Source organism: Melozone crissalis, unplaced genomic scaffold (genome assembly GCF_028551555.1).
Source record: "Melozone crissalis strain CALT ecotype California unplaced genomic scaffold, PUWL_Pcris_2 ptg000005l_1, whole genome shotgun sequence".
Lineage (NCBI taxonomy): Eukaryota > Metazoa > Chordata > Aves > Passeriformes > Passerellidae > Melozone > Melozone crissalis.
The window spans coordinates 50,521,188-50,809,545 of record NW_026535783.1 but is presented as its reverse complement, the minus strand read 5'-3'; the positions used below and the strand labels follow the sequence as shown (position 1 = coordinate 50,809,545).

The 288,358-nt window shown below is 40.7% G+C and overlaps 1 protein-coding gene across 4 annotated transcripts; it reads left to right on the top strand.

Annotated features, from left to right (window-relative positions):
* The first annotated feature begins 98,789 nt into the window (after positions 1-98,789).
* AP3B1 (adaptor related protein complex 3 subunit beta 1) lies at positions 98,790-251,949 on the top strand. Of its 4 annotated transcripts, none has more exons than XM_054285619.1 (27): positions 98,790-98,997; positions 112,662-112,737; positions 118,874-118,948; positions 124,183-124,278; positions 126,501-126,661; positions 129,705-129,771; positions 138,027-138,206; positions 154,567-154,728; positions 156,854-156,951; positions 159,616-159,670; positions 159,750-159,821; positions 162,241-162,303; positions 163,198-163,330; positions 168,970-169,079; positions 177,632-177,808; positions 183,153-183,339; positions 184,278-184,408; positions 186,569-186,680; positions 188,011-188,167; positions 190,767-190,941; positions 198,338-198,410; positions 199,324-199,430; positions 221,465-221,696; positions 224,629-224,713; positions 233,432-233,529; positions 238,710-238,848; positions 251,325-251,949. In XM_054285619.1, exons 1-27 carry the CDS (start codon positions 98,867-98,869, stop codon positions 251,476-251,478), a joined length of 3,306 nt encoding a protein of 1,101 aa, XP_054141594.1. In that variant the 5' UTR covers positions 98,790-98,866; the 3' UTR covers positions 251,479-251,949. The 4 variants fall into 4 exon arrangements, with proteins under 4 accessions (XP_054141594.1, XP_054141613.1, XP_054141584.1 ...); XM_054285638.1 differs by lacking the exons at positions 98,790-98,997; positions 251,325-251,949 and adding exons at positions 108,396-108,618; positions 234,613-234,649 and having other exon boundaries at positions 238,710-238,812; XM_054285609.1 differs by lacking the exon at positions 98,790-98,997 and adding an exon at positions 108,397-108,618.
* The last annotated feature ends 36,409 nt before the right edge of the window (positions 251,950-288,358 follow it).

The following is a 288,358-nucleotide window of genomic DNA, read 5'->3' as shown; positions in this document are numbered from 1 at the left end:
AATTCCACCTCAAAACCACGGCAATGACAGCAAACAGAAAGGAGCTGGCACAGAGGAGCTCAGGGTTTGCAACCATGAGGTTGAGAAGGAAGCCTACTGACACATCCTTGGCGGAACCATTTCTAACTGGAGCATTCTTTGGATCTTTTTCAGGTGGAAAGGGGAGGCACAATGAAAAGGAAAGCAAGAGCCAACAATCAGCCGTGAGTTTTGGCCTAGGCTTAAAGGACAGCAAACTGGAGCAATGGCCACGAGGAGAGCTGCTCTTTCAGAGTCAGCCTGGGATTGCTTCAAGCCTGTGCATCCACAGGAAGGCTCTCTCCAGCACTTGCCTTTCTTACCTCCACCTCTTTCTTCCTTTAGACACATCAATGTTGGCAGCGACTTTCAGGCTGAGCTGCCAGAGCTGCAGAGCAGAGCACCAAGTGAGGATGAAGAGCCCGCAAGCCTGCTCTGGAAGCCCTGGCGGGAAGATGACTCTGACATGGAGAAACCTGACCGAGGTAGCTTCTCTTCAAGCTTTTCTTCCACCCCTGACATACTTGGATCTTTCCAAGTCTCCTTTTGCATAGAAAGGCAGCTTTTTGCAGCCTCCGCTTCTCTCCCTGTCTCGCCCATCTTCCCATCTACAAGTCTTAGAGGCAAGGAGAATGCTCTGCTTCTGCAGCAGAGCAGGAAAAAGAGCAAGCATCTTGCTCTCCAAATTGCTCAGGCCCATTTGCCACTGGAAGAGGGGACATTGGCCTCCACTTCTTCTTCCACAAGCTGCTTTGAAGGGAGAGCCAGCACTGCGGGGGCCCTTGCTTCAGCTGGCCCTGTCTTTGCTCTCCTTTTCATGCTCTCCAAGCTGCTGCCTTTAGCTCCTGGCCTTTCCTTCCGCCTTGCATGGCAACCTTTGCCCTTGCTGGCCTCAAGCCTGACTTTGCCTGGGTTTTTCTTCTGCTTGCAGTAAGAGAACTGCTGGACATGGCCAGCTCCCGTGGCATTCCCGGGCCAGCAGCTGACCTGGAGTGCGCCCTGCACTGCCTGCACCAGGCACGCGGCAGCCTTCCGGTAAGAAGCGGCTCTGTGGGCGCACACAACAGGGCACAGGGAATGCACAAGGCCCGGCCACTGGCACAGCCTTTCCTGCCTGCTCCTTGATGAAGGCTCTTAACAGGGAGCAGAGCACGTGCTGCCTCCTGGGTCTCCTCCAGCTGCGTCACGGCTGAGCCCAAACGCCTCCAGCAGGGAGAATCTCCCTCCTGGAGGCGGCGGCGCAAGCTCCTGCAGCCTGCTGCCTTGGAAATGGCCTGCACCTCTGGCTTCTCTAAGACATTTGGAGGGGAAATTCCCAGAAGCCTCAGTCAGCTGAGGCCATTCTGGCTCAGGAGACGCAAAATCATTGGGTTGGTGAGCAAAATGCCACTCTTGGGGACCAGCATCAAAGGGCGCGGCAGCGAAAACCAGGCACTGGGATCAAATCCCAGGCTTTCACCCACATGGCATACAGTTGCTTGAAGGTCTGAAGAGGCAAAGTAGCTGAAAGGCAGCATCTGTGATTTTTGGCTCATTTTGGATGTGGTGGGGCGGCTAAAGCCTTTTCCCCTTGCATCTTGCAGGAGGCTCTGGAGATGTTGCTCTCGGGGGGGCCTGCAACACCTCAAGGCCATCCCTTGGCTGGTTATCATTACGCAGGTAAGCAAAGCAGAGCTTCTTCCTTCACTCACAGATGCTGCCGTCCCCTTCAGTGTTGTGGCATGCGTTTCTGCTTCAACAAATTGTGCTTAACACCAGCACAAGCTCTTGTCTTCTCGCGGGCTGGGGAAAGCACCAGCATCTAGTCCTTCAGCTTGACTTCTTTTCCAATCCTTTGCCCTGGGCAATGCCTGCTCTTGTCTTCATCACCTTCTCAGGGACCAGACATCTACTCACACGTCAATGATGGCCTGCCACCATTTGCTTTCGGCAGCCAGTGCGATCTACTTCATGTGCATCGAGGGATCCATTTACCTGCTGCTTTTTATTGCCAGGCTCTGACAGATGGACACCTGAGGAGAAGGACTCCTTCCAAAAGGCTTTCCACACCTACGGCAAGGATTTTCATCTCATCCAGAAGCAGCTAAAGCCGCAGCACATTCTTTACCTGAGCAGATCATCACGAGGAAAGCTTGCTTCTATCTGCTAACAAACACTGGGCTTCCGTCTCTCTCTTCTCAAGTACCAAAACTGCTCAAGTAGGAACAAAACGGGACATCAAAGGCCTGTGTCAAAAGGATCATCCTGTCTCTCCAGCCCTTTTCTCCAAGCTCCTTTGCAATATGATGATTTCTTCTCCCAGACTTGTCGCACAGCTCTGCTGGTGCTCCCACAAGACATTGTGCTGCCATAACTGGAGTGAACCCGGGAAAGAAGACCTGTGCTAGATGCATTTGTTGTTGATCTGTGCATTACCTGTGTTACCACCTAGCATGATACACGGTTTACTACATTGCATGATGCCTCTCTTTCTCCATCTGGATTTCATTTTACACCCTACTCCATTTACTTCATGATTTTACTTCCTAGTTTACTCCATCTTCTACTTTTTCCCCAATGCACCCTACCAAGGAAGTTTAGATTCCTTCTTTTTCTCTTCACAACAGATCCAGACTAAGACCGTGGCACAGTGTGTGGAATACTACTACACCTGGAAAAAGGAGCATAAAATTGCCAGCACTCTTGCTCAGGTGAGGGGGAAGAAAATCCAGGCCTGCCAGCAGGGTGCAGAAACTGGGAGAAGGGGAGAAAACCTGCTGGCCAGCCATGCCAGGCGCCACTTTGCCACCATCACATCGTCCCATGCGCTGCGAAAGGCGCAGCAGATGCTGCCCAGGCCTTCCTTGTGCTGCTGCCCTGAAATACGCCATTCTGGAGCCTAACTTGGAGCCAAGAAAGCCGCACCACCACCCAAATGGGCTTTGACTCTCTACAGATGGCTTTTTCAAGGGCTGCCACCTTTGCTGACTCCAGTCACACCCTTCATTCCCCACTTCACTCCTCCTGACATCAGCAATCCCTGTCTTCAGGGAGATGTTGCAGATTTGCAGGCACTTTTTGCAGCATCCCAGCATACTCCCCAAGAAGGAGCTGCCAGTGCTGTGGCTCCCCTCAGACTTTCCTTACCAGCAAAGAGCAATTCCGTTGGCAATAGTGAGAGAGAGAGAGAGAAAGAGAGAGAGAGAGATTCTTCTGGCTTGTATAAAACGTAGAACCATCTGTCTTCCCTAATTTGACTGCATTTCCATCCCATTCCCTAGACTTTTCTGGAGGAAAACCCGAGGGAAATAGATGTTAGGCAGTGAGGTAGAAATAAGAAATGTAGAATTCTAGAGAGCCACACATTTATCCCACCCCTTTGGCCAGTAGAAAAGAGGAGCATTTCCCTTCAACCTCTGCCTTGGCAGCCCGCCGCAGCCCGCTGGCAAAGGCAGCCGTTTCCTCAGCGCTTGAGGATTTGGAAGGATTTGCTTAGGCCAAGAGATTTTTGTGCTGGACGCAGGCATCTCCAGCTTTCTGAGGGGAAGGAAACATTGAAACAGCATTCTTTGATTTCCAGGCTGTGAGCGAAGCCAAGAGGAGCAAAAGCCCCCCCAGAAAGGAGGATGGGCAGACAGGGAAGAGAAGCCGCAAGAGGGCTGGCAGCGCCCAGTGTCCCTGCTGCCAACCGCGCCAGACGCCCCCTTCGGCGGGAGGCCCCTTTCCCTGCGGCCAGTGCAAACGGTGCGCAAGTTCCTGCTCTTTCTGCTCCAACCTGCGCCTTGGCACTAAAACAGCCAGACCCTTTGCAAAGGCGCCGCAGGGCGACCTCAGGCCACTTGCACCATCGCCCCTCGCAGCCCTGCTCAAGCTTACAACCCACCTCAAACCCAAACAGCTCCCTTAAAACCCAGCGTTCACAATGAAACCTTGCCCTGCCCCAACAACAACACACACTGCATACAAGTAGGAACAGATCCATCAAAGCTTGCTTTGATGCTGCTGATCAAATTCCAAAGAGGATGCAGCAAAAGGAGGAAGACATTTCAAGGCATTGAAACAAGAAAGATCGGACTCATGCTCTGATCAATTCACAACGTGCCACTGCCCAAAAAGACAGAAATTCATACTAAAAGGGAGATCTTGCCGCTTGCTTTAATGGTGTGTACTCCATTGACCAATGGATGGTTTCTTTCCTATCTTCCAGGCTGTTTGAAACCATGAAGGAAAGGAACAAACACAGGAGAAGACATCGCCCTCGCAAAGAAGCAGAGCCTCTCCCCAAGAAGAAAAGACCAAATTAGACAAGCCTGCAGCTTTAACAGGCAGGCCTAGCAAGGGTTAGGCGTCAATAGGACTAGATAGGAATAGGACTGCTTTTTAAGCTTTTACACTGCTTGAAATTCTATTTAGTTAGTTTACATGATAGGAATCTCCTCAATTTCTTAGTTAAGCTAGATGAGTATTATTCAAGATTCATTAGTAGTATTAGATTTATCAGGAAATGTTAGAGGCTTGGTGTTGGCTATGCTCCGACTTTTGTCATTTTGCCTTTGTTGAGACACAATCTGTCTTTATCATTAAACCATGTTTCTTCCACTTTGTCTTTTGGTCTGTGTGAAATCACTCCGGCAATCAAACACGCCACTTGCCCTGAGAGGAGAATCTGGGCACGCACCACCTCCCCCAGGCCCAGCCCCTTGCTCAGCTGGCAGGACTGGCAAAGGCGTGTCTCCTTTACTGCCAGGGAAATCACGCTGGCGCTTCATCCTTTGATTCCTAAAAATCTCAGCTGCGAGTGGAAAGGGAGGCTTTGTTTAATTCAATGAATTGGATCCAAATGACTTGTCTGCTCTCACCATCTTTTCTGGCCTAAAAGCAACGGCTTTAGTCCTTTTTGTAGCCCAGCAACATAACTTTGTTTCATTTTGGGGGACTGATGCACCTGACCACCTTGGAGGACGTTTCTAGAAGCCCTGCCATTCTATCCAATTCATATCCACCTGCACCACAAAGGCATCAGCAGTTCAGTTTCAGTTTCTCTTGAAAGGACCACTCTCCCGCTCTGGGCCTCCACCCATCTCCTTAGCTAAAGCAGAGCGCCTGGCATCATTATCCTCTCTCTGGCTTCCCACAGCTTAGGTATTTGCACCAAAGAAGAAGCAAAGTCCCTCTTTCATCTAGCCCAGCAAATGGCACTGCCCAGCAAGGCTTTGGTGGCAGGGGCTGTGCAGGGTGGAGAGGGGGCCAGGCAGGGGGCGATTGCCAGGCTGCTTCTGGGAAGCCCAGGGAAGCTTGCCCTTGTCTGATGGAGCCAGTGCAGCTGGCCTTTGGAGCCTACAAAGGATCTGCCTTGCAGTGGCACTTGTTACAGCTGCCCCCTCACTTTGCTGCCCTGTGGCCAACATGCAGCCTGGCAAGGAAGCAAGATTGGCACTGAAGCAAGATTTGCTTTGCCTTAACAATAGGCCGGAAAGCAGCAAAACTGGCTGGCTTTTGTCCTATCTGGCATCTAAGTATTAAAAGAAACGCAAAGGCCATCAGTGTGGAAAGGTAATTCCATCAGTGTTCCTTTCTTAGAGGAATCCCTGAGTCTTTTTCGACAAACAGCTACTTTCTCCAAGGCAGCTGGAAGAGACATATAGAAATTCTGCATTAATGTTTGCTACAGAAATGCCACTCTGCTGTCCCTGTCTCTGTGTCCCCATCAGTTCCCCTGAGAAACATCCTCTTTCTCTAAGTTTCAAGGAGGGAGTGATGAGGTGAGTGACCAGCTCAGAGGCCCAAAGGAGGGAAAACATCAAGTGACATTATTGGGCACCAAAAGGAGATGTGAGAAAGGGGGCAGCATGAATGCCTCCACTTTGAGAGGAAGCTTTGGAGTTGGCTCTCGGCTGAACAACTTGCAAATTCTAGCTCCTCTCAGAGCTGCAGGAGAGCCAGTGGCAGCAGTCCTGCTGGTTCTCCAGGCCAGGAGATGACGTTCTGGGCCCTTGGACACAGCCAGGCTCCTGGGCACGTTCAGCTGGAGACACCTTGCAGAGAAGCACCCAGAAGAGCCAGGGCTGTCCCTGCACTGCTTTTGCCCGTCTCCTCAGACGACTCAGGAGAAAAGCCCAATGGCAAGGCTCTCAGAGCAAGCTTGCAGCAGCAGAAGTAAAAGGGCCAGAGGTGGCCCACGCCTCTTTCTGTCCCATGGCTCCCCTGGGCTTCTACATGGAATGTTGGGCTGTGCCCATAGCAACGGTCGTTGTCTCCTGCTCCTGCGGCACTTGGTGGAAAGGCTGGTGGAGCAGCGCTGGAGCAGCAGCTGCAGGATCAGCTCCTGGACTGTCCCTGACCAGTCACCTCCCGCACTCAGCGCCACACCCGGCCTCTGCACCCACATCCTCGTCTCCTCGGCTGCCTCCAGGCATCCCCACAGCACTTGGGCACCGTCAAAGGTAAGAAAATCCCTGTTTGCCCTCAAAGCACTAACACAAGGGCACGAGGCTCCAGCTGCCTCTCCCACCAACCACCACACACAGCCTGCGTGCTCACTTTCCCCAGACCAGGTTCCACCTCAAAGCGGGCTGCACCTTCCAAAGGAGTCATCTTGCCTCCCGGGCAAACACAGACCTTTCCATAGGGGATGTAGAGAGCTGTCACAGTGCACTTGCCGATCCTCCTCCACACATCACCTGCTTCAAAGTTCTTGCCACCCATTTCAGTCCTAAACCTAGCTTGTGCTGACCCCAAAACAAATTCTTCATGGCTGAGCACTTCAGGGCTTCAGTGTCAACAAATCCCCTTATGCCCTGACTCAGCTCACACCTGCTCCAAATCTGCAAAAACCAGAAGGATGGCACTTCTCCTCTGGAATCCCTCTCATTCAGCCCATGGAGCCATTTGACTGGGCTTGTCCTCAAACACACGTGTTCAACTTCAAAAATGATCTGGTATCAGCAATCCTTATGTGCTTCCATAGTTACATCTCTGATAGATACATTCTAGTTTCATATCCTATAGATACTTTTTTCACTGCATGCTGGGCTGCTTCTACCTCATGCTCAGGGGCAGCTGTCAAATGCCATCTTCTCAAGAACACAATCACAGTACCAGAGAATTTTCTGCCTTGCAAGGGATTCTCAAAGATCACTGAGCCCAACTCCAGGGCCTGCCCAGGGCAGCCTCAACAATCACACCCTGTGCCCAAGAGCGCTGTCCAAACACTTTTGCAGCTCAGTCAGCCTTGGTGCTCTCACCCCTTCCCTGCAGAGCCTGTTCCAGTGGCCAAGCAGCCTCTGCGTGAAGAGCCTTTTCCTTCTATCCACCCTAAGCCTGCACTGCCACATCTTGCAGGCCATTCTCTTGCCTCTTGCCAGTGGCCCCAGGACTGAAGACAGTAGTGCATGGCCTTCTGCTTCCCCTCCTGAGGAAGCTGCTGACTGCTAGAGGCTCCTGCCTAGGCAATTCCACCTCAAAACCACGGCAATGACAGCAAACAGAAAGGAGCTGGCACAGAGGAGCTCAGGGTTTGCAACCATGAGGTTGAGAAGGAAGCCTACTGACACATCCTTGGCGGAACCATTTCTAACTGGAGCATTCTTTGGATCTTTTTCAGGTGGAAAGGGGAGGCACAATGAAAAGGAAAGCAAGAGCCAACAATCAGCCGTGAGTTTTGGCCTAGGCTTAAAGGACAGCAAACTGGAGCAATGGCCACGAGGAGAGCTGCTCTTTCAGAGTCAGCCTGGGATTGCTTCAAGCCTGTGCATCCACAGGAAGGCTCTCTCCAGCACTTGCCTTTCTTACCTCCACCTCTTTCTTCCTTTAGACACATCAATGTTGGCAGCGACTTTCAGGCTGAGCTGCCAGAGCTGCAGAGCAGAGCACCAAGTGAGGATGAAGAGCCCGCAAGCCTGCTCTGGAAGCCCTGGCGGGAAGATGACTCTGACATGGAGAAACCTGACCGAGGTAGCTTCTCTTCAAGCTTTTCTTCCACCCCTGACATACTTGGATCTTTCCAAGTCTCCTTTTGCATAGAAAGGCAGCTTTTTGCAGCCTCCGCTTCTCTCCCTGTCTCGCCCATCTTCCCATCTACAAGTCTTAGAGGCAAGGAGAATGCTCTGCTTCTGCAGCAGAGCAGGAAAAAGAGCAAGCATCTTGCTCTCCAAATTGCTCAGGCCCATTTGCCACTGGAAGAGGGGACATTGGCCTCCACTTCTTCTTCCACAAGCTGCTTTGAAGGGAGAGCCAGCACTGCGGGGGCCCTTGCTTCAGCTGGCCCTGTCTTTGCTCTCCTTTTCATGCTCTCCAAGCTGCTGCCTTTAGCTCCTGGCCTTTCCTTCCGCCTTGCATGGCAGCCTTTGCCCTTGCTGGCCTCAAGCCTGACTTTGCCTGGGTTTTTCTTCTGCTTGCAGTAAGAGAACTGCTGGACATGGCCAGCTCCCGTGGCATTCCCGGGCCAGCAGCTGACCTGGAGCGCGCCCTGCACTGCCTGCACCAGGCACGCGGCACCCTTCCGGTAAGAAGCGGCTCTGTGGGCGCACACAACAGGGCACAGGGAATGCACAAGGCCCGGCCACTGGCACAGCCTTTCCTGCCTGCTCCTTGATGAAGGCTCTTAACAGGGAGCAGAGCACGTGCTGCCTCCTGGGTCTCCTCCAGCTGCGTCACGGCTGAGCCCAAACGCCTCCAGCAGGGAGAATCTCCCTCCTGGAGGCGGCGGCGCAAGCTCCTGCAGCCTGCTGCCTTGGAAATGGCCTGCACCTCTGGCTTCTCTAAGACATTTGGAGGGGAAATTCCCAGAAGCCTCAGTCAGCTGAGGCCATTCTGGCTCAGGAGACGCAAAATCATTGGGTTGGTGAGCAAAATGCCACTCTTGGGGACCAGCATCAAAGGGCGCGGCAGCGAAAACCAGGCACTGGGATCAAATCCCAGGCTTTCACCCACATGGCATACAGTTGCTTGAAGGTCTGAAGAGGCAAAGTAGCTGAAAGGCAGCATCTGTGATTTTTGGCTCATTTTGGATGTGGTGGGGCGGCTAAAGCCTTTTCCCCTTGCATCTTGCAGGAGGCTCTGGAGATGTTGCTCTCGGGGGGGCCTGCAACATCTCAAGGCCATCCCTTGGCTGGTTATCATTACGCAGGTAAGCAAAGCAGAGCTTCTTCCTTCACTCACAGATGCTGCCGTCCCCTTCAGTGTTGCGGCAAGCGTTTCTGCTTCAACAAATTGCGCTTAACACCAGCACAAGCTCTTGTCTTCTCGCGGGCTGGGGAAAGCACCAGCATCTAGTCCTTCAGCTTGACTTCTTTTCCAATCCTTTGCCCTGGGCAATGCCTGCTCTTGTCTTCATCACCTTCTCAGGGACCAGACATCTACTCACACGTCAATGATGGCCTGCCACCATTTGCTTTCGGCAGCCAATGCGATCTACTTCATGTGCATCGAGGGATCCATTTACCTGCTGCTTTTTATTGCCAGGCTCTGACAGATGGACACCTGAGGAGAAGGACTCCTTCCAAAAGGCTTTCCACACCTACGGCAAGGATTTTCATCTCATCCAGAAGCAGCTAAAGCCGCAGCACATTCTTTACCTGAGCAGATCATCACGAGGAAAGCTTGCTTCTATCTGCTAACAAACACTGGGCTTCCGTCTCTCTCTTCTCAAGTACCAAAACTGCTCAAGTAGGAACAAAACGGGACATCAAAGGCCTGTGTCAAAAGGATCATCCTGTCTCTCCAGCCCTTTTCTCCAAGCTCCTTTGCAATATGATGATTTCTTCTCCCAGACTTGTCGCACAGCTCTGCTGGTGCTCCCACAAGACATTGTGCTGCCATAACTGGAGTGAACCCGGGAAAGAAGACCTGTGCTAGATGCATTTGTTGTTGATCTGTGCATTACCTGTGTTACCACCTAGCATGATACACGGTTTACTACATTGCATGATGCCTCTCTTTCTCCATCTGGATTTCATTTTACACCCTACTCCATTTACTTCATGATTTTACTTCCTAGTTTACTCCATCTTCTACTTTTTCCCCAATGCACCCTACCAAGGAAGTTTAGATTCCTTCTTTTTCTCTTCACAACAGATCCAGACTAAGACCGTGGCACAGTGTGTGGAATACTACTACACCTGGAAAAAGGAGCATAAAATTGCCAGCACTCTTGCTCAGGTGAGGGGGAAGAAAATCCAGGCCTGCCAGCAGGGTGCAGAAACTGGGAGAAGGGGAGAAAACCTGCTGGCCAGCCATGCCAGGCGCCACTTTGCCACCATCACATCGTCCCATGCGCTGCGAAAGGCGCAGCAGATGCTGCCCAGGCCTTCCTTGTGCTGCTGCCCTGAAATACGCCATTCTGGAGCCTAACTTGGAGCCAAGAAAGCCGCACCACCACCCAAATGGGCTTTGACTCTCTACAGATGGCTTTCTCAAGGGCTGCCACCTTTGCTGACTCCAGTCACACCCTTCATTCCCCACTTCACTCCTCCTGACATCAGCAATCCCTGTCTTCAGGGAGATGTTGCAGATTTGCAGGCACTTTTTGCAGCATCCCAGCATACTCCCCAAGAAGGAGCTGCCAGTGCTGTGGCTCCCCTCAGACTTTCCTTACCAGCAAAGAGCAATTCCGTTGGCAATAGTGAGAGAGAGAGAGAGAAAGAGAGAGAGAGAGATTCTTCTGGCTTGTATAAAACGTAGAACCATCTGTCTTCCCTAATTTGACTGCATTTCCATCCCATTCCCTAGATTTTTCTGGAGGAAAACCCGAGGGAAATAGATGTTAGGCAGTGAGGTAGAAATAAGAAATGTAGAATTCTAGAGAGCCACACATTTATCCCACCCCTTTGGCCAGTAGAAAAGAGGAGCATTTCCCTTCAACCTCTGCCTTGGCAGCCCGCCGCAGCCCGCTGGCAAAGGCAGCCGTTTCCTCAGCGCTTGAGGATTTGGAAGGATTTGCTTAGGCCAAGAGATTTTTGTGCTGGACGCAGGCATCTCCAGCTTTCTGAGGGGAAGGAAACATTGAAACAGCATTCTTTGATTTCCAGGCTGTGAGCGAAGCCAAGAGGAGCAAAAGCCCCCCCAGAAAGGAGGATGGGCAGACAGGGAAGAGAAGCCGCAAGAGGGCTGGCAGCGCCCAGTGTCCCTGCTGCCAACCGCGCCAGACGCCCCCTTCGGCGGGAGGCCCCTTTCCCTGCGGCCAGTGCAAACGGTGCGCAAGTTCCTCCTCTTTCTGCTCCAACCTGCGCCTTGGCACTAAAACAGCCAGACCCTTTGCAAAGGCGCCGCAGGGCGACCTCAGGCCGCTTGCACCATCGCCCCTCGCAGCCCTGCTCAAGCTTACAACCCACCTCAAACCCAAACAGCTCCCTTAAAACCCAGCGTTCACAATGAAACCTTGCCCTGCCCCAACAACAACACACACTGCATACAAGTAGGAACAGATCCATCAAAGCTTGCTTTGATGCTGCTGATCAAATTCCAAAGAGGATGCAGCAAAAGGAGGAAGATATTTCAAGGCATTGAAACAAGAAAGATCGGACTCATGCTCTGATCAATTCACAACGTGCCACTGCCCAAAAAGACAGAAATTCATACTAAAAGGGAGATCTTGCCGCTTGCTTCAATGGTGTGTACTCCATTGACCAATGGATGGTTTCTTTCCTATCTTCCAGGGTGTTTGAAACCATGAAGGAAAGGAACAAACACAGGAGAAGACATCGCCCTCGCAAAGAAGCAGAGCCTCTCCCCAAGAAGAAAAGACCAAATTAGACAAGCCTGCAGCTTTAACAGGCAGGCCTAGCAAGGGTTAGGCGTCAATAGGACTAGATAGGAATAGGACTGCTTTTTAAGCTTTTACACTGCTTGAAATTCTATTTAGTTAGTTTACATGATAGGAATCTCCTCAATTTCTTAGTTAAGCTAGATGAGTATTATTCAAGATTCATTAGTAGTATTAGATTTATCAGGAAATGTTAGAGGCTTGGTGTTGGCTATGCTCCGACTTTTGTCATTTTGCCTTTGTTGAGACACAATCTGTCTTTATCATTAAACCATGTTTCTTCCACTTTGTCTTTTGGTCTGTGTGAAATCACTCCGGCAATCAAACACGCCACTTGCCCTGAGAGGAGAATCTGGGCACGCACCACCTCCCCCAGGCCCAGCCCCTTGCTCAGCTGGCAGGACTGGCAAAGGCGTGTCTCCTTTACTGCCAGGGAAATCACGCTGGCGCTTCATCCTTTGATTCCTAAAAATCTCAGCTGCGAGTGGAAAGGGAGGCTTTGTTTAATTCAATGAATTGGATCCAAATGACTTGTCTGCTCTCACCATCTTTTCTGGCCTAAAAGCAACGGCTTTAGTCCTTTTTGTAGCCCAGCAACATAACTTTGTTTCATTTTGGGGGACTGATGCACCTGACCACCTTGGAGGACGTTTCTAGAAGCCCTGCCATTCTATCCAATTCATATCCACCTGCACCACAAAGGCATCAGCAGTTCAGTTTCAGTTTCTCTTGAAAGGACCACTCTCCCGCTCTGGGCCTCCACCCATCTCCTTAGCTAAAGCAGAGCGCCTGGCATCATTATCCTCTCTCTGGCTTCCCACAGCTTAGGTATTTGCACCAAAGAAGAAGCAAAGTCCCTCTTTCATCTAGCCCAGCAAATGGCACTGCCCAGCAAGGCTTTGGTGGCAGGGGCTGTGCAGGGTGGAGAGGGGGCCAGGCAGGGGGCGATTGCCAGGCTGCTTCTGGGAAGCCCAGGGAAGCTTGCCCTTGTCTGATGGAGCCAGTGCAGCTGGCCTTTGGAGCCTACAAAGGATCTGCCTTGCAGTGGCACTTGTTACAGCTGCCCCCTCACTTTGCTGCCCTGTGGCCAACATGCAGCCTGGCAAGGAAGCAAGATTGGCACTGAAGCAAGATTTGCTTTGCCTTAACAATAGGCCGGAAAGCAGCAAAACTGGCTGGCTTTTGTCCTATCTGGCATCTAAGTATTAAAAGAAACGCAAAGGCCATCAGTGTGGAAAGGTAATTCCATCAGTGTTCCTTTCTTAGAGGAATCCCTGAGTCTTTTTCGACAAACAGCTACTTTCTCCAAGGCAGCTGGAAGAGACATATAGAAATTCTGCATTAATGTTTGCTACAGAAATGCCACTCTGCTGTCCCTGTCTCTGTGTCCCCATCAGTTCCCCTGAGAAACATCCTCTTTCTCTAAGTTTCAAGGAGGGAGTGATGAGGTGAGTGACCAGCTCAGAGGCCCAAAGGAGGGAAAACATCAAGTGACATTATTGGGCACCAAAAGGAGATGTGAGAAAGGGGGCAGCATGAATGCCTCCACTTTGAGAGGAAGCTTTGGAGTTGGCTCTCGGCTGAACAACTTGCAAATTCTAGCTCCTCTCAGAGCTGCAGGAGAGCCAGTGGCAGCAGTCCTGCTGGTTCTCCAGGCCAGGAGATGACGTTCTGGGCCCTTGGACACAGCCAGGCTCCTGGGCACGTTCAGCTGGAGACACCTTGCAGAGAAGCACCCAGAAGAGCCAGGGCTGTCCCTGCACTGCTTTTGCCCGTCTCCTCAGACGACTCAGGAGAAAAGCCCAATGGCAAGGCTCTCAGAGCAAGCTTGCAGCAGCAGAAGTAAAAGGGCCAGAGGTGGCCCACGCCTCTTTCTGTCCCATGGCTCCCCTGGGCTTCTACATGGAATGTTGGGCTGTGCCCATAGCAACGGTCGTTGTCTCCTGCTCCTGCGGCACTTGGTGGAAAGGCTGGTGGAGCAGCGCTGGAGCAGCAGCTGCAGGATCAGCTCCTGGACTGTCCCTGACCAGTCACCTCCCGCACTCAGCGCCACACCCGGCCTCTGCACCCACATCCTCGTCTCCTCGGCTGCCTCCAGGCATCCCCACAGCACTTGGGCACCGTCAAAGGTAAGAAAATCCCTGTTTGCCCTCAAAGCACTAACACAAGGGCACGAGGCTCCAGCTGCCTCTCCCACCAACCACCACACACAGCCTGCATGCTCACTTTCCCCAGACCAGGTTCCACCTCAAAGCGGGCTGCACCTTCCAAAGGAGTCATCTTGCCTCCCGGGCAAACACAGACCTTTCCATAGGGGATGTAGAGAGCTGTCACAGTGCACTTGCCGATCCTCCTCCACACATCACCTGCTTCAAAGTTCTTGCCACCCATTTCAGTCCTAAACCTAGCTTGTGCTGACCCCAAAACAAATTCTTCATGGCTGAGCAGTTCAGGGCTTCAGTGTCAACAAATCCCCTTATGCCCTGACTCAGCTCACACCTGCTCCAAACCTGCAAAAACCAGAAGGATGGCACTTCTCCTCTGGGATCCCTCTCATTCAGCCCATGGAACCATTTGACTGGGCTTGTCCTCAAACACACGTGTTCAACTTCAAAAATGATCTGGTATCAGCAATCCTTATGTGCTTCCATAGTTACATCTCTGATAGATACATTCTAGTTTCATATCCTATAGATACTTTTTTCACTGCATGCTGGGCTGCTTCTACCTCATGCTCAGGGGCAGCTGTCAAATGCCATCTTCTCAAGAACACAATCACAGTACCAGAGAATTTTCTGCCTTGCAAGGGATTCTCAAAGATCACTGAGCCCAACTCCAGGGCCTGCCCAGGGCAGCCTCAACAATCACACCCTGTGCCCAAGAGCGCTGTCCAAACACTTTTGCAGCTCAGTCAGCCTTGGTGCTCTCACCCCTTCCCTGCAGAGCCTGTTCCAGTGGCCAAGCAGCCTCTGCGTGAAGAGCCTTTTCCTTCTATCCACCCTAAGCCTGCACTGCCACATCTTGCAGGCCATTCTCTTGCCTCTTGCCAGTGGCCCCAGGACTGAAGACAGTAGTGCATGGCCTTCTGCTTCCCCTCCTGAGGAAGCTGCTGACTGCTAGAGGCTCCTGCCTAGGCAATTCCACCTCAAAACCACGGCAATGACAGCAAACAGAAAGGAGCTGGCACAGAGGAGCTCAGGGTTTGCAACCATGGGGTTGAGAAGGAAGCCTACTGACACATCCTTGGCGGAACCATTTCTAACTGGAGCATTCTTTGGATCTTTTTCAGGTGGAAAGGGGAGGCACAATGAAAAGGAAAGCAAGAGCCAACAATCAGCCGTGAGTTTTGGCCTAGGCTTAAAGGATAGCAAACTGGAGCAATGGCCACGAGGAGAGCTGCTCTTTCAGAGTCAGCCTGGGATTGCTTCAAGCCTGTGCATCCACAGGAAGGCTCTCTCCAGCACTTGCCTTTCTTACCTCCACCTCTTTCTTCCTTTAGACACATCAATGTTGGCAGCGACTTTCAGGCTGAGCTGCCAGAGCTGCAGAGCAGAGCACCAAGTGAGGATGAAGAGCCTGCAAGCCTGCTCTGGAAGCCCTGGCGGGACGATGACTCTGACATGGAAAAACCTGACCGAGGTAGCTTCTCTTCAAGCTTTTCTTCCACCCCTGACATACTTGGATCTTTCCAAGTCTCCTTTTGCATAGAAAGGCAGCTTTTTGCAGCCTCCGCTTCTCTCCCTGTCTCGCCCATCTTCCCATCTACAAGTCTTAGAGGCAAGGAGAATGCTCTGCTTCTGCAGCAGAGCAGGAAAAAGAGCAAGCATCTTGCTCTCCAAATTGCTCAGGCCCATTTGCCACTGGAAGAGGGGACATTGGCCTCCACTTCTTCTTCCACAAGCTGCTTTGAAGGGAGAGCCAGCACTGCGGGGGCCCTTGCTTCAGCTGGCCCTGTCTTTGCTCTCCTTTTCATGCTCTCCAAGCTGCTGCCTTTAGCTCCTGGCCTTTCCTTCCGCCTTGCATGGCAACCTTTGCCCTTGCTGGCCTCAAGCCTGACTTTGCCTGGGTTTTTCTTCTGCTTGCAGTAAGAGAACTGCTGGACATGGCCAGCTCCCGTGGCATTCCCGGGCCAGCAGCTGACCTGGAGCGCGCCCTGCACTGCCTGCACCAGGCACGCGGCAGCCTTCCGGTAAGAAGCGGCTCTGTGGGCGCACACAACAGGGCACAGGGAATGCACAAGGCCCGGCCACTGGCACAGCCTTTCCTGCCTGCTCCTTGATGAAGGCTCTTAACAGGGAGCAGAGCACGTGCTGCCTCCTGGGTCTCCTCCAGCTGCGTCACGGCTGAGCCCAAACGCCTCCAGCAGGGAGAATCTCCCTCCTGGAGGCGGCGGCGCAAGCTCCTGCAGCCTGCTGCCTTGGAAATGGCCTGCACCTCTGGCTTCTCTAAGACATTTGGAGGGGAAATTCCCAGAAGCCTCAGTCAGCTGAGGCCATTCTGGCTCAGGAGACGCAAAATCATTGGGTTGGTGAGCAAAATGCCACTCTTGGGGACCAGCATCAAAGGGCGCGGCAGCAAAAACTAGGCACTGGGATCAAATCCCAGGCTTTCACCCACATGGCATACAGTTGCTTGAAGGTCTGAAGAGGTAAAGTCGCTGAAAGGCAGCATCTGTGATTTTTGGCTCATTTTGGATGTGGTGGGGCGGCTAAAGCCTTTTCCCCTTGCATCTTGCAGGAGGCTCTGGAGATGTTGCTCTCGGGGGGGCCTGCAACACCTCAAGGCCATCCCTTGGCTGGTTATCATTACGCAGGTAAGCAAAGCAGAGCTTCTTCCTTCACTCACAGATGCTGCCGTCCCCTTCAGTGTTGCGGCATGCGTTTCTGCTTCAACAAATTGTGCTTAACACCAGCACAAGCTCTTGTCTTCTCGCGGGCTGGGGAAAGCACCAGCATCTAGTCCTTCAGCTTGACTTCTTTTCCAATCCTTTGCCCTGGGCAATGCCTGCTCTTGTCTTCATCACCTTCTCAGGGACCAGACATCTACTCACACGTCAATGATGGCCTGCCACCATTTGCTTTCGGCAGCCAGTGCGATCTACTTCATGTGCATCGAGGGATCCATTTACCTGCTGCTTTTTATTGCCAGGCTCTGACAGATGGACACCTGAGGAGAAGGACTCCTTCCAAAAGGCTTTCCACACCTACGGCAAGGATTTTCATCTCATCCAGAAGCAGGTCAAGCCGCAGCACATTCTTTACCTGAGCAGATCATCACGAGGAAAGCTTGCTTCTATCTGCTAACAAACACTGGGCTTCCGTCTCTCTCTTCTCATGTACCAAAACTGCTCAAGTAGGAACAAAACGGGACATCAAAGGCCTGTGTCAAAAGGATCACCCTGTCTCTCCAGCCCTTTTCTCCAAGCTCCTTTGCAATATGATGATTTCTTCTCCCAGACTTGTCGCACAGCTCTGCTGGTGCTCCCACAAGACATTGTGCTGCCATAACTGGAGTGAACCCGGGAAAGAAGACCTGTGCTAGATGCATTTGTTGTTGATCTGTGCATTACCTGTGTTACCACCTAGCATGATACACGGTTTACTACATTGCATGATGCCTCTCTTTCTCCATCTGGATTTCATTTTACACCCTACTCCATTTACTTCATGATTTTACTTCCTAGTTTACTCCATCTTCTACTTTTTCCCCAATGCACCCTACCAAGGAAGTTTAGATTCCTTCTTTTTCTCTTCACAACAGATCCAGACTAAGACCGTGGCACAGTGTGTGGAATACTACTACACCTGGAAAAAGGAGCATAAAATTGCCAGCACTCTTGCTCAGGTGAGGGGGAAGAAAATCCAGGCCTGCCAGCAGGGTGCAGAAACTGGGAGAAGGGGAGAAAACCTGCTGGCCAGCCATGCCAGGCGCCACTTTGCCACCATCACATCGTCCCATGCGCTGCGAAAGGCGCAGCAGATGCTGCCCAGGCCTTCCTTGTGCTGCTGCCCTGAAATACGCCATTCTGGAGCCTAACTTGGAGCCAAGAAAGCCGCACCACCACCCAAATGGGCTTTGACTCTCTACAGATGGCTTTCTCAAGGGCTGCCACCTTTGCTGACTCCAGTCACACCCTTCATTCCCCACTTCACTCCTCCTGACATCAGCAATCCCTGTCTTCAGGGAGATGTTGCAGATTTGCAGGCACTTTTTGCAGCATCCCAGCATACTCCCCAAGAAGGAGCTGCCAGTGCTGTGGCTCCCCTCAGACTTTCCTTACCAGCAAAGAGCAATTCCGTTGGCAATAGTGAGAGAGAGAGAGAGAAAGAGAGAGAGAGAGATTCTTCTGGCTTGTATAAAACGTAGAACCATCTGTCTTCCCTAATTTGACTGCATTTCCATCCCATTCCCTAGACTTTTCTGGAGGAAAACCCGAGGGAAATAGATGTTAGGCAGTGAGGTAGAAATAAGAAATGTAGAATTCTAGAGAGCCACACATTTATCCCACCCCTTTGGCCAGTAGAAAAGAGGAGCATTTCCCTTCAACCTCTGCCTTGGCAGCCCGCCGCAGCCCGCTGGCAAAGGCAGCCGTTTCCTCAGCGCTTGAGGATTTGGAAGGATTTGCTTAGGCCAAGAGATTTTTGTGCTGGACGCAGGCATCTCCAGCTTTCTGAGGGGAAGGAAACATTGAAACAGCATTCTTTGATTTCCAGGCTGTGAGCGAAGCCAAGAGGAGCAAAAGCCCCCCCAGAAAGGAGGATGGGCAGACAGGGAAGAGAAGCCGCAAGAGGGCTGGCAGCGCCCAGTGTCCCTGCTGCCAACCGCGCCAGACGCCCCCTTCGGCGGGAGGCCCCTTTTCCTGCGGCCAGTGCAAACGGTGCGCAAGTTCCTGCTCTTTCTGCTCCAACCTGCGCCTTGGCACTAAAACAGCCAGACCCTTTGCAAAGGCGCCGCAGGGCGACCTCAGGCCGCTTGCACCATCGCCCCTCGCAGCCCTGCTCAAGCTTACAACCCACCTCAAACCCAAACAGCTCCCTTAAAACCCAGCGTTCACAATGAAACCTTGCCCTGCCCCAACAACAACACACACTGCATACAAGTAGGAACAGATCCATCAAAGCTTGCTTTGATGCTGCTGATCAAATTCCAAAGAGGATGCAGCAAAAGGAGGAAGATATTTCAAGGCATTGAAACAAGAAAGATCGGACTCATGCTCTGATCAATTCACAACGTGCCACTGCCCAAAAAGACAGAAATTCATACTAAAAGGGAGATCTTGCCGCTTGCTTCAATGGTGTGTACTCCATTGACCAATGGATGGTTTCTTTCCTATCTTCCAGGGTGTTTGAAACCATGACGGAAAGGAACAAACACAGGAGAAGACATCGCCCTCGCAAAGAAGCAGAGCCTCTCCCCAAGAAGAAAAGACCAAATTAGACAAGCCTGCAGCTTTAACAGGCAGGCCTAGCAAGGGTTAGGCGTCAATAGGACTAGATAGGAATAGGACTGCTTTTTAAGCTTTCACACTGCTTGAAATTCTATTTAGTTAGTTTACATGATAGGAATCTCCTCAATTTCTTAGTTAAGCTAGATGAGTATTATTCAAGATTCATTAGTAGTATTAGATTTATCAGGAAATGTTAGAGGCTTGGTGTTGGCTATGCTCCGACTTTTGTCATTTTGCCTTTGTTGAGACACAATCTGTCTTTATCATTAAACCATGTTTCTTCCACTTTGTCTTTTGGTCTGTGTGAAATCACTCCGGCAATCAAACACGCCACTTGCCCTGAGAGGAGAATCTGGGCACGCACCACCTCCCCCAGGCCCAGCCCCTTGCTCAGCTGGCAGGACTGGCAAAGGCGTGTCTCCTTTACTGCCAGGGAAATAACGCTGGCGCTTCATCCTTTGATTCCTAAAAATCTCAGCTGCGAGTGGAAAGGGAGGCTTTGTTTAATTCAATGAATTGGATCCAAATGACTTGTCTGCTCTCACCATCTTTTCTGGCCTAAAAGCAACGGCTTTAGTCCTTTTTGTAGCCCAGCAACATAACTTTGTTTCATTTTGGGGGACTGATGCACCTGACCACCTTGGAGGACGTTTCTAGAAGCCCTGCCATTCTATCCAATTCATATCCACCTGCACCACAAAGGCATCAGCAGTTCAGTTTCAGTTTCTCTTGAAAGGACCACTCTCCCGCTCGTGGCCTCCACCCATCTCCTTAGCTAAAGCAGAGCGCCTGGCATCATTATCCTCTCTCTGGCTTCCCACAGCTTAGGTATTTGCACCAAAGAAGAAGCAAAGTCCCTCTTTCATCTAGCCCAGCAAATGGCACTGCCCAGCAAGGCTTTGGTGGCAGGGGCTGTGCAGGGTGGAGAGGGGGCCAGGCAGGGGGCGATTGCCAGGCTGCTTCTGGGAAGCCCAGGGAAGCTTGCCCTTGTCTGATGGAGCCAGTGCAGCTGGCCTTTGGAGCCTACAAAGGATCTGCCTTGCAGTGGCACTTGTTACAGCTGCCCCCTCACTTTGCTGCCCTGTGGCCAACATGCAGCCTGGCAAGGAAGCAAGATTGGCACTGAAGCAAGATTTGCTTTGCCTTAACAATAGGCCGGAAAGCAGCAAAACTGGCTGGCTTTTGTCCTATCTGGCATCTAAGTATTAAAAGAAACGCAAAGGCCATCAGTGTGGAAAGGTAATTCCATCAGTGTTCCTTTCTTAGAGGAATCCCTGAGTCTTTTTCGACAAACAGCTACTTTCTCCAAGGCAGCTGGAAGAGACATATAGAAATTCTGCATTAATGTTTGCTACAGAAATGCCACTCTGCTGTCCCTGTCTCTGTGTCCCCATCAGTTCCCCTGAGAAACATCCTCTTTCTCTAAGTTTCAAGGAAGGAGTGATGAGGTGAGTGACCAGCTCAGAGGCCCAAAGGAGGGAAAACATCAAGTGACATTATTGGGCACCAAAAGGAGATGTGAGAAAGGGGGCAGCATGAATGCCTCCACTTTGAGAGGAAGCTTTGGAGTTGGCTCTCGGCTGAACAACTTGCAAATTCTAGCTCCTCTCAGAGCTGCAGGAGAGCCAGTGGCAGCAGTCCTGCTGGTTCTCCAGGCCAGGAGATGACGTTCTGGGCCCTTGGACACAGCCAGGCTCCTGGGCACGTTCAGCTGGAGACACCTTGCAGAGAAGCACCCAGAAGAGCCAGGGCTGTCCCTGCACTGCTTTTGCCCGTCTCCTCAGACGACTCAGGAGAAAAGCCCAATGGCAAGGCTCTCAGAGCAAGCTTGCAGCAGCAGAAGTAAAAGGGCCAGAGGTGGCCCACGCCTCTTTCTGTCCCATGGCTCCCCTGGGCTTCTACATGGAATGTTGGGCTGTGCCCATAGCAACGGTCGTTGTCTCCTGCTCCTGCGGCACTTGGTGGAAAGGCTGGTGGAGCAGCGCTGGAGCAGCAGCTGCAGGATCAGCTCCTGGACTGCCCCTGACCAGTCACCTCCCGCACTCAGCGCCACACCCGGCCTCTGCACCCACATCCTCGTCTCCTCGGCTGCCTCCAGGCATCCCCACAGCACTTGGGCACCGTCAAAGGTAAGAAAATCCCTGTTTGCCCTCAAAGCACTAACACAAGGGCACGAGGCTCCAGCTGCCTCTCCCACCAACCACCACACACAGCCTGCGTGCTCACTTTCCCCAGACCAGGTTCCACCTCAAAGCGGGCTGCACCTTCCAAAGGAGTCATCTTGCCTCCCGGGCAAACACAGACCTTTCCATAGGGGATGTAGAGAGCTGTCACAGTGCACTTGCCGATCCTCCTCCACACATCACCTGCTTCAAAGTTCTTGCCACCCATTTCAGTCCTAAACCTAGCTTGTGCTGACCCCAAAACAAATTCTTCATGGCTGAGCACTTCAGGGCTTCAGTGTCAACAAATCCCCTTATGCCCTGACTCAGCTCACACCTGCTCCAAAGCTGCAAAAACCAGAAGGATGGCACTTCTCCTCTGGGATCCCTCTCATTCAGCCCATGGAGCCATTTGACTGGGCTTGTCCTCAAACACACGTGTTCAACTTCAAAAATGATCTGGTATCAGCAATCCTTATGTGCTTCCATAGTTACATCTCTGATAGATACATTCTAGTTTCATATCCTATAGATACTTTTTTCAATGCATGCTGGGCTGCTTCTACCTCATGCTCAGGGGCAGCTGTCAAATGCCATCTTCTCAAGAACACAATCACAGTACCAGAGAATTTTCTGCCTTGCAAGGGATTCTCAAAGATCACTGAGCCCAACTCCAGGGCCTGCCCAGGGCAGCCTCAACAATCACACCCTGTGCCCAAGAGCGCTGTCCAAACACTTTTGCAGCTCAGTCAGCCTTGGTGCTCTCACCCCTTCCCTGCAGAGCCTGTTCCAGTGGCCAAGCAGCCTCTGCGTGAAGAGCCTTTTCCTTCTATCCACCCTAAGCCTGCACTGCCACATCTTGCAGGCCATTCTCTTGCCTCTTGCCAGTGGCCCCAGGACTGAAGACAGTAGTGCATGGCCTTCTGCTTCCCCTCCTGAGGAAGCTGCTGACTGCTAGAGGCTCCTGCCTAGGCAATTCCACCTCAAAACCACGGCAATGACAGCAAACAGAAAGGAGCTGGCACAGAGGAGCTCAGGGTTTGCAACCATGAGGTTGAGAAGGAAGCCTACTGACACATCCTTGGCGGAACCATTTCTAACTGGAGCATTCTTTGGATCTTTTTCAGGTGGAAAGGGGAGGCACAATGAAAAGGAAAGCAAGAGCCAACAATCAGCCGTGAGTTTTGGCCTAGGCTTAAAGGACAGCAAACTGGAGCAATGGCCACGAGGAGAGCTGCTCTTTCAGAGTCAGCCTGGGATTGCTTCAAGCCTGTGCATCCACAGGAAGGCTCTCTCCAGCACTTGCCTTTCTTACCTCCACCTCTTTCTTCCTTTAGACACATCAATGTTGGCAGCGACTTTCAGGCTGAGCTGCCAGAGCTGCAGAGCAGAGCACCAAGTGAGGATGAAGAGCCTGCAAGCCTGCTCTGGAAGCCCTGGCGGGAAGATGACTCTGACATGGAGAAACCTGACCGAGGTAGCTTCTCTTCAAGCTTTTCTTCCACCCCTGACATACTTGGATCTTTCCAAGTCTCCTTTTGCATAGAAAGGCAGCTTTTTGCAGCCTCCGCTTCTCTCCCCGTCTCGCCCATCTTCCCATCTACAAGTCTTAGAGGCAAGGAGAATGCTCTGCTTCTGCAGCAGAGCAGGAAAAAGAGCAAGCATCTTGCTCTCCAAATTGCTCAGGCCCATTTGCCACTGGAAGAGGGGACATTGGCCTCCACTTCTTCTTCCACAAGCTGCTTTGAAGGGAGAGCCAGCACTGCGGGGGCCCTTGCTTCAGCTGGCCCTGTCTTTGCTCTCCTTTTCATGCTCTCCAAGCTGCTGCCTTTAGCTCCTGGCCTTTCCTTCCGCCTTGCATGGCAACCTTTGCCCTTGCTGGCCTCAAGCCTGACTTTGCCTGGGTTTTTCTTCTGCTTGCAGTAAGAGAACTGCTGGACATGGCCAGCTCCCGTGGCATTCCCGGGCCAGCAGCTGACCTGGAGCGCGCCCTGCACTGCCTGCACCAGGCACGCGGCAGCCTTCCGGTAAGAAGCGGCTCTGTGGGCGCACACAACAGGGCACAGGGAATGCACAAGGCCCGGCCACTGGCACAGCCTTTCCTGCCTGCTCCTTGATGAAGGCTCTTAACAGGGAGCAGAGCACGTGCTGCCTCCTGGGTCTCCTCCAGCTGCGTCACGGCTGAGCCCAAACGCCTCCAGCAGGGAGAATCTCCCTCCTGGAGGCGGCGGCGCAAGCTCCTGCAGCCTGCTGCCTTGGAAATGGCCTGCACCTCTGGCTTCTCTAAGACATTTGGAGGGGAAATTCCCAGAAGCCTCAGTCAGCTGAGGCCATTCTGGCTCAGGAGCCGCAAAATCATTGGGTTGGTGAGCAAAATGCCACTCTTGGGGACCAGCATCAAAGGGCGCGGCAGCAAAAACTAGGCACTGGGATCAAATCCCAGGCTTTCACCCACATGGCATACAGTTGCTTGAAGGTCTGAAGAGGCAAAGTAGCTGAAAGGCAGCATCTGTGATTTTTGGCTCATTTTGGATGTGGTGGGGCGGCTAAAGCCTTTTCCCCTTGCATCTTGCAGGAGGCTCTGGAGATGTTGCTCTCGGGGGGGCCTGCAACACCTCAAGGCCATCCCTTGGCTGGTTATCATTACGCAGGTAAGCAAAGCAGAGCTTCTTCCTTCACTCACAGATGCTGCCGTCCCCTTCAGTGTTGTGGCATGCGTTTCTGCTTCAACAAATTGTGCTTAACACCAGCACAAGCTCTTGTCTTCTCGCGGGCTGGGGAAAGCACCAGCATCTAGTCCTTCAGCTTGACTTCTTTTCCAATCCTTTGCCCTGGGCAATGCCTGCTCTTGTCTTCATCACCTTCTCAGGGACCAGACATCTACTCACACGTCAATGATGGCCTGCCACCATTTGCTTTCGGCAGCCAGTGCGATCTACTTCATGTGCATCGAGGGATCCATTTACCTGCTGCTTTTTATTGCCAGGCTCTGACAGATGGACACCTGAGGAGAAGGACTCCTTCCAAAAGGCTTTCCACACCTACGGCAAGGATTTTCATCTCATCCAGAAGCAGGTAAAGCCGCAGCACATTCTTTACCTGAGCAGATCATCACGAGGAAAGCTTGCTTCTATCTGCTAACAAACACTGGGCTTCCGTCTCTCTCTTCTCAAGTACCAAAACTGCTCAAGTAGGAACAAAACGGGACATCAAAGGCCTGTGTCAAAAGGATCATCCTGTCTCTCCAGCCCTTTTCTCCAAGCTCCTTTGCAATATGATGATTTCTTCTCCCAGACTTGTCGCACAGCTCTGCTGGTGCTCCCACAAGACATTGTGCTGCCATAACTGGAGTGAACCCGGGAAAGAAGACCTGTGCTAGATGCATTTGTTGTTGATCTGTGCATTACCTGTGTTACCACCTAGCATGATACACGGTTTACTACATTGCATGATGCCTCTCTTTCTCCATCTGGATTTCATTTTACACCCTACTCCATTTACTTCATGATTTTACTTCCTAGTTTACTCCATCTTCTACTTTTTCCCCAATGCACCCTACCAAGGAAGTTTAGATTCCTTCTTTTTCTCTTCACAACAGATCCAGACTAAGACCGTGGCACAGTGTGTGGAATACTACTACACCTGGAAAAAGGAGCATAAAATTGCCAGCACTCTTGCTCAGGTGAGGGGGAAGAAAATCCAGGCCTGCCAGGAGGGTGCAGAAACCGGGAGAAGGGGAGAAAACCTGCTGGCCAGCCATGCCAGTCGCCACTTTGCCACCATCACATCGTCCCATGCGCTGCGAAAGGCGCAGCAGATGCTGCCCAGGCCTTCCTTGTGCTGCTGCCCTGAAATACGCCATTCTGGAGCCTAACTTGGAGCCAAGAAAGCCGCACCACCACCCAAATGGGCTTTGACTCTCTACAGATGGCTTTCTCAAGGGCTGCCACCTTTGCTGACTCCAGTCACACCCTTCATTCCCCACTTCACTCCTCCTGACATCAGCAATCCCTGTCTTCAGGGAGATGTTGCAGATTTGCAGGCACTTTTTGCAGCATCCCAGCATACTCCCCAAGAAGGAGCTGCCAGTGCTGTGGCTCCCCTCAGACTTTCCTTACCAGCAAAGAGCAATTCCGTTGGCAATAGTGAGAGAGAGAGAGAGAAAGAGAGAGAGAGAGATTCTTCTGGCTTGTATAAAACGTAGAACCATCTGTCTTCCCTAATTTGACTGCATTTCCATCCCATTCCCTAGACTTTTCTGGAGGAAAACCCGAGGGAAATAGATGTTAGGCAGTGAGGTAGAAATAAGAAATGTAGAATTCTAGAGAGCCACACATTTATCCCACCCCTTTGGCCAGTAGAAAAGAGGAGCATTTCCCTTCAACCTCTGCCTTGGCAGCCCGCCGCAGCCCGCTGGCAAAGGCAGCCGTTTCCTCAGCGCTTGAGGATTTGGAAGGATTTGCTTAGGCCAAGAGATTTTTGTGCTGGACGCAGGCATCTCCAGCTTTCTGAGGGGAAGGAAACATTGAAACAGCATTCTTTGATTTCCAGGCTGTGAGCGAAGCCAAGAGGAGCAAAAGCCCCCCCAGAAAGGAGGATGGGCAGACAGGGAAGAGAAGCCGCAAGAGGGCTGGCAGCGCCCAGTGTCCCTGCTGCCAACCGCGCCAGACGCCCCCTTCGGCGGGAGGCCCCTTTCCCTGCGGCCAGTGCAAACGGTGCGCAAGTTCCTGCTCTTTCTGCTCCAACCTGCGCCTTGGCACTAAAACAGCCAGACCCTTTGCAAAGGCGCCGCAGGGCGACCTCAGGCCGCTTGCACCATCGCCCCTCGCAGCCCTGCTCAAGCTTACAACCCACCTCAAACCCAAACAGCTCCCTTAAAACCCAGCGTTCACAATGAAACCTTGCCCTGCCCCAACAACAACACACACTGCATACAAGTAGGAACAGATCCATCAAAGCTTGCTTTGATGCTGCTGATCAAATTCCAAAGAGGATGCAGCAAAAGGAGGAAGATATTTCAAGGCATTGAAACAAGAAAGATCGGACTCATGCTCTGATCAATTCACAACGTGCCACTGCCCAAAAAGACAGAAATTCATACTAAAAGAGAGATCTTGCCGCTTGCTTCAATGGTGTGTACTCCATTGACCAATGGATGGTTTCTTTCCTATCTTCCAGGGTGTTTGAAACCATGACGGAAAGGAACAAACACAGGAGAAGACATCGCCCTCGCAAAGAAGCAGAGCCTCTCCCCAAGAAGAAAAGACCAAATTAGACAAGCCTGCAGCTTTAACAGGCAGGCCTAGCAAGGGTTAGGCGTCAATAGGACTAGATAGGAATAGGACTGCTTTTTAAGCTTTTACACTGCTTGAAATTCTATTTAGTTAGTTTACATGATAGGAATCTCCTCAATTTCTTAGTTAAGCTAGATGAGTATTATTCAAGATTCATTAGTAGTATTAGATTTATCAGGAAATGTTAGAGGCTTGGTGTTGGCTATGCTCCGACTTTTGTCATTTTGCCTTTGTTGAGACACAATCTGTCTTTATCATTAAACCATGTTTCTTCCACTTTGTCTTTTGGTCTGTGTGAAATCACTCCGGCAATCAAACACGCCACTTGCCCTGAGAGGAGAATCTGGGCACGCACCACCTCCCCCAGGCCCAGCCCCTTGCTCAGCTGGCAGGACTGGCAAAGGCGTGTCTCCTTTACTGCCAGGGAAATAACGCTGGCGCTTCATCCTTTGATTCCTAAAAATCTCAGCTGCGAGTGGAAAGGGAGGCTTTGTTTAATTCAATGAATTGGATCCAAATGACTTGTCTGCTCTCACCATCTTTTCTGGCCTAAAAGCAACGGCTTTAGTCCTTTTTGTAGCCCAGCAACATAACTTTGTTTCATTTTGGGGGACTGATGCACCTGACCACCTTGGAGGACGTTTCTAGAAGCCCTGCCATTCTATCCAATTCATATCCACCTGCACCACAAAGGCATCAGCAGTTCAGTTTCAGTTTCTCTTGAAAGGACCACTCTCCCGCTCTGGGCCTCCACCCATCTCCTTAGCTAAAGCAGAGCGCCTGGCATCATTATCCTCTCTCTGGCTTCCCACAGCTTAGGTATTTGCACCAAAGAAGAAGCAAAGTCCCTCTTTCATCTAGCCCAGCAAATGGCACTGCCCAGCAAGGCTTTGGTGGCAGGGGCTGTGCAGGGTGGAGAGGGGGCCAGGCAGGGGGCGATTGCCAGGCTGCTTCTGGGAAGCCCAGGGAAGCTTGCCCTTGTCTGATGGAGCCAGTGCAGCTGGCCTTTGGAGCCTACAAAGGATCTGCCTTGCAGTGGCACTTGTTACAGCTGCCCCCTCACTTTGCTGCCCTGTGGCCAACATGCAGCCTGGCAAGGAAGCAAGATTGGCACTGAAGCAAGATTTGCTTTGCCTTAACAATAGGCCGGAAAGCAGCAAAACTGGCTGGCTTTTGTCCTATCTGGCATCTAAGTATTAAAAGAAACGCAAAGGCCATCAGTGTGGAAAGGTAATTCCATCAGTGTTCCTTTCTTAGAGGAATCCCTGAGTCTTTTTCGACAAACAGCTACTTTCTCCAAGGCAGCTGGAAGAGACATATAGAAATTCTGCATTAATGTTTGCTACAGAAATGCCACTCTGCTGTCCCTGTCTCTGTGTCCCCATCAGTTCCCCTGAGAAACATCCTCTTTCTCTAAGTTTCAAGGAAGGAGTGATGAGGTGAGTGACCAGCTCAGAGGCCCAAAGGAGGGAAAACATCAAGTGACATTATTGGGCACCAAAAGGAGATGTGAGAAAGGGGGCAGCATGAATGCCTCCACTTTGAGAGGAAGCTTTGGAGTTGGCTCTCGGCTGAACAACTTGCAAATTCTAGCTCCTCTCAGAGCTGCAGGAGAGCCAGTGGCAGCAGTCCTGCTGGTTCTCCAGGCCAGGAGATGACGTTCTGGGCCCTTGGACACAGCCAGGCTCCTGGGCACGTTCAGCTGGAGACACCTTGCAGAGAAGCACCCAGAAGAGCCAGGGCTGTCCCTGCACTGCTTTTGCCCGTCTCCTCAGACGACTCAGGAGAAAAGCCCAATGGCAAGGCTCTCAGAGCAAGCTTGCAGCAGCAGAAGTAAAAGGGCCAGAGGTGGCCCACGCCTCTTTCTGTCCCATGGCTCCCCTGGGCTTCTACATGGAATGTTGGGCTGTGCCCATAGCAACGGTCGTTGTCTCCTGCTCCTGCGGCACTTGGTGGAAAGGCTGGTGGAGCAGCGCTGGAGCAGCAGCTGCAGGATCAGCTCCTGGACTGCCCCTGACCAGTCACCTCCCGCACTCAGCGCCACACCCGGCCTCTGCACCCACATCCTCGTCTCCTCGGCTGCCTCCAGGCATCCCCACAGCACTTGGGCACCGTCAAAGGTAAGAAAATCCCTGTTTGCCCTCAAAGCACTAACACAAGGGCACGAGGCTCCAGCTGCCTCTCCCACCAACCACCACACACAGCCTGCGTGCTCACTTTCCCCAGACCAGGTTCCACCTCAAAGCGGGCTGCACCTTCCAAAGGAGTCATCTTGCCTCCCGGGCAAACACAGACCTTTCCATAGGGGATGTAGAGAGCTGTCATAGTGCACTTGCCGATCCTCCTCCACACATCACCTGCTTCAAAGTTCTTGCCACCCATTTCAGTCCTAAACCTAGCTTGTGCTGACCCCAAAACAAATTCTTCATGGCTGAGCACTTCAGGGCTTCAGTGTCAACAAATCCCCTTATGCCCTGACTCAGCTCACACCTGCTCCAAAGCTGCAAAAACCAGAAGGATGGCACTTCTCCTCTGGGATCCCTCTCATTCAGCCCATGGAGCCATTTGACTGGGCTTGTCCTCAAACACACGTGTTCAACTTCAAAAATGATCTGGTATCAGCAATCCTTATGTGCTTCCATAGTTACATCTCTGATAGATACATTCTAGTTTCATATCCTATAGATACTTTTATCAATGCATGCTGGGCTGCTTCTACCTCATGCTCAGGGGCAGCTGTCAAATGCCATCTTCTCAAGAACACAATCACAGTACCAGAGAATTTTCTGCCTTGCAAGGGATTCTCAAAGATCACTGAGCCCAACTCCAGGGCCTGCCCAGGGCAGCCTCAACAATCACACCCTGTGCCCAAGAGCGCTGTCCAAACACTTTTGCAGCTCAGTCAGCCTTGGTGCTCTCACCCCTTCCCTGCAGAGCCTGTTCCAGTGGCCAAGCAGCCTCTGCGTGAAGAGCCTTTTCCTTCTATCCACCCTAAGCCTGCACTGCCACATCTTGCAGGCCATTCTCTTGCCTCTTGCCAGTGGCCCCAGGACTGAAGACAGTAGTGCATGGCCTTCTGCTTCCCCTCCTGAGGAAGCTGCTGACTGCTAGAGGCTCCTGCCTAGGCAATTCCACCTCAAAACCACGGCAATGACAGCAAACAGAAAGGAGCTGGCACAGAGGAGCTCAGGGTTTGCAACCATGAGGTTGAGAAGGAAGCCTACTGACACATCCTTGGCGGAACCATTTCTAACTGGAGCATTCTTTGGATCTTTTTCAGGTGGAAAGGGGAGGCACAATGAAAAGGAAAGCAAGAGCCAACAATCAGCCGTGAGTTTTGGCCTAGGCTTAAAGGACAGCAAACTGGAGCAATGGCCACGAGGAGAGCTGCTCTTTCAGAGTCAGCCTGGGATTGCTTCAAGCCTGTGCATCCACAGGAAGGCTCTCTCCAGCACTTGCCTTTCTTACCTCCACCTCTTTCTTCCTTTAGACACATCAATGTTGGCAGCGACTTTCAGGCTGAGCTGCCAGAGCTGCAGAGCAGAGCACCAAGTGAGGATGAAGAGCCTGCAAGCCTGCTCTGGAAGCCCTGGCGGGAAGATGACTCTGACATGGAGAAACCTGACCGAGGTAGCTTCTCTTCAAGCTTTTCTTCCACCCCTGACATACTTGGATCTTTCCAAGTCTCCTTTTGCATAGAAAGGCAGCTTTTTGCAGCCTCCGCTTCTCTCCCCGTCTCGCCCATCTTCCCATCTACAAGTCTTAGAGGCAAGGAGAATGCTCTGCTTCTGCAGCAGAGCAGGAAAAAGAGCAAGCATCTTGCTCTCCAAATTGCTCAGGCCCATTTGCCACTGGAAGAGGGGACATTGGCCTCCACTTCTTCTTCCACAAGCTGCTTTGAAGGGAGAGCCAGCACTGCGGGGGCCCTTGCTTCAGCTGGCCCTGTCTTTGCTCTCCTTTTCATGCTCTCCAAGCTGCTGCCTTTAGCTCCTGGCCTTTCCTTCCGCCTTGCATGGCAACCTTTGCCCTTGCTGGCCTCAAGCCTGACTTTGCCTGGGTTTTTCTTCTGCTTGCAGTAAGAGAACTGCTGGACATGGCCAGCTCCCGTGGCATTCCCGGGCCAGCAGCTGACCTGGAGCGCGCCCTGCACTGCCTGCACCAGGCACGCGGCAGCCTTCCGGTAAGAAGCGGCTCTGTGGGCGCACACAACAGGGCACAGGGAATGCACAAGGCCCGGCCACTGGCACAGCCTTTCCTGCCTGCTCCTTGATGAAGGCTCTTAACAGGGAGCAGAGCACGTGCTGCCTCCTGGGTCTCCTCCAGCTGCGTCACGGCTGAGCCCAAACGCCTCCAGCAGGGAGAATCTCCCTCCTGGAGGCGGCGGCGCAAGCTCCTGCAGCCTGCTGCCTTGGAAATGGCCTGCACCTCTGGCTTCTCTAAGACATTTGGAGGGGAAATTCCCAGAAGCCTCAGTCAGCTGAGGCCATTCTGGCTCAGGAGACGCAAAATCATTGGGTTGGTGAGCAAAATGCCACTCTTGGGGACCAGCATCAAAGGGCGCGGCAGCAAAAACTAGGCACTGGGATCAAATCCCAGGCTTTCACCCACATGGCATACAGTTGCTTGAAGGTCTGAAGAGGCAAAGTAGCTGAAAGGCAGCATCTGTGATTTTTGGCTCATTTTGGATGTGGTGGGGCGGCTAAAGCCTTTTCCCCTTGCATCTTGCAGGAGGCTCTGGAGATGTTGCTCTCGGGGGGGCCTGCAACACCTCAAGGCCATCCCTTGGCTGGTTATCATTACGCAGGTAAGCAAAGCAGAGCTTCTTCCTTCACTCACAGATGCTGCCGTCCCCTTCAGTGTTGTGGCATGCGTTTCTGCTTCAACAAATTGTGCTTAACACCAGCACAAGCTCTTGTCTTCTCGCGGGCTGGGGAAAGCACCAGCATCTAGTCCTTCAGCTTGACTTCTTTTCCAATCCTTTGCCCTGGGCAATGCCTGCTCTTGTCTTCATCACCTTCTCAGGGACCAGACATCTACTCACACGTCAATGATGGCCTGCCACCATTTGCTTTCGGCAGCCAGTGCGATCTACTTCATGTGCATCGAGGGATCCATTTACCTGCTGCTTTTTATTGCCAGGCTCTGACAGATGGACACCTGAGGAGAAGGACTCCTTCCAAAAGGCTTTCCACACCTACGGCAAGGATTTTCATCTCATCCAGAAGCAGGTAAAGCCGCAGCACATTCTTTACCTGAGCAGATCATCACGAGGAAAGCTTGCTTCTATCTGCTAACAAACACTGGGCTTCCGTCTCTCTCTTCTCAAGTACCAAAACTGCTCAAGTAGGAACAAAACGGGACATCAAAGGCCTGTGTCAAAAGGATCATCCTGTCTCTCCAGCCCTTTTCTCCAAGCTCCTTTGCAATATGATGATTTCTTCTCCCAGACTTGTCGCACAGCTCTGCTGGTGCTCCCACAAGACATTGTGCTGCCATAACTGGAGTGAACCCGGGAAAGAAGACCTGTGCTAGATGCATTTGTTGTTGATCTGTGCATTACCTGTGTTACCACCTAGCATGATACACGGTTTACTACATTGCATGATGCCTCTCTTTCTCCATCTGGATTTCATTTTACACCCTACTCCATTTACTTCATGATTTTACTTCCTAGTTTACTCCATCTTCTACTTTTTCCCCAATGCACCCTACCAAGGAAGTTTAGATTCCTTCTTTTTCTCTTCACAACAGATCCAGACTAAGACCGTGGCACAGTGTGTGGAATACTACTACACCTGGAAAAAGGAGCATAAAATTGCCAGCACTCTTGCTCAGGTGAGGGGGAAGAAAATCCAGGCCTGCCAGCAGGGTGCAGAAACTGGGAGAAGGGGAGAAAACCTGCTGGCCAGCCATGCCAGGCGCCACTTTGCCACCATCACATCGTCCCATGCGCTGGGAAAGGCGCAGCAGATGCTGCCCAGGCCTTCCTTGTGCTGCTGCCCTGAAATACGCCATTCTGGAGCCTAACTTGGAGCCAAGAAAGCCGCACCACCACCCAAATGGGCTTTGACTCTCTACAGATGGCTTTCTCAAGGGCTGCCACCTTTGCTGACTCCAGTCACACCCTTCATTCCCCACTTCACTCCTCCTGACATCAGCAATCCCTGTCTTCAGGGAGATGTTGCAGATTTGCAGGCACTTTTTGCAGCATCCCAGCATACTCCCCAAGAAGGAGCTGCCAGTGCTGTGGCTCCCCTCAGACTTTCCTTACCAGCAAAGAGCAATTCCGTTGGCAATAGTGAGAGAGAGAGAGAGAAAGAGAGAGAGAGAGATTCTTCTGGCTTGTATAAAACGTAGAACCATCTGTCTTCCCTAATTTGACTGCATTTCCATCCCATTCCCTAGACTTTTCTGGAGGAAAACCCGAGGGAAATAGATGTTAGGCAGTGAGGTAGAAATAAGAAATGTAGAATTCTAGAGAGCCACACATTTATCCCACCCCTTTGGCCAGTAGAAAAGAGGAGCATTTCCCTTCAACCTCTGCCTTGGCAGCCCGCCGCAGCCCGCTGGCAAAGGCAGCCGTTTCCTCAGCGCTTGAGGATTTGGAAGGATTTGCTTAGGCCAAGAGATTTTTGTGCTGGACGCAGGCATCTCCAGCTTTCTGAGGGGAAGGAAACATTGAAACAGCATTCTTTGATTTCCAGGCTGTGAGCGAAGCCAAGAGGAGCAAAAGCCCCCCCAGAAAGGAGGATGGGCAGACAGGGAAGAGAAGCCGCAAGAGGGCTGGCAGCGCCCAGTGTCCCTGCTGCCAACCGCGCCAGACGCCCCCTTCGGCGGGAGGCCCCTTTCCCTGCGGCCAGTGCAAACGGTGCGCAAGTTCCTGCTCTTTCTGCTCCAACCTGCGCCTTGGCACTAAAACAGCCAGACCCTTTGCAAAGGCGCCGCAGGGCGACCTCAGGCCGCTTGCACCATCGCCCCTCGCAGCCCTGCTCAAGCTTACAACCCACCTCAAACCCAAACAGCTCCCTTAAAACCCAGCGTTCACAATGAAACCTTGCCCTGCCCCAACAACAACACACACTGCATACAAGTAGGAACAGATCCATCAAAGCTTGCTTTGATGCTGCTGATCAAATTCCAAAGAGGATGCAGCAAAAGGAGGAAGATATTTCAAGGCATTGAAACAAGAAAGATCGGACTCATGCTCTGATCAATTCACAACGTGCCACTGCCCAAAAAGACAGAAATTCATACTAAAAGGGAGATCTTGCCGCTTGCTTTCATGGTGTGTACTCCATTGACCAATGGATGGTTTCTTTCCTATCTTCCAGGCTGTTTGAAACCATGAAGGAAAGGAACAAACACAGGAGAAGACATCGCCCTCGCAAAGAAGCAGAGCCTCTCCCCAAGAAGAAAAGACCAAATTAGACAAGCCTGCAGCTTTAACAGGCAGGCCTAGCAAGGGTTAGGCGTCAATAGGACTAGATAGGAATAGGACTGCTTTTTAAGCTTTTACACTGCTTGAAATTCTATTTAGTTAGTATACATGATAGGAATCTCCTCAATTTCTTAGTTAAGCTAGATGAGTATTATTCAAGATTCATTAGTAGTATTAGATTTATCAGGAAATGTTAGAGGCTTGGTGTTGGCTATGCTCCGACTTTTGTCATTTTGCCTTTGTTGAGACACAATCTGTCTTTATCATTAAACCATGTTTCTTCCACTTTGTCTTTTGGTCTGTGTGAAATCACTCCGGCAATCAAACACGCCACTTGCCCTGAGAGGAGAATCTGGGCACGCACCACCTCCCCCAGGCCCAGCCCCTTGCTCAGCTGGCAGGACTGGCAAAGGCGTGTCTCCTTTACTGCCAGGGAAATAACGCTGGCGCTTCATCCTTTGATTCCTAAAAATCTCAGCTGCGAGTGGAAAGGGAGGCTTTGTTTAATTCAATGAATTGGATCCAAATGACTTGTCTGCTCTCACCATCTTTTCTGGCCTAAAAGCAACGGCTTTAGTCCTTTTTGTAGCCCAGCAACATAACTTTGTTTCATTTTGGGGGACTGATGCACCTGACCACCTTGGAGGACGTTTCTAGAAGCCCTGCCATTCTATCCAATTCATATCCACCTGCACCACAAAGGCATCAGCAGTTCAGTTTCAGTTTCTCTTGAAAGGACCACTCTCCCGCTCTGGGCCTCCACCCATCTCCTTAGCTAAAGCAGAGCGCCTGGCATCATTATCCTCTCTCTGGCTTCCCACAGCTTAGGTATTTGCACCAAAGAAGAAGCAAAGTCCCTCTTTCATCTAGCCCAGCAAATGGCACTGCCCAGCAAGGCTTTGGTGGCAGGGGCTGTGCAGGGTGGAGAGGGGGCCAGGCAGGGGGCGATTGCCAGGCTGCTTCTGGGAAGCCCAGGGAAGCTTGCCCTTGTCTGATGGAGCCAGTGCAGCTGGCCTTTGGAGCCTACAAAGGATCTGCCTTGCAGTGGCACTTGTTACAGCTGCCCCCTCACTTTGCTGCCCTGTGGCCAACATGCAGCCTGGCAAGGAAGCAAGATTGGCACTGAAGCAAGATTTGCTTTGCCTTAACAATAGGCCGGAAAGCAGCAAAACTGGCTGGCTTTTGTCCTATCTGGCATCTAAGTATTAAAAGAAACGCAAAGGCCATCAGTGTGGAAAGGTAATTCCATCAGTGTTCCTTTCTTAGAGGAATCCCTGAGTCTTTTTCGACAAACAGCTACTTTCTCCAAGGCAGCTGGAAGAGACATATAGAAATTCTGCATTAATGTTTGCTACAGAAATGCCACTCTGCTGTCCCTGTCTCTGTGTCCCCATCAGTTCCCCTGAGAAACATCCTCTTTCTCTAAGTTTCAAGGAAGGAGTGATGAGGTGAGTGACCAGCTCAGAGGCCCAAAGGAGGGAAAACATCAAGTGACATTATTGGGCACCAAAAGGAGATGTGAGAAAGGGGGCAGCATGAATGCCTCCACTTTGAGAGGAAGCTTTGGAGTTGGCTCTCGGCTGAACAACTTGCAAATTCTAGCTCCTCTCAGAGCTGCAGGAGAGCCAGTGGCAGCAGTCCTGCTGGTTCTCCAGGCCAGGAGATGACGTTCTGGGCCCTTGGACACAGCCAGGCTCCTGGGCACGTTCAGCTGGAGACACCTTGCAGAGAAGCACCCAGAAGAGCCAGGGCTGTCCCTGCACTGCTTTTGCCCGTCTCCTCAGACGACTCAGGAGAAAAGCCCAATGGCAAGGCTCTCAGAGCAAGCTTGCAGCAGCAGAAGTAAAAGGGCCAGAGGTGGCCCACGCCTCTTTCTGTCCCATGGCTCCCCTGGGCTTCTACATGGAATGTTGGGCTGTGCCCATAGCAACGGTCGTTGTCTCCTGCTCCTGCGGCACTTGGTGGAAAGGCTGGTGGAGCAGCGCTGGAGCAGCAGCTGCAGGATCAGCTCCTGGACTGTCCCTGACCAGTCACCTCCCGCACTCAGCGCCACACCCGGCCTCTGCACCCACATCCTCGTCTCCTCAGCTGCCTCCAGGCATCCCCACAGCACTTGGGCACCGTCAAAGGTAAGAAAATCCCTGTTTGCCCTCAAAGCACTAACACAAGGGCACGAGGCTCCAGCTGCCTCTCCCACCAACCACCACACACAGCCTGCGTGCTCACTTTCCCCAGACCAGGTTCCACCTCAAAGCGGGCTGCACCTTCCAAAGGAGTCATCTTGCCTCCCGGGCAAACACAGACCTTTCCATAGGGGATGTAGAGAGCTGTCACAGTGCACTTGCCGATCCTCCCCCACAGATCACCTGCTTCAAAGTTCTTGCCACCCATTTCAGTCCTAAACCTAGCTTGTGCTGACCCCAAAACAAATTCTTCATGGCTGAGCAGTTCAGGGCTTCAGTGTCAACAAATCCCCTTATGCCCTGACTCAGCTCACACCTGCTCCAAACCTGCAAAAACCAGAAGGATGGCACTTCTCCTCTGGGATCCCTCTCATTCAGCCCATGGAACCATTTGACTGGGCTTGTCCTCAAACACACGTGTTCAACTTCAAAAATGATCTGGTATCAGCAATCCTTATGTGCTTCCATAGTTACATCTCTGATAGATACATTCTAGTTTCATATCCTATAGATACTTTTTTCAATGCATGCTGGGCTGCTTCTACCTCATGCTCAGGGGCAGCTGTCAAATGCCATCTTCTCAAGAACACAATCACAGTACCAGAGAATTTTCTGCCTTGCAAGGGATTCTCAAAGATCACTGAGCCCAACTCCAGGGCCTGCCCAGGGCAGCCTCAACAATCACACCCTGTGCCCAAGAGCGCTGTCCAAACACTTTTGCAGCTCAGTCAGCCTTGGTGCTCTCACCCCTTCCCTGCAGAGCCTGTTCCAGTGGCCAAGCAGCCTCTGCGTGAAGAGCCTTTTCCTTCTATCCACCCTAAGCCTGCACTGCCACATCTTGCAGGCCATTCTCTTGCCTCTTGCCAGTGGCCCCAGGACTGAAGACAGTAGTGCATGGCCTTCTGCTTCCCCTCCTGAGGAAGCTGCTGACTGCTAGAGGCTCCTGCCTAGGCAATTCCACCTCAAAACCACGGCAATGACAGCAAACAGAAAGGAGCTGGCACAGAGGAGCTCAGGGTTTGCAACCATGAGGTTGAGAAGGAAGCCTACTGACACATCCTTGGCGGAACCATTTCTAACTGGAGCATTCTTTGGATCTTTTTCAGGTGGAAAGGGGAGGCACAATGAAAAGGAAAGCAAGAGCCAACAATCAGCCGTGAGTTTTGGCCTAGGCTTAAAGGACAGCAAACTGGAGCAATGGCCACGAGGAGAGCTGCTCTTTCAGAGTCAGCCTGGGATTGCTTCAAGCCTGTGCATCCACAGGAAGGCTCTCTCCAGCACTTGCCTTTCTTACCTCCACCTCTTTCTTCCTTTCGACACATCAATGTTGGCAGCGACTTTCAGGCTGAGCTGCCAGAGCTGCAGAGCAGAGCACCAAGTGAGGATGAAGAGCCTGCAAGCCTGCTCTGGAAGCCCTGGCGGGAAGATGACTCTGACATGGAGAAACCTGACCGAGGTAGCTTCTCTTCAAGCTTTTCTTCCACCCCTGACATACTTGGATCTTTCCAAGTCTCCTTTTGCATAGAAAGGCAGCTTTTTGCAGCCTCCGCTTCTCTCCCTGTCTCGCCCATCTTCCCATCTACAAGTCTTAGAGGCAAGGAGAATGCTCTGCTTCTGCAGCAGAGCAGGAAAAAGAGCAAGCATCTTGCTCTCCAAATTGCTCAGGCCCATTTGCCACTGGAAGAGGGGACATTGGCCTCCACTTCTTCTTCCACAAGCTGCTTTGAAGGGAGAGCCAGCACTGCGGGGGCCCTTGCTTCAGCTGGCCCTGTCTTTGCTCTCCTTTTCATGCTCTCCAAGCTGCTGCCTTTAGCTCCTGGCCTTTCCTTCCGCCTTGCATGGCAACCTTTGCCCTTGCTGGCCTCAAGCCTGACTTTGCCTGGGTTTTTCTTCTGCTTGCAGTAAGAGAACTGCTGGACATGGCCAGCTCCCGTGGCATTCCCGGGCCAGCAGCTGACCTGGAGCGCGCCCTGCACTGCCTGCACCAGGCACGCGGCAGCCTTCCGGTAAGAAGCGGCTCTGTGGGCGCACACAACAGGGCACAGGGAATGCACAAGGCCCGGCCACTGGCACAGCCTTTCCTGCCTGCTCCTTGATGAAGGCTCTTAACAGGGAGCAGAGCACGTGCTGCCTCCTGGGTCTCCTCCAGCTGCGTCACGGCTGAGCCCAAACGCCTCCAGCAGGGAGAATCTCCCTCCTGGAGGCGGCGGCGCAAGCTCCTGCAGCCTGCTGCCTTGGAAATGGCCTGCACCTCTGGCTTCTCTAAGACATTTGGAGGGGAAATTCCCAGAAGCCTCAGTCAGCTGAGGCCATTCTGGCTCAGGAGCCGCAAAATCATCGGGTTGGTGAGCAAATTGCCACTCTTGGGGACCAGCATCAAAGGGCGCGGCAGCAAAAACTAGGCACTGGGATCAAATCCCAGGCTTTCACCCACATGGCATACAGTTGCTTGAAGGTCTGAAGAGGCAAAGTAGCTGAAAGGCAGCATCTGTGATTTTTGGCTCATTTTGGATGTGGTGGGGCGGCTAAAGCCTTTTCCCCTTGCATCTTGCAGGAGGCTCTGGAGATGTTGCTCTCGGGGGGGCCTGCAACACCTCAAGGCCATCCCTTGGCTGGTTATCATTACGCAGGTAAGCAAAGCAGAGCTTCTTCCTTCACTCACAGATGCTGCCGTCCCCTTCAGTGTTGTGGCATGCGTTTCTGCTTCAACAAATTGTGCTTAACACCAGCACAAGCTCTTGTCTTCTCGCGGGCTGGGGAAAGCACCAGCATCTAGTCCTTCAGCTTGACTTCTTTTCCAATCCTTTGCCCTGGGCAATGCCTGCTCTTGTCTTCATCACCTTCTCAGGGACCAGACATCTACTCACATGTCAATGATGGCCTGCCACCATTTGCTTTCGGCAGCCAATGCGATCTACTTCATGTGCATCGAGGGATCCATTTACCTGCTGCTTTTTATTGCCAGGCTCTGACAGATGGACACCTGAGGAGAAGGACTCCTTCCAAAAGGCTTTCCACACCTACGGCAAGGATTTTCATCTCATCCAGAAGCAGGTAAAGCCACAGCACATTCTTTACCTGAGCAGATCATCACGAGGAAAGCTTGCTTCTATCTGCTAACAAACACTGGGCTTCCGTCTCTCTCTTCTCAAGTACCAAAACTGCTCAAGTAGGAACAAAACGGGACATCAAAGGCCTGTGTCAAAAGGATCATCCTGTCTCTCCAGCCCTTTTCTCCAAGCTCCTTTGCAATATGATGATTTCTTCTCCCAGACTTGTCGCACAGCTCTGCTGGTGCTCCCACAAGACATTGTGCTGCCATAACTGGAGTGAACCCGGGAAAGAAGACCTGTGCTAGATGCATTTGTTGTTGATCTGTGCATTACCTGTGTTACCACCTAGCATGATACACGGTTTACTACATTGCATGATGCCTCTCTTTCTCCATCTGGGTTTCATTTTACACCCTACTCCATTTACTTCATGATTTTACTTCCTAGTTTACTCCATCTTCTACTTTTTCCCCAATGCACCCTACCAAGGAAGTTTAGATTCCTTCTTTTTCTCTTCACAACAGATCCAGACTAAGACCGTGGCACAGTGTGTGGAATACTACTACACCTGGAAAAAGGAGCATAAAATTGCCAGCACTCTTGCTCAGGTGAGGGGGAAGAAAATCCAGACCTGCCAGGAGGGTGCAGAAACCGGGAGAAGGGGAGAAAACCTGCTGGCCAGCCATGCCAGGCGCCACTTTGCCACCATCACATCGTCCCATGCGCTGCGAAAGGCGCAGCAGATGCTGCCCAGGCCTTCCTTGTGCTGCTGCCCTGAAATACGCCATTCTGGAGCCTAACTTGGAGCCAAGAAAGCCGCACCACCACCCAAATGGGCTTTGACTCTCTACAGATGGCTTTCTCAAGGGCTGCCACCTTTGCTGACTCCAGTCACACCCTTCATTCCCCACTTCACTCCTCCTGACATCAGCAATCCCTGTCTTCAGGGAGATGTTGCAGATTTGCAGGCACTTTTTGCAGCATCCCAGCATACTCCCCAAGAAGGAGCTGCCAGTGCTGTGGCTCCCCTCAGACTTTCCTTACCAGCAAAGAGCAATTCCGTTGGCAATAGTGAGAGAGAGAGAGAGAAAGAGAGAGAGAGAGATTCTTCTGGCTTGTATAAAACGTAGAACCATCTGTCTTCCCTAATTTGACTGCATTTCCATCCCATTCCCTAGACTTTTCTGGAGGAAAACCCGAGGGAAATAGATGTTAGGCAGTGAGGTAGAAATAAGAAATGTAGAATTCTAGAGAGCCACACATTTATCCCACCCCTTTGGCCAGTAGAAAAGAGGAGCATTTCCCTTCAACCTCTGCCTTGGCAGCCCGCCGCAGCCCGCTGGCAAAGGCAGCCGTTTCCTCAGCGCTTGAGGATTTGGAAGGATTTGCTTAGGCCAAGAGATTTTTGTGCTGGACGCAGGCATCTCCAGCTTTCTGAGGGGAAGGAAACATTGAAACAGCATTCTTTGATTTCCAGGCTGTGAGCGAAGCCAAGAGGAGCAAAAGCCCCCCCAGAAAGGAGGATGGGCAGACAGGGAAGAGAAGCCGCAAGAGGGCTGGCAGCGCCCAGTGTCCCTGCTGCCAACCGCGCCAGACGCCCCCTTCGGCGGGAGGCCCCTTTCCCTGCGGCCAGTGCAAACGGTGCGCAAGTTCCTGCTCTTTCTGCTCCAACCTGCGCCTTGGCACTAAAACAGCCAGACCCTTTGCAAAGGCGCCGCAGGGCGACCTCAGGCCGCTTGCACCATCGCCCCTCGCAGCCCTGCTCAAGCTTACAACCCACCTCAAACCCAAACAGCTCCCTTAAAACCCAGCGTTCACAATGAAACCTTGCCCTGCCCCAACAACAACACACACTGCATACAAGTAGGAACAGATCCATCAAAGCTTGCTTTGATGCTGCTGATCAAATTCCAAAGAGGATGCAGCAAAAGGAGGAAGACATTTCAAGGCATTGAAACAAGAAAGATCGGACTCATGCTCTGATCAATTCACAACGTGCCACTGCCCAAAAAGACAGAAATTCATACTAAAAGGGAGATCTTGCCGCTTGCTTTCATGGTGTGTACTCCATTGACCAATGGATGGTTTCTTTCCTATCTTCCAGGCTGTTTGAAACCATGAAGGAAAGGAACAAACACAGGAGAAGACATCGCCCTCGCAAAGAAGCAGAGCCTCTCCCCAAGAAGAAAAGACCAAATTAGACAAGCCTGCAGCTTTAACAGGCAGGCCTAGCAAGGGTTAGGCGTCAATAGGACTAGATAGGAATAGGACTGCTTTTTAAGCTTTTACACTGCTTGAAATTCTATTTAGTTAGTTTACATGATAGGAATCTCCTCAATTTCTTAGTTAAGCTAGATGAGTATTATTCAAGATTCATTAGTAGTATTAGATTTATCAGGAAATGTTAGAGGCTTGGTGTTGGCTATGCTCCAACTTTTGTCATTTTGCCTTTGTTGAGACACAATCTGTCTTTATCATTAAACCATGTTTCTTCCACTTTGTCTTTTGGTCTGTGTGAAATCACTCCGGCAATCAAACACGCCACTTGCCCTGAGAGGAGAATCTGGGCACGCACCACCTCCCCCAGGCCCAGCCCCTTGCTCAGCTGGCAGGACTGGCAAAGGCGTGTCTCCTTTACTGCCAGGGAAATAACGCTGGCGCTTCATCCTTTGATTCCTAAAAATCTCAGCTGCGAGTGGAAAGGGAGGCTTTGTTTAATTCAATGAATTGGATCCAAATGACTTGTCTGCTCTCACCATCTTTTCTGGCCTAAAAGCAACGGCTTTAGTCCTTTTTGTAGCCCAGCAACATAACTTTGTTTCATTTGGGGGGACTGATGCACCTGACCACTTTGGAGGACGTTTCTAGAAGCCCTGCCATTCTATCCAATTCATATCCACCTGCACCACAAAGGCATCAGCAGTTCAGTTTCAGTTTCTCTTGAAAGGACCACTCTCCCGCTCTGGGCCTCCACCCATCTCCTTAGCTAAAGCAGAGCGCCTGGCATCATTATCCTCTCTCTGGCTTCCCACAGCTTAGGTATTTGCACCAAAGAAGCAAAGTCCCTCTTTCATCTAGCCCAGCAAATGGCACTGCCCAGCAAGGCTTTGGTGGCAGGGGCTGTGCAGGGTGGAGAGGGGGCCAGGCAGGGGGCGATTGCCAGGCTGCTTCTGGGAAGCCCAGGGAAGCTTGCCCTTGTCTGATGGAGCCAGTGCAGCTGGCCTTTGGAGCCTACAAAGGATCTGCCTTGCAGTGGCACTTGTTACAGCTGCCCCCTCACTTTGCTGCCCTGTGGCCAACATGCAGCCTGGCAAGGAAGCAAGATTGGCACTGAAGCAAGATTTGCTTTGCCTTAACAATAGGCCGGAAAGCAGCAAAACTGGCTGGCTTTTGTCCTATCTGGCATCTAAGTATTAAAAGAAACGCAAAGGCCATCAGTGTGGAAAGGTAATTCCATCAGTGTTCCTTTCTTAGAGGAATCCCTGAGTCTTTTTCGACAAACAGCTACTTTCTCCAAGGCAGCTGGAAGAGACATATAGAAATTCTGCATTAATGTTTGCTACAGAAATGCCACTCTGCTGTCCCTGTCTCTGTGTCCCCATCAGTTCCCCTGAGAAACATCCTCTTTCTCTAAGTTTCAAGGAAGGAGTGATGAGGTGAGTGACCAGCTCAGAGGCCCAAAGGAGGGAAAACATCAAGTGACATTATTGGGCACCAAAAGGAGATGTGAGAAAGGGGGCAGCATGAATGCCTCCACTTTGAGAGGAAGCTTTGGAGTTGGCTCTCGGCTGAACAACTTGCAAATTCTAGCTCCTCTCAGAGCTGCAGGAGAGCCAGTGGCAGCAGTCCTGCTGGTTCTCCAGGCCAGGAGATGACGTTCTGGGCCCTTGGACACAGCCAGGCTCCTGGGCACGTTCAGCTGGAGACACCTTGCAGAGAAGCACCCAGAAGAGCCAGGGCTGTCCCTGCACTGCTTTTGCCCGTCTCCTCAGACGACTCAGGAGAAAAGCCCAATGGCAAGGCTCTCAGAGCAAGCTTGCAGCAGCAGAAGTAAAAGGGCCAGAGGTGGCCCACGCCTCTTTCTGTCCCATGGCTCCCCTGGGCTTCTACATGGAATGTTGGGCTGTGCCCATAGCAACGGTCGTTGTCTCCTGCTCCTGCGGCACTTGGTGGAAAGGCTGGTGGAGCAGCGCTGGAGCAGCAGCTGCAGGATCAGCTCCTGGACTGTCCCTGACCAGTCACCTCCCGCACTCAGCGCCACACCCGGCCTCTGCACCCACATCCTCGTCTCCTCGGCTGCCTCCAGGCATCCCCACAGCACTTGGGCACGGTCAAAGGTAAGAAAATCCCTGTTTGCCCTCAAAGCACTAACACAAGGGCACGAGGCTCCAGCTGCCTCTCCCACCAACCACCACACACAGCCTGCGTGCTCACTTTCCCCAGACCAGGTTCCACCTCAAAGCAGGCTGCACCTTCCAAAAGAATCATCTTGCCTCCCGGGCAAACACAGACCTTTCCATAGGGGATGTAGAGAGCTGTCACAGTGCACTTGCCGATCCTCCTCCACACATCACCTGCTTCAAAGTTCTTGCCACCCATTTCAGTCCTAAACCTAGCTTGTGCTGACCCCAAAACAAATTCTTCATGGCTGAGCACTTCAGGGCTTCAGTGTCAACAAATCCCCTTATGCCCTGACTCAGCTCACACCTGCTCCAAAGCTGCAAAAACCAGAAGGATGGCACTTCTCCTCTGGGATCCCTCTCATTCAGCCCATGGAGCCATTTGACTGGGCTTGTCCTCAAACACACGTGTTCAACTTCAAAAATGATCTGGTATCAGCAATCCTTATGTGCTTCCATAGTTACATCTCTGATAGATACATTCTAGTTTCATATCCTATAGATACTTTTTTCAATGCATGCTGGGCTGCTTCTACCTCATGCTCAGGGGCAGCTGTCAAATGCCATCTTCTCAAGAACACAATCACAGTACCAGAGAATTTTCTGCCTTGCAAGGGATTCTCAAAGATCACTGAGCCCAACTCCAGGGCCTGCCCAGGGCAGCCTCAACAATCACACCCTGTGCCCAAGAGCGCTGTCCAAACACTTTTGCAGCTCAGTCAGCCTTGGTGCTCTCACCCCTTCCCTGCAGAGCCTGTTCCAGTGGCCAAGCAGCCTCTGCGTGAAGAGCCTTTTCCTTCTATCCACCCTAAGCCTGCACTGCCACATCTTGCAGGCCATTCTCTTGCCTCTTGCCAGTGGCCCCAGGACTGAAGACAGTAGTGCATGGCCTTCTGCTTCCCCTCCTGAGGAAGCTGCTGACTGCTAGAGGCTCCTGCCTAGGCAATTCCACCTCAAAACCACAGCAATGACAGCAAACAGAAAGGAGCTGGGACAGAGGAGCTCAGGGTTTGCAACCATGAGGTTGAAAAGGAAGCCTACTGACACATCCTTGGCGGAACCATTTCTAACTGGAGCATTCTTTGGATCTTTTTCAGGTGGAAAGGGGAGGCACAATGAAAAGGAAAGCAAGAGCCAACAATCAGCCGTGAGTTTTGGCCTAGGCTTAAAGGACAGCAAACTGGAGCAATGGCCACGAGGAGAGCTGCTCTTTCAGAGTCAGCCTGGGATTGCTTCAAGCCTGTGCATCCACAGGAAGGCTCTCTCCAGCACTTGCCTTTCTTACCTCCACCTCTTTCTTCCTTTAGACACATCAATGTTGGCAGCGACTTTCAGGCTGAGCTGCCAGAGCTGCAGAGCAGAGCACCAAGTGAGGATGAAGAGCCTGCAAGCCTGCTCTGGAAGCCCTGGCAGGAAAATGACTCTGACATGGAGAAACCTGACCGAGGTAGCTTCTCTTCAAGCTTTTCTTCCACCCCTGACATACTTGGATCTTTCCAAGTCTCCTTTTGCATAGAAAGGCAGCTTTTTGCAGCCTCCGCTTCTCTCCCTGTCTCGCCCATCTTCCCATCTACAAGTCTTAGAGGCAAGGAGAATGCTCTGCTTCTGCAGCAGAGCAGGAAAAAGAGCAAGCATCTTGCTCTCCAAATTGCTCAGGCCCATTTGCCACTGGAAGAGGGGACATTGGCCTCCACTTCTTCTTCCACAAGCTGCTTTGAAGGGAGAGCCAGCACTGCGGGGGCCCTTGCTTCAGCTGGCCCTGTCTTTGCTCTCCTTTTCATGCTCTCCAAGCTGCTGCCTTTAGCTCCTGGCCTTTCCTTCCGCCTTGCATGGCAACCTTTGCCCTTGCTGGCCTCAAGCCTGACTTTGCCTGGGTTTTTCTTCTGCTTGCAGTAAGAGAACTGCTGGACATGGCCAGCTCCCGTGGCATTCCCGGGCCAGCAGCTGACCTGGAGCGCGCCCTGCACTGCCTGCACCAGGCACGCGGCAGCCTTCCGGTAAGAAGCGGCTCTGTGGGCGCACACAACAGGGCACAGGGAATGCACAAGGCCCGGCCACTGGCACAGCCTTTCCTGCCTGCTCCTTGATGAAGGCTCTTAACAGGGAGCAGAGCACGTGCTGCCTCCTGGGTCTCCTCCAGCTGCGTCACGGCTGAGCCCAAACGCCTCCAGCAGGGAGAATCTCCCTCCTGGAGGCGGCGGCGCAAGCTCCTGCAGCCTGCTGCCTTGGAAATGGCCTGCACCTCTGGCTTCTCTAAGACATTTGGAGGGGAAATTCCCAGAAGCCTCAGTCAGCTGAGGCCATTCTGGCTCAGGAGCCGCAAAATCATCGGGTTGGTGAGCAAAATGCCACTCTTGGGGACCAGCATCAAAGGGCGCGGCAGCAAAAACTAGGCACTGGGATCAAATCCCAGGCTTTCACCCACATGGCATACAGTTGCTTGAAGGTCTGAAGAGGCAAAGTAGCTGAAAGGCAGCATCTGTGATTTTTGGCTCATTTTGGATGTGGTGGGGTGGCTAAAGCCTTTTCCCCTTGCATCTTGCAGGAGGCTCTGGAGATGTTGCTCTCGGGGGGGCCTGCAACACCTCAAGGCCATCCCTTGGCTGGTTATCATTACGCAGGTAAGCAAAGCAGAGCTTCTTCCTTCACTCACAGATGCTGCCGTCCCCTTCAGTGTTGCGGCATGCGTTTCTGCTTCAACAAATTGTGCTTAACACCAGCACAAGCTCTTGTCTTCTCGCGGGCTGGGGAAAGCACCAGCATCTAGTCCTTCAGCTTGACTTCTTTTCCAATCCTTTGCCCTGGGCAATGCCTGCTCTTGTCTTCATCACCTTCTCAGGGACCAGACATCTACTCACATGTCAATGATGGCCTGCCACCATTTGCTTTCGGCAGCCAATGCGATCTACTTCATGTGCATCGAGGGATCCATTTACCTGCTGCTTTTTATTGCCAGGCTCTGACAGATGGACACCTGAGGAGAAGGACTCCTTCCAAAAGGCTTTCCACACCTACGGCAAGGATTTTCATCTCATCCAGAAGCAGGTAAAGCCGCAGCACATTCTTTACCTGAGCAGATCATCACGAGGAAAGCTTGCTTCTATCTGCTAACAAACACTGGGCTTCCGTCTCTCTCTTCTCAAGTACCAAAACTGCTCAAGTAGGAACAAAACGGGACATCAAAGGCCTGTGTCAAAAGGATCATCCTGTCTCTCCAGCCCTTTTCTCCAAGCTCCTTTGCAATATGATGATTTCTTCTCCCAGACTTGTCGCACAGCTCTGCTGGTGCTCCCACAAGACATTGTGCTGGCATAACTGGAGTGAACCCGGGAAAGAAGACCTGTGCTAGATGCATTTGTTGTTGATCTGTGCATTACCTGTGTTACCACCTAGCATGATACACGGTTTACTACATTGCATGATGCCTCTCTTTCTCCATCTGGATTTCATTTTACACCCTACTCCATTTACTTCATGATTTTACTTCCTAGTTTACTCCATCTTCTACTTTTTCCCCAATGCACCCTACCAAGGAAGTTTAGATTCCTTCTTTTTCTCTTCACAACAGATCCAGACTAAGACCGTGGCACAGTGTGTGGAATACTACTACACCTGGAAAAAGGAGCATAAAATTGCCAGCACTCTTGCTCAGGTGAGGGGGAAGAAAATCCAGGCCTGCCAGGAGGGTGCAGAAACCGGGAGAAGGGGAGAAAACCTGCTGGCCAGCCATGCCAGGCGCCACTTTGCCACCATCACATCGTCCCATGCGCTGCGAAAGGCGCAGCAGATGCTGCCCAGGCCTTCCTTGTGCTGCTGCCCTGAAATACGCCATTCTGGAGCCTAACTTGGAGCCAAGAAAGCCGCACCACCACCCAAATGGGCTTTGACTCTCTACAGATGGCTTTCTCAAGGGCTGCCACCTTTGCTGACTCCAGTCACACCCTTCATTCCCCACTTCACTCCTCCTGACATCAGCAATCCCTGTCTTCAGGGAGATGTTGCAGATTTGCAGGCACTTTTTGCAGCATCCCAGCATACTCCCCAAGAAGGAGATGCCAGTGCTGTGGCTCCCCTCAGACTTTCCTTACCAGCAAAGAGCAATTCCGTTGGCAATAGTGAGAGAGAGAGAGAGAAAGAGAGAGAGAGAGATTCTTCTGGCTTGTATAAAACGTAGAACCATCTGTCTTCCCTAATTTGACTGCATTTCCATCCCATTCCCTAGACTTTTCTGGAGGAAAACCCGAGGGAAATAGATGTTAGGCAGTGAGGTAGAAATAAGAAATGTAGAATTCTAGAGAGCCACACATTTATCCCACCCCTTTGGCCAGTAGAAAAGAGGAGCATTTCCCTTCAACCTCTGCCTTGGCAGCCCGCCGCAGCCCGCTGGCAAAGGCAGCCGTTTCCTCAGCGCTTGAGGATTTGGAAGGATTTGCTTAGGCCAAGAGATTTTTGTGCTGGACGCAGGCATCTCCAGCTTTCTGAGGGGAAGGAAACATTGAAACAGCATTCTTTGATTTCCAGGCTGTGAGCGAAGCCAAGAGGAGCAAAAGCCCCCCCAGAAAGGAGGATGGGCAGACAGGGAAGAGAAGCCGCAAGAGGGCTGGCAGCGCCCAGTGTCCCTGCTGCCAACCGCGCCAGACGCCCCCTTCAGCGGGAGGCCCCTTTCCCTGCGGCCAGTGCAAACGGTGCGCAAGTTCCTGCTCTTTCTGCTCCAACCTGCGCCTTGGCACTAAAACAGCCAGACCCTTTGCAAAGGCGCCGCAGGGCGACCTCAGGCCGCTTGCACCATCGCCCCTCGCAGCCCTGCTCAAGCTTACAACCCACCTCAAACCCAAACAGCTCCCTTAAAACCCAGCGTTCACAATGAAACCTTGCCCTGCCCCAACAACAAGACACACTGCATACAAGTAGGAACAGATCCATCAAAGCTTGCTTTGATGCTGCTGATCAAATTCCAAAGAGGATGCAGCAAAAGGAGGAAGACATTTCAAGGCATTGAAACAAGAAAGATCGGACTCATGCTCTGATCAATTCACAACGTGCCACTGCCCAAAAAGACAGAAATTCATACTAAAAGGGAGATCTTGCCGCTTGCTTTCATGGTGTGTACTCCATTGACCAATGGATGGTTTCTTTCCTATCTTCCAGGCTGTTTGAAACCATGAAGGAAAGGAACAAACACAGGAGAAGACATCGCCCTCGCAAAGAAGCAGAGCCTCTCCCCAAGAAGAAAAGACCAAATTAGACAAGCCTGCAGCTTTAACAGGCAGGCCTAGCAAGGGTTAGGCGTCAATAGGACTAGATAGGAATAGGACTGCTTTTTAAGCTTTTACACTGCTTGAAATTCTATTTAGTTAGTTTACATGATAGGAATCTCCTCAATTTCTTAGTTAAGCTAGATGAGTATTATTCAAGATTCATTAGTAGTATTAGATTTATCAGGAAATGTTAGAGGCTTGGTGTTGGCTATGCTCCGACTTTTGTCATTTTGCCTTTGTTGAGACACAATCTGTCTTTATCATTAAACCATGTTTCTTCCACTTTGTCTTTTGGTCTGTGTGAAATCACTCCGGCAATCAAACACGCCACTTGCCCTGAGAGGAGAATCTGGGCACGCACCACCTCCCCCAGGCCCAGCCCCTTGCTCAGCTGGCAGGACTGGCAAAGGCGTGTCTCCTTTACTGCCAGGGAAATAACGCTGGCGCTTCATCCTTTGATTCCTAAAAATCTCAGCTGCGAGTGGAAAGGGAGGCTTTGTTTAATTCAATGAATTGAATCCAAATGACTTGTCTGCTCTCACCATCTTTTCTGGCCTAAAAGCAACGGCTTTAGTCCTTTTTGTAGCCCAGCAACATAACTTTGTTTCATTTGGGGGGACTGATGCACCTGACCACTTTGGAGGACGTTTCTAGAAGCCCTGCCATTCTATCCAATTCATATCCACCTGCACCACAAAGGCATCAGCAGTTCAGTTTCAGTTTCTCTTGAAAGGACCACTCTCCCGCTCTGGGCCTCCACCCATCTCCTTAGCTAAAGCAGAGCGCCTGGCATCATTATCCTCTCTCTGGCTTCCCACAGCTTAGGTATTTGCACCAAAGAAGCAAAGTCCCTCTTTCATCTAGCCCAGCAAATGGCACTGCCCAGCAAGGCTTTGGTGGCAGGGGCTGTGCAGGGTGGAGAGGGGGCCAGGCAGGGGGCGATTGCCAGGCTGCTTCTGGGAAGCCCAGGGAAGCTTGCCCTTGTCTGATGGAGCCAGTGCAGCTGGCCTTTGGAGCCTACAAAGGATCTGCCTTGCAGTGGCACTTGTTACAGCTGCCCCCTCACTTTGCTGCCCTGTGGCCAACATGCAGCCTGGCAAGGAAGCAAGATTGGCACTGAAGCAAGATTTGCTTTGCCTTAACAATAGGCCGGAAAGCAGCAAAACTGGCTGGCTTTTGTCCTATCTGGCATCTAAGTATTAAAAGAAACGCAAAGGCCATCAGTGTGGAAAGGTAATTCCATCAGTGTTCCTTTCTTAGAGGAATCCCTGAGTCTTTTTCGACAAACAGCTACTTTCTCCAAGGCAGCTGGAAGAGACATATAGAAATTCTGCATTAATGTTTGCTACAGAAATGCCACTCTGCTGTCCCTGTCTCTGTGTCCCCATCAGTTCCCCTGAGAAACATCCTCTTTCTCTAAGTTTCAAGGAAGGAGTGATGAGGTGAGTGACCAGCTCAGAGGCCCAAAGGAGGGAAAACATCAAGTGACATTATTGGGCACCAAAAGGAGATGTGAGAAAGGGGGCAGCATGAATGCCTCCACTTTGAGAGGAAGCTTTGGAGTTGGCTCTCGGCTGAACAACTTGCAAATTCTAGCTCCTCTCAGAGCTGCAGGAGAGCCAGTGGCAGCAGTCCTGCTGGTTCTCCAGGCCAGGAGATGACGTTCTGGGCCCTTGGACACAGCCAGGCTCCTGGGCACGTTCAGCTGGAGACACCTTGCAGAGAAGCACCCAGAAGAGCCAGGGCTGTCCCTGCACTGCTTTTGCCCGTCTCCTCAGACGACTCAGGAGAAAAGCCCAATGGCAAGGCTCTCAGAGCAAGCTTGCAGCAGCAGAAGTAAAAGGGCCAGAGGTGGCCCACGCCTCTTTCTGTCCCATGGCTCCCCTGGGCTTCTACATGGAATGTTGGGCTGTGCCCATAGCAACGGTCGTTGTCTCCTGCTCCTGCGGCACTTGGTGGAAAGGCTGGTGGAGCAGCGCTGGAGCAGCAGCTGCAGGATCAGCTCCTGGACTGTCCCTGACCAGTCACCTCCCGCACTCAGCGCCACACCCGGCCTCTGCACCCACATCCTCGTCTCCTCGGCTGCCTCCAGGCATCCCCACAGCACTTGGGCACCGTCAAAGGTAAGAAAATCCCTGTTTGCCCTCAAAGCACTAACACAAGGGCACGAGGCTCCAGCTGCCTCTCCCACCAACCACCACACACAGCCTGCGTGCTCACTTTCCCCAGACCAGGTTCCACCTCAAAGCAGGCTGCACCTTCCAAAAGAATCATCTTGCCTCCCGGGCAAACACAGACCTTTCCATAGGGGATGTAGAGAGCTGTCACAGTGCACTTGCCGATCCTCCTCCACAGATCACCTGCTTCAAAGTTCTTGCCACCCATTTCAGTCCTAAACCTAGCTTGTGCTGACCCCAAAACAAATTCTTCATGGCTGAGCACTTCAGGGCTTCAGTGTCAACAAATCCCCTTATGCCCTGACTCAGCTCACACCTGCTCCAAAGCTGCAAAAACCAGAAGGATGGCACTTCTCCTCTGGGATCCCTCTCATTCAGCCCATGGAGCCATTTGACTGGGCTTGTCCTCAAACACACGTGTTCAACTTCAAAAATGATCTGGTATCAGCAATCCTTATGTGCTTCCATAGTTACATCTCTGATAGATACATTCTAGTTTCATATCCTATAGATACTTTTTTCAATGCATGCTGGGCTGCTTCTACCTCATGCTCAGGGGCAGCTGTCAAATGCCATCTTCTCAAGAACACAATCACAGTACCAGAGAATTTTCTGCCTTGCAAGGGATTCTCAAAGATCACTGAGCCCAACTCCAGGGCCTGCCCAGGGCAGCCTCAACAATCACACCCTGTGCCCAAGAGCGCTGTCCAAACACTTTTGCAGCTCAGTCAGCCTTGGTGCTCTCACCCCTTCCCTGCAGAGCCTGTTCCAGTGGCCAAGCAGCCTCTGCGTGAAGAGCCTTTTCCTTCTATCCACCCTAAGCCTGCACTGCCACATCTTGCAGGCCATTCTCTTGCCTCTTGCCAGTGGCCCCAGGACTGAAGACAGTAGTGCATGGCCTTCTGCTTCCCCTCCTGAGGAAGCTGCTGACTGCTAGAGGCTCCTGCCTAGGCAATTCCACCTCAAAACCACAGCAATGACAGCAAACAGAAAGGAGCTGGCACAGAGGAGCTCAGGGTTTGCAACCATGAGGTTGAAAAGGAAGCCTACTGACACATCCTTGGCGGAACCATTTCTAACTGGAGCATTCTTTGGATCTTTTTCAGGTGGAAAGGGGAGGCACAATGAAAAGGAAAGCAAGAGCCAACAATCAGCCGTGAGTTTTGGCCTAGGCTTAAAGGACAGCAAACTGGAGCAATGGCCACGAGGAGAGCTGCTCTTTCAGAGTCAGCCTGGGATTGCTTCAAGCCTGTGCATCCACAGGAAGGCTCTCTCCAGCACTTGCCTTTCTTACCTCCACCTCTTTCTTCCTTTAGACACATCAATGTTGGCAGCGACTTTCAGGCTGAGCTGCCAGAGCTGCAGAGCAGAGCACCAAGTGAGGATGAAGAGCCTGCAAGCCTGCTCTGGAAGCCCTGGCAGGAAAATGACTCTGACATGGAGAAACCTGACCGAGGTAGCTTCTCTTCAAGCTTTTCTTCCACCCCTGACATACTTGGATCTTTCCAAGTCTCCTTTTGCATAGAAAGGCAGCTTTTTGCAGCCTCCGCTTCTCTCCCTGTCTCGCCCATCTTCCCATCTACAAGTCTTAGAGGCAAGGAGAATGCTCTGCTTCTGCAGCAGAGCAGGAAAAAGAGCAAGCATCTTGCTCTCCAAATTGCTCAGGCCCATTTGCCACTGGAAGAGGGGACATTGGCCTCCACTTCTTCTTCCACAAGCTGCTTTGAAGGGAGAGCCAGCACTGCGGGGGCCCTTGCTTCAGCTGGCCCTGTCTTTGCTCTCCTTTTCATGCTCTCCAAGCTGCTGCCTTTAGCTCCTGGCCTTTCCTTCCGCCTTGCATGGCAACCTTTGCCCTTGCTGGCCTCAAGCCTGACTTTGCCTGGGTTTTTCTTCTGCTTGCAGTAAGAGAACTGCTGGACATGGCCAGCTCCCGTGGCATTCCCGGGCCAGCAGCTGACCTGGAGCGCGCCCTGCACTGCCTGCACCAGGCACGCGGCAGCCTTCCGGTAAGAAGCGGCTCTGTGGGCGCACACAACAGGGCACAGGGAATGCACAAGGCCCGGCCACTGGCACAGCCTTTCCTGCCTGCTCCTTGATGAAGGCTCTTAACAGGGAGCAGAGCACGTGCTGCCTCCTGGGTCTCCTCCAGCTGCGTCACGGCTGAGCCCAAACGCCTCCAGCAGGGAGAATCTCCCTCCTGGAGGCGGCGGCGCAAGCTCCTGCAGCCTGCTGCCTTGGAAATGGCCTGCACCTCTGGCTTCTCTAAGACATTTGGAGGGGAAATTCCCAGAAGCCTCAGTCAGCTGAGGCCATTCTGGCTCAGGAGCCGCAAAATCATCGGGTTGGTGAGCAAAATGCCACTCTTGGGGACCAGCATCAAAGGGCGCGGCAGCAAAAACTAGGCACTGGGATCAAATCCCAGGCTTTCACCCACATGGCATACAGTTGCTTGAAGGTCTGAAGAGGCAAAGTAGCTGAAAGGCAGCATCTGTGATTTTTGGCTCATTTTGGATGTGGTGGGGTGGCTAAAGCCTTTTCCCCTTGCATCTTGCAGGAGGCTCTGGAGATGTTGCTCTCGGGGGGGCCTGCAACACCTCAAGGCCATCCCTTGGCTGGTTATCATTACGCAGGTAAGCAAAGCAGAGCTTCTTCCTTCACTCACAGATGCTGCCGTCCCCTTCAGTGTTGCGGCATGCGTTTCTGCTTCAACAAATTGTGCTTAACACCAGCACAAGCTCTTGTCTTCTCGCGGGCTGGGGAAAGCACCAGCATCTAGTCCTTCAGCTTGACTTCTTTTCCAATCCTTTGCCCTGGGCAATGCCTGCTCTTGTCTTCATCACCTTCTCAGGGACCAGACATCTACTCACATGTCAATGATGGCCTGCCACCATTTGCTTTCGGCAGCCAATGCGATCTACTTCATGTGCATCGAGGGATCCATTTACCTGCTGCTTTTTATTGCCAGGCTCTGACAGATGGACACCTGAGGAGAAGGACTCCTTCCAAAAGGCTTTCCACACCTACGGCAAGGATTTTCATCTCATCCAGAAGCAGGTAAAGCCGCAGCACATTCTTTACCTGAGCAGATCATCACGAGGAAAGCTTGCTTCTATCTGCTAACAAACACTGGGCTTCCGTCTCTCTCTTCTCAAGTACCAAAACTGCTCAAGTAGGAACAAAACGGGACATCAAAGGCCTGTGTCAAAAGGATCATCCTGTCTCTCCAGCCCTTTTCTCCAAGCTCCTTTGCAATATGATGATTTCTTCTCCCAGACTTGTCGCACAGCTCTGCTGGTGCTCCCACAAGACATTGTGCTGCCATAACTGGAGTGAACCCGGGAAAGAAGACCTGTGCTAGATGCATTTGTTGTTGATCTGTGCATTACCTGTGTTACCACCTAGCATGATACACGGTTTACTACATTGCATGATGCCTCTCTTTCTCCATCTGGATTTCATTTTACACCCTACTCCATTTACTTCATGATTTTACTTCCTAGTTTACTCCATCTTCTACTTTTTCCCCAATGCACCCTACCAAGGAAGTTTAGATTCCTTCTTTTTCTCTTCACAACAGATCCAGACTAAGACCGTGGCACAGTGTGTGGAATACTACTACACCTGGAAAAAGGAGCATAAAATTGCCAGCACTCTTGCTCAGGTGAGGGGGAAGAAAATCCAGGCCTGCCAGGAGGGTGCAGAAACCGGGAGAAGGGGAGAAAACCTGCTGGCCAGCCATGCCAGTCGCCACTTTGCCACCATCACATCGTCCCATGCGCTGCGAAAGGCGCAGCAGATGCTGCCCAGGCCTTCCTTGTGCTGCTGCCCTGAAATACGCCATTCTGGAGCCTAACTTGGAGCCAAGAAAGCCGCACCACCACCCAAATGGGCTTTGACTCTCTACAGATGGCTTTCTCAAGGGCTGCCACCTTTGCTGACTCCAGTCACACCCTTCATTCCCCACTTCACTCCTCCTGACATCAGCAATCCCTGTCTTCAGGGAGATGTTGCAGATTTGCAGGCACTTTTTGCAGCATCCCAGCATACTCCCCAAGAAGGAGATGCCAGTGCTGTGGCTCCCCTCAGACTTTCCTTACCAGCAAAGAGCAATTCCGTTGGCAATAGTGAGAGAGAGAGAGAGAAAGAGAGAGAGAGAGATTCTTCTGGCTTGTATAAAACGTAGAACCATCTGTCTTCCCTAATTTGACTGCATTTCCATCCCATTCCCTAGACTTTTCTGGAGGAAAACCCGAGGGAAATAGATGTTAGGCAGTGAGGTAGAAATAAGAAATGTAGAATTCTAGAGAGCCACACATTTATCCCACCCCTTTGGCCAGTAGAAAAGAGGAGCATTTCCCTTCAACCTCTGCCTTGGCAGCCCGCCGCAGCCCGCTGGCAAAGGCAGCCGTTTCCTCAGCGCTTGAGGATTTGGAAGGATTTGCTTAGGCCAAGAGATTTTTGTGCTGGACGCAGGCATCTCCAGCTTTCTGAGGGGAAGGAAACATTGAAACAGCATTCTTTGATTTCCAGGCTGTGAGCGAAGCCAAGAGGAGCAAAAGCCCCCCCAGAAAGGAGGATGGGCAGACAGGGAAGAGAAGCCGCAAGAGGGCTGGCAGCGCCCAGTGTCCCTGCTGCCAACCGCGCCAGACGCCCCCTTCGGCGGGAGGCCCCTTTCCCTGCGGCCAGTGCAAACGGTGCGCAAGTTCCTGCTCTTTCTGCTCCAACCTGCGCCTTGGCACTAAAACAGCCAGACCCTTTGCAAAGGCGCCGCAGGGCGACCTCAGGCCGCTTGCACCATCGCCCCTCGCAGCCCTGCTCAAGCTTACAACCCACCTCAAACCCAAACAGCTCCCTTAAAACCCAGCGTTCACAATGAAACCTTGCCCTGCCCCAACAACAAGACACACTGCATACAAGTAGGAACAGATCCATCAAAGCTTGCTTTGATGCTGCTGATCAAATTCCAAAGAGGATGCAGCAAAAGGAGGAAGACATTTCAAGGCATTGAAACAAGAAAGATCGGACTCATGCTCTGATCAATTCACAACGTGCCACTGCCCAAAAAGACAGAAATTCATACTAAAAGGGAGATCTTGCCGCTTGCTTTCATGGTGTGTACTCCATTGACCAATGGATGGTTTCTTTCCTATCTTCCAGGCTGTTTGAAACCATGAAGGAAAGGAACAAACACAGGAGAAGACATCGCCCTCGCAAAGAAGCAGAGCCTCTCCCCAAGAAGAAAAGACCAAATTAGACAAGCCTGCAGCTTTAACAGGCAGGCCTAGCAAGGGTTAGGCGTCAATAGGACTAGATAGGAATAGGACTGCTTTTTAAGCTTTTACACTGCTTGAAATTCTATTTAGTTAGTTTACATGATAGGAATCTCCTCAATTTCTTAGTTAAGCTAGATGAGTATTATTCAAGATTCATTAGTAGTATTAGATTTATCAGGAAATGTTAGAGGCTTGGTGTTGGCTATGCTCCGACTTTTGTCATTTTGCCTTTGTTGAGACACAATCTGTCTTTATCATTAAACCATGTTTCTTCCACTTTGTCTTTTGGTCTGTGTGAAATCACTCCGGCAATCAAACACGCCACTTGCCCTGAGAAGAGAATCTGGGCACGCACCACCTCCCCCAGGCCCAGCCCCTTGCTCAGCTGGCAGGACTGGCAAAGGCGTGTCTCCTTTACTGCCAGGGAAATAACGCTGGCGCTTCATCCTTTGATTCCTAAAAATCTCAGCTGCGAGTGGAAAGGGAGGCTTTGTTTAATTCAATGAATTGGATCCAAATGACTTGTCTGCTCTCACCATCTTTTCTGGCCTAAAAGCAACGGCTTTAGTCCTTTTTGTAGCCCAGCAACATAACTTTGTTTCATTTTGGGGGACTGATGCACCTGACCACCTTGGAGGACGTTTCTAGAAGCCCTGCCATTCTATCCAATTCATATCCACCTGCACCACAAAGGCATCAGCAGTTCAGTTTCAGTTTCTCTTGAAAGGACCCCTCTCCCGCTCTGGGCCTCCACCCATCTCCTTAGCTAAAGCAGAGCGCCTGGCATCATTATCCTCTCTCTGGCTTCCCACAGCTTAGGTATTTGCACCAAAGAAGAAGCAAAGTCCCTCTTTCATCTAGCCCAGCAAATGGCACTGCCCAGCAAGGCTTTGGTGGCAGGGGCTGTGCAGGGTGGAGAGGGGGCCAGGCAGGGGGCGATTGCCAGGCTGCTTCTGGGAAGCCCAGGGAAGCTTGCCCTTGTCTGATGGAGCCAGTGCAGCTGGCCTTTGGAGCCTACAAAGGATCTGCCTTGCAGTGGCACTTGTTACAGCTGCCCCCTCACTTTGCTGCCCTGTGGCCAACATGCAGCCTGGCAAGGAAGCAAGATTGGCACTGAAGCAAGATTTGCTTTGCCTTAACAATAGGCCGGAAAGCAGCAAAACTGGCTGGCTTTTGTCCTATCTGGCATCTAAGTATTAAAAGAAACGCAAAGGCCATCAGTGTGGAAAGGTAATTCCATCAGTGTTCCTTTCTTAGAGGAATCCCTGAGTCTTTTTCGACAAACAGCTACTTTCTCCAAGGCAGCTGGAAGAGACATATAGAAATTCTGCATTAATGTTTGCTACAGAAATGCCACTCTGCTGTCCCTGTCTCTGTGTCCCCATCAGTTCCCCTGAGAAACATCCTCTTTCTCTAAGTTTCAAGGAAGGAGTGATGAGGTGAGTGACCAGCTCAGAGGCCCAAAGGAGGGAAAACATCAAGTGACATTATTGGGCACCAAAAGGAGATGTGAGAAAGGGGGCAGCATGAATGCCTCCACTTTGAGAGGAAGCTTTGGAGTTGGCTCTCGGCTGAACAACTTGCAAATTCTAGCTCCTCTCAGAGCTGCAGGAGAGCCAGTGGCAGCAGTCCTGCTGGTTCTCCAGGCCAGGAGATGACGTTCTGGGCCCTTGGACACAGCCAGGCTCCTGGGCACGTTCAGCTGGAGACACCTTGCAGAGAAGCACCCAGAAGAGCCAGGGCTGTCCCTGCACTGCTTTTGCCCGTCTCCTCAGACGACTCAGGAGAAAAGCCCAATGGCAAGGCTCTCAGAGCAAGCTTGCAGCAGCAGAAGTAAAAGGGCCAGAGGTGGCCCACGCCTCTTTCTGTCCCATGGCTCCCCTGGGCTTCTACATGGAATGTTGGGCTGTGCCCATAGCAACGGTCGTTGTCTCCTGCTCCTGCGGCACTTGGTGGAAAGGCTGGTGGAGCAGCGCTGGAGCAGCAGCTGCAGGATCAGCTCCTGGACTGTCCCTGACCAGTCACCTCCCGCACTCAGCGCCACACCCGGCCTCTGCACCCACATCCTCGTCTCCTCGGCTGCCTCCAGGCATCCCCACAGCACTTGGGCACCGTCAAAGGTAAGAAAATCCCTGTTTGCCCTCAAAGCACTAACACAAGGGCACGAGGCTCCAGCTGCCTCTCCCACCAACCACCACACACAGCCTGCGTGCTCACTTTCCCCAGACCAGGTTCCACCTCAAAGCGGGCTGCACCTTCCAAAGGAGTCATCTTGCCTCCCGGGCAAACACAGACCTTTCCATAGGGGATGTAGAGAGCTGTCACAGTGCACTTGCCGATCCTCCTCCACACATCACCTGCTTCAAAGTTCTTGCCACCCATTTCAGTCCTAAACCTAGCTTGTGCTGACCCCAAAACAAATTCTTCATGGCTGAGCACTTCAGGGCTTCAGTGTCAACAAATCCCCTTATGCCCTGACTCAGCTCACACCTGCTCCAAACCTGCAAAAACCAGAAGGATGGCACTTCTCCTCTGGGATCCCTCTCATTCAGCCCATGGAACCATTTGACTGGGCTTGTCCTCAAACACACGTGTTCAACTTCAAAAATGATCTGGTATCAGCAATCCTTATGTGCTTCCATAGTTACATCTCTGATAGATACATTCTAGTTTCATATCCTATAGATACTTTTTTCAATGCATGCTGGGCTGCTTCCACCTCATGCTCAGGGGCAGCTGTCAAATGCCATCTTCTCAAGAACACAATCACAGTACCAGAGAATTTTCTGCCTTGCAAGGGATTCTCAAAGATCACTGAGCCCAACTCCAGGGCCTGCCCAGGGCAGCCTCAACAATCACACCCTGTGCCCAAGAGCGCTGTCCAAACACTTTTGCAGCTCAGTCAGCCTTGGTGCTCTCACCCCTTCCCTGCAGAGCCTGTTCCAGTGGCCAAGCAGCCTCTGCGTGAAGAGCCTTTTCCTTCTATCCACCCTAAGCCTGCACTGCCACATCTTGCAGGCCATTCTCTTGCCTCTTGCCAGTGGCCCCAGGACTGAAGACAGTAGTGCATGGCCTTCTGCTTCCCCTCCTGAGGAAGCTGCTGACTGCTAGAGGCTCCTGCCTAGGCAATTCCACCTCAAAACCACGGCAATGACAGCAAACAGAAAGGAGCTGGCACAGAGGAGCTCAGGGTTTGCAACCATGAGGTTGAGAAGGAAGCCTACTGACACATCCTTGGCGGAACCATTTCTAACTGGAGCATTCTTTGGATCTTTTTCAGGTGGAAAGGGGAGGCACAATGAAAAGGAAAGCAAGAGCCAACAATCAGCCGTGAGTTTTGGCCTAGGCTTAAAGGACAGCAAACTGGAGCAATGGCCACGAGGAGAGCTGCTCTTTCAGAGTCAGCCTGGGATTGCTTCAAGCCTGTGCATCCACAGGAAGGCTCTCTCCAGCACTTGCCTTTCTTACCTCCACCTCTTTCTTCCTTTAGACACATCAATGTTGGCAGCGACTTTCAGGCTGAGCTGCCAGAGCTGCAGAGCAGAGCACCAAGTGAGGATGAAGAGCCTGCAAGCCTGCTCTGGAAGCCCTGGCGGGAAGATGACTCTGACATGGAGAAACCTGACCGAGGTAGCTTCTCTTCAAGCTTTTCTTCCACCCCTGACATACTTGGATCTTTCCAAGTCTCCTTTTGCATAGAAAGGCAGCTTTTTGCAGCCTCCGCTTCTCTCCCCGTCTCGCCCATCTTCCCATCTACAAGTCTTAGAGGCAAGGAGAATGCTCTGCTTCTGCAGCAGAGCAGGAAAAAGAGCAAGCATCTTGCTCTCCAAATTGCTCAGGCCCATTTGCCACTGGAAGAGGGGACATTGGCCTCCACTTCTTCTTCCACAAGCTGCTTTGAAGGGAGAGCCAGCACTGCGGGGGCCCTTGCTTCAGCTGGCCCTGTCTTTGCTCTCCTTTTCATGCTCTCCAAGCTGCTGCCTTTAGCTCCTGGCCTTTCCTTCTGCCTTGCATGGCAACCTTTGCCCTTGCTGGCCTCAAGCCTGACTTTGCCTGGGTTTTTCTTCTGCTTGCAGTAAGAGAACTGCTGGACATGGCCAGCTCCCGTGGCATTCCCGGGCCAGCAGCTGACCTGGAGCGCGCCCTGCACTGCCTGCACCAGGCACGCGGCAGCCTTCCGGTAAGAAGCGGCTCTGTGGGCGCACACAACAGGGCACAGGGAATGCACAAGGCCCGGCCACTGGCACAGCCTTTCCTGCCTGCTCCTTGATGAAGGCTCTTAACAGGGAGCAGAGCACGTGCTGCCTCCTGGGTCTCCTCCAGCTGCGTCACGGCTGAGCCCAAACGCCTCCAGCAGGGAGAATCTCCCTCCTGGAGGCGGCGGCGCAAGCTCCTGCAGCCTGCTGCCTTGGAAATGGCCTGCACCTCTGGCTTCTCTAAGACATTTGGAGGGGAAATTCCCAGAAGCCTCAGTCAGCTGAGGCCATTCTGGCTCAGGAGCCGCAAAATCATTGGGTTGGTGAGCAAAATGCCACTCTTGGGGACCAGCATCAAAGGGCGCGGCAGCAAAAACCAGGCACTGGGATCAAATCCCAGGCTTTCACCCACATGGCATACAGTTGCTTGAAGGTCTGAAGAGGCAAAGTAGCTGAAAGGCAGCATCTGTGATTTTTGGCTCATTTTGGATGTGGTGGGGCGGCTAAAGCCTTTTCCCCTTGCATCTTGCAGGAGGCTCTGGAGATGTTGCTCTCGGGGGGGCCTGCAACACCTCAAGGCCATCCCTTGGCTGGTTATCATTACGCAGGTAAGCAAAGCAGAGCTTCTTCCTTCACTCACAGATGCTGCCGTCCCCTTCAGTGTTGTGGCATGCGTTTCTGCTTCAACAAATTGTGCTTAACACCAGCACAAGCTCTTGTCTTCTCGCGGGCTGGGGAAAGCACCAGCATCTAGTCCTTCAGCTTGACTTCTTTTCCAATCCTTTGCCCTGGGCAATGCCTGCTCTTGTCTTCATCACCTTCTCAGGGACCAGACATCTACTCACACGTCAATGATGGCCTGCCACCATTTGCTTTCGGCAGCCAATGCGATCTACTTCATGTGCATCGAGGGATCCATTTACCTGCTGCTTTTTATTGCCAGGCTCTGACAGATGGACACCTGAGGAGAAGGACTCCTTCCAAAAGGCTTTCCACACCTACGGCAAGGATTTTCATCTCATCCAGAAGCAGGTAAAGCCACAGCACATTCTTTACCTGAGCAGATCATCACGAGGAAAGCTTGCTTCTATCTGCTAACAAACACTGGGCTTCCGTCTCTCTCTTCTCAAGTACCAAAACTGCTCAAGTAGGAACAAAACGGGACATCAAAGGCCTGTGTCAAAAGGATCATCCTGTCTCTCCAGCCCTTTTCTCCAAGCTCCTTTGCAATATGATGATTTCTTCTCCCAGACTTGTCGCACAGCTCTGCTGGTGCTCCCACAAGACATTGTGCTGCCATAACTGGAGTGAACCCGGGAAAGAAGACCTGTGCTAGATGCATTTGTTGTTGATCTGTGCATTACCTGTGTTACCACCTAGCATGATACACGGTTTACTACATTGCATGATGCCTCTCTTTCTCCATCTGGATTTCATTTTACACCCTACTCCATTTACTTCATGATTTTACTTCCTAGTTTACTCCATCTTCTACTTTTTCCCCAATGCACCCTACCAAGGAAGTTTAGATTCCTTCTTTTTCTCTTCACAACAGATCCAGACTAAGACCGTGGCACAGTGTGTGGAATACTACTACACCTGGAAAAAGGAGCATAAAATTGCCAGCACTCTTGCTCAGGTGAGGGGGAAGAAAATCCAGACCTGCCAGGAGGGTGCAGAAACCTGGAGAAGGGGAGAAAACCTGCTGGCCAGCCATGCCAGGCGCCACTTTGCCACCATCACATCGTCCCATGCGCTGGGAAAGGCGCAGCAGATGCTGCCCAGGCCTTCCTTGTGCTGCTGCCCTGAAATACGCCATTCTGGAGCCTAACTTGGAGCCAAGAAAGCCGCACCACCACCCAAATGGGCTTTGACTCTCTACAGATGGCTTTCTCAAGGGCTGCCACCTTTGCTGACTCCAGTCACACCCTTCATTCCCCACTTCACTCCTCCTGACATCAGCAATCCCTGTCTTCAGGGAGATGTTGCAGATTTGCAGGCACTTTTTGCAGCATCCCAGCATACTCCCCAAGAAGGAGCTGCCAGTGCTGTGGCTCCCCTCAGACTTTCCTTACCAGCAAAGAGCAATTCCGTTGGCAATAGTGAGAGAGAGAGAGAGAAAGAGAGAGAGAGAGATTCTTCTGGCTTGTATAAAACGTAGAACCATCTGTCTTCCCTAATTTGACTGCATTTCCATCCCATTCCCTAGACTTTTCTGGAGGAAAACCCGAGGGAAATAGATGTTAGGCAGTGAGGTAGAAATAAGAAATGTAGAATTCTAGAGAGCCACACATTTATCCCACCCCTTTGGCCAGTAGAAAAGAGGAGCATTTCCCTTCAACCTCTGCCTTGGCAGCCCGCCGCAGCCCGCTGGCAAAGGCAGCCGTTTCCTCAGCGCTTGAGGATTTGGAAGGATTTGCTTAGGCCAAGAGATTTTTGTGCTGGACGCAGGCATCTCCAGCTTTCTGAGGGGAAGGAAACATTGAAACAGCATTCTTTGATTTCCAGGCTGTGAGCGAAGCCAAGAGGAGCAAAAGCCCCCCCAGAAAGGAGGATGGGCAGACAGGGAAGAGAAGCCGCAAGAGGGCTGGCAGCGCCCAGTGTCCCTGCTGCCAACCGCGCCAGACGCCCCCTTCGGCGGGAGGCCCCTTTCCCTGCGGCCAGTGCAAACGGTGCGCAAGTTCCTGCTCTTTCTGCTCCAACCTGCGCCTTGGCACTAAAACAGCCAGACCCTTTGCAAAGGCGCCGCAGGGCGACCTCAGGCCGCTTGCACCATCGCCCCTCGCAGCCCTGCTCAAGCTTACAACCCACCTCAAACCCAAACAGCTCCCTTAAAACCCAGCGTTCACAATGAAACCTTGCCCTGCCCCAACAACAAGACACACTGCATACAAGTAGGAACAGATCCATCAAAGCTTGCTTTGATGCTGCTGATCAAATTCCAAAGAGGATGCAGCAAAAGGAGGAAGACATTTCAAGGCATTGAAACAAGAAAGATCGGACTCATGCTCTGATCAATTCACAACGTGCCACTGCCCAAAAAGACAGAAATTCATACTAAAAGGGAGATCTTGCCGCTTGCTTTCATGGTGTGTACTCCATTGACCAATGGATGGTTTCTTTCCTATCTTCCAGGCTGTTTGAAACCATGAAGGAAAGGAACAAACACAGGAGAAGACATCGCCCTCGCAAAGAAGCAGAGCCTCTCCCCAAGAAGAAAAGACCAAATTAGACAAGCCTGCAGCTTTAACAGGCAGGCCTAGCAAGGGTTAGGCGTCAATAGGACTAGATAGGAATAGGACTGCTTTTTAAGCTTTTACACTGCTTGAAATTCTATTTAGTTAGTTTACATGATAGGAATCTCCTCAATTTCTTAGTTAAGCTAGATGAGTATTATTCAAGATTCATTAGTAGTATTAGATTTATCAGGAAATGTTAGAGGCTTGGTGTTGGCTATGCTCCGACTTTTGTCATTTTGCCTTTGTTGAGACACAATCTGTCTTTATCATTAAACCATGTTTCTTCCACTTTGTCTTTTGGTCTGTGTGAAATCACTCCGGCAATCAAACACGCCACTTGCCCTGAGAGGAGAATCTGGGCACGCACCACCTCCCCCAGGCCCAGCCCCTTGCTCAGCTGGCAGGACTGGCAAAGGCGTGTCTCCTTTACTGCCAGGGAAATAACGCTGGCGCTTCATCCTTTGATTCCTAAAAATCTCAGCTGCGAGTGGAAAGGGAGGCTTTGTTTAATTCAATGAATTGAATCCAAATGACTTGTCTGCTCTCACCATCTTTTCTGGCCTAAAAGCAACGGCTTTAGTCCTTTTTGTAGCCCAGCAACATAACTTTGTTTCATTTTGGGGGACTGATGCACCTGACCACCTTGGAGGACGTTTCTAGAAGCCCTGCCATTCTATCCAATTCATATCCACCTGCACCACAAAGGCATCAGCAGTTCAGTTTCAGTTTCTCTTGAAAGGACCACTCTCCCGCTCTGGGCCTCCACCCATCTCCTTAGCTAAAGCAGAGCGCCTGGCATCATTATCCTCTCTCTGGCTTCCCACAGCTTAGGTATTTGCACCAAAGAAGAAGCAAAGTCCCTCTTTCATCTAGCCCAGCAAATGGCACTGCCCAGCAAGGCTTTGGTGGCAGGGGCTGTGCAGGGTGGAGAGGGGGCCAGGCAGGGGGCGATTGCCAGGCTGCTTCTGGGAAGCCCAGGGAAGCTTGCCCTTGTCTGATGGAGCCAGTGCAGCTGGCCTTTGGAGCCTACAAAGGATCTGCCTTGCAGTGGCACTTGTTACAGCTGCCCCCTCACTTTGCTGCCCTGTGGCCAACATGCAGCCTGGCAAGGAAGCAAGATTGGCACTGAAGCAAGATTTCCTTTGCCTTAACAATAGGCCGGAAAGCAGCAAAACTGGCTGGCTTTTGTCCTATCTGGCATCTAAGTATTAAAAGAAACGCAAAGGCCATCAGTGTGGAAAGGTAATTCCATCAGTGTTCCTTTCTTAGAGGAATCCCTGAGTCTTTTTCGACAAACAGCTACTTTCTCCAAGGCAGCTGGAAGAGACATATAGAAATTCTGCATTAATGTTTGCTACAGAAATGCCACTCTGCTGTCCCTGTCTCTGTGTCCCCATCAGTTCCCCTGAGAAACATCCTCTTTCTCTAAGTTTCAAGGAAGGAGTGATGAGGTGAGTGACCAGCTCAGAGGCCCAAAGGAGGGAAAACATCAAGTGACATTATTGGGCACCAAAAGGAGATGTGAGAAAGGGGGCAGCATGAATGCCTCCACTTTGAGAGGAAGCTTTGGAGTTGGCTCTCGGCTGAACAACTTGCAAATTCTAGCTCCTCTCAGAGCTGCAGGAGAGCCAGTGGCAGCAGTCCTGCTGGTTCTCCAGGCCAGGAGATGACGTTCTGGGCCCTTGGACACAGCCAGGCTCCTGGGCACGTTCAGCTGGAGACACCTTGCAGAGAAGCACCCAGAAGAGCCAGGGCTGTCCCTGCACTGCTTTTGCCCGTCTCCTCAGACGACTCAGGAGAAAAGCCCAATGGCAAGGCTCTCAGAGCAAGCTTGCAGCAGCAGAAGTAAAAGGGCCAGAGGTGGCCCACGCCTCTTTCTGTCCCATGGCTCCCCTGGGCTTCTACATGGAATGTTGGGCTGTGCCCATAGCAACGGTCGTTGTCTCCTGCTCCTGCGGCACTTGGTGGAAAGGCTGGTGGAGCAGCGCTGGAGCAGCAGCTGCAGGATCAGCTCCTGGACTGTCCCTGACCAGTCACCTCCCACACTCAGCGCCACACCCGGCCTCTGCACCCACATCCTCGTCTCCTCGGCTGCCTCCAGGCATCCCCACAGCACTTGGGCACCGTCAAAGGTAAGAAAATCCCTGTTTGCCCTCAAAGCACTAACACAAGGGCACGAGGCTCCAGCTGCCTCTCCCACCAACCACCACACACAGCCTGCGTGCTCACTTTCCCCAGACCAGGTTCCACCTCAAAGCGGGCTGCACCTTCCAAAGGAGTCATCTTGCCTCCCGGGCAAACACAGACCTTTCCATAGGGGATGTAGAGAGCTGTCACAGTGCACTTGCCGATCCTCCTCCACACATCACCTGCTTCAAAGTTCTTGCCACCCATTTCAGTCCTAAACCTAGCTTGTGCTGACCCCAAAACAAATTCTTCATGGCTGAGCACTTCAGGGCTTCAGTGTCAACAAATCCCCTTATGCCCTGACTCAGCTCACACCTGCTCCAAACCTGCAAAAACCAGAAGGATGGCACTTCTCCTCTGGGATCCCTCTCATTCAGCCCATGGAACCATTTGACTGGGCTTGTCCTCAAACACACGTGTTCAACTTCAAAAATGATCTGGTATCAGCAATCCTTATGTGCTTCCATAGTTACATCTCTGATAGATACATTCTAGTTTCATATCCTATAGATACTTTTTTCACTGCATGCTGGGCTGCTTCCACCTCATGCTCAGGGGCAGCTGTCAAATGCCATCTTCTCAAGAACACAATCACAGTACCAGAGAATTTTCTGCCTTGCAAGGGATTCTCAAAGATCACTGAGCCCAACTCCAGGGCCTGCCCAGGGCAGCCTCAACAATCACACCCTGTGCCCAAGAGCGCTGTCCAAACACTTTTGCAGCTCAGTCAGCCTTGGTGCTCTCACCCCTTCCCTGCAGAGCCTGTTCCAGTGGCCAAGCAGCCTCTGCGTGAAGAGCCTTTTCCTTCTATCCACCCTAAGCCTGCACTGCCACATCTTGCAGGCCATTCTCTTGCCTCTTGCCAGTGGCCCCAGGACTGAAGACAGTAGTGCATGGCCTTCTGCTTCCCCTCCTGAGGAAGCTGCTGACTGCTAGAGGCTCCTGCCTAGGCAATTCCACCTCAAAACCACGGCAATGACAGCAAACAGAAAGGAGCTGGCACAGAGGAGCTCAGGGTTTGCAACCATGAGGTTGAGAAGGAAGCCTACTGACACATCCTTGGCGGAACCATTTCTAACTGGAGCATTCTTTGGATCTTTTTCAGGTGGAAAGGGGAGGCACAATGAAAAGGAAAGCAAGAGCCAACAATCAGCCGTGAGTTTTGGCCTAGGCTTAAAGGACAGCAAACTGGAGCAATGGCCACGAGGAGAGCTGCTCTTTCAGAGTCAGCCTGGGATTGCTTCAAGCCTGTGCATCCACAGGAAGGCTCTCTCCAGCACTTGCCTTTCTTACCTCCACCTCTTTCTTCCTTTAGACACATCAATGTTGGCAGCGACTTTCAGGCTGAGCTGCCAGAGCTGCAGAGCAGAGCACCAAGTGAGGATGAAGAGCCTGCAAGCCTGCTCTGGAAGCCCTGGCGGGAAGATGACTCTGACATGGAGAAACCTGACCGAGGTAGCTTCTCTTCAAGCTTTTCTTCCACCCCTGACATACTTGGATCTTTCCAAGTCTCCTTTTGCATAGAAAGGCAGCTTTTTGCAGCCTCCGCTTCTCTCCCCGTCTCGCCCATCTTCCCATCTACAAGTCTTAGAGGCAAGGAGAATGCTCTGCTTCTGCAGCAGAGCAGGAAAAAGAGCAAGCATCTTGCTCTCCAAATTGCTCAGGCCCATTTGCCACTGGAAGAGGGGACATTGGCCTCCACTTCTTCTTCCACAAGCTGCTTTGAAGGGAGAGCCAGCACTGCGGGGGCCCTTGCTTCAGCTGGCCCTGTCTTTGCTCTCCTTTTCATGCTCTCCAAGCTGCTGCCTTTAGCTCCTGGCCTTTCCTTCCGCCTTGCATGGCAACCTTTGCCCTTGCTGGCCTCAAGCCTGACTTTGCCTGGGTTTTTCTTCTGCTTGCAGTAAGAGAACTGCTGGACATGGCCAGCTCCCGTGGCATTCCCGGGCCAGCAGCTGACCTGGAGCGCGCCCTGCACTGCCTGCACCAGGCACGCGGCAGCCTTCCGGTAAGAAGCGGCTCTGTGGGCGCACACAACAGGGCACAGGGAATGCACAAGGCCCGGCCACTGGCACAGCCTTTCCTGCCTGCTCCTTGATGAAGGCTCTTAACAGGGAGCAGAGCACGTGCTGCCTCCTGGGTCTCCTCCAGCTGCGTCACGGCTGAGCCCAAACGCCTCCAGCAGGGAGAATCTCCCTCCTGGAGGCGGCGGCGCAAGCTCCTGCAGCCTGCTGCCTTGGAAATGGCCTGCACCTCTGGCTTCTCTAAGACATTTGGAGGGGAAATTCCCAGAAGCCTCAGTCAGCTGAGGCCATTCTGGCTCAGGAGCCGCAAAATCATTGGGTTGGTGAGCAAAATGCCACTCTTGGGGACCAGCATCAAAGGGCGCGGCAGCAAAACCTAGGCACTGGGATCAAATCCCAGGCTTTCACCCACATGGCATACAGTTGCTTGAAGGTCTGAAGAGGCAAAGTAGCTGAAAGGCAGCATCTGTGATTTTTGGCTCATTTTGGATGTGGTGGGGCGGCTAAAGCCTTTTCCCCTTGCATCTTGCAGGAGGCTCTGGAGATGTTGCTCTCGGGGGGGCCTGCAACACCTCAAGGCCATCCCTTGGCTGGTTATCATTACGCAGGTAAGCAAAGCAGAGCTTCTTCCTTCACTCACAGATGCTGCCGTCCCCTTCAGTGTTGTGGCATGCGTTTCTGCTTCAACAAATTGTGCTTAACACCAGCACAAGCTCTTGTCTTCTCGCGGGCTGGGGAAAGCACCAGCATCTAGTCCTTCAGCTTGACTTCTTTTCCAATCCTTTGCCCTGGGCAATGCCTGCTCTTGTCTTCATCACCTTCTCAGGGACCAGACATCTACTCACACGTCAATGATGGCCTGCCACCATTTGCTTTCGGCAGCCAGTGCGATCTACTTCATGTGCATCGAGGGATCCATTTACCTGCTGCTTTTTATTGCCAGGCTCTGACAGATGGACACCTGAGGAGAAGGACTCCTTCCAAAAGGCTTTCCACACCTACGGCAAGGATTTTCATCTCATCCAGAAGCAGGTAAAGCCGCAGCACATTCTTTACCTGAGCAGATCATCACGAGGAAAGCTTGCTTCTATCTGCTAACAAACACTGGGCTTCCGTCTCTCTCTTCTCAAGTACCAAAACTGCTCAAGTAGGAACAAAACGGGACATCAAAGGCCTGTGTCAAAAGGATCACCCTGTCTCTCCAGCCCTTTTCTCCAAGCTCCTTTGCAATATGATGATTTCTTCTCCCAGACTTGTCGCACAGCTCTGCTGGTGCTCCCACAAGACATTGTGCTGCCATAACTGGAGTGAACCCGGGAAAGAAGACCTGTGCTAGATGCATTTGTTGTTGATCTGTGCATTACCTGTGTTACCACCTAGCATGATACACGGTTTACTACATTGCATGATGCCTCTCTTTCTCCATCTGGATTTCATTTTACACCCTACTCCATTTACTTCATGATTTTACTTCCTAGTTTACTCCATCTTCAACGTTTTCCCCAATGCACCCTACCAAGGAAGTTTAGATTCCTTCTTTTTCTCTTCACAACAGATCCAGACTAAGACCGTGGCACAGTGTGTGGAATACTACTACACCTGGAAAAAGGAGCATAAAATTGCCAGCACTCTTGCTCAGGTGAGGGGGAAGAAAATCCAGACCTGCCAGGAGGGTGCAGAAACCGGGAGAAGGGGAGAAAACCTGCTGGCCAGCCATGCCAGGCGCCACTTTGCCACCATCACATCGTCCCATGCGCTGCGAAAGGCGCAGCAGATGCTGCCCAGGCCTTCCTTGTGCTGCTGCCCTGAAATACGCCATTCTGGAGCCTAACTTGGAGCCAAGAAAGCCGCACCACCACCCAAATGGGCTTTGACTCTCTACAGATGGCTTTCTCAAGGGCTGCCACCTTTGCTGACTCCAGTCACACCCTTCATTCCCCACTTCACTCCTCCTGACATCAGCAATCCCTGTCTTCAGGGAGATGTTGCAGATTTGCAGGCACTTTTTGCAGCATCCCAGCATACTCCCCAAGAAGGAGCTGCCAGTGCTGTGGCTCCCCTCAGACTTTCCTTACCAGCAAAGAGCAATTCCGTTGGCAATAGTGAGAGAGAGAGAGAGAAAGAGAGAGAGAGAGATTCTTCTGGCTTGTATAAAACGTAGAACCATCTGTCTTCCCTAATTTGACTGCATTTCCATCCCATTCCCTAGACTTTTCTGGAGGAAAACCCGAGGGAAATAGATGTTAGGCAGTGAGGTAGAAATAAGAAATGTAGAATTCTAGAGAGCCATACATTTATCCCACCCCTTTGGCCAGTAGAAAAGAGGAGCATTTCCCTTCAACCTCTGCCTTGGCAGCCCGCCGCAGCCCGCTGGCAAAGGCAGCCGTTTCCTCAGCGCTTGAGGATTTGGAAGGATTTGCTTAGGCCAAGAGATTTTTGTGCTGGACGCAGGCATCTCCAGCTTTCTGAGGGGAAGGAAACATTGAAACAGCATTCTTTGATTTCCAGGCTGTGAGCGAAGCCAAGAGGAGCAAAAGCCCCCCCAGAAAGGAGGATGGGCAGACAGGGAAGAGAAGCCGCAAGAGGGCTGGCAGCGCCCAGTGTCCCTGCTGCCAACCGCGCCAGACGCCCCCTTCGGCGGGAGGCCCCTTTCCCTGCGGCCAGTGCAAACGGTGCGCAAGTTCCTGCTCTTTCTGCTCCAACCTGCGCCTTGGCACTAAAACAGCCAGACCCTTTGCAAAGGCGCCGCAGGGCGACCTCAGGCCGCTTGCACCATCGCCCCTCGCAGCCCTGCTCAAGCTTACAACCCACCTCAAACCCAAACAGCTCCCTTAAAACCCAGCGTTCACAATGAAACCTTGCCCTGCCCCAACAACAACACACACTGCATACAAGTAGGAACAGATCCATCAAAGCTTGCTTTGATGCTGCTGATCAAATTCCAAAGAGGATGCAGCAAAAGGAGGAAGACATTTCAAGGCATTGAAACAAGAAAGATCGGACTCATGCTCTGATCAATTCACAACGTGCCACTGCCCAAAAAGACAGAAATTCATACTAAAAGGGAGATCTTGCCGCTTGCTTTCATGGTGTGTACTCCATTGACCAATGGATGGTTTCTTTCCTATCTTCCAGGCTGTTTGAAACCATGAAGGAAAGGAACAAACACAGGAGAAGACATCGCCCTCGCAAAGAAGCAGAGCCTCTCCCCAAGAAGAAAAGACCAAATTAGACAAGCCTGCAGCTTTAACAGGCAGGCCTAGCAAGGGTTAGGCGTCAATAGGACTAGATAGGAATAGGACTGCTTTTTAAGCTTTTACACTGCTTGAAATTCTATTTAGTTAGTATACATGATAGGAATCTCCTCAATTTCTTAGTTAAGCTAGATGAGTATTATTCAAGATTCATTAGTAGTATTAGATTTATCAGGAAATGTTAGAGGCTTGGTGTTGGCTATGCTCCGACTTTTGTCATTTTGCCTTTGTTGAGACACAATCTGTCTTTATCATTAAACCATGTTTCTTCCACTTTGTCTTTTGGTCTGTGTGAAATCACTCCGGCAATCAAACACGCCACTTGCCCTGAGAGGAGAATCTGGGCACGCACCACCTCCCCCAGGCCCAGCCCCTTGCTCAGCTGGCAGGACTGGCAAAGGCGTGTCTCCTTTACTGCCAGGGAAATAACGCTGGCGCTTCATCCTTTGATTCCTAAAAATCTCAGCTGCGAGTGGAAAGGGAGGCTTTGTTTAATTCAATGAATTGGATCCAAATGACTTGTCTGCTCTCACCATCTTTTCTGGCCTAAAAGCAACGGCTTTAGTCCTTTTTGTAGCCCAGCAACATAACTTTGTTTCATTTTGGGGGACTGATGCACCTGACCACCTTGGAGGACGTTTCTAGAAGCCCGGCCATTCTATCCAATTCATATCCACCTGCACCACAAAGGCATCAGCAGTTCAGTTTCAGTTTCTCTTGAAAGGACCACTCTCCCGCTCTGGGCCTCCACCCATCTCCTTAGCTAAAGCAGAGCGCCTGGCATCATTATCCTCTCTCTGGCTTCCCACAGCTTAGGTATTTGCACCAAAGAAGAAGCAAAGTCCCTCTTTCATCTAGCCCAGCAAATGGCACTGCCCAGCAAGGCTTTGGTGGCAGGGGCTGTGCAGGGTGGAGAGGGGGCCAGGCAGGGGGCGATTGCCAGGCTGCTTCTGGGAAGCCCAGGGAAGCTTGCCCTTGTCTGATGGAGCCAGTGCAGCTGGCCTTTGGAGCCTACAAAGGATCTGCCTTGCAGTGGCACTTGTTACAGCTGCCCCCTCACTTTGCTGCCCTGTGGCCAACATGCAGCCTGGCAAGGAAGCAAGATTGGCACTGAAGCAAGATTTGCTTTGCCTTAACAATAGGCCGGAAAGCAGCAAAACTGGCTGGCTTTTGTCCTATCTGGCATCTAAGTATTAAAAGAAACGCAAAGGCCATCAGTGTGGAAAGGTAATTCCATCAGTGTTCCTTTCTTAGAGGAATCCCTGAGTCTTTTTCGACAAACAGCTACTTTCTCCAAGGCAGCTGGAAGAGACATATAGAAATTCTGCATTAATGTTTGCTACAGAAATGCCACTCTGCTGTCCCTGTCTCTGTGTCCCCATCAGTTCCCCTGAGAAACATCCTCTTTCTCTAAGTTTCAAGGAAGGAGTGATGAGGTGAGTGACCAGCTCAGAGGCCCAAAGGAGGGAAAACATCAAGTGACATTATTGGGCACCAAAAGGAGATGTGAGAAAGGGGGCAGCATGAATGCCTCCACTTTGAGAGGAAGCTTTGGAGTTGGCTCTCGGCTGAACAACTTGCAAATTCTAGCTCCTCTCAGAGCTGCAGGAGAGCCAGTGGCAGCAGTCCTGCTGGTTCTCCAGGCCAGGAGATGACGTTCTGGGCCCTTGGACACAGCCAGGCTCCTGGGCACGTTCAGCTGGAGACACCTTGCAGAGAAGCACCCAGAAGAGCCAGGGCTGTCCCTGCACTGCTTTTGCCCGTCTCCTCAGACGACTCAGGAGAAAAGCCCAATGGCAAGGCTCTCAGAGCAAGCTTGCAGCAGCAGAAGTAAAAGGGCCAGAGGTGGCCCACGCCTCTTTCTGTCCCATGGCTCCCCTGGGCTTCTACATGGAATGTTGGGCTGTGCCCATAGCAACGGTCGTTGTCTCCTGCTCCTGCGGCACTTGGTGGAAAGGCTGGTGGAGCAGCGCTGGAGCAGCAGCTGCAGGATCAGCTCCTGGACTGTCCCTGACCAGTCACCTCCCACACTCAGCGCCACACCCGGCCTCTGCACCCACATCCTCGTCTCCTCGGCTGCCTCCAGGCATCCCCACAGCACTTGGGCACCGTCAAAGGTAAGAAAATCCCTGTTTGCCCTCAAAGCACTAACACAAGGGCACGAGGCTCCAGCTGCCTCTCCCACCAACCACCACACACAGCCTGCGTGCTCACTTTCCCCAGACCAGGTTCCACCTCAAAGCGGGCTGCACCTTCCAAAGGAGTCATCTTGCCTCCCGGGCAAACACAGACCTTTCCATAGGGGATGTAGAGAGCTGTCACAGTGCACTTGCCGATCCTCCTCCACACATCACCTGCTTCAAAGTTCTTGCCACCCATTTCAGTCCTAAACCTAGCTTGTGCTGACCCCAAAACAAATTCTTCATGGCTGAGCACTTCAGGGCTTCAGTGTCAACAAATCCCCTTATGCCCTGACTCAGCTCACACCTGCTCCAAACCTGCAAAAACCAGAAGGATGGCACTTCTCCTCTGGGATCCCTCTCATTCAGCCCATGGAACCATTTGACTGGGCTTGTCCTCAAACACACGTGTTCAACTTCAAAAATGATCTGGTATCAGCAATCCTTATGTGCTTCCATAGTTACATCTCTGATAGATACATTCTAGTTTCATATCCTATAGATACTTTTATCAATGCATGCTGGGCTGCTTCTACCTCATGCTCAGGGGCAGCTGTCAAATGCCATCTTCTCAAGAACACAATCACAGTACCAGAGAATTTTCTGCCTTGCAAGGGATTCTCAAAGATCACTGAGCCCAACTCCAGGGCCTGCCCAGGGCAGCCTCAACAATCACACCCTGTGCCCAAGAGCGCTGTCCAAACACTTTTGCAGCTCAGTCAGCCTTGGTGCTCTCACCCCTTCCCTGCAGAGCCTGTTCCAGTGGCCAAGCAGCCTCTGCGTGAAGAGCCTTTTCCTTCTATCCACCCTAAGCCTGCACTGCCACATCTTGCAGGCCATTCTCTTGCCTCTTGCCAGTGGCCCCAGGACTGAAGACAGTAGTGCATGGCCTTCTGCTTCCCCTCCTGAGGAAGCTGCTGACTGCTAGAGGCCACTGCCTAGGCAATTCCACCTCAAAACCACAGCAATGACAGCAAACAGAAAGGAGCTGGGACAGAGGAGCTCAGGGTTTGCAACCATGAGGTTGAGAAGGAAGCCTACTGACACATCCTTGGCGGAACCATTTCTAACTGGAGCATTCTTTGGATCTTTTTCAGGTGGAAAGGGGAGGCACAATGAAAAGGAAAGCAAGAGCCAACAATCAGCCGTGAGTTTTGGCCTAGGCTTAAAGGACAGCAAACTGGAGCAATGGCCACGAGGAGAGCTGCTCTTTCAGAGTCAGCCTGGGATTGCTTCAAGCCTGTGCATCCACAGGGAGGCTCTCTCCAGCACTTGCCTTTCTTACCTCCACCTCTTTCTTCCTTTAGACACATCAATGTTGGCAGCGACTTTCAGGCTGAGCTGCCAGAGCTGCAGAGCAGAGCACCAAGTGAGGATGAAGAGCCTGCAAGCCTGCTCTGGAAGCCCTGGCGGGAAGATGACTCTGACATGGAGAAACCTGACCGAGGTAGCTTCTCTTCAAGCTTTTCTTCCACCCCTGACATACTTGGATCTTTCCAAGTCTCCTTTTGCATAGAAAGGCAGCTTTTTGCAGCCTCCGCTTCTCTCCCTGTCTCGCCCATCTTCCCATCTACAAGTCTTAGAGGCAAGGAGAATGCTCTGCTTCTGCAGCAGAGCAGGAAAAAGAGCAAGCATCTTGCTCTCCAAATTGCTCAGGCCCATTTGCCACTGGAAGAGGGGACATTGGCCTCCACTTCTTCTTCCACAAGCTGCTTTGAAGGGAGAGCCAGCACTGCGGGGGCCCTTGCTTCAGCTGGCCCTGTCTTTGCTCTCCTTTTCATGCTCTCCAAGCTGCTGCCTTTAGCTCCTGGCCTTTCCTTCCGCCTTGCATGGCAACCTTTGCCCTTGCTGGCCTCAAGCCTGACTTTGCCTGGGTTTTTCTTCTGCTTGCAGTAAGAGAACTGCTGGACATGGCCAGCTCCCGTGGCATTCCCGGGCCAGCAGCTGACCTGGAGCGCGCCCTGCACTGCCTGCACCAGGCACGCGGCAGCCTTCCGGTAAGAAGCGGCTCTGTGGGCGCACACAACAGGGCACAGGGAATGCACAAGGCCCGGCCACTGGCACAGCCTTTCCTGCCTGCTCCTTGATGAAGGCTCTTAACAGGGAGCAGAGCACGTGCTGCCTCCTGGGTCTCCTCCAGCTGCGTCACGGCTGAGCCCAAACGCCTCCAGCAGGGAGAATCTCCCTCCTGGAGGCGGCGGCGCAAGCTCCTGCAGCCTGCTGCCTTGGAAATGGCCTGCACCTCTGGCTTCTCTAAGACATTTGGAGGGGAAATTCCCAGAAGCCTCAGTCAGCTGAGGCCATTCTGGCTCAGGAGCCGCAAAATCATTGGGTTGGTGAGCAAAATGCCACTCTTGGGGACCAGCATCAAAGGGCGCGGCAGCAAAACCTAGGCACTGGGATCAAATCCCAGGCTTTCACCCACATGGCATACAGTTGCTTGAAGGTCTGAAGAGGCAAAGTAGCTGAAAGGCAGCATCTGTGATTTTTGGCTTATTTTGGATGTGGTGGGGTGGCTAAAGCCTTTTCCCCTTGCATCTTGCAGGAGGCTCTGGAGATGTTGCTCTCGGGGGGGCCTGCAACACCTCAAGGCCATCCCTTGGCTGGTTATCATTACGCAGGTAAGCAAAGCAGAGCTTCTTCCTTCACTCACAGATGCTGCCGTCCCCTTCAGTGTTGCGGCATGCGTTTCTGCTTCAACAAATTGTGCTTAACACCAGCACAAGCTCTTGTCTTCTCGCGGGCTGGGGAAAGCACCAGCATCTAGTCCTTCAGCTTGACTTCTTTTCCAATCCTTTGCCCTGGGCAATGCCTGCTCTTGTCTTCATCACCTTCTCAGGGACCAGACATCTACTCACATGTCAATGATGGCCTGCCACCATTTGCTTTCGGCAGCCAATGCGATCTACTTCATGTGCATCGAGGGATCCATTTACCTGCTGCTTTTTATTGCCAGGCTCTGACAGATGGACACCTGAGGAGAAGGACTCCTTCCAAAAGGCTTTCCACACCTACGGCAAGGATTTTCATCTCATCCAGAAGCAGGTAAAGCCACAGCACATTCTTTACCTGAGCAGATCATCACGAGGAAAGCTTGCTTCTATCTGCTAACAAACACTGGGCTTCCGTCTCTCTCTTCTCAAGTACCAAAACTGCTCAAGTAGGAACAAAACGGGACATCAAAGGCCTGTGTCAAAAGGATCATCCTGTCTCTCCAGCCCTTTTCTCCAAGCTCCTTTGCAATATGATGATTTCTTCTCCCAGACTTGTCGCACAGCTCTGCTGGTGCTCCCACAAGACATTGTGCTGCCATAACTGGAGTGAACCCGGGAAAGAAGACCTGTGCTAGATGCATTTGTTGTTGATCTGTGCATTACCTGTGTTACCACCTAGCATGATACACGGTTTACTACATTGCATGATGCCTCTCTTTCTCCATCTGGATTTCATTTTACACCCTACTCCATTTACTTCATGATTTTACTTCCTAGTTTACTCCATCTTCTACTTTTTCCCCAATGCACCCTACCAAGGAAGTTTAGATTCCTTCTTTTTCTCTTCACAACAGATCCAGACTAAGACCGTGGCACAGTGTGTGGAATACTACTACACCTGGAAAAAGGAGCATAAAATTGCCAGCACTCTTGCTCAGGTGAGGGGGAAGAAAATCCAGACCTGCCAGGAGGGTGCAGAAACCGGGAGAAGGGGAGAAAACCTGCTGGCCAGCCATGCCAGGCGCCACTTTGCCACCATCACATCGTCCCATGCGCTGCGAAAGGCGCAGCAGATGCTGCCCAGGCCTTCCTTGTGCTGCTGCCCTGAAATACGCCATTCTGGAGCCTAACTTGGAGCCAAGAAAGCCGCACCACCACCCAAATGGGCTTTGACTCTCTACAGATGGCTTTCTCAAGGGCTGCCACCTTTGCTGACTCCAGTCACACCCTTCATTCCCCACTTCACTCCTCCTGACATCAGCAATCCCTGTCTTCAGGGAGATGTTGCAGATTTGCAGGCACTTTTTGCAGCATCCCAGCATACTCCCCAAGAAGGAGCTGCCAGTGCTGTGGCTCCCCTCAGACTTTCCTTACCAGCAAAGAGCAATTCCGTTGGCAATAGTGAGAGAGAGAGAGAGAAAGAGAGAGAGAGAGATTCTTCTGGCTTGTATAAAACGTAGAACCATCTGTCTTCCCTAATTTGACTGCATTTCCATCCCATTCCCTAGACTTTTCTGGAGGAAAACCCGAGGGAAATAGATGTTAGGCAGTGAGGTAGAAATAAGAAATGTAGAATTCTAGAGAGCCATACATTTATCCCACCCCTTTGGCCAGTAGAAAAGAGGAGCATTTCCCTTCAACCTCTGCCTTGGCAGCCCGCCGCAGCCCGCTGGCAAAGGCAGCCGTTTCCTCAGCGCTTGAGGATTTGGAAGGATTTGCTTAGGCCAAGAGATTTTTGTGCTGGACGCAGGCATCTCCAGCTTTCTGAGGGGAAGGAAACATTGAAACAGCATTCTTTGATTTCCAGGCTGTGAGCGAAGCCAAGAGGAGCAAAAGCCCCCCCAGAAAGGAGGATGGGCAGACAGGGAAGAGAAGCCGCAAGAGGGCTGGCAGCGCCCAGTGTCCCTGCTGCCAACCGCGCCAGACGCCCCCTTCGGCGGGAGGCCCCTTTCCCTGCGGCCAGTGCAAACGGTGCGCAAGTTCCTGCTCTTTCTGCTCCAACCTGCGCCTTGGCACTAAAACAGCCAGACCCTTTGCAAAGGCGCCGCAGGGCGACCTCAGGCCGCTTGCACCATCGCCCCTCGCAGCCCTGCTCAAGCTTACAACCCACCTCAAACCCAAACAGCTCCCTTAAAACCCAGCGTTCACAATGAAACCTTGCCCTGCCCCAACAACAACACACACAACATACAAGTAGGAACAGATCCATCAAAGCTTGCTTTGATGCTGCTGATCAAATTCCAAAGAGGATGCAGCAAAAGGAGGAAGACATTTCAAGGCATTGAAACAAGAAAGATCGGACTCATGCTCTGATCAATTCACAACGTGCCACTGCCCAAAAAGACAGAAATTCATACTAAAAGGGAGATCTTGCCGCTTGCTTTCATGGTGTGTACTCCATTGACCAATGGATGGTTTCTTTCCTATCTTCCAGGCTGTTTGAAACCATGAAGGAAAGGAACAAACACAGGAGAAGACATCGCCCTCGCAAAGAAGCAGAGCCTCTCCCCAAGAAGAAAAGACCAAATTAGACAAGCCTGCAGCTTTAACAGGCAGGCCTAGCAAGGGTTAGGCGTCAATAGGACTAGATAGGAATAGGACTGCTTTTTAAGCTTTTACACTGCTTGAAATTCTATTTAGTTAGTTTACATGATAGGAATCTCCTCAATTTCTTAGTTAAGCTAGATGAGTATTATTCAAGATTCATTAGTAGTATTAGATTTATCAGGAAATGTTAGAGGCGTGGTGTTGGCTATGCTCCGACTTTTGTCATTTTGCCTTTGTTGAGACACAATCTGTCTTTATCATTAAACCATGTTTCTTCCACTTTGTCTTTTGGTCTGTGTGAAATCACTCCGGCAATCAAACACGCCACTTGCCCTGAGAGGAGAATCTGGGCACGCACCACCTCCCCCAGGCCCAGCCCCTTGCTCAGCTGGCAGGACTGGCAAAGGCGTGTCTCCTTTACTGCCAGGGAAATAACGCTGGCGCTTCATCCTTTGATTCCTAAAAATCTCAGCTGCGAGTGGAAAGGGAGGCTTTGTTTAATTCAATGAATTGAATCCAAATGACTTGTCTGCTCTCACCATCTTTTCTGGCCTAAAAGCAACGGCTTTAGTCCTTTTTGTAGCCCAGCAACATAACTTTGTTTCATTTTGGGGGACTGATGCACCTGACCACCTTGGAGGACGTTTCTAGAAGCCCTGCCATTCTATCCAATTCATATCCACCTGAACCACAAAGGCATCAGCAGTTCAGTTTCAGTTTCTCTTGAAAGGACCACTCTCCCGCTCTGGGCCTCCACCCATCTCCTTAGCTAAAGCAGAGCGCCTGGCATCATTATCCTCTCTCTGGCTTCCCACAGCTTAGGTATTTGCACCAAAGAAGAAGCAAAGTCCCTCTTTCATCTAGCCCAGCAAATGGCACTGCCCAGCAAGGCTTTGGTGGCAGGGGCTGTGCAGGGTGGAGAGGGGGCCAGGCAGGGGGCAATTGCCAGGCTGCTTCTGGGAAGCCCAGGGAAGCTTGCCCTTGTCTGATGGAGCCAGTGCAGCTGGCCTTTGGAGCCTACAAAGGATCTGCCTTGCAGTGGCACTTGTTACAGCTGCCCCCTCACTTTGCTGCCCTGTGGCCAACATGCAGCCGGGCAAGGAAGCAAGATTGGCACTGAAGCAAGATTTGCTTTGCCTTAACAATAGGCCGGAAAGCAGCAAAACTGGCTGGCTTTTGTCCTATCTGGCATCTAAGTATTAAAAGAAACGCGAAGGCCATTACTGTGGAAAGGTAATGCTGTTAATTTTAGTGTGTTAAGGGAAGCAGAGCGTATTTGATACAGATACTTAGCTTCTCCAAGGGAGCTAGAATAAAGACATAGAAATTGTGCATTAACTCGTTAAATCTATGATTACATTAATGCTTTTGCTGTTCCCAGAGATGTCTGTTCTCAATGTTGTCATTATTTTGAGTCCTCTCGGTATTTGCTTTTGATTTATGTTCTCCTTTTAAGATTGGTATGACTGTCATCTTGTCTGTATATTATACGTAACTGTATCTGCTTACAAAAAATATCTTGTCCTAAAACTCAATCTTTTTCATATAATAGGTTAAAATTAGTTTTATAAAGTATTTTAGTTTTTGTACATTGTAAGTATTCAATTTGTTAGATTTTTAACCTGTTCTCTTGCAGCCATGAGAGACTTAATACTTGAGGTAGTCTAATGTGCCTATACTTATGTAACAGTAGATGTTAGTTTTTTTCGACTATATTGGAATTTCTTTTGCTCCATATATCTTCCTGTTTTCATTTGACTTCCTCAACTAAATAACTTTCTAATTCTAAAAATTCTATATTAGTTATGTACTTAGAATAACAAGAACACAAATTAAATGGCTCCACACATGAAGTGACAAATGAAGAAACAGAAGATATAGCATATGTTAATTATAATAAATGGCTTAACTAAAAATTCGTAAAATTAGTACCTCATCACTCATTTTGACTTGTCTGTCTTATTTAGATGGAGATGTCTCACCACTTTGCTGTAATTTAGCTTTAATAACATCTCCGTTAAGTAGATGCCTGTTGAACAGACAAGCATTATTTAAATAATGACACTTCAGCAGTGAATTAACTTTCTCCTCTGCAATTAAGTAGCTGTCCATCATATTTATCAGCTCACTAAATCATCTTTCTGTATCTTCATTATTATGTATTAGCTATGTACAGTGCTAGGCCATGTAGTAACTGCTTTCCAGTACTAGGTTTGAGTCCTTCACATACTGATGGTACTGGGTAGAAGAGAGAAAACAGTAGTAGCTGCTCAAAAATCTGAGGATGGGTGATTTCTAGAGTTATGAAAAACAAAGGCATGTACTTCACTTCTACAATAATAAAATGCTGGGTTATTATAATTGTATCTTTTGTCTACAGCTGCTTTACTCACATTGCATGCGCATCTACAAGCTTCATATTCTGCTTCGGATTTGTCAGATTCAGGTTAATTTTATTTTGCAGTGTTCATTCTGGGATGTAGACCAGGGAGAACAGGAGAAAAAGTGTATGATGCTTTCTTCAAATTCTTCCATGTTACTTACAGTATATGTTTTCTAAAACCTGAAATTCATAGAATCACAGTTGTAAAGGGTAAGGTAAAATTTTGAGTTCAATGATTTAGATTTCTCACGTACCATGGACTATAAAGCCTTATATGGCTAATCCAGTTTTAAGCCAAACCCATGGACTTTAAACCAAACAAGTGAAGAAGAAAGTAACCATTTAGTTTTCATCTGAATGTGCTTTTAAATTTGTTTGTTTTCATTACTATTGTGCTTACCTTGGGTAACTCCATTCTTTTTTACCATTTGCTTTGCCCTGATGAGATACAAGTACATCCTAATAAAATAATCTTTCATCTTTCTTTAGGTTGCCCCGTCAAACTGAACTGATAAAATTCTAAGTTTCTCTAAGGTTTTATCTTTTCTTTAGAGTTGTTGAAAAATTTTGTTTAGTCTCTTTCATACCCTTCTTTGTTCACTGAAACACATGTATTAGTTAAGTGGATGGGGCCACTGGTGGTCACCTAGCCCAGCCTCTCTGCTCAAGCACGGTCTGCTGCACCAATGGAACTCAGGATGCTGACAGCTTTTGAATATCTCTGGAGAAGGACACTCCACACCATCTCTGGTCAGCCTGTTCCAGGGCATGGTCATCTGCACAGTAAATAAGTTCTTTAACAGGTTCAGGTAGAACTTCCTGAGCATAAGTTTCTGTCCTATTACCTCTTGTCCTATTGCTCAGCACCACCAAGACAAGTGCATCTCCCCAGCACTTTCCCTTCAGGTACTGATGGACATTGATGACGTCCCCTCTGAGTTCTATTTCCTCGAGGCTGAACAGGCCCAGCTCCCTCTGCTTTTCCTAAGAGAGATGCTCTCTCAATCTGCTGGCAGTGCTAAGCTGTTGCTAATGCCTAAATTAATTAATTTTTTAAAAAATCACATTTTTTGTATTCACAGCAGAACTGAACATTTTAGTCCTGTACGTACTACTACTTATTTTAACTACTTTCATGAAATGCAGCCTAGGACTCCACAGAAATGACAAATTTCATTCTAGTTGTGTAGCAAATAATTTGACTTTTCTGTTTTATGTTTTCCCTTTATCCTGGGATTAGAATTCCTTCCAGTATATTTCCCTGTCTTTCTTCCTCTTGTTTCCAAGAGTTCTGAAGTGTACCATGACAGCATATTCCAACAGTTCTTCAGACAGATGGTCAGTTATAACAAAGAGAATCCACAAATATGTCTTAATTTTAAAAATAGTATCTCTCTTCAATTTTCATGTCCTTTTGCTAGTGCTAAGGTCTGTTCCATATTCAATGAAACCAAAATTACAGCTCTCTCAGGAATAGATTTATTATTAATTTTTTTAATATTTTGGTTTTTTTATAGCTGTTTGTTTTGCTGCAAAATTGTTTCCAAAAGCATTAACATCATCATTTGGCACACACTTCTGTATACACTGAGCAATTTCTGGATTTCAAATGAGGTAGTTCATTTACAAAAGTTTAACCAGGCTCAGCAAACAATATCTGTCTGTTAGTTCCTTGCAATTCAAATACAAATATGAAAACAATGTTCATATAGTCTATTAAATGAATAAAGTAATGCATTTTTTCCCCTGAAATATATAGTGGCTACAGTTTTTCAAGATTTGCAATACGGAGATACTAAGTTAAGGTGGTAGAAGTAGTGATATTCTCCTCATTGAAGAGATATTTTTCCCAAGCTAGCTTTTGTTTATAAAGAGATAAGTTATATGCATTTACATGAAGTAAATTACTACAGTATCTCCCATAATTTTAAGATAAACAAAACCAAGAATCAAAGAAATAACTTACCAAGCAATCTGTGCAATAGAAATATTAACCATTAAGTAAGTAACAAAAAATATCTTAGATTTCTCCTTTTAGGCAGCCTAAAATAACAGTCTAAATGGGATCCTGCCACTTATTGCATTGTGCATAGTTAATTATAAAAGCTTGGAACCATAAGATTGAAATTCTGTCTTTTTGCAACTAGATCAAGGTCATGCTCAAGAATAATCTAGAAGTAGTGCACTGCTCAAAGGCAGTCCTTGAAGAGAAGCAATGAGCTTCTTCCTCCAAGAAACACATCTGAAAATTTTAGATTAGTGCAAGTCAAATAGTTGGATGGAAGAGACAGATAAATTTAAACATGTGACACATAGGACCATTTAAGTTCTTGCAAAACAGAACCTTGAATTTTGTTCTTGCAGAACAGCACCTTGAATTTCATGCTTCCTGACAGCAAAGACAGCAAAGTTTATTTCAGTCACATTTGGAAGTTGTGTATTAAAATTCATACCCAAAACTTCTGAGTGGTTTTTGCTGTCCCAGATAAAGTGGCTAAAATAGTTTAGCTAACTTAATCCACTCCTCCATCATCATGTTTTTGGGATAATCTAAATTTGTGCTATTAAGTGAAAGAAGAGGTGGGGCTTTTTTCACTGCAAGTTCATCAGCTTTAACCTCAATTTAGTTAACATTTTATTATCAAAAAGAGACATCCAGTAAACAATAAGACAGTTTTAAAAACTTAACTTCTGGACTGAATCTCTATCACTATTAGCCATAACTATCACAATTACCTATCACTATTTACTTAGGCTCTTGTGAAAAATCTTAACACACCACATTCTGTTCTCTTCTCCCTGTGCTGAATGGCCTAAATTATTCTATTGGTAATTTTACTGTATCCATTACATTTTCTCAAATGAAAGCTGCACCCAAGAGTAAACCTCTCCAGTTCTATATAAAAGTTTTCCCACTTGAATAAGCACAAACCAGGAGGTTTTTCAGGAGTTCAGCTAAGTTCTGCTATGTTTAGCTTTTTAAAATACATTGTTACGCTAAAACATCAAGGCTGTATATTGCATAGTATTAAACTTTACACACCTAATTTAAAGGTAAGAGAGGTTGAGTTTGAAACAGTGATCCCAATTCATCATCCCGTTATTTTCCACTGGTTCTACATTCTTCCTTCCTTTCATTCTTCATCCATCTACCTTTTTGTCTGGTGCATTTTTGGTACTGAAAAAGAAATCCAATTCAGCTGAAAACTAAAAACTAACCTGGTTTTGTAATTTCATTGTGCTTCAGTTTCCTGGTGCAACTTATTATATCTCATATCTATCATATAACTATAAGACTACTTGCTTCACAAACAATAATCACATATCCTAGGCACACTGAGGGATTAAAAAGCCAATTTAGATAGCTGCAGTTTAGCTATTGTTCTGCATAGTACTCTGTTATAGCATATGACTCTTCCTTCTATTAGGGCGCTCTTGCTTTATGTAGTAGAGAACCAGGACGCCAGCTGAACTCCAAACCTTGTTACTAAAAATGTGTCAAGTGGGTCAGTCAGGATGTGAAGCTAAAAAAAAAGAACCACTGAGAAACTGTTCTGTGGTGTCAGATCTATTCTCACAGAAGCAGCCTGCAACCTGAAACACACATTGTTGTAGCTCTACAGATTTGCCCCTTTTGGCTTCTCACTGCTTGGGGGACAGGATAGTGTCTGTGGTCTCTCTGCATGAAACAGCCTGTCACAATCTGGCTGATACAAAAAGTGGTTTGCTTAAAGTCACACCCAGCTCCTGTAGGCAGGACTGGTTTTCCTTAGAATGGACTCTTTTCCTACCAAATCTGTTACCAGTTCGTGCTGAAGAAGGTTTCTGCAAACACCCCAAGGTAAAAGGATAGCATTTTACTGTGAAAGTTTGTCTCATTCTGACTTTTGTTGCTTAAATTCCTGAAGTATTAATACTGCATTAACAAAACATATTTGGACTGTTCATCTTGAGGGTTTCTTGATTTGGAAATATGAAACTGCATGAGCTGGAGTTCCCTTCAGTTATTGTTCCAAAATGGGCTTTCTTTTATGTGGAAAATGCTGCATGTATATGAAGAAAGTTATTAAATTAACATAATGCTGCATGTATATGAATAAAGTTATTAAATTAACATAAGCTAGTGTTATAATGTTCATGCTCTCACTGATATGGAATAGTATTGCAGAGATTTCTGTGGGTACTACCAAAAACATACTACTTGAAATCAATTTTTCTTCACTTTAAACTTCAACAGCCTGTTGGAATACAGTGAATGGCTGACAGGCAATGAATGTTACAAGGACCAACAGAAGGCTATGGGATTATGTACTCACAGCATCAGGGATTATGTAGCAGGTAAATTTTCCTCAGCATCAAACCTCTGAGGAAAATTTACCTGATAAAATTCAGCACAATGACATCTGAAGAAAGTGGACGCATTGGATACAGGAATCTGCATAGGACAGTGTTCACAATGAAAATGGATTATCACAAAAGAACAGCAAATATTGATGATCCATTGGAAAGTGCCATTACAGAAAAGTTTGAATTGTGACATAAATGAGAACAATTTATCCATAGGATTTCAGAAAATTAATGGCAAGTAATGACTTAAAATTTGACTCCTTTGGATTTCAGACTCCTATAATTCTCCATACAACAAGTTTCTCACTGACAACACAAATAAAATCTTCAGATACTAAGTAGAAATAGTGATTTGCAAAACCAAGATATCTGTCATTGACTGCAATCCTGAAAAGGCATTACAGGCCACAACATACAATAAAGTAAGTTCCCATTCTGAAACTCTCATTCATGCAAGCAATCCTTGCTCATATAAGTAACTGCAATAAAGTTTGCCCTCTAATGAACATATACACAAACCAGACCCCACTATTCTGGTCATCCCACATCAAAAAGAGACCTAGAATGAAAAAGAATCATTTTTACATTGGAGTCTGTGAGTCTGTGTAACACACAGGTATGTAGAAAAGTATGTTTAAAGCCTAGATTGATGCCTTTTTTAAAAAGCAGTATCATCTTTAGGTAGCTGTACGAAGACTAAAATACAGATAATATTTTGAACATAATGGTTAATTTAGGTCGATATGCAAAGCAATGCTCATATTTGCATTAATACAAAAATATTCCATTATCACATCATTGATAATCCTTCTTCTATGCAGCTGTTAACCAGGGAATGTGCTTGTTGTCCCTATGGAAATGAAGTAAAAGTAGCGTGTTGCTTTTTCTTCATGATATTAAGGAATGGAAAAGCTTTCACAATCTCAAAAATTCAAATACATAAGTGGACTCAAGTAATTCTTCCCTATGACTTATTAAAAAAACTCCAAACCATATAATGTAAACTTAATATGCAAAAAATGTAATAGTGTTTAAAGCTACAGATATGCTTGGCTTTTAATCAGGTTGGCTTTTCAATCTTGGCTTTTTAATCTGTTTAGGCTGGAGAAAGCAAGAAATAACTAAGAAAACAGTCCCAACCCACACAGAATGTCACTAGATTCAGCACAGGTCCGGTGAATGCCAGCAACATATACTCAATCCTGCACAAAGACTGTTTCACTGTGCTTACTCTGATCTCAAAATTGCATGTAAGTGCATATAAAAATATTTTGTCAAGAGAACAAAATATTCACAAGATACTGCATTCCCTGTGAAGCCCCAATGTCCCCTGAGCAAAATAAATAACCCATTGTAAATAAATGCTGAGCTACTCCCATTCTCCACATTACATCTTTATAATTAATCTCACTTTCTGTAAATGTATTACCACATAAAACATACAAGAGGAAATTAGCAACTGCTGACTACCCCTTATCCTGAAGTATAAAAGCTGACTAGCTATGTTAAGTATTTGATAGAATCAAATGTTCCATGTGAAAACATCTACCTCTTGTGCCCAAAGCTGGAACTGCCACAGACAATTTTCATTAACCAATCCAGAATAAAGCTGCTGTACTATACTATTATTATTATTATTATTATTATTATTATTATTATTATTGTTGTTGTTGTTGTTATTTCCCTTCAATGCTGATTCATACTAATAATATAGTTCTTCATAGTGTAAGGATAGTGTGGATCTTTGCACAGTCCTTTTCTCTCTATGAACTTAAAAATCAGGGCTCAGTGAGGGACAGGGTCTCATATGGAAGAAGGCCACACCAGGAAATCACCACGTAAAAAAACTTTCAAAAGCACAGATTTCTAACATAACTAAGTTAAATTAGATGCCAAAGCTAAGGTCATTTCAAAAATCTTAGAGTAACTTCAAGACCAAGAAGTACCTGATGAATATGAATTTGTATTTTGCTGCTAAGAGGCTTAGAATGCTGATTTTATTTAATGTGGGTAAAAATCAGTAAATGGAATCAAAATCTTTAGAGAACCAGATTTGGTGTCTTTAACCTGGTGTTTGGAGATGTTGGCAAGGTTTTCCATTCTGTATTCCTCCAACCCTTCTTCTAAAACTTTGTTTTATAGGCAATTTATTTCTGATTTTTTTTTTCTGTTCCATAAAGTTTTCATACTTTTTTTCCCCTTATTACTTTAGAAAAGATTTTCTGTAGTGCTTCTATGTCACAGTCTCAATTAAAAGAGCATTAGAAAGGCCAGAGTGGGCCAGAACAACAGGTCATCTCTTAGTCTCCTGCCTTCAAAAATGAGAGATTTGAGATTTCCCCCAGCCTTCCTTTATTTTTAGTATCACATTTCTAACTTATGGGAAGTTGACTGCCACTCAGAGAAAATAAAAAGGGGAAACAATGTACAGAAAAAAAGGAAGAGCAGTACTGATGTAAGTCAAAACAGTGAAGAAGGGATGCACTTAGGTAGACAAATTATTGAGTACCTATATAGCTTTAAAATTATACATATTGTTGTTTCAGTGAAAGTGAAAGTTCATCTCCACTTAGAAGAGTTTTGCTGTTATACTCTCTTCTGATATATTGCCTGAATTCAGACACACATCAATGCATTTGCAAGGACTTGGGTAAAAGTAGCCTGTTCCTCTAATTACCAACTCTGCTTCAATTAATTTTTGCTGAAAAATCCTGAAGTCCTCAATTCTTTTGAAAAGCAAGTATATAAGTATCATAGAACCAATAAGGTTGGAAAAGACCTCCAAGATCATCAAATCCAACCTTTGACCTACCACCACCATGTAAAATAACCATACTACTAAATGCCATTTCTTGAATGTCTCCAGGGATAGTGAATTCCCACTTCCCTGGGCAGTCCATTCCAATGTTTTGCTACTCTTCCAGTGAAGAAATTTCTCCTGCTGTCCAGCCTGAACTCCCGTGGTGCAACTTGAGGCAATGTCCTCTCATCCTTTCTCTTCTTGCCTGGGAGAAGATACCAACCTCCACCCAGCTAAATCCTCCTTTCAGTCAATTGTAGAGAGAAACAAGGTCTCCCCTGAGCTTCTTTTCTCCAGAATAAACAACATGAGCTCCCTCAGCTCACCTCACAGGACTTGACCTCAAGACTCTTCACCAGCTCCATTGCCCTTCCCTGGACTCATTCAATGTCTTTTCTATCATGAGGGGCCCAGAGCTGGACACAGGATTCCAGGTGTGGCCTCACCAGTGCCCAGCACAGGGGGACAATCCCTGCCCTGCTCCTGCTGGCCACACCATTGCTGATCCTGGCCAGGATGCCATTGCCCTTCTTGGCCACCTGGGCACAGCCCGGCTCATGTTCAGCTGCTGTCACCAGCACCCCCAGGTCCTTTGCAGCCACTCTGCCCCAGCCTGTGGCACTGCCTGGGGTTGCTGTGACCCAAGGGCAGGACCCAGCACTGGGCCTTGTTGAGTCTCACACCATTGGCCTCAGCCATGATCCAGCCTGCCCAGATCCCTCTGCAGAGCCTCCCTGCCCTCCAGCAGATCAACACTCCCATCCAGCTTGGTGTCACCTGTGAACTGATTGAGGGTGCACTTGATCCCCTTGTCCAGGTCACCAATGAGGGCATTAAACAGGACTGGCACCAGTACTGGTGGCTGGCCATCAGCTGGATGTAACTCCATTCACCACCACTCTCTCAGCCTGGCCATCCAGCTACTTTTTACACAGGAAAGAGGAAAAAAAGAGTAAAAGAACACCCATCCAAGCTATTGACTGTCAGCTTCTACAGGAGAACGCTGCGGGAGAGAGTATAAAAGCTTTACTGAAGTCCAGGTAGAATACATCCACAGTTTTTCCCACATCTATTCAGCAGGCCATCTGTTCATATGCCCCAAAACTTTTAAGAATTTAAGAAGCGTTTAGATGATGCTCTCAGCAGAGGGGAAATCTTGGTGTGACTTCCCCTCTGCAGGAATAGGAGTTGGCCTCAGAATGCTAAAAAAATTGCTTGGAAACTGCAAAAGGAAACTGCAGTTTTGTCTTTGTCTCCCTCTTTTCAAGGAATTGGATATTATATACTAAGCTGTTTTAAAGAAATGCCTTTATCAAAGCAGAAGGAAGGTGTTTGGCACCCAGGGTGAAGTCTCTATGCTTTAACTTTCTTCAGTTCCCCCAATCCCAAATCTAACTGGACGTGTGCATGGGTAAGGTTGTGTTCTCTAATGCTCAGCATTATTTCTCCCCTAAAAGCAAAGCCTAATACACAAAGCTGTGCTGAGGAGAACCAGATGCAGACCACCCTGGTCATTGTATAGGTGTATTCCCTGAGGTCCTAAATGGATTTCTCACCCCACTCCTATACCCTCACTATTGGACTAGTGTGCCAGATTTGTCTATGCTACATGCTCAATTTTGTAGTCTCAAAGTAGTTCCTTTTCCTAGACTCCTTTTGAATGTCCTGGTGGACATACTCCTCTGTACAACACTGACCATTAGTTTGGCTTTGCTTTTTCCATCCCTTTATTTTTCTAACAGAATAATTATTACAAGCCTTGCTTGTTGTGAAGCAACTCAGACCACTAACAAGCAATGTTTTTTCTCTGTAAAACACTTTTCATTTTAACATTATTCCCTGTAAAAACCATTTTTCTCTACCCAGTAAAAAAGGGTAATGGAAATACAGCTGTCTTCTTTCACTAGCATTTCATGACTCAGTCACTAATGACAAAAAGAAAGAAGAAATGCAGACATCAAAGGTTATGGAAGCAGTCTTTGGTAGAAGTTAAACCAGTCCCTTAGATAATGTATGTGCTAATTTCTTTTGTGCTTCACACAATTTCTCATTCTTCAGCTGCTGAACTGTGTTATAAAAGGAATAGCTACATATTTATCTAGCTGCAATAGGAATAGTAAACTGAAATACATAAGAACAGACGCACCACCAAAGGTCTGTCTAGCCTCAAATACTTCTAAGTATTACCAGAATCAGATTCTTATGGAAGAATATCAGAATGAGGAGACTATATAATGAGATTTCTCTGTAATAAACTTGTGGTTCAGGAACTTCCCAAGCCAGCAATGTTTCAATAACCTTTATGTTCAATAACCTTTTCTTTCATGATTTTGTCTTTTTCTTTGAACTCATGGAAACTTCTGCATCAACAGTACTTCTGGCAACTATCAAAGTACATATTCAGTTGTGCTGTAGAACAAGTATCTCTTTATTTTGGACCTACAATCTACTGGTTTTATATGATAACTCCAAGCAAATGGGATAATGAGTCACATTCTCTGTGCAATTCATGACTTTATAGATATAGATCATAAACCAGAATGATCTCTATCAAATGTCTACTTTCTAGGCCACAGACTTCAAGTCTATTCAGGTTTTTTCCTCTCATATATAGGTCATTCTTTATCTTGATCTTTCTATACCATTTCAAGTTTTGTTAAATACAGCCTCTGATACACTGAACAGGACTAACTACAAATTTATTTTAATGAAGCCTATGCTCTAAAAAAGGCTTGTGAATACACACTGAAAATAGTTTCAACAGTAAGAGCTTATAAATGTGCATTATACTTCCTTTATTTTAGCCTTTGAAATAATAAATGAAAGAAATCTACTTTTCTCATCTATTTATATATTCCTTTTTAAAAGTATGGAAAAACATGTATTGACATTATTCAGTGAGAGTAAAAAGAGTAAGCATCAGAGATGTAGTCAGATATTGTTATTAAAAATTTCACTCAATTTATTTGTCTTAATTTATATATTATTATTTAAACTTTCTTGTAATTACATGAACATCTCTATATATACCATTCAATTTTAGTAATAAATAAAATTATAAGAAAGATAATTATTAACTTAATAGTAATGATCAGAAAGTTTATTAAAATAATATATTTTAAAAGGAAATTTTTCATACAAGTGACTACAAATTCTCTATAATTTGCATTTCCTACATTTTTTTTTGAGAAACAGGACATGTTGTCTGAGCAATAACTCAATCATAGGAAAAAAATTTAAGACTTAGTTAACTCGATACATGAGTTAGCTTTTGAATCTCAGTTGTAGGGTCCCGAGAAGCCCTAACTTCATTCTAGAACAACCTAGAGATATTGTTCAACAGAACACACAATTCCATGGCCTTGAGAGTCCAGGTTAGGAATGGCTGCTATTCAGATGTGACTGAAAGGGAAGTGTTTGGCAAAAAAAATGCTGGTTTGTTTGGTTCTTTTCCCCCTTTGTCTGAAATTATCTTCTTTGTATCTAGCGTTATTTCCAAGATGTTATTTCAACTTTCTCACGCCTGGTGTCTGCCAGGAAAATAATTTATTGACCTTTCCACCCCTTTAATATACAAGTGCACTTGAGTGTAGCAACTGCTTAAAGATCTTATTCTCAGCCAGTTCATTATGTTCTTTCTTGAAACTATTTATAAATTACCATACATTTAAAAAAATCTGTTACGATAAGTAACGCAAGTGTTTCACCCTTAGGAAAATGTGAAGACTAACCATTTTCTAGCATTATGCCTTTAATTTCTCCCTTTGTTTCTCCTGCAATAAGAGACTATCCTATGTTTCTTACACAAATTCTATTACAATCTTGTTAAGAATTTTATCTTCTGTGATCACCACCTCAAAGAGCCACCATAGTTTTCTGAGACTTCATTCTTCCTTTTTGCTCCTTCCAGTTTCTAAAACCAATTTCTGCTTTCTCTTATTTAATTCCATGTTCCACTTTATATTTTGTTTTAAAATACATCGATACCTCAATTAATCAGTAACAAAAGGAATATTAGGCATAATGTGAGCCTGATACTGAATGGAACAGGGACCCCAGTGACAGAGGTTCCATAGAAAGTAGAATTACTGAACTTCTTTGCTACAGTCTTCACTGCCAAGGCCACCCCTTAGAAACTCTAACCCAGAAGATCAGGGAGAAGGTTTGAAAAAAAAGATGGACTTTTCTTTGGTTGAGAAGGATTAGGTGAGACCATTTAGTCAAACTTAAACATCCACAAGTCCACAGACATATCCATGAATGCTGAAAGACCTGGTGGACACCACTGTGAGACCATCTTTGAAAGGTCATGGAGACCAGGAGAGGTGATGAGGACGGGAAGAAAGCAAATATCACCCTGGTCTTCAAAAGGGGCAAGAAGGAGGACCTAGGAAACTACCAGCCAGTCAGTCTCACCTCAATCCCTGGGAAAGTAATGGAGCACTTCATTCTGGAGACCATCATTATCCACATGGATGATAAAAAGGTGATCAAGAGTCATCAACGAGGAGAAATCACATTTGCTCAGCCTGATTACTTTCTACAATGAGGCAAGTACCTGGACAGATGAGGGGAAAGTAGTGAATACAGTCTACCTCAACTTCAGCAAGTCTTTTGATACTATCTCTAATGACAGGAAAACACAAGGTCCTGCATCTGGGGAGGAACTACCCCAGGCACCAGCACAGGCTGGGCCTGACCTGCTGGGGAGTAGCTCTGTGGAGAAGGACCTGCAGGTCCTGGTGGACAAGAAGCTCTCCATGAGGCAGCAGTGTGTCCTGGTGGCCAAGAAAGACAATGGTATCCTGGGGGCATTAGGAAGAGCATTGCCAGCAGGTCATGGATGGTGATTCGGCCCCTCTACTCAGCCCCGCTGAGGATACAGCACTCCAGATATTCTGGGCTCCTCAGGACAATAGAGACATGGAGCTCCTGGAGCTGGTCCAGCAGAGGCTATAAAGATGGCGGGACTGGAGCACGTCGCTTTTTAGGAACGGCAGAGGGAGATGGTTTTGGTTAGCCTGGAGAAGGCTGAGAGGGGATCTATTGATGCATAAGTGTCTGAAGGGAGGATGTAAGGAGGGTGGACCAGGCTCTTTTCAGAGGCGCCAAACAATAAAACGAGAGGCAAGGGGCAGAAACTGGAACACAGAAATTCTACTTGAACATGAGGAAGAACTTCTTTACTGTGAGGGTGCCTGAGAACTGGAACAGATTTCCCAGAGAGGGTATGGAGTCTATTTCTCCAGAAAAGAGATTATTCAAAAGCTGTCTGCACACACTCCAAAGTACCATTGGTCTAGGGAAACCTGATTGTGTAAGGAGGTTGGACAAGATGACATAGGGTGGCCCTTGCCAACCATACCCAAATCTGATGATTCTTTCTGATTCTGTGATCTCCTTAAATAGGTGCTTTTCTGGCTTTTTTCCCCCTCCATTTGACATCACACATGGTGCATGCTGTAGAAATAAGGTGTTACTTTTGAAGGGTATTGTGCTCCAGCTACAGGGGAAAGGGGCATGCTACCTTATATATTAATCCAATATCAGTAAAACCTATTCTGGTACCACTGTAATCTATACCAGGACTAATGCATAGTTTACTCCATGCCAAGAAAATCACAATGTGCTTACAGTGTGCTTGTAACATACTAGCTTCCTCTCTGCGTATGACCAGTTGCTCAAAATTGCCTCCTTTCTCTTTTTATTATTTCACATACTGTAATTGCTGCTTATCCAGCAATAAACTGAATTACAATCTCAATCTCAAGAACTGAACAGAGGTTCTTTAGGAGAGATCTAAGATGACTGGAAGATACAGAAACACTTTGAGAAGATCTTATAAACCTGTTGTTCTTTTTATTTATCTCTTTATTTCTGCCAAACAACTCACTTGCAGTACCTTTAGAAATCAAACATGAACACAAATACATATTACCTGTACTAGTGTAGCTTAAAGGTAGAGCATGGAGGATGTGCAGGTTACACAAGCAACACCAAGGTCTAAGTCCTTAGTAAGTCTGGCTTGACTTGCTTTAACATCTCAGGATCCAGTAAGACACTTGAAGTATTCCAACTGTCAAGGCATGTATTTCAAGAGCAGCCTAACTCAGTGGAGAATCTAGATAATGGCAGCACAATAAAGAAGAGATGTTATAATAAGCACATAAACCACATCCATGTACCCTCTTCTTAAAGTCTTTAATCTAAACTAGATTAAAGTGATCTTTAAATAAATGTACATTACAAACTGTAACTATCAAACTAAAACACTAATTAAGTCAGATATGTTACAGTATAAATTGTTTATCTAGGCACAAGGTTTTAAAAAGTTATTTCAGCTTCCTTACTTAAACCGGTTAAATATTTTGTTGTAACTGCAGACTCCATGCTTCTCTAGATTAAGAAAAGGAGAAGATAAATTGGCAAACCCAAGCTATCGTCGTTTCACTAATACATCTAAGGGGAAACCTAGAATTTATATAGAAAAGGCCAATCAAGACGGAATCTGTAACTGGTGATTTCTTCAGAATGATAAGTTATGACTAGCTGGGTTACTTGAGAGAATCTACCACACCCTGAATTTCTTCTCCTACTTAAAACAAATCTGAGAAAAGGCCAAATGTTTTCATTCTTCAGGAGTAGGGTTTTTAAAATATAGGACATCATGCAATAAACATCTGAACACAATTTTTAACATTTTAATCCTATTATTTGAGGTCTGTGAACGTTTCTGTCATGGGACTAATGGGAAATGGTTGGCAGTTGATTTAGATTTCCTGCTTTGATATCATATTTGATGGTATGATATTTAAATATCTGGGAAGATTAAACAATGGAAAAATAACAAATAATATTTTTAATTACAGTGGAAGTTTTGAAAACTGGTGCACCTTCCATTTTACATGGATTTTAATCACCATCAAACACACCAAAGGTCTGATATCAGTATGAGAGTATCACAGCACTTATTCCATTGGAGACATTTGTATTTCTGTAATACTTTTTAATATAATCCCAATCTTTTTAATTCCAAGATGTTCTCTATCCAAAAGTAATACTTAATATTGTTTCCAGTTCTACTAATACCTATTTTACATGTTTATGCTTGAAGAAATTAAAAAGAACTCTACAACTGAAGAACTGTTTTATTTTTCAAATGTTTCTGGTTTGTGCTCTGTTTTTGCTTTTTGCCTTCTACTTTCCTATTCATCATTTAGCTAAAATCCTCATAACCATTTGAAGGAATATTAACTGATGAAGATAAGATATATATTGCATAATTTTAGAGTTTACAGAAGAGTTGTATAATAAAAAGAATAAAAGATAATTTGAAGTATCCTGATTTCAAGAGTTGATAGGCGAACTCAACTTCTGTGACATGGTAGCCAGTCCTGCTAAGAAGGAATAGAGAACTGGTACTTTTGGGAAAACCTCATTTGCTTTCATTACAGTCACAAATCTTGATTCACTTGGAGGGAGGCAGATTAAAGTGTTTTTCAGGCTCAGGACTACTGGAAGCTGAGTTCACGCCTCAGACTGAAAACCCATTATGTCAAGTTGGAGAAAGAGTTCTTGGTGCTTAATTTTAAAGTAACTTATTATGCATCAGGTTTCTAGAGCACTACTGAAAGAAAAATCGTAGAAGAAGTTTGGATTGTATCATTACTTACCCTTTATCAATTACATTTACAAGACAATACTCTTAGACATTTGTGTAGAATCTGCAATACCTGCATATTTTCCATACATGAGAGTCTATTAGCAACATACAGAATATGAGCAAAGCTTTTAGTAGCTTGATATTTCTCTTATACAGAACTTGAATTCTGAGACAAACAACAATTAAAAAATAATTTTCAATACATCTCATGTCCTTTTCATGACAAATAACATAACAGTAATCTGAGCCACGAGAGGGCACACAATAAGCATCTGGCAGTCCAGTGGCCACAAATATATGTAACTTTGTAAAAAACACTGCAAAGTATCTTGTGTAAATGTTTCAGAAAGCCTAGAAAAGTTAATGTTTGTTGGAACTACAAAATTAGTAGAGCAATGTAAATTTTTTCCCCTCAAAAGCATACGTATGCACGACTTTTGATGAAAATGCTTATGTATTTATCCATAAAAATACATCCTCTTTTCCACTGAGCCTTAGAAATTATTTCTCAGTGCAACTAACTTCTAAAAGCTGTGTCCATGCTTATATGTGTACATGCTTGCATGTCTCCACATATTGTATAGTTGTTAGCTTCTGTGTGAGTGAAAAGTAAGAAACCATGTAAGTACCAGAAACTAGGTAAGTAGATTTGTAAAGATGGTATGAATAAAGGAGGTGAAATAGTTTCAGAAAAAAAGCTAGTTGGAAAACTGAGAAGCAAATGCCTTCTATGTTCTCTCTTTCAAGCCCTGTCTGTTAATTTTCTTATGCTGTACAAAACTTTGAAATATATAATGCTGTAAACAATGAAAGTAAGTGGAGAATTTAGATCTGGAGTAATTGGTGTTCCATGATTCTGTAATTTTGACATAACTGCATACAGGTATAAATTCAATGTGCAAGTACCTTATCACTGCAGGGTGATTTTGAAGACATAATTTACACAGGAAAAGGCTGTTCATTGAACAGTTGTGGCGTATTTCAAGCTAAAACTAGATCAAGAACTGATAGCAAAAGCTCATAGCTAACATTCCTGATAGGAATTTTCAATTACACTTAGTAAATCTTCAGGTAATATTTAAGTGAAGCTCTGCATTACTGTTACTATTTCCTTCTCTTTTCATATCACAGTCCCATGTTCTTCCACTTCAATAGCCATTTGTCTTACTTTTGCCATTTGTACTCCCATGAATTACTCTGACAAATACTACAACTCTATTGTTTTATTTTTCCATTCACTCTAAGAATACTTAAGTAGTACATATAGTAAATACTACGTAGTAGATGTACATGGTAAAAAATCCCTAGTTTATTGTACTTAAGGAGCTTTTAGTGCTAATAAAGCCTTATTTTATGAATTTATACAAAGAAGCAACCTCTTGCCTGAGAGAACAAGTAGACAGTCTTAAATGAAACTAGAATAGATCTACCTTACATACTATTGACTTGGCCTCCTATAGATTACCCCTTCCTACACTCTATGTGCCTGGCACACGAATACAAGACATAGCTAGCAACCTCTTCATGTAAACAAAACCATGTTTGGAGTCAAAGTTCAAGTGCTGTCTCTGTTACAATTTGAAATTAATAGGCACGGTCTGAAAAACAGAGACAATTTCTAAGGACTGCTGACAGGAATTCTCAGATCCTTCTGTAGAGAGAAGTGGGTGTCCATTTTTGTCTGGCTCAGATCAAATTCTCCAGAAGCCTACTCTGGTCTTTGATGCTTTAAAAATCAGAATGTAGAATTCTCTCTGGCTCTGTATGACTGAGATGTGTCTGTCTCAAATTCAAATCACAGGATGAGTACCAGTATTTCCTGTGACGGTTTATGGTAGTAATAATAAGGTATTTCTCTCTGCAGGGGAAGAAAACTATGATGACTTCTACTGTAAACAATGCAAAAGGCAGAAAAATAATAGAAGTCTGAAAAACCAATAGGCAAAATGGAGATAGTCATGAATATTCACACTGGCACTTAACCAATCTAAACCATGACTTTCGAAAAACAGTGCTACACAGGAAAAAAAAGCTGTGGGAGATCATAAAAAAATTAAAAATTGGCACCTGTAGAAGGCAGGTATTGAGGACAGCTACCTTTACAGCAGCTCCACACTCTTAACAAATCCTTTACTGGTAAATCCTTTTATAAAAAGGATTAAATAAAAATATAAATTTAAAAAAAAATTGCTTGGTAATGCCTCAGTTTCAATCAGAAAAGTACAAGTTGCTGAAAAGCAAGCAAGTAAAAAACTGCTTCAGAGAAATATGAGACTCCCCTCCCCCTGCCTTTTTTTTTTCTTCTCTGCAAGATAAAAAGTATTGATTGTGAGCAGGTAACCTTTTGGAAATCAGTTCCGTTCTAAGGAGGAAAAGGTTGCACTCCACTAGCATATGTCAGGAGATGGACTGAAGGCTGCTCTAATGAACACAGATTATTCCTGAAGAACTAAGGGAGATAGGAAAGATGGACATAGGAAAACAGAATTGTAAAAAGGAATTAGGAGAAACTTCCCTCAGAAGACTTCTAACTATCCTTTTGTACTTCTGGCGCCGCATATGTAAGCAGCTTGCTTCTACCGTCAGTGTGGAGTACTGGCATTCGTAACACGCTCCCTAGAAGCCGCAAACGAGCCGACGCTCTAGGCCAAGCTTTGCCTGTTAAGGGCCCGGCAGAGGCCGAGCAGGTAGAGGCGCGGCGGCGCCGCCCGGCCCTTCCCTTCCCCCGGCCCCGCGGCCGCGGCTCCAGCTGCACGTCCGGGCCGGGCCGCCCCGCCCCCCGCCGCGTGACCGCCCGGCTTCCGGGGAGAGCGCCGGGCCAGCAGCGCCGCGGGTGCCGCCACGGAAACTTTGGCGGGGCGGGCGAGCAGCGACTTCAGCAGGGGCACCACCATGTCCGGCAACGGGCTCACTTACAGCGAGCAGGGCGGAGAGGCGGCGCCCGAGCTGGCGCAGGAGGCGGCTCCCACCGTGACCCCCTCGGCTCCTGCGGCCTTCGGGCTCTTCAGCAGCGACACCAAGAAGTAAGGGGGCTCGCGGGCGGGCGGGGCTGGGCTGGCGGGGCATCCCACGGGCAGGGACAGTTCCCGGGGCCCTGGCCGGGAAGCCGCGCCTCCCGCTTGACTCCCGTCGTGACTCCGCGGAAAAGTTCGCTTGCTTGCGTTTAAAGTGTGCATAGATAGTGGGTTATCTGTAAAGTGTTTCTTTTGGTTTGTTCGAAAAACTGCTTATCGATTCTCCTCTGTTTCGGCAGCTAACCGCGGTGGAATTGTCCTAATTTTGCCTTCAAATGTGTATATGTAAAAAAAGCGTTTGTAAAAAGAAGTGTTTGTGATAGTTATGGCTGGAAATGTAGTGGATCAGTGCGAGGTGGCCAGCTCGAAGTGGGTGTTAACAGTGTTAACAGTCTCTTGGTCAGAAGTCAAAATGAGGAAATGGAGAAGGTAAAAAAAAACCCAGCCAAGTGCACTGGTACAGAAAGCTTTCAGCTCCTTAAAGTAAAAGTGGATTGGAGAGGAAGAATGTCCAAATGAAAGGATCAAAAGGTTTGCTAAGCTGGAATTGTATTCTACAACAAATTGGAAATCTATTCCAAGAGCAACCAATAAAAAGCACCATAAACTTAAGGTCTCATGTACATTAGAAAATCAATTGCTACGTCTTCAGTTTGATTGTTCTGCACAAAGAGAACATCTATGCTCTGGAAACCTCGACTGATGTGTTTATTTGTGAGCCACAGCAGAGTAAATCACGAAAACATGAACCTGCAGACACTCAATGCTTAGCTCTATAAGACAGTAGCTGATGGGCCTCCTCACTTTGCCAGATGAGTCTCGTTTCTTTTTCCCTTTCTGTTTTGCTAAATACTTCACTTTTTGATTCCAGTTCAAATTTTCTCTGCTCTAGTATAAATGTGCTTCTGCGGATCTGTGTGTTTTAGCTGATTTACACTGTTTGCACCCTTCTTTCCTTATCCCCTTCCGTAGAAACAACTTGGCACTTTATTTCCAAACTATTATTTTGCTACTTCCTTTTTACCACGTGATGGAGGGTATCCTGTTCATTGAACATGGCCATAATTTTCTAAATAACTCATAAACATCGGACTGTTTTGCAGATATAGTTCTCTGTTTTATTAAATGCAGAAGCTGAAGTGAGTGATTCTACCCGAGGCTCCCCAGTGATCATAGGGAAATACAGCTCTGTGGTCCTGAGATGTTTTCTACATGTGTATGGAAGAACCAACAGTTTGTGCTATGTGAGCGTGCCAAATTAATTAATTGCTCCTCTAGACTTGCTCTTACCCTTACAGGAATGTAATTCTCTAAAGGAATGACTTGAGAGAAAAACAGACATTGCGGTCTGTGGTGTTTTGTAGCTGACAAGGAAATTCTTGCTGAAATAGGGTGTTATCCACAATTCACTTAACGCAGTTCACTTCAGCTTAACACTTGCGTGGTTAAGCTCTGAGTAGTTGAGGAGCAGATGCTGTACAGGGAGGGTGATTTGTGTAGTGTGAAAAACCCACTGGACTGCAAGTGAGGGTTATTGTTAGAAAAGCAGGCTGTGTGGCACTCTAGTTGGAAAACGCAGTATTCATCAAGCATATACATTGTATTTCTAATAGTTCACTCTAGTAATAGTGCGAAACCTGCTCATCACAAGGCAATACAAGAGAATACAGGGAAGTGCAAGATATGTCCTTGCATCTTTTGCATGAATGTGTGGGTTTAGGGTTAAATGAAAATTACTGCTAGAGTTTTTTAAAGGTTGTTTGCTGATCTCTCTAGATTGTCTCTCATTATTGCTGAGGTACTCATGTCTGATATTATTGTGTTTTTTCAGTGCTTGGCAAACTTTTTTGTTGCTGAGGAAGTGGAATTCTTCCTTGGGTCTACTGATGATACAAGAAATACTCCCTGTCAGCAGAGGGATACATATATAGTTTATGGCCCAGAACATTAGTGCAGTGATGTTAGACCAGAGCCCTGTGCTTGCCTGTTGCCAGTCAATCAGAATAATATAATGTAGTTGATGTATAAGTATCAAGATAGTATTGTAAGCACTTCATTGAAGAAGTTCCAGTCTTTTATCTTCGTTTTCCCCTGTTTGTCATGAAGAAGTAGGCCAAAATGGTTAAGAAAATAATGAAGTTGTTAGGATAAGTTGTTTTTGATCCTGATCCTTAGGAGCCCACACAGAGGCACAAATCAGTATTGGTACACTTAAATCTGAAATCCAAAGTTGGTCTAATATAAATTATTTGTCCTGGTGTTTTACTCACATTTCAGTAGGACTACTCTGCTGAAGTTCATATCATCTAAAAGCTCTGAACATCCCTTGGTGTAAAAGACTATGTGTCATTCTCCTGCTAAAGCTGTGTTTTTTACCTTTAGCATTCAATGATCTGTCCACTAACTTTCAATTAAAAATGTAATTTCAAATCAATTACTGAACATAGTATTTTTGGTACATGCTTGTGTTGTAGCTTGGTTCAAACATGTGCCATTGGTATTGAAGATATCTTAGCTGATCAAAATTTCTGACCTGGTGCAGTCTTTATCCTGACAAAATGCAAAGTTTTACTCTTAGAAGATTATTAAAAATAACTGTTTATTTGATGATCATTTATCTTAATATAAGCAAGGTGCATTATGTTGCACGCACCATGTGCAAGCATTGTTTCTCATTGCATAATACACTGTATGTGTCCACTGCAGTGAAAGAAAATAGAAGACATAAAAATAAAATTTTGGTCTGCTTCTGTGAGATGACTACATGTTCAGGACAAAAGAGAGGCGGTAAGGAGGAGGGTTTTCTAATCTCTCTGTAGTATTACAACATGTATATCAGGAGCTGATTTCTTACTGGTACTTAACTAAACTAAAACTGTTCTTAAATTAGAGATTTCATAACAAATGTATTACACTGGTGCTAGCTTTTTCTTGTGTATTTTATCCTGACTAAAGAGGCAAATAGAACTTGTGGTTTTGGTGTGTAGTGCTGTTAAAGCCTTTTGGTTAGTTAGATGAATGAAGTAGATCTGGTGTTCGGAGAATGGAATTTTTTGTGTTCATTCTGTTAAGCATCTCAATAACTAAATAATTGAAAGATCTTACATACCTGAGATGAATCAATCTCAGCCTTCTTGTGTGGAAAGGGCCCTGTTGCATGACTGAAGACGCCTTTTGCTCTCTTTCCTCTCTTCCTCTTTCACACTTGTCACATGAAATGACGTGTATGGTATTCCTTTATAAAAAATGTGTATTCATGTTTTAAGAATGTATTTGTGTGTCCAAATTGGCAGTTTGACACTTGTCTGTGAACTGAAATATTCTAGATATTCCCATGTCTCACATGTTTCAAAAAGTAGAGAAAGGGTCAGATTCTGGTCCCCAGAGTAATGGAAACAGTCTCCAGAGAAGTCTCTGTCCATAACAGAAATTTTCAGCAGAAAATTTGTAAGAGCTGATAGGTTATGTGAATCTTCGTACAATCTGAATCCAGCATATGGGCCTCAAACTATTTCTCCTAGTTCTAGATTGATGGACTCCATGCAGTAAACACTGCCTAGCTGGAATCTCAAAATCTCCTGTTTAGTGTAGAGAAATATTATGTGATTCACATCACCTGAGTTAATAGAATATTTTTATGGTTACATTATGCTTTATTACATTATTATTGCTCTGAGTGGAGGAATGAAAATTCTAACCACCTTCCAACATGTAAGAGTACCTGGAGAGCTACTTAGAAACACAGAATCCCTGTTAATTGCATATATTTGGGTACAGCTATAACTGCCTACATCTAATTGCAGGTGGACAGGATTTTCATCTATATTAATTGCATTTTAAACAAAACTTACCACATGTAAAATTAGAATATAATAATTTTTGGTACTTGGAAGTGGTACAATTTCAGCAATAAAACTAGTTATTGCTTTAGCTGATAAAATGTAACAACTTAAGAGGTGAACCATAGGAGTAACATCAGTAGATGTCAATTGCTAAGTGCAGTATTGAAGCAGATGGCAAAATTTATAGCACATATTTTCAACTTTACTGATTTGCATCTTTAAACTATTTCTGCCAAGCAAAATACATTTGTAATTTATTAGATTTTTTTTTGTTGCAGGTCTGGCTTACATGTTTTGTTGAGCCATTCGTCAGAAAACTCAGCAGTGCTGCAAACTCATTTTTCTTTGCAGAGATTTGCAAGCCTGTTTTGCAGAGAGCTGAAGGTGGTGATTTCATTAAGATACTCATTCCCCAATTCTCTGTGCAGAAGACTTTTCCAAACCCATTGGAGCTAAAAACTTGCTTTCAACAGCTGCCAGTGGTGTTCTTGGAGTCTTAAATTGATCTAGTTTTGTCTTGGCATATTCTGTTCAACCAGTCATGGAGAGATTGTACGTAGATTGCTGTTTGTGAAATTCTTGGAGGAGACTCCAGCTCTAATATTCAAACTTGATGCATGCACTAGCTCACTGGCACAACTACTTTCTTTCTCCATCTGTTAAAATGGCCCTGTGCCCACCAATATGGTTGTATGCCAGTTTTGGTAGGATGTATAACCCAGCAAAGATGAGTGGTTTGGATGAACTGAAAAGTCTACAAGATAAAATCTGAGCCCTCTAGTCAGTACAAGAATAGGAGCGAAATGCAGTGTACAAATGTGGGCATGTGCTATTGCAGAACATTTCTCAAACTGAAATCTGTCAGATCTGATGGGAAGTGCCACATAGTGAATATGTTCTTATTGCCATGCACTTGGCACATATGAGGATGCAAACAATGAATTGTTGATTTGCTGTGGCTCTCTGTAATGCAGTCACTATATTTTTGTGGCTTTTTTATTTGCTCCAAAAGGCAAGTTTTACAGTTTTAAAGTCTTCAGTGTGGTTTCTGCATATTTACTGCATTGTGATTTATTTGTGTTAGACATTTGCTTTGATCTGCATCCTGAATGGTATTAAATAGACATATCTACAGGTCTTACAAGGCTGAAATTCCACAGTTTTAGTTCTGCTTTTTTTGAAAGCTGTTCTTGTTTGTGCCACCCCTTGATAGTTTTGGTACTTGGAAGAAGCTAGAATGGTTTTCACGTTCTGCCAGAAGATGAGCAGCCTCGTAATGCTGTTAAACAGTGTTTCCGAAACCTGGACATATATGTAAATATACTAGCACTGAGTAGGTTCTGGCAACACCACCTCTGTGGTGGTATCTTTCAAAGAAGCCTTTTCTCAATATTTTTGGGAAAGCTGGAAACACTAGGAGTTGGACTCAATGATCCTTGTGGGTCCCTTCCAGCTGAGATTATTCTGTGATACTGTTTCGCACTTATAATCCCTTCACAACTATCAAAGGCTGCAAAGAGATCTGTAAATGTCTGCAAATTCTGAGCACTAGCCTCAAGAAAGGCTCTAAGTTGACTCAGCCATTTAAGTGGCAGCACCACTTCTGATTACATTCTTTCAGCCTTCAGAAAACTCTTCCACTGAGGAAGAATTCTCTCTGGAGTTTTCCTGCCATATTGGTGGTGTGAGTACTATCACAAATGGTTATATGCAGTGCAGTTGCAAGACTGAATCTTTTCATCCTTTCAGACAACATTTCTTGTTGCTGGGTGAAAGTATCTTTAACTACTGTACTGACAACAGATAATGTTAGCTCAAATCACAGTCCAACCCAGAAGGGATTTCAAACTGCTTTGTTATACTAGCTGCAATCTGGTTAGAGCTTTTGAAATATAGATAGTTTACATATCTGCATTGATGATGGTGGTAGCAGCAACTTAACAGGTGTTGATGCACTGAGTTGCTCAAGTGTTGCTCAGGTTGTATCCATTCACAACAGAGAACTGGGAGATGCTTTATTTAATTTTTAATTTTACACTTTCCTGTTTCCTCAATGGGACAGAAAGAGTGTAACTAAACATTCAGATTGCAAGTGCTTTGAGAAATTAGTGGCAAAGTTAACAATTAAACTAGTTAAATTATGCTTCTGATCAGACTATAACTGGTTTTGTTCTCTGTGGCTCTCACCCTTACAGGATACTACAATCATCCTGGTTTCCCTCACATCTGTAGTCTATCCTTTAAAACTATTTAGTTTGCTTTTTGCATAATGTGCTTCTTTTTCAGATTGAAAAATCAGGGGTGGCTGAAAAAGAAGTAAATTCTTACCTCGATTTCTCTTTAAACCATAGAACAGCTACACTCATAGCCATATGATTCAAGGCTTTCTTGAAGTAGTAGTTGAATTCTGTGTTGTGAATTAGAAGTAAATATAATGCTGTAATGGAAAAGAATGGTAGTACTGAACAGCACCACAAGATGTCGTTCAAACAGTTTATGGCATAGACCAAAACATAGTGAAACTCAGATTTCTGACTTTCCTACTAGAAGAAAACCTTAAATCAACAAAATTAACTCAAATTGCAGCATGTGTTTGCTACCAGTTAAGCTTCTGTGTTTTATGGGTCTGAAATTAATTTGCAGTTCCTCTTTAAATGTTAAATTCAAACTTGTTTACAGTTTACACAATAGTATGACCTAGAATAAACCAATTTATTTTAAGCAATTTGCAGTACCAGTAAAATGTCAAGAAAAAAAAAATTAATTTTTTCAGGAAATGTGGGATGTTCCCTAGGATTTCATTGCTGCTTAGGTGCCAAGAGTAAAGGTTACACTGCTCTGTAAATGTGTATTTTCTGCTTCAAACTTGGTAACATCCACAGTATTTTGAATTTCATATTGAAGGCCAAAAAAAAAAATTATTTTGCTCTGGCTGAAAGTATGTCCTGCCAACTGAAGTCTCTTGAATGCAAGAACAGTGCAATAGGTACTGTGTAACTGAAATTATACAGTGGGTGGAAAACTTGAAACAAGAAATGCATTGTTAAAACTCAATGCAATGAGACTTCTGTAGCTTCTGTTCTATAAGAGCTTTATTCCATAATATCAAAACTGGTGAAGCTTGCTTCCTCCCCAGTGGTGGATTTGTTTACCACTTCCTAAATCTTTCCTTACAGTGCTATAGTGCTATATTTATACGTGAAGATCTTCTGTCTCACCAGGGTTTGTTTGTTTAGAATTCACTCTCCTTTCCTTGAGGGGATTACAGCTGTTCCCAAGGTTATTGTTGCATTGCTAGTTGGGCTTCACTTGCAGTTTTGATACTCATGAATCTTCTGCTTAATTACTATGAAGGCTCATGATTAGTGGGTAACTTTTGTCAGTAACTGGCATGTCAGAACTGTAGCAAAACTTGAAAATCTGTGGATTTAATCTTACAGTGTTGCTAAAACCGATAGAAAATAAATGTGTATTTTACCAGAGTGGAGCAAGTGTTTGCTTAGTAGTAGTTCTTAGGAACATGGCAATGCAGTGACAAATGCCACAGATTCTGGATTAATATTTTAGTATAACTGTAAGTTGTCATAGTTCCTATGGGAAGGCAAAATAACTGAGACAGAGGCCCAGATTTATTGCTGACATAGCTGTTTAAACCTCAGTGATATACAGTTATGCCTACCTTTATTTTTCTGTAGAAGTGGGTAATATTGTGCATTGGAATCTGTAATCTTAGGCTTAATCTCAGCAAGATGCCAGTTTTAGTGACCAAGTGTCTGCTGACAATAGTATGGCATATTCAGAATTTTTCTTTTGGATGCTTCTTTGCCATAATCAACATGCAGAGTAGGGTGATCAAAGTGTTTTCTGGCATAGGATGCCAGGCTTTTAAAGCATAATCTTGTGACTGTCAAGATCTAAGGTTATTTTTTGTCTTTTTTTGTGTTCCTTACACTCCATATACTTACCACACCACTACACCCACCATACTCTTTTATTTTGGGGCAGTTGTAAAGAGGTGGCTTATTCCTTTTTTAATGGCAGAAGAATAGAGGCCACAAGAAAGAGCATGAGAACTAGAAAAGATTAGCTGGTGGGTTTTGTTTCTTTCTGGTAGAAACACCTATAAGTTTAGTCCAAACTGGTAGGTCTGTCACTGGTCCTACAATACTCATACCCTTATTGTATCTATAAATGGTACGAAGGTATGAGGAAAGCAGTATTTTCATGTAGAAAGAAAAAATAGTGTATATCTTAAATGCTACAAGTAAAAAATATAAAAACATAGAAGAAAGTTAGAAATCAACTACTTCTGCTTAACATTCAACCAATGTTTCAAGGAGAACATATTTTGGATGTGTTTTGTGATGTCTATCATGTTGTGTCATTGCAAATTTGTCATGTGTGATTCCTGCTGTGAAAGTTAGGTGATGAGTTTGCATTTCTAATTTATACTACTTTAGCTTTCAAATTGTAATACTTAGGAATGCAAGCCTGTGGTGCTAAAGATTACAAAGGCAGCTGGGAACTGATTTTTTAGTACATTAATAATTGACTTGTTGCCTTTTATGGTAGATGCTATGCAAGTATTAAAGATCATATTTCACAGCACATACATTTCTAATTGTTGTCTATAACAGTGCTTTCAGCTTGCAACTTTTGAGAACAGTAGGCCTATATTGAAGTAGATGTTAAGACACTAGATTATAGCTTGGGAACTCAAGGGAAGTCTCATAGGGGTCTTAGAATACATCATTGGGCAGATAGGTGGGAATCTTCCTGTTTTTCTGGGGTTTGTCTTTTAATCACTCTTGGAGAGTGATTTTAACTCTTCCTACTGCTAGGGAAAATGGCTGAGACTATATATTGATACTCTGCCAAAAGTTTGGTCTTTTTTCATCTGCTGTTGTTGGGACCATTACTTTTGTGCTTCGTATAGTTCCACATAATTTGTCAACTATCAGATTAGGTTTATTTAAACCTGGTGTTGCTCCTGAAGTAATAAAGTTTGTATTTCAATCATCTATAATGTGTACCTAGCTCTGTAAGGGTAAAGTCTCTCAAAGTTTTCACAGGTAGAGGCAAAGGTATTGATGCAGCTGAGGGTTGCTTGCATTTTCCTGAGCCCCTGGCAAGTGGAAGTAAGTGATAAAGAAAGTATTTGTCTAGGATTGTGTATTGAGGAACTGTCACCTCAGCATAACTAATGAGTATAGAAACATGAACCCTAGTGTGACTGCAAAGCATACATTTATGTTTACATTTATTTCTATTTAGAGGATTTTTATTAAAAGATTGAAATTTCCTTAAAACTTCTTAATGATCAAAATATGAAAATACTTGTACTGTACAGTAAATTATATTACAAAGTACTGAAATGCATTTGCTTTTCCCATTGTTCATTGAGGCTCTGATAAGGGTTGTTTTTGGAGGGAAATGACCTTTGAAATTTGCATATGGTATTTGTTTCTGGAAGTTAAAACAGCAAGGGAGTGCATATCCTGTTACTTTGTGAGATTTTCTTTTTTTTTAGAGTAGACCTCACTCTTGACAGGCAACCTTGGTTGAGTTCAGTGATTTTTTTTTTATTGGTTTTTTTACATACTTCACTTTAAAGAATGGAACAAAACTCCACAATGCTGGGCAAAATAATTGAGGTGTCTTGCACTATTAAGTCTGCTCTTAAAGGGAAAAACTTTGATGTTACACTGAAACCATATCTAACTGTAGAAGAAGAAAGGCTTGCTGCTGCTGGTGATCAAGGTGGATGTATGGAGCAATATTTTACTCTGTAAGTATCTAATATTTGCTAATCCTGGATTATTATTTGTTAGAAAAGATATTTAAAAACCCAAACAAACCATCTATTCAAGTAACAATTGATTTCCAAATTGATTCATCAAGAACTGTTGTTTCATTTCTAATTTTTTTTCTTTACATTTTCCCCTGCCGCTTTTCTCATATGGAAATAAGGCTGGTTGAAAACAGATCTTCATATATAAATTTCTGTGGTTTATATCTTCCCAGCTAACAGTTCAAAATGTTTTAATTTGAAGTGTATGATAGAATGTTTTCTATAAGCATTTAGAAGTAGAGCTCATCAATAAACATTCTTCTGTCTTCACATTTTAAATTCACCTTTTTCTTGTTGTTTGTTACATTCTGGGAGACAGTCTTCAGCATGTTATCCACAACTTGGATCTTGTTGTGTGTAACTTCCTCCATTTTTGCTACTTCATCCTCAAATCAAATTATTATTTCTACATTTTCCGCTTTGTTGACATATTCTTCTTTGTTTGTTTGTTGATTAGTATTCTACTTTCTATTGGTTAATGAATTTCTCACTTCTCATGATAACTGGTTCACGTTCTCAGCCTTTCTCTTATTCTGGGTCAGTGATTTTTTAAATCAGTGGGCTGTGGTCATAGTCTCTCTCTGCCAGAATTGCCTTTTATCCAGTTGGAGCTGATTCCACCCTATTGCTGAGTTGTCTTTATTAGTTTACTCTTTGTCTTGGTGGTCCTGCAGAATGTCGTTGTGGCCCATCAAATTTGCATTCTTGGTCTGCCCTCAGGGGTGTGTCCTTCTTCCCAAGCTTTGCTAGCCTCAGCTGGGGTCTGAGATCATTGAAACATATCAAGCCCTAAACGTTAACAAGGCAATTCTACAGTCAAGTAATTAGTCTTTCTAAGACAAAGACCTCACTGTGAACTTGCTTGTTAGCTGCTATCCATTTCAGAGATTGAATCTCATTTGTTGTTGATTAGGCTTGAAAGTATACAAAGATGAAACATCAAAGAACATGCTTTCTTAAGAAAATTTTTCCAAATTTCACATTTTGCAACAACAGTAGGAAACTGGAACCAGGAGCATAGGACTAAGAACAACTTTTTGAATCAAGTCCTGTCTTTTTGCTGTGTAACTTTTCTTACCATGTTGTACAGATTCCTGCACAGGGAAGAATTATGACTTAAGCAGAAGGAATTAGAGGTTTCTGAGTTTCTGTATCCAGCTAGAGCAAAGTGTCAGGCAAAGTACTACAAGCTGATCAAAAAAACCTGAGACTTACTTGGTATCCTATGAGGAATAGCTGAGTAGGAATGGTCAGCAAAATCAGCTGTTCCTGTGGCCAAGAGTGATGGGAATAAAGAGAGCTGCCAAAAATTAAATCAAAACTACTCTTCCTAAAACGTAGGAAATGGAACTATACAGATGGATTAAAAGGTAAAAAGCCCGAAGTATTAATGATATTTTATGTATAGCCTCAAACCAACAAATACTTTATTTCTGATATAAAAAATAAGAATATGGATCTGAGGGGAAAATATAGAGTGACTAAAAGAAGTGTGGTGATGTAGAGGTGAATACAAGCATCTTCGAGTCAAATCAAAAAATGTAGAGTTTAATCTAGAGAAAGGTGTGACTTTATCCTGGAACAGGAATGTGGATAATAAGAAAACACATATGACATCACAGCATTAGTTATTTTTAACAGATTTATCAACCTTGAGTGGTGTTACAAGAAGGTACCTTGTATGCCACAACTTGCCTTTGAGGAAGGTGTCCAGCTATAGACTTAATAAGCTGATGGGAGCAGTATGCAAAACTGCAGGACAAAATTGAATGGGACATACATTTTAAATTACCAAATACACAATCAAACAAATGTAACAAATAGAAGACCTTATAGATCTTTGAACATGTCCATGAGTAGCTAAAGATGGTAAAAACCTTTGAGTGTGATGCAGACAAAATAGGGAGTTACCAGTGATATTTGCGAAGTGGTACTAAAGCAGGCAAGGAAATGGAATGTTTCCTTTTTTTTTTTTTCCTTTTTTTTTTTTTTAAGAGAATCATTAAATATTAGGCTGTCAAGTGAAGCCAACATTGACAGTATAGGGAATCTGTAATAGATTGCTCTAATTATTTCATGAAACACTTAGATTTGAAAAAGGAGTTAGACTTAAATTGTAAGTTGCATGTAGTTATCCTAAATTTTAGGATACCTTAGCTTAGTAGGAAATGTGTTGATTGTTTTGTTGTTGGCCTTTTTTTTTCCATCTGGTTGCAGTTCTTACATGGATGTGTACTGGAATGTGGGCAATGTGGATTTCTTGTGGGGAGGCACAAAGCAGATGCAGTACTGGTTCTGAAAGTATGAGGGAATTTCTTTTAGAGTGATTCTGTCCCTTGCAAGTAGGAAAAACACTAAAGGGTTTATGACCAAATGAATGACAATATTTTTTCTCTTTGTAACTAATTCCAGCTTTGGCTTACACCTTCTCATATGAAATTATGAGAGCAGTGATAAATCAATATATATCCAGGCTCTGCATTCACTTTTAAAATCATGTCTGGATATATTTGATCTGGCTGAGATGAAATTATTTTCCCTTGCAGCAGTCTTCATCATGCTGTGCTTTGTATTGGTAGTGAGAGCAGTGTTGGTAACACACCAGTGTTGTTGCTGTTGCTGAGCAGCACTCACACAGGAGTCAAGACTGCCTCTCCAATATCCCCCTTCCCTCCCAGCCTGGAGCTGGGCAAAACCTTGAAGGATGTGTGGCCAGGACTCATGGCCCAGGCAGACCAAGGGGATATTCCATACCATATGATGGTCATCAATAAAAGTGAAGAACAAGGAAAATGGGTGGGCGTTCTTTCTTCTTCTTTCTTATTGGTCTTCCAGAGCAACTGCTAAGTCTACTAAAACCCTGCCTCCTGGGGAAGTGGCTGGACATTGCTTGCTGATGTGAAGTAGAGAATAAATGTTTTATTCTCCTTTGCCTCTGCATGCAGCCTTTAAACTGTCTTTGTCTTGACACATGAGGTTTTTTACATCCTATTCTCTCACCCTCATCTTGCTTCAGGAAGGGAGAGAAAGAATGGCTTTGTGGGCATCTGGTGTCCCTCCATGGTCTACCCACCATGTTGCCTTTCACTTGTTTGAAAGTTCACAGGGTTTGAACTTGGAAAGTCTTCAGAGTTCTTCAGAATATTTCAGGTGTCTCAAGTTTCTATCTACTTTTATCTTTCAGTAAATCAGGCAATCTAGATGTTACAAAAAAGCTGTTTCTTCAAAGAATCTTTTTTGTAAACCTTCGTACTCTATAAGTGCAGTTAGACTGTGATCTGTTTACTTCTAAAAAGCCGAGCAGGATGAGGTTTCTTATTAGTGACAGCTAATAAAAAGCTGTATTTACAAGAGAACATTCTTATTAACTTGATATTTTTGTGAGAGAATTTATTTCAGCTCTAAAAAGTGCTTGGACACTGTATGTGTCTAATCATCAAGCTGTCTTAGTCCTACAACTGGTAGAACGTACTTCAGATCTGAGGCTTTTAATCCTTAGCATAGAGGATAGCAAATTGCAGTCCAGAAAGGCAGGTAGGAGCACAAGGTTATATCTGTGATTCTTAGTGAAATTCAGAGCATACTGAAGTTTGGATTTTTCAGTGACTTACATAAGCTGATATTATATTTTAACACAAACATGCCAACTTCTAGTTGTTACATCTGGCCCTCTCTGGAGGACAAGGGAGAAGTAAATGAGTTGTTGGTTTAAACTAAGCTCTTCTTGTGCTTTAGGATTTCAGCCTTCGAGACAGGTTCACTTAACAGCAGATTGAAGTTGCATGGTCTTACGTTGTTTTTAGAATCTGTTACATTCTTTTGCTAAATACTTCATTATGCAGAGTAAAAAAAAATTAAAAGTGGGCAAGAGGGAGTAGTTCTTCACCGTAAGTTGCTGAGCTGATGCAAGCCTACAAAAAGGTATTCTGGTTTGATTTTTAAGTTTTTCTAATTGATGCTTTACTGTATTTTTACCATAGGAATGAAGACCTAAAACAAATGTTGGAAAGCAGTAAAGATTCTGCAAAGCTGGATGCAATGAAAAGGATTGTTGGGGTATGTGAATTTTTTTTGTTACTGTTTTTATTTGTTAGGGGATATGGAAGTTTATTATTATTTTCATTTCTTGGATGGGAATAATGATTTCCTTTTACACATTCTTTACCAGATTAGCAGTTAAGTCTTCAAATGATCTCTAAAAGTTGTGGTGAAGAAATGGTAGAATTCTTAACTTGGAATTTTGTGTAGAAATTGGTGTATTTGGATATATGCAGTCACATGCTTTAAAAATATTTATGTAACAGTGCAAATATACCTGTAAACAACTATTTTCAGTGAGACCTTGAACTGGAAATGGCTTCTCAAGAGATGCTTCAAATTCATCAGACTGGAAACAACAGAAATGTGCAGGAATAAAATTACAAGTTGCATTTACTATTTTTATTTTATTATTGTATGAGGTTTTTCTTTTTTGATTGAGCATCATCCCTGAATATTTGATAACTTATTTCAGGTGAATGTGTGTGATTGAATAATGTTTAACACTATTATATGTTTAAACCCTATAAACAAAACTTCATGAAGTGGATGGAATCACTTTATTTCTTTTTAAAAGCATGGGAAGAATGTACTACAGGTGATTGTTCAGTGTCCACTTGGCTTTTTTGTTTTGAGGCTTTTGAATCTGTTTTCTGTCATTGTTTTTTCAGTCTACTCGGATGTGCTTTATTTTTCTACTTGGTTTTTGTGTACTTAATCCTGTCCAAGTACATACCAAAGTGAGTAGGTACAGGTGGTGTCATGTGATCGTGTTCTTTCCTCTAACTCCAGAGCTGGCTTCCCCCTTCATGATTGTCCAGTGATGGGAATTTTAATCAGGATCGTTGTCTTTTTGCCTGTAATCCCTTAGTCCTGCCAGAGACGCCATTTACCTGTGAGGTCCGGGTAACCTATCAGCTGTTGTTTCATAATGTCTTTCTTGGGTTTGGGAAAGGTTTTTTGATTCATCTTCTCCAACATGATGTGGGATTGCTCAAGGGTTTGACCAGTCTGGCATACAGATGTACTGTTGCAAAAACACATGACTTTTATAAATGCCATGGTAAACTTACATTCTTCTGCTTCCCTCAGAAAGTAATTTTTTTCTGGTTATTGCTGTGGGCAGAAGAGTTGTGGCAAGTTGCCTCTTGCTCCCTTGTTTTTGTTTTCTGAATAGCTGGCCAAATCTTTTTCTGTATTTGGAAACTGTTGAAACTGAATGTCATTGTGTATTTATATATATGGGGGGAATTAAAAAACATTAAATTGAATCAGCTTTAAATTTTAAACCAAGGCTTTACTGGGTTGGTTTTTTTATTTTCCTTTTTTCATACAAAAAATGCTGTCTTTACAAATGAGTATGCAATGAGCAAACTCTGTAATTTTAGATACCTGCTCCTGCTGAACATTCGAAAGAGGTTTTAATGGCTTTTTTAATTTCCTGGAAGTGTGTGATACCATGAAGTTGGAGATGAGTAGTTAGCAGTGATAGCTGTGATCCTTGATGGACTTTGGCTGAAGTGATCAGGCTCAAGAGGTCTTCAGCAAGGGAAGGCAGAATTTACTGGGCACATTGTTTCTTCGCCTACCCCATTTTCCAATTCTGACAATTCTCTCCAGTTTCCAATAGCAGATTTTTGTCCTTTTTCAAGTTCATGGTTGTTGTTTTCTGTTCCTGTTCTAAGCGCTCTGCACTGCAGGAAGAGCACTACTTCCCCAAATGGCAGTGTGCAACCTTCTGATTTTTGGATATTTTTCCCTTGCTCAACTGCTGCTACTTGAGGTAGAAGCAGCCCTTTAGCATATAGCGCTGACCATTACTTAACGGCAAGTGAGTTGTTTGATTTACTGAATCCTCTGTTTCCAGTTCCTTTCATATCTTCAAGGTATTTGCTGTTTCCTGTGCTATGTTTAAAGTGGGTTTCACACCAGATGCCTGGCACTAACCTCTGACTGACATAACAAACTCAAACAATGGGCTTTACAGGTCAAGACTGGGACATTTCACAATATGAGCATCAGGCCTTGTAGGAGTGGCGATAATGTTCTTGTGGAGCACAAAGGTACTTTTGTGCTTACATACAGAGGGGACCTTACATCTCTCAGGAATGAGATGTGTTTTTCAGAGATGAAAGGCTTCCTCTAGCCTTATTATTACAGGAAAAAGGAACTCTATTGTCAGAGTATCACTGGAATGCTTATTTTCAAAGTGTTAGTTAAAAAAACTTAAAGAATCCACAGCTTCTCTGGCCAACCTGTTCTACTGCCTCACCATCCTCACAATGACTTTTTCCTAACATCCAGTGTAAACCTGCCTTCTGTCAGCTTAAAGCTGTTATCTGTTGTCCAGTCATTACATGCCCTTATAGAAGTCCCTCTACAGCTCCCTTTTAGCTCCCTTTACATACTGGAAGGTGCTCTAATGTCTCTCCAGAGCCTTCTCTTCCCCAAGCTTGAAGCCTGTCCTCACAGGGAAGATGCTTAGTAAGTGTCCTTAACCACGGAAGGTGGGTTAGTCTTTAAGGTTCCTGCCAACCTAAACTGCTCTGTATGACTATAATTCTAGGATACCAACAGTTGTCTTAATATTTTAGTATTTAAGAGGCTTAACTTTCATTTGTTCATATAGGTGTGATAGCAAAGTAGCAGGAGAATGCTGGTGCACTTTTTGGGGTTGCTTCCTCCATTAAGATAGTTTGTGAACTTTCTCCTAGGGAGATGGAGATTCATTACAAGTAAAACAAAATCTGTCTTCCAGAGAGTGACTTAAAACAGCATTGTTTCAAGCATAGGAGTAGTCCAGTTTTGATCTCACTTCTCCCTTTATGCGTGAAGGTACCTAAGTGTACTTTTAGCTAAAATATGACTTTCATGATCAATGACCTTTTTTTTTATCAGTGTGTTATTTTGCATGTTTCTTCTTCTTATATGCATGCAATAAAATAATTGCAGTCTTTGGAAGAATATAAGCAACACAGCTGGTTTAGAAATAAATTTTTGTGTACATATTCTACTATATGCATGAAAACATAAAGCTGATATTTCTTTTAAAAGATTCACTGATCTTAAAACAATGAGTACTAGATAGTGAAACCTGTTTGAATTTCTGGGGAAAAACCAGGGAAATTTCACTCCTGAAGATTTCAGAGCATAAGTTTAGGAAACTCTCACATGCCTGAGTTCCCTCAGAGTATCATCCATGTCTGTGTGTCTCTCATGTGGAAAAAAAAAAAAGTACATCTTGACATTACACAGCACTTGCACTAGAATGAATGTTTTTATGCAAGAACTCCAGGTGTATAAGACAACACAAATGGCGAATGTCTAGGCACAGCCACAAAAAAGATTTGATAGACAGTAGTCTTGGAAAGAACCTTTATGTTGTTTCAGGTTAATGATCCATAAGCTAAGGAGGGTCTACACGAGTTGCTATGCAATAATGAATCAAAATACACTCTTTTTATAATACATATTTACATGATACACTGGAGCTGTTATGGTAGATCAATTGAATAATCCCAGTAATGCATAGAGTCATACCATTACAATGTATCAGCGAGGTCTGAGGATCATCCCTGTTTTTGAGTATTGTGACTTCTGTTGCACCAAGATAAGATGATAATTTTTCGTTCTTTCTTACTTCTCTGCAGTGCATCTTGTTGCTAAGTTCTACCTTGTCATTTTGAATTTGGCATTTATTGTGGAGACGCCCCAGTCCTGAAAGTAGTAAATCTGTTTTAGATTCTTGGTTAAAAACCCCTTGGAACTCATTTAATGTGCTTGCTTTTTCTCATTACTTGTGTCACTTCCTGTGTTTTAATACAGGTGCAATGAACAGTTTAAGATGTTAAATGGGTTAGATCAAAATGTCATGCTGGACAGCTGCTCTTACTCCCTTTTTGAAAGACTGAATAATAGCTTGAGCTACAGCTGCCTTCTTTCTGGCATCCTCCTAAGCTTCTCAGAATATGCGGTTTACTAGATATTTCCTGGTTTTGTGTGTTCTTGCTTTTGTTGCATGAGATCCTAACTCTTTATGCTTTTAATGTGTTTTATCAATGAAATACACAAACAGATCTGTGAGTTGAGAATATGATGTTTAATCAGCTGTATAATGTGGTGTAATGGTTGGAGTGTAATGGTCATGGACACGAGTAACTGCAGCTGCAGAACTCCTGTTTCTTTGTTGGATGCCTGGGTATTTTTTGTTGCTTATGTATCTTGGACCCCAGTGGACATTGGTGATAAGAGATGTTCCTCAGGGGTCTGTACTAGGACTTGTCCTGTTTGATATACTCATTAATGACATTGATGATGGGATTGAGTGCACTTTCACCAAATCTGCAGGCTACACAAAACTGAATGGTGCAGTTGACATGCGTGAGGGACAGGATGCCATCCAGAGGCATCTGGACAAACTTGCAGTTTGGACCCATGGCAGTCTTATGGGGTTCAACAAGGCCAAGTACAAGGTCTGGTCCTTGGGTCAGGGTAACCCCCAGTATCAGCAGAGTTTGGTGGATGAAAGGATCAAGAGCAGCTCCGACAAGAAGGACTTGGGCGTGCTGGTGAACGAAATGGTGTCTGTGAGCTGACAGTGTTCACTAATAGCCCAGAAAGTGTTGCCAGCAAGTTGAGGAAGATGATTATGCTGCTCTATTCCACTCTCTTAACAGAGTCCCAACCTGAAGAACTGCATACAGTTCTGCATTCCTCAGGACAGGAAAAACAGACATGTTAGAGTGGCTCCAGAGCAGGCCACGAAAAGGATCTGAGGGCTGGAGCACCTCTCCTGTGTGGGCAAGCTGAGACAGTTAGGGTTATTCAGCCTGGAGAAGACTCTGGGGAGATGTTACTGCACCTTCCAGTACATAAAGGCGTCTGTGAGAAAACTGGAGAGGGACTTGCCAGTAGGGCCTGTGATTGCTGGATGAGGGTGGATGGTTTTAAACTAAAAGACAGTTGATTTAGATTAGATTAGATTAGGAAGAAGATTTTACAAAGATGGTGGTGAAACACGGGGACAGGTTGCCCAGAGAGACGTTGAATATCCCATCCTTGTAAACATTCAGTGAGGGGCAGCCTGATCTGTGATTATCTTGAAGATGTTTCTGCTTGCTGCAGGACTAGATGACTTTTAAAGGACTATTCTATGATTTCTTAGTGAGATTTTTGTGGGTTTTGATTGATGTGATGTTTGGCTGGCTGAATCTTGACCTTGAGCAAGACGCACAAATTCTTAGAGATGGGAGTGCTCTGGGTCTGTATCAGCAAGACTGAACCTGATGTAACTTGATGTAGCATCGTCCTGAAATTCCAGTATTTGCAGTTTAGACATAAAGCACTGCCAGACATCCTACTGGAATTATATCTAAGCAGAACATTGTGCAGCTGTAGTGTATATGAAAGTCTTTTATTCCTTCTTATGTATCTGGTTTCCTACAAATAACTTCCTTCTTAAGCTATTTGAACAAGACTTGAAGCTAAGCCGGGGTTTTGATGTTTATTATCTTTATTGTGACCATTTTATTGTTTGTGGCATGCCTTGTTCATGATCAAACACGAAAACTTTGTTTCAAAAAAAAAAATTCAGTGGGTTGATTGATCTTGCTTTTACTGTGTGGCTTTTGTGGTTTTTCTTTCTTTTTTGTTCTGTATAAACACTTTATGGCCTTCTGTGTTTAGCTTGCTTTTGAAAATAACTTGATTTTGTTTTTAAAGTGTTTGCCTGGAATAGCTGTTCCAGGCAAAAGGAGCAGGACTTAAGCTTCTATGACTTCTTGGATTTTGTTGGGTTGGTCTTTTTTACCCCCCTCCACCACCCAAAAGGTCATTCTGCAGGGCTTTTTTGGTTAGAAAGGTCTTTGGTTTTAGTAATTTTGAAAGCGTTAAAAATTATTTGCTGTTTTATGTGTTAAAGTCCAGTTCAAGTCCACTCCAGCAAACTCATAACCAGACAACACCCAAGAGTTTTTATTGTATGGATTGTATCCTTTAAGGTCTAGTAATTAACAAAGCCCCAAATCCTTATCCTCAATTTCATAGAAATGAGATTTGAAATAAAGATCTGTAATAAAACAACAAAACCCAAACCACATTCAAAGAATTTATATTGTTACATTACTCAGATTTGTCTCTTCTTTTTTTTTTTCAGATGATTGCAAAGGGAAAAAATGCTTCTGAGCTGTTTCCTGCTGTTGTGAAGAATGTTGCCAGTAAAAATATTGAGGTATTCCTCTAACTTGTTAAACATACTGTTGTGGAAAATCTGTTTATGAAAATTTTGTCTAATTGTATTAGACTTAATGCATGAAATAAACATAATGCATGAAATCTCTAGTATCATTAATGGAACTTCTTAGGAGTTTATTTCAATAATGACATTATGGTAATAATTTTATGCATAAATGAAGGAAACCTGTTGGGTGATTTGGAGGAAGAAATAGTAGCTCTTTACATTTAAAAGAAAAATTACTTAATTTTAGAAAGTTTATGAGGTATGATGTAATTGAGGAAAGTTACTGTAGTTCAGTATTTGAAGTGCGGTGCTTTTTGCAAAGCTTGGGTTTGTGCTGCATTGTATCTTTAAACATCTGTTGCAGATCAAAGCTGAAAGGTAATGTCTGGCTAAAAAAAAAGGTGTATTCTTGCATCTGTATTGGGTGTTATTAGACAAAAAGTAGCTTGCTCCTGTATCTTTTTTTTTGTCGTTGTTTCTTGTAAGAAAGCAAGGGGGGAAAGTCCATCCTGGACTTGTGAAAATTCAGATTTGCAGAATGCTAAAAAATTGAGGTTCTGTTAAAGAATGATGTGTTTAAATCCGCAGGGTTACTGTTGTATAACCACAGGGTGTATGTAGAAAATGTAACTCTGATGCTCACTAGCATTACTGCGCATACTCTGACAACTTCTCTGTAGAAGTGTCACAGTTATAGTCGACTTTACAAATAAGATTTAGATAAAAACAGCATCTGTAAGTTTGTAGTTTGAGACCTCATGGTGCCTAACAAACATCAGTTTGATGAAAGTAGAGTGAACATGCAATGACTTTAGTTGCTTCCTACTGCTCAGGATTGTAATTTTCAAAAAACGTGGGCAACAATTGTTTGAAGTATTGGATTTTAAGGAAAGAAATCATTTGAATATATGCTTCAGTTCTTCTGTCCTCTTCTGAAAATATGTACTTCAGACTTTATTATTTATTGTTATATTTTTATTATTAGTAGGAACAAAAAAATATTTTTTTCCCTGGCTTATGGCACTAAAGGTTATATTTCCAATAGTAATGGCCTCAGCAAACTCCTTTCTCACTCTAACATGCCGTGATATAATGGATGAAACATCAGTTTTCTTCCTTAGTTACATGGATGGATAGTAATAGTCAACTTTGAGTTTAATTTTAGCTTTGAAGAAATTATTCTTTTTTAGTTACTACTTTGAAATCTTAGGGTTTTTTTGTTCTTTGACAGAGTGGATTTATTTGGTCAAGGCCAAGTATTGAGCTCTGGTAAGTCAAGGAGGTGCAAATGTGCAAAGATGCTAATTCAGAGTCTTTCAGGAATTTACTGTATTAAAATAATTTTAGAAGTTGTAATTGTACTTTTAGTGACAGGCAGTAAAAAGATGTGGGTAAGAAATCAGACTAGTTAAAAATTCTGTTCAAATGTAATTTATGTTTGTAAGTTATTAGTAGTCTTAAGTAAAATTTTTAACAGGGAGACCTTAGACAAAGACAAGTGCCCTAAACAATATTATTTATCTGGAGTTCTTTTAACTGTTAGGGCTGGAGCCTCTAGTCTGATAGAAGCAAGACTGTCCTAGTTCCAGGCTTTTAACCCAACCAGTAGTGAAGCTGAGACTGTATTCCTGGTAGGTGTGCACATACATGTAAATATTTTATCTGTACATACACAGAACAAATGTGCATGTAGAGAGGCACTCATGTAAATTGCCATGGGATATTCAGGTGAGCACAAACAGTATCAGCAGCTTGGCAGTTCAAGATGGCCTGCTAGTGGGAATGTGTGTATATATACAGTGTTCATCCCCATGGAGTCTGCCTGGTGCCTTGCCCACGGATCTCAGTCACCCCTGTTGATGGCATCTGGACATATGAGCCCCTAAGGCTGTAGTCCTTTCTCGTTTGCTGGTACAACTGTCTTTACACACAGGAATCCCTCTAAACCAGGACTCTTCTGCTCCCTCATGGACTCGCCCTTGGACGCACAAGTGTGTGCACCTCTGCGCACATACAGGTGGATCTGGCCAGAACTTTCTTGCTCCTCTACTATCTAAACTCCTGTGGTTGTGCCCTTGAAGAGATGCACAAAAAATCGTGGTTCTTGCCCCTAGAGACCCGCAGGCCATGGGCTTTCCTTGCATCAGGATGGGACTTCACTGGTCTGTGGCATAGCCAGCTCCTCCTGTGGTCTTGCCCATAGATGCTCACACCCACACCTATTTCCTTCCCAGACCGCTTCACCCACTTGTCTGCTAGTGCAGCTTGATGCACCACAGACAAATTGGCTTGTGCTTGGTTTGACATATTCTGGTCTCTTCAGTTACACACATGCTCATGGGGCCATCTAGCTTGTGGTCCCAGCCTAGGTGCTGGCAGCCAGACCCTCACTTTTTCCAGATGCTTGCCTCCTTGGGCTTAGAGATCCCTATTGCTTGATCTAACATTGCATATGCTGGAGTCATACTTTAATCCCCTCACTCTCGTCTCTCTAGTTGCTGGTGCCCATGGACATAGCAGCCCTCCAGCCTGTGGCCTGACTGTAGGTGTAGGCACATGAATGCATCTTCACACCAAATAAAGGAAACAGTTCAAAATGAAATTTAATAAGTCAATGCAACAGATTATGCTATTCACATGCAGAGAACAGAAGGATTATTATCAATTATTAATTATCAAACTGTTCAGCCCTCTTATCCCTGATGTATTACTTTCCAGATCATATAGATATCCCTTGCTTCTCCTTCACTTTAGTTCTTCCCCAGAACATCCCATGTCATGTCTAAAATACTTTTCATCTGTGTCCCATTTCTGTACGTGTAAACACCTTCAGTCTGAAAGGTGCTCTAGTCTTTGTTGATTTTTGGTGGTTTTAACACCTGGGCATAGGAGCTGCGGCCCTCCTGAGGTTTTTTTGAGAGGAGTGTGACAGGGTATCCTTTCTCTGAGTCCTAAATATGTTTTCCCTCCTATTATTTTGTTTCTTTCTGCATCTCTGAGCTGATGGTTCCTGTCATGGGCTTGGGAGAAGCTAGAGCAGGATGTTGTGTGCACACATCCCTCCATCCCCCATGTGGGAGGGATGCTTTGTGGGTGTGAATATGAGGTCTTAATCACATAACCAAACATTATTAGTAGAAGCTTTTCACTGTTTATATTTTATGGACCTTTTCTCCTATTTTAAAACAAATAGACAGTTATGTAAACTCACATGTCATCATCACCACTTAATGCTAACATATTTGTGCAGGAAGAGACTGTTAAACTGAACAGAGATCAGGATATTTAGTAAAGCCATCTGACAAATTTCTCTATCAATTTGAGTTAGATGACAAGTTTAGGTTGTAGTGTGGATGTACTTGTAGCCATCTAGTTGGACGTTTTCTGTCTCAGAAACTTTATCATGGTCCATTACATAGGATGCTTTATGAGAAATTACTAGATTAAGTCCGATTCTTAGTGCATTGATCCTGTTTCCTGAAAATGTTTTGCCAACTTTTTCCCTATTCCTAAGAATTCTTAACCAAATCTGTCTGTACAAGTTGCTGTAATGCAGTAGCCTAAAATACACTGATTTATCTGAGTAACTCTGAGAGTAGCTCAATTGGCTAGGGCATGGTGCTAAAAACACCAAAATTGTGAGTTCCATCCCTGTATGGGCCATTTGTCAAAGAGTTGGACTCGGTGATCCTTGTGGTCCCTTCCAACATTCTGTAATTCTGTGGATACAAATTCCATAATTCTGGATACAAAATATTCTTTGTATCCATGTCATTTTCCTGAATTTTCTGCCCCGAAATGGCTGCTATATTTTTTAAAAATCAGGACTCAGTGCTCTAATGCAAGAAAATGGAGATGAAGAGGTGGTATAATATGTTAATTTATTTGAAGAGATGCAAAGGGCACCTTATTGTTTACAGAAGTGCCTTATGATTTTTTTGTTGTAATTGCATGCTGACCTCAGCTTGATTATATGCACTAAGTCATGGTTGGTAAGGATACAAAAAGTGACCTAATAAACAATTGGTGGTATAGAACAAAAATTAAGTCTTCATCAATAATTCATGGATTTTTATGTGCTTATATTGATAAATTAATTAAACAAATCTGCCTGTGTTCCTCAAGCCTAATGTGGCCCTGTTATGATTAGGTTTATAGAACAGAGCATTTTAACATTGAATGAAGGTAAATGGAAAAAGAATAGTGTAGTCACGGAGCTCTGAGTGCTTCCATTTCTAGTCACAGAGTGGTTTCAAGGAAAGGAGGCTTTCTTTGCACACCTGCAGTCATTCATGCACAGGCCTCTTGTGGTCAATGTTGATTGCTACTTCTCTAACTGAACAAAAAATAATTTAGCATGGTGTAACCGTCTGTGATTTAGTATTATGGTTTTTTGCCAGAATTGGCACAAAGATAGGTCTTCTGATAGTGACAGTAATTATTAGCACAGCTGTAGTTGAGGGTCTTTCAGAATTTTCCATTATAAACCCCAACAGTCAGTTTACTAGTCAAATGTAAAAAAGGTTTTCACTGCTTCCTGGGTATGAAGTGAATTAAACTTTCCTGGGGTAAAGTGAGTTAAACTTTCCTGGGGTAAAGTGAATTAAATTGAATACCCTCCTCCCCAAAATCATACTGAGGTTTTCTTAATCTTTGGACATTGTATCCTTTATAGTATGCTTTGCTTATGTTGCATCTTTTGAATGCTTGTAGTCATGCAGAGGTGAGTCTAATATCCTTTGTTTTCATCAAAGATAAGTGCTCTTTTATTCAGATTTGAAAGTAAGTTACCACAGTTCATCTTTAAGTTATATTCGCTTTCAAATGTGTTAAAGTAATTTATTTTGAGTTTCAAGGTAAAATAAAATGGTCTTGTTGAAATTCTTGGCTATTTCACTTTAAACTATTTTCTATAAGAAAAAAAAGTGTGCTCAAGTGATCAGTTTCCCCATGTCAGCATCTTAGCTTATTATAGTCTTAATTTACTAGTTAATAATATAAAGCAGAACTTTGTGTTACTACTCTTTATCTGGCTGTTTAATTAATTAGGTAGCATGCAGCACCTCAGGCGTTTCATAAGACATTGGGAGAAGCACGTGGTTGCTCTGGGATCTATTAACTTTTTCTTAGAAGAAAATGTTGGTAAAAATGTGAAATCTAGAAACTAATTTTATAGAATTGTAAAACTTTCTCATTGTGAAATTCACTGTGTTTTTTCTTTTCAGATAAAAAAGCTTGTGTATGTTTATCTAATGCGCTACGCAGAGGAGCAGCAAGATCTAGCATTATTGTCCATCAGTACTTTCCAGCGTGCTTTGAAAGTGAGTGACTACTAAATAACATTTAATGGGGAATTCATAGCTGGTAGCACAAAAAAAATATATCTGGTTAAGTGTAGTATGATAAACTAAAGCATGTAAATACCTACATCTGCTAAAGTAGTTTTAAGTTACGTGATCGACGTATTTTTTTTCTTCTACCTCAAACCTTGTCAAGCAGCTAAGTAAGCCTGAAAGACGTAAAATTGCTTCACTAAAGAAAAACAGCAGAATGGTGCTTTCAAATCGACATGCCAAACATTTAATTTCTGGAATGACTTTTCTCATTCCAACGTAACTTGTATGTATGGAAAAAAGACCCCGTTATTACCATGAACCACCTATATTCCTTTTAGTTTAGGTCAAAAAATGAGCTTTGTGTACAACAGAGAACTGAAACATAAGGAAGACAGTAGTACCTAAATTAAAATTTTCAGTGTCTTGCACATGGTATGTTTTCATTAAAAACACTGAAAAAGTAGCTTTTTGTACTCTTGTTTCAAATGAGATAACAATGAGAAATGGGATTAAACAGCAAAGTTTAGGATTGACTTTGAAGTGTGACTGTGGAGAGAAGAAAGATTTATTAAGTTTCTGTTCTGAAATTTGGCCAGTTTTTATAATAAGAGAAGATTGGGCTTTTTGTGTACTCTTCTTGTATTCTAGGTTCATTTCAGTTATGTTACTTAACCCACACCTTGCATCTTGATGGAAGATGTTGTGATCAGAGCACCAGTTGTGCAGCTGTAGGAGGATCTCACATCGACTAGAGAGTTTTCTGTCCCCTTCCCTTGAACTTTCATCCCAATGTCATATGCACTGCCTTCACTATCTGATTGCCACAAAAAGCTAGAATTCAAATGACTTTGTATCCAGTGTTTTTTGTGATATATGTATACAGTGAACACTCCTCATGGCATGACTCTTTTAAAAGCTGAGAGTAATGAGTGCAGAGAGAGGAGTGATAATGTTGTGGCTGAGTAGCAAAAAAAGAACTGGTGCTGTGACAAGGGGGTAGACACCAAATAGTGGAGATTGTCAGCAACTAAAGAAATTACTAAGCCTGCTATGAAAGATAGGTCTCTGTTTGGTTTTTGTACTGTTTTGTTCCTCATTTTATAATGATTCTAATTTGGCTTTATGTGTGGAGATTTTTTTTTTACCTCCCACTGTTGAAGAAACTTTTTATTTTAAACTAAAGTGGCTGCAGATGAGCTTTGCAGACTCTAGTAGGAACAAGATCTTTTTCCAGAAACAGTCAAATAAAAAGCTTTCACCATCCAGATACTTAGTACTTAGAAGCTTCTAAGATGTAGGGATTTTGAGATCTTAGTTTAATTGATAATTAGGTAATACCAGTGTGAAAATATGTGTTGCCAGCTGTCAGTCCTTGGGAGAAATGATCTTTGGGAGTTTACCTTATTGCAAGACACAGTACAGTACAGTGAATTACTAATGCTGCAATTTCACTTTGCTAGATTTCAGGGGATTTAGTACTTGATTAAGCAACATTTTTCCCTTGTGTTCCAAACCCCATGATTAATGAATACGTTTACGTAATAGTTCATCCAAATACAGATGTGTTGGATCTCCAGGCTAACCCTAGTATTGTAAAATTGACCAAAGGACTGGCGCAGAAGAAGAGAGGATAAGAAATAGAAAGAAATCTCAAAACATTTAGCTGAATATTTTGACATGTTCTTTGAAATTATTTTTGTTACTGGCTTCAATTTATAGCTTGCAATAAAGCATAGAATGGATATTTGTCAAGAACTTGAATGAGAATGTCACAACTGAGAACAACATTTTTATTTGACATTTTGTAAATACAGGCACTAAAATTGAGTTAGTCTGTCTCTCAGAATATCTGAATTCCACTTGGATTGCAGCAAATGTATCAGATTATTAAATAAAATATACATATTTTTATCCACAATTAACATATTTTTATCTGGAAAATTGCATGATGTTAACGTTTTCCTTTGTAAAATTTTCGTATTTTCTTAATGTTTAATGTTCTGTCTCTTTATTTGTTTTACTTTTTTTTGTTGTTTGGGAAATATCTTTGTGTGAAGAAATTGTTAGTATGACCTTCACTTGCAAGTCTGACTTAGATTTACATGTTTTAATGTGTCATCACTAATTAGTGTAAGCACAGCAATGTATTTAATGACTTGTTTCTGCACTATCTTATTTTATTTCACCCCTTCACTCCTGTTTTTTAGGATCCTAATCAGTTAATCCGTGCAAGTGCTTTAAGAGTTTTATCCAGTATACGTGTCCCAATTATTGTTCCTATTATGATGCTTGCCATTAAGGAAGCCTCTTCTGATTTATCTCCTTATGTGAGAAAAAATGCAGCCCATGCAATCCAAAAACTGTACAGGTAAGTGATTCTGGCAATTACTGAAAAACAATTTGCAATAGTTGTGGGCTATGTTTATAAAGACTACTGTGAATTTAGCATGTCTCAGATCTATTTCTTTAAAAGGATGGGATGGACATAGGCATTCTGTCGCTCAGCTGGTTTGGTTGTAATTCAGGCAGTTCTCTTGATTGCTAGACTTAACAGGCTAACTATAAAGAGATACAAAAAGAAACCGATGCTCTACCTTTTGTTTTTTAAGATACTAGTTATTTTCATCTGTGTAACAACTATTTTGGTGGGTATTCACAGAATCTGTGAATTCACTGTTTCAAGTATGTATCTTTCATCCTTGGGCATTTCCCTGAAAGTAATTTGCCACACATGGGACAAAAGAATGCTAACGTCTAGAAATTTTATCTGTGCAAGTCAAAATCTTTCAGATCTTCTTACTTCAGAAATTCTTGCTTTGTACGAGTTCTTATAAAGATGTGGGTACTGGTTTGCAGAGGTGGAGTCAATGGAACCCTACCTTTACAAAACATTTCCAGGCATTTATTCTACTACTTCACTTTTATTTCACCAATTCCAAACAGTGGCGGTTAAGAGATGTTAGAGGTTCTGAATCAGATAAAAAACACAGTAACAGAATCTGGAGAAACTGGCCTGTCTCCTTCTATTTTCCATGTATTCCCAGTGGTAGTGAAATGAACATGGAGCTAACGTCACAAAGGAAAACTAATGAAACTGATGTTCTGTTTCCTTAATGGTTCAGACGGTCTCAGAGGGCGCATCCTTCAAAAGCTGTCTTCATGCAAGCATCCTAAGTATCATGATACAAAATTTTGAGCTGCTGTAGCTGGAAATTCCTCCTTACCTGGACTAGAGTAAGCTTCATGATTACTTCTGAGTGGAGCTGGAGTTTAAAATTGTGTCCTTAGTAATAGGATTTGGAAGCTGTTTATAAAAAGCGTGTGAACTTTTATTTTCACATTTTCAAAACTTACAGTACAAATCCTGTATCTCATAGTGCTAGTTAACTATGGAACCAAGAGAGAGAATATAATTTTCTTGGTCACTGGAGGAAGCAACAGTATAGGAAACTGGTGAAGAGGCTATCAAATTAACCTGCCCGCAGGCAGACTCAGTTGGCTTGGCAGAAAGTAAGAATTAGGTAGTAGTTAACAAGCTGTCTTTGTATACTTTGTTTAAAAAAGTTAATGGCTGATAGCTAGACAATTCAGCAATACTGAATCATTGCATTACTGATCATACATTGGTGGCAAGGCTGACTATTGGCCTACTGCAACAAGTAAGTCATTTCAGAATACTAATTTTTGAGTTGGTCAGAATCAGAATCCAGAAGGAATGGATTTTTTAAGTAAAACTCAACAGATAATACACTCTCCTGCATCTAGCTACTCCATCTTCTGCAGCCATTTGAATAAGAACTAGTAACCATTTATTCTAATATGTTTGTATGCTCCATTTGCTTTTTGGTTTTCCCAGCTTCTCTGCCTGTTTGATAGTTCTGTATTTCAGTTAGTACTCTAGTCAGGGTTCTGGATGCAAGTTCGATACTCCAGTCTTCCCTTCATTTGGTGTCGTAACGGGAGGAAATCACAGATCTCTTTGGCCTCTTCTTTTATTATCTCTTTGAAAATGGTCCCCTCCTTGTCTTAAATATCAGGGCAGTGGAGGGGGAGGAATGTAAACACATTCATTCAAACCTTTCTGAAGTCTTTCTTGATCACATAAATAAATGGTTTTACTGAAGTTTTTTAGCTTTAAGTATTACTTTCTCTGTAAATTTTCTGCCAGTTTTTAAAAATTTGAAATAAAACCTTTTTGAGAGACTTTTGCCTTTTCCTCTGAAGGTTTTGGTCCTTGACAGAAGATCCAGTAAAACTTGCTTTACAAAAATAGAAGTTGGAATGAAAAGTGATCATGAAAGTACTTACAAAACTAAGTACTCTTGTGTTGATTATGATGATGGTGGCTTCTAACAAATTTTTGTTACTCATTTTGCATGTTCTGGTGTTGCTAAGTCTTAGAGTCTTAGTGAAGTAGTAATCAGCCAGATAATGACTTTGTGTATCTGTACCTGGAATGATATACTGTGCATTAGGGCAGTCGATCACTCAGCATTAAAATTGAAGTATTCAATGATGACCAAATACTCCCTCATTTATCTGTAGTTATATCCATGTTGAAATGACTTTTCAAAGGCACAGAACTACACATCTCCAAGGGTCTTTGTATTCATTTTCTATTTTCTTTTGACTTGGCTTTAAATTCTCCTGTGCTGTATAGATCCATGAAGGGGAAGCAGCTGGAATGAAAAGTTTGTCCTTACTTGCCTAAGAAGCAAGTTTGACAGTAGTGGATATCTCTGGCAAATTTTTCTCTGCTATTGTGATGTGAAAAGATACCACAAAGGTTGTTGCTTGCAAGTTTTGCTTTTTCTCTGCTTTTGCTGTTCTAGACTTCAAGCAGTCTGTTTTCCATTAGCTTGCACACCAGCTTTGTACAGGTACACTTGAATATCATGTCCACATTTCTGAGTTCCAATACTTCTGACTAAAACTATTGTTTAACTTAAAAGTGGTTGAAGTGTATTACTCAAAGCTTTATGTTGATAATTAGATAATAAAAGTATATAAAAAATCTTTGTCCTGGTGGTCATTCACCTCTGAATTATATTCATGCTGAAATTAATTTCTGCAAGAGCAGTAAGAACCTTGTCATGTAGCATCTGAAGTTCAGTCACGTTCTCTGTGATGTTGAGTAGCCTGTCTTAATGATTTTTTATGACTTTTAGTTTCTTATAGAATACACATAAAGGGTCTAAGATAAAATTATATTTTTAATTTAATTTTATACTTCTAACTTACTTTCAGTCAAGTTCTTTTACAGTGTGTTCTTTGGAATACTTGCTTTTCTGGAAGTGGTTTCTTCAAAGTTCTTTGTTGCTAATTTGCGTCTAAAGGTCAGAAATCAAACCTGCTTTAATTTTGGGTATATCTGACCAAGTCGGTTAAAATAATTTTATTTTTCCTCCTAGTCTTGATCCAGAGCAAAAGGAAATGTTGATTGAAGTGATAGAAAAGCTTTTGAAGGATAGAAGTACGGTAAGAAACAGATTTGTGACATATGCATTTATTTTTATAGAGTTTACTCCCGAGACTGTCATTCAGCAGTTAGTAATACACTTTCCTTGCCAATGTGACTTTGTGTGTTTTTAAACATAAGTATCATTGTGTATTTATGCATTTATAGTATGAATGTAATAGTGACTATCCTTTAATAAGATGTAGTTTTACTTGCATCATGAGGCTGTTAATTAGTTTTTGTTAGCATGTGTTTTATGTGTGCTTCTTTAAACTTTATTTTGAAAATCAAAATTATATAATAACATGAATCAGTGTGCGAGTGTTTATAAATTTTCATATGCACTTTTTTATTGGGAAATTAGTTTGATAATTTCAGTTAGTTTGTAGTAGTGTAGGAATAAATTACTTGTGTATGATGCACAGTGTGTCTATTGACATCCATCTGTCTTGCAGTGTGCATGGATGTTAAAAATTATATTTGCTGTGCAGTTTGTTCTTGCCAGTATCTCGATTTCCACTCTGGTAAATAAGAGATGTTCTGACATAATTTCTGTAAATTTAACACTCCTGTTATATTTAACCTGCCCTATATAGCTACAGGTTTTTCATATGTACTCCTGAATGTACTCCACAATCTTCAGTTCATTTTGTTTTGCAGATAAGTTCCCCACTTGTGAACTAGAAAGGTAATTGACCAAAGAATCAAAGTTAGATTTCAAAGAGAAACCAGATTTGTGAATTAAAACATTCTCATGTTCTTCTTGTTCAGATCACTAATTAGTTGAATGTAATCCTTTTTGACTATGTGAAAATTTTACTAGGTACCAGGTAGTTTATTGCTTCATCTGCTGTTTTCCAAGTGTTTTTGTAACTCAGCTGTATCCTCCAGGATACAGTATCCAGGGCTGTATCCTCTTCTAGCACAGTCAAGGTGTTCAGAGCATAAAAGGTGCTGTTGACTAAAAGACATCCTGTAACTGTCACCGAAGGGTTACTGACAGAGGTGTGTTAGGGCTTAGTGGCTGAACAGACGGTAAATCAGTTAGGTCTCCTGACTGCATCTGTGCTTGATTTGACAGAGGCCTTTGAGCTTCTGTGAAGCTGCGTCTGCAGTGGTTCTTCATCTATTTTATTCATGGTTTGTGCTCATAGTATACATGCAGTCTGTGAATGTGGGATTAGGTTGTTAGTACCAGTGGAGGAATAAAGGGCTAAAAAATACCCCAAAAAAAGTAAAATCTCTGAGTTTGTACTCTATTTCCTGAGCCTTATAGCATATGGTAAATGGTTATCCCATGCCTAGTCATTTACACATTTACTTTAACAAAAAAGTATAGAGTAGATTTGGATCTTTTATCTCCTTGGAGTTTGGAATTACTTATGGGGACATAATGGGCTCATTGCCTATTGAGAGCATACACTGTGTATTGGGCACTGTACTTATGAAGATATCAGCTGAAGCAGTAGCTGAAAATGATAGACTGGACTTAGGTCTGCTGGGTTTGTTTGGAGACATACTTGGTTAACTGCAACAACTTTTTGCTCCCTTTGATCCCTCTTTGTCTGTTTGCTAATGAGACCTGATTCCAGTCTGGGCTGACATCTCAGCTTCAGAAGTCTTACTATTTTGAGAACTAATATGAAGACTAATTATTTCAGAAAGAAAACATACATATCTCTCTTTAAGGCTCTCTGCATCTAAGTGTGCTCTTTCACCCCAGACTCCACAGCTTGTGGTGGTCTAAAATGGATCAGTCTCTATTTAATCTTTCATAGTTTTGGAAGGACTACTTTAGCATGGCAAAGCTTTATCTTAAGTAGTTTTCTTTTGTCATGTACCACTAAATATTCCCAGAAAGCTTCCATGTTTACTAACAGAACATGCATAGTGCACAAGTGTTTTGTTAGCAGGTAACTCCAATCTGAATAAGCTTATTCTTTGCCCCTAATTGGAAAATAGCAATTTGCTCACAGCGCAGAAATCAAGAGTGCCATTTGTTTCTAGATTCAGCCTTTAAAATTGGAGGAGATGCAGCTGCTTATAGGTGGTGGTCCTTAAGTACAGGTGTGGCCTTAGGCTGTCGACTTTATAGGTTTAATAAGGATGCATCCTGGGGAAATTTGTGTTAATTTGATTCATCTTTTTGAATTCTTTGAGGGAAGCTTTACTTCACTTAGCCTAAAAGAGAAACCTCCTTCAATATACTTTCTAAAATGTTTGTCTTTTTTATGTATTTTACAGTCTTGCTGAAGAAAATTAGGACCATTTGCTGCCATATGAATTCTTCAAATGGGACTAAACTGTAAAAGAACACTTTTGGTCATAGACTTATGAAGTGCCTGTATTTGATTAGTGGAATGTTTCAGCTTTTTGCAGCTCATGTTCTCTGTTTGACAGTCAAAGTTCCTGAAATCTGTAGGGTGATAATGTGTAGCTGGAACCACAAATATTTGACACTGACCTTTGGATTCCTTCTACTTAAATGCAGAGCTGCAGAGCAACATTAATATTAGTTGCCATCTCTTGCTAGCTCTAATATAATGTCAGTGAATCAGTGTGTTCATTAAGTAGTTTTTTACCTGAGTTGGAGAGTCCTAGTGACTTAGTTGAATATCAATGGTTTTCCACTTTTGTTCACTTGATGGAAATGTCAAGTTACTTTTTGTACTTCTGTGCACTTAAGGGCTGATAATTCTCAGACAAGCCATAATATGTTAACCACTGGTATGTTAACCACTGTATCTGAAATAATTGACTGTTGATTGATTATTGGTTATTTTGATTATAATGTTTTAAATATTTTTTCTTTTAATCAGTTTGATCTTTTTGATCCATGTTTGGAGGGAGAATGTAATTAGTAATATTAACTAGGTACATAACAGTCTAATATTATTCAGGTGATATTTGACACTGTATTTTATTGAAAAGTAAACTTTTACTCAAAATCTGTTTATTTTCCATAGCTATTTGACCTCAAGCAGGATTTTTGAAATTTACTGCCGTAATCTCTATGTTAGAGATAGAATAGCTAATACGTTTAGATGCCTCTACATTTCTGTAAACCAGGAAGTTTTTTCAGAGAGAACATGCTGTTGGGTGTTTTTAATGCAGTTTTTGTTGCACAGAAAAGACACAATGTATTTCAATTAGCCAGAGTAATTTTACATTTGAAATAGCAAGACATTATCTGGAGGAGAATTTTACTATAGTAAAATTAAATAATTTTTAGACAGTACAAGATGTGGGGTTTTTTTAGATCTCAATCAGTAGTAAATTTTAATATAAGCTGAGGTAAGCAAAGCTTAAAATGAGATGAGATGTAACCTTAACCCAGCACTTCATTAAAATTTCTGCTGAGATAAATGAAAAATCACTCTACTCCTAGAGTGTCTTAACACAAAGATTCAATTAAAACACAAGCTTTCAGTTAATCTAAAATGCAAAATTATCAAGTGCAAGCCATTGTTAACATACTCTCAAGGGTAGCTGATTAGGAATTAGAGTCTATCAACAAATCTGTAATTTTTTGCAAGTGTATTTAAATTTTAAAGGGATGTTTACAAGTATTTTTATTATTTAGGCTTATAAATTCCTAGTTATGTTTTTACCCTTGGATAACAAGTACCTAACATTTTGATAAGCAGGTACAAGAGTATGAATACCTGCTCCTTTTGTTTTTCTAGTAAATCACTCTAGCTGAGCAGGTGATGCAGTTTTATGTAGAAGGAAAGATAAGACTATGCTTTTATTCTATGCTAAAATTATTTTTCTCGGGAAATAATATGGCTAGTCATATGTGAAAGTATAACTGGGTGTTTTAGAGCAAACTAGTTCCCTTTTCTTTTCAGTCTATTCTGTATTGCTTCACTCTAATTCTCTTTTTTCTATTCAGTGATAACCTAGCTTTAACGCATAGGGTTTAAGGCAAGATTTGTTGCAAAAGTTCCTTTTGGAAGAAAAAGATACTGTGAAGGACTGTAGTTAGCAGTCTGTGCATTTTACAATGCTAAATAAACAACAGTGAAAATGAAGTTCATTAATGATATCTGAGTTATAGCAGGTTAAAGAAAAATAAAATCCATATTGCCATTGAAAATGAATCATGCGTGTTATCCAAACCTGTAAAGTAAAAAGAACTTGTGACTTGCATTCCACAGTCTAAATTAAAGTATCCCAGGTATATTAAAAACTTCCTTACTAAACGAAAGGCAAGATGTAGTTGGGATGTAGTTGTATATTCATTTGGGTATATTAAAATGGGTATATTAAAAATGCCCAAATATATTGCTGATTTGCATCTGTAGCTTTGAGTATATTTTATTTTGTATGGGTACATACCTCTTTAATAATGAATTTATTATTTTGTTCTGGTGTTATAATTTTCTGTTAATAATAACATGTAACTTTGCATTAGCTCCATTTTGGGGGTGAAAAGACCTTATGCAGATATGTGAGTATAGATGTAAATATGTGAGTAGAGATGCAAATATGTGAGTATAGAGATTTCTTTTGCAGACTGCATGGCTACCAGATAAAGTGCAGATTCTTTCTCAGTGACATTCCTTTGATTAAAAGATCATCCTAGGAATTGGTGATGGCTTTGTGATGAAGATCTAACTCTTACACTAAAGCAGTGTATTTAGGCATAATGGGGAAAGAAAGCTGGGTACTCTTCAACAGTAGTCTTCAGCTGATAAAGTAATATTTTAGTTTAGAACCCAAATGTGTGGGTAACACAATGTTTTCTTAACTTATTGATTTTATGATGGTAAATGCTTCAATTTTGTGGAAAAAATTACTGAGTTTGTGCAGATGTTTTGTTGTGATAGATCTATTATCCAGCTATTAGAAGATAAATGACTGATCTTTTCCTCTTTCCTTGCCTCCAGAAAATTGAAATAAGAAGGGGAATATCATTCGGCCTGTATGATTAGGGCAGGTGGGGTGGCCATTAATTTAAGAGAGAAGAATTGTGGCAGCATGGGCCAACTTGCACTGTATTATCAATCAAACCTCGATGCACTTCTTGTGATGACCCAGCAGTCTCAGGTTTTCACAACGTTAATTAGAATTCATGACAAAACAGATGCAAGGAAACGTTTTGTACCCTTCATAATTTTATAGAAAATTTATTGTTATTAGAGGAACCATTTGCTTAGTGTGATTTTTTTCATTACCAGCTTGTCAACTAGCATAGATAATCTGGAGAAAATATGAACTCCATAGATTGGGTGTCACTTTTGTTGATGGTTCATATAGTTTACCTTGGAGCACAGCTAATGGCTGAAGTTCATAGCAACAGCACAGAAAAATGTGGCATCTAGTGGAAGACAAATGAACCATGTTTATTGCTTTAATATAAAAAATACATAAATGGAAAGCAGCGTTTGAATTTGATGAGCTCATTGCTAGTTTTGTTGGAGTGATTTATATTTTCTCCTTATACAAAAAGCTACTATTGACACAGTGAGATGGAAATTAACTGACTGTTTTTTAGAAACTGATATTTTTTGGTTTTATATTCTGATTGAATCATTTTGTTTTAATTTTAAATGCTTTTATGGAATGTTGAGCATTTAATAAACACAGATTATTAGCTGTTTCACTGATGTTTAGATATATAGTAGGATCATACTATAGGGGAAACAGTGTAGGCTAGAAAATAATCTCTTATTGAGAAAGCCTTAGGAAATTTTCTCAGAGAAATCTGCTTGTTACCAATGCATTTTCAGTCTGTCACATTCTTACCTTTTTTTCCACTTTCAAATTAAAAGCCGAATTTTAGAAAAGACTGAAATGGGGAGAGAGGCATGATCTTAATAATGTCATGATGAATGGCAATTCCTATATTAACTTGTAAATCTAGGGACTTGTCACAGGAATAAAATGCTTGTTTATCCAGTGCACCTCTTGCATTTCATAGCATAGGTTCAATTTTTTTACTAATGTTTTTTAAGTGCTCACAAGTGGCAGCATGGTCATTGTAAACTTGAGTAGGAGATAGATGTAATTTGAAATAAGTAATTGTTTCAAATTCCTGTATTCCATTTTGACTCTTTCTTTGTATTAAGTTGTTGCATTTTATTTATAGTAACTGAACTTTTAAAAGAACAGCAGTGTTTATAGGATATATTCTCAGTTTTAAATTATCTGAATTAGTGTTGTATGTATTTTTTGGTCAGCTTTCAAGATAAATCATATCCAAATGAAAAAGAAATACAGCAAAATGTGTGTACTGAACTACTAGTAGTAAAAGACAAGGGTGCTGTCTTTAGAATTACTGTTGGAAATCTGTGTTGACCTTCACCTATGAACCTAAAAGGGTATTTTTAAGCATTAGACTGAGACTGTTCTGATAGTCATAAACTGATATGTATCAATCTCCCTTGTCTCTATGAAACAGTAACCTACAAAAAGTCTCTCTGTGTGGTCTTAAAGTAGTATGTCTCTCTTTTAAAACTTCAAGTCTGTCATATTGTCCTCTGCAAGCTGACCTTAACTGTAGTTCAGAGTTCTGCATTCTGATAAAAGAATTTTGCACTTTTCTGACGGGAAAGCTTCACAGCTTCTGTGGCCTAAATGAATACCTGCTCAGGACAGGTCTGGGATTAACCACCGCCTTCTGCTGAGCTTTGAGCACCCACCTTATCATCAGCTCTCCACAGTTTTTAAATACAGGTGTGCTCTATCAGTAACTTATTATTAAGAAGAAAGTTTAGTACAACAACAGATAAAAGAGAGCTTTTGTTTATATGATACAGCAAATTATTTTAGATGTAAAGTGTATTTAGCTCTATCAAATAATCAGATTTTGTTCCTTGGAATGAGTTGCATTCTTGTTGGGACCAGCAGGTACCAGTATGTGGATGAGGCTGGAGACAATAAATGCAACTTCACGTTTATTCTTATTCATAATTCATAAAATCCCCACAGAGCCTGAGACTTGTTTAGCATAATAGCAAGACTATCTTCTGTGCTGTTTTCTTTCAATTGTAGTGTTGAGCGCATACTAATAAACCACATGTCAGCCAAATACAGGGAGAAAAATGTAACACATGAATATCATTGTATTTAATATTTCTCAAAAAGTACTGTTTCAATAAACTGCACTTCTATTTAATGGCTTACTTTAAGTCATTGGGGAAATTATAGAGGTTGAAATGCAGATCCCTGATGCTCGGATAGAATATGACATTAATTTGCTGCCAGAAGGATGTGCTGCATGCATGCTAACTGCATACATATCAGCTGCTTCATATAAAGTATCATCATTTTAGTTATTTGCCTTAACATGTACTCTGACACAAAACAAATCTTAATAAAAGCAATTAAAAAAGAAAGAACACTAATCTTAGGCACACAATTATATGTCCTTATAAGGCATGGTCAGCTTTTGATCTTTTCTTGCAGTTAAAGTAACCTGCTGACAGAATTTTAACTGGAACTCCAATATATGTTTCCTCCCATTATTTTAAAAGAACATACCCCAGGCAGAAGATTTTAGTAATCCCTGAGGTGTTAGAATGTTGATAATGTATTTAATTTTCTCATAAAAACAAAGCTGTTTTGTAGTCATAGCATGTTGATCTTTATGCCTGAATAAAGAGAGGTTTCTTATGAAGGCAAAAAATTGTGTGAGAACATAGCAGGATATAAATGATGCATTCCTTCAGTTATGTAACTGTTAAGGAAGTGCTAAACAACAGGCAGAAAGTATTTGGAGGGTGAGGGGGAGGAGTGTGTTCACGAAACTCTAAATATAAAATTTTCTGTGACAGCTAATTTTGCCATATTGAGAGAGAAGTTTGAATTCCAGTAATGCCCGGGGAACTTGGCCCAGTTCTTTTTTATTTTGACCAGACCAGTGTGGACAGAATCCCAAAAGATATTGCTGGGCATATGTTTTACTTCTTGTTGTTCCCTGTTACTTCTGAGTTAATTGCAAGTTCTCTGTTAATTTATTTAGAAGCTAAATCTGTAAGAAAAAAAAATTATGCTTACATTGCACTGTGTCTCTAGGACTGGGAGCTAAGATTTATGTCTGCAATAGAAACAGCAAGTGTTTTCTCTGTTCTAATAACCTTACCCCAATTCTATTTTAAATAAGATGCCATTTCTGTGGGTTTACTTTTTTGTTGTTGTTGTTTTGTTTGTTTTTGCTGAATAGAAATAATTTGAAATTGCTGATAATTGCTAGTATTAATTCTGATTCTCACTTGTGGTCTAACTGTATACCTGATACTGACCTTCTGGGTTATATTTTGTTTTCTAGCTGGTAGCTGGGAGTGTGGTGATGGCGTTTGAGGAAGTGTGTCCAGATAGAATAGATCTGATTCACAAGAACTACCGAAAGCTCTGTAACTTGCTGGTTGATGTGGAAGAGTGGGGTCAAGTTGTTATAATCCACATGTTAACTCGGTATGCGCGTACCCAGTTTTTAAGTCCATGGAAGGTAAGTTTATGATTTCTTAAAATACTGTTGTGAGCCTGCACTCTGAATTATTTCCATTGTTGGATTTACTTAGTCTTTTAAGATGCATTTCTTTGGAGACTTTAGTAAAAGCAGGGATCAAATACATAAGTCAGCTCTCTAAAATTTCACTAACACAAGGCATATACCTTTCTTCAGAGCCTGAGAATTCTCCTTCCAGGGTATAACCTTTCTTATTTACCTGTGGCACATTTTGTGGGTAGCAGAAAGATTCCTTTTTCTGTGGTTCTTTGAGCCATGTTGCTTTTTGCTTTAGACAATTTTACATGAGTCAAAATCAGAAATGTTTGCCATTCTATCCTGAAACTTATATTGCAGATACCCAGTATCACTACATAACAAACATTACACTGCTTGTTTAGGCTTTGTTAATGTGCTGAGGCACTGCGTGAAGACTTGAACATATGTATTTAAAATGTGAAATGTTAAAAATGAGGTGATTATTTTCATTTATATTGTGTAAATATGAGTATACTTCAAAAAACTTATAAAAAGAGGTTGTTCATGACACAAATTCTGTCACTTCTTACAGTAAACAGGGCACAGCTCAAGAAACCTATGCTGTTAATGTTGTTTCAGTAGAGACCTAACTCTGAATAACAATTTAAATTAAAAGATTACTTCTGGAAAGAACTGTTTAAAATTGCTCTACAAATCTGGTTATTTGTGTTTATTAAAGGCTTGGGGATGTTACTAGTGTTAAGTTTTACCATTTAATTGGAAACTCATTCATGTTTAAAAATGTACTTTTAGTGCAGATTATTGTCATTTATAAGTAGCACGTTAACAATTTTTTTAAGATTCCTTTTTTCAGCATTGGAATAGGGAATAACACCAACTATCACTCTATCACTGAGTTCTTTAAACTGTCTTTTAATATCCTTTGCGTGGGAAAAAACGAAATGCAGTGCCATTCTGTGTTAAAATATGTGTAATTTATTGTGTGAAAATAATTATATGGCAATATATTTGGACAAACAGTTCAGTCTGATTTAGTTTATGATTATATTAACTTCTAAAAAAAACAGGAATTATAATGAATATAGCAAAAATAGAAGTCTGAAGTAGAATTATATGTATGGGCTACTAGTTAGATTCTGAAACACCTTTTTCCTTTTTTATGAAAAGTAAATTGGTTGTAAGAACACATCTTCCCATGACATTGCTTAAAATAAGGAAAGTATTTTTAGATAATAAGACATTTAAGTTATGTTTTCCTACTGTCCTTGAGGCAGTGTTTATTACATGTTGATTATTGGAAGAAGGCAACTTGCATTCTTCTCTCTGATATTTAGAGAGAATCAAAATTGATAATCTGCTTTATCTTAAGCTTAGTCCAACAATACAATTTTAGTCTGTAATTGGACGAAAGGAAAGTTGAAGAGGAGAATGACCTCCTGTCTTTGACTGAGAGGTTTGAGTTCTTGATGGGATTTGGTTCCTTTAAGACTAAATCTTTTTTCACTGAAACTGGGTGGATGACAGTTGCTGCTGTGGCTTCTGCTCTAGGAATGGGAAAGATTTGTGTGAAAATACTGCCTGTGCCAACCTTAAATTAGTCATCAGTAGTAAAGTATTAATAACACTTTGTTTTCACTTTCAAGATCTTCAGTGTAAAATTTAGTTTGTCTACCTACTCAGCAATCTAATTAGCAGATTTTTTTTGTGGTGCTAGTTGAAATGCATGTCTTTGTCAATACATTCTTAAATGAACTCATCATACAACGGGCCATCTTGTGCAGTAGAAGAGATTTTTAATTTAGTTTATTTGCATCATTATGGATCAGTATTTAGGCTGTTTATATGTAAATGTATGATTTGAGGAACAATTAAGTGTTGACAAAGTAGATTGCAGTCATATCAATTGCAGTGCATTTTCCATAATTTTTCTAACTGACATCTTTGATGATAAATAGTGGATGCCAAGTCAAAGCCGATTATACAGTGCACTAGGAATTCATGGCGCTGTCAGAGAGAAGACCGATTGACTTTAAATTTACATATTAATGAGAAGATTTGTTAAGAGGGTGCTTGACTATAGAAAATAACAGCATATTTATAGGGCACGACACTTTATAAATAAAGCTGATGCAGGAAAATGGAAATTAAACCTATCAGATTAATAAATTCAAGGCTGCTAAAATGCATATTTGCATTTTTATTCAGTAAAATTTTCCCTTACTTTTTGAGGAGCATATGTTGGTTTTGTTTCAGTTAAACTAATTTCTAACAAGTAATGGTGTAATGTTTGGAACTGATTTCTTGAGCATTTAGAAATCTAAAAGAAAATTTTCAAATACTTACCAGTTATGGAGAAAAATCTTTTTTTAGGTAATATGCTTTAAATTGTTGCAATTACTCATTAACCAAGAATACTTAGATTTTTATTCCTATTTCTAGATTCTTTGAAGAGTATAATTTTTAATTCTAATTGTAAATGAAGTAAGGAAGAATGTCCTTGGTTTATCCTATTTGTCTTAAAATACTTGGGAGTGCTTTTTGGATCGTTACATGCAAATAGCAGTTTCAGAATAACCTTTTTTTTCATATGAGCTGTATGTATTCTGCTTTAACATGTGTTAGCTGAAATGAGACAAGACACTCCTATTCTGGAGTAAAAATACCTGCTTGGGACTAAAACCAGCTAAGAACTATTCCAGGTTTTCTGGGAAGTAAAATACTTGATAGCAGATAAAACTGTGATGCATTTCACCTTAAATGTTTAAATGCTTAAGTGTTGTTGCAGAAGTTGTTGGGACTGCCAAGCTGTTTGTAAATACCTCCTGAACCATAACAGCATGCAGTCTAATAAATAAAGATGGGTAGAATAATGTTGTTGGTAGTTTTCATGAATACATTGAGTTGTAGTCTAGCAGTTCAGGAACTGGTTTTCAAGCTGTTCAGCCATCCCTGTTTTTGCAAGGAGATGAGGATCGCAGGAGGTAGGAACTACTTCAGCTGTCCTGGTACACAGTTACCACCAAACTTGGGTGATATTTGTGAAGGCAACTTCTGAAAATAGGTGACTTGATCAAAAGTTTGACAGTCTTTGTATAGAGCAAGATGGAGCTAGGAGCTGCAGTCTAGCAAAACAAATGAGCCTCTCAGGGTCATTCAGCTTCATTTCAGACAATTGAAGATTACATAAATAAACTTCCTTGGTGTTCAGTAAGGTTTGGAAAAGAATGGTGAATTCAGATTGATCATGGGCTTCAGTCATTACGAAGATCCTGATAAGTACTTACAGGAACCATGTCTCAGGCTTACATTGTAGGATTATTTATTGAAGTATTGCTCAGTTTGAAGTGCTCTGAATTTGGTATAATTGTTGGGCTGGGAGGGATTGAAGGGGAAATCAAGCATGAAGAAAACAATCTGAAAGAATAAGGACTTCTTTGAGAAAAACATGAAGTATTTGAATGTCTGTGTATCTAAAAGCATGAACCATGGAAAGTAGCCCAGCTCTCAGTAATTAGAGGAAGAAACAGATTGAAAATATTCATTTTGCTTGATTGTTGTGACAAAATATTGAGGTCCCTTCTGGCTCAGCTGTTGTGTGATCTCTTTGTCTCTTGTTAAATGTTTTATTTTGTTAAATGTTTCCTGCTCTTGCAGTACATTCTCAGAATCTTTTAGCTATGAGTTCTTAGTGTATGCCATAAAGGTCATGGTTTTGTGTGATGGAATTCAGTGTCTAATAGATGCTTCAGACAGCTGAGCAGTATCTAAAACTGCTTTAGATGTTTTATTTTTTTCTTGTTCTCTGTGTTGGGGTTTGCATTGAGGGACCGGTAATTGTGAATGATAAAGTTTCAAGCACAGCACACAGAAAATAGTGTCTATCCTTTACTTCTGTAGAATTTGTTAACAGTAATGAGCATCCTGAATCAGTTCTGCTGGTTTACTGCAGAGCTTAATAAAACTTCTAAATCCCCTGCTTATAAGCTGAAGTGAGGGGTGTATTCAGAATAATAGCCTCCAGTTAACTGGGTTACATAGATAAAGCAGTAAAAATTAAACATGTTACAATACTTTAAAAGTATTTTGTATGCATATCATAATTTAATAATGAATCAGCCTGAATACGCCTTTTCCTTCTTTTGTTTTCCAACACAGTAGGGGATCTACAAGTTTTATTGTGGTCTTCTGCAATAAGGAGGCATAGATGCATATTTGAGAAATATACAGTATGTATTACTTATTTAACTTGTCATCTCAGTGAAGTTTCTTTGTAGATATACCAGGTGATATTCTTGCTGGGTTATAAATTTTATTTTATTTTTTCCCCTGCCCTAAAAGATTGTGAAACCAGAGAACTCTTGACCATAAGCTGGCTGCTAAGAGCAAAACATTATATTAGGAAAACTAGTTCACAGTGAAGTTTCTTAGGTTGCTTATTTCTTCCTTTTTTAATATATCCATCAGAATCTTCAGTGTGAATTGGGGCAGTCTGGATTCAGTTACTGTTTCCCTTTTTATCAGAGTGCAGTACTCTCTGACCAGCTTCTTTTAGATATGCACCAGGTGGGGTTAATGTTTAATGTAAGATTCATTTATTTGAAAATATTTAGTGAAGTGTTTGGGGCATAAAATGGACTACCTAGCTATTTTACTGTCGCATCAATTTTATTGTTTCCTTTTGTGTGCCCTACTTAGTAAGATGAGAATAATTAGTGCATAGATTTTTAACAGAAAAACTACCTCAAGCTGATTGTGGAAAGTTTGGATTAAAAAAACTCTTCCAGCAGAAGAAAAGCTGCCAAAGGGTTAAATTTTGGGCACAATAATTTCCTGATTTGTTTTCTGGCTGCTCAGCACGTACTGTTGGTGTCAGAAGTATAATCTGCAGATAAAAATGCCATTTGTCTTTGCAGCAGAATGTTTTGCTGTGGTTTCTGTTAGTCCCATGACAGAGTTGCAGGATCAGCTCGAACTAAGAAAGAAACCCTTTGTTTTTCTACAAATTTGCCAGCGAAGTTTCCATGTTTCCATGCGGTACTGTAGTCTCATCTTCTTGATTCAGGCTGAGTTTCTTTTTATTATGTATATATATAGGATAAGAGGCATTCTAGCTATCTGTTGCAAATAAGTTGTTAAAATTGGTTTTATCTCTGTCTAGGTAATTTTCTCTAACTTAGGGAAACAAAAATTAATTAGAAGGAAAGAAATATGGAAAGAAATATTTTTTTACAGAAATATAAATATCAACTGTGTAACTGCTAATAATTTTTAATTTAAATGTTAGATGTGGCAGATCCCCATCATCTCATGAGCCACTAAAGTTTCTAGCTGTAATTCTAGCCCTTTGAATTCTACTTGGTCATAGAAAGTTGTGTAAACTGTATGAGATGAACTCTGTGTTAACTTTGAACTCTGTGTGAACTTTGAGGCCTTCTTGGGTGCCAGAATACTCATGAATTTTGTTCTGGGCATCTGTCTGTAAAATATTATCTCTCTGTCTAGTAACTTTTGCTAATTGTTAATTCCTTTTCATAATCGTACTAGGATTTTCTCTGGATAATTAGAAGAATTTTAGAATAAACTTGTTTAGCTACTTTGTGAAAATAAACCTTTATCTGCTGTGTGAGGAAGATGTGTGTGAGGTGAGACCTCTGCTCTGAGAAAGCTTTAGGTTCCTGACTCTGAGCCTGTACACTTCTGTTTGTAATATCAGGTAGAATTCTTGACTGGTAGCGGCAGCTCTCTAAAGAACCATGGGGTATAGTAAATGTGAAAAATATTCAGATTATTTGGATCATTCTTCTCTTTGATAGTGTGCGCACAAGTATGTTGCACTTTATTGTTGGGAAAGTGCCAGTACCATGTACCAAGAAGAGTGGGGGTAACTGAGGCTTGAATTAGAACAGCATATCTGTTTATCAGTAGAATAAATACACCACCAGTTGTTAGTATGAGAGTGCCACTCATGTAAATCAGCAGATGTTTTAAGATGCTTTCAACTTCTTTGCTTACTTAGGCATTGCATACTTACCTACTTGCAGCGGAGGGGAAAAAAATCTGTTATGCAGTATTTAATGGCTATTGATGTTGTATAGATTAGTATGTCAGACTCTCTAGTAAGGGTAGCAAACTGCCACCTTTCAGATTGCCAATCTAAGTACAAGTACAGTTATCATTCTTCAACAATTTAGGATAATTTTGTGTTTTAAAAATTTGAGTATCCTAATTAACATATTGAGCTATGGCTGTAGTCCCAATATCATTTAAATATTGGGTAAACATTTTAGTAGCTGTAAACAACCCTAAAGCTACATGAAAATTAAAAGAAATGTATGAGTATGTTTCCATATATGGGAAACGTTCTCACTGACTTTACCTTTTAAAATCATGCATCTTTTTCTGAGAGGAAAGGCAGTTGAGTTGCTTTAAGATATATACATAGTGATGTAAATGGAGTGTGTACTCAGAACAGTAGCAAAGGAGGAACGCAGTGGTGGCTAACAGCTGACCTGGAGGCCTCACAGTCATGGGTAACCCTGATTAGAACTCGACCAGTCTCGGCCATTAGGAATGCAGACAGCTATTGGCCAGTTAGCCAGCTGGCAGCCAAATTCAGCCGGTCAGGACCAGCCGCCTGGGCTTTCAACGGCTGCATAAAGGGAACTGCGCTCTGTAAAATTTGCCGTTGCCTCGTGAATCTCGAGTGTCATGTGTCCGTCTCAACTGCAGCAGAGCACTGGGAGCAATTGCATTTCTGTACAGGAACTGCATCATGAGTGATGTGCAGTTCTGAAGGTCTGGGATCATCCCTGTCCCTGCATACCCTGTATATAAGTCATGAGATGTGGTGAATACTAATTCTAGAGCATTTAGTACCCTTCTCCTGGTTGCAGTCGCAAACTAACAAACAGTTAACTGGTTAATAAAGATAAAGGTTTATTAACTGGTTTTCTTCATGGTTCACTTACTTTGCAACCCTGTGGAAGAATATTTTTGCTTGGCAGTTGGTTCACATTTGCTTGCTATCTTGATGTCTTATACTGCCTTTTCAGATACATAAATTGATACTAAATTTTAACCTGAAAAACAGGTCAAACATTTAACCAAACATCTGAATAAAAATTCCAAATTCCACTTTAATTTTTGTATTTGAGAGTAAAAAGAGTGAACTTTCAGCTGGAAGCAAATGCTATCCTTTTTCTTCCCCTAATCTTTCCTCCTTCTTAGTTTTATTCTGCAGTGTTTAATTTATCCTTTCCTGTTCTTTCTTGTACTTTCTTCCTCTTTTCTTACGCTCTAAATATTTTTTCAGTTCTTTGCTTTGCATCTGTTAGTCTTTTCATTGTCATTGGGCCTTTTCCCCAAAAGGAGGAAGGGTTTGTTTCTTGGTAAGACTAAGCTGTTTTATATCTCACTTCTGTTTTGAGTAGGGAATTGTTTTGAATAAATGAAAGTGATCTAAAAATGATAATGGATTGTTTTAGTTATATCTGCAAGTGTCACAAGACTATTACAACGCCGATTGCACATTTGAGGTTGCTGAAGGAAGATGTTCATTACTGCAGCATATTTAAGTCTTAGCCCTTCTTTTCAGACGCCAGTCCTAGGTTTAATTGCTGCTTCTTAGAGAAATGAGAATGAGCACTCCTTCAGTTTTCACATTAGTTGCTATGAGAATACTTACCAGAGATGTTACTGTAGTTGTGATATACTGCAAAAAATTAATGTTCAGTTGTCCTCAGACCCCTGCTTCCATGCATGTGATGCTCTTGTCTCAGAGGTGTACTATAAAATTTTCATGAATATGGATTGTCTTAAGGATGTTTATGGTTTTGGAGTTTTTTTGTTTTCATTAAGCTTTTATTTTATTACCTTTTCAAGTTTATATTTAGAAATTATGTTATTAGCTAAGTGAGTTTTTAAAAGCCTCTGCAAGGCTGAGTTGAAGTATTTTAAGTCTTTCAGGTATAAATATGTTTACATACTCATATTGTTTCAAAAAATTGTGAGGCTTCTACTAGAATGAAATAAACATGCTCATCTGAACTGGTATTATACAGGGTATTGTATACATGATAATATTATTAGTAGACTACAAATAAAACTTGATTCATGTGTTGTCGACCATGTAACTTTTATATATGCTGAAGGAAACTAAGAATGATGTAAATGAAAATACTTTAATGTTAAATTTCACCTGCCTTAGTCAGATTCTCAAGACTGAGTAGGTGTCTTAGTTCCTTTGTGTAGCTTAAGTATCAAAACTCACTATTTTTAAAAATTGGAAGTTTTTTATAGAGAAAACTTTTTTGAATTGCAAATGAAATTTTCTCAAACTAGTAGAATTTTATTGTGTGTCCTTAGCTGCAATAAAAATTAGCTTTTCTTTAGCTTCTTAAAATTTCTTATATAAGAAATATAAAAATGTTTTGCTGGGTATGAAACATGGAACTCCAGAGGTTAATATCACAAGGTAAGCTGACATGAAATACAAGTCCTTTTAGTGAAAAAGGCCTTGCCCTTGAAGTTGCCCATGGAATTTCCATTAATACTTCAATTTTTATTAACTGAAAGCATGTTTATCTCTTTGTATAACTCAACTCTTAAAATCCACAAATATGTGGAATCCCCAAAAGCATGCAAATCTCTTATCGAAACCTCAAAAGTAAAGTTAAAGTTTCCATTGTACTTTAGTGGAATTATATTGCATCTTCTATGTAATTATGTTAATATATTACATTTTCTGTACAATTCTATTACAGTCATTTGAATAGAGTTGTAATCTATACAGTGGTCCTTGAAAGAGGGTACTGTTTTAAGTTCAAGTCTGTTTCAATGGCTTCAGATCTGCATAATGCTACAAGTCCAGCTGAACCCTTAGGTTTTCCTTCTGACCTCTTTATCCAAATGGTAATTAATAGACTATAGTTATAATTGAAGTAAAAATTATAATGTATAAGGAAATCAGAGTAATATAACTGTGATCTTGCAGTCTATATTGATTCTTCATTCCATTGTTTACCTAAGTGAAAATGCTTTTAGACTTGCATAGGAACAACAGATCTAGTCTTTGGAAGACTGACAAAATGCAATGTTAGGTAATGTGATAATTTTGTATTGATATTTTGTATATATAATATAGGCTGTGTGTTATTATTTATATTGTGCACTCCTTCATCATTGCATTCTGGAGGTCCTATAATTGACTGTTTGTTCAGGAAGCCTTCTTACAAATTTTTCGTTGATAAAAGATGTCATATCCCAGACCACTAGTTATTACCTGAATATTTTTATATTCTGTGAGGTAGAAGTGATAAGTTAAGTTTCTAAAATTCTTATTCACTTTTAAGTAACTTTGTTGCTGAAAGTTGTTAATGCATTGTGTCCAAGACCACACAGAACACACTGTTCTGGTCTAATGAAAACCAAGACACTAGCTTTCTGTCCATTCAGGAATAGGCACAGTTTGTAATCATTTCTGTAACATCCTGCATCCTGGTTCTGTGACTCAGTGTTTCTTATTTGTCTTGTAGTCCCCAGCCTGTTGCTTTCCAATGGTTCTTAACACATGAGCATCAGGAGTTTGTTAGGTGTTGAAAATTGTTTTCTTTCAATGTAACAAGAAAATGTTTCCGTAACTATTTTTAAACAGGAAAATATTTTGAGTATTACTGGATAGTTTTGTCCTATGGAAGAGTAAGTATCTGAAAATTTTAACCTTTAAACAGACTAGGTTATGATAATTCTGTAATATGTCTGGGTGTCCAGTGTTGTTCAAAATGCTACAAGATGCCCTTGTCTTCAATTGTCTTTAGATGTCTTCAGTTTTTATGGATTTCCTGTAGGCTCCATACTTACAGAGTCTTCCCAGTTCCATGCAGATTTTTTTTCATGTTCAAGGGAGCATAAAATGGCACTAGAGGCTTACACTTAGGCATTTGAAATACTTCCCTATTTCTACAGGGACATCAGAGTCATTACTATATTCTGTCAGGCCATTCACAGTAGCACAGTCTTTATCACACAAGTGGTTATAAATTGCAGCTTACCTTAGAATGAGTCAGTATACTTTTTGCTGGCTGTTTAGTACTTGAAAGAAAACTATTACTTATGGAGCAGAGGATCTGGTCCCTTTATTCTTTATCTCTTCAACTCCTTTTGGCTTAATAAGCCAAACTTATCAAACTTTGCTTGTGCCTTCTAAAGCCTTTCTCCAGCCAGGCTGCAAATTATGTTGGTTACACTTTACTTTCTCTACTGTCTCAAGTGTTTTTATCATGTGAGGTTGTGCCTTTTTTTAAGACCTCTAACAATTCTTGTCAAGCTTTATCTCTGCTGAGAAACCTGAATCATATTCAAGGGTTTGCTGTTGTGGAGAAGATGAATACTTCTACTAGCATGTGTCTGTTAACAAGCGTGATTGGTTGAGGTCTGGTCTTCTGTCAGAAACTTCTCACAGCTAATATACTGAGCGACAACAGGTCTGTTCTGGTGTTCTGAAACTCATCTATAAAACATGTGGAAGGTTTTAGGTAGGCATGTTTACATACAGCATCAAAATTTCAGCTCTATCTTATGAAATGCATTAATGCTTTAAGTAGCAAACTGTTCATAGATTATCCTCCATTTTCCCTTTTCAAAGAAACTGTTTTTCATTCAGCAGATGAATACTGATCTTGGTGGGCTAAAGTAGTTTGTGGTATTGTAGTTAGTCACCAAATAGTGACTAGTACCAAAATTATTCTTATTTTCAAAATCTAGTTTATCTAAAACTCACTTAAGAACAGTTCTTGGAAATATTAGAAAGGTCTCTGGAAGACAGTGATAATCCTATTTGCTAAAGATTTTGCTACAGGCATCAAAAGAAAGCTGTGAGTGTATTTCTGTATGAAACTGAGGAAAGAAACTGAAATTTGTAGCTTCAAATAATTTATACCTAACCAAGGAATGCAAATATTTGAATCATTTTTTCCACACAAGATGGAGTTAAGGCTGGCGAAGTGGGAAAATACTGTGTGTTCATGCTTTGGATGTCATTGAAGCTTTGTTTTAACTCAGTATGTGGGTGTATGAAGCTCTGTTTGGAGGTAATTGTAGTATTCACATAATACTACAAATGTAGTATTTTGACCCTAAATGGAAGTCACATTCTCAACTTTTATGCCATATTAAATGTAACTTCTAGCAAAATCTCAGTTAACTGTTAACAAATTCCATTAGTGTTTTTTTAAAGTCACTAAGTAAATGAGCTATCTGCCTGATTCTTCATTTAAGCTGTTAATACTTTATGAGGATGTCTCTGAATTGTATGTTTGGAATAATGTAGAAAAGAATTATGCATGTTCTTCCACACTAAAATACTCACTTCTCTGCTGTGAATAAATCATAATAGATGGGGAATGCACAGAATCTACTTGCAAATTTTAGTCTGGAATACTGTGGTCTCAGTTTTTAATCATTTTATTCTCCCAGGGTTCTGAACTTTTTAGTCATTTTGCAATTTAGAAAAGCTATTAACTGCACAATTAAATTATGTGCTACTACAAACAGTTAAGTGTATTTAATGGAGTTTAACTAAAAACTGCCACTCTTCTGTTCTCCCTTTACCACCTAGTGCTTTTGAAAATCCAGTAGTTCTAGTGATCCTATGACCACAGAGTTAGACAGATCATTTTACTGCTCTTGGTGAAAATAAAACATCCTTTCAAAAAAGCAAACAAAACAATAAACTTACGTTGGACTGATTAGTTTTAAATCAGCTGTGAAACTGCATCTAAAGGGATTGAAATGACAACAGAAAGCATTGGAACATTTGAATCTACTCCCAGAACGCTCATGCTATCTCTCTATTGTCAAAAAGGATTACAGGATTGGTTTTATTTCTGATAAAGGTGCTAATATATACTGGTTGGCATCAGTCTGAGTTCTAATTAGACATCTGTGAAAGTAAAATTTGTGTGTTGCCCATATTTAGCATTTCTTCTGGGATGTGTGAAGAAGCATATTACTCAGTCTAGTGTAGTGCACTACAGACAGTGAAGATTACAGAATAAGTGCATAGGAAATCATCTGTCAGTTGTTGATTCAATAGTTAATTACTTAGTTAAAAAGTTAAAACAGACTTTCATCTTCCAGTGTAAGAGTCTTACTTTCCGTCCTCTACTGGCAGGAAAAAATATTAACATTAATAGTATTTATATCTCCATTATACTCTACCCATGCCTGCTTTTTCTGATTGAGATTCAAGATGTAGGCCTAGTATCAGTGTAATGCCACTGAGGTCACTTTTCTTCTCCAGAACACCATAGCACTATTGTTGAGCGTGAGGTGCTTTCTAAGATCACTGTGCAAATCTTTCCCTTTTTGTTAGAACCAAGAGGCTTTGCTTGTGCTTGCCCTCCAGCAACTGGTTCTGTGCCACTTCATAAAAGAGTTACTGCTTGTCCCAATCTCTTTCTGTAGTACAGGCTTCAGTACTTGTACTGCAAGGTTTGTCTGGGGACAGAGCAACAATTCAGCTAGATGTCTTAAGATGAGGTTTCAGCTTGGTGGCCTGAAATTTTGGCAGTAATTTATTGTGTCTTGAGTTTAGTTTCAGATTTTCTGCCTAGGCTTAGAATGAGTGAAGAGAATCCTAAATTTGTGTTCTATTTAGAAATAAGCTATGCAGTGATAGCAGAAATTATAAGAATAACCTAGTGCATGTCTAAACAGACTTGCTCAGGTAAATGCAGACTTCTGAGCTAGTTGGAAGAGGAAGATGAAAGAAATGTTGAAAAGGCAGATAAAATAGTCTGTGAGCAGGTGAGAGATGTCTCACAGCCGATAGTCTTCATTCTCAATTTACTAGATGCCTGCTGAAAATACAATACAGTGGAGAGGAACCAGTCCAGGAGGTTCCTGGAAGATAATGCCCTGACACAGCTGGTCAGGATGTCAACAAGGTAGGGCACCCTACTGGAACCCTACTGTTTGTGAGCAGAGAAGGACTGGTGGGTGATGGATTGTGATGGTTGGAGGCTCTCTGGGCCACTGTGATGACAAAATGACAGAGCCTTTCATTGTCAGAGAAGTAAGAAGGTGCTACAGGAAAACTGCAGGGGGAAATAAGTATTAAGGATAAGGAAAAGACAGGTGCCTTTTCTGTAGTGAAGAGGGCAATAATTGTAAAACCAATTGTTCTTGAGGTACCCAGCCCCTGATCTCTAAGACAGAGAGGATCAGGAGGAGAATGAAGCCCCCATGATCCAATGGGAAATAGTATGCTACATCACTTACACACAAAAAAGTCTGTGGGTTACATAGCATCCATCCATGGGTACTGAAGATGCCGGAGCCTGAGGCACATTCCATCATTTAGCAACAGTCCTGGTTAACCATGAAGATCCCAGTACATTGGAGTTGGCAAAAATGACACCCATCTACACAGAGGATTCAAGGGAGGATCTGGGGAAGTCAGGCTTGTCAGCTTGACCTCAGTGGTGAGCAAGGATATGGATGGATCAGGTCATCCTGAGTGCTGTTACATGGCACATGTGGGACAACCTGAGGATCAGGCCTAGCTAGCATGGGTTTGTGAAAGGCAGGTCCTGCTTGAGAAACCTAAGCTCCTAGGGTAGCCCACTTAGTCGATGAGGGAAGGGCTGTGAATGTTGTCAAACTGGGCTTTACTAAAGCCTTTGAAAATATTTCCACTGCATTATCCTTGAGAAACTGGCAGCCCGTGGCTTTCATGCATATATGCTTTGGTGGTTAAAAGTTGCTGGATGGCCACTCAGAGAAGAGTGGTGGTGTCTGGAGTTATATCCAGCTGGTGGCTGGTCACCTATGCTATTCTGTGGGGCTCACTACTGGGGCCAATCTTGTTTAATGCCCTCATTGATGACTCATGATTAAGGGCATTGAGTGCACCCTCAATCAGTTTGCAGGTAACACCAAGCTGGGTGGGAGTGCTGATCTGCTAGAGGGCAGGGAGGCTCTGCAGAGGGATCTGGACAGGCTGGATCATGGCTGAGGCCAATGGTGTGAGGTTCAACAAGGCCCAGTGCTGGGTCCTGCCCTTGGGTCACAGCAACCCCAGGCAGCGCCACAGGCTGGGGCAGAGTGGCTGGAAAGGAGCTGGGGGTGCTGGTGACAGCAGCTGAACATGAGCCAGGCTGTGCCCAGGTGGCCAAGAAGGCCAATGGCATCCTGGCCAGGATCAGCAATGGTGTGGCCAGCAGGAGCGGGGCAGGGATTGACACCCTGTACTCAGAAAAGGTGAAGCCACACCTGGAATCCTGTGTCCAGCTCTGGGCCCCTCATGATAGAAAAGACATTGAAATCTTGGAACAATTCCGGAGAAGGGCAATGGAGCCGGTGAAGAGTCTGGAGCATGACTCCTGTGAGGAGTGACTGGAAGAAAAGGAGGCTCAGTGGGGACCTTATCACTCTTTGCAATAACCTGAAAGGAGGTTGTAGCTGGGTCAGGGTAAAACAACATGACAAGAGGATATGGCCTCAAATTGTACCAGGGGCGATTTAGATTGGATATTGGAAAGAATTTTGTCGGTGAGAGTTGTCAAGCCCTGGAATGGGCTGCCTGGGGAAGGGGTAGAGTCAGCAACCCTAGAGATATATAAAGGACTTGCAGACATGGCACTTCAGGACATGATTTAATGATGAACTTGGCAGTGCTGGGTTAACAATTGGACTATATGACCTGAAAGGCCTTTTCCAACCCAAATAATACTATGATTCTGAACTTACACTTGTATCATTTTGGCATTAAATATAGTCAGTAGGTCAGCTTGAGGCTTTAAGGGGTTTTTTGTGATTGACTGTTGTGACATTGTCTGGTAACTTTTCTCTGTGTGTGGGATGATTAATAGAATTTGAAATAACAATTCTTGTACACCAAGGAGTTGCAGGTTTATAGCCTAGTCTTCTGACTCTTTTGCATAATACTTTGCTTTCCTATCCATCACAATGTGGATAGGAAAGCAAAATCATGCACTGTTACATGTCCTGTTTGTCTTAGTGGGTCCTTTTGACTACAGATTCTAAATAATTAGGAGTTCATCAACTTGATTTTGATGAATTTCAGTTCATTAAAATAATTTCCCTGAGTATTGTCATCATCCTTGGTCTGGAACATAATTATTTCCTACCAGATCTTAGCAGATCTGAGAAAAGAGTAATATTTTAAAATTACAATAAAATACGTTATTAGTAAAGATCATCTAAATACTTCTGCTTTTGGGGTATGAAGAAGGACCTTAATCAGATTTAAAATAAAAGTGTTTTCATAATAGGCATATGCTGCTTTTTATTGGAACTCTGCTGCTCCAAGTATGTTCCAAACAAATAATTCTTAAAAAAAAAGGAAGTCAGAAATTTGAGAGCTCAAGCTGTTTCTTTGTAACAGTTATTAATGAGTTAAATACTTTTTCAAACTCAATATTCCTGTTGAATTCAATAGTACTGATCTGCATGCCTGTTAGCCGTCAAGGTGAGGATATTGAAGACTGAATCAATGCAGATTGAATTATCCTCCTCCTGTTAGAGGAAGCTTCTTCAGTGCAGATTGTGGTGCACTGGGATCGGGAAGTTTCCTTTCACATTGCCTGTCCTGCAGGCAGGGGAGGAATTCAGTTGCCACAGGACTTTATATAGCATCCTGAGTTTATAGTTTAGAATGTGACTGCCACAAAGAATTGTGGGAAGAGAAGTAAGGAAATTAAAGTACTTCAGTTGCTATTGCAAAAAATATCTGAGTTTGCTAGGCATCCTGTAAAAAACTGAGAGCAAAATTGGCATAAAGTAATAAAACTTCCCTTCATATTTCTTCTTCTTAAAAAAATTTCAGTGTCCGTCCAAATTGTAATAAAAACCAGAATAAAATGATGGTTTTAATTCATTGTCACTTTTTTCCTCCGTCCCGCCATCCTCCTACCTCTACTAAAGACATTTTTATGGATTCTTTCACTACACCTGAATTTTGACCTAGTCATGCAGCCTTTCCAAGTTTTCTGAAGACCTATATATTATTTTAATTTCAAGTTATTTTCTAGAAATGCCAATTTTAGGTCATAGGCTCTAAGTCCAAAAAATACCTGAAATAGTTTGTTGAATAATAGTAAAGATATTTCATATGTCAGTACAACTTATTTCTAAGGAAATTTTGCTTATATTTTTAATGGGGTTTTCATGTCAGTGCATGTACTGTTTAGAGCAAATGGGTAGAAAAGCCAAAAGCTACTTTTAAAAAACATACATAAATGTTGCATGAAACTGTGGTGCTGTACGTTACTTCCTTAATGAATAAAACCTGTTGATTCAAATATTCTATGTATGTCCGTGTCTTTTTGTCTTTTGATAGGTTGATGAAGTGGTGGATGAATACAGTGAAAATAATTTCTATGAATCTGATGAAGAACAGAAAGAGAAGGAACAGAAACTGAAAACCACCTATACTATGGACCCGGATCACAGACTGCTGTTACGAAATACAAAGCCCCTGCTTCAGAGCCGAAATGCTGCTGTATGACAAATTCCTTTTTGATTAAAATGTTAAATCACAAACAATATAATTTTTAAAAAATTTAAAAGATTGAAGAGTAAAATCTACACCTCTTTAAAGCTGGTGAAAATACCTTTTAGTAACTCTAGGAGAAGTGTGATGGATCTATTTTTAATTTAACTTAGGTTGTAAGTGTAACACCTAAACTGATTGTAGTGTGTGCTGCAAATAATACAGACAAACAAAATACTAGAAAAAGTATGAGAGCATTTGAATCCAACTTACAGAGCATGTGATGACTCTACCAGAGGTAGCTCTCGATGTTAAAACTCTCAACAGTTAGGGTGGCACAAACTGGTACAGTTTATTGGTACAGTTTTATGGAAAGAAAGTCGTACTTGTTATTGATTCATTGATTTGTTCTTTCTTTTGAGTCTCACATTTTAAAAGTAGACAATTATACACCACATTTCTAGGGCTTTTGCCCTGGCAGGGTTCCAGGATAGATACAACATTATAAGTATGGTATGCTAGATTATTCCCATGAGATTTTAAAATTCAGGTAACTTTTTAGAATGACAAAAAGCCATGCTCATGTTGAATCATTGTGATGTTAATCAGATCACAGAATATTAACTTCCTAACCTGAGATTGTCGTGTTAATTAGGACTAGATGTCTTTTGAGAGAAGTCTTCCAATGATAATGAATATTCATATCACTGCAAAAACAGTTAGTCCACCATGATTATGTCACCTTGCTACCTAATCTTAATAAGCTAAATAGAGGAGATTATAGTTGTCCTTTGAAACATACTTTGAGATTCTAACTCATGAGTGTGACTCTTCTCAAAATCATTTATGGTCTGCCAGCCCAGCAGACTTTGGAAACAAGTTGATTTAATTTTTACAACTTTTTGCAAAAATCACTGTTCAATGTCTGTGATATTTCTTAATTTCATGGAAAGAACAAGTATGTTTGATATGTTTCCTGTCCCACTTCGCTAAGAGGTTCAGTTAGTTATTACCCTCATTCCATAAATAATTTTCTTGATTAAATATGACTGTGAGAATATCGATTCTCACACTTATGATCTTTAACTTTCTGATATAAAGTTAACTGAGATGTTAAAGGACATAATTTTGGAAGGTGCTATCAAAATTATGCTACTTTGAATTGCTATTACAGGGTTATTCATACTATTCAGAGAATTTACCTAAATTAGTTTAATTAGTGGCTTTCCATATGTTTTTTGTCACCAGTAAAAGATACTTGTGGTATATTGCTAAAAAAAAGTTATTTCCTGGCTTTAGATGTTTTTAATTGCTTTTTATTGTTGAATAATAATTTTTCTTTCATTGGTTCTAGGATTTAAGATATGAAGTGAAGTGTTACTATGAGGGCTTTACTTGGAGTCTCTGTGATTTGTTTTATTTGAAACAGAGAGTTGATCATGACACTGGTGTAGGAAAGGTTATGACATGACAATCACTAGCATAAAGATCATATTTTGTTTTTTATTTATGAGAAAATCTGAGAAGAAAAAAATGGGTTTTAAGTTGCTTATGTCTCAGTCTTCTGAATTTTGTTACCCTGGATATTGGTATACACTCCTTTAGCTTTTACTTTCTGTTGGATTTGATACTTCAAAATTTTCCAGTAAAGACAGCTGTTTTTTTATAAATTGCATAATAGAATAATAGAATGAAAGGTTTTGAGTGGAAACTAGATAAAAGGTGACACTGAACTTGTAGTAATAAAGAAAAAGAACATTAAAAAAACTAGTAAAGAATATTTCTTCATTACTTTGTACAGCTGATGTTAGCAATAGTGATTTATCAAGGATGGTATCACTATGTTTGTGATTTAAATTACCTAATGCTTTTTCTCTTTGTCCCTATTTCTATGACCTTCTATGTATTGTAGCATACAGTAAATACTGGGAGTAAGTAAAGGTACTTAATTTGTAAAAATATATTTATTCCAGTGTTTTCTTCCTCAGTCTACTTTGCTGATTTCAAAGACCACAGGTGTGCACTTTGCTTTCTGAAGGAGAGTGACCTGGTAGTCCTGCAGGTCTGAAGAAAAAGTGGTAGATATGAACGATGATTTGAAGTTGACATGCTGCTCTGAATGTTCTTCCTTTAGGTGGTAATGGCAGTTGCACAGCTTTACTGGCATTTGGCACCAAAATCTGAAGCTGGTATTGTTTCTAAGTCATTGGTGCGTTTACTCCGTAGTAACAGGTGGGTAAAGTCCATACTTCACATCACTGTGTGTACTTTTTTGAGCATATTTGTTTGTCTTATAACTAGCCATGACTATAGTTATGGCTTATAACTAGCCATAGTTATAAGAATGTAACTATTACAAAATTAATTTGATTTTGAAATTATTCTGTAATACTCACTTTCACTCAGCAAATGAGGATCACTAAAAGTCATTCCCTCATTTTTGGTATCCTGTCCAGGGATCATTGGTTATTGTGTTTCATTAATATGATTTTTGTTCTATCAAGAACATGACTGCCTAGTTAGTATTTAAATGGAGTCAGTACTAACTGGTTTGTTTGATATCTTGATGTTGTTTAAAATACTGTAAATTTAGTTCTGTTGAGTTCCTTACTGTCTTGCTAAGCACTAAAGAAGTCTTCTGATGAATATTTTATTTTCCTGCACTGTAACACAAATCTCAAAATGGGTAAGTTTAGAAGGGATCACTGGATATTGTCCAGTCCAACTTCCTACTCAGGGAGGGTCTCCTGAAGCATAGTACTCAGGACTGTGTCCAGTCAGCTTTTGGGTGTCTCAGGGGAAGGAGGCAACATATGTGTTAAAATTGATATTGCCACTTGATACTGCTGTATCTTCTGTTTCCCTAATCCTTGGACAGTTTTTAAAGAACAAATTTCTGTTTAATTAAGAACATTCTGTTTTGACTTAATCATCTTCAATAGTATTTTGTCCGTTTTTCCATGAAAGGTCTTGTTAGCTCCATTTCATAAGAGTATTGGTGCTATTATTTCATTTGTATTTCATAGTTTTTGTGTAGTGTGCTAATATTTTCTGCACACTTTTTTCATTCCCTATTCAGTTTTTAGATTTTGAACTTCCATGTATTTGTATGAAAAGCCTTGGAGGGTTTACATGAGACAATATAATTGTTTTCAGAATTACTTTTTAACTAAAAATGGTATTTTTGGCTGGAACTTTGCTGTGAGAATAATTTACTTTATAAATAATTTTTGTCAAACAGACACAAAGGTTTTTTAAAAAACTCAGTTTTGTGTGTCTGGCAATATTGCTCATTGTAGATATACCTTAACTTTTGTCAGCCTTGCCATCAAAGAGTTGTGTCTCTGTAAAAGTTCCACAGCTCAATATCTATTTTTTAAAAGTTGACAAAGTAAAATAGGACTGTGTAGAGTATTCAGTCTTTTATTTCAGGTAAATCCCTATTGGTTTTGTGTTTGGCTTTATAGTACAGTATGCTTCCCATTCTCTTTATGCAAAGATGAGTAAAGTGCCTAAAGCAATTGGCAGATGATGTATAAACTCGTAATCACAGGTTGAAAGGATCACTTGTATGTGATTTATTGCTTGTTTATACTCAGGTTTCATTAAAAGAAAAGTCCCTTCTTTCCTGTATCGCAACTAGTACCTTAAATAACACTAGTCTTCTGATTTTTCTGTCTTGAATGGCTCTTCTGTTTTCTGTTACCATTCTGGGTGAAACATTTTTGCTTTTGGAACCACTTTGAAATAAGCTTTTGCTGTTTGCCCTTGAAGTTATTTGTCTGTGGCCTTCAAATTAATGTCAACTAAGCTATAATCTAGTTAGGGTGAGAGTGCCTGAAAGTGCATCTCATAGCAATTTCCAGTCTTGTTTCATCATGTGTAGCTGACTATTGCAATGCATCTATGTAAGAATTGCATAAAATTGGTTTAAAAGATCTTAAGTACTTCTCTGTTATCACTTTTCTTTGTAAGCAACAGCTGTAAGTATCTTAGGGCTATTATACAGTTTTGAGTAAGAGGATATAATAGGTATTATGATTTCTCATTAGGATGAAATTTGCAGCATGCAAAGATTTGAGCGCTTATGGTTCAGAAAAATTGTGTGTAAGTTATTGCTTAGTTTTTAAGCAATTGGTGACACAAAATCTGCACTTTAAAAGCTTCAGAACTAGTATCTAGATTTCTCTTTGCTCAGTCATCTCGAGGCTTTTAAACTTATGCATTAATGATGAGAATGCCCTCTCCAAACATCTTTAATGTTTTAGTATTATATTATTGTCTATCTCTTGCAAAGTCTATTATGTAAAAGTATTAGTTTTTTATAGATGTATATATCTGCCAATGTTTACTGGCACAGGAGATCCTGGCGCATTTTGAGAATTTTCATAAAAATTCTTAAGAGAAAAGTGTCATAGCATTTCTTGCTAATTGTGCAGGGATTAACTGTTCTTGTAATTAATGCAGTTATTTCAACTCTGCAGATGAAGCTTGTGTGTTTTTATTCGCAGTTGTATCATCCTGAAATATTTCTTTCCAGAAGGTAGATGAAATGTAAGGCTTTTGTAAGCTATTTCCATTATATTAAAATGATAAATGTAATTCTGATTTGAATAAATAGCCTCAGCCTACAAAAGGTACCATAGCACTGGTGTCAGTGAGTATTTTTGCGTATTGGAGTTTTAAAAAATGAGAGCCTGGTTTCATCAGGTATCTCTCTTCTGTGAATCGAATTATGAAACTGGTAGTTGGCAATAAGCTTTGCCTTCTGCGTGCCAAAACAAATGGATAACTAACTTGATTTTCAAATAGAATTGAATTTTCTTTGCTGTATTGAATTATTCTGTGTATCAGTAATTTTGTGGAATGACTCTTATTTTTCTTTTCACGTTCTAGAGAGGTGCAGTATATTGTCCTGCAAAATATTGCCACTATGTCAATTCAGAGAAAGGTATACCCTATTTAGAATTTTTTTAATCACATTGTAAATGAAACACAGGAGAGTTACTTAAATATATTCTGATTTTCAGGGCATGTTTGAACCTTATCTGAAGAGTTTCTATGTTAGATCAACTGATCCAACTATGATCAAAACACTCAAGGTGAGTTTATTAAAGGGAAATTTTTCTATATACTACTGGACTAATCAGTTTGCAACAGAAAGGTAGAATGTTTTTCACTGATATGACCCAGTCTATCTGTGCTGTTTCTTTATCTCACTCAGAAGTGTAGAGGTCATTAGTTGAGTCACAAGGGGCCTTCAGGCTTGTCAGGCTATCTGAAAGTTCCTGTTACTGTGTTGCAGGTGGAGGAGTGGCTATATTTTCCCCTAGAGCTTTTAGGACCTTTCAGTGATAGAAAGCATTTTTTTTTTTCAACCAGGTATTCCAACATTGAGAGTTTGACTATTTCATGGGAGGAAAAGAGTCTTTAATACTGTTAGCTTAAAAAGAGGTTAAATCTCTTCCTCTGTACAAAATGGGGCAGTGCTTGAGTCCCAAATTTTCTTTGAAGTCAGCATTTGACAGGAGAAGTACTTTAGGCTTTCCTCAAGGCCACATCTCAATGCATGTTTCCAGCTGTTGCCTTGTTGTTTTCTCTGTAGTCATGCTTTAACAAATGTGAAATCCTTGACAAAACAATGGCTAAAAAAGTGTCTACTATTATGTGCCTTTTCTCTTGTTTTGCTTTAGATTGTCATAGGCACTTATGTTTAGAAGTGGAAGGTAGTTTTCTGAAAGAAACAATATTTTCTTTTCCTTATCTGTATTTTACATGCATATTGCACTTACATGTTCAAGAGTGGTATAGTACAAGATGGCTATGCCAAAACTATCATGTTTAGATACAAAATAAATATATTTTTTGTATTTTATACCAACAATAAGACTGAAGTAAATTTGAGGCAGTTGGAACCAAAAAGATATTCTCTAGATTTTGGGAATATTGTGAGGAATGCCTTACTGTTATCCAAGAGTAATCAGTCCAAAAATAACAGAAAGCTGATGAATTTAAATTCCCATATTAATTGATAATATATTGGAGAAGAGGTGGAGAAGTAGAAATTGTGGTTTGTCCTTTCATTGTTTCATTTGTTTCATGATAGCTGAAAAATTTAGAAGACCCCAAAACTTTTACATACATAAAAAAATCTTGTCGTTTTCTCCCTCTTCTACTTCTGTAGTTCAAGCCTACCTATTTCAAAATAGAATGGTGAGATTCATGGCTGTAATTAATATGTAGGAGTGCCCTTGAATTATCTCCTGTGCTGTTTGGATTAACGGTTTTTTTAATTTTCCAACATCAAGTTTGCTTTTTTGATCATTGATTAGCATTGAGCTTTCACAGTAACCTATTTTAATCACAAATTCTCAGTTATAATTAATTGTCATCATCTCAGAGTCTGTAGTTTTCTAAACAGTTAAGGTTTTTTCCCTATTACAAGCATTACTTTGCAGATCTGTGCTGGGGTTTTTTTCTGTTTTATTAATCAGTCTTCTATTATTTGGAACTCTTACACAGATTTTCTTAGTCTGAAAATCTAGATTTTCTGAGATTTTCATATCCCTGAAAACTGTAGCATCAGTTGAAAATTTTGTTGCCTGTCTTCTTACTTTCACAGTTCATATGTGAAAAAGGCCAGTGAAGATATTTGTGATGTTCCATTGATAGCCACCCTATGCTATAAAATAATCTCCTTTACTCTTGCATGTTTCTCTTTTTCATTTATCCTCTTGCTTTCTATGCTATTCAAGATGCATATCTTTCAGGGCCTTTTGTGATGTGCCTTAAGAAATTGTTTTGAAGTAGAGGTGGACTGTATCATTTGAGTATCCTTTTCTGGATGCCTCCAAGGCAAAAAATACCAACGTATTTCCAAGGCATGGCTTCACGTTGCGGGGCTGTGTTTTCAGCTTACTTCATTCAAAGTTGAAACAGCCTGGAAGCATAGCATCTTTAAAATATATGCCAAGTGTTTATATAATCCTCTTATATTATATATAAAGAGGAGGGCTTCCAGGTATGATGTTGGTGTTGAATAAGATCTGAGGAATCTCACAGATGTAAATGTTTCATTCCTGAGTTTAAAGCTCTTTTATTACAGTTTATCTGAATATAATGGCCAATTATTTCTCCCCTGATGCAGTTGTGACTTCTGTTATTTCTTCTTATACTGTTGTGTGGTTCTTATATGCTAAGGCCTGTTGTGTGGAAAAGCTGACAGAAGTAGTTCAAGCCCATTTGATATGCAATGAAACACTAAAGCTCAGGCTTATGAAAAATGTGTCACCGAACCTCAGTCCTGATTTTGTAAACTTTGTAAGTGCTTGCAAGGAAAATATGCCTCCTGAGTGCAATGGTGGTACCAGTTAGTACTGATATCTGGTATACTCTATTGAATTCTGAATAGTATTTTTAATATGTATCTTATATACAATAAAAGTATAGTGTACATGTGGTACTGTTTATAATATTTTAGCTTTAACTTTTGACACTATGTCTGGCTTTTTTTTCTTTTAGCTTGAAATCATGACAAATTTAGCAAATGAAGCCAACATATCAACTCTGCTTCGAGAATTTCAGGTTTGTGCGAAAGTGTATTCCTTTTATATTTATGATCTCTTTTTCCATTGTCAGATGTTTCTCCTAGGCTTAAATTTTTCAAGTTTAAGTATTTTCGAGGATGAAATGTTCCAAATATGGAAATTAAAGCATCTCACACCATAATGGCTAAAGGAGCTATTTGTATATGGAAAGGAATCCAAATATTTTGTTTCTCTCTCATTCCAGCTACCAAAAAAGAAAAGAAAAAACGTGATGAGAAAACTCAATCATTCCATATTCTTATACACAAATTCCAGCAACTTGACTTACACTATAAGTCACTGTATGACAGGGTCCTAATTTTAGCAGTATTTGGCCATTAGTATTTGTTGCCAAACCTCATTTCCATCAATCATTTGATGAAATTGTGTTTATTGTCTCCAATATCTTTACGTATCACCAAGATCTTCTGCCTATATTGAGAAACAGTGTCTGTCCTTTCTTTCCTCTTTGCTTGTGGCATCTATTTGCATTGCTTCAATTCTCTGGCTGGATTTCTGTGAAAGGTACTGCTTCTCAGGCAGGTAGGTTTTTCATAGTTTCGCAGATGCTTCTAGTTAAATAAACTGAAACCTCTCTGAAGAGAGAGCTCATCAACTCCAACCTTGCGCATAAACAAATGGCTGTTTTTTGGTAACTGCCCCCTGCCCCAAGCTTTCTTGAAATCAGAGGGTTTCATGGCCATGGGTGACCAAAGCATGCAAGAAATGTCTTCTACAAGTGACAAGGAGGTGAAAAATTATAGCTTCTAATGTGCATTATAGCTTTCTAAGTTTAATTTATTATACAGTATGTTTCCCTCTTGAGAATAATGTGGTACATCTTTGTTTGGCAAGAGTTATATACTGACTAGCAAAAATCCTGTTTCTTTAGACTTACGTGAAGAGCCAAGACAAGCAGTTTGCTGCAGCTACAATTCAGGCAATAGGCAGATGCGCTACTAACATCACTGAAGTGACTGACACGTGCCTCAACGGCCTCGTCTGTTTGCTCTCCAACAGGGATGGTAAGCTACAGTTCTCTTCATTTTCTGCATAGCTAATAGCATGAAACATTTTCTTAGAACCACACAAAGTTTCAGATCACATTAGGAAGTGAGATTTGACTTCTATAAGAATTTGGCTGACAACTGGATAAAAATCCTGCACTTCCAATTCCAAAGGCTCTGGTATTCACTGGGTAGTTATTTTCTCTTCTGATAGAGAAATTAATTCATCATGGCCGTCAATTACATGTTTGCCTACTTTTTCTTAAAATGCTGTGATTATTAAAGTGTACTATTTTGATTATCATAGGTAGCAATAGTTAGTTACAAGCTAAGTTGCATCAAAGCAGTTAGCCTGTAGAGGGTGCTGAAAGCTTGGAATTTTTTTTGTAGTGCATCAATGCCTAAATGAAAGCACATATTAAAGAGTTTTAGGATAAATGGCCCCAAATTTGGCTTCCTTTTGTACTCTAGCCTTCTGTTATTTTTGGATAGCGAAACAAAATTTCAAAGCATTAGGGAACACAACTAGGAGTAGATAAAGTCAAAGAGGGTGTAGCAGCACAGTAAGGCAATACCTAATAATAGTGTATTTTCTCATTAGTTACCAATGAATATGTCAGTCTTATTTTGTAAGAAGTCAGTAATGTGTGTTAATAAATAATGTCAGGAAGAAGCAAAAGCATATTTGTGGAGTGTCCTGAAGTAGTTCAAATAGTTCAAAGAACTTGGCTGATACTGCTCTTGCCTTTGAAAAGCAGCATTAATGCCTCCATATATCTCCTGGACATAGTTTTCATGGTAATCATGAGAAGGCCTTTATTCAGGACATAATTTTGGCAGCACATAGAGCTTTCTCTTACTTGTTTTATGAACTGAGTTGTCATTCTCAACCGCCTCATCTTAAATCAGAAATTCTTAAGTAGCCTCAGTGTATAGCTTTGTATTTTTAATATGTGTAACTTTCTTAGTGATTTCTTAGTGCTGCAGATCTTATTTCTGTTTAAGCCTTTCTGATTATCAGCTGCGTTTAAAATATCTTCCCATATTGTGTTACAAAGCCATGTCTGCACAGTACACCTTCTTGTATTATATTGAGCAACAACCATAGTAAAAATACAAGCTTCAGAGGTTGTTCTTGGTTTTACCTGATTCTTCTAGCAACCTTCCTCTGAGTAGGCTTCCTTCAGCATGTACAAATCTCCATGTTTCTTCTGTTTTAAACGAAATAATAAAACTGTCACTCCAGAATACAGATTTTGTTACTTAACAATCTGTTTTCTTGCATTATTTTTGTTTTGCTAAGAAGGAACAAAGATAAGAGGAAGTTTTTTCCTTTTATCATAGATTGTCAGTTTAATATTTTCTTCAGTGCGATTCAACATGTATATATATATATATTTATATACGCACATATATATGCATGTGTGTGTATACAAAAGTCTGTCTCAACAAGATTAGTTTTCATGTGTGTTTCTAAGTAGTTGTCTAGCAAATAAAATTATCTTCTTGTGCTTACTGTTCTGAAAGACTGCAAAGGGTATATTGAGGATCTTTTAAACCTGGCAGCTGGCAAATTGCTTTACCATAACTGCAGTGTCTTTATTCCTTCTTTCAAGGAATGAATAGAGTGGCATAATTTACATGGTACCTTTCCCCAGGTGGCAGGAAATTACTGATAGTCACAGCTTACTGAATGTAAGAGTTTTGGCATGGTAAGGGAATAAAAAAGAGCTTTAGCATAGTGGATGAGAATAGATTTAAGAGTCTTAGTTAGTCTTGCTTTCCCCCAGCGTTTACTGTTAAAGCATGCAAGCAATCTTTTTGCTCTGCTGCTTCTTTCGTGGTCATTTGAAGCCTGGAAGTAGTCCTGCTGCTTTGTGTAGCAGGAAGCTCAAGCTGGTAGGTTCAGCAGGTTCTGAGGTTTGTGACAGCAGAGTCAGCTATGCTTTCTCTGTACTATTTTCTTATTATGAAGAATTCTGCACTTGAGTGCGAAGAGAGGTGCTCATACTAATTTTACCAAACCATAACAGAATCCTGAGGTACAAGCTTGTGGGAAAAGGGCCTTCTGATTCCATGTGCTTGTAACTGTAGATACCACCCAACACTCAGGATATCTTGGTTATATCTGGCGCAAGAGCTTTACAGTTAATCATTCTGCAGCTTGGGTGATAAGAGTCAGGACCTTGTTCCAGAAACAAGGATATCAAGAACTGCTCTTAAAATTTTCTTTGGTTGCTTAGAAGTGACTTAAAGTCAGATTTTCCTTACTCAGAAAAGCTGTGGTATGTGGGGTAAAAAAAAGGGCAACATTTGAGCTACAGAAGTGCAACAGACTCTAGAAATTTCAGTGATGAGTTGCCTTAGTGAATGATTATCGCAAGCTAAACTTGACTGACTCCTGAAGAAAGTGGTTTTGTGAAGCCATGTCGAGGGCTGAGAATTATTTTCCTTCCTCATCTGCTGAAGGAAGGAGAAAAAGAAAAGTTGCTTTCTTTCTCTAGTGTGACATTTGGAATTTGATTCATTTCCTTTAAACAATAGGAATAGTTTCAGCTATTCCTATTGTATCAACTGATAGTTTCAACTGACTGTTGGGCCCATAAAAGTAATTTTAGATGTTAGAGACACATTATAGGAATTATATAGGGATTATAGGAAGTTTCTTGTCTGACTGTGCTGCATGTACTAGAAATCCTGCAGGTTTTTCATAGATGGATGACTTCCATTTTCTGTTGAAAGTTGCCTGGTTGTAGAATGTATAGCTAAAACATTTTTTGCCCTGCACATTTATATGAAATCGCAATTCATAAAATTACTGGAACTGTTAATACATCTGGTAGCTAGTACATATCTCTTCAAATTACTGTTAGAATGGCATTAAAGAAAAGCAACTTGTAGCATCCAGTTTGTGTCTATTAATAGGGTTCCTGAGATTTGTTATTGATGTTATAAGGATGGAAAAGTTAGCAAGGTAAAAGTTTAAGCTTTGGCTAGTTCTGAGAAGCAGAAAGTTAGGTCGTCTGGGTATTTAGCTATAGTGATTGCCTTTTAGATTGTTTTTAACCTTAATAGCATTGTTAGTATCCCTAATAACAGAATTATTTGAGTTAGAAGAGACCTTTAAATTTCATGTAGTCCAACCTCCCTGCCATGGGCAGTGACACGTTTTACAGACCAAGTGGCTTGGAATTCCATCTAACCTGACCTTGAATGTTTTTGGGGAAGGAGCACCAACCAAAATGGCATCCTATCCAAAACCAGTTGATGCAGTTCTGCTGCTTTTCGAAAAAGTAGTTATGCAAACTACATACTGTGGATAAATTAGTCTTCACTTGTGTGTTTTAGTTGCTGTGAATGTGGGTTAGTGTAAGTGAAAGAAAATTTGATGTAACATTAATGATTTCAAATGTTTTATTTCCGAATTCACTTTTTGAATGCTTTCTGGTAACATACTCCATGCTGAGATGATTTTCTAGGGTTCTGTTATAATGCAGCCAAATTCTCAATTATGGAAGAAGTTTTTATTTAGTTCTACAGTTTACTGTCTGCTTCATTGTTAATTTTTTTGCGTACATCATTATTTGACAAACTGGAACAGTGTATGACTTGAGTACATTTTAAGTTTTTGAGAAGTTGTCAGGCTGCAAGGTCTTCAGAGATTGTTCTACTTAGTCAATTCCACATCAAAATCCACATCAATTCCACTTCAAAATTGTTAGAAGAAACTAAGATTTTTACTATGAATTGAAAATTTAAACTGCTGGTACCCTGTGTAGTCTTTATTGATAAAGGCATTCCTGATCAGATTTTCTGTGATTTTCAGTCTTTATTTTAAGAATTTAATTTACTTTTTATAATCCTTTAGATATTATTTAGACTGTTTCAAAATTCTTGTGTCCGTTTATCCTTGCATTGTATGGACTTCCTCTTTGATAATTCTAGTAGGAGTTACATTTTAAAATTTTCTTACTGCATATTCAGAAGGGGAGTTTTATCTCCCCTTCTAGTGTTTTGCTGGAGCTTATTATGGTTTTGAACATAAGTGTTTCTCTTTTATTTCTGCTCATTTTTGTATCCTTTATGTGCACAAAGTAAACCTCACAGAGTATGACTATGCCAGTCCTTATTCTGATATAAATGCATTTTGATTTTGTTTTGTATTTTTTCCAAATATCTAGACTTTTGTAAAATAACCATATTAGTCTAAAATTGTTTACAGTTGTGATTAACAAATTGTTTACAATTCTGGTTTATTTTCTTTTAAGTTTGCTCCCACAGATAGCATGACAGTAATTCCTATGGTGACATCTCATCTGCTGCAGTTGATATTACCATAGTCAGTTTTACATTGTCAGCAAGTGTTTATAATAATAACTTCATGTGCACTCATTTTTTTAGGGTTCAGTTTTATTTTTCTTAACTGTTCAGTGTTTCAGAAAATACTGAATGACGAAAGTTGCCATTCCAATGTTCCCCACTATAAATATTCCAGATTGTAATTTTCAAGTTTCAAGAAGTGGCTTCCTATTTTAATATCTGGCAAAATACAGTGTAAATTAAATTGATCTGTAGGATTATGCAAGACCTTGAGATGTTAACCTTGCTTCAAGAAGTTAGTCTAGAAAAATGACAGATGTCATGTCAAATAAAAGATGACACAAAAAGCTACAAGCTAAAATCTAAGCATTTCAGAGGCAAATGACATAATGATATGCTCAGAGCTCTTGGAAGGCCTTTCTCCATAAGGAAGTTTGCCTTCTCAAAAAAACCCAAAACAGCAAGAAAAGCCCACAACCCCGCAAAATTTAGACATCTCTGGCCCATACTGTTCTATTGAAGCTTGAGCATGTTGATTGCTGAATGAATGGTCCATGTGTCAGATTAAATCAGACAGAAATGGAGGATTACCTCTGTTTAGCAAATGGTAGTTAGATTTCTTCATCTTTCCTTACATGACTTTACTCTTCCATGGAAGCTTGCCTCTGCTCATGTGGGGTCTTTTTAGCTTCAAAAATTGTACATTTCATACAAGCTGATCAGGCTGTGAATGTTACTTGTTGCAGTAGTTAAGCACTCCAGTGCATGACTTTGGCATGAATCTTACAACAGCTTGCTATTTAGAAGCTTCATTTGAATGTACTAGAGATTAGGTTACAGACCTGAGAGAAACTGTTTATATGCAGAAACATTCTTTGCATTTAGAAAAAATGCAAAGGAGGTGTTTCGATATTTCTCTAGCGTATGAATGAGCTGTTACTTTTAATGCAAGCATTTTTATTCTCATTGCAGACTGCAAATTACTTTTGAATATGCATCATTTTAATGAAAATCAGATTTTTTTGCACTTGTTCCTCAGTTTTATAGGAAAAACCTGAATTGCAGCCTCACTAAAAAGTAGTTTCATACAGTATGTACTATGTTGGTAATTTTACATTTAGAATGTTTGTGTCCTCTTTTTGCTGGTTGTAACGTGATTCAGGAAGCTGAACTTATATTACTTAGTAGAACGGTTTACCTCTTTCTTACCAAATTAATATAATTCAGTTCTGCAAAGCGTATTTGGAAAGCTTTTACATCTTTTACAATCAATTATATATGGCTTTTTCTTTTTCATGAATGCTTTTAAAATTAATAATTTGTTTTGTCTAAAACAGAAATTGTAGTTGCTGAAAGTGTTGTTGTCATTAAGAAACTGCTGCAAACTCAGCCGGCACACCATGGTGAAATTATTAAGCACATGGCCAAACTCTTGGATAACATTACAGTGAGTATTTGTTCATACACTCTTATTTGCCCTGTCAACTGATAATGAGATTTTTATCTCCTTTGAATTTGTGCTGTAAATGGAAGTAGGTATATTAGAGAAATACAAATTTTTTTTTTTAACATTAAATATTTCTTTTCATGATCTTAGTGGAAAGGAAGTAGAAGCTATCAGATGGCTCCAATTTATGCCTTAGGTCTGGGAAGCTATTTTTAAAGAGATCCATGGAAATGCTAAGTATTGCTAGTACTATTACTCCAGGATGAATAGCAAGTTTAGAATGTGGAGTGGGTAAATTGAAATGAAAATCATGAGTTTACTTAAGGATTATTCACCAGTTGTCTTCATGATCTGGAGAGGAGTTTGAAAGTTTTATTTCAAACCTTTTTCCCCAAATTACATGACCTTTCCATGATATCAGATATACTGCTGTGAGTGTGTTGCAGTGTCTTGAAGTTGCATTTGTATCTTCTGGGTATTTGAGATTCTGTAGTATTTAACATTAAAATTTGAATTATTCCCCATTATCTGTCTTTAGACTTAATTGACCTTTAGGTATGCAAATACTTAGCTCTCAAACTCTCCTCACAGGCCCAGTAATTGATAAAACATTTAGTGATTTGTCCTAAATTAGAGTGTAGCTATGACATCTAGTAGCTATCTATTATATCCTTAACCAAAAATGTCAGATTTTGATCTGTCAACAATTATTTTTCTGTTGAGAACTATTTAATTTCATAAAATTACATATTTAACTATTGATTTTCACAAAATTACATATGTGTTGATAATGGAGTAGTTTCTAAATCAGTGAACCTTCATTTCTCCATAGTCGAATTCAGCAAAGTTTAGAGTATTAAAAGAAAAAGAAAGATGGTATTCTTGGTTCATACTTTTGGAAAAATTAAATAAATCTTTGGCTGCTAAGAGCTGATGATCAGTTTGTAACTGATATAAAGAAAATAAATTTTACTGAATTGCTCATATCAAAATAAGATACTGTTGCTAATTACATATCAAAGTAAGTAATACCTCATATATAATAATCACCTGTATTTTCAGAAAATTTGTGCAATATTTTGATGGGATATTACAATTTCAAAAACAATGTTCTGCCACTTTACTAAATAAGTTTGGCGTCTTATTTCCACGTACTCTACAAGAGAAAATAGTTGCTTCTCTAAATGTACTGTTTAAAACTTAGAAGAGTTTTGTAGCTACTTTATACAATTAATACTTTCAAGTAAATACTCCAAGTTTTGTGGAAAAGAAAATCCTTTTTTAAGTCAAATAACGAGGATGGGGAGAAGACATGCTGTGCTTAAAGTACTTTAATGTTCTCAGGTTTTACAATATGAGGTTATGTAGAATAGCAGAAAGTGTTAAGTGGTAGGAGAACAGTCTGTGGGATAGAGCAGTCATTGGAATAAAGTAAAAATCAAAATCTGATCCTGGCTTTTATTCAAGAACAAAGAAGTGGTGATGAAGAATTGGAGTCATGTAGTCATGAACCTACAAGGAGCTGCAGGTTCTCCAAAGTGATTTTTTTACATCTTTCTATGACATTTTAAATTACAACTTCAACACACTTACCCTTCTTGGTGTGCTCAAGACTTTGAATTAAAGAATATATTTTGAAGAAGTTCATAATTATAAATTTGAGTGCTGTATCATTTTTCTGACTGCCCTTAAAATGCCTGAAAATGAATGTATTCCTTCACAGAATTATTTGGGTTGGGAGGAAACTGTAAACATCATCTTGTCCAAACCCTTAACTCCTTACTTCTGTAAAGGATAAGTGTATGCATTTCAGAATGAGTATGTAATTACTGGAGGTGTTAGTTTGCGATGTCAACACTTAATATAGTATTACTGGAATTCCTGACATCTGCACTTGTACTTTAGACACTGATGTTATTATGGCAAAAGTGGTTGTGAGTTGACATAACGCAATTGCCTTGCGTTTTGTCTGGATTTTGTCAAGGATTCCTGACCATTATTACACTGACAAATGATATACATACTTACATGCATACACACGTGTACATACTTACTTTTCACAGGGCTTTTTGGCATTTTGGTTGGTTTTAGTTTTTTCCCTTGGCCTCTCTTCTGTTGTTGTAAAGTATTAGGATTGAAACATGGAGGACCTACCCTATAGCACTATACAGGCGTATACCCCTGTTTTTAGGGTACTCTTGCATTTGCATGTAGGAAAAGCAGCCAAATGTGAGCTTGAATGGATGGGAAACTGAAGGATGAGGGAATGTAAACAAAGAAATTCTTTGTTGCTTTTTAGAGTTGAAATTAATTTAGTACTAGGTATTACACAGATGAAAGCATGAAGAGGAAATTGTTAACAGAATTAAATCAAAAAGCCCGTACTGAAAAAAGAAGCTTTTTGATTGTTCTGTCATGATTTAGTTTAAGTCAATGGTAAAGAGCCACTAAAATAAGCAAAATTGTTGTAACCTCAGGAATAGACTTATGAATTTGTGCCTGATTTTTTGTTATTGATATTGTTATAAATTTCACTTGTGCTAGCCTGAGATTGTGATGGCAGTGTTGAGGTGCCTGAATATCTTTCACAGCAATGTTTTTTTCAGGTCATTTACTTTTCTGAAATTTACTTGTTCTTGTTCTCATCTTCATCCGCAAAAGCCATTTAGAAAGAGGTGGGATATAGAATATATAGAAGATAACAATTTTGCCTTGTAAAATTAATTAAATAAGAAGCTAAATATTAGGACCATATATGAAAAATAGTAAGACCAACTATAAGGAATATTAGGCAGTTCACCTAAAAATGCTGAACTCTTGTAGATCCCTGCCTCTAAATTATAATAAAGATTAGGTCCATTTCAGTTTGTCCTTAGATTATTTCTTACATATCTGAAAATAGTAGTTACTTTTGTTCCTTTACTTTTGTGTGTTTTCATTTGTATCTTAAACTTTTATCTCAGGTGTGCCCAGGCAAAGATCCATGAGGTCTATTTTGTGTGTGGTACTTGCTGAGTTCTTAGAGCTGTGCATAGTACAGCGTGATCTAGCTGTGTTCCAGCCTCCTTTCCTCACACCCATCAAAAGCTGTAATGGAGAAGTACATGTCTGATGGTGTCCTGAAGGCATTAAACAAGAGAATAATTGGATCTCTATAGACTTCTGTTTTTAAAAATCATAAAAACATTTCCATTTAGTTGTCAATGTGTTAATAACATTGTCATGCTTTGCAATTTATTGACTTGCAAAACTGTGAGCCAGAGATTGGAGTAGTGCTTATTTGTGTTAGGTGTGCACTCTGAGGTAGGCTTAATTAATTTAGTGTGTACAGCTTTTATACTGATAGAAGTTTAGAAAATATACTTATGGGAAGGAGCCATTTAACGAAGGGTCAGTTCAAAAACTGTTTTATGCATTTTGTCTCCAGCAGCAACAAAATCTGATGCTTTAGGGAAAGGGTTTTAAAGCTAAGAGAAGTTCATTGTGGTGCACCTCCAGTGTATTTTCTGGAATAAAGTTACTGGAAGCTTCTACTTACTGTCCACATCATCATGCTTACTAATCTAAAAATCCCAATTTCTCCTCATATTCCATGTCTCTGATCAACTATTCCCCCCTCTCTTTGCCTTTTCCTGATGTGTGGGTTTTAAAGTAGGGTGACCAGAAGCGTGCCCAGTGGTCAGATATGCTAGACAAATCTTATGCAATGACATCGTGATACTGCTTGTTTTGTGCTTTTTATCTCACTTTACTGGTGTTGCCTGCCTTTTGACTTCTGCAGAACACTGACTTAACAACTCTACAACTCTCTGAAAATGTTCGTGATTCCACAATGTATTTTTCCTTAGAAATACCTTGGGAATTCATTAGTATGTGTAGAATATGTTTTGGGGTTTTCTTCTTAATGTTCTAAGGCCACTAGTCTCCAAATTTGTTTCTGCCTTTCATTTTTTAGAAAAGTTATTTATTATGGTACATTGTATTTAGTAAGGACTACTATATGGGTGATGGGAATCTTGACTTCCAGTGTGACTTTTCTCTTACAGTACTGTTAAGGCAGGTTTTTTTCTTTTGATAGTTAGTGAATTCTTACATTCTTGTTTTTCATTACAGACTTATTCCTAGTCCTTCTAGAATATGAACAGGAACATTAAACAAGCCTAAAGGGTTTTCTGATCTAGAGATGAGGAAGAATACTTCTTGATTGGATAAGACATTCCAAACATAGAGTAAAAATAAGATAGTGATGTGTAATTTTTAAGAGCTTAATATGCGAGGAAAATCACGTCACTTATGGATGCAATTAAATGTTATTATTTACTGTTTTGGATTGGGATTATTATTACAACACTAGTGGACTCATGGTTTTTAACACTGCTCTGTTCACACAGATAACAAACTTGACTTTCTAGTCTTACATAAATACTGCTCATAGTTCTGTTTCTGATACGGCTTCACAGAACAGGGAGCTTGCTTTCTTTAATTTAGTTCTCCTTTCTTGTGGGGTAGAGAAGGTATCACAAACTATGACTTCCATATCTTTGTGTGTATTTCAGTTCTGCAAGTTTCAGATTCTAGCCACATTCTTTTACCTTCTTACTTTAATAAATAATTTTTAAACTTTTGTATTAGTAATGATTTAACAAACAATTCTCATAATTTGACAATTTTTTTACTGACTCGGATATCTATGTGGTTTTTTAGAATTTGAGAGGAATATGTTGCCAATAGGATATTGTGTCCAGCGACACTGAACTTGAAATAAATATTCTGCTTGAATAAAACACAATTTAAAAAGAAAATTGTACATTTTGTAAGAGGTGCAGTCACCAGTAAATATTCTCTTTTAAAGGAATTTTATATGTAGAGGTTCAAAGAATAAATAAGTCCTTGAAAACAAAAAATGAATACTTCTCTTTTGCTCCTATTCTTTCCTGTGTACCTTTTCTTCTTGCTGTCAGTCTGACATTTCAAATCAACTTTATTCCTCTTTCCATTTCTGATTCCAAGTAAAATTTTTAAAAATTGCCAGCATGCAAGTTTTCTCCTGGATGCAGAAAATTGCACCTCATTTGCAATTTAAGTATCTCTCATTTTGTGACAGATGGGAATAACCAAAACTGGTGATTTTAAGTTGTACTTTACCCTTGTGTTTTGTGTGAATATATTGCGAGCTGAACTACCTTTCAGTAGTTTTTCAATTGTGCTGCTTAGAGCAATCTGTAAAGTCCTTATGGTATCTTTCTCTAATTGCTGTAAGTAACCAGAGTCTTGGTTTGTGGGGAGTGTCTGGCTGGTTTTTTGTTTTTCTTTTGTAACCATTTATTTATTTTCCTTGAGACAGGTAATGGGTTGAAATGGCAACAGAAACTGCCTCCTGGTACTAAAGGCTTAAAAAGTGCACTTAACCACTTGCTCGGGCCATATGGAATAAAACATCAGGCAAAGTAATTTACAATCCTGTTTGCCTTTGAGGATAATGCAGAGTAGGGCTGAATAATGAAAGTATTATTTCCTGCGTTTTTGTCAATTCAAGGTCCCTACTTAAGCTATACTGGAAAAGGCAGTGAAGGTCTAGAAGGGGCTTCATTTCTTGTTTGCTGTTTTGAGTACCCTGGAAACAACAGCTGTAGGATCATGTATTTGATATTACATGGTTGAGAACTGGAAGACTTAAACAGGGAAAAAGAAGTCTGAAAATATTGTGTGATTTTGACCTCAAATGAATCCAGTGACACAGAAACATTGGGTTCATCAGTTCGACATACACTTTTCATTAAAATGGCTTCTGCTCAGGGTTTGATTCAAAAAGTCTCTAATTGGTATTGATTCTTATGGCACAAAATTGTGTTTAATATATATGCAGTATTTACGTAGTAAGCTAACCACCTGGTTAAAAGGCAGATTCTCACAAGAAATTTCTGTCTTCCATTGTCACTATTTTTCAAATGAGGTTTTGTTTAGTTTAATTATTTACCATTGTAAAACTAGTTTATTACTCTAATAAATTTATTTTACAAACTGGAAAAAAGACTTCATGAGTAAAACACTGTGCTTAAATGCACACTATTTAAATATATTTAAATATATTTAAATACATTTAATTGTGGTTTTAAAGTGTAGTCCTGTGCTTGACTAGGAAAATACAAGAGCGATACTTGCAGGTCATTATTATTGCTATTACTGAAATTGGTCTGCTCTGTAAGCTCTGTTTGCTTTATCAAAAGACAACAATATGAAAAAGAATGTTTCTGGTACGCTCCTGTCCAAACTATGGTACTTGATGATCTCTTGTAGAATTTTAGTATTTTAACACGTCTGTAATAAAATATTTTAGAAAAACAAATCTAGCGTAACTGAAATCTGAAGTTGCCTATATATTCTTATTTAGAGGTATCTATCTGTACAGTAGGCAACTTCAACTGCTCCAGTACTGGAAAATCTAATGTACCACTCAATTACTATTCTTTAGCCCAATTTAAAATAATAGATTGGGTGTGAGGTCTTAATGCAGTGTAACCTTTGGAACATTAGAAATAACCTCTTTCCCTTTTGAAATCAGTGCACAGTAATGGCATCAGTCTTACCATTTTGCAGACGAACATACTCTGAGTGTTTAAAGTTTTTATACACAGCAGTTTTTCAGTAGCTTGTTCGTCTCTCTCATACTGTAAATTCCAAGGCTATTTAACTTTTTGTCAACTCACATTAAATAATTCATCTGTATCTTGATCTGTATTTACTTATATCAATATATCTTAAATCACTGTGTTATACGACTCTCAGCATTTTATGTTGCCTCTATCTTAAATTTCTTCCCCATAATCAGAATTAGCTTTATCTCTTACAGGACTTTTGGTTGTTGTTGTTGACTCTGTTCTGTTTATCCATTATGCGCTTTTTCTTTCAGTGGAGGCAGTCCTCTGTTTTCCCCATGACATACCTGTTTATATTTTTGCTGGCATGTATATTTTTAACCATGTCAAGTACAGAGGCAAATACTGTCAAGTTGACTTCATTCAGAGTTGTTTCCAAACTTTTTGGAGCACATTTAATCCTTAAAAATTCTTGCGAACATGATTAGTATTTCTTTAGTAGGCTTAGTAGGCCATTTTACCTTTTTAGAATATACTTTCATAAGTAGTACTTTCAAATGTTATGAGATTACTGAGTAAGATACTTAATATTAGGTTCCCGTTGTCATTCTGAGGAATAGATATTCATATATTAATAACAGACATGCTGGAAAAGCAATTAAAACATATATGAAAGTTACTAAGAATTAATACTTTGAGAACCACAATGCTGCATTTCTAAAGCACGTATATTCTGTGAATCTTATCCAAGGCAAAACTCACCCTGCCATTAGTGTAAGCTTATTAATAAAGATTACTGTGTAGTATAAGGACTAATGAAAAATGTTAGTATGAGTTTTTCTGATCCTTTTAGAAAAAGCAATAAAATTTCGTGAAATTGCTGTGGAAACTTTTCTTTTTCCTGAATTACAGTCTCTTTTTGCTAGACTGGAACTTTGAAATGTCAAGGGAAAATGTTGAACAAGAGGCTGTAGAGAATGTTAGAGCACCACAGTCTGTTGGAGCACCACAGTCTGTTGACACCATGCAAGACATGCTTCTGAACTTTCTCATTGCATTCTTTCTTCCTTCTGCTCAAGGAAAGAGAAAAATGTTAGATGCAATTTTTAACTTGACTACCAGGTACTGTAGGCTAAGCTCACCTTTTAAATAATATATAAATAATATACACATATTTTAAAAGAAAATGTGTATATTATTTCATTTAAATCTTAACTGCTTCTATCTAAACTGCATGTCGCATGAGCTTCTGTTTCCCTCTGTGCTTTTCCATTTCGCCTTCTCTCTGGTTTTGGCCTTGCTGTGCTTCTGAACTCGGCATCATAGACTGGGAGTTCATCTAAAAGCTGCTACTGCCAATTATTTCAGTGATACTGTCAAGCAGCTCCAAAATGGTAAGACCCATGGGAACTTTTTGGTCAGTGTTTCAGTTAAGATGGTAGATCCCATTCAGAAATTGTGAGTTGCAATTTTGAACTTCTGTCTCACCAGTATTCTGAGTTTAACTGGTCTTGTTTGCAAAACTACAAATCTTACTGTCATAAAATTCTGAATAAAAATGAAGGAAAGCTAGAAATAAAGAAATACATATGCTTCTAAACTAGATAGGCAGGTGTTTACTATAACCTGGTGGCAGGAATTCACAACCACATCTTGAAGGCTTGGGCTGTGTTCCCAAATCTCATCAGCTTGTACTGTGAATATCAACATATCACTTCTGTGTGCCTCTGTATCATCAACCTGTAAGGCACGGGTTTTGGGTCAGAATCAGTATCTTACATTTCTATGAATATTCAGTCCTCCACAGTGGCTGTTTTTAATTTCACACTGCCTAACTTTTATGTCAATTGTCTTTAAATAGTATTTTGTTTAACTTGTTATTAAACAAAAGACACATACAAGTGTGCAAGTAGTCTTTGTGACTTTGTTAACTTAGAGTGCTTAATGTTGTCTCAGGTTCCAGTAGCCAGAGCCAGCATCCTCTGGCTCATCGGTGAGTACTGTGAACGGGTTCCAAAGATCGCACCTGATGTTCTGAGGAAGACAGCCAAGAGCTTCACGAATGAAGACGATCTTGTAAAGTTGCAGATCTTAAACTTGGGTGCAAAACTCTACTTAACAAATTCAAAGCAGGTAAGCCTGAACTCAGTATTGTATGTATTTAGAGTCATGGCAGGTTTTGTACAGTCTGCATAGATCAGTAATGATTTCTACTATATAAGTAACCAAACCTAATCGATATTATTCTATGAAGAAAAGCAGAACATATGTTTTCAAGAAATGTAATAGACTAAATCTAATCATGAGTCTTTAAGTGTGTGCTGGATCATAAATGTGAATATAGTGACAAGATAAACTTTTTTGTATGTGTCTTTTGGAAATTGTGATATTTGTACTTCACATAAATAGAAAAGATCTGTAAATTGTGTTAACTGTACCAGGTAGTAGATTTTGATGATGTGATTTAATGTTTTCTGAAACCAAAACCACAGCTTTCAAGAAAGTGCTATAATTTTGAACAAGAAGTTGCCCATTTTTTTGTTCAGGGTATCTAAAATGAAATGCCAGCAATAGGCCTGGTTTTCTATTTCCAACAATGCTTGTTTTAAAGATAGTAACCGGTTTCTCTTTTTTTTTAATTTATTTTGTTGGTTGGCTGGTTTGATTTAGTTTTTCCTATTTCCTTTTACCTTGGATGAGTTTTAATATCACTAGTAGTAAAAATAATCTAAAAATGTCAGATAAAAAAGACATGAACTTAGATCTTCAAGCAGCTGAAAACAATGGCTATGAGTGGTGCCAGGTGCCTCACTCTTCCAAGTGACAACACTGTGAATCCCATCACTGACTATGGAATGTAGCATTTTGACACTAATTTTTCACTGGAAATCCAAAGATTGTAAAATCAAAGATTTTTTTTTCCAAATGTAGAAGAAATACATTGTCTGATATATGTACTTTTCTGGGCTGCTAGACCTCTATGTTTTAAAACAGTTTGCACAGCATAGGATTTTGCATCTCTGCAACTGTGATGTCTTCTTGTTCCTTGATAGTTATATGCAACTACAGCAGTGATCTATCTTAGGCTTTATTTTGTAGGGCATGTGAGACATGAAGTGTCTTTCCATGCATTCAGATTGGAGTGAATGCTTTGCTTATACAGTCTAAAATGGGTCAGTAATAAAAGGTGACTTCTCTCTGGCAGTGCTCATCTTAAAGAAAATGCTGACTGAGATAAGAAAATATTTGGGTTTACTGTCTAAACTTTCCTCTTTTAGTCCATTATATTTACTAATTTCCCATATAGTTTTTGTAATTTTGCACATAAATTCTTCCACATCATATTTGGTCAAAAATCTGTTGCATATGGATTTCTGTGATGCATTTTTTCCTGTGATTCCTTCAATGCATTTCACATCTTAATGCATTTTAAATCATCATTGTAAGTGCTCTTCAAAATACTCTTTATTCAAACATGGTAATGATGATAAAGCAGAAGAAACTGTCTCTGAGATGCCTACTAAATGATGAATTTCATCAAAGGGTGTTTTCCTCTTGTAGTTTTAGGTTGTGGAAAAATAATTTATTATCTCAAGCAGTCAAGGTATCCACATAAAATTGATGACAGTGTATGTCTGGTGACTTGGCTTGATTCGAAGTTCCTTTCAAACTGGAATACCATGGGTTTCCCATTAGAGACTGACAACACTCTTCCTATATCTACATGATTATTTCCAGGAGGAACTCTTCTCTACTCACTCAGTATTAAAATTACTTCCTGGCATTACTTCACTTCCTAAAAAGTCCAGCCATTTTTCAGTTTCATTTTTAAAATTTGATGTCATATCTTGGGGACTTGATTGCCCTGTTGTAAGTCTGTCCACCTCTCCTCAGTCACCTGTTTTCTGTCTCCATATCATATCGTATGATGTAGTAATTTTATGAATAATTCATCTGTTTCATCCAAAGTTAATGGAGTTGTGAAAACCTCAAAGATAAAATTTCACTTTATTGAAAACACTCAATGCTGACTGAGTAGATGAAAAGATCTCTTTCACCAGGTGAGGGAAAGGCAGGTTGAACTCATCTTGACTTAACTTTGTTAAGTCTTGTTTGGAGAAAAGCACAAAGTTCTGGAGTAAATAAGACTTGCTTGTTTTACTCATTTTGTCTAAGTATATTATTTTATTTGCATGTAGTTTCCTGAAGTATATGGTGAAACAGTGAACACATTCATAGGATTTTGAACAAGATTTCTTAAAATAAAATTAAAATGTACTTTAAATCCTGAGATCACCTCATGGACTTTCAAAGACTTCCCTATAATTTAAGGAAGTTTCAGGTTCAGTTATATCTGGATAGGTATGTAGCAAAAACAGACTTCCCTCTGGTTGTCTGTATTTTTTGATAAACTTGGTTTGTTTTTTCAACACTTAGGGTCATAAAACCCTGAGTGTGCTAGACAGCACATATAAGAGAAATATGCCATATAGCTGCCTAAGATGCTTCTTGCATGTAACAGAACAAATAGAGATTTTGATTTTTGATAGGCTTCTGTAGTGTAATGCAGTAGGACTCCCACCAGAAAAAGTCCCAAGTAGTTGTAGGGTGTAAATAGATATGTCAGTGGTGGTTTAGCACAATAGCCTTATCTTGTGCGTCCAAAGAATCAAGTTACTGAAAGCTAATGATATATAGGAGTGGATAGATAACTGTTTCTGTCTCATTGTGGAGCCTCATCTGTTGATAAAACCTGTATTGTAAAATATTCAAGTGGGGATCTACCAAAAAATTAATTACTGCTAATATAGGATAGGCATTAAATCCTTAAATAGAATTATTGTCACTAGAAAATTCCAGAAATGTTGCTAGAGGATGATTGAGTTCTAGAAATACCTAAACCTAACCCTTCTAGCCAAAACAAAGTGTACAAAAAATAATAATGGCTTCAACAGTTAGGGGATAAAAGAAATTATATTCAGCCTATACAATGTGCATGTAGAGATATCAGGAAATATTGACAAGTGATAATAAGTGTCTTAAATCACAGATCAAAATACTTTGTCACTATTCTATGAAGCAGTCATGGTTTGCAGAATCTGTCATGATTCACCAAATCAGCGTGCTTGCTGAAATGATTTTCAGCTTCTTTTGAGAACTCCCTTGTTGGAAAAATTTACATGTATTTGTTGGGGTTTTTTTTGTTTTTAATTAAAAAAAAATTGTTTCTATCAGCTACCTCCATGTAGAAAAGATCTTCTACTTATTTGATTGCTTTACTATAAGAAATTTTTTTTAAAATTAGATTTCCTCTCTGTTTCCATGAAAACTATAGTGTATCTGATAATTGCAAAGAGACTTCTTGGAGACACAGAACATTCTTGTTTATAAGTTTGTTGTGTATTCATCTATATTGAACAATATGAAAATTATATTTTAGAGGACAGAACAGGGAAGAGGAAAAGGGAGAAGATCATGGAGAAAATTATCCCATTAAAGGAATTGCAGTCTTTCAGGATCAACTCTTTATCTGTCATATTTGTCTTTATGTAATTCCATCAACACTCACTGAAAAAATGCCCTCTGTGACAAGGCCTTCAACTTTTCCCATCCCTATAGCAATTCACAGGTTAAGATCATTGTGTTTTATGATCCATTCACCTAAGCTTCCTGCCATGTCAGTGAGGAGTCTTGTCTTGTTTTACAGTGAAGTGATGACAAAGGCTGCAGGAGGTATCCCTCATTTAGTTTAATGCATGCTACCTGGGAACCCTCCCTTCCAATTCCATTTACATTGAACAGCATAAGTCCTGCATGAGTGCAGATTATGTAGGCTCAGTCTGATGCAGTTGTTTAAAATTTTATACCCTCATACAGAATTAGCTGCCAATAAACTGTGAAATACATATGGGAAAGTTTTGCCTTTCCCAGAACTAAGACAGTACCTCAAGGAAAAAAAAAACCCTTTTCACAGAGCCATTCTTGGGTATCAGAGAGAAAAAAGAAACAAAAAATATTTCATTGACAGTTTTTTTAAACTATGCTGTTTTATTATTCTAATGTATAATGTCTAATTTATTCCAATCTCTGGCACCATAGGTTATTTTTTAAATGCTTGCATATGTTGCATTGATGGAGTTTAAATTAGAACCATTTTCTGTTTACTGTGTGTCTCACTTACGGGAGTTAATCAGTACTCTGAAAAAGATTTTTATATCTCCAAAAGAAAACTTCAACTTGCATCCTCAAGTAGAAAATTATTAATCTGACTTTTTTTTTTTTTTTTAGCAAATGGCATATACAAAAATTAACTGATTTTTTGGACATGTTTTTCTGCTCAAATGATTGAAACTGTGTTATAGTCATAGCAACAGCATGATAAACAATATATATATGCAAGGTTGTTTCTTTGTATAATGTGGATAAGTCTCTCATGATTATACGTTATTAACCCTGTCTTATGCATCTGTTCTGAACTGAAGTACAAAAAACTACTTCCTTAGGACAGTGTATTACTTCTGCTCTTTTTCTTGTTTGGTTGTTTATAGAGGAAGTAGCATACATGTTTCAAATTAATCTAGTGGATTCCAGTCTATTCAGTAGTGTTGCTCTGGTTACACTACATTATTTTTGTTTTCTGTGTTTCCTTCCTTTCTTACATTATTTTCTTAGCTTAAAAAATTATCTGAATTGTTAAAATTATTTAAGATGTTAATATTCTCAAACATCAAATTAGGAAGCTGTTATTAAGCTGTAAAAACCTGTGATAGTGTAAGTTGCTCTAACATAAATAAATAAATGACTGATATTACTGAAGGCTTTAAGAAAAAAAAATGGAAGAAGTCTTTTATCCTGGTTTTTAGAGGGCATCAGCAGCTTGCTTTTATGAAAAAGTAACAGCTAAATGCGCTGCAAATAATTTGCAGTAATCCAGTTCAGTGATTCATGTGTCTGCTTTAATGGGTCATAATTCAGGATAAAGTAACTGAGTGCAGTCAGAGTGCAGACACTGCTTATGCCAGGGACAGTATCTCTTCATAAAACACACCTCAGCAGAAGCAGTTTGCCAGCCCCCTAATACCCTCTGATGTTTTGATGTCCTGCATATTTTTCCGATTAAGTTTTGAGTGCCATGTTTTTAGTTGTATTTCCACATTCATTATCCTCACGTAGACCCTTCAGCGGGTTTGCCATATATGATTATTTTTTTAATGATGCCTTTCTTTCCACTTCAGCAGTTTAATAATCTAGCACATGGCTGCTTCTCAGTACTCAGCATTCACCTCCCCAATACAGAAGAGGACATGTGCTTTGGCTGCAGAATTCCATTTGCAGCTTTAGAAATGCATATTCCCTGTGGAGCAACATTTGTTTGACATAACCATTCATTTTTATTACCTCTTTAAATATGTTTATCCAGAGTTATCAATAATCATAAATAACTTGTATTCTGTTCTTGTCCTGTTTTTTTCCACAGACAAAATTGCTTACCCAGTATGTATTAAATCTGGGCAAGTATGATCAAAGCTACGACATCAGAGACCGTACAAGATTTATTAGGCAGCTTATTGTTCCGAATGAGAAGAGTGGAGCTTTAAGCAAATATGCCAAAAAAATATTTCTGGCACAGAAACCTGCCCCATTGCTTGAGTCTCCTTTTAAAGGTATAACTGCCAAAATCATTTGGTAAATGTTCATTGTGTAAAGGAATGTGGCAGCTTATTCTATTTCAAATACTCTCACAAATTGTGTCACTTAGCAAACAGAAAAGATTAATATGCAAGGATGCTCAGTCTGCTTACTTGCTTTTCAACAAGCAAGGTGCACAGTGCATTTCTCTAACAATAAACCCTGGCAAAATGATCTATTTCTATTCATGTAGATTTTAAATTTTATATAAATAACAGAAGGTATGTCTTTTGAGGAAAACTATTCTTCAATTTAGGAAAATAGCTCTAGGATTTTACCTGGACTTTACAATTAGATGATTCTTAATGTGAGTACTTCAAATGTTATATGAATTTGAAATAAATTGAATCTCTGTAGATATTTTTTCTCCAAAATAATAATTTTCCCTGTGTATTTTGCCTGTTGTTTTACCAGTAATATTCATTGTCTGTCTTCTCAAATTAAAAGGCTATCAGGCTATCTAAATTAAAAATACTCTGTTATTGTGACAATTTGCATTTTAGTTTTCACACTTACTTAGGTCTAGTTTTGAAGCTTTAAAAGGAGCTCCATTTTGAAGAAAAACTATTAAAATTCTGGATGTGTTTGTGCCAAGACATGTATATGGATTGTTTAACTGTGCTGTCATTCTTAATATTCACAGTAAAGTAATTTTTAGAGAAGCTACATTTCAGAGCAACACCTCTAAACACACTGACTGATTAGCTTTTTTATTGACCATTATGGGGGAGATTATTGTAATCTATGGACTGAAATCAGTTTTTTGACCTATGAAGAGCTTCCTAGTTTATATTTATTCCATGACATTTGAGGTAATACAATGGCAATTACCTTTAGCCCTGATTAAGATTGCTCCTTGTGGTATAGCTCACAGTGTTTGTGTGTTTCTTCCCCCCCCCCGCTTTTTTAATAGATCGGGATCATTTCCAGCTTGGCACCTTGTCTCACACACTGAACAGCCGAGCCACTGGGTACCTGGAGCTGTCTGACTGGCCAGAGGTGGCACCTGACCCCTCTGTCCGAAATGTCGACGTGGCTGAGTCGGTACGTCTGTGTCACCGAAAGTAACTTTGCTGAAGGCACTCGTCAATACAGAGAGTTGGCCCAAAACTAGAAGTATTTAAATACTATCTGTGGGCTGTGTTAAAAGCCATTGATGCGTGGGGATGTCCTGTTGCTTATTTTATTTTAGAAATCAGGCATCTGGAAACTTGCATAATGCTAGTTCTTTTCAATGACAGAAGTGACTAAACTGTAGCCACTTCTGCTTCATTTTTGGAGTAAGTAGGCTTTTTTCACCTCCATCTCACTTCTGATTTCCTATCTTTTATCTCCACTCTGCTGCAGTATGTTAATTGAGTGTAACTGGACTACCAAAGTCAGAAATGAAGAGGTTAGTTCGTGAAAAATTCCAAGGCTAAACAAACAAAAACAAAAAGGAAAAAGGTAATGCAAACAACTAAAAGCAGCTGCAAGGGATTAGATTATGTATGCTTCAAAGTGTCAGGTTTGGAAGAGATGAGGGTTTACATTTCAGATAATCTGAAGAGGATTAGGTAAGTTTATGATAGGAAAATGTCAGCTACTAGTGCATTAGTCATGTGTTTACACATTGGGCTTGTCATCTACTAGCAGTAGCTTTTTGTTACTACAGTGTAAACTCTGAGGGAAAGTCATATTTTGGTACGAGAATTGTGATTTATGTGTTGGGTACCAGAATGCTGCTGGAATGTCAGTGAAAGCTGTTAAATAGTAGCTGAAATGTAAATATATTGGTATATAGTGTGCCGATGGTGCTCCTGGAGGTGTGGCATTGAAACAGATACACAGAGAAAAAGCGTGCAGTCCTGGTAATGATCCAACTTCCTCAGTAAGTCATAGATTAAATCATTTGCTTATGAGATGTTACACACAGAAAGAGCAAGAAAATTTTAAAAATAGGTCTGACTTACAGAAGCCAGTAGACAGCAACCTGGTAGAAAAAGCATTTCTCCTTAGTACTCTAATGTGTTTACCTTCTTATATACATTTCAGGAAAAGTGATATTTGTACAAACTTCTGAAAGTTTTTATGGAAAGAATTTTAGATAATCAGCTCAAGCAGAGGATTATAAATGAAAGAGGTGGCATGAAGGAATTTGCCAAGGTGCTTTCATCCATAAGACCAAACCCATAAGACCAAAAAGTATTGCAGGAAATTGAACAAATGATGTAACATCCATCTACAACATAGTAAAAAAATCCACCTCAAGTAAAAAAAATCCACCTCAAACTATTTAAACCTGAAAGCAAACTGGAAAATCCTTCAGCCATGTTGGGGTTTTTGCAAATATTTTCTTTGGAGGGTATCTAATTTTCATTAATTTTGTGGTTTCCCTAATACTGCATGTGCCTACATAGCATATGTGAGTAAAGCTGAGTTAAGCTGCAATCCACATGCAAATTGTCATATATACCCAAAAGAATATTGGCATTTTCAACCAGCTTTTGGTGTTAAAGAGGAAGCCAGTGTGTCTCTAGAGTTGTTCAGCCTTTCAGGTTAGAGCCTATTTCAAAACTTAAGTCGTATTCCAGATCAGATCAGTCAATGAGGCAGGCCTGTATCACATTGTTGATAATTGATAGAATTGTCTGCCAGTTTGTTTTTCTCTCCTGTCCTGAATTTTAACATTGCTTCTCTAGTAGCGTAGTGGTATATGGAAAGAAAAAAAATTCTGGCGGAAATACGGCCTCATTTTGGCATTCTCTTGGTGGCAAAAAATTACTTTTATTTGGAGAATTGCAATGGAAGTGAAAAATAATTTGTCTGTGGCTATCCTGAGTGTCCACATCTGTTTTCTGCAAAAAATAGCATTATTAAGGTGGTGGATTTAACCTTCATTCCACTTGTAGTCAGCTGGATCTAGAAATAAAACTCAGATTTCATGTTCTTTTGGCATAGAAATTTATTTATCATTACTGATGCTTTTAATCTAGCTTACTAAATCTTTTTCTGGACTGCCTAATAGACATCTCTCATTTTGTGGATATGTACCAAACTTCTAGTTCTCATAATTGTGTGAAGTAAGAGAAGTTTAATAGCTTCTCTTGACTTGCTCAGATGATTTATTTAGCAACAGCTCTGAATGTTTTTATTCGATGTGTTGTCTGAATACTTTTGGATTGCTGGTTGCAAAAGTAAACTTAAATTGAAATTTATTTACAGGCAAAGGAATGGACTGGAATTCTAGGCAAGCCAAAGAAGGAGAAACCTACTGAAAAGTTCTACTCTGAATCAGAAGAGGAGGAAGATGAGTCTGCCAGTACCAGTTCATCGGGTAAGTGTTTGGAAAGCAACTTGTATTTTTGCTGCCTGGAAAACTGTGTCTTCCGAACTGTCTGGTATATAAAAAGAAAAAAAAATGCAAACAAAGCCAGAGCTGTGTGTAAACTCAATAAATTGGGGGGTAAATTTTACATTCACCATATTTAATAAGTTAACTTTTGATTTGTTTCCCGGGCAAAAAAGCTGGCATGCTTCTTTTATCCTTTTTGGAGTCTAATATGAGTAAGGAGAGTTTGTAACTCCAGTTAAAACTGAAAGCACATAGCTGTTTGCAGGAGAGGTACCCAGATGCTTGGTTGTCAGGAACCTTAAGTCTTAAGTGTTTTTTGGCATTTGGTGGTGGTGAAGAATTATTTTGATAGCATGTGCTGCTGTGCTGATAAATGGCCAGATCTGTTCAGTTGTGTAGTCTTTCATGAGATTTATTCAGAAAATTGTGTTACATTATTTCTCTGAAGTTCTACATGATGTTTTCTGTTTATTATAATGGGGATATTGATGAAGAGGATAACAGCTACCTATGAAGTTCAGTAAGCAGAGGTTCTTTTAACTATTCTACCATTTATTGTCAGATAGGCAGTTCCCCAGGACAGCTGTTTCAGAAGATGTTAGCATATTTCAGATGTAGTAAAGATCATAATTCTTCCAGGTCCAGACTTTAAACACAGAAAATGAAAGAATTATCAGTATCTAGTTGAATGGAAGAGGGTCATGTTAGAATACAAAGATGGAGCTGCTTCCTTCCAGTTCGTAAGCTGAGGAAATATGCAGAAATGTTTAAGAATTGTACCACTGAAATTAGTGATTTCTGAAGTAATGGAAGCATATACTCACTATAGATATTTGAATATTTTGTAACTATGTGATTAATTACAGGATTAATAATTTGTTTAAATCAGTGATTCAATCATAGTCACTATGGGTATTTAAGAACAGATTATCTAATTAAGCAACTGTTTGAGAAGATAATTTTGCAGCTGAGCGAATGTAAAGACTAGAAAATTTGAGGTCATCTCCAGCTCCTAATAGGGTTATGTAACTTTGAAGAATCCACATGTGATTAATTTATTATTCAAATTTCTAATTTGAAAAAGTATAATACTGTAGGCTGAAGAGGACAGATCTTTAACTAACAAAATTTTGTAGATATAAGGGGAAAGTAGTTCCCTTGCCTGCTTTTGGCACAGGGTAGATAGTACTAAAGCTTTCAACTGGATGTTAAAATACCAAACCACTGTTTAATTTAAAACAAAATTTGATTTCTAAAATACTAATTATTTAAGCTATTTAGATCAAAATTGTAAGGCTTGTTTTCATTTCAGGGAGTGGGTCTGACAGTGAAAGTGAGAAGGAAGATAAAGAGGAAGGCAGCACTGATGAGAGTAGTGGGAGTTCCTCTCCCAGTGAAGAATCAACTGACAGTGAATCAGACAGCAAAGAAAGTGCTGCTAAGAAAACATATAGGGCGGTCAATGAAAGGTAGGTAAATGTTTGTCTGGTTTTAATTTTTTGTGATACTAGCTTATAAAGCACTCTTCCTGTTACCAGTCTGCCAAGCCTTTAATTAGTCTATTTTGGGTGTGTATCGGCCAAGGAGTGATGTCAGGGTATGAACCTAGTTCATATTTTCATTAATCAGACTAGTCTTATGTTTGGAATTAATTTCTGACTTCAGTAAAATCTTGGGTGGCTTGTTGAAAATTGATGTAACCTTGGGAGGCTGAATAAGTGATCAAATAGTTGTGTGAAACACTTAATTACCTTTGATGCAATTTTGCTGAGAGCTAAAATTAAGTCCTTCAACACTTTGCCATTATGTAACTAAGACAATTGATTTTTCTAAATAATGTTATATTAAAAAGATTATGATCCAAATATTAGAGGCAAGGGCTGTGAAGGGAAACGGTCATAAGATATTTAAGTGTTAGCGCTTTTAAGATTGCCTATTATCAACAGCATTATCATGTATTAAAGTATCATTAAAATTTTGAGTAATTGGGGCTAATACCTTGGATTGTATGAATCTGTTTCTTCCACTGCTGTCAGCAAGTGGCCTCTGCAGACACGATCGCCCTTTACTTTGTAGTCTGCTGCCAGCTCACTTGATGAGTTTGCAGCTCAGCTCAGTCGTGGCTGACAGCGCTGATTGGGGCGCAGTACACACTCTGCTCCTTTTATTACAGACAGTAATTAAAGCAGCTCGCCTTGCCACTTCCATAACAAACACAGCATAATGCCCTAATTATGACTTTATTAATTTAAGTCAGGATTTAATGATTTTAAAAGTGATTTATATTGTTTTTCCTGTTCAGAACAAATGAAATCTGTAGGTTAAATTAATACAGGCTTTTCATCATTGCAAAGTTAAAAAGCTAGTTACCAGTAAATTCTTTTCATTAGAATAACATCTGAAATTTTAAGCAGTAAGATAAACAATTATTACCCATCAAAACTGGCTGATGTGCGGTAAAGTAACATTTTTAATCTTCAAAGCTAGTTTTAAAGCTAAGCTAAAGATAAATTATTAAAAAACAACTTCATTTACGTAATGGGTTCACAACAACTTATTTGTTAATGCAACTACAGCTACTGTTAAATGGCAGTGAATGAAATATGGATGTTGTCATGAAGAAACTTTGAACAGTATATAGTAGTGAATTTTTGTTTGTCATTTACCTCAAACAAGTTTTTAAATGTTGTCATACTGAAACATAATTTTCAGAACCTGTTTTTCACCATGATTTTAGCAATCAGATGTGCTACATTACACTGTTTTTGTGACATGTACTACTGTTCCATTTTTAGCTTTGCAAGCTTCAAATTTACTCCTTTATGCTTTTGGTTAAAATTTGGGGAAGTAATTTTAGCTTCAGTTACATGGGTAGGCATGGCCTAAACATTATTTATTTGAAATAATTTGGATTAAATTTTATTTAGGCAATTCAGTCATAGGAGGTTCTTGAGAGGAGGAAGACTTTACTCTATTTTGATCTCTGTCATTTCAGATTTTCATTTCTCCTTCTCTTTTTTCATCTGAAAACATTGCAATCTCAGTGATGCAGCATAGTACATTCTTTGGTACTGCTCTTAAAGCTAAGCAAAAATGTGTAACAATTTAATATGAGTCCAGAGGGACTCTTAATAGCTGAGTAGTCTAGATTTGTTTAATTATTGTTGACCTTGTTACCCTTCAAGCGCTTCAACAGCCAATTCATTGTCTTGGGAAGGAAGCTGAATCAGGTAGTGTATGAAACACCTGATTTAGAAGTATAAAATAGTTGTTTGCAAATCCAAGAACAGAGTGTTTTTTTCTATATGCACTATTAATTTTTCTGCTCCGTGACAACTGTTAGAAAACAATTTTCATTTCCTGTGGTAGTAACTCCCCCTGAGACAAAAAGGTAATCTAGTAACTAGTTTTTAAAGTATTTTTAGATGTGAACAAGGCAGATAACAGCTAGCTGTTAACACAGACCAACATAATCCAACATTGGTGGGTGAACAGAATTTCACTGTGTGAAGCTGTAAGGTATTCAATGTGACCAAAGGTGTAGGAATATAACAGCTCTTGTGTATAAACTCTTTAATGTGTTGAACAATTTGTAGACATTATAGGTCTTATTTCTAGGTGGTGCAGTTTTATTCAGAAGAATTAACAAAGAAATAAACTAAACTAATTTGGTTTTTTTAAGCAATATTACTGTACGAAAAGCTGATACACAAAAATTCTGTTCATCCTAGGCGGAATAGTATGAAAGCATCTTTATTTTAAAGGGGGGCTGTACTTCCTTTTGTAATGTCACAAGCTTGATGCATGCAAATAATATTTTTATATGTTCGCATTTTATTTGGCTGTTTTGCTGGTTTAGACTACACACGATGATGTACTCTGTAGTGTAATAGAACAGTTTTGTGTAGCCTTAAACTACTTCGTTCATAGGTGAATAGTTTTTTATTGTGGAGAAATCATGACTTGAAACTCATTTCATGAAACTTTGAAATGCTGATGTAGGATATTGCCCAAGCTGATTCCTTTGGTGGTTTTACATGTCTCTTAACGCTTTTTTTAAATATGTAGTGATTCGGAGGATATTAAAAAGAAAGCAGAAGGGATTTCCAAAAAGAGAAGCACGTCCAGTTCCTCTGATACAGAGTACACTTCATCAGATGAAAGTTCTTCAGGATCCAAGTCAGAATCTGACTCTAAAAGTGACTCTGAGTCTGGAAAATCTAGAAATGCTACCTCTAATAAGGTTAGTAAGGTAAAATATGTTTTCTTAAGGCCTGTATAAAATATGAGAATGTGTATCTAACCATCTATCCTTATTTCTTTCTGTTAGAGTGAAGATGGGTAGCAGTTTTATGCATACCTAAAACAATCCAGAATTTATGAAAAACATCTTTTTACTTTTCATAGTTTAAGCAAGTAAGAGTGTTTTTATAACAAAAAACATGAATTATAAAAATATGAATTACAAAATTTCAGTTTATTATTTTATGTTATTTTTAGTCCTTATAGATGAAGAACAATAATAGAATCTAATTATTTTTTATACACAGAATATAATATTTTTCTAGTGGTCTATTATTCTTTTATAATAAAATTAATTGGTTTTTAATTTAATTTTTAGGTTATTGTTGAACTGGTGAAACTTAATACATGCGTGTGATGGTTATTTTATTAAAATTGAATCTTTAAGTATAGCTATAATACCTGGGTCTGAGAGGAAAGAAAACCAAGAACCAAATGTTAGTACATTGTGTTTTAAGTGTTTAAAGATGTTCTAATAGAACTCTTAGATTAGTTTTAAATTTTTCTGTTAAAATTGAGAATAGTGTAGTTAATGAATCAATAACTGAGATGTATATATAGGTAAGTAGCATTAATATTCCTAGTGAGAAATCAACTTTTACTTGCTGTCTGTGTTTGATAGGAATATAGAGTCCTATTACTTCAAATTCTGTTAGCTTTCTTAAAACAGATATGAAATAGCAAGCTATATAATACATATTTTTTAAATTGGTTTCAAAATATGTGAAGATGCAAGAACATGCAGCAGAGTCATTTATGTGTCAGTTGGGATTTAAGTGCTTACCTTAGTGAAGAAAAAGTGCCTAAAAGTTCATTACTCAAACTAGTGTTATAGAATTAACTATTCATGCTATTAGCATTAATTGGTTACTATTTACCCACGTACTTTGTATTTAAAAATAAATAAATGAGGAACTTTTTGCTAAATCTGTTCAGGAAGAAGAGTAAAATAATTTCTGACACTTATTTTTCTGTTACCAAATACTTCCTATGCAATTCTTTCTATATCTTTACCAAAAAAAAAGTTGAAGAGTAGAATTGTAGCTCAGAAATTTCCATTTAAATTCTGATATGTGATATTGAAAATTAAGTGAAACTTAATTTCTCTTAATGCATTTTAAATTAAGCTAAGCCATTTCAGTCAGGACTGCTGTATAGATGGCAGATTAGTCAAAATAGACATCCTTTGTTGCAGTTCTAGCAATTTTTGAATTTGAATAGCAATTTTTGAAGCTGGTGTATAGGTGTGTTTTGATCAGTTAAAAGGTAAGGCTGTTGAGGCATGTATTTCTTTTAAATAAGGAGGCAAGGCTCTCCATTTCTCTAAATCTTGAACTAACATTGTACATGATCTTTGTTTTACAACTTCATAGGTGTGCCTGAGAACTCTTGAGTTGTGATGTTAACTTTTAATGTGTTCCCTTCTTCAACCAAGTAGAACAAAAGATGAAGTGAGGCTGTATTACTTGAGAAGTGGAAATGTGTTTTGATGTTTTGATCAGTTTCTTGCCCAAATAACACATTGAGTAACACACCTGTGTGTCAAAAGGTTTTTTCTTCTAGAGCAGCCAGACTGGATCCTGCAAAAAAATGGTAGCACAAAGAATACAACTTGAATTCACTTAAAAAAAACTGCTTTGATACTAGATGGGACATGAATTATATGTAACAGTTTGCAGCTCCCCACATCATCACGGTATTTTTTTTCACCAGAAAGTTATACATACTCTGATGTGCTTAGTTCTGAGCAGGCACTGCAAAGCCATTTTCAAACTGTCTTCTCTCTGCTGCATTTTTCCATTTTTCTCAGGATATTGACACCATGTAAATAATTTCTGTCACTGTAGTTCTCTAAACTGTTTGGTTCTTTCACAGGATATATGAGGACTACTAGCATAAAGAAGCTTTTTGTATTTTAAAACAGCAGAATGTGTGAAGTCAAATACACTGAATATGAGAACTGCAATGTCCAAGAAGCTTGGGGTTGAATTGTTGAAGTCGATGGAAAATTGTCAAAGCCTTGGATTTTAAGAGAAGAGAAGGAACATTGCAGTAGTTCTGAAGTCTTAGCACATAAAAGGAAATGTGTTAGGAACAAGAAGTATTTTTAAACAGTTGATAGAAGAGTTGATAAGAGTAGAGTCAAAAGATAGAGGGGAAAAATTGCAAAGCTTTTAAACATCACAAAAGACATTACAACAAATAGGAATGTGTTTATATGCATGGCAGCAAGAATAGTAGCGAGGAGATTATTGAAAAGCGTAGAGTTCACTGTGCAGAAGCTAAATGTTCCTAAAATTCTTTTTCATGTAGAAATTAGCACATTTAATATAAGGGCAACAAACTTGGCTGATGAACTGTAAACATCAATAGTCATATGTTAAGGAGTAGGGGGCAGTTAATTTAATGTCCTTGAACAAGAAGAACTGTTTCAGTATATGGTATTAATCCCTGGACCTTAAAGTTACTTTCCACTTAAACCATGTTCGATGCCTGCATTCAGGTGTTTCTAGTACTTGTTTATTTTTAGATATGTAGTTAGATAAGGTGGTGGGGGAAAAGAAACACAGGTATTTTTTCTTGGAAGTGATTGCTATGCTAACTAGCTTAATAAGGTTTTTTGTCAGAAAACTGTTTTGAGCACTGTAATGATAGATGAAGGTAACTGATGGTAACCTAGATAACACATTCCAAGCTAGAAAGAAAAAACTATTTTTAACAAACTTTAAAGATTATAGTTAAAGTCTTATGTATAGACCCCTTATGTGTCAAGGTACATGTTAAAAGAACCACATATATTTTTTTCTGCTCCCTTCCTGACTTATTTTCAGACCACCCAGGAAACAGATGGTTTCTGCCAGACTCTCAGAAATGCGTGCTTTATTCTGATTGTTTGTCATTAGAAAAGGCATTGCTTATGTTATTCTGTTATAGTGTGTTCTTAATTTGGGCAGCCTATATGGGGATATTATTCATTAGAATTTCCTTTTCAGTAAAACTGAAAAGATTTTCTGAAATGAAAAAAATTGTGGTTAGTGAGCTCTATTTTTATGATTTCTCAGTTTGCTACACGTTATGAACTACATTACATTGCAGATGTTTTGGGTGATGTTTACCATTCCTTATATATTGTGTTGGGTGCCATTTCCATGTTCTGCAAAATTTTCTTAATAGAAAAGGTTTTATTACATTCACACTGGAGCTTAATTTCTACATACATCCATGCACTTACTGGCATTAAAATACACTACCAAAAATTCAGATTATTTTCCTGAATATGTTATTAATGATTTAGTATTTTTTCTCCTGACAAATCATTTTGAAAAAGCTGTTGTCTTCACTGTAATTGAGCTGCAGTGAATCGAAAAGTCAGTCTCTTGTACTGCAGTCTTTTATATCATTTTGAAATATCGATAATTTGAGGTGTTCAGATACATACTATACTGTAAGCATAAACACTGTAGAGCTAAAATGCAGATTTAAGGATGATGCATGTATAAGTAGGTGTCTCTACAGTGGGATTTTAAAATCAGCTACTGTTGACCTCCTTCTACAAGTATAATACAGTCACTCAGCTGTTAAAAACCTGATCCACTATTTAAAAATATACAAAAACAAATTGTCTATCTTTCTGCCTGATCTCCTTTCAAGTGCTAACACAATGGAAACAGTGGGTGATCTGTCAGTGCATTTGGATTGTCAGTGATGGTTTTGTATAAATATTGGGAGGATAAGAAATAAAATTCGCACAGCAGAATATGATTTCATCTGCCTTTTCTCTGCAGCTCCATGGCTCATGCTGCGGTGTGAAATTCTCATTTTACACACTTTGCAGGCGGAGCACATGAATTATGCATTGAGCAAGAGAAATCTCCTGCTTCAAGTCCTATATGCATTTACCAGGTTCTATCTCTATTATCAAGATGAATTGCAAATGGAGAAATGTTTGATGGAATATACCTTAACTTCTTTGTTTAGTATTCTGCTTTTCCCATAGTGGGCTTTCTTGGTAGAATACTGTTTGGGTTATATTGTAGGCTTAGTTTTAAGAGAAAAAAAAGGAAAAATTGTGTTACAGAGAAATGTCAGACACGTCAGAACCTTTTTATTGTCTAGATTTCAGATGCAAAGCTTTTTTTCCTCAATTGATATAGATGGCTATTTATTGGTCATAGACAGCCAATCAATTTTCTTTTCTTGGACAAAACAAATTACAAATAATCATGTTTGTTATAGGCAGGAGCCACATAAATAGATTTCTTTGGTGTTTTCTACAGAATTGCACACAATTAATGTACATACCTGCAAACCTGTATGTAGAAATACATATAAGCATGAAAATATTGGTGTGGTTTTTGTATATATAGCACCTAAACACACATACGAGTAGCCCAGTGTTTTCTTAAGCTTCAGACACTCATTTGAAATTGGAAATAAGACATGATGACACTTAAACATTATCTTTATCTGGATTTAATTAGCCCTTGACTTTACATTTCCCAAATGGTAGTCAGGTTTATGCATTTTTTGCTTTTTGTTTGGTGGAATTGTTTACTTGCTTGTTCTTTATAGTAAACTGATACACTTAAATGCCATCTTCTGGTAAAATGTGCAGTGAAATTTTTCCTTGCCATACATTCGTTCAGGAATTATTTTTTTATTTGTGCCTTATTTTAGGACCATTTTATTTTGGTTTCAACTATAAGAAGTAAATTCTCCTGAAGGATTTTTTCCCCATTTTTAAACATTTTTAATGTAGTAGATTCAAAGTAGTATCAGTGCAAGGATGGATTTCACCTTATAGAAGTATGCATCAAGCCTCGTGTACTTTTTGTACTTGTGACAGAAAAAGCAAACTGAAGCATGCTATTGGTATTATTTGTGACTTAGACTGCCCATCTTAGTTGTCTTCAGTAAACAGATCCACTAAACAGTGAGGATTCTTTCGCAGTGACCCCTAATTTTTTAGAAACATGTACTGAAGCATATAGAATTCTCCTTGTAGGACTCTTGAGCCACTTTTTAGAGACTTTTAATTGGCTGCATAATAAAGGAGATGGACACAACCTATCTCTATGGAAACATTTAGCAAATATAAAACCATAACTTTCAACTTTAATCATAGTTGAAAGTAGAATTGTATCTTAAGGATAAGTGGGGACAGATGGTGAAAGTTCAGAAATTGAGGATATTTTTAATATATCTGCCTTTTGTTTAACTGAGTTCTCCTTTAGTCTGTTTTGATTTCTGAAGAGTTTTCTAGTTCAGGAAAAGGGTTGTGATACATAATTTACAGTAAAGGTGCTGGAAATAACAGCTAAACTCGAGATTCAGGGCTAAATATTCACCAAATGATACTATAAAGTGGCTTGGAGTTCATGAGAAATATTGTTACAAAATTGTGTCTCTGACATGAGTAATTCAAATAGAACTTGTAGCTTATGAAGTGTACTATTTGTCCTTATTTCACAGTTCTTAAACAAAAGTAGCCAAAACAAACTTAGTGACTTGCTAATAAGCACATCTCCAAAGAAAGGTCCAGTAGTTGTGAGCAGAATGGAATTCAAGAAACTTGGTTCTGCAGGAGTCCCTCAGAAATTCTGGACAAAACATATCGGAAGTTGTATCACTTCAATACCATTTTAAAGTTTTTTTGTAGTATTTTCTTTGTTCAGAGGAGTTTTAGGTTTCAGATAAATCACCAGTAGTAGAACACTCAAATACCATAAGGATGAGGATCATTAAAGTATCATGATGTAAAAATAACTTTTAAAATAGTGGCTCCTGTTCTTTTCATTTCACAAGATGATCCTTCTCCCAGAATACCTCAAGCATATCTGTAGGGATCATGTAAGTGACTACTGTCTGAGCCATGGTATTTATAGGAAGATCATGACAAGTGATTTCATCATGACTGAGGTCAAACCTGGTAGTCATTAACATCAATGGCTTCAAATAGTGACAATGTTGGCTAGCTTCTTTCATCTTCTTTGCAGGGAACCATAGAATTCCTTGCAAAATTGAAAAAAGGCGAACTCATTATTATCATTTGTTTGCAACTGACTATCAAGCTGAGAGACCAGAAGAAAGGGAATGTGCCTTGAGAAAAGAGGTGTTATTTTATTCTATGGTGCTGGTTAAAGGAAGTGGTTCTAGCTGCTGAGTTCACCAGGCTCTTCTAGAAATTTGTGTGTCTGGGTGTCTGAAATGCTTAAGAAATTATGGTCTAGATGGGCATAAAGAGATTTACTGATTCATTTAGACCTGTTAATTTATTAGAAGTGGTAAAATATTTCCTTATTAATTTGGCTGTCACATACTGTTTAAGAGGAAACAGGTAAACTAGAAAGTGTGACTCCTGGAAAGACTACATTTAAATTACTTGAAATAACTTGGGTAGTGAGCAATGTCTTAAGGTCTAAAGGCAGTTAATATGTTTTATAAAACAATTACAAAGCCTTCTGTTTGGTATGTGAGCCAAAGAGAATGAAGGGAGAAGAAATTCTTCAGCTGACCCAAATGAAAGATGCATTAGAGTGGGCAGGAACAACATGATGACAAAACTCCTTGCTACAGAAGTTTCTGGCTACATCCAAAAATCAATTCTTTATACTAAACCACCCTCTTGGCAAAGTGTACTGAGCTGTAACACAATGAATTCTTTCCTGAATCACCACTGTCTAGACGTGCTCTGTAGGTATAGCCAACACTTGCTCTTATGAGATTTGTTTAGAACTTTTTTAGTTATTGAAGCAAATTTTGTTGAAATACTCTGTAATGGTACTGGGATTATTACTTCCCTAGTCTTTACTTCAGGTACGGCCAATTAGAACTCATCTCAAGGTTAAAACTGAATTTTTTTGGTGACAAAACTCAGCTTCCTGTTAAGTAAATCCCAGTAGATAATTGGACAGAATTCTGTGCTCCTAGATAAGTGCAAATTACACTGTATTTCTTGTTGAATAGATTTTGACCTGTTTTTCATATGAAAACAGAAATGTTAGTACAGAAATCTTTTATCTTAAAGAGATAGCAGCTTTATTTTTTAATTAGCTCAACAGAAGTGTCTGATCTGTCACCAGATGTTTTCTGTGTGGCAACCATGATTAATATTAGATGAATGCAGGGGCTACCGAAATTCAATTATGGCATTTAGATACAGTTTAACTATATTAACAAATCTTTCTCACTAGGTGAATTCTTTGGATGCCACACCCTGAACATGGATACATTCTGTTTTATGAAGTAGTAAAATAAATGCACTTACTTTATGAATGTACTAAATGCTTTTCTTTTGCTGATATGGTGAAAGATGAAATATTAATCTATTTTGACAGAAAGAAGAAAAACCAGTGCAAGATAGAAAGACTCCAAAAAACCAAGACATGTTTCTCTTAGATTTAGATGATTGTAAGTATCTTGATTAAAGCCTCATTTTTCCCAAGGCATAAAATCAGTTCAGTTAATTCAATGAAGTTAAATTTCTGAAACATTGATTCTGTTAATTTATTGTACTAGTTTCCTGACAAAATAAATGCTTAGACTGTCAAGTTATTTTTAAGCACAGTTATTACAATATTTTGTTTTATATTTGAGGAATTGTTTCAAAATTTAGAATCTCCCACCGTATACAACATTTACTTTGAACATTTGTATGTGTCTGGACTTTTTTTCTGTTAAAGTGGACTTATTTTATCGGGTAATAGTGGATGTTACTTCTACAACCCCTGTGCAATCTATGGACCAATTATGGTATTATATTAAGATGCTAAGAATCACATTTCTGAAGAACTGTTAAATGGTAGTCTTGGAAGGGTGAGATAAAGCTGGCTCTGGTTTTTTGTCTGTGCTTGTAGTACCCTTCTTAAAGTTTACTTCTGTAGTTGCAGCCTATCAGAATTGCATTAACATATACTTTGCATGTAGCCTGTAAATGAAAATGTGCTACACAGCATCTATCAAACTGAAGGATAAAATAAAGGAAAAATAGGAAAGGAGGAGAAGATACTTCTGAAGTAAATCACACAGTCTGTTCATGTATAAGTTGTATACGTATTTTCATTGCTTATTCTGAGTATTGGGGCCATATGTCTGAAAAAGTAATCTTATATTTAGAAACAAGCATATAACATATTCTTCAAATATTCATCGATGTGAATACGAATGTATTCATCAGTGAATATTCATCAAATATAAGTAGAAGAATATAACATTTAGATGAGGATATAAAACTTTTTTGTGCTATGGAAAAAGAAATCACTGTTTTTTCGCAGTATCTTAAATTGTTTTTCCATTTAAGTATCTCTTACCTTTTTTCTTCTAGTTTGTTCTGTAACAACTCCTGTGGCAGTTCCTACGGCAGCTGTTTTGTCCCCAAGTTTAGCAGCAGACCTAGAGGGATTAAGTCTGTCGAGTTCATCAGTCATTGATGTAAGTAGCCTTTAAAAAGTGGAAGGGTGCATGTAAGTTTAAGAATTTCACATGTTTTGAGGACATCATTAAAGTGGTTTTTTTACAGTACTTTCACCTGTAGAAGTTTTATATGAAATTATGGTTTACATGCAAGTCTGGCAGCATTTTTTGATTTTTAATTGCATTCTGAAATGTGGATAAAAGTATGAATATTGCATGTCTGAGAAAGATGCCTTCAAGGATTTTTAACCTTATCTTTCAAATTGTCTTTTTCTTTGCCTCAGGGAAACTTTAATTCAGAAATTAAGTATCCAAACGACAGAGGTCTTTCAAATAATTAATCTGCTACACTATGAAAAGTAAGCTACAAGAACATCACATACTTGCTATTAGTCTGTTTGTGTATCATACATGCTTCCAATCTTGACATTTTGCTACTGGGAAGTAATTTTTCATAAATATATGAAACATAGCCCCTGGGTGCAAATAAAAAGGGTATAGATTTACAATCAGTGGTGTATCAGTATGTGTCATGATTCATTCTGTTAGTGCTTTGTAGTACTTGCCATTAGGGAATCTCAAAACTGTAGGTGTAATTAGAGTTAGCAAACTCATGGAGGTAGAGGGTGTTCTTTATTGTGGGAAGGAATAGTAGTTTGTTCTCTTTCAATTGGGTTTTCTTTAGTATTTTGTGTGTGTCCAATTTTTATTTACAATTTAAATAGAAATTGCAGTGGTATAGCAGGGTGCATATCCCTGTGAAAATGGATGGATGTGACCAGACAAAATACCAGAGAAACAGGCATTTTTTTAGCCTAGCCTTGTTTCTGATGAGGTTGGTGTCTAGAACCTATGCTGCAACTTTAATAGTCACTGATAACCTACTTGGTGCTGATACAAGAAACAGTAGTTTGCAACACCAAATATTTGTTAAGTAAAGGAGTTACATGAGTGATTGGATTGAATTCAACTTTGCTTATGATTCAGTTTTATCTTTACAGGCTTCAAGATTTGGTATTGAAATGGGAGACTTTCAGATAATTTGTTGGATATTAGCTTTATCTAAGATAATTGGCTTGTAACATAAATTTCAAGCAGGCCAGTAACAATCCAGGGACATGCAGTCGCTACAACTGATATGTAGTCATTGATGTGTCACATCAATGACTACATCTGGCATCTGAAGATGCCAGTAATTCTCTTCCATGTTATTTTGTAGAGCAGTATACAGTCTTAGGTGACAAGTCTGTGTTTAACAACAGCTGTGGTGTTACTCTTTGCACTCCGCAGTTGCTTCTTTGCCATCCTTTATGGCTTTGACAGCTTAAAACACAAGCTGTCATATGTTTACTTGGCTTTGGGTTAGCTTAAGAATGGCTCTGGTGTCTTTTCTTTACTTCAAAATTATCACCTTTGAGAATAAATTAGAGATAGCAATCTGTAATGCCAGAGGCTTAAGTGTCCCTGCTTGCCAGTGTCTTTATTTCTTTCATTGTTTATAGTACATGAACATATATTCCACTCCCATATTCACGCTTGCTGTCGTCATGATTGCCGCTGTTCATTTGCTAAACTGCTTCTCCCTATTCTGAAGACACCTACAAAGAAATTGAGCTGTTAGATAAACAGAGCTAGAAGGTGTAGGCTGAAGAGTAGAAGTTGTTCTGTATGATGACTGTGCAAACTGCTTCCTCAGTGTTACTGAGGTCTGGTAACCAGCGAAGAAACTGGAACATTTCCTCATTCTCTCTGCTCTGGAAAGAACCCAGCTCATATAAGATTTAATTGTTTCTGCCTGGATGGTGATTACATTTTGGTCTGTATTCAGTTTTCAGATCTAAACTCAGCTCTGACTGCCTTTGATAGTTGCAGATGTACATGAGGTCCTTAGCTGAGTTTTCTGCACCAGGGAGCAATGGAAATTAAATACCAAAGTTAAAACTCATTCTTTCAAATTATATCCATATGTTTAAAAAGTCTTAAGTGTGTGCAAGTAGTTAGATAACTACAATCCCATGATGTTCAGCACTGCCAGATAATTTTCTAAAAATGAAAATATAAAACTGACTTTTAAGACTTTATGTGGGAATGTGCATCTTCAAATAGTATTTTGAATTTAATCTATGATGCTTAATTCTAAAGATACTTTAGAAAACTTCTTCCTTCAGTGGGAGAGAAAGTGAATATAACTGTAGGGCACATGCCAAACTAACAGTGAGAAATTAATTTATTACTAGGCAATGGAAAGTGTGGAGTAAAAATAGATAAGTGCAATATATGACCCTAATATCAAAGAAATGTAGCAGCCACTTATCTTGGAATATGTCCAGCAGTCTATTATTCAAATCATTCACCACTGTAATTGGATGCAGCTTTTAGAAAACTTTTTAACTTCCAAATTCATAGCTGCTGAGTGTTACAAAGAAAGTATAAATACAATAATGGTTTTACAGTTATAGGAAAACCTACAAAAGCAAAATATTCTTGAATAAAAACTGCACAGTCTAATGCTTTGTCCTGTGGCTCATTTGTTTTTATCATCATGTTTACATACAGTACATTTCCCCCTCATATAAACACATGCATGCGTATTATAGTTTGTTCCAGGAAAAACAAAATTCTCTTGTCATTCATGAATAACCTTCTTCCAGCTGAATGCAAAATGTAGTAAATCTGTGTGCATTCTTCTGTCTTGGTACATGTGGTTCAACTTCAGATTTGAGTGAACCAGGTAACTGATGTCACGAGAGGTTTCTGTGAGGATTCTCATGGTATGCAGGCAAGTGACGGCAAAATTAAGTGCTTGAGGAAACTGCAGTTGGCGTTGATTGAGTTTCAGATTAATAATTTGCAGTTTTGAAAAATATGTGAAGATGCAGTGCGAATCAAAAACAGGAGGCAAGACAAAACTGCAAGCTTTCAGTGTGAAGCAGTTATTGGAAAACACTGAAAATGGGTGTTTTCCCCAAAAGGGCCGTTATAAAGTGAAAAAAGAGGTATTGAAAGCAGAACTCATGATTGACCTAAGGACAGAGAGGATTAAAATCTGCTACAATAATTAATATTTTGAGCAAAAATGGTGAGAGGAGAGAGAGGAGAGCTATAGTAATAGAGAAAAGCTGAAGAGGGGAGTGCTCTGTTCCTCCTGCCACACAGCTGATGAGGAAAAAAAAAAAAGCTAAACCATGTATTCTTTTCGAATTAGGATTTTAAATGGTGAAAATGTATCTCCTAAATGTGGAAACCCCTGAGTATGCTGCATAGGATAATTAACTGGCAAAAATGACACTTGCTTTTGTGGGTAAAATTAGTGAGAAGGAAATATTTCTTTGGTAGCAAGAAACTTGTTATGGTTCAGAACAGTGTTAGTGCAAGGAAGAACTGACAGGTCTACATGAACTGTGGTGAGAGAAGAAGTTGGATGAGGAAAAAAATGTGTAGCTGTATGGTCTGAGTTGAGTAATATTTAAGGAGAGAAAATGGTTTCCCTGCCCCCAATAGGATAGTTTGGGGAAAAGGTCAGGAATGACTAGGAAAATGTCACCGAGAATGCATGTACCAAATTGTGGAGAAAACTCTTGTTGTAGTGGGGAAGTGCTTATAAAAATATTTGTTGCAACAATTTGGACTTGCTATCAATTATTCTGCATATAGAATCAAGGTATAATTGAAGAAGTGATACTGCTTTACTCACTAAGGTTTCATTCAATATGCTGTGTTTTTCTCACGATAGTTGTTGCTGTCAATGGTATGTTTTATTGTTCCCTACTACCAGACCTTCCAGAGGAACTGTTAAGAAGGGAGGAGTACGTCGTCTTGTTTTCTTTTTCATATCTTCTAAAGAACTTTTGACCAATCTACACTTTAAGAGCTTCTTTGGAATTGTGATGTATGAAGAAGAAATAATAGCTTTTGTCAAAAGTGAAGGTCAAGCTGCAGACCTGTCAAATCAGATGATAAATACATTTAATTTTAAATTGAGTACAGACTTAGAGAATTCCTTGAGAAATAGAAAACATAAACTTCCTCAATATTTAATTGAAGGTATTTTCAGTCTAGGAGAGCGCCTTAAATGGTATTTTATTTCTAAGTTGTTGACATAGTCCTTAGAGGGGAAGACTGTCTTATCATTTAGGTGGCTTTGTCCACTTCGGCTGTTTCTAATACCACTATAACATGTCTTGAAACTGACTCTGAAGTATATTATTTTCCTGTTTGAAGCATCTCTGCTTAGAAGTACTGGGCACACAAAGGCTGCAGTAATGGGTTATATAACGGCTGTAGTCTCGTATGCAGTTTGCAAGAAAGGTTAGCATGAGGTGTTTTAAGAATTTTCAAAATCCTGCAATTGAGAAATAAATAGTAGTTATTCCAAATAGTTATTGGCATGCACTTCGTGATTTTTTTTCAGAGCTTTGCTAGCAGAAATTATTCTTTAACTATGTACATTTGTCATTCATATAAGCTCTGGTCTAAGTGCTTACTTCAGGAATGGCTGCATCAGAAGAAACATTAACTTGTTCTTGTGAAAGAGACATAGTGCAACCAGTTATGATAGCAGCAGATTGTGGGCAATGGTGGTCTTCTACCCATTGTTCTCAGGCAGATTTTGATCAATTACCATTGTTTTTCAAATAATTAGTTTTGCATTTCTGTAAGTATATCCATGCCCTCTTAAGGATGCTTGTAAAATTTTTTACTCTGTAAAAAGAGGATCCTTTTAAATAAGCTTTCAATATTAGTCACATCTTCTCTTCTATCCTTAGTTTTTGTAATCCCGTATTAAGAAAATACAAGCATATGATAGAATTTTATTATTTTTATAGCTTAGCATTTGCCCCCTTGTTTTTTTTAGCTTCCTGTAAGGAGTCTTATCTCTTTGCTGTTTCATCACAACATTTTTCCCATATGTTCAGTGTTTTCAGTATACTTCTGAAGCCCATGTTTTAATATACAGATTGAAATTGGGAAGGTTTGTTGTGGGGAGATGAAGGGAGAAAGTGTGCTACAAGGCAGTCTACATGTATCTTATTCCTGGGAATGTTCATGACTTTGCTTGTGTTGTTGACCACAACTGCACATTAGACAGAGATATTTGTGCAGTTCTACAGTTTACAGCTTAATTTGTGAAGGTGGGTTTTTTCCCTGTGGAACAGTCCCTGTTGTGCCCTACAGGATTTGTAACTGGCATAAAGCATAATTGAAACCATGTTCTACAGTGTATATTAGTAGGGTGCCTAGGAAATTTGTATGTGTGAAGCAAGTGAAAAGGCATAGTCTTGGATTTAGGAGTTAAAAAATAACTTTGTCTTAGTGCCGCCCAAAATGCAGCTATGTGGCTGATTAGGTGTGACTGATGCTTGTGGGAAGGCAGTGTGGTCCAGTGGATACAGAACTGGGTGTTACATATGGAAAATGAGTTCTATTTTTGGCTTACTACTTGCTGTGTGATCTGGAGGGAGTATCTTAATCTTTTAGTTTTCCATTTGAAAAATGAGGATAATGATGCTTATTCACCTTGGGAAAGCACTTGGAAATCTACAAATGGATGTAGCTGCTCATCAGCAGATATTAACTTTCGCCAAGCTAGATGAAGAAGAAATGATACAAAGACTCCCTCATACTTTTTTTTTTTCTTTGTTCCTGTAAAATTGCTGTATAAGTGGATGCTCTTTTATTGGTTACAGAGAATATGTGTAGCATCAGATATTTGAAAGCTATACTGTCCTTTCAGAAATTGCTTCCACATACTTCTAAAAATGTTAGCTTGGAAAATAATCACTTGCCTTGACACTACTTGTTTGTCATTTCACCTCTATTCTTTGCTTATAAATGCATTTGCAAATAGTTGTGATATTTAATAATGTTTAAGCCTTAAAAATACGCTTCTCGTGTTTATTAGATGCATTCATTCTTAAAAAAATTTGCACTTCAAAATCTCTCTCAACTTATTTTCTTCAAATATATATACACTATAAATGAGATACTATTTATAATTATAAAAATTATATAAATATAATTTGTAATAATTAGTTAGCAACTTGTATATTAATGCGATTGTATTCTGAATGACCAGGCCACTGATTAACTTGATTCAGTCCTATATTGCTATTTTGCTGTTTTGTTATCTTTGAGTTACAAAAAATAACCCAGCATTCAAATGTTGTATTTAAAAATAAAAGTGCCAAAATAGCAAAATAGAGTGCAATTGCAGTATTAAAGTCTTATTTATAAAATAGAAATTAAATTGTGGGGATATCACAAAACAGAAGCTCAGTTAAATAGGTTTCTGTGAGGACACCTTTTGATCATTTTTTGCCTTTCATTAAAATTCAGTACTGTCCTTAAAACTAATCCAACTTTTAAAAATATATTTTTAATATAATTAGATTCTTAGGTTTATGGCAGAGTTTAAAATAATGCTTCTTTTTCTTTCCAACATGAAGAATACATTTATTGTGCTCCTTAAAATAGAGCTGCTGTAAACAGGGTTGGTGGCAGGTGTTTAAAAACAAGCATGCGTGATGCATGATGATGATTCCGTAAGTTATTCTTTAAATGTGTATTGGGGTAATGTGTGTAAAACATAGTGTGTCTGTATGTGTTTTATGCTCTGTAACTCAGACAGAAGAGAGAGGTAACCTAAGCTGTATTTTTCTGTTATTTTGTCAATAAATGTAGCTCTTAAAAATTTCAACCACATCTTTCTAAGGTAACATTTACCTCCTCACATCTTTAGCATCTATCAGACATGACATGGGACATATTCATTGACCCTAAAAATTTTCATCAGTCTCATGCACTGGAAGGGGGCAGCCCCAGCCAGACAAGAGGCTCATTTCAATTTTAACGGCTGTAATTAAAGGTTAATTCACTGAGTCAGGATTAACGAGGAAAGTACAAATGATAGGCAAGCAGCTGCCTTTATAATACAGGATTAGAACAATGCAATTACAATAAGAATTAGTAAAAACCAACTCCCTGAAAAGGTTCTGTAATAAATGAACTGCATTTCTCTGTTCTTAATTGTGGTACTTTAACATGAAGTCTCTGTGCAGCATAGTTTTTGTTGTTGTTGTTGTAATAACAGTTGATCAACAGTGTGTCTAATAAGACAGTATGCCAACCACAGTGGCAGCAACTGTTATACTGATAAATTTAATACTGTGTCTACTGAAAACCTTCAGACTTACATTTATATTGCAGCTGTATGTGCTGAACACATAGATGACTGCTTTGAACATTGACATTAGATTTATTTCTCTTATTCTTTTGCAGTTGCTTATTTTAGACACTTTCTTTAAATAACCTTAAAAATATATTGAATTTTACAAAACACTTACTGAAAAGTTCCTGTTTACATTATTCCTACGAGAATTTATGAGAAATTCTAAACATCTGATGAATAATTCTAGTTTATAAATCAATATATATCAGATGCCCTCTGACTTTAACATCCTGCTGTAACTATGTGTATGCTTTCATTGCATTAATTGGTAGAATTTAGAAGTTGGTATAATTCATGGTTTCAGACAGTCCCATCTTGTGCAGTGCCAAGTATATGCATATAAAATACTTTGCAAAGTAAAGTTCTGTCACTTCTAAGAATTTGCTTTAAAATTCCTGACTTGTAAGTAAATATATAAAATAAAAACAGCTTTGTAATAAAGGAAAAACAAAGTAGCATTCCAAATCAAAACATTAAACTACTCTCTCATTTCTTAAATTCAAAGCAGTTATAAACAGAATAATTGTGCCCAAATAAATTATCAAAATTATTTCTCTATGGAAATAAGTAGTGTGAAATTTCTCAGACACTCCTGTTCTGAATTGCTATTTTAAAGTCCCTTCACTTCCATTTTCCCTTTAGTTCATAGATCTACCTTTTCTATAGGTATTTAACAATTTCTGTGTTTACGGTTTATTTAAAATTTTTCAAGTATATGCTACCATATGTTCTTGAATATTCAAAAGATAATATTTAAAAAAGCAGTCAGGACACTTTGAAAACTAAAGTTTCTTGAAAAAATTCTGTATTTTTATCAGTCACCTTAGAGTTATGCTGAAATATGATGAAATATACCTGGACATTGTTACTTTAGACCTAAAAATCCAGCAGTATTTTCTTGGAAATCAGTACTAAGATGAAAATATTTGAAAGTTATGTATGAAAGTTATGTTTATGTTATAGAAAACTATAAGCACACTGTCTTTTGATAATAAACAGTAATATTAATGCAGGTTTACTTTATAAAACTTTACTTATGTATTTAACAGTAGTTGAATGTTTTATCTATGGTGTAGGATGAGAGTATATTGTATAACAATGGTATTTACTTTATTCTGGGTATTGTTTGGCTAAAAAGCTGGCCAGCATGTGTTTCCAACAATATTTTGACATTAAAAGCTCCAAGAAAGCTCTTTTTGGTGAGGGCAGTTGATAACTTTTCATTCATAATTAGCTCATAGAGAACCGAGAGACATTTCAGGGAAATTGAACTGTCAGTGGGTAGAAACAAGCATTTGACCTCATCACATTGAGTGGGGCCCATCATAATTTGTTCATTTGGTGCCCATCAGCCCAGCCTCATCTCTCATACGGCACCTCGCTGACCTTCCCTCTCCAATTCCACTCAGTTCAGCTTTAATTATGACTCTGCAGACCCGAAGAAATATTGCAGCTTGCTCTCAAAAACCCTGAACTGCCACTCACCAAAAGATTGGTTTTTAACAGGTAATAAATGCCCAAAGGAAATGGTGCTCTGTCCCACACAGAGTAAAGCTGGAGTGGGGGTACAACGTTGTTATTTTTTTGAGGTATTCCTGCCTCTCAGTTGTCACTTCCCCAGTGAAAATTTTATTTCATTCAGAGAGCAGAAGACCATTTCCAGTACTATATGAATGGTTTGAGTTTGGCAATTTTAATCTTCTTTTTGAGACTAAAAGGAGGTTTTACTTGATCTGCTAACCCAGAATTGCATTCAAGTAGCCAAATATTATTTAAAACTGAAAATAATAATTAAAGAAGAAGTGATGTGTGAGGGAGGGTTTTGTTTGTTTGGTATTGTTTTTAAATGACGGTTACTGAAAAACTCTAAAACTTAGTCTGCCGCCTGGGAATTTATTTTCTTCTGTGATAGGAAATTAAGTAAGATTCTCTTATCACCATTGGCAAATCTTACTGTAAAAGTGATTATAATGTGAACAATTTAAATATATGACAATTGCAGAGGAGCTGTGGTTTGCCAGTTTACTGGCAAGTATTATTTAATAGTTTTGCGAGATAAGAGTTAAGAAGACACGATCTGTTTGAAGAAAATACAAATTGCTACTGATTTTAAATGTGTAGTTCCATCTTAAAGAATATTCCCACAAATTTCTGAGCAAATAAAAATATTCAAAACTACAGTACTAGAGAGTGTATCCTTGTGGTGAATGTTAAACTGTCAGCAGGATTTTCAGGTCATTTGACAAAAAGGATACAGGTGCTGTAGCTAGCAGTGAAGGTGACTGCTAGTTTCATCAATCACTTTGCCTTTCTTTAAGTTGATACATAATGGACCCCTTCAATCAGCTTCCTTGTTCTTTGTCACTTGTTTAGGAAGAAGAAAAAAGAGGGTGGAAGGGCTGGACTTTAAAGTCAAGGTTATAAAATGAATCGTTACTTATTTACACAGGATAAGGAGGATAAGTCAGAGTGAGAAGGGGCTCTTCATAAAATGTCGAGTTTGTCAATGGGTGATAATATGCAGTTTGAAGCTTCGTGCAGACCTTGAACAGTGACAGTAGTTGTCAAAGCAGTGATTCTGAACCAGAATTTAAAATAAGACATTGTTTAGTGACAGAGACACAGCATGTACCAGAAAGCGTGTTAATCAGTGTTCACTTTATTTTCAGAGGGTCGCAGTAAATGATGATCCAATGACAAAGTTTGTTTAACTGCAAAACTGGAATTATAATAGAAGTAGAATGTAAATTTATATGTCACCTAGAATGCTGTCAATATGTTTATGTAACATACATTAGATAGAGTTAATAGTCAATTCAGCTTCATTACAACTGTATGCCTAATACATTACTTTTTTGAGGTGTGGAGAAAGAATTATTTTTTTAAACTATCTATGTAACTATCAGTTCAGCAAGTTAAAATATTTCAAATTTTTCCCCATATCATACATAAAATTGATAAATATAGAAAACTGAGTTTTCCAGTAATAAGATTTCTTACATTCCATCACAGCATTGTGAGGTTATGATGAGTATTTTGAGGACTATACATCAGAATAGGAAGGAAAATTTTGAGCTTTAGGTAGAAATTATTCAAAATACAACTTCTCATAGTCTCTGCATTCAAAGACTCCTGCTATTATGGCAAAAATTCTTCAGAAGCCTTCTTCCTTCAGTTACGGCTGTGATTTGTTTGTGGGTTTTTTAAATGACTGATTATAGTTTTGGATTTTTGTACAGAGGGATGACTCCAAAAGCTGTAGGGGTCCTTTATAATTTTAAGTTGTTTCATTCCAGTTCCACATATATCCAACTATCCAGAGAGTCTATAAGCCTTGAAATTAAATTCTACTAGTTAAATATAGACGGAAATAGAAATAAATGCTTTTTAACTAAGAAACCATCTTCATTGCTGAAATTTTGATTTTCTTTTTAGCTTGGCATGTTGATGCATGTGCATCAACCAACAGCATCTGCACTTTTACTTGAGGAATCACCAGGACATGGCATGAAACACCTCGTATTCAAATTATAATACTGAGATTTTTGTCCAAAAATGTTAAGAATAAAACTTTTTTGAGAAAATAAGTATTTGATTATTGAAAGTAAAAGCTAAGCATGGGACTAATTCAGCAAGTGGAGAGATGTTACTGCTAATAGGCCATACCTTCCCTATTGTGCACTAGTATTGTATTGCCACGTGAGTTGTCGGCTTGCAGTACAAAGTGAAATGCAAGGACGTTGCAGTTGTTAAAATGGGGTGACTTGGAATGTTTTAAATTATGTAAATGCAGATGCATTTTAATGTGCTTTAGAAGTTCTTGCTAACAGTTGCAGGAAGGGGATACCCTCCATTACCCACCTCCAAACAAGTGTTAAAGTTGTTTTTAAAAAGGTTGGTACACAATGTGCCATTGTGTTCTCAAATCAGAATAATTTAGAAGTGTTTCCTGCCCTCCTATGCCACAGACTCTAGAGGATATTGGAGAGACAGAAGACTCTAAAAGTCTGTTAAACAATGCTATGATTAAACACTATATATCACAGAGATGGGTTTTAAAAGCTTGTTTTGGTCCAGATTTTTACCTTATTTTTACATGCTTTTCTCCTAATGGTTTGATGAACAGGGCCTTGACATATTAAGATTAAAAAAGGTAATTCTAGAATCTTCATAATTCATATTGATTTCTGTGAAGTTCGTAAAAATTTTCCTTTTTATCTTTTGTTCACTTGGGTTAAGAAACATTTCCATCTTTATATGGTTGCAAGTGTTGCTTGTTGTTTCTAGTCTCTGTCATCTACATTCTTGATTTGAAAATGGCAGAAGAATTGGGGAAATGTACATTTGTAATAATTCTAAAATACATCTTTCAGTTGCGTAGTGCAGTTTAGGAGTTCATGACTGCAAAAGGTGGATTGTGTAAAACTTTACTGTTACTGCATTGGAATGTTTTAAGAAAAAAATGTATTAAAATGATTCTAGTGTTTACACTGAAGGACCTTCAGTGTAACAGCAGCACCATTAGAATGTATGCTTGCTACATGAATCATAAATTTGAGCTACTATGAAATACATATGTGTACTAAAAGATCCTTTAAAATGGACTAAGTTTTAATAATGGTCATTGTCACAGTCTTCCTGCTGCTGCCTTTATGCTCAGTGAGCTAACAATCTGTGGCAGTCTTGGACAATAGTAACAGTAATACTCTACATTAGTAGGACCAAGATAATTGCAAAAGTAGATGAGAAAAAGTTACCTACCTAATTTGCTGTCAGTCATCCACATAGTTAAAGGCCTTAACCATGGCTACAGCTACTGCCTACATTCAGTGTCTGTGTGTGTACAGTGAAGCCTTCATTAGAGACATCCATGGGGTGAGGCTTTTGATGGCAGCATGCTGTGCTTGGTGTTGCTTGCATTGTTCTGAGCAGTGTGGGTGGGATTGAGTGGTGTTTCTTCTTACAAGTATGAAAAGAAATGTCATTGTGAAGGGTGAATATGTCTTTTGACACCACAAATTTTGTTCCTGAGTCAAAACAATAGTGCTTTTAAATTTAAACAAATAAACTGAAGGTAATTTGTTATAAATAAACCTCTTTGTTTCTTAACAGACTACTAACTAGTGCAGGACTTTTTTTTCTTGCTTTTTAAGGATGGAAAACAAAGCTTAAGGAAAGCAAAACACAGAAAAACAATGTTGTCATGGCCTCAGGTCAGCTATAATTTTTTGCAGTCTAAGGACTATGGATTTGTTTAGGTTAAAATATTATGTGTATAATTAAATAAAACTTGGAGAAAATTGGCACGTCAATATCAAGTATAAGAGATGTAGTGTGGTACACACAGAGATTCTACTCCTGCGCTGAGGAAGTGCTGATACAGATGTCTACATGCAGTGAGTTCAGTGCTTATTTCAGGTTTTTGTCCTTGTGAGTAGTCTACTGTGCATTAGGATCATCCTGATAGAAGCCAGAATAGCATGTTGCATTCTTCAACAACAGTGTAGTGAACGAGATTCAAATATAGTTGTATGAAGGTGGAAAAGATGTAATTTATATTCTGGCATTCATAAATACCTGTATTAGATTTTTAATATAGTGAATTAAAGGTAGAATTCACTTTGGCTTGTGGGTAATACTGTGTTATTATCCACAAGTGTAATATGTATTTCAATTAAATTATACACTTATCCCAACAGATTATGTCCTTTTCTGGGGAAAAATTTGAGCTAAATGCTTCTATTGAAAGGAACCAATATGCAGGAGTTGTTATTGTATAAATCTAACTGTAAGATTATACGTTATGGCCCGTAGGGTACAGTGTGTTTTCACTTTAGAGGTCTCTGGAGTACTGGCTGTTTGCCAAAAATCAAAATACTGTACTAGAAACCACTTGTAGGAACTTCTTTGAAGTCATTTAGACTCAATGCCAAAATCCATATTAATCCTTCTCAGCAATGTCCACTATTTCAAATTCATAATTAGGATGCAAGGTGAGGCTGACACCTTACTCTGTTCTTCTAACTCCTGAACTGCTTCAGGTAATCATAGAATCAAAGAATCATTGAGGTTGAAAAAGACCATTGAGTCCAACTGCAAACCTAACACTGCTGAGGCCACCACTAAACCATACCTCAAAGTGCGGTTCTCAGACTTCGCTGTTTAGTGGTCAGTGGAAAAATGGAATCACTGAACTGAAGTAAATTACTTGGTTTTGTATTGGGAGAATGCTTTTTATTTGAAACACCTAATGAGAAAGTGTTTCATGCTGCTTGATGAAAGTCTCACATATGCATCAGCCACCAGACCATGTGGTTTTCACCTCACGGAATCATACATAGGACGAAAGGATAGAAAATCTTGAGATCTTCCATACACAGATATGAATTTCACCAGTTGAAGTGTAGGAATTTTCTATTAGTGTTCCTACAAAAAAATTTTCCTTGGTGTCTTTTTAAGCCCTTCTTACATTCCACTAATGGTCCCAGCAGACCTTCTGGAGGAGAATGTATACTTCTGAATTTATACCAAGGCTTGTGTCCCATAATTATGTGACTGACTGTAGCCCTTCCTTGCATCCTTGTTTAATAACTTAGACTTAATCATGAGAATATTCTCATTTTGTTGCTAATGGAGTTTTGTCATATGTGGCATTTAAAAAGATTTTACTAATATTTTCATTTGATTCTTCATGTGATTCATTGTGCTCAGCAGAAGAAAAAGGCAAAGATGCCAAATCTCACATAAAACCAGGTGTTATTGTAATACAAAGCTTTAGGCTCCGTTATTTATGCAAAATGCAAGCTGTCTCACTGCCCCCCCCAGTTACACAGAACAGGTGCACACTCTGTTTTGGAAGTTCCTGATCAGTCTGGTATGGAACTACTAAGATTTTTCTGCTGTTCATGAACTCCAGGTTAAGGCCCAATTCTTGTTCCTTTATATCGTATAGTCATATTTATGCTCAAAGAGCAACAGTTTCTATTGATATAGAGTAACTGCAGTTGTGTCTAGTTGATTCTATTTTAAGAAAACCATATGAAAAAATCTGAGGGATATAAAAGTATTAGAAAATAGATAATTTAGTACTACGGAAGATTTTGGATTCAGAGCTTATATCTGTGAGCAGGTGGAAAGCTGTGGGTAGGAGTCAGAGACTGAGGCAGCAAAGGGAGCCTTTGGCTGGGCTCTGCTACAGCCACCTGACCAAGGGGAGCCCATGCACCACACCTTCCTGCTCCAGCACAGGAGGCCTTGTGCCCGAGGGTGGTGGCCTGCAGGGGAACTCAGCCACCCCAGCAGCTGTTGGGAAAGTAGCTTGGAGGGCTTTGGCAATCCAGGAGACTCCTGGAATGCGTGGAGGACACCTTCCTGGGGCAGGTGACAGCCAGAGGGAATGTGGTACGGGATCTGTTGGTCACCAGTGCAAGTGAGCTAACTGGACGCCAGGACTGGAGGCAGCCTGGGCTACAGGGATCACACGCTGGTGGAGTGCGCAGCCCTGAAGGACAGGGCTTGGCTAAGGAGTAAAAGTTCAGCTCTTGAACTTTAGGAAAGCAGGCTTCCAGTCCTTTGGGAACCTAGTCTGTGGGATCCCCTGACAGACTGCCCTTAGGAACAAAGGAGTAGAAAAGAGCTGGCAGATCTTTAAGGAACTCTTGCACACAGCATGAGAGCTGGCAATCCTCAGGAGCAAGAAATCAGCCAAGGGGGGCAAGAGACCGGCATGGCTCAGTAGGAATTTGCTGGTCAAAGTTAAGGGAAACAAACCAGGACAGGTGACCTAGGAAGAGTTTAAAGATGAAGCACAGCTGTGTAGGGAGGCCATGAGAAAGGCCAAGGCAACAAAAATGGAACTGAACCTGGCAAGGGACACAAAGAATAATGGGAAAGGCTTCTACAGGTACAGTAACCAGAAAAAGAAGGTCAAAGAAGAGGTACCCTCTCTAATAAACAGCCCTGGAAAACTGGAAAACTGGTAACAACAGAAATAGAGAAGGCTGAAGTACTTACCAACTGTTGCCTTGGTTTTCAGTGGGAAACTCTTCCCACACCTCTTGACTGGATGGATAAGAGGATGAAGACTGGGAGAGCCAGGTCCTTCCCACTGGAAGAGACGGTGAGGTTTGTGACCACCTGAGGAACCTGAATGTACCCAAGGAGATGCATCCCAGAGTCCTGAGGGAATTGGCTGATGTAGTTGCATGGCTACAGGAAGGGCAGGTCCTGTCTGATCAAGCAGTGGCTTTCCATCATGGGTTGACTGCATCAGTGGGTAAGGGAAGGAATACAGATAGCATTTTTCAGGACTTCAGTAAAGCCTTTGACGGTCCACTACATGTGATAGGAGCTGGGAAAAGGGGAGGACACTAGGGTAGTAGAAGTACCATCATAACTGGTTAGATTGCAATGAAGTAGGATGTGGGGATCAGATGGCATCCAGTCATGAAGCGGGATAATGGGACAAGTGGGATTTCCCTGTTGTTTTGGGCCCCCTTCATTCTGCCCTCATGCTCTCCCTATTTTGCCTCCCCCTCTGTCTAATTGGAGAGATGTATTTGATGGGTGTTAGATGGATAAGAAATTGTTTGGATGGCCGCATTCCAGAGAGTGGTGGTCAGCATCTCCGAGTCCTGATGGACATCAGCGATAAAGTGGTGTCACTCAGGGACCAGTGTTATTTAGTATCTTCATTAATGACATAGAAAAAGGGATCAAGTGCCCCTCATCAAATTTGCAGATGACACCACATGAAGTGGTACAGTTGCCAGACCTGAAGGACAAGATACCATCCAGAGGCAAATGGACAAGTTCTCTCATAAGAGACTTATGGCTATTTCATGCAGTTTACCAAGGCAAAATGCAGGGTGCTGCCCGTGGGTCAAAGCAGGCCTGGTACCAGCACAGGCTGGGCATGAACAGATCCCAGCAGCCCTGCCCAGAAGGAATTGGGGGTGCTGGTGGCTGAGAGGCTGGACCTGCCCCAGCCATGGGCACTGCCAGCCCAGAGAGCCACACATGTCCTGGGCTGCATCCAGAGCAGGGTGGGCAGCAGGGCAGGGAGGGGATTCTGCCCCTCTGCTCTGCTCTGCTGAGACCCCACCTGCAGGGCTGCATCAGCTCTGGGGGCACAGCACAGCAAGGACAGGGACCTGCTGGAGGGAGTCCAGAGGAGGCCACAGAGATGATCAGAGGGATGGAGCACCTCTCCTGTGAGGAAAGGCTGGAAAAGAGAAAGCTTTGGAGTGACTTAATTGCAGCCTTGTGGTACCTGAAGGGAGTGTACAAGAAAGGTGAAGAGGGACTTTTTACAAGAGCATACAGTGACAGGACAAGGGGCATGGATTCAAACTGAAAGAAGGCAGGTTTAAATTAGATATTGTGAAGGTGGTGAAGGTGGTGAGGCACTGGAACAGGTTGTCCAGTCAAGTTATGACTACCCCATTCCCAGAAGTGTTCAAGGCCAGGCAGGAGCTCTCAGCAACCTGACCTAGTGAAAGGTGTGCCTGCCCATGGCAGGCACATTGGAACTTGATGATCTTTATGATTCCTTCCAATCCAAGCCATTCTATGATTACCTTGAGCATGTGATTCTTCTTGGAAGGATGATTTGAAGCCATACAAATATTACAGTTTAAAAAAAAAAAGGGCAGAGAAACAATTAATTTTGGCAGCATTACACAAGCAGACTGTGAGCAGCATAATAAAAGTGGTCTTTTGTTTGAGAGCCATCTCTGGATGATTTAAAAATGAGTGGTAGCTATTTGAGCAGTTTTGGGTTTTATTTCTTTTAATTTTTATTTTTCTTGCAAGGTTTTGGAGACAAAAGTATTAATCTAAAGTATTAATCTATCAATATCGAAATCAAGTAACAATTTTGGGAACTCATTTTATAATGTCTGAAATTGTTTGAGTCCAGTAACAGTTTAAAGATACAATCATTAATATGGTAACTTTCAATTAGCCTCATTGACATGTTAATAATTACAGGAAGCGTGAAGCCTAAAAGTTGGTGACAACACAAAAAGAAGGGAGTTAGGATGTATGCTTTTAGAAGATATTTGGTAGATGTAGAGCAGTTAGAGGCACCTTTGGTGGAAAGTGTTTTCCAAAATTCAGCATATGTCCTTGAGTGTCTGTATGCCTAGGTAAATTAGCCCAAATTAAATGACAGTATCCAGTGCTTTACTTAGATTGTACAAATGGGAGCTAGCTTGATTTCTTGTTTGGTTTCCTTCCTCCCTGTCAGGAGATTCTGTCATCACTTTGGCAATCCATATTATTGTGACTTAGGTATGCTGTAATGTTGGGATTTCCAAGAGCCTCTTGAAATAATACAAACTAGGAAGCTAACATTCTTTGTTTGCACTTTATTTTATCTTTTTATGAATTAACAGCTGGTTTTTTTAAGATCTGTATAAGGAAGACATTGCCTGCCACTAGCTGACTTTTGTTTATCTGTTTTTCCACCTTTCTCCTAATACTAAAAAATTATAGTTAAGTTGCTCTCATGGCTTCAGTTGAAAGATCATGTAAATGTGGCTGGACTGTGTGATAGCCCTTCTCCTCTTGGCTGTTGCAGAGTTACTGGAGCATAGCCTCGCTATGAGTGTGAGAGAGGTTATAGCTCTCACAGCTGAGTAGGTAATTCTTGGATTATGTCATGGATATTGCCTGTAGGAGGATTACTTAGATTAAATGTTGTAGTCCACTGCTTTAACAGAATGTAAATTAGAGGAATAGAATTATCATTTTCCTCATCCTTAAAAGCAAATTTATTTTCCCAATAATACATATTTTATCCAAACATATATACATTTATGAGCTATGATCAAAATAAGTCTATGTTCATTATTGTAGGATTTTATACTAAAGAACAAGTACAAAAGAAAACAAACAGAATTTTGTGTCTGTAGTAATAATAGTATTAATAGTAACAATGCTTCTTTAAGATCTCTCCCAGACCAAACCATTCTGATTCTTTGTGACACTATGGTACTGCAAAGAGGAATGTATGACCACCTCTCTTTTCTGTAGTAGGTTTAATAAACCATGTTGTGATTTTTATTTTAAATAATTAGGGAAAATAGTTTTTTGCATCAATGTAAGCTTAATTAATAAGAACTTACTGACCTGGCAAAAAGAATCATGTTCATATTGGGAGGATTCAGTGGTTTGTAACTAGTTAGCTCAGTTGCAATAAAGAAAGCCACAACTACTACTGTCAGTGATCTTATACCCTTTTTTTCTCCATGATTAGGGGGGCGGGGGGGGGGGGGGGGCAGAACCCTGATGTTGCTCTTGATCTTGTACAAGAGTTAGTTTAAAAATACTTCCTTTAGGGTGATGAATTATTTTTCAGCGTGTGCAGTCAGCCTTTTGGCTAGTCCAACTGGTACCAAGAAAGTATAACCATACAGTATCAGTGTGGAGTCCCTACGTGTGGTTGCTTTCAGTCAAAATGGGGTGGGAGGGCAGTCAGTATTTTAATTTTTTTTACTGTCTTTCTAAACATCTGTATAAAAAAAGTTTTGCAAGTTTAATCTTAATAATCTAAACCCAAAAAAGCAGACACAATCTGTCATAAAATAACTATTAGTGACTAGTTTGTATCCTATAAATCTAACTTGAGTTGATAATATGGTCCATTACCAGCTAACTGCACAGAGTATTTTTCATTTTACACTCTTCAGTTACTTTTTAGTGAAGTGTTAAAAAATATGAAGCTTTTCTCCTCTCTAAAATTGCACACTGTCTGTCTGTTATTAGGGAGATAACAGCTCTTATAAATGTTTCAGTAAGCGTTAAGTAGACAGTTATGTGCACTCTCATTCCACGCTTATTTGCTTACTGTAATAAACTGATAAAATATGTGTGGTTTGTCTCTGTGTATCTGCAGGCATCATGAGTCACATAGATTTCCTTTAGAAATAATGTTGTGTCTGCAGAATTGATTGGTTATTTTCATAAACCATCCAAAGGTACACAAACGACTTCTATTATTTAAACATATGCTGTGTAAGATTTGTAGGAGATTATCTCCTGGTTAGTAGATGCTTCTTGTTCTGTTAACTCTGTGTGGCTAGAGTGATTGCTAGTACCTGCTCCATGGGTTTTATCTCAACTACTTTAAAAATTTTAGAATTAAAACAAAACTCTGTTTACCAGACTGATGCAGCTGTTAAATACATCACATTACAGTCACATCAGCCTTTTTCAGCTCAAAATCCTTACTAGCAAGTAGAGGTTTTGAAAACTCCAGTTTTCCAGAATTAAATTGCTTTGTTCAACATACCTATGTTTTATTTATTTTTAGCACTGCTGCATTAAATGCAAGTGAAAATTAATGTTCTGTACAAAGAAAGATGACTTAAACATAATGTCATTATTCTGAGCGTCCTGTGTGGTTTTGCTGCTACGTATAGTATGATGTTGAAAATAAAAGTGAATGGGCTCACAAGCTTTTTATTACTGAAAGAAGAAATAATGCCGAAGGGGGCATAGGCATAGATTAAAATCTCTAAAAATTACAGAAGGGATTCAGTAAAACTTGAATCAGTGCTACAATTTAACTATAGTGACAGTTTTTTTCTCTACGTGTATGCATTTTAGGGCAGCTCATCCTGGGTGCCGTCATGCAGCACAGGTAGGACAACCAGGGAGTCTGGCCTAGCCAGCACAGGTTGGTAAAAGGCAAAGGTCCAAAAGGCTGAGGCCAATAGTGAGAGGTTCAACAAGGCCCAGTGCTGGGTCCTGCCCTTGGGTCACAGCAACCCCAGGCAGTGCCACAGGCTGGGGCAGAGTGGCTGGAAAGGACCTGGGGGTGCTGGTGACAGCAGCTGAACATGAGCCAGGCTGTGCCCAGGGGGCCAAGAAGGGCAATGGCATCCTGGCCTGGATCAGCAATGCTGTGGCCAGCAGGGCCAGGGCAGGGATTGTCCCCTTGTACTGGGCACTGGTGAAGCCACACCTCCGGTGTTGTGTCCAGTTCTGGGCTACTCACTATAATAAGATCATTCTGGTGCTGGAGCAAGTCCACAGAAAAACAGCAGAGCTGGGGAAGCATCTGGAGCGCAAGTCTGGTGAGGAACAGCTGAGGGAGCTGGGGTTTTTTATCCTAGAGGAAAGGAAGCTCGGGAGGGACCTTGTCACTACAGCTGTTTGAAAGGAGGGTGTAGCCAGGTGGGGGTTGGCCTCTTCTCCCAGGTAAATGATAGAACAAGAGGAAATAGCCTCCTGTTTTGCCAGAAGAGGTTTAGGTTGGGTATTAGGAAAAAATTTCTTCACTGAAAAAATTATCAGGCATTGGAATGAGCTGGCCAGGGAAGTGGTGGAATCGCTAATCTTGGGAATCTTCAGAAAGCATGTGAATGTGACACCTAGAAACATGGTTTACTGAAGATGGTAGGGCAGGATAAACAGTTGGACACAGAACTTGGATATCTTTTCCAACCTCAATGGCTCTATATTTCTGTATATCTACTTGACTGACTTCTGACTACTTTTTAAGTTTTCATTCCTATTAATAAATATCATTAATAAAGCCAGCCCTAAGTTAACACAAAGAGTCTAGTGTACTGCAAAATACTTTTGTTAACATGAATTAAACATAGATCTTAAACTTGCTAATGTAAAATGGGAGAACCATTTCATGAAATAACTTTTCTATTATGCATGTCCTGCTCAAATTGAATTGAATATTAAAAGCCAGAGGCTGTGCATAAAAATAAGGTTTAAATTCCATCTTAAAACTTGAGTTTTGTCATTATTTGAGTAATGGTTTAAATAGCATACTAATTTGACTGCTAATAACCTCTTATTGTTATTGTCTCTTTCTGTGTACCAATAAAGTATTCATTATTCAAGGTATTTCCTTTATTATTTCTTGACAACGTAGGCATTTTTTTGAGAGTTTGACCTTGACAGTTATTTCTAGAAAACTATGAAGACTGTTAATCTGGGGAAATTTGGGAATTCTATTCAAAGATGTTTTTGAGTTTTCAGTAACTGTGAAGGTCCATAGAATTATACCTTTTCCAGTCATTTTGTGTTAGTTGTAAGTCTGGTCATGTGATGTCACAGGTCATTATTTTATAAATATCATTTGAAGTAACTCTGATCTTTCCTTAAAACTTGTGTAAAGGATTCAAATTCACTTGTTTTCATATTTCCTGAACTCCTTACTTTTGAGCTCATTATTTCCTTGTCAGAAGTATCTGGGATTTTGTTTGCACACTGAATATCTTTTCTTTATGCTTTTTCTGCAGGATAGACTGCACTGAAACATCCTTAGGATTTTTCTTATTGCTTTTAGCAGCAATACTATTTAAAAAGTGTCGGCATCTTTCTGCTCTATATAACTGTGTTTTTACTGTTTCAGCAATGTAATTGTTAGACATTTTTTGTGGTTTTAACAAGAGAAACAGAAGACAATTTCTCACTACTTTCACTTTACACAATGAGCTTGGGGATACCCTTGAATTCTGATGCACAGAATGTTTTTTTTCTTGGAAAAAACATAACTGTGTAACTCTTAAAAAACGTGATAATTTAATAGCTAACTGTGAAGCTAAAAATTGAAAACAGATTTATAGTGGAAAGTGAGATAGCTACAACAAAGGTATTTTCAGCACCAGAAATGGTTTTAGGCTCTGTGTCTGATATCTATTACTGCAATTTGCTTATGTATTTCACAGGTATCTGGTTCACTAAAATTCCAACTTAAAAGCAGGTGCTCTAACTGAGTGAAAAATGCAGTATTCAATTGTCATTTTTACTGTTCTTGATTTACAGCATTTGCTAACTATTGTGTTATACTTAACAGGTCGCTATGCAAGTGTCTGTGCCAACAAAAACACATGAACTGCTTCATCGAATGAGTGGGAAAGGATTAGCAGCCCATTATCACTTCTCAAGACAGCCAGGCATTTTGGGTGATCATATGGTACCTGTGCAAGTGACAGTAACAAATACAACTGATCAGAAGATAGAAAACATTCACATTGGAGAGAAGAAATTACCTCCAGGCATGAGAATACATGAGTTTAATCCAATAGGTAACCATATCCTATCTTTAAAAAATCAGGTTCTTAATCTTCAGCAAAATTTCAAATACAGAAAAGTGGTTTTGCATAGTTACGTGTATACTCATATATGTGTGTGTGGTGGGGAGGGTAGATGTACATATCTACACAGACACTCATCAGCTATCAGCTTGTTAGACCAAACCTTTCTGCACCCCTACAAACTTTGATTCTCTTACTTATTTTAGACTGGCTATTATGGGCTTCTATTGAAAAGAAGGTTTTGATTTTATATTCACAATTATTTTCGTACTAATCTTTAAGTGATTCTAAATTTATATATTGGTGGCTCAGAGCATTGCCATTTCCTTGTGAGCTTATCACAGTAGAGTGGAAGTCTATGTTTTAGTTTAGCTTGTGTCTACCATAGTTCCACAAATTGTGTCTGCTTAGATTAGATAAAAAGCAATGTGTAGTCAGACCTGATCTAAATTGTTTTACTTTCTACTTTGTAATCAGGATGGTTTTTTGCTAAATTTCTCTGGAAAAGAGTATAAAACTTCAGAAAGAACACAGATCACAGCAAGATTTTTCAAGAGTAATACCTATATACACAATCTGCTTTCTTTGCTCAACAATTCTTTATTTTAGGACATTGTGGTATAATCAGAAGGAGCAGAAGTGTCTCTGTTTCATAATAAAAATGCTTTTCCTTCAATGAGCTACATTATTATGTGAATATGTATCATAATAGAAGAATACAGGAACGTGTTCTTAAAGCAGAACAGTGAACTAAAGAGTATTCTTTAAGCTTTTAAGCTTTTAGCTTTTAGCTTTTAAGTAGCTAAGATGTTTGTATTAAATGGTTCTAAATATTGAAATAATTTTTTTAACATAGAAAAGATTATGCAGATTTACACCAAATAGCTACAAAAGCAGTTGTCCAGTGCTATAGTTTATATCAGAGTTTAAATTAATAATAATAACTTTTTGCATCTTGGTAATGATGCGTGCTTGATCAAGGCAGTTACTTTTAGAATTCTATTTGTTTGGGTTTTTTTAAGTGAATATTTTGCTGCTTATTCCTCAAAATAAGTCCAGCTCAGAATTGAAATGTCAAGTTAGTTTTGCCCATGGGCTTTATTTTATATCCCTACTTGCAAACATTTTAAAGAAATAAAGCACAAAGGCTTACAAGTAGAAATCTAGAAATACTGTAAATCAGATCAGGAGATACTATAGCCACAATAGTATAGCAATTAACAGTAACCCACTGTTACTGTTACCCACAGTAACCACAGGAGATACCATACCCACAATCGTAGCAATTAACAGTAACATTCACTTGTCTCACATAAAAACATGGGGGAAAAATGTGGAATTAATTAATTATCCACTTCAGATTCCTTGAGCTCCACAAAGCAATCCTACCCTCTAAAGTATTTATTTCCCCAAGAAAGACATTGCAGTATTTGTCCTGAAAAGCTGTTGGTTTCTTCTGCAGAAAATAAGCTCTGTAGTTCTTCCAAAAATGTTATTTTTCTTGCTTGAATGCAAATTTTCTGTATTCTTTATCATTTTGTGTAGAACTAAGCCTATACACCCTGTTCTTACTGCATTTTGTGTTTCCAGTGTTTGGAAAACACATCCTACCATTTACCTAGCAGACCCAACAGAAGTGGCAGCATAGACAGGTATTCCTGCTGGAATATAAGTCTAGTTTTTCTTCAGTCACTGAAAGTACTGTTGGCAATTGTCCTGATTCTTCCAGTAGAAATGGTTCAAATTATTTCACCCAAATCCCTGGACACAACACTTTCTTGTTCTTAAGTGTATTTGAAACTCCCTTTGAAAACATTAAGCTCAAAGACTTTGATAGAGTTAATTCTGAATTTGAGCTGGAACCTTTAAACTTTCAGTGCTTTAAATAGACTCCTTGGAATACTTTTTCTCCTACTCAGTTCCTAGTGTTAGTTTAGACTTCAGCCAGGAGCATTAACTCCATCTTTTCTGCATTTTTGCAAACCTAATCTTCAAATAGTTAAATTTTGTTACATTTTGTCATGGAGCAGCTGTCTGCTTTCAGTTCCTGAAGAGTATCAGGTACATTAAGAATAATCTGTAAATCAGACATTTTGCTGCCTGCCTATTATTTTTTATTTTAATTCCTCTCTTTTAAGTGTGCTTTCAGCTCTTTGTTGTAATCTTGAGAAGGCAAAGTCTGCTTCAATGCTTCTTTTTACTTATGTACGAAAGAGCTTACAAGGAAGCTTACAAGCCTTTAACTAAAAGCTTTATCTCTACAACATTAGGGAAATAGTGTGGTGATTTAGCCAAGAATCTAAGAATGAGTATGTCTCTTGATATCTTCATTGCCAAGAGTGTCTCAGTCTGCACTGTTTGTATAGCACAAAGTCATCTTCCATGTAGTGTTCATAGTCCTTCTTCTCCTTCCAACTAATGCAAGTAGAATATTGAGGCACAAGTAAACCACAGTAATTATGAACTTAAGTTCAGCTTATTTTCTATTGTGTGTATTAATGTAGATTTTATTTGTTGTATTTTGCAATTTACTAACTAAATCTGCAAACCTGTGTTATTGAAAATGAAATCTCAGTGCTGGATCTGTGCACAGTTACAAGGATGTCACTTCAATTTTTTTTTTCCTGTAGATAACTTTCCTTTCTTTGCTTTTCTAATACAAGGCCTTATTTTGTTGATAGAGCTCTAGGACTGAAATGGCAGCATTTCATGTGCATTAACAGTGTGAGAGGGGGAGTCCAGGATGCTTAAACATGCAAGTGCGACATTTGGGCAATGCCTATTTGTAATAAAACTACAACTGTTGGATTTTTTCTTACAGAGCATTTTGGGTGTTTTAGTTATGTGAAGTTTGGGGGATTGCATCTGATGTCTTCTGTTGCCTTGCATGTGTACTTTATCTCTTAAAAATCTCTTCATGCAGAGTGTCTTGAGCCTGGAGGATCCATTATTGCTACAATGGGGATTGACTTCTGTGATTCTACCCAGACAGCCAGTTTCCAGTTATGGTAAGTTCTTGGGAGGGGGAAGGTAATTTTTTGCTCCTGGAAGGTAAAACTAGTGTTCATTGAAAGTCTACTTGGTGTTATCAGACTCACTGTTTTATTAAATATTCAAAGAATTAAACGAAATTTACAACATTATATACATCCACAATGTTTTAAGAGAAATAGCACATTATTAGTGTTCAGTTTTACTTTTAGAAGCTTTATTTTTTTGTCCCACTCTTCTAGGGATTCTTGTTAAGATTGTCTGGAAAGGGGCAGTCATGTCTGACTATTCTATTTTAGTGTTTTGTGTGTTCTCCCTTGTAAGAAACAGCAGGTCAAAATGACACACAGTGTGAACAGTTTTACTGCCCTGAGTCTTTATTATGGGTGCTTATGGTTCTTCTAACATGACTGCCTGAAAACAACCCCAAAATTTGCCCACAAAAGAAATGCTGTAGATTCTTTTAAATCAACAGTGAGAATGAAACCAAGTAATTGGCTGGCCAACTAAATCTTGTCTAATATGCCTGATTTACATTTTTTTGTGCTCATTATTGGCATGTGCAACATCCTCTTTCTGCCTTAGGCTAGCAGGGAACCCATTCACCCGGTGAGAGTTCTGTTACAAACTGGCATTTGAAAAAGGGTTAATTTCAACATTGGGAAAAAATGGATGGAGAGAAATGGATGGGAGAAAACTTGAAACCTTCTTTTAGGGGATTGTCAGGTTTATGGAGTTTTTAAACTGTGCAAAAGCATATATAGGCCTACACAATTTAATTTTTTGACATATTTTGAAGTAATGGATTTTTTATATATTTTGTTGCAAGAAACACAGCTTTCAATATTCAGTACAAAAAGAGGGATGTTGAATAGACAGTCATATTGCTGCATTTCAGTTTAAGGGAAGCCCTTTGTGAAAGTTCTATACTTCTTCCTTTGGAAAATTTCTGTAGCAATTTTAGTATACTTAGTAGCTGTGCTACTAATCACAGCTTGTTCAACTGATAAGTTATTGGAGATAGCATGAAAATCCTAATTATAGAGATGTACCCAAGTGATTCCTAAAGTACCACTGCTAAAATAACATTTCTTGTTCTGGGGGCAAGGAGGTTTTACTATTCCTTGTAGAGCAGATGCTCCTGCATAGTCAGTTTACACATATTTGTACTTCCAGCAAAATCTCTGCAGCATGTAGTTTATGCATGTCATGCTGTTATAGCTGGTCTGTGTGCTGTCTGCTGGAATTTGGAAACAGCTTTGAACTGTTGCCTGATGTTTGTTTAGGAAGGAGGTTCCCTTTTAGGCAGTGCAGTTTCAAAATTGCTTCAAAATCATAGACTCTGACTCTCTTTATCTAAATAAATTTTGAATTTTATAAAATAGTATCTTCTTGATAGTTTATCAAGCAGAAATATTATTTTTAAAATAAAGCAGATATTTTTCTTTCAAGTACGTAATTTCAGTCTACCAATGATTTGATTTTTAACTTACACCATTTGTTGCTAAGAATCTTAGCAGTGATGAGGATAAGCAATGTAGCATAACACATTGATTTTATGCAGATCATCACCTTTATGTTTTGGGAGGTCTGCTGTATTAGTGATATATAAAAACTGATTACTTTCTCCAACATTGCCTAGTAATTGTTTATTATTTTCCTATTAGACAAACAAGACAGATCAATATTCCTGAACACCAACCAGACTATGAGTAACATCACTGTAAATAGATTTGCCTCAGACCTCAGTGGTGTATTCATTTTAATGATTTAGACAATGTGAGTCCAATGACAAAAGCGCTCAAGCTAAGCTTAAAATTAAATTAAGAATAGGAATTGCTTGCTTTGTTCATTTACTAATTGATAGGGCCTTGTTTCTTTGCTGTTAGTTCCTAGAAAATAGTATAAAAATAGGTAAAACGTTATTTGCATTAAATTTGCTATTTTACACTGAACACTTATTTTGTTCAAAATCCTACTGATCTTCATTATCACTGAAGAAACTGTACGCTGTGATACTTTGGGAGCAATGTCTTAAAGAACTCAGCTGCAGGCTCTGTAACTTATTATACTTTTCAAAAAGCTTTTATCCAAAAGAAGGAATGACTTCTAGAAGTTTGTCAAATGTTGTTGAAATAATGTGCACACAAAGGTGTCTCTATTCTCGTATTTCCTATTAACATATCTCTATGAAAGATGTTGTCAGTTATTTTACATTTTTGCTAGAAGCATATTCAGCAGTAAAGTGTTCCTGATCATAAGAATTTTCTTTACGTTGTTCTAAGAGGAGCACTTTATCTTGCATCAAATGTAATTGATCCTGAAGCAGTGTAATCACAATTACTCACTTTCTTAATTGGCCTGCCCAAAATCAGAAAATGGAAACCGATCGGCAGTGTTTAAATCAATAGCTTTGTAGTAAAGCTTGTGGGGGTAGGGACATAGTGGTAATGGGTAGATCAATTGGTCTTAGATGCCAATCATGGACTGTGTGTTTTGCATAGCAAACACTACCCTTCAGCTTAGGGATGTACTGTTGTACTAGTGGTTCAATAAATACAAACTCTATAAAGAAAAAAACTAACATGAGTCATAGAATATTTAGATCTTTTTCTGAATTTGTTGTACAAGTCAAGGACAATGAAGGAGAAACTGCAATATAGAGGTTTGAAGGAATGAGCTTTAAAAGACCTCCTGCTCAAATACTATTTTTGGTAAGCAAACCTTACCAAGATCACACATCTAATTAAAGTAGGGTGAAATGCCTCAACTTGAAAACTGTGCCTAATGCATTTATTTAGAATGTATATTAGGATGTTCACAGCATGTACTTGTGAGAACATCTCTTCATTGTTATTTTTCTTATGCCACTTCCTTCCAGAGGCAGCTATTTCAGCCACACTAGTGTTCTGCATGATAATGCCTCTCAAGCAGAAAGTTAAAGAGGAATAAATGGAGGGATTCAGCCTTTTAAAAGATTTTTTTGAATGTTACTCTTTGGTTTTGTGTTACTTTGTTCTCATTTTGCAAGCAGGATATACACAGTTTAGGAGTTTAGAGCAATTTGTTATTGGCTAACTCATATGCAAGGTAAGTTGCTACCTTGTTGAATTCTAGTTAAAGTTTAGTATATTCACCATCCAAGTAAGAGACCTGAGCCTTAGCTAAGCAGGTAGGCATCAGTTGAGCAAAGAAAAGGTTGGAATGGATTCTTGATATAACAGACTATCTGCGATACTCCACTGACTGTAGAATTACTTCCTTTTTCCCCCATGTCAGATCTTAAAGATTTCCATGTTAGTTGAATCCTTCAGCTCCTAGTGTTCACCATGTCAACAATCCTACCACTTGTGTTATCTTTATTATCTTGCATGTCTCTGCTTTTCAGATATTCTCAAGTCTTTCTCTCAGCCTACTAGTTTTTTGAGATGTCTGAACAACTATATGGGAGATCTGCTATGTCAGAATTTTGCCCATGGATCCTTGTAATGAAAATATTTGAATCCCTTGAGATGAAAGACAGGGAAGGTTATAGAGACAGAGAGTTAGAGCCCTTACATGCCCTTACTCTATTTTTGTATGTGTATTTAGCATTATTAATTTCTGTCTATGTTTGTATAACTCAGTAGGCAAATCTCCAATTTCTTGTAGGCATGATGAATAACTAAAGGTGAAGAGATGTCCTTTTTATAACATTGAAAGCTTATCTTTACATTTTCTGTCTTATTCTTTTCCCTCCTCTCTTTCCAAATTACCTTAGTTGTTCCCAAAACCATAAAAGAACCACAGCTTTAAAGCTAAAATTAAGTTACAGAGAGCCTGGTTCTCTTCTTTTTTCTGTTCTTTTGAAAAGTACGCAGGGAGTTGTTTAGCTTTCTTTGAAACTGTTTGGTGTAGGAGAGATGTCCATGCCATGCATCTCTTTCCCTAGTTTTGATTTTGCATTTCCTCTCCCTCGTTTTCTCAAGGTTTAAGTGCAAAAAAACACAACCAGAGCTCCCAAGAAGAAAAATCAAATGAAAGCAACAGCTTTGGTGCTTTTCATTCTTTTTCAAAATAATTTGGTAATTGGAAAATAGTGTGACATGACAGAGGTTTTTTAGCTGGTTACCTTATATTGGCATTTCTTAGTGTCTCAGTGTCATCAGAAGGACCCGCTCCTTCTAATGAGGAGAATACATACTCTTGTATGTCTGTTCATTTCATCTGTCCTGTACTATATAAAGAAAACATTTTGCTGATTATTCCAGAAGAGTTTGGTGTAGCAGAAAGAATCTAGCAATTCCTTAAATGAAGTAAATTCTGTGAATGAGATTTTAAAACTTTGTTCAGTCTGTTCTCTGCAGGTTTCATCTTATTTTAGAAGCTTTTACTCTGAATTTTATTTTCAATGGAAGAGATTTTTTGCAGCATGAAATTTGCTCGCTTCACTCTGTGTTGATGTAGAAATCTTCCCAAGCAGAACTTCTACCTGCAAAGCAAGTAAATGAAGAGGGTTGGTTGGATAGCAGTCAGTATTTCTGTTGAGTGCAAACATGCATTCAGGTGTAGATGCCTCCACAAAAGCATCTGATTAAAACTATGTAGTGGAATATGTTATGGAATATATTAAAAACTAATGTTAGAAATGCAGGATTTTCTTCGGATCACTGTCACTTGCATTTTCACTTTTTTCTTGCTCTTTCCTTCCCTAGTGCTTTCTCAGCAGATCACCAAGTTGCTTATAAATGTAAGAAAAGCAATCTGGTACTCTTCTCTTTATTTCATTACTCTAAAGTAGTCAGTTGGCCCTATTCCAGAACAAAATTATGCCAAGATAAATGACTGACCTGGAAAAAACAAGGCTGGACATGAACAACTGCTTTCATTTGTTCTATTGCTTTGGCCTTTTTCTCATGTAAAAGCAGGATGCAGTCCTTTCCTTTCTTCAGCAAGACTAAAGTCAAGTCCCCTATACTTTTCTATTCCATATTTTGTTTTGCAGGAAATTAATTCTCTCTTAGTGTTGCTCTTCCTCTCATGTTCTTTTTTTTAACGTGTGGAGATTTTTGTGAATACAAGACAAAAACAATAAGCTGGTTTGGGAAAGATATATTCTGGGATAAGCTGCTGCTAGGAGTGAAACAAAAAATGATAGTAATCAAGAGCAAGAATATTCCCAGTCTTATTAGAATACTAATTTATTAAAAACTTTGGAGTTAAAATTTTAACCACTGCTATTGTGGAATTTTCAAAGAAGTCATTGACAAGTGTTAGCATTATTTACTTCAGTTTTAAAGAAGATTTTGCCATCACTGTTCTAAAGTTGTGGTAGACAACTTCTTTACCAGGAGCCCTTCAAAGCCAGTTCTTAAAAAAAAGCAACTAAACTGAGAGGAGAAAAGGAATAGCCAAGAGTTTCAAATGGCAAGTGCTAGCTACAGACGTGTGCAGAAATCTTTAAACTGTGCATCTTCTGAAGGGCCGAATCTTAGTCTTGCAGTGTCAGTTATCGTGGAGCTAGTAAGTCTCCCTTTGTTCCTGTGGGAGCATTATTGTCTTTGTCTCTCTTTTGTTCACCTTGATGTATGCATCAGAAGATAAATTCATGTTATACTTGCAATTGAGTCATGAAAGTGATGTTAGTCTTTTAAAAATATAATATGTACAGTTTAGCAGTTTTTAAGGAGTCAGTAAGAGTAACGATGTGTAATGTTATTTGCCCGTAAATTCACAATTAAATACATAACAGATTTTGCTAGGTACTGTTAGAAAGGTACTGTTATAAGACATCCCCAACTGTTTGATCCTTTTAAAGCTTCCCTCTAAGAACTTCTCATTAAGTATTCATGTTCCTCTAAGGCTGTAACTTACCAACTTATTGCACGTGCTAATACCAGAAAGCACAATGTTTAATTTTTGAAATCAAAAACCACATTCTGTTGCCCTGAGAAACTTTGGGTATTTTTTCTGGTAAGCTGCTTCACCTTTATCTTTCAGGAAAGTTAAAGCAACACCACCTGAGAGATGCTTCAGTGCAGCTTGAACCAGTTGTCCAGTAGATTTTTAAAAGTTAATGTAATTTTTTGTATAAACATCATTTATATTAATGAGATTCTTGAAAATATAAATGAATAAGTTAAATACACTGAAATTTAGTTCACTAGGTATTGGGGGAAGTTAAGTGTTTGTATTCCAAGCCTCAATTTTATTCTCAAATTTCTTCATTAGATACCTGATGAAATCTCCATCTTTGGAGATACTCAGAGCTCAAATGGACAAGGCCATGAACCAAGTGAGCTAAGGTGACCCTTGCTTAAACAGGAGGTAGAATCCGTGATTCCTAATGCCCCTTCATATTGTGGTTCTCTGAAATTATGAAGTAACTTTTGTTAAATTAAATATTATGAGCTCTCTAATATAAAGATGTAATAAAAGAGATGCAGATCAACAAACAAAAGCTGTATATTTAATCTGTGAAGTGTCTGATAAAGAAAACCTATAAGGAAGGATGGTTTTCTGTAGCTGAGAAAGAAATTTACTGTAGCACACTGGAATTAAAGTAATGCAAAGTAACCCAGATGCTGACTAAAGTGAAATTAAGAACAAAGTGGTTTTGAAGAACAAATAGCAATCAGAATTTCTGTTTGTAGGCTATGAAGAGTTCATGTTTTATCAAAGAATATATATTAGCTATTTATTCACTAGAGGAAATGGAAGTGGAATGTTTGTTAACAGCAGAGGTGTCAAGTGGTCCTCTTTAGCAGTTATAGACATAAAAAATCCAAGCGGTACTCATGCTTTTATTCCTTCTTGTTGTGGAAATATTGTTATAAGCATTAAAGCAATCTAATAATTGATGTTATAAGTCAAGTTTATGTACAAATGGCATCTCTCCAGTCAATGTGGGACATAAATCATTGTACACAAAATGGTTTATCTGTTTCATGCTGAATTATGTAGAGTACATCTTGCTTAAATATGAAACATAAGATTGGTTGAACAATCAGTTGAAGAGTGTCAATGAAGGTATTGTTGAAAGTGTTAGTCTTATAGTCCAAGTAGTAGGTATGAATAATAAAAAATTAATGAGGCAGTTGATTAAAGACTCTTCCATCAGCTCTTAAGATTATTGAGTTCTTAATCACTATTCAAAAGAAAAATTAAAGAAAAAATAGTTCTTGCTTATTTTACTGTGCACTTAATTGGGCTAGATAATCAAACAATCCCTGCTCTTTTATTATAATAATGACTTTAGAGACAGATGGCATTTAAGGTAGTACAGGGGGGAGATTAGTGCGGGGGTAAAAAAGTTTTAATTTGTTAGCTTTTAAAAGCAGCACTTAATAAGTGATTTTTTATAAAGGAAGTACTGGGAGTTTGAAGGGATTGTTTCCCTGTATGTGTACTAAATAGCAGTTCTCAGAGAAGTTAGCATAAATGTCCCATTTTATTTGAACAGCTCATACTTGAGACTGCACTCAAGCATAATTATAACACATCGGAAGCTAGAAAATAAGGACGTAGTAGTTCCTAAGCATTTCCTTTTGTAAATGGGTAATTACAATAAGTATTAGAATTGTGAGTAGAAGGACTGTAAAATGCTTCTCTGTTTCCAGGTGGCTTGTCTTGCATCTTTAGGAGGGAGACATGTGTGTTTTCTATATTATTGATCTGGTGTTTGCTTTCATCAGTCTCTAGTTTCAGAACTTTGAAATTGCAGAGTTATAAAATATCAGTAACACATATTTTAGGTTAATTTAAATAACATGGATGTTAATGGATGAAATGTATTTTCCATTCTAATGATTGTATCATTATATTTAAGTAAGATATCTGAGGCATATCACCAATCAATATATATTGACTATTTGGTACACCAGGAAAAAAAAGGAAAGTGTTCTTTTCTAAAAATTTCTCAGGCCTTAAAGCATTAACAAAGATTCTGACTGGATGTACTGATCCTGAATTGCTAGGCAAATCCCTTATGGTACAGTTAGTCAATAAAACATAGCAGGGTGAATGTATCTTGAGTTCCTGTAGATTTGAAGAAGTCTCATACAAAATAGTTGGAAACTTAGGGAATTGAATGGATAGTGAGAGGAAGTTCACGATATGATATTTATTTCTTAAGGAGAAAGGTGTAAGATTTGATAGTATTTTTTAACTCTGCCATTTAAAAAATGTTCTGCAGCTTTCCAGCATGCTTTTACATTAACCAGTATGCTCTGTGATTTTGTTTAAATATACCAAATACTGTAAAATCGAAGTTATCAAAAAAATTTCTCCTTTACTAATGTATTTATTGTTTGGCTTGTTTGTGGTTTTTTTTCCAGACAATATCATCCTTTTGTCTGAAATTATGTGTTTTCTATGTTTACTCCTATTTCTAGAACAGCTGTAGCTGATGACAGAATGCATAACAGTTCTCTCAAAGGATTTGTGAAATGCACAATAATTTGTCTTTTGCAAGCATTTAGATTGAGTGTGATGCTTTGTAGGTCGCAAATAAACATTGATTTGAATAAAAGTTATATTTTCAGAAATGCAAGACTATGCCTACCACATTTGTACTGGAAAAAAATGGATCAGCTTTACTAATGTAAGAAGTTAGCTTTCAAATTTATAAGTTAGAAATCGTACAGCTAGTTTTTATACTTTTTCATGATTTTACAGAAAATTTGAAACTGATATATGTGTATTTATTAATCAATGTTGAAGCACCTGGTTGATTCTCTGTAATTTCTCTTTTCTAGCACAAAGGATGATCACTTCAATGTTAACATTCAACCCCCTGTTGGAGAACTGCTCCTCCCTGTCACTATGTCAGAGAAAGATTTTAAGAAAGAGCAAGGTGAGAAATACTTCAGCAGCTTCAGTAAATTTACTTGGGAAGAGAGCTGCATGCCTTTCAATTTCCAAGCATACAGAAAGTGCTTCCAGTTGTAGGTGGTTGAGACTGTTAGTATTCACTCTGACAAGTAGTTTAAAAGTATCTTGAGAAGGATGTGCCATGATATAATGCCATCTTTAAAGGATCAAAGCCCACACTTTACCTTAAAACAGTCTTTCGGCTCAAAGCCTTTTGGCTTCCCATCATGAAGTGTGAATGCCTTTCCTACCAGCAGTAAAACAGAAACTTGTGATGCCAGCTCAAGGAAATGAACCATTTATACATTGGTAATGCATCGGGTTTTACTGTTCTTTATTCCAATACTAATTTTCATACTGTTAATGTACCTATTCCTTAGCTACTTTGAAGATTGTTTTAATCTTTTCACTTTCAAACACTTCATATATAAAAACTACTCATGTTGGAATACTGTTTTTTATACTTCTGCATTCTACTAATACTGTGTTTTCAAAGAATTTAAGTCTTTTATACTAATCCAGACACAAACCCCCATAAGAGCTTTTAGTGACTTAAATATTTTTTTCAAAATATTGTGCTTAGGTTTGACCTAAAATTGTGCTTAGGTTTGACCTAACCATATGTTAAATGGAATAGTCAATATTGCTGTCCTTAATTTGGATATGATTCTTGGATATTTTAAAATATAAGTGGTTACATTTTGGATGCACTCAAATGTAGTAGTGTTTACTCATATATCTCCATGTATGGGGATTTACATGTGTATGTCTCTTCACATTGAGATGAGAATATGCCCATGGGATCCTGTCTCATTGCTGTGTAAGGCTCAGAAACTCAGTATATCCATCAAGCAGTCAAGAACACCAACGAGTAATGTTATGTATTATTAGTTATTGCCTTTGAGCATTTCTTGCTTTTGTGTTATTGAATTATTAAGAAAGTAGTTTAAATACTGTCTAGATAATTTGCAGTTAAGCTTATGGCTGCAGTGAAAAGTTAGGATTGTGCTTTGTTTTCATAACCAATTGATACTTATTTGCTGTTCTTACCCTTTGCTGGCTAAAGCCTGCCTCTCTGCTTTATACCTGCTCAGCAAACCAAGGTGAGTGATTGAACGAGGCTGTGGTACATTTATTTTAAACTGTTCCCTTCTAAAAATTGTAGCTGGGGTTCTAGTGAAAAAAGGCAGGTTACTATGCTTCTTCCCTCCCTGTTTTTATGTTTGCTTGCTTTGTGGTATTCTGATAGAGTTTTTGTATGCTTTACTGTGACTGAGGGTTTTTTTTCCTCCTGACTAGCCATACAGAACCATGAACACATAGAAGAAGTGTACTTGGAGAATAGCTGTGGTCCTCTGTGGAGTTGTTGCCAAAATTCCTTTTTCTTCTGCCATTTTACTTCTATGGTTGTTGATTATTTGTCTGAATAAATCTGGCAGCTGTTTGCTATGTTTAATAGAGCAGAAAGGCTACTCTGAATAAAGCTATTTGAAAATTTGTTTATATGAAGTATTTGTAAATCCATGAAGGTCTCTTGGCATTTCTGTATCGCTTGCTCTGTCTTCCTGAATTCATTCTTTGATGCAGGACTTTGCAGGCTGGCAAATTTACTACAGGTTTAAAAACCTTTCCTATTCCATTTTTTTTCTTATGGATATCAGCTGTATCAGAATATTCTTTGTAACAGAGGTCTCAATTCTACATTTTGCATTCGTATTTATTACAAAGCTTTAGGAACAGGTAGCATATGGGAAGAATTACTTTGTGTTCTTGCTAAATGAAAAATCCAAATTACAATAATAAATGCAGGACAATTTAGAAGTTGGTATATGCTATTCTATTTTGTGTTTAACTTCAATTTGCCTGTATTCTCCAAATGAATCTGATTTATATAACTTGTTTTTCACTTGTCATGCTTTTTCCTTTTTTTTCCTTTTTTTTTCCTTTTTTTCTTATTTTTTTTTTTATTTGGTTGGTTGGTTGGTTGGTTTTGTTTAGTTGGTTTTGAATGTGTTTCAAGTCCTGTATCTGGAGATGGTTTTATTTGTTACCAAAACAGATAGGTAAAAAATACGGAAGTGTTTGAGGAAAATATTAGAAATGCAAGGAGAGAATGAAAATATGTATGGGTTTTAAGGATTTTTACATCTAAATTGCATGTGTAACCTAATATGAATGCTAAAGAGAAAATAGATGGTATTATACTGCTATGTAGAAGACAATTCATTGCTACACATCTTTATTCAATTACACTCTGCTGTTTTACATTGTCTGTTACATTTGTATATGTCCATTTTCTTCCTGATGGCATAAAGAGAGAGGAGCAGACAGGTTATTGAATATTCATGTCTGTGAAGGTTATCTGGTGGTAGCAGCAGAACCTCAAAAGCTGTTTTTGTCCACATGCTGTGCATGATATGCTTAACTTTGCTGCACCATCTCCCCCTTCCTTTCTTCCTGAGCTCAGAATCCTCTGGTGGAGTAGTTCCCTGGAAAAGCAACTGAGTTAGTAGTTGTTGTGATTGACAATTTGGAATGAATGGATTAAAATGGATTAAAATATTAAACATTCTTTACCTTTTTGCTCAAGTATTTTTTCTGATCCTTCAGGACTCAGAATTTTATACCCTGTTTTACATCACATCCCCATGAAAAGTCAAATTGCCATAGCAGGAATTCTGCATGAGTGGAACATTTAGTGTTGGAAGCTCTGTATCCAGATTTCAACTTGTCTGTTGTTTTTGAAATTCAGTAGCAAAACTCTTTCCCTCAGTTCAGAATAGGACTAGTCTTGCTGGCTAGCATACCTTGTTACCCATCACTGTAATTTAATTTAATTTCTTTTATCTTCAATTTAATCTTCTTTTATTATTTAAAATACATACAGTTATTTCATCATATTAGGTGGCTAACCCAGACTAGTTCCCGCTTTGTGCTCAGGCTATTTTCTTGGATTCTTGTGTTTCAGGCGATATTAAATGTGTCATGTGATTGTTATAGCTGAATATTAATCAGAATTTCTATGATGGCATTTTTAAAATAGGCAATTAAAACTACTTTAGGATTTTTTTTTTCTCTCAAGAGACATGTTTTTAAATAATTTTGTCAACTTTTTTTAGAAGTGTATACCTGAATCACATTTAAAAAAAAAACAAGCCAACACCAAAACCCGATCTTGGTTAAGTAAACATATACTTTACCTAATTTTATTAAAATTGTATATATAAAATTTGTTTTCCTAAAAAGCAGGATGCTAATTCTTTAAATGGTTGGACATTTACTATTTTCTGGCCATTGACTACCCCAAGCAATCATATTTGATGCTCCTTAATTAGAGTAGCCTTTTTTATTTCCAGGTTCTTTTCCACCTCAGCAATCGAGACAATACATTTGCTTACCACGCTGCTCTCCTAAGTGTTCTTTTGCATGTAAATTAATCTTGATTCAGTTTACACTGTCATGCTGAGTGGTACAAATTGCCTATAACAATAAAACAGCATGAGTTAAAAATAAAGGGGGGTGAAAAAGCAGATTGAATGTGTGCCTTACTTGATAGGATGTTACTTTGCTTTATGCCAATACATTAGTCGACGATAATGAATCTTCTGTTCTGAAAAGCATGGTTTAGTTGATTTTTTTAATTTTACTTCAATGGAGCAGTACCCTGTCTTTTATAGAACAAGTTAGACAAACCATTAATGACAAGAGTGTTAAGGTTAAATATGAAGCAATGCATTCACTTCTCTGAGTGCTATCCATCTTTCCATTTACAGGAGCTTGACAAAAGTACTGGCTTTGTACAACATTTCCTTTAATTACATGCTGCGGGAAACAGGCTTTTAACATAAACATAGTTGCATTCATTTATTCAGCATTTGCTCTTCAGTAGAGCCTAATGGAGAAGGTTTAAATCCTAAATAAGTACACATATCTCTCAGCAGTGTTATGTCAGTCCCTGTGCTCTGCTTAAAAGCAGTCTTAGTCTGTGTATGTAGTTTGTAAAGCTTTTGCCTAATAGTTAAACAATTTGAAATAGAATGTTCTACTCAAGATAAATCTGATTGTTATAAAAGTTGTATGCCGATGTTTGTTCTCTTTCAAAAATCCTATTATTTACTCATCAGCTGTTCCATTTTTACTTTCATATTTCTTATTCTGTGACAGCAGCACATTCTGGAGCAGTAAAATGCTGGATTTATTTTTTTAATTGTTCTTATTAAGCATCTTGGTACTACTATTTCCTCTGGGTTAGAACTGTATGTGCAGCCCTAAAACATTGGCCTTTTGAGACTTTTACGTTGTTTTCATTGTTAGTGTTCCTTCAGATGCTTCATATTTCTGCCTCAAGTACCGTGCTCCTTTGTTTGCCTGCATTTTCAGCTTCTGAACATACTGTAAAAAGGCACTCACAGTGTTATGTTGTAGTTACTGTTGTGTTTTAATCAACATGAGCATCTAACAAATCATTCTTCTAAACAATGGATATTGATAGAAAAGCGTGAGTTTCGTTAAAATGTCCTTGAATGTCATATCCTTCTGTACTTTTTCTTCATCATATGTTTGGATGTAATCTTTAAATTTCTGTTCCATTTTGTAGTCATATTCAAATAATTTTACTCAAATAGTTCATGTTGATATTTTAGAGAGCTGGATGCTAACTGAATTTACCAGTTTCTAATGTGCTGACTTTCTCTTAAATAACTAAATTGAACCAATTACTACTATCTGAATTCAATGATAATTTTTAGCAGTTGGATATGGAATTATAATTAAATGTATGATTGAAAGATTATAAAGGATCTTTGTGTATGTTCTCACTTAAGCTGCACCTTTCCAAATCAGTCTTACTTAATATTTAATTTCTGCGTTTGCATTCTTCTTTTAAATTAAGCTTTTTATGAGGAAAAAACTGCCTTGGTTTCACAGTTGCATTAGTATCACAGATGTCATTGTTTGGCTATTACTAATTTGTTTCTGATAGAAGGTCGTTGCAAGTAAGACATTAAAGTAAGGTAATTATGTGAGTTCTTATGAAATTGTTTTCTCAATAAATTATCCAACTTTTAATGCCTTGTTTTTTGTTTAGGTGTGTACTATTTTGGTTTAATGCTTAATAAGCGAGCAAATCTTACTGTATTCATAATTAAATACTTAATGTTTCAGGAATGCTGACAGGAATGAATGAGACATCTACTACAATAGCTGTTGCTCCACAGAACTCTACTAGACTTGTAATAATTGAGAGAGTAGTGAAAGCAGCTAACCTGGGTGTAGTTCCTTCTGGTCAAGATAACATACACAGGTAAGACTGTTTGTTATTTAAAGTATGACTATCTTTTAATATTAATTTGTTCATTCAAAATTCATCAACATTTGATAATATTAGAGAAAATTTTATTACCTATACTCTAAGGAAGAAGCTAGCAAATTATACTGAAATATATAATACTAAGCATATAGTAACTTGAGACTAAGTACTCTGCAGCTCATTAATTGAGTGTATATAGAAGTGTCTAGACTTTACTGAACACAGTTAGAGGAAATTGTCTGTCCCTTTTTTTGTTTCAAAGGGAAGAGGTAGCCTTTTAGAGCACAGTACTTTCTAGAAGGTTTTGGGGGATTTTTTAACTTTTGTTTCTATTTCCTATAGTAAGTAGCCTGCTCTAGTTTTATCATCTGTGAGGAGCAACTTGTTTTCCAATATTAGTTTTTTGCTTTCCTACATATATATCTGCAAACAAAAACAATCACCTTCCAAGAAAGTCATTGGCCCTGTCAAATTTCCAGTTTTTACTTGTAGATTAATCCATTTCATCCAAATGTTATGATACAGAATGTGAGTGGAATTAATGCAATTGTTAGTTAATGACAGCTTTTAATGTGATTAACTCAAAATATTTAGTCCTGTGAATCTGTATGGCTTCTCACTTCTGGCAGGAACAAACAGATTAACCTGGTCTTGAAATAAGAAAACGAATACATTTCCCTTACCATCTACTAAAACTGTTCACTAAATTCTGAATTATCTCTAGTCCCCTGAATTTTGCTATTCAGTAAAAGCAAAGTATCTTCCTTTAAAGAAAACAACAATCTTTTGTTTGAAATTTTGCTGACTGAGATGGCTGTTTGAAAGGGTGAGAATTCTGTAGCCTACACAAGATTGATAAGCTGATATTGTTGGATGTAGTCTCTTTTGCATTGCTGGGCAGTTGTAGTGCATTATATTAACATTAACCCAGCTGGATTTTCCTATGTATTTGATACGGTTAATGATAAAATTCTGTTTCACCATAAAAACATGGCACAGCTAGTGCAATTGCACTGAAATGATTGTCACTCTTGACACCTGATCCTCCATGAAAGAGTCCTCATTTGTTGCATCCCTGAGGGATCCGTATAGCCTGTGTTCTCAACATCAATTCAAAGACTAGGTGAGAGTGTCAATCAAGAGAGACTGAAGTGTTTGCTGCTACAGGTGCTCTCCATCTTTACCCTATCTATCACATGAGACTTATCGCATAGGCATGGATTGTTTTGTTGACTGAGTCTCAAAAAGGCTCCCTAAAATAATAGCCTAGCTCCTAGCTCAGCCACACATTTCCTGGTTGTAGATAAGTTTCTACTTTGATGGTGTTTTCTTTTGCTCTTTTGGTTTCTTTTAAGGGAAGTTTTCCACAACAGAGTCTATAACCAACAGTAAATATATTGAAGATGCACTTACTGTTGGGTACACTTCTTCAGAGACAGTGCTTAAAGGCATGTTTGGGGCAAGCTGAAGCATTCAGAGTGCTTCAGAACATCCTGAAATCTTCTTTGATTTCTTAGATTCAAAATACAATGTTTTCAGTCTGCCAGAATAGTTATAGAATAGATTATAGAATAATCCATCAAGCAAAACATACAGTTTATAACAATTTAAGTGGCCTTTGAGAAATGCCCAGCAGTTGATAAGCATTTAGAAAACAGTCCTTTGTTTGCTTCACCGTAAGTAAATGGAGTTCACAGATATTATGTAGTCATAATTCTACCTAGATTTTACTGAGCAGGAACATTACCTAATTGATACTGTGATAAACCTGTTAATCTTTAAAACAGTAATGATTCATCATTAAAGTAATATAGTAAACATGTTTGGATTAAATGAGCTCTGTTATTAGAGGAAACAAAAATCAAATTTTTCTGGCAGAAGTCTCATGGGTACAAGAACTGTGACTTTTATTTAATACACAATTTCAGAATAACAAAATAAACAGTCACCTTTTATCTTGTCTAAACATTTACAGATCAAATAAAAATACATTAAAAGTGAATTTTCTAATTTTTATAAGATTGTCATTTGTCTTGTTTTATTGCAAGTGATATTGCAGAAAAAAAATTACGTCCAAAAACTTTTAGTTCATCATGCTGTTCTGTGAGGACTACTTCAGCTGACTTCTTGGAAGAAGTCTTTTTACACAGAAAAATAAGTACTGTTTTTTAACTGGCATTCTGCATTGTGCAGCATAAATTACATTAACCTATTAGTTGGTCATCCCCAATTTGAGTATTACTGCTTAATGATGGCTAATGCCAAAAAAATTGTATTGCCTGGTAATGCAATATACTCATTCAAAATGAAATTGTACAGTTTAATACAAGTGCAAGAGTATCTAATGGACATGAACAGGTGTGTTTCATGGTTTCTTTCAGTCTAAACGTATTCACATTCATGCTGAAGATGTTGTCATGCTGGTGGAATCCAATTACTGGTCCTTAAATTAATAACCCTATTAGGATTTTATTTTTGCACCAAGTAAAAACATTTAGAGCAAATATAATGAAGATTCAAAAGTAAATACTTGAAATAAATATCAACAGAGTAGCATACAGTCACCAAAGAAAAATGAAATAAGTGAAAACAAATGTCAAATACATCAGCTATATATCTGAGCATATCGTAATGTAGCAACACTTTCTTAAATGCATTTCCTTTCTCTCTTTTCCATGTGGCTACTAAATTTATGTATTTAATTACAGTGTAATAATTTAACTGTTAAATGAATGTAGAACAAATATGCCAGGTGACATAGGTGATTCTGCTTTAAACTGTCTTTTCTGACTGGTTTTTATTTGAAGTGATAGTTGCAAAAATTTTTAACTTGGTAGCCTATAGATACAGACCTAGATATCAGCAGACAAAGGTGTGGGTAAATATTTATTATTTGAAAAATAAATTTGCTGTACTATTTTGCTTTCTTTAGAGTAGTTATGTTATCTTCAGTGGAGTTTATTCAAAGGCTTGGATTACAGGGCCTTGTAGGACAACATGAAATGCATTTGCATGTCCATAATAGGATTTAGCTATTTTATATATTAATCTTTCTTGCTTTTCCTAATAAGTGGAAACATTCTTTCAATTTTAAAAGGCTTCTTCTAGAATAAAGAATGTGAAATACATTTCAAAAGAGAGATTTTCTTTAATTGGAAATGTGTTTTCTTAAATATTAAAACTTCTGAAAGAAGAGTTCTTTTTTTCCGTAAAATATTTTTTCACAAGACTGATTAGCGTAATTGTTGGAATATCCACAGCTCTTTTAATGTTCTAAGAACTGTTACTTGATGTTGATAAAGTGATTTTAAAGAGTCAGCTGAGTCACCAAGTTTTTGTCTTTTGGTTCAGACCACAAGTGAGGGCACCATTTAAATATCTGAAGACAAAGACACTGAAAGAAAAGTATTTGTTCCTGCAGGGAATTAAATCACTCTGAAAAACTACCTTTAGGCAACAAGTACTTTTCAGTTGAAGTATGTCTGCTGTTTGTTGTCAGTGGGGAAAACATATTAGGAATTGTTCTATTTTCAAGGTAAGAGGGTACATAATGGAGGACATTTATTCCCTCAAAGTTGATTCTTCTGTAAAACATCATTTGAGCTCCCAGTCTCTACTTGGGCAGTAACATTCATTGCTTTAGATACAACAACAACAACAGCAAAGAAATCCTGGCTGTTCTATTTCAAAATATGATAAGATGAAGGCATTATTCAAGATTTTCAGTCATATTCTATTTAACTGACACAAGCCTTATTTACCCAGAAATGCCCTTCATGCTAGTGTTACTTTCAACGTGTTGCTTATTCTTCTCAGATGAATATTCTAAAAGTTCCTCAGGTCTCTTCCTCCTTTATTCATTTTCATCTCCTACAAGTATAGATAGTCATGATCTGCTTCACTTTGATTATAACAAAAGATAACAGATGGTGATAGAATGAAAAGACTAGTTGCAGACTTGAATCTTATAAAGACTTGAATGCTCTCATAATCCTCTAGAAATTGTCAAAATATTGTCTACTATTACATAAGACCCTGTGCATGAAGGAGAGATGTTTCAGGCTAAATTGGCTTAGGAAAAAAGTAATGGAAATACACAGAGAAGGTGTTTTTTCATGCTACCAACAAAAATATGGTGCAAAGCTTTTAAAGTGTTGGCAGCAGCATATGGCAGAAAAATCTGTTCAAAGCAAAGATCACAAGCTGGATTTTCTTCTTCACTCTAATTTTGTTTTATACTTGTGTGCTTCTATTGACGTCAGAGTATAATGTGCAATCAGGCCATCTTCAACTACCTACCTCTCTACCTTCTACTTCCCAAAGCATTTCCTAAATGGGATGCATCATACTACAGAATATTACTCATTTCAATGACTGTGGCTCTAAAAGTGGTGCAAGGTAGATCATCTTTTCCACTGTTTTCATTCTTGAAGACTACTTGTGCAGTGCCCTATCAGTCAGTGAGATAAAACTCTGAAGCTAGTAGGGTGGATAATGAAGAATGAGGTTTAGTCGACCTTACCTTACTTAATGGTCCATTGCACTAGTTTGTTGCTGCTGTTGTATTCTGGAAGGAATCCTCACTTGCAAGCAGGAAGTAGCAGTATTAGAAAGTGAGCATGGTGTCATATACATATCTTTGTTCTGCAGTTCGTCAGGATGGCTGTAACCATTGTCTTGCCCTCTGAGACACAACAGCATTAATTTCAGTCCTCAAATTTCACATGATCAATTCTATAATTTCAACAACCCCATATGGGACAATCTGAGGGTTTGGAGAAAATCAAATCTCTTTCAACAACGAAGCTCTAAAGTGTTCAGAACAGCCATTTCACATTTTAAGATAGGGATTTTAATGTCTTTCTCCATTACAGTCACAAAATGTGGCGATACTAACAGCCATCTCTTCTTCCTAGACATGACCAGGACTTGCAGAGGGAGGATTCTCATCTCTTAGTGGTGTCATAGTAGACACCTGAATTAGCAGCAAGCAAGCTAAGTTTTAAACAAAGAAGCATGAAACAGCAGTTCTGCTCATTGCTGGGGCAGGTCTAACCTAGCTCAAGCACTGCAATGCGTGCAGTGACTGTGCAGTTCTGAAACCTACATTTTTAAGGACACTTTACTGAACCATTTAGATATGGTAGTTTCTTCAGAGCTTGCTGTAGAGAGTATGACATTGCTTAGTGTACCCTTCACTATCTGATTCCTTGAATAAGCAATTATTGAACAAGATGTAAAGTACTATCCACCTGTCTTGTGGAGGCTTGTGTTGCTACCCTTTAGCAAAATCAGAAACATACTGTGTAAATCATTTATTATGACAGTAGACACACTGCAATTGGTGAGAATTCATACTCTGAATAATATGAAAACAACAATACCAAATGTAGAAACTTGCATAAAATGTTCAAAATCCAGAAAATACGGAAATCCAAACTGTGTTTCACTAGCTTTTATTTCTCACCCCATGCATCAGCTTGACAGTCTGGTTATATTCACCCCTTTTTATCATTTTGCAACCTGTCATGTCCCATTTATACTATATTGGCAGACTGATTCTCAAAGGAAAGAGGGTTTTGTTTACAGACAATTTTGATTATCAGAGAATGTCGTGGTTAGTAATCAGTTATCCTCCCCACATCTTTTTAATCCAGCAACACTTAATGTGGGGAGAAAAGGTATGCCATGGTATGTTTGTGTAGGTACATTTGTACTGAACCAAACTCCATCTAATGGGGTCCACCTGAAAAATTTTTCTGTGCATGTCATCTTCCAGTTTGCACTAAATTTGGAAGAATTCTAAGGCAGAAAGTTAGTAATCAGATCCCATCACCTTAACATAACAACCTAACAACTGCATCTACTTCCAGCATGTCTGCTGGAAACAAAAATACACATCTATTGAGGATAAACACCATGTATAAATTTCTGAGAAATATAAATTCTTTATAGTTATTCACTTGAAACAGAGTATATGTTGTCAGTAGCTGATTAACAGGTCTATAAATCCACAAAGACTTTTTTAAAGGCCTTTTCTGTTCTGTGTGCAGGCACGCCTGTTCTAAGGTTTTTTACTAAGCAGTTAGCCTGTTGGAGAGCTGCAAGGAAGTGAAACCAACCTTTGCTCCTGCAAAATACCTCCTTTGATGCAGTTACCTAAGACTGTTTTGCTTCTCTAGTTCCTTAGCTGTGGGGCTCAGTCTTCCTGTTCTACTCTTCTAGAAAGCTTCAGTGGGTAGCTGTGTAAATAAACTTGTAAGAGGCATGCAACTTTGATTTTACTTCCTAATCTCTCAAGTATGAATTAATTAGAGAGCTAAATAACCTAGGCAAAACAGCTTTTGTGGTAGTCTTTACCTGTAGTAGACAGAATTTTAAATGGAATAGTAGTATATCCATGTCCACCATTATTTCACCTTTTATTTTAAGCAGGACTTTTAAACTCTTAATGTTTTCTTGCTTTATGATGGAAGTAATTCCAGCTTTTTGTTTTGGGAGGTTTGGGTTTGTTTTCTTTATTAAAAAAAAAAAAAAAGAAAAAAAAAGCCCAGCTAGGCTAACCATTTTTATTTTTTTAAACAGGCAGGACTAGAAGTCTTTCTGCTTATTAACTATTCTTAGGTTAATTTTTTTTTTATTACTAGAGGAAAACAAAACTGAATTTTATAAGTATGAAAGTACTCATTCTGTAATTCCTCATATTACTCTTCCTATTACCATTATTCCTTAATAAAGTCTAATCAAATCCTTAATCAAATCCTAATGTTCCAAAACCTTGAAATTTTCTCTCTTCTAACAAAAGGGCCCTGAGTATACTAATACTATTTTCTTGTGTAATATCATATCAAGATTTTAAATAACTGGTGTAAAATACTTGATCAAGAGAATGCCTTCGCACAGAATCATTTTAATGCCCTGAACACATAGATATATTATTGTATTAAGGAGCTTATATGCAAATTGCAAGATTTTTCAATAACTTTAGGAAATTAAATTTGGTCTTAACATCAAAAGTATATGAGTGAGTCATTTTAGATACGCTCTTGATCAAAACAGATTGTTCTAGCCTGGCTTATTTGCTCTCCACTAGAGGACAGCACTGCTTTTGTATCTGAATGGTATAAAGTGATAAATATGTGCAGCATTTTCTTTGAAAAACAAACAGGAGCCCTTTGAGCCAGTTATTTAAACAGAAAATGCTTAACACTTTAGGAACTAACTGAGCAGAAGACTGTCTTTGATTGTAAAGATCTCTGAGTATTTAATATTTAATATTTTAATATCATTCTATAAAATAATCTACTTTCTTGAAATTAAATAATTTTCCTGCAAATTAAAATTTATAGCCTGTTTTAAAAATAGACTGAGTATAATTCTCAAGCATGTATCATATTAAATGTCCAATTCTATAGGGAAAAAAAAAGAAAGAGTGAAGTATATGAAAAAAAAAATAGATCGAGTATTGGAATTAGAATTTTCAAGGTGGGAGGACCAAATACTTCGATTCAAGCTCTTAGCTCATTGAAGTTTAAGGGAGGAGATACAAATACACACATATAAAAATGCTGATATTTTTAAACTAATGATAAATTTGGAAGACGATAAAAAGTTCATACAGCATCTCTTTGAACATGTGGAGTAGTGCTATGTATTGGACAGTAAGTTCAGACTACCCACTTGCATTTCTGCATTTTTGTTAGAGGTACAGTGCAGCTGCTTACTGGAAACTGAGGACAGACTTAAAATCTATTTTGGCAATGCAAATAAACATGGTAAAAATATGTACATTTGAGTGCAGTTTATTTTACAATTTTGTTATTTTCTACCCCCTGAAAAAATACATAATTTTGGAAAATAATTAAATTATTTTAATGAATTAGGTATTTTGAACAATTTGTTCAGAGATAGTGTTAAAATTGCATTAAATATGCAGGGAAAAAGAAAGTCACATTATCATAATATGATTTTTAAGGTAAATAGCAATCAAATTTTATTAGTAGTAGCCAATGTTAAAATCACCAGATTAAGTTCCTTCTTTTTGTGGGTATGTTTGTGTTTACAGTTTTAGTATTAAGCTCTCTCTATCCCCAGATCAGAACTAATACAAATACTTCCTTTTCACCTTCTAAGACTTACTCAGAGAATGAATACAAGTAATTTTTTTTAATGCAAATAAATACAAGTAGCCGATTTTTAGATGAGTTGCTATTTATAAGGTGAAATCTTTACATAGCAGAGCAATACAAAGATTCAGAGTACTGAATGCTGGAAGTTGACATGCTGGAAGCTCCTTTGTAGTTATTCATTCTTATATTTACAAATGGAAGACTAATTCACAGCAGTATTTTTTTCCCCTTTGAATATATTCATTGCATAACTTGATTACACATTTGTCAGCTTTGGACTAATTATTTTTCTACAGCTAGGGCAGGGCATTGCATCTTCTGATTGTCTTCCTTACTAATAGGATTCTGTCTGCTTCAGCAGGCAGTAATTGAAGGCTTCATGTACAAGATTTAAAGAAAGGGCGGAGGGAAAAAAGTTTTAACCTCCATGGGCCATTGTCACCCTTTGTGGTAAGCAGTAGAACAGAAAAATAAGAAAATTTAGCTTGAATAAAAAAGTCAAAGAGGAAGAAAAGCACTGGACAGGAGAGAGTGTGTTTTAATGCTGTTGAATTATGTGTAACGAACCCGGCTCTGCTGTAAATATCCTGATTTGCACTTACTCATAATCTGATAGTGAGTGTTCAGGTGTAAATTTACTTTCTCAAATGTTGAATTTTAACGAGCAGGTTTTAAGTGAGTTAGTCTGCTGCTGTATATTCACTGCCACTGAAATTTTCAGAACCTTTCCTGCAAAAAATGCATCTCCTTACAGTAGCTATATTTTGTCTACAAAAAAAGAAAAAATTACTCCCGTCTGTATTCAGACTAGTCATCATTGCAAAGTCAGTGTTTGGCAAACGCTGTCACATTTTAGTATCTGACACTCTGTGTTTTCTCTTTATATCAACTATATATCAAATTTTTCTCTATGGTTATCATGAACAAATTTTATTTTCATTGGAAGTCACAGAGACTGTATGCTTTATTTTTAACTCCTGAAAGACCGAGTTATTTTCTAAAAATATATAGTACTTTATTGGTGCTGAATTTGTTTCTTAATGTATATTTCCTTATCTACTGATAGGTACTATATTTATATAAAAATAATGTATTAACTCCTTCTCTTTTTTGCATGTCACATATGCTCAGAATATTTAACATTCTTTCTAAAAAAATAAATTGTAAATGTTCAGAATATGCAAATATTTCTCATGGTTTTTTTGTTCCAATCTGTCTTGATTTTTTTAAATGGGAAAAATATTAACAGCTACAAATGTTCCTGAATATTTTAATGATGTAAAATCAGATTTAGAATCAATATTATCGCAGAATTAAATACTGCATCATAGCAGAAACAGCCATCTTGAAGCTGTTAGTAAATATTTGGATTTGTTTTCCAGATGCATTCTCATTTGCTTTGGTTTTTGGGGGTTTTTTTGTTGTTTGTTTGGGATTTTTTTATATTTACAGATGGATCCTTTGTTGCAACAGAACCATGCTCATAATACATGTCTTATGTTTAGAGTTGTCCACAGGACAAATTCATTCTTTTGGACCTACAATCAATCAATGTACATCCTAGATTTAAATGTATCCCAGTGCAGTTTTCAAGGCTTCTTAAAGCCAAATTTCATGTTGGTTTATTGTCTTTTTTGGTTTCGTTCGGGGATTTTTGTTTGTTTTTAATTCAAATTCTAACCTACAAAGTGAAAAATTATTACTGACCTCATGGAGAAAATGAAAGTTTCTCACTAAGTGTGAACATATGTTATTAGTGATTAATTTTTTGCTGCTGGGAGATTTTTTTCATGCCTTTCTAGGCTTCCCTAGGTGTTTAGTTGAGAACAACACACCTTATGGAAAATTCTTGAGGGTTTATGGTAAGAGTTAGTATATAAATGCAGTAGCATTTAGTTGAAAAAACAGCTATTAACTAAATTCTTCAATTACAGTGTATTTAAAACATCTAAATAACTGACAAACCAGTTTTACTGCCAGTGCCAACTGCTCCATCCTGTTATAACTGTATTCAGTTTTACAGATTATACAAGTGTATTTGTAACTCTCCTTAGAAACTAGATTATATTCCCTATTCTAGGGAGCAAATTTTGGTTTCCAAAGTTCAAAAGCAGCAGTAAACCCACTGAGTGGTTCTCTTCTATATGTGCATTTTTAATGGTGAAATACGTCTTCCTGTTGCGGTCCAATTCTTCCTTCACCGAGCAATTCCAGGCGCCATATCGGTGACCATGGATAGAAGCTGATTAGCTGCTGCTAGTTATGCGTATTAACGCTTTGTGTAAAATTACCTGAGTATCAGGCCCTTTGCATCTTGCAAACCACATGCAAACTCACATTTTATCGATTGTATGTGGTTTGTTCAGGGCTATGGAAAAGTACTATTGATCCCCTAAGTGATTTTGCAAATTCACATGTAAAAATATCAGCACAAAACTCATCTCTCATGCTTTGGACCACCTTGGCTTTGCCAGAACGCTGACTTTGTATCACTTTCAGCTTTTGATAAAAGAGGGTAAAATCAAGCCTCGGGGCTATGAAGCACAGCAGGAGTGCCAACTAGCAACCTATTTATGTGCATACTCAGAGATAATCTGCTTCTGTGTTGTCCCAAGGCACAACTGTTAAGTAAATAAAGTGACTAATAAGACTATTGTTTCTATAATTATCCCCTGTGGAAGTCAACAAGAGAAATAGTCATCTTCTATCTTGCAGCATAAATAGATGAAATCATTGATATAACTAGCTAAGTAGGTAATTTTTGTACTAGTAATATTGTTTTATAACCTTCTATTAAAAAGAGAGGTCTTTGAATGTATCTGTAATCCAGACAAAAGAAATAGATTGACCTGTGATGGGTGACATTAGAAAAGTGCCCCATGTTTCCTTAATTAGTATAATGTGTTATGAGATTTTGATATGCTTAGTTTAAAAAGAAAAAAAAAAGACAGAAATTACTTCTCGTTTAAAAAGAATCTGCTTCCTGCTTAAGTGGCTAATATTTTAATTAAGTCTGGAGTGAAGTTTTTTGAGTATCTCCTGATAAACTCCCTCCTTTATGTAGATGGTAATTAAACAGATCCCCAAGGGCTTGGGTAGGCGCTTTGCAAGGCCCATGCTGATTGTCAGACAGGCGACACTGACCAGTTGGTTTGCTCTTGAATAGCCCATAGCGTGCTGTCAGCGCAGCAGTTTGATTTTTCTGTATTGTGAGCTGTTGTCAGGGCTAACTGGGTCCTATTGTGACTGAAGATGTTGCGCAAATTGAGGCAGATGGCTCTGATTCAGACACGTGTCATTCAGAAAGAGGAGGGGAGATTGGCCCTGCAAAGTGGGGTCAGACGGGGTCACAGACCTGCTCTACACTTGTTAGTGTTTTCAAAAGCCCATGTGCAGAAACTTTGTTGTTGAGAAGTAACCAAGAAGGGGGGAGAGCATGTTGTGCTCCTTGTGGAAGATGGAAAGATGGACGCTGTTGCCATCCTTGCTTCCTGTCTCTTGGGCCTGGCTCTGCACACAGAATGAATTAACAGGATTGACAGAAGTTCATTGTGCCTAAAATGGCTTTTCAGTCAATTGTGGTGCTTAAAAGGCTAGTTTTGCTTTTAATTCCATGTAATTAGTGGGTTCTTCATGTCTTGGAATTTAGTAATGGTGCATTAGTCCTAACTTTTGTCTGTCTGATTGGTTAGTAGTTTTTTATTTCCTTTGTAGGATTTTTAATAATTATAAAATGTTTAAAAATATTGGCCACATTTTTATGGTTCTGGAGATAAATTCACAGAATAACTCTGTCTTGCTGCTACTGTCATTTCAAAGTGATTGTTTCATGTTTATAATTTTGACTGGTTTTAGTTTTAATTAATTTCTGGGATTACAGCAGGAGACATATTTTAGTAAGTACAATAGTTTGGCTTTTTATATATGTTCTACTACATTTAACATAGTTGTATTGTCTTTGGGGCACCAACTAATGAAAGCCCTTTGAAAATTCTATACAGCTGTAGTCAGGTTGTCAGTGTGTATGAATATGGTAGATAAACTGAAGAATCAATATTTACATTAAAAATTATTTAAATAAGATTTCATTTGTACTCCTAAATACAAAATTTTGCATGATACTTTTTTGCCCTTATAAAATGCAAAAATATTTACATAAATTATGTTTGAGGAATTTATGGGAGGTTTTATGGTTTATCCCCTGAAATGCATTTCTGAATTTAGAAGTATTATATTATATTTGAGCTAATTTAACTCTTGCAGAAAGAAACATTAGCAGTCTTTGACCTTAAGATCCTCAGTGATTTTTCTCTTTTCTTTTTTTTTTCCTTTTCCCTCCAGGTTTGCAGCTAAGACTGTGCACAGTGGGTCACTGATGCTAGTCACAGTGGAGCTGAAGGAGAGCTCTACAGCACAGCTCATCATAAACACTGAGAAAACTGTGATTGGTTCTGTTCTGCTGCGGGAGCTGAAGCCTGTCCTGTCCCAGGGGTAACCTGCTTACATCTGGACTTCAGAATCTGGCACACAACAAAAGTGCCTGGCATCCACTACTGCTGCCTTTCATTTATAATAATAGCCCTTCCATCTGGCAGTGGGGAAAGAATACACTCTTGACATTCTTGTCTTCTGCTTTAGAATGCTAGTGCGTATCTATCATGTATGCAAGTCCTTTCCTTTTTTTCTGCTTGCTAACCAAAGAACATATATTTTACTGTCAGTTATCTACGCTTTTAAATGTATTTCCCATTTGTTCTACCCTAGTCCTTCCCTCTCTCTTCCCTTCCCCCACTACCTTCCTTCCCCATCAGCTTCCACTCCCCGCCATAGTGGACAAGTACTAGGTAATAAAGTTCAATGGAAATCACACTGCTTGAAAACTGAGTTCAAATGGCAGGTGGGTTCGAGCAACACACACAATGAGTATGTGGTTCAGAGAGAATTTTGGCGTGTGAAAAAACAGTAAAAACAGCAAAATGGTTTTCTAGAAATGCTTGTTAACTTGAACTCTACTGAGAACACTGTTCCTACCTACTGTCATTTTCTCAAATATTTTGTTAAGATGCTAATAAAGTAGTGCCTATGCACAGAGGCTCCCTCTTTCTTGTTTTGGTAAAAAATTGTTAACAGACATGCTGGTATTGTATATACCTGGTTACCTGAAGTAAATACAAACAAGGTGGACCCTGTACACATACAGCAAATTGTTCTTGCAAAAGCCAGTGTTTGTACTCCTATGAAATTGTCTGCTATGCAGTTACACTTTTGTTAATAAACAAAGCCAACAGCTGCCTATTTTCAAATTGGCCTGCTCATAAAATACTGATTGAATTGTTCAAATGTGTATTAAATGAAATACTGATTGTTAGACTGTTGTCGCAAATACTGGCATCTAGCTTTATGAATAGTTCAGCTTTATTTCAAATTTCTTTTTTAAACTAGACTAAAACATTTCCCAACTTTGTATAAACCAGGGCTTGAGACAAAGAGAAATTCATAGCCATATCAACTGAACTAAGCTGGGGAAGACCAATCGCCTTGTGCCAGTTGGTGTACCCACTTTTCTTGATACAGCTCAGTGATTTTGTCAGGTCACTGATTTTTACCTTCCCTTCACATTCTGGTTGCATGGCAGGATGGAAGATGCTGAGCATTTTCATTTCTTATCGGTTCTTCTTACTTCCCGAAATGTTTTTTCCTAGTAACTCTTGGCTCTGCTACAGAGAAGATACTTGAATAAGTGTAACCTTTCTCTATCACCAGGACCTTTACATGGTCCTTAGATGCCCAACTAGTGCTGTTCTAGTTTAGAATTATACAAAATGCTGCTCTGTTTAAAGTGTTGTCTTGCTTCACACTAAATTCTTCTGAATTTTTTGTTAAAATTTAGTAGAAATAAAAAGACGCTCCAAATGCTAAAGAGAGGTTAGGTTTTTAAGGCAGTTATCTTGTGCTTCTGTGAGAAATGTGGTTCTAGAGTTTGCTCTAGCACACAAAACCAAACAAGAATCTTACACCCTCAAGGGAAATGTACATGTTCTTAATCAACATTTGCATTTTTTTCTGAAGCCCTAATCCTGCAGTAAGTTTGCTATTGAATTAGTTTTCAACAATGATGTAAAAGCTATTCAAACAGATAAAAAATTAATTGTAGAAATTACTGTTGTCTCAGGGGAACTGCAGCTTGGTCTGTAGATAATATTAAAGACCCAGTGAGAAAATTGTGAGGAAAAGGTACAGAAACATGCTTCCTGAGAAAAGACTGAACTGTAAAAGCTTTGGCCATGATTGTAAAGGAGAAAACAAACAATAATTGCATCTCATACCACAGTATAAATCAAAGAAAAGCACATTAATGCTGTGTAAGTTACACACATTGCTGAATATTTTCTGCCTCCTTAGAGTACTTTATACATTTAGCACTGAAGCCCAGAAACATGTATAATAAGGATAGTTGTGGAGTTTCTGGTAGTAATTTATATTTTTCAGCATTCAAGTGGTTCAGTAACTCTTAGTACCAGTCTTTGGCTGATCATAGAGTGGTTTGGGTTGGAGGGGGACCCTGAAGATTATCTAGTTCCAACCCACTTGCCATGGAATAGGACACATTTCACTAGACCAGGTTGTTCAGAGTCGTGTTGAACATGGCTTTGGACACTTGCAGGGATGGGGCATCCACAATTATGCTGGGCAATCTGTGTTTCACCACACTCACAATAAAGATTTCCTTCCTAATATCTGATGTAAACCTACTCTCTTTCAGTTTAAACCCATTCCCCCTTGTCCTGTGTCTACATGCCATTGTAAATGAATAGTCTTGCCTTCTCTTTTCCAGACTGGACAATCGCAAATATCTCAGCCTTTTCCCTCTGCTTCATCCCTCTGATCTCTCTGTGGCCTCCTCTGGACTTGCTCCAACATCTCCCTGTCCTTGCTGTGCTGTGCCCCCAGAGCTGATGCAGCCCTGCAGGTGGGGTCTCAGCAGAGCAGAGCAGAGGGGCAGAATCCCCTCCCTGCCCTGCTGCCCACCCTGCTCTGGATGCAGCCCAGGACACGTGTGGCTCTCTGGGCTGGCAGTGCCCATGGCTGGGGCAGGTCCAGCCTCTCAGCCACCAGCACCCCCAAGCCCTTCAGGGCAGGGCTGCTGGGATCTGTTCATGCCCACCCTGTGCTGGTACCAGGCCTGCTCTGAACCAGCTGCAGCACCTTGCACATGACCTTGTTAAACCTCATGGGATTCCCATGGGCCCTCCCTTAGGGCTTGTCCATGTGCCTCTGGATGGTATCAAGTGAATTCAGCTTAGTGTCATCTGCAAAATTGCTTCATCCTTCTGTCTATGTCATTAATGAAGATACTGAACCACACTGGTCTCAGTGCAGACCTTGAGGGACACCACCTGTCTCTGATGTCCATTGGAACTGAGCTATTGACCATGACCCTCTGGATGCAACCTTCCAACCAATTCCTAATCCACCTAACAGTTCACCCATCAAATCCCTCTCTCCGGTTTGGAGAGAATATTGTGGGGTACTGTGTCAAGGGCTTTACTGAAGTCCAGAAAAATGCTATCTGTATTCCTTCCCTTACCCACTGATGCAGTCAACCCATGATGGAAAGCCACTGCTTGATCAGACAGGACCTGCCCTTCCTGTAGCCATGCAACTACATCAGCCAATTCCCTCAGGACTCTGGGATGCATCTCCTTGGGTACATTCAGGTTCCTCAGGTGGTCACAAACCTCACCGTCTCTTCCAGTGGGAAGGACCTGGCTTCCCAGTCCTCATCCTCTTATCCATCCAGTCAAGAGGTGTGGGAAGAGTTTCCCACTGAAAACCAAGGCAACAGGTGGTAAGTACTTCAGCCTTCTCTATTTCTGTTGTTACCAGTTCTCCAGTTTTCCAGGGCTGTTTATTAGAGAGGGTACCTCTTCTTTGACCTTCTTTTTCTGGTTACTGTACCTGTAGAAGCCTTTCCCATTATTCTTTGTGTCCCTTGCCAGGTTCAGTTCCACTTTTGTTGCCTTGGCCTTTCTCATGGCCTCCCTACACAGCTGTGCTTCATCTTTAAACTCTTCCTAGGTCACCTGTCCTGGTTTGTTTCCCTTAACTTTGACCAGCAAATTCCTACTGAGCCATGCCGGTCTCTTGCCCCCCTTGGCTGATTTCTTGCTCCTGAGGATTGCCAGCTCTCATGCTGTGTGCAAGAGTTCCTTAAAGATCTGCCAGCTCTTTTCTACTCCTTTGTTCCTAAGGGCAGTCTGTCAGGGGATCCCACAGACTAGGTTCCCAAAGGACTGGAAGCCTGCTTTCCTAAAGTTCAAGAGCTGAACTTTTACTCCTTAGCCAAGCCCTGTCCTTCAGGGCTGCGCACTCCACCAGCGTGTGATCCCTGTAGCCCAGGCTGCCTCCAGTCCTGGCGTCCAATTAGCTCACTTGCACTGGTGACCAACAGATCCCGTACCACATTCCCTCTGGCTGTCACCTGCCCCAGGAAGGTGTCCTCCACGCATTCCAGGAGTCTCCTGGATTGCCACAGCCCTCCAAGCTACTTTCCCAACAGCTGCTGGGGTGGCTGAGTTCCCCTGCAGGCCACCACCCTCGGGCACAAGGCCTCCTGTGCTGGAGCAGGAAGGTGTGGTGCATGGGCTCCCCTTGGTCAGGTGGCTGTAGCAGAGCCCAGCCAAAGGCTCCCTTTGCTGCCTCAGTCTCTGACTCCTACCCACAGCTTTCCACCTGCTCATGGGTATTCTTCAGGGACAGCTCTTCACACTGCTTTTTTTTAGGCTCGTCGTATCATTTGTACCCACTTGAGAAAGTAATAGAGGGCCGTGGTCCGTGTTCTTGACATGGGCTACCCTCTGGCAGCATTATGGATCTTAGTCCCTGGTAAAGCAGTGTTGCCTCTTGTGACTCTGTCAGGCCAGCATGATATTGTGATTTGAAAGTTCATGCTGCCTTCCCAAAGTAGTAATTTGGAGATAAAGTTTATTTAAGGGTTAGTATTTAAATAGCCATATATATTTCTGCATGTATTAAAGCTCAGCTCTTGAGGAATCTAAACGTAAGCATGTGTGCCTGTCTTACATTAACAGTGAAAGTTGCACTCAGTCATAATTCAACCAGTAGCAGTGGTTAACAATAGTTTCTTAGTTTGGTTAGCTATCATTTATACTCAGTTCTTCCATTATTTTATAATTTGTAGATGCATATTAAGTGTTGATGCCAAATCTAAATTGCAATCTAAAATTCTCTTTGGAGTGATTTGCTTGTATCAGGTAGCAGCATCTCTTACCTTGTGGGCAGGCTAATCAGTCAGGAGCTGCACACTGAGAGCCACTTGGCTTCAGCAAGTATTCAAACCTGGGCACACTTGGAACATACCATCATGCGCAGCTCAGGACACAAGAGCAAGGCTAAAGCATAGTACTGCAGGACTGCTGAGGTGGGTTTTGCTAAGATGGTCAGCAATTGCATCAAGGTGTCATTGAAGGAGTGGGGGGTGAGGGTTATTTATTTAAATTAGCAAGGTTTCAAATGCAGCAGAACATTCAGAAACAGGAAAAACAATTACAACTACCAACTCACATATATTACCATAAAGAGACATTGGGGTATAATTTTATTAACTTTAATCATATTGAAGGTATTGAACCTCGAAAAGACTACAAAATTATTGTGGTCTACTACAAACTCTAAGACTAGTGCTGGCAACTCTGAATTGAAGAATTTTTCAGCAAGACAAACAGGTAAGAAAGTTTCTGCATAGTGAGAGATTGATAGTTTACCTTTGCTTTCCTGCCTGGCTGTTTCTACAGAAACACACATATTCTCCTTAGCGAAGAGTAAGGGGTTTCTTTATTTTTTTTTTAACAACTAAACTTTCAAAATTGGTTACTCCAGTATAAACCATTTTGAAAGAATAGGGTGTGAGGAGAAAGTGTTTGGTTACTGTTGATGGCAGAATATAAACATAGGCTTGATGCATGACAGTAAAAATAACGTAATATTTCTGCTTATTTTTCTTTGACATTTTATGGTGTTGTAGAAAAGGATAATGTATTTTTTCCCTTCATACCCTGCTTTAATTCTAATAATTAATTTCTAAAGAAAAATAGCAGAAATAAAAATGGGTCTGAGACTAGAGACAAAATAATGGAAGATATAAATAGAATAGTACGTGAAAGGATAGCGGAAATAATGAAAGTGGTTTTAGAACTGGGACATGACACAGTATAAGAAATAATGAATTACGCAGAAAAGATAAATTGAGCTTTCCTGATGATCTTTTCTACTAACTCAGGAACAAGGTGACATTTTGCAACATTTCACAACATTTCCAAAGCAATATATTTAAATTTGAGGAAAGCATTTGCTTTTACTTCCTCTGTGTTTTAAACACAACATGTACTTAAGTTCTTGTCATCCACTGCAGGTGTACATCAGCAAAGAAATATACAGACACATATTAGGATACAAAAACCCAAGGTCTCTAAATTCCCTTCATCTGAGCCTTTGGGCTAATTACTGATATATGGTGACAGGATGAAATCCTTTTGCACACTTTGCTTTGCAATAGTCCATTCCCAAAAGTAGTGTTAATTTTTTTTTTTTTTAATATGCCGTTACTGAACTGCCTGGTTTTTCATACCATATTTTACATGCTTGAATTAATTTGAACTTAGGAATTAAATGCCCTAACATGGTTTCTGGTAAGCAATATGCAGGTAAGTTAAATTGTCCCAAGCCCTCATCTGACTTTCCATGTGTGCCCTGAAACAAGTAAGAAAGGATTGGACTCTGTTCCCTTCTTTTTCTGACAGTTTTATTGTTCTCCCCTTCCATGTATTTCTGTTTGTTTTGACATAAAATTTACCCTTGTTTAACACTTACATTAAGTGTTTCCTTGTGCAGAAGCCATGCTTTGCTATGTTTACACATGTGGTTTAATTGCTGATAGGAGCCTTTGTACATGACCCTTTGTGATAAAAGCAATAATTCTGCTGTCTTTATCAGCTGGTACACTTGTACTTTTATATAGAACAGTCCAGTGAACTATTTGGAAGAGCAAGAGATTGTGAATGCCACTGCATTTCCTGTCCCTCAGGTAACTGGTTTTGCCTCAAAAGGTGCAAGGTGAACTACTCTTCAATGGCTGGTAACTCTTGAGCCCCTGCTGTCACTGTAGTGCCACAAATCCTGATTCACTCAAATTGTGTACATTGTGGTGCATATACATTTATATTGCCAGAGACGCAAGTTTCATATTGCCCAGAGAGGCTGTGGATGCCCCATGCCTGGAAGTGTTAATGGACAGATTGGATGGGGCCCTGAGCAGCCTAGCGTAGTTAGTGTAGGGACATCCCTGCCCTTAGCAGAGGGATTAGAACTAGGTGGTCTTTAAGGTCCCTTCCAACACAAAACATTGTATGATTTTATGATCTTTACAGGTAGTATTATTCTAAACTCCTTTTTTCTATCATACGTGCATAGGAGAGAGGGCAAAACTGAGTTTTGCTGGCTTCCACCACTGCTTTTCCAGTCCTCTCCAGGTCTTGGCCTACTCTCATCCTGCTCCTGGTGACTTCCCTCCTCCTCTGCCACCTTCCCAGTCATGGCTTTCAGAGAAGATGATGGTGCCCTTAGCACCATTTTATGGAGTACATGAGTTGTCAGTTGCCATCCACACCTTCATATACCCCTCTGGCTCAACTCAAACCTGTTTTTTCTCTCCTTGATGGGAAGTTTTTAGACTAAGCCTTGCAAAACCAGCTGACAAGTCTCACTTCATGTTCAGGAAAGAGCAAGAGCTGTTGGCACACTTGGGTCCTGGCCACCTTCCCATTCTGTAAAAACACTGGTGGGCTCTGGACATGTGTCAGGAGGTGGTAAAAGGCAGCCGTGACTGCCAGGCACAGCGAATGGTAGGAGGGTGAGGGTGCTTCCAGCCACCCTGCAGAGCTTCAGCCGTGCCTTGGACCATGGGCCACCCACCAGCTTAGGCTCACAGCAGCACCCTAAGCCCAGCATCTGGAACATAGCAAGAAAGGGAGGTGCGGGGAAGGCAGGACCCTTTTGAGAGGCAGCATCAGCCTTTTCCTTCTGTAACACAGCTGCTGGGGGGAGTTCCAGGCTGAGAAGTCTGTACCTGTCTGAGGCTTCCCTGTTGTGACAGCTGCCACTCTTGGAGACCCTGGCAGACCTCAGCTGCAGGTCCACAAGGGCCAGCTGACTCTGCCCTGGGTCACTGCAGACCCTCTGATCTCCTAAAAGATGTCCAGGAAATTGCTTGTATATAGCAGCATACCTTGCTGCAGTGGAGCACTTCCCTCTCTTTGCAGATGGTGTTTAACACATGGAATAGTTTGATCCTGTAGTATCTATAATCTCATATAATTTTCATTTTGGTTTTTGTATATTTATGTGAGGACTTTTAGGCATCTAATTGCTCTCTGCAACAGTGCACAGCATGCCAGCTCTTACTGAATCCAGTTTGAAAAGTGAGTGACTCTGAAACATCAGTTGTGAAGGAGGTAGAAGAGAAGAAAGAGACAGCAGTTCCGTTATTTCTGTAGACATTTTTTTCAATACTGTCAAAAAACCAGGAACCCATCCCACTTGGCACCAGTAATTCCTCCCTCTTCTGTCTTTCTATATGTTTGCAGATATCCCCTAAAGAAAAGCAGCAGGATCATTTGGGTTTAAAAACCTCATAAGCTTTTCTATGAGACAGCAGTGTTTCGGTGTGATTGGGGGTTGATTTTGATGATCCAATAATTTCACCGATACAGTTTGGAGTGCAGCCCTACAGACATTTGGATTTGACACAGCTAGGAAAGACTACACTGTGGTAAAGGCAAAGTGCACTCCCATTCTTTTCCTCTTGCTCTTACATTGTGTGTGCCAGTGCTATGCTAGAACAGCACCAAAGTGGTTATCAGAAAACAAGAAAGGCACCTCTTTGATACTGAGTCCAAAAATAACTGTTCTGCTTCATATGGATCTGTGGGCCTCTGCCAGTGCCTGGGCTTGGGCAAACTTAGTAGGTGGCTCAGCTTCATGTAGTTGAAAGTTATTTTAATTTCTGCACTATGGTGTAATTGCTCGAAAAAAAACCATGTTATTTGATGATTAAGATTCTGGAGTGAATTGTGTTCTTTTGGGTTCTTGCACTGTTTCTCCATCAGGGACTTGGTTTCAGTGGTGTGCAGCTGCTGGAGTTGATTTACAGTGCTGCGGCTGTGGCTAGTCATAAATAAATCCTCTTATATAGTTGTTATGAACACCTGTTAGATCATCTGTCAGCAAAGCGCTGTTCACATTTATCATGGTGCGGTAGTTATTTTACCTCAATCCATTTCCGACTGACTCGGCCTCCATCACTGGATTACTATTACCACACCATAATCGCTCGTTTCCACTCCATGTTACAACTTGCAGATAAAAGATTTCACTACTTGGCCAAATTTCATAAATAAAGGAGCAGTTCAGTGCAGTAAAAGTTTATTTTTGTCATCATTTGTCATCCCATTATTCTATAAATCAAATGGAATAGCGCTATTGCTAGCTCAGGCGTTGCTGTCAGCCCTAGGCATGGAAATGGTCCGTTTCTTCTTTTTAGATGAGATGACATGTCTTTCAGACTTAACTGGCTTATGGCTTTGTTTCACCCATTTTATTTTATCGGCCCTTCAGAAAAATCCTTGGGGACCAGAGAGACTAAAGAAGTAAAATGGAATCAGAAAACACAGTAAAACATTCTGCTTTAGCTGTGTTACGTACATTTCCCTCCCCCGCAATCATTCATTTACAAACTCCTCCGCAAAAATAATGGATCTGGATATAAACAGCCCCTCAATGCATTCTCCAGCTTTACTCAGACTTTATTGTTCATGTCAAACCCTGGGTATGAAAGGGGTTTAGCATCGGAGAGGGTGCTACAAAGTCCTGCTAATGCTTCTGCTCCTAAATGGACTTCCAGACTGCTGAGGTATTGAATTGTGAGGTTGTGCTTTTGTTTCAAAGGTCTTTGCTAACGACTTGCATTTTGGGGCCTGAACCACCTAATAAGGCTGTGCTATGCCTCACTACACAGCTTCACAACCAGAACGTTCAGGATTCAGGATGTCCCTCTATGCCTTTCCCGGCACAGTCTTCACAGAAATGTTGTTTGCTTTCTTTTGTTTTTCAATAATATCCTAACTCTAGCTATAAAACCTGTACTTGGGACATGCCTTGATTTTTTGGCTCTGTGTCTGTTACAGATGCTTGGGGTTTTCTTGATTTATTGAGAAGTTAAGAGATGGATCTCCGACTAAATTTTGAAGAAAGCAATATTCCTTGGTTTAAAAAGAGCCAGATAGGATGATGATAAAGAGATGGGGTAATAGAAAAGGGTTTATAGTTGATATTATACTTCTGAGTTGGTTCTAATTCAAGTTACATTCTTCATAGTCATTATGTAGCTCATAAATTCAATAAAGTGTTTTACTATTACTATAAAAATGACAGGAGGGGGGTTTTATGTTGTAAGTTTCGTTAGTTGCTCTTCCTGTTTTATGTTGAAGTTCTCAGGCCGTTATGTCATTAAACTCCATGGAGTCTGAAGGGCTCAGGCCCCTCTGTTCCTTATCACTGGTGCAGTACCTGCTGTGGGGCAAATGTCTGTGAGACCAGTCTCTGTCCATCATCACTTTCCTTGTCAATGGCTCTCTTTGCTTCCATTTTGGATTTGTTTTTTATTCGGAAGTTCAGGTACCTGCCTTTGAGAGGAGACAACGGGAGTTTCAGGCTGGCTGTGGCCCCACTTTGGATTCTGAGCTGTGGATGTGAATTCTCAGCTCTGGCTGAGCCATTCATGCGAAAATGGCCCAATCCTCTCATTGCAGTGGATCTTAGGTGGCTGTGGGAAGAACCTGCTGGCAAAGGGGCTTGCTGCACTATGGAAATAAAATTACTTCTGAGTGTTCACGCTTCCTTTTCCTTCCCAGAGACACCTGCTGTGACTTTTCCTCAACCACTCTCGTTGTAAAATTCTGCACACATCTAGGTTTGAGATTCTTGTTCAGTTTGTGCACAAATGTTTGCAAACATAGCCTAAAGCATTTGCTGTGAAGGTCTCTAAAGGCAAATCCAGGAAGGATTTTCCTTTTTCATTGATGGGGGAGATGAATTTTTTTTCAAAGGCACTGTAGAATTTCTGTTATTTCTGCTTCATTAGGGGAAAGAAGCATCAAATATCTGATCCTTGAACCTTTGCTTTCTCCAGATGTTTGCTTTGCACACAAATAATCTGCATGAAAACAGGAACTGCTAATTCAGTGGCCAAAGTGCATCAGGACCCTAATCTAAAACCTCCCAATCCATCCAGCTGTCTGGCATTTGCTATTATAGGGCACCAACAGAGAAATGAGGCTGTGGCTTTATCACTGCACCCTGGGTGACAACTTGATTTTCTGCTTTCACCGCAGGCAGCAGCAGCCCAACATGATGGGGCTGTTAATTTGTGCATTTCATGGTGTCTGTCAGGGGGCCGGGAGAGGAGGGTTTCAGGAGAAGGGAATGGAGCATGTCCCAGCCTCGGAAGCACCTGTCTGCATTGACGGCAGAGAGCACTTCTTATTAGCGTGCAGGTCTCTAAATGCAGCCCCGGGATGACAGCCTGGCATTCCCAGCACCCACACAGTGTGACAGGCGCAGGCAGCCGGTCCCATTGTTTGCCCTTGATGAGCATGTCATTAATGGAAATGGAAGAAAGTGAGGGCCACATCAGTATTCAAATAGCCTCCATCCTCTCTGCCATTCAACCGCCTGGCTCAGGCGGCTGCAGATTTCCTTCTGCAGCTCCACTTACACGTTTCCACAGATTTATTCCCATTGCATACAAATCCCCTCCATGTGGCTCTGGCCCCATGCCCCCCCATTCCCCTCACATGCACAAACATATTCTCCAGCATCAACTGACCCACCAAAAATAAAGTGGGTGTTCTTCCCCTTCCTCCCTGTTTTGTGAATTGCTTAAGTACCATTACCAAATACTTGCTATTTACAATCCAGGAAATGGAAGATGGTATTTATTTAAACTTAAAGCATCAGCAAGGGGCTGATATATTGTTTGTAATGTCCTTGTTTTCTCACAAGCAGCTGTTGATGCTTGTCTGAGTGACCTCTTTCACTACAATACATTGCAATATGTTTGGTTGGGAACATTTCGTCTAGTAGGTATGAAATAAGAGGATTACAGGCAAAAGGAGAAATTACTAAAAAATCCATACGCCTCCTTAATGACAATATTACTGAAAACACCATTAGAGTAATGCTGTCTCCCTCAAAACCTTTTTTCAAGATTCTGTGCTTTGAAAACAGCCAGACCATGGATACGTGGAGACAAATGACCATCTCACTGGGGTACATCATCTTAGGCTGCCAGAACCCCTTTGAGTTTGCAGGTACCTTGTGATCTCTTTGGAGGCAGCTGGTGTGTTTGCCCTCTGTATTTTCATGCATGGACCGCAGCAGAACACAAGTTGACCATTAGTGCTCCTGAGCAGTCCAGCAAAACAAACAACAAAATATCATAGCGCTGCTATGAAGAATGTACCTTGAACACACTGGCATCTGGCCAGATCTTAAATGTATGTTTTTGTGCTTTAGTTTTGTGTTAGTCTGTTTCTGTAATAATATAATTAGTGCTCACAGGGGAGGCTATTGACACTACCACCAGGATCAGTTTGCTCTTTGCAGTATTTCCAAATCATTCTCGTTACACATTCAGCCTGCAGGTTGTATGTGGCACCCCTTGTCTTTGTCTACTCTTGTCTTCTCCAACCAGTAGTTTAATCTCAAAACTAAAGCTCTCTCCACTAAAGCTCCAATTAAAGCCTGGAGTTAATAATGAATGTACATTGCTGGGTGATTTCCAAACCCTGGGACATTTTGTAGCCCTGTTTAACCCCAGGAGCTGGAGAAAGTGAGCCCAGAGATTTTTCATTTGTCATTCATAAATCATTAGTTAGTTCCAAAACTACATATTAGAAGCAGAGCTGTTACAAAATGTTTTGATAAGCAAAACCACTGCTTCCTCATTATGTCATTCCTCACACTCCTCCCAGCACTGCTCTAGACTCAGAAATCCTACTGTGGTGTAGATATGGCTGGTCTTTGATGTGTTTGCCCTAAAGGGTGCTTTTCTTCCACTGGAGCCTGTGGGGACTATCCCAGCACTCTGCTCCCAGAAGCTTGGGTCCTGGAATAAGTGCAATTGTGGTATCCATCTGGTTTTGGCTATGATCTCTGGGAGCACGATGGTGAAATAAGTGGCAGGATGGGTTGCCACTTAGATGCTGAAGGTGCATCTCAGTATGATGATCTTTGTGAGCATAGGTGAATTCTTCTGTCTTGGCTCCTACTGCTTCCCCTGCTCTTCTTTCTTTTGCTGACCAGCTTGGATTGCAGAATACAGGTTGAGTTTCACTTTTCTGTACTTTGTGCAGAGCACTCTGATTTCAGTAGGAACCTCTAGGTGTTGCTGTGATATAAATAATAATTGTCTTTGAGCATTCATTCAAAGAGATAGTTAAAGTTGAGTGAGACCAAGAGAAGAAACCTGTAAGTTCTCTTGTTTAAAGTGATTAATCCTTTCTGTTTAGTTTAATAGTTCAAATTGCAGAAACTGCATTTTATCAGGCTGCTTTCAGCCCAAATAAAAAAAAGGAAAAAAAGGCTTTGCCATTGTTTCCATTGGCAAACACCCAAAGACCAGTCTTTCTTCACCAGAAACACATCCAGAAATGGCTGTGTAAGACTTTGTCGAAAACATTCAAATTAAAGCCAACTATGGTGTTATGGCAAGTCAAGTACCCTCTTCCCAGGTCACAGCCACAAGCAAGATCCAAACAAAATTAGGGGACAAGTAGCTCACCCAGAAAAAAGCAGAAAATTTTCAAAACTGATATATCAAAAATTGTGTTCTAGAAACCAAAATGTTACCATCTTGAATATTAGTGGAGAAAAATTTTATGTGGCAGCCATCCTAAAACAGCATCTTGCCCAATGTACATATCAGGGGCAACAGAAACAAGTTAAGAAAAACATTAAATTCTATTCTGGAGGAATTGGTTACTGTCCTGCTTTTAAAACTAAGTCAATTTTTAAAGTAATTTTGGAAGATGTGACAGATACACATCTAATCTCACACCAGGAGGTAGAACTTACAAATGGAGAAGAGACTTCCATAGAAAAAGTTTATGGGGTACATTCTCAGAAATAATGAGCAATTTTAAATGCATCATGCATTACTGGAAACTATAGACAGCACCTGACTTTCTCAGTTCAATTCATGGTCCACTGAGGAGCAAATCCTTGGCCCATCTTCAGTTGGACACACAAAAGCTGAAACAAATGAGATGGATGTGCCTATATCCAGCTGTACTCAATGGCTTGCAGATAGCAACAGTCATCTGATTGCAAGCTTGGGCTGGAATGTCATTATCTCAAGCAGACTTTTTCTGCTTGAGGTGAGATTGTGGTTCCTGCATTTCTAACACCTTGAGTTGTCAAAGAGCTGCCTATATTCTGCTTTATTGCTTAGCCCTCCTATGAATTCAGTGGAGATCAGAAGTCGTCCATAATTTGTTTTCTTTGGATTTGAATAAGTCAGAGGTAGATTTTATCTTTGGCAATGCAACCTAGAAATTCTGTAGATGACATCCAAAGGACAGGTCTGGATTTGTCATCTGCAGAGCAGATCTGTGCACATACAAACATGTACAATGAGCAAGAGGACAATTTCATAATCAATATGTAGCTTTTTAACTCACCAGGCTTGTACACTTTATTCTTCAGGGAAGATAATAATTTTTCCTGTGTAAACAGCTTTTTGATACATAGGTTATACCACTCCTTTGTTGAAGATAGTGTAACAGCCTTCAGGTAACATGCAAACTGTTGTTGCAATGCCTAAAAGACCCTTGGGAAGATCATAGAATGGTGTGCTCCCCATGTCCATGATGAACAGAAAGTAAAGTAGCCAGGCTAGGTTTAGGCACAGGAAAATTATCTGACACTGGGGACAGTGCAGTCACAGAACAGGCTGGCTGGAGAGGTTGTGGAAGTTCCAGAACTAGAAATCATTACAAGTTAAATAAAGAATCTGTCAGTATGACATACAGTACAGCTTTAGGACACAGACAAGATAATTTCCAGCCCTTTTTTTTTTCCCTGTGAATGTGTAAGGAATATTTCAAATCTAGTTGATCTTTCATCCTACAAACTCCTTGATTAAGTTTATATACTGGGACTATATCACTAGGGAACAAAAAAAGTTTGTTCAGTTGCCTTCTGCTTTGCTCTTTTCTGAGCTCTCCTCTCCTGGCCACGTGTCTGCCTTTCTTTTTCTTTGGTCTGTGAAGTGGTCAAACACATAATTATGAAGATGTGGAGTTGCATAAATTATGAATTAAGATTATGTGCGTTCCAATACTCAGATTATTGCTACTAAGTAATACACATCACACTGACTGGTTTTTGTATCACTAAGTGCTGCTGGCTCCTGCCTTTCCAGAGAAGGAACATATTCTGCACTGGTTCCCTGAAGCAAAATATCTGCCTATTTTGCTTGTCAGAAATATGTACTTCTCAGGAGGCATAAAATCTTTCTACAATTAAAAAGTAACATAACATTGTCTCTACTGCTAAATTTCTTAATTCACCTATTTACTCTTACTGCATTCCATCATATCTCTCTTGATGGCATATCTAAGCTACCTTTCTTTCTTAAAGTCCTATGATAGAAGCATTTCTTCATAGCTTGGCACCCATTTTGATTGCTTCAGCTTTTCTATGCATTTTTCCATTCAAAATGTTGCAGTTTATTTACCAAGCCCTGTATTTGATGTGTTTGATGGAAAAAAATAAGTAAAAATCTGTTCTTTTTTTAAAGAATCAGACAGATAGCATCACTGACATTGCCTTTTTCAAAATACTTCTTTTAAACATGAAGAAATTTTCTGGCTGAATTTCCAGTGGCCCTTAAATGTTGCTGGTTTTTAATAGAGTATTTTCCTCAAGGATTTCATTTTTGCCTTCAATTTCATAATATTTAGACCACATTAATTCATCTTTTCTTACCCTTTTTTTCCCCTTCTGGAGTTCTAATGGCTGTAAGCAGAGTTTTCCAGGAAGTCTCACTTCACGGCTCCACTTCTGGAAGCAACTCCTCGGACCAACTTGCAGGGAAGGGAAAGACCAAAGGAAAGGGAAAGACAAAACTATTGCCACTGCAATGCTTCCAACATCCTCACTGTTTGGCTTCTTCCCTGCATCTGAAAGTAAAAACTATAGTGAGCACTGGTGAGACTGGTAGTGTGCTGCAATACTGGTAGTGTGCTGCATCCCCTTTTAAGGGGATGGTATGATTGTATTAATCAAAAATTTGTCCTTTCTTTTCTTTTCACATACTTTGAAGTGAAAGTTGCTTTAAAGTGAAAGTTTCTTTCCCTTTGGTTCTTCATTTCATCTGCAATTAATTAATGAGTTTATGTAGTGAGTTGACACCACCTTTCCACAAAGCAGCACTGTCACCCCGCTCCTCATCTGGCAGATGATACAAAATATAACAAAAGGCTCATGGGTTGAGATAAGGACAGGGAGAGATCACCCACTGTCACGGGGAAAACTGGTTTGATGGGGAAATTAATTTATTGCCAAGCAAATCAGAGTAGGATAATGACACAATAAAAAATAAAACCAAATCTTGAAAAAAACTTCCTCCATGCCCCCTTCTTCTGGGTTCATCTTCATTGCCTTTTTTCTCTTCCTCCTCCCAGCAGCAGCATAGGGAACTGCAAAATGGGGGTTGTGGTGAGTTTAACACATTTTGCCACTTCTTTCTCTTCTCACTCTTCCCCTACTCCAGTGTTGGATGACTCCCATGGGAGATGCTCCTTCACATACTTCTCTAGTGTAGGTCCTTCCCATGTTCTGCAGTTCTTCATTAACTGCTCCAGTGCAGGTCCCTTCCACAGGATACAATTCTTCAGGAATAGGCTGCTCCAGTGTGGGTGCCCATGGAATCACAAATTCTGCTAGCAAACCTGCTCCAGCATAGGCTTCCAATGGGGTCACAATCTCCTTCAAAGACCTTGACCTGCCTCAGAAACCTGCCTGAGGTCTTCCAGGGGCTGCAGGTGGATCTCTGCTCCACCATGGTCCTCCAGGGGCTGCAGGGACACATCTGCCTCTCCATGATCTGCACCAGAGGCTGTGGAGAAATCTCAGCTTTGGTGCCTGGATAATCTCCTGACCCTCCTTCTCTGACTTTGTGTCTGCAGGGTAGCTCCTCTCACATAATCTCACTCCTCTCTGAGGCTGCAGTTTCTCTTGGGCAGATTTTTACCCACTTCCATCCTAGAGCCAGCTGGCTCTGGCTCTTTTGGACATGGGTGAAGGCTCTGGCAGTTTCTCACAGAAGCCACCCAAGTAACCCTACACTACCAAAAGCTTGCCACGCAAACCCAATAAAGTTTGGCTGGAAGCTCCTGCTTTTTCTCCTGCACCTGCACACCCACTCTAAATTCATATGTTTTCTTTATGCTTTCACAGGAATTCCATTCATGCTAGTACACGTACAGATGACCCAAAGAAACTGAGGTGATATCATTATTGCACAGAATCCAAACACAGCAAAGAAATAGGCAGCTTTAGGAATGATGGAAAAACTAGAAAAATTTTCAAATTGGCCACTAGACAAATCAGAAGAAAAACAGTATCTGTTATTTAGATTTTTGTGACATATGTCATAGTCTCTGTATTTCCCATATGAAAACATATTTCTCACAGCCCTAGGGGTGAGAAAAGATGGTTTCTCCATTTTTATTTACAGTCAAGATAAGAAGTGTGACTTTGACATACTTGGATGTATATGTCTATATTTAAGGGGGATTTTAATGCTTTTGTGGAATTTTAAAGATAAACTATCGTGCCTTATACATGTTATACTGCCTCCTTTTGCAGTATACCTCCCTTGTGTTATATGAGCAGGAGTGATGTGGTTGTCTGGAGCTGGGTGTAAAATGTTCAGCCAGGGGTAGGCATTAGGGATGGTGGGTTTTTCAACAGAAAGCAAAGCAACAGTCTCCGTAAGAAGGTGGAGGTCCACTTTTTGGGTGTATACATGTATCTCTTGTCAAACTCATCTAGGTGCCTTGTCATTTAATTCTTGAGAAGTAAACTGGAAATAGACTTGTCAACACAGTCTTGTCATGAGGAAGACTTCATCTGGAAGCCCAGCATCAGAGATTGCTCTTATTGTGCTGTAGATAATTTGGTATGATTTTCTTTGTCATATCTTTGGTATTGTGCATGTTTTGAGAATAAGTGAGCCACAATTTTGGCCTGTTTCTTCTAGATTTTTGCATTATTTAAAGACCAAACCTAGATAAACATATTTCCTTTTAAAAAGAAAAGTCTACATTGGAATGAAAACTAAACATGATTTCTTTCAAATCATACATGGAATGTTGCCCTCCTCATTGTATTGGTTTTGTTTCATTGACTGTATTCCTTTATTCGTATTGTATACCCTAATATACCCTGATATTTGTTTTTAAAGAGATGCACTTCTGTTCTTTCACTGCTTACTAACACTTTAATTTGAGAAGCTGTTTTTGCTAGCCCTGCAAATATCCAATGTTCTTTCCAAAGTCAAGTCCATTTCCTGCAATAACCTTGCTTTGACCTATTATCAGTTATATCACAAATTATTCAGTCTCTAATTGGTTCATCTTTTAACTACAAATTCACATGACTTAGCTTTATTACATAGCTCTGTGACAAGCTTATGCGGATTAAAAGAGTCTCACAATTTCAAGGAACTATCTCTAGCTGCTTGTACTTCATTTTACTGCTATGATAGATTGCTATGGTTGCTAATATTAGGGTTTTAGATATACTCTTGTCATTCCTAAGGATGTGTTGTGTGTTAGGCATTATGTGGAACTTTTTTCAAAACCTAACAGGACTTTAGCATGTAAAGCATGAATATAGCAATATGGAGGATCTTCCCTTCTCCAGTTATTGCATGCTGTTTTCTCAGGAAATCTGAAGATGCTGTAGCTTCTTACTCCTTTTAGCCAGATCTTAAACAAAGGGATGAAGTTTGCTTGGTACCTACCAAAAATAGTTTAATACTGTAGCAAGTGACTAGCATGCAACACGGACACAGGTGGTAAAAGGTTAAGTGCTCTCCCTCTGGTCCCTTACTATTTTAACATAAGAAAAAGACATTGTTTACACTTTGACATCTAAACTAGACAAAAGCACTACAGAGAAAGAATTTCAAGACAAGCCAGTAGTCAAACATATCTGTTTGCACTAAACATGCGCTGGAGCTGGACAGCTAGAAAGAACTTGCCTCTGTCCCACAGTCTTTGTAGAGAATTTTTTTTTAATAAGCAAACCAAGGAGTGGTCGTCTTTTTCCATACAGAACATTATATTATCTGCCATACTAATGTTTGGCCTTTTTGCCTGTTGGTAAGATTCCTACCTTTTATTCAGATGCATGGCTAGGTCTCTAGCGGCTGCTCAGGATGCGCCACAAAAAGGGAAAAAGAGTCTTATCCTTGATGCAGCCACCACCTAAAACAATGCTTGAAGGAGAATAGCTATTCAGTCAGCCCAAGCATCCATTCATGTTGTATAGGGCTTGTTGTTCTGCCATCTCTCATCTTTCCATTAATTAATGGTGAAAATGCATATAACTAGGAAAACAGCAAACATAAGCAGGGAATTAATTTATTTTTCATAAATAGAGATTGCCTCATCAGTAGAAAAGCAAAGACTTGAAGTGTCTCTTCATGTTCCAATTTTTGTTCTGAAGCTGCCTGTTCCATTGCTTTCTCATCTCTTTTATTTAAACCAAACAACAATCAGTAGATGATGACATTTAAAAAATATTGTGGCTAAGGAAGAAAGTACTTTTGAGAGAGATCCAGGTTCAGCAGCTGGAAATGAGGGGAAAAAATTGGGACTACACCAGTCTAATTGGTTTTGTTATAGAACAAAAATAGCTGAAGCCAAAGAGCAGTAAAATGCACTCACCTTTATTGTAAGCATTTGAAGCTGTGCTAAATGGAACGGGGGAAAAATCTGCTCTTTGCTCATGGCACAAGGCATATATTAGAAAATAAAAATAATTAGTTGTAGAAACAACAGTTGAATTGTGCAAAGTGTTTTGCCTAGATTCCAGGAATGGTGGCTTTAATGAGGCCCTACACTTCACAAAGAAGCTAAAGCTGTTCTTAAATGAGTTTTAATAGGATATTTTCAATTTCTTTTGGCTCTTTGTCCTCATACACATAGGTACCCCGAGTGCGCACACGTTATTTAAGCAAATTTTACACAATTCATCTCCTTGACATGATGAACATGCTACTAAACATAAAACAGCCCCCTATCAGATCCTCACACAAGAAATCAGTGGCCTTCAAATCAAATCCGAGGCCTATTTGCGTCTTCTGCTCTGCATTACAAAAAAGGATTTTAATTAGCCAAGAGACACCATTCCCATTGTCCATGAAATGCAACTGGAATCCTAATTTCTTAGCTACACTGAATAGTAATAGTAATTAACAGAATTAATTGTAACTTCTTAGCTACAACGAATAGAAATTAACTTCTGAAAAACAATGTTTAACAAGCCAGTGCTGACCGGAGTTAGGAATATGACCAGTCATGTTGCAGGACCTAAATGATGGGCTTTATACTTTGGGCTGTGAAGAAAATGGTGTGAATCCAAAGGTGTGTCCCTTGAAAAGGAGAGAACAAATACAGCAATGCCAGGGTGTTGCTCTCTTTTGGAGATGCATTGAATCTTTAAGATTACTCAGTTTTGCTCATCTTGAGGGACAATAGGGCAAACTTGAGGCACAGATCATGTCAACAGGTAGCAAAACTGTGAAGTCTACCATAACGGTAAATGTTGTCATAAGTATTGGATCATGCATGTATCAGTATTGCCCTAATATTCCAGGCTTCCTTCATCTTGTATAGGTAGGCAAAAAATGCACAAGAAACAACTTCTATTACATTTTCATCCACTTAGAAAGCATAATGGAAACCATTTTTTAACAGCAGAAAACAGAATGTGGGAAGAGGCCTGTTGGTGTTGATATGGCATTATTCTTTCATTTTTTCCTGCTTAACAATGTTATTGGATGTATTTGTTCTTTCTAAAACAAGAGATGAGGATAAGATGACAGGAAAATAATTTAATGGTCTAACATCCTGTCAACTTCTGGAACCGTTTGCCCTGAGCTGAAATCCAGGTGAAGGTTCACACCTTATTAAAAGATCATTTCAAAAAGTGCATATGGGTGTGTATGAGTGGGTAAGTGGGTGTGGTGGCGCGTATGTGTTCAAAGTGGCTTGAGGAGTTTTGTGCAAACTGTTTAGATGCTTTACTTTTCCGGCACCATTACTGTCTTTTCTGTTTGGAGAAAAGAAAAAAAAATCTTCCTTCCATCTCTCTTCTACCTTCTTCTAATTATAGATAACATTCTTAACCTCTCCCTAGCATTACTAGAATATTTCTGCTTGTCAGCACATCAGAACACAAACCCAGCAGAATGGAAGGTACACGATATACACTTTAAAAATTTTTCAGTGTTAAAACTGCAGGCAAGGGCTGAAATATTCTGTGGATTGAATGGAGAGTTCCAGAGAGTCTGGAGAGGTTCCAGGCTTCCAGCAGGCAACTGCTAGCCTTCTCTGCTGCTACCAGCCCTGCAGCAGGCAACAAGGAGGGGTGGCCTCTTCCAAGCTATTTGAAGAACCATTTCAGTTTCTGGTGCAGCAGTTGCCCACTCTGTAAGAAACAATTATCACACTGCATAGCAATTCAGAGAAGACTCAGAATGGAAATGGAGACAGGGTGATGGAACAAAACACGTCCTCCTTCAGTTCAGAGCTGAGGTCCATTAGGTGTGCTTATGTTGCTGCAGTCTACTGTGCTTATGGATAAAAATAGGAATCTGATTTTGAAGGATCTAAAGATCTTGAACTGAAGGAACCTTAGACTGGACAGCATAAGGCAACCAGTACTTGGGAAGCAGATTCTTGAGCTGCCTTCTTTGACTCATACAAGAGTGGTGTGCAAACATCTCAACCACAACTCATTATGGAAAATATTATGTAAGTGATGTATCTGAATAATAGATGAAACAAACATATAAACATCCAGACAGAGTACTACCTTTATTTACCTTTGGCTCTGTCAGGAAAACCTATATAAAATTTGTAAAGGTAGCTATTTATTCCTTAATAGGTAACTGAACCAAAAGGGAAAGTACATTCTCTTATTTTAGAGCCAATCTGTAAAACAGCTACATATTTCAATATGCTGCCTAATGAGAAGTCTTCTGGGTTCTGGTACAGACAGAGTGTCATTCACAGCAATGATGCAATAAAAAATGAAAATAAGAAATGCTTCACAATGGAATATCCAGAAAAATCATGTACCTGCAATTCTGATAGCAAATATTCTTTGTTAGAATAGTGTTGTTATTTTAAAGACAAGGGGGAATTAAGATATGAGAGGCAAAATTATCACATTTCTTAAATTGTCCATCTTATTTAAATCCAGATCAGCCTGTCAAACATCTGTCAGGGCGATATATGCCTTATCCACTTATCTACCTAGAATCAGAGAAGGGAAAATACACATAATTGTATCTCTAACAGAATTGCACTGTTGCATAATTACTGAATCCATAAATGAAATCTGATATCTCTGTAACCCAAAGCTAAATAAATATTTACTGGTTTGCACCATCACTCATGATAAAAACAGGTTAAGAACTGAGATTGGAGTTTAAATATATGTTTAACAGTGTTGGAAATACACACAGTTTGAATGCAGGCATATTTTTATCATCAGAAGGCAACTGGAAAGGAGAACAGCAAACAATGAAAGAACCAAGAAGATAAATAGCCAAAGCATGTTGTTTATTGAGTATTGACATCAATACTCAAATGTAGTAATAAGATCTGGAAATGAAATTATGTTTGCTTTCATTGGAGAACTGGAATGAGAAGATTGTAGTACCATAGTGTGGGTCTCCTGAGTGGCATGCACAGTGTTTGGTATATGCAAGTAAAATAAAGGAAATCTTGGGTACACCCAAATACTCTAAAATTTGGGTGTACCCAAGATAAATATAAGATATTATATTTATCTTATGTCATATTTGTAAAAGACAAGTACAAGGCTAAAGAAGATTTCGTACATAGAGAATAAATTAATAACTTAGTAATTATCTGTTGCAGAAGAAAGACATAATTTTATACCAAAGAACATAAGCCTTTTATTTGTTGTCTCACTAAAACACTAAAATGTTGAGAACATAAAACATTACACTTTCTATCTGCTAATGCACTAAGCTTTGTGATGAGCACACTATATATATTTTACGATATGGAGTGAGGGTCCACGAGAAAACTTTGAGATTTACATTTTTATCCTGCATTGACCTTTTGGCTTCACTCCCTAATTAAGCAAGGCATGGTAAAGAAAGAGATTATTATGAGGTGGCTGGGTCCCCAGGGTGTTATGAGGTACCACACACAGTTAAGCTATCTCAAGACAACCATGTTCTCTAGAGTTACTTTATTGCTATTATAAAAAATCTTTATTATGGGGAAAAATATGTATTTTTATGCTAGAAGAAGATGAAGATGACAGTTTAGGATGTTGAATGGTAGTTTCAGCTGAGCTTTTTGCCCACAGAGACTGTAAAACATCGAAGACTGGGCAGCTTTTGATTGGCTCCTTTGGATCCTAAAGGGGTAGATTAATCTTTGTAAAATTCATAGTTGGAACATTGTACCATTAACTGGCACTTTCCAGTTATCAAGATACTTTATGAAACTGAAAAAGTCCTATTACACTTTCTAAAAAGGCAACTTCGGGGGTGTGGCTCTCATGAAACCATTTCATCTCTGGAGTATTGGGTACTTTCCTCTCTGCTGTGTGCTTGATTAACCCCCAGGATGTAAACCTGCATTCAGTAACCTATTTTAGTTTCTTCTCTGTTGTTCACACCCTATATAAACATGCAATCTTATAACATGAACTTCCTCAAGGTCCTCTGTTTTTCTGTCAGAATTGAGAGCATATTTAAGCCCTTGTGGGACCAAGCCTTAGTTCTCATTTTTGGAATCACATCTCTGTTTTTAATCACGTTTACTTTTTAACCTCTGCACGTTTACTTTTTTAACCTCTGCAACAACTATATAGTGCACACACAAGAGCTTGTATCTTCTTTGCATCTTAGGAGAGTAAAAATACAATGTTCCTGTTGCTTTTAAGCCTTCTTCAGTATGCCTCACATCAAAACATTTGTGCAGTGTGAGTAGAATATCAGAACTACCAGTGGGTAGCAGAAAATATGCATGTATTTACAGATTTTTAAAGGTAGTCCTACTTTAAAGAGCTACTCCAGGAATACAGTGATTATGAAGAAACCTGGGGTCATGAAATGCTCTTTGTAGTAAAACTGTGTGTATGCCCCATGGACCAAAGAAAGATACAGAACAGATATATGTCTTAAAGACTAGATATGGCCTGCTTGACAACACATTGATTTATGCCCACCACTGTTCTGAGGCTGGCTTAGAGATATTTGATTTACACTGGATAGATTGCCTCCTGCTAAATAAAGTCCTGTGTCATTGCTCATAAACCTGAACTGCATACAGCAGTCTCAGTGCTTTGTTAAAATACCACAGCGAAGTTCATAGTGCCTTATTAAGCTCTGTAGTTCAAAGATTAATTGTTGAAAGGATAAAAACCTTTGTGCAAACATCTAACAAGCTTCTTAAGTCGATGACAATTAGCCCTGTGAAGTACTCAAGAGCTGTCTGTCAGGAAGCTCAAACAAAAGTGACAGGACTTGGTCAAAAAGAGCACCAGTTGCTCCCATCCCTATGCCTGGTGGGATAAAACATTAGCCCTCAGGGACAGTGCTTGGCCATCCCCCAACTAACAACTCTGCTTGCCAAGGTCAGACCTCATAGCTAATAGACAAAAGGGGTCCTAAGGAAGAACAAACCACCTATAAATGAAAACCAGTAAAAACTCCAATTAGCACTCTATTTTTTCAGACAACCCAGAATGCTGGTGACACTTTTCAGGTAAGCCCAGGTGTTATGAGAGATGACTGCTGTTGCAGTAGGTGGCACTATTCCCCTCTTCCAGCCACAACAGCACCACCAAACACTGGGAAGTGCCATCTTTGGGATGAGACATAAAACTGAGGCCTTGACCAGTTGCAGTTATTAAAGGTCCCATTGCACTTTCCACAAGATTAACTGTGTTAACCTCAGTGTCCTGGCTGATTGCATTCTGTCTTCCTAAATTCCCCCTGTAGTTTCAACTGGACAAGTTAATCTGCACTTCCTGTTTTAGATATCCGTGCAACTGTTGCTGTGCTCGGACACACAGCTGCTGTGCTTCATCCTGTGACATGCTCCAGTGACAGCCAGCACAGGCACACTGAACCTTGCATAGCCACACCAATTCCCCAAGGAGCATGGAAGAGGAGGGCATAGTTGTGACCTTTATTTTCAACAAAATGGTGTGACATCCTGGAGAGGGAATGCACTCTTCAAAATAGATCAATCATTGCAACACCAGCAAATGGCAATAGCAGTTACTTGGTGGGACATCCTGCTGGGTCATGTAACTCCATCTTCCCAAGGCACAATGCCTTATGGACCACCCCTTGGCGTGGGTAGTTATGGCTGTCCGTCTCACTCCAGACCTCTTGCCTGGCCAAACTCATTCTTAGGTTTTTATCTCTGGACTGAAGAGGCAGAGAAGGAACATGCTGCAATTTTGGCATGGTTCTAGATTAAACCCATTAGGTCCTATTTCTGAAATTCTTCTTGTGCAAGTGGCCCTTTCCAAAAGAGGCAGGAATGAAGCACCATGTGAACTAAGCAGTGAGAAATCTGGAGTAAGGTGACCCACTGCGTAAATCACTATAACTCATGTATGGCTTTCATTTTTCTCTCAGTTTTGAGGTTTCGTAGCTAGACTCAAAGTTGGGCAAAATGCATTCTTTCTACCTTCAATTCTTCCTGCTGTTTCAGTTGGATACTTCCTTTGTCACTTCATATCCCAAACAATTGTGTTTTATTGCTGGAAAATGCGTGTTTCGTTTTAGTGATTGGGGATTATACACACATGTGATTGATTATAATGGAAGGACATTATGTGAAGGCAAGGAATTATTACTTTTCTGCTTATTTAGAGAAAATAGAAGTTATTAACTAATTCTTCTTAACTAGATGCTGATATTAATATTTGAACTCCATGAGAAGACTGAAATAGGCTGGTTGGGTGATTGGGAATTTAAAATAAGCCAGGTGTCAAGAAAAGAAACATATAATTATCATGAAATAAGGAGAAGTTTCTGAAAAATAAACCACAATTTGTTGTCTGTTTTCTACTTTATGATATTTCCACTGAAAATTGTAATTCCTTTTATCTATGTTCTAGTCCCCTTGTACACAATGTCCCCTTGGGAAGCGGGGCCCAAGAGCCCTTTCTAGGATGGGACAGGATATTACAGCTTGGTTTGTGCGCCAGCATCCTTAATATTTCCTTCCTTTCAGAAGCAAATAGAGCGTACCCTTATCTGAATGCTAATTTCCTAGTTAAAACCCTCCCTTGCTGACAAGGGACTGAAAGAGTTTTAAATCACAGATGTAGAGTATCAAATGCAATAATGCTCTTGCAATAGTGCATTGAAGCCTCAATTAATTAACCCTTGGGCTAAGTAGGCAGGTACATGGTGGTGGCCACAGGCGGTGGATGGATGAGATTTAAATGGGCATCTCATTTCCTCAGCACGGAACATGCCGTTTGGTTCAGAAAGGAGTCATTTTACACACTCGCCTCATTTACGCTCAGCTTTAATCCCTTTAATTCCACCTGAGATCCAAGCAAGAATGGGAAAAGAGAGAGAGGTGCAAAAGGCTACAGAGCTGGGCTTTGTTTACATATGTTTCCCCAGGGGCACCCACCCCCCCAACAGAGCCAAGGCTTCTGGCCTTTTCATTCGGCTGTGGGGATCCAAAGCAGTTGTCATATGGAAATGGTTAAAGAGAGATTACAGGGAGCTCTTCACTGCAATCCATCCTGTTTAGAACCTGAAAAGTAACAAGCAGGGAGAGGAGGCTGAGAAAAGAGGCTGAATCTTATCCCCGTGGATGCTGAGATGGAGCAGGGACTTAGTGTTGGAGGGTCAATTTGCAGAGCCTGTGGTGCTGAGGGCCTCCACACGATGACAGCTGCCGCTGCCCCCTCAATGGCACATATGGGTGCATGTCCACATCGGAGGTAAATCGTGTTCCGTGGGTGATGTAAATCTCTGCCATCCCTCTGGATGGCTTTTGCATGAACATGTATATGTGAAAGCTTCCCTACCCAGAAAAGGGACTGTTCTGCCACATATCAAGCGTAGCAGACTAATGCTGTAAAAATAAAAGCATCCCCCAATGGTTTCTTTGATTCGCTTGGAGGTTTTTTGATCAGGCTGTGCTTTGCTTCTCTGTTTTGCTTGCTTTCTTTGATCCTCCTAACACAGAGGTCTGCTATCAGAACCTTGTGCCAAAATTTAGAGCAAATGTCACAGAATATTTACGGATAATGAATTTTGAATTTATTATAGTTATTGCACAGAAATTCTGATACCTCAGCACAGTGCGCCTTCAATCAAAGATATGCAGAGAAGTGTGTGACCTCTGCAACCAATTAACCCAGATAGAATTTAAAATATCAGATATTTGCAACAAATTTCTTCTGAATAAGACTGGAAATTATTCACAGAAATATTCAGTGAATGGTTGAGAATAAAGGACCTATTTTTAAAAACCCAGAATCTCTTTCTTACCAGCCACTGAAAAATAAATGCAAAATGTATTATGCATTGCTGTTACCTTAGGTGCCTGGCTATGCTAAAACAGCTGTACACAAGGTAGTGCTACTTATACGAAGGTATATAAAGAAGGTCTGAGAGGCAGTCCTGTTTTTAAGGAGATCCAAGCTGTTTGTATTAAATGCTCTGCATCAGTGTGCATTTGCTCCCACTGTGCGTAGCAGTGCTGTGGAGGACAAAGCTGGACTGTTCCTGGTGGGACTGTATCGATGGCACGTGCTTGTTTCTCCAGATCTTGTTCTGTGCCAGCCCCATTTATGCACATCCAGAAGCCTCTGCAGATAAACCCAGCAGTGGGTGATACAAAATGGAAAGGCATCTCACACACCCCTTTTCCCCACTGCCTGCACTGATGGCTGCTGGAGCCACACACATTTGTCACACCTGTGGTCTGCTGCCTTTTTGTGCAGTGTCTGGAGAGATGTCACCTGGGTCTGGAGCTTGGGAAGATGCACTACTGGGGATGTGATGCACTAGGGTGGGATGATGCCTACCAGAGTCATGGCCCGCCCTGTCCCACCTGCCATCCCCACTAGGCCACAGGACTCTTCATCTTATTTCCCTCCACACGATTTACCATCTGTGAGCTTGTCTTTAACCTAATAAAAATCATCTCGCTTTTGACTAACAAGAAAAGGAAACAGTGCTCATTGTGGGGTTTGGGGAAAATGGCTTCACTAATCTGCAGGATGAGAATGGAGTGATTTATAGGCGGATTTAACTGTGGGCCATGATTAGGGGGCCGGTAGTAAGTGCATTAGATGTCTAAGTGTGGCAATAGAGTAAATAGGCGTTTTATTTATCGCAGTGCCAGGGGCCTCTTAGCGGAAGAGCGCTTCTCCAAATTGAAATATAGCAGAGTTTACACTCCTGATTAGGGCTTCAAGCGCAGAGCCCAAGGCTATCAGCGAGCAGAAACAACGCTTGCTGACACCTAATTGTCACTGGATTAATGTGCAAACAGGGACAGCAAACAGCAACAACAAATAACCCGGTGTCAGAGCTGCTGGTGGCAGTGTCCACTAAGTGACTGGGGGCCAAATTGAAGTTTATATCTCAGAATCCACTGAGATCAATGCATCAGCTGGGTAGACAGGGCTGGAAATATTTTGCTGTTATATGTATTTACATATGGTACAAGTGTGGAGCTAGCCATAAAAAAAATTTGTTTTCATGACAGATGTGAACCATGTGTCCTGTATTGCCAGGTACCAGCAGAGGCTCCGCCTCCAGAAATTCATATCCCCCTTTGAATGCCCCCACATTCACCAAAGTTAATTCTGTACAAACATGCCCAACGTGTAGGTGTGATTGTACCTGTAATAAAAGAAGTAAGGCTTGTAAGGAAAGGTAACATACTGTATTAGAACAGCTGATACTTGATGAGGAAAGACAGACAAGATTCTGAGCTTAAAAAGCCTTCTTTATGCAGCAAAATTCATAATCTATATGTGTGAATTCATAAGCCTCAGAACAGGCAACTGCTTCCTTCTTTGAATTATTACGGCGGTATGTATCAATATTATTCTATGGATTCACAAATATGCCCATTGTTATCATGTATATCATGTGAAGCTACGTACCATATGCCTGTAAGCTAAGTACGGGCAATATTGTTCAATTTATTTTCTTTATGCTTCATAGCCATTCAGGTAATTTATGCGAATAAGGTCTTTTGCTCTACGATCTTGTGACTTTCACTGGCATCTCCATATAAAATTTTATAACCCTGTTTGTGAATCAAATCATTCCCACAACTACTGATTCAATCTGGGTCGCCACCTGTCCAGCTTTGGACTGGAGGAAGCAGTTTAGGCATTTGAGCTCTGGATTTTCGACTTCTGAATCTGGTTTGGCTTGCTTATTGCAAGGTATATCTACTCAAGATCTCACTACTGCAGTAAGAAAAAAAGCCACCCTGTTCTCTTAATTTATAGTAGCCACCTCTTTTTAAATTGAGGAATTAGTGCAATTTCCTTGGAACAAATAAAAGTGATTAAAAAATGAGCCTGAAAACAAATGCAAGAGTAGGTTAGCAGCCATGTAGTTCAAGTATTCATTTTTTCCCATAATTAGCTGTTGAAGGAGGAAAAGTCACAAATATATGATTTATATCACTAAATGTATTTCTAAAGTTCTTAAGTTTTATTGACCATGAAAGTTGGTCTTTCCCTGTGTTAAGAAGTGAAGAAGCTATAGAGCTAGCTAGTGGCTCAATGGTGCAAAGTCTTATGATTTAATCTTGACATTTGCAATTTTTTGCTGTAAAATATTACTTTCTTTATTTCAGGACTTTAGTGTAAAACCTCATAATTTCCTTTAAGCTCCATTTGATTGTCAATTGCACAACTCTCTCCAAATCTTAAAGCTTATGATTTTCATACACATAAGATTTATTTCTTTTGTACCACAATAGAATGTTCTTTGATGCAAATTCTCCTTATTTCTCTTGCATCCTGATCTTTCCCTGCTTGTAGCTAGGATTTTTTGTATGTGTGCAGGTGACAGATCTTGGGTTTGTGAGCTTTGGACTTTCTTTAGATGCATTTAGAAATGTTTCAAATATCCATGTCTGAAATTGAACCAGCTGCAGATCTGATCTACTCTGCTTAATGATTTCCAGGAAGTGGTGGCCTTGCTATTGACATATTTGGAAAAGAAATAAGATCAATTTTCAATATTGAAACCAGCCCAATAGCTATTTACACAGAATTTATTTCAGAAATTCAAAACTGCACAAGGGTAGGGAGAAAAGGTTTATACCACAAAATTGCAAACATTCCTGTTTTTCTCTTAGTTCATTTAGAGTCAGAAAATCATAAAACTGGGTTTGCAACAGGGAAGTCCCAAGTTCATTTTGCTAACAATATGCTTGATGAATTCAATGTATTTTTAATCCAAGTGTAAAACTCTAAGGACATCCAAGGTGCTGACTAGAGCATGAAAATCTAAATTAATGCTCTGCCAGAATGACAGTACTTAAACAACCAAAATATCACCCACAGGCATTACGTTTTCTGAGAAGTTCATAATCTATATATTGTTATTGTAAAGATTGTGGTTTCATGCAGAAAATAATTCACAAATCATAATTAACATCGCTCCCAATAGGTGACCAAAGGCTTTAAATACACATTTTACATTTTGCTGTTTCAAAAAGCTATACAACCCTGTAATACATAATTAGTACAATACATACCATGTATATTGGGCAATACTGTTCAATATATCAGCAAAGACCCGTAAATCAAGGGATAGTTTTTCTTAACTGTATGTAATGTTGATATTTTATATTTTAATTACCTGAAATCTGCCAGTTAATATTTTTTAACCATATAGATTCACTGTTCATAGCCAATGAACTATTTGAAACAGGTTAGAACTGGAAAATGCTCATTTTTACAGACAGTTATAAAATGGGTCCTGTTTCCCTACTTGGGCAAAATGCCCAGAGGAGATAACAGGAATTTTGCCTGAACAAGGACTGCACAATTAGCAGCAAAACATGCCAGTCAGAGTGTTTTACACTGAGGAATTCTGAATAGTGTTGCCCAATAGAAAATGCCTGTGTCTTCCCCACAAACAGGAATGTGCCACTAGGTATGAGAATTTAGAGCCCTTCCTGCAGAAAGAGAGCAGGAAAAAAAAAAAAAAAAGATGGGTTGATTTGTAGCACTAACAAGCAAAATCCAATTGTGAAGGACCTCACTGCGTCGTCCTGTCTGCTGGTGATGCCCGCTGCCAGGCTCCGCAAAGGCACTGGGCTGCTGGCCAGCACAGCCAACTGCAGGACTGGGGCCTAAATCTATTCCTCACTAGCAGATCTGACTGCGGAATTAAAGCTTTCAGCCGCAATTTTCAAGTTGATAACACATGGACACAGGAATCCCGCCCATGTGATATCAATTGCAGCACTCAAACAGTCGATTGTAGGCTCCTCTGGACAAAGAGTTTTTGTTTTATTTATATATAAATCATCCAAGTGCATCTACCAGGCTGTACAGATGATAATAGTAAAGAGATGGTCATGGCTTCCAGTACAGATGCAGCAAGGAAAACACTGGGATATTTCAGGAGGAATGAGAAAAAAGTGAGAAGACAGCAAGTTGCATTTAGTTCACTGAACTGTTGAGGAAAGAAAAACAATTAAACCTTGGATTTAACAAACCCTTATTGAGATACTGATTGCTCTGTAACAGAAATAGTTGTGCCACGCTGACATTTATTGGTTAACCAGTCATGAATTTGTGTCACACATCAAATACTAGTAATGAAACAATATCAAAATGATGGTTTGCTTTTTAGCCCTAATACATGATGGGTATTAACAAGCCTACACAAACATTTTAAACATCATATTAAAATATGTGTTTGAACAAATATGAGTTGAGGGTTGGTTTAAATTATTACAGGCTTCAACAAAGTCTCATTTGAACAAAAAGGGGTACTGTTGTGCAAAAAGCACAAGAAAAAAAACAGCCTTTCAAGTACTGTAGTGCTGCCAAATTACTCTGCCAAAACCCCCATTACAGATAGGTGGGCTGAAGCGGGAACACAGTCTTGGCTCTATTGGACATTTTCACACAACAAAGCGTCATGGCATAAATTAAAGTCTGGGCATGGAAGACCTAAATTGCAGAGTTTAATTTCTGTGAATCAGCTTTTTTATTAATCTTCATTTTTCTTACCGCTCAGTTTTGTGAGCATCAGACTACTAACTGTAAGTTGCAACTATTCTTTTTAGAAATAAAAACTGTGGTTAGAAGGGTTAATAATGTGAGTTAACAAAACAGAGTATACCAGTGAGTTTGAACATCCTCAAAGAAATGTGAGTAATCTATCTAATCAATTACTGGATCCTATAAAGTGCCTTCATATTTTAGGTTTCTTCAGCATGATGGGATCTACTAATCACTCAGCTAGCCCACAGCCATCAGGGAGGGAAGATCCTACTTCCATTCTGTTTCCTCCCCTCCTCTCCCCCTGCTCCCAGTCAGGCACTTCTGGCACTTGTCATGCACGCTGACCATCCCCAGGCTCCTCTGAGAACTGCTTCAGCATGCCAACCTGGCAGAAAACTAATGCAGCTAAAAGGAGGTGATTTTCTGCTGGGTGACTGAACTGAAAGAAAAGGAGGGAGGAGGGATGAGCAAAGATGGTACAAGGCAGGTGGTGGGACCATGTGGCAGCAGTGAGAGAGAGAGAGAGGAAGAGGGAGAGGGAGAGAAGAAAGGACTAGTGAGGAGAGGAGTCAAGATCTGCCTCTCTGGGAATCAACAAACCATGAGACAGCTACTCCTACAATTGCAGACCTGGATGGTGATTTTGTTGTATGGTTTGTCTAGTGACAACACTAACTCGAAGCATTCATGCTCCAAGACTACCAACACAAATGCCAAGGTACTAGCAATACTATTAGCATTCACAAAGAATAGCTTGTGAATTGGAGGCAATAGGGCACAAGTCCAGTAAAAGCACTGGATTAAAGGCAAGTGGCAGCTTGGTAGACTGTGCCTCATCTAGCAGAATAATAATTTAATTGAATGTCATGTTGACAAGTGAAAATAAGTCGAGGTGCAGAAACCTCCTTCGGTACTTCCAATCACAATGGGGCAGTTTTTGACTGAATGGGTAACCAGCACAGGGTCCTCTGAGAGCCCCCAGTTCAGATGTAAGGATTTTTCCATTGAGACAGCTGACATATAGAGAGCCTTTCAACTTAAACTACACCAAACAACTGTACACCTTGTAAAATTCTCTTGAATCTTCCGAGAATGACATCAGAACTTTTTGTAGTGGCATGTCCCACTACTGAGACACCAAAGAAATTCTAATGAGGGAAAACTCTAATTTTTCTCTTGATGCATTTCCTCTCTGCTTCCATTATCTATGAGGATCACTAGGTCCCTGTCTGCCACCACAGCAAGACATACACTCCAAACAAAACCATATAGAGCTCTGAAAGCAGTAACGTAATAGGCCTAATGATCTGATTTTGGGTGTGATTTTTAACATTAAAAAAGCCTGGTTTAGTTACAGGAAAATTAAGGCTATATGCAGAATAAAAAAAATACTTTTCAAGTGTATTCCAAGTTTGGAAAACGATGCTTGTTTTGGGTTTTCAGTGTGTTTCTTCACTGCCTTAGAAAGAAAACCATTTAGAACATAATAAGCTATTAGTATCACAGATGTAAAGGCCAAGATATACACTTCCCCATGACAGCAGTGGTTAGGACGTTTCACACAAAGTAAGAATTCTGCACCTGGGACAGGGCATGTATGGACAAACTGGAGAGCAAGAGTCTGAAGAGAAACTCCATGAAAAGGGATCTGTGGCAAGCTGAACATGAGCCAGCAGGGCCCTGGCAGCCAGGAGGGCCACCCGTGTCCTGTGGGGCATCAGGGACAGCATCAGCAGCCGGGCAAGGGAGGGATTGTCCTGCTCTGCTCTGCTCTGCTCTGCTCTGCACTGGGATGGCTTCACCTCGAGTGCTGGGGACAGTTCTGGGTGTCACAATGTAAAAAAGACATTCAGGTATTAGAGAGCATCCAAAGGAAGGTTATGAGGATGATGAAAGACCCGGAGGGGGAGCCGTACGAGGAGTGGCTGAGGTACTTTGGCTAGGGATAAGAGGAGATTGAGAGGAGACCTACAGTTTCCTCCTGAGGGGATGCAGAGGGCCAGGCACTGGTTACTGCTCTGTGGTGGCCATTGACAGGACAAGGAGATGGCATGGAACTGTGTCAGATGAGGTTTAGGTTGGACATCAGGAAAAGGCTCTTCACCCAGTGTTGGCTGGGCACTGGAACAGGCTCCCCAGGGATGCGGTCACAGCACCAAGCCTGACAGAGCTCAGGAAGCACTTGGACAATGCTCTCAGGCACATGGTGTGACTCTTGGGGGCTCCTTGTGGGCTCCTCCCAACTCGGCATGTTTTATGATTTCATGTAAATACATGGACTCATAAAAACACAGGAAAATTGGTAGTAAAGACATGTGGGAAACACCGGATTTTGTGTATGCATAGGGGTAGAAATGTAAAAATACAAAAAAGAGACTGTGGCTAGTGGTGGACCAACATGCTTTTTGCAACCCATACTTTGAAATCTCCTAAACCAGACAGGGGTATTGTTTGGAGGCCCCAGTCTATGTAAAGCAGCTTAAATCAAAATGGGACATTGCACTCTGGGACCTATAGTCTCCAGGACTTAAAATATGAATGGAAACTGTGATCATCTGTGCTTTACATCGACAAGGTGTAGCCTCTTAAAGGGAGTGAGGAAATCCCAGTGAGACACCTCTGGAAAGTTCCAACCATAGGGAAGATGGACATCTTAGAAAAATTAAATTAATCCCATAATAGTATATAAATCTGTAGAACACAGCCTTTTAAAATATTCTTAACTCTCAGAAGACCTAATCAACGTGATACAAATTACAGAATCATTTAAGAGTGTTGGTATGATAAAAAACCCCATGCTTTTGTCCCTGTGGAACGTTAACAATATCAAGACAAGCTGGTTATCCAAAATATCAGTAAAATTACATCTCTTCTGCCAAGGTTGATGAAATTATGATGACTACATGTCAGTTTTTTCCTGTTTAAAGGGAAATCTATGGTCAAGTATGCCTTGAAGTTCTTCAGGTTCATTAACAAGGTCAAAATCAATGTTATTTTACTGTTTGGAATCATTTTTGGCAGAACAATGAAAAGAAACCATAGTAGAAGTAGTCTTAATATAATCATTTTCTTTTCATTGTTCTTTATGGGAAAATAATTTGGCCCGAAATTTAGTGGTCCCATCAGGGAGGTGATATCTTTAAAAAGGTGGTCTGAAGGACAGGTTTTACTGTACTTTAATAGGCTTATAGATTAATATAAATCTTAATATTCATAATCTGTACTCTTCCTTTTCTCAATATCTCGTTCATCTATACATCTATTTGTAATGTGTGTTTCAAACATAGGTTAAACTTTATTTTATCAAGAGTACCAAGAGTACTTTAGGGATAATAATTTCTGAAAAAGTCAGCAGCTCAAATATATAGCTAGTTTTTCTCTCAAAAAAATTTTATTAAAAAAAACCACTGGTGCCTTCTAGCTGAATGTTCTTTGAATATTTAGAAATATCTTGTTGCCTGGAATAAAATATATCGATTAAATAGTGGTTATTGCTGCAATAAAATGCACAGTTATCAACCCAATTAGCATTCCTGATCAAAGATAAAAACCTGGAATAATTTAATGTCAAAACTACCATTCCATTTTTAATAGAGTTATTTGCAAAATTAATCACATAATTTTAATTTTCAGGCCAGAAATGCAGCATTGCAAGCTTCCTGTTGCAGCATATCTTGTAAGTAGTGTGTAAGCCCACTTTTTGTAGCATGATTTTTCAGAGGAGATGAATGCTAGGAGGCATAGCAGAAAGATATCTAAGCACTTGAAATATTTGTCTCCAAGGACACCTAGGATATTTATTCTAGGTGCAGTGCCTTTAAATGGGACCAGTTGTCATTTGTTGTTGTTGTCATTAGTTTTTATGTAAGCTGTACATAGGAAAATTTACAAGTGCCTGCTAATGCCTCTTTGTATTAACAGAGAACCGTACTAAGCAAATGCTGCTTGTGTGAAGTGATGAGCATTACTTTATAATATCCAGCCATTATCTACTAACTGAAAAATTAGTTGAGCTTTGGTAAATTGCATGCACAGGCCAGTACTTATCTACTTTCTGCTGATTAGAGCATGAAATATTTGCATGATTTGTATTGCTTTTACAGAAATCAGGACAGAGCATGTCAAATATCCCCAATACATGAAAAAGCAACATCTGCTACATGGAAGATACTGGACCAAATCCTGTTTGTGCTCAGTGCAGATTGTGGTAACAGGCAGGATTATTTTGCAGGTACAGCCCCGTTGAGAATGTGCCCAGAAAGTCTGCTTATATTTTTACCTGTCACCTCTTAGCTGTGGAGAATCAAGTGATTAATGTATTACTCTACTGGCTATTACAGAGCTGTTGGTCTGTTTTGAATTTCTTTTAACTGGGCAGGAAACCACTGTTTTCTTTCTAGCATGAATACCAAAATGGATTTTGTAACTAATCAGCAAGATAGCCCAGATTTTTTTCTGCCAGCTATTAGATGGCTGATCTTGGACTGGATATACACTTTAAGCTAAAAAAAATATCCAAACCCAACCAACAATAAAACAAAAAAACCCCAACCAAAACAAAAACCCCACACACACAAAAAAAACCTTGCTGAATTATGTCTGAATGCTGAGAAGCATTAGCAGAACTTTGCAGCCGAGCTGACCATCTGGAATAATGGACAGTATTGGCTGTCTTCCATTAGAGGGAATCATTCAAA

Bases quoted from the DNA above. Each gene is read 5' to 3' on its own strand.
- AP3B1 (XM_054285609.1), top strand. From the start codon at position 108,446: ATGGAACAAAACTCCACAATGCTGGGCAAAATAATTGAGGTGTCTTGC. The intron at 118,949-124,182 runs GTATTCCTCTAA...TTTTCTTTTCAG, and splicing joins TTGCCAGTAAAAATATTGAG to ATAAAAAAGCTTGTGTATGT. The intron at 163,331-168,969 runs GTAAGCTACAGT...TGTCTAAAACAG, and splicing joins TTTGCTCTCCAACAGGGATG to AAATTGTAGTTGCTGAAAGT.